Source organism: Oncorhynchus mykiss, chromosome 15 (assembly GCF_013265735.2).
Source record: "Oncorhynchus mykiss isolate Arlee chromosome 15, USDA_OmykA_1.1, whole genome shotgun sequence".
Lineage (NCBI taxonomy): Eukaryota > Metazoa > Chordata > Actinopteri > Salmoniformes > Salmonidae > Oncorhynchus > Oncorhynchus mykiss.
The window spans coordinates 40275437-40563794 of NC_048579.1; the positions used below are offsets into that span (position 1 = coordinate 40275437).

A 288358-nucleotide genomic window follows, 5' to 3' on the forward strand; every position below is an offset into this window, starting at 1 on the left:
CGGGCACACCGTGCACCACTCCCTAGCATTCTTCTTGCCAATGTCCAGTCTCTTGATAACAAGGTTGATGAAATCCGAGCAAGGGTAGCATTCCAGAGGGACATCAGAGACTGTAACGTTCTTTGCTTCACGGAAACGTGGCTTACTGGAGAGACGCTATCCGAGGCGGTGCAGCCAACAGGTTTCTCCATGCATCGCGCAGACAGAAACAAACATCTTTCTGGTAAGAAGAGGGGCGGGGGCGTATGCCTTATGACTAACGTGACATGGTGTGATGAAAGAAACATACAGGAACTCAAATCCTTCTGTTCACCTGATTTAGAATTCCTCACAATCAAATGTAGACCGCATTATCTACCAAGAGAATTCTCTTCGATTATAATCACAGCCGTATATATCCCCCCCCAAGCAGACACATCGATGGCTCTGAATGAACTTTATTTGACTCTTTGCAAACTGGAAACCATTTATCCGGAGGCTGCATTCATTGTAGCTGGGGATTTTAACAAGGCTAATCTGAAAACAAGACTCCCTACATTTTATCAGCATATCGATTGCGCAACCAGGGGTGGAAAGACCTTGGATCATTGTTACTCTAACTTCCGCGACGCATATAAGGCCCTGCCCCGCCCCCCTTTCGGAAAAGCTGACCACGACTCCATTTTGTTGATCCCTGCCTACAGACAGAAACTAAAACAAGAGGCTCCCACGCTGAGGTCTGTCCAACGCTGGTCCGACCAAGCTGACTCCACATTCCAAGACTGCTTCCACCTCGTGGACTGGGACATTTTTCGTATTGCGTCAGACAACAACATTGACGAATACGCTGATTCGGTGTGCGAGTTCATTAGAACGTGCGTTGAAGATGTCGTTCCCATAGCAACGATTAAAACATTCCCTAACCAGAAACCGTGGATTGATGGCAGCATTCGCGTGAAACTGAAAGCGCGAACCACTGCTTTTAATCAGGGCAAGGTGTCTGGTAACATGACCGAATACAAACAGTGCAGCTATTCCCTCCGCAAGGCTATCAAACAAGCTAAGCCTCAGTACAGAGACAAAGTAAAATCTCAATTCAACGGCTCAGACACAAGAGGCATGTGGCAGGGTCTACAGTCAATCACGGACTACAGGAAGAAATCCAGCCCAGTCACGGACCAGGATGTCCTGCTCCCAGGCAGACTAAATAACTTTTTTGTCCGCTTTGAGGACAATACAGTGCCACTGACACGGCCTGCAACGAAAACATGCGGTCTCTCCTTCACTGCAGCCGAGGTGAGTAAGACATTTAAACGTGTTAACCCTCGCAAGGCTGCAGGCCCAGACGGCATCCCCAGCCGCGCCCTCAGAGCATGCGCAGACCAGCTGGCCGGTGTGTTTACGACATATTCAATCAATCCCTATACCAGTTTGCTGTTCCCACATGCTTCAAGAGGGCCACCATTGTTCCTGTTCCCAAGAAAGCTAAGGTAACTGAGCTAAACGACTACCGCCCCGTAGCACTCACTTCCGTCATCATGAAGTGCTTTGAGAGACTAGTCAAGGACCATATCACCTCCACCCTACCTGACACCCTAGACCCACTCCAATTTGCTTACCGCCCAAATAGGTCCACAGACGATGCAATCTCAACCACACTGCACACCGCCCTAACCCATCTGGACAAGAGGAATACCTATGTGAGAATGCTGTTCATTGACTACAGCTCGGCATTCAACACCATAGTACCCTCCAAGCTCGTCATCAAGCTCGAGACCCTGGGTCTCGACCCCACCCTGTGCAACTGGGTACTGGACTTCCTGACGGGCCGCCCCCAGGTGGTGAGGGTAGGCAACAACATCTCCTCCCCGCTGATCCTCAACACCGGGGCCCCACAAGAGTGCGTTCTGAGCCCTCTCCTGTACTCCCTGTTCACCCACGACTGCGTGGCCACGCACGCCTCCAACTCAATCATCAAGTTTGCGGACGACACAACAGTGGTAGGCTTGATTACCAACAATGACGAGACGGCCTACAGGGAGGAGGTGAGGGCCCTCGGAGTGTGGTGTCAGGAAAATAACCTCACACTCAACGTCAACAAAACTAAGGAGTTGATTGTGGACTTCAGGAAACAGCAGAGGGAACACCCCCCTATCCACATCGATGGAACAGTAGTGGAGAGGGTAGCAAGTTTTAAGTTCCTCGGCATACACATCACAGACAAACTGAATTGGTCCACTCACACAGACAGCATTGTGAAGAAGGCGCAGCAGCGCCTCTTCAACCTCAGGAGGCTGAAGAAATTCGGCTTGTCACCAAAAGCACTCACAAACTTCTACAGATGCACAATCGAGAGCATCCTGGCGGGCTGTATCACCGCCTGGTACGGCAACTGCTCCGCCCTCAACCGTAAGGCTCTCCAGAGGGTAGTGAGGTCTGCACAACGCATCACCGGGGGCAAACTACCTGCCCTCCAGGACACCTACACCACCCGATGTCACAGAAAGGCCATAAAGATCATCAAGGACATCAACCACCCGAGCCACTGCCTGTTCACCCCGCTATCATCCAGAAGGCGAGGTCAGTACAGGTGCATCAAAGCTGGGACCGAGAGACTGAAAAACAGCTTCTATCTCAAGGCCATCAGACTGTTAAACAGCCACCACTAACATTGAGTGGCTGCTGCCAACACACTGACACTGACTCAACTCCAGCCACTTTAATAATGGGAATTGATGGGAAATGATGTAAATATATCACTAGCCACTTTAAACAATGCTACCTTATATAATGTTACTTACCCTACATTATTCATCTCATATTTATTTATTTATTTATTTATTTTACCTTTATTTAACCAGGTAGGCAAGTTGAGAACAAGTTCTCATTTACAATTGCGACCTGGCCAAGATAAAGCAAAGCAGTTCGACAGATACAACAACACAGAGTTACACATGGAGTAAAACAAACATACAGCCAATAATAAAGTATAAACAAGTCTATATACAATGTGAGCAAATGAGGTGAGAAGGGAGGTAAAGGCAAAAAAAGGCCTTGGTGGCAAGGTAATTACAATATAGCAAGTAAAACACTGGAATGGTAGTTTTGCAATGGAAGAATGTGCAAAGTAGAAATAAAAATAATGGGGTGCAAAGGAGCAAAATAAATAAATAAATTAAATACAGTTGGGAAAGAGGTAGTTGATAGGGCTAAATTATAGGTGGGCTATGTACAGGTGCAGTAATCTGTGAGCTGCTCTGACAGTTGGTGCTTAAAGCTAGTGAGGGAGATAAGTGTTTCCAGTTTCAGAGATTTTTGTAGTTCGTTCCAGTCATTGGCAGCAGAGAACTGGAAAGAGAGACGGCCAAAGAAAGAATTGGTTTTGGGGGTGACCAGAGAGATATACCTGCTGGAGCGTGTGCTACAGGTGGGAGATGCTATGGTGACCAGCGAGCTGAGATAAGGGGGGACTTTACCTAGCAGGGTCTTTTAGATGACATGGAGCCAGTGGGTTTGGCGACGAGTATGAAGCGAGGGCCAGCCAACGAGAGCGTACAGGTCGCAATGGTGGGTAGTATATGGGGCTTTGGTGACAAAACGGATTGCACTGTGATAGACTGCATCCAATTTGTTGAGTAGGGTATTGGAGGCTATTTTGTAAATTACATCGCCAAAGTCGAGGATTGGTAGGATGGTCAGTTTTACAAGGGTATGTTTGGCAGCATGAGTGAAGGATGCTTTGTTGCGAAATAGGAAGCCAATTCTAGATTTAACTTTGGATTGGAGATGTTTGATATGGGTCTGGAAGGAGAGTTTACAGTCTAACCAGACACCTAAGTATTTGTAGTTGTCCACGTATTCTAAGTCAGAGCCGTCCAGAGTAGTGATGTTGGACAGGCGGGTAGGTGCAGGTAGTGATCGGTTGAAGAGCATGCATTTAGTTTTACTTGTATTTAAGAGCAATTGGAGGCCACGGAAGGAGAGTTGTATGGCATTGAAGCTTGCCTGGAGGGTTGTTAACACAGTGTCCAAAGAAGGGCCGGAAGTATACAGAATGGTGTCGTCTGCGTAGAGGTGGATCAGAGACTCACCAGCAGCAAGAGCGACCTCATTGATGTATACAGAGAAGAGAGTCGGTCCAAGAATTGAACCCTGTGGCACCCCCATAGAGACTGCCAGAGGTCCGGACAACAGACCCTCAGATTTGACACACTGAACTCTATCAGAGAAGTAGTTGGTGAACCAGGCGAGGCAATCATTTGAGAAACCAAGGCTGTTGAGTCTGCCGATGAGGATGTGGTGATTGACAGAGTCGAAAGCCTTGGCCAGATCAATGAATACGGCTGCACAGTAATGTTTCTTATCGATGGCGGTTAAGATATCGTTTAGGACCTTGAGCGTGGCTGAGGTGCACCCATGACCAGCTCTGAAACCAGATTGCATAGCAGAGAAGGTATGGTGAGATTCAAAATGGTCGGTAATCTGTTTGTTGACTTGGCTTTCGAAGACCTTAGAAAGGCATGGTAGGATAGATATAGGTCTGTAGCAGTTTGGGTCAAGAGTGTCCCCCCCTTTGAAGAGGGGGATGACCGCAGCTGCTTTCCAATCTTTGGGAATCTCAGACGACACGAAAGAGAGGTTGAACAGGCTAGTAATAGGGGTGGCAACAATTTCGGCAGATCATTTTAGAAAGAAAGGGTCCAGATTGTCTAGCCCGGCTGATTTGTAGGGGTCCAGATTTTGCAGCTCTTTCAGAACATCAGCTGAATGGATTTGGGAGAAGGAGAAATGGGGAAGGCTTGGGCGATTTGCTGTTGGGGGTGCAGTGCTGTTGACAGGGGTAGGAGTAGCCAGGTGGAAAGCATGGCCAGCAGTAGAAAAATGCTTATTGAAATGTTCAATTATGGTGGATTTATCAGTGGTGACAGTGTTTCCTATCTTCAGTGCAGTGGGCAGCTGGGAGGAGGTGTTCTTATTTTCCATGGACTTTACAGTGTCCCAGAACTTTTTTGAGTTAGTGTTGCAAGAAGCAAATTTCTGCTTGAAAAAGCTAGCCTTGGCTTTTCTAACTGCCTGTGTATAATGGTTTCTAGCTTCCCTGAACAGCTGCATATCACGGGGGCTGTTCGATGCTAATGCAGAACGCCATAGGACATTTTTGTGTTGATTAAGGGCAGTCAGGTCTGGGGAGAACCAAGGGCTATATCTGTTCCTGGTTCTAAATTTCTTGAATGGGGCATGTTTATTTAAGATGGTTAGGAAGGCATTTTTAATAAATATCCAGGCATCCTCTACTGACGGGATGAGGTCAATATCCTTCCAGGATACCCCGGCCAGGTCGATTAGAAAGGCCTGCTCGCTGAAGTGTTTCAGGGAGCGTTTTACAGTGATGAGAGGAGGTCGTTTGACCGCTGACCCATTACGGATGCAGGCAATGAGGCAGTGATCGCTGAGATCTTGGTTGAAGACAGCAGAGGTGTATTTAGAGGGGAAGTTGGTTAGGATGATATCTATGAGGGTGCCCGTGTTTAAGGCTTTGGGGAGGTACCTGGTAGGTTCATTGATAATTTGTGTGAGATTGAGGGCATCAAGTTTAGATTGTAGGATGGCTGGGGTGTGCATGTTCCAGTTTAGGTCGCCTAGCAGCACGAGCTCTGAAGATAGATGGGGGGCAATCAGTTCACATATGGTGTCCAGAGCACAGCTGGGGGCAGAGGGTGGTCTATAGCAGGCGGCAACGGTGAGAGACTTGTTTTTAGAGAGGTGGATTTTTAAAAGTAGAAGTTCAAATTGTTTGGGTACAGACCTGGATAATAGGACAGAACTCTGCAGGCTATCTTTGCAGTAGATTGCAACACCGCCCCCTTTGGCAGTTCTATCTTGTCTGAAAATGTTGTAGTTTGGAATTAAAATGTCTGAATTTTTGGTGGTCTTCCTAAGCCAGGATTCAGACACAGCTAGAACATCCGGGTTGGCAGAGTGTGCTAAAGCAGTGAATAGAACAAACTTAGGGAGGAGGCTTCTAATGTTAACATGCATGAAACCAAGGCTATTACGGTTACAGAAGTCGTCAAAAGAGAGCGCCTGGGGAATAGGAGTGGAGCTAGGCACTGCAGGGCCTGGATTCACCTCTACATCGCCAGAGGAACATAGGAGGAGTAGAATAAGGGTGCGACTAAAAGCAATAAGAATTGGTCGTCTAGAACGTCTGGAACAGAGAGTAAAAGGAGGTTTCTGGGGGCGATGAAATAGCATCAAGGTATAATGTACAGACAAAGGTAAGGTAGGATGTGAATACAGTGGAGGTAAACCTAGGTATTGAGTGATGAAGAGAGAGATATTGTCTCTAGAAACATCATTGAAACCAGGAGATGTCATTGCATGTGTGGGTGGTGGAACTAATAGGTTGGATAAGGTATAGTAGGCAGGACTAGAGGCTCTACAGTGAAATAAGCCAATAAACACTAACCAGAACAGCAATGGACAAGACATATTGACATTAAGGAGAGACATGCTTAGTCGAGTGATCAAAAGGGTCCAGTGAGTGGAGAGGTTGGTTTAGGGTCACGGCGATTTAGACAGCTAGCCAGGCTAACCTAGCATAGGATGGAGGTCTGTTGTTAGCCACCTCTTGCGTTCGGTCAGTAGATTAGTAGGGTTCCGTGTGGTAGAGGGGATTAATCCAAATCACACAACAACAACAAAAATAAGAACAATAGATATAGTTATAGAGGCCCGAGAAGAAAACATAATAATAAAAATAAATAAATTGTCCGATTGTCTATTCAGATAGCAGCCGGTAAGACAGCTAACGGTTAGCGGGCCGCAGATGGGCGTTCAGGTAACGTCGCGACAGAGGAGCCAGCCGGATCTCATTCAGGTAGATAACATCGGCAGTCCGGTTGTGAAGGCCCGGTGGGGCTCCGCGTAGGCAGTGAAACGGGTCCGGATAGGTGACTGCAGCCCAGGAGTGAATGATGGAACTCAGGAGTGATTGACGGAGCTGGCTAGCACCGGAACAATCGATGTTTGCTCCGGAATCGACGAAAGCCGACTGTCACACGGATAGCAGCTAGCTAGCTGTGAGATCCGGGTATGAATGTCCAGAGAGCAGTTGAAATCCAGGGACATGGAGAGAAAAATTGGTCCGGTATGTTCCGTTCCGAGCCGCGCTGCGCCGTACAAAACTGGCGATAGATTTTCGATAGATTTTCGAGCTAAAGGACAGCCGATGACCACAAACCGTGGTTAGCTTCTGATTAGCTTCTGGATTAGCTTCTGGGCTAGCTCCTGGCTAGCTTCTGGCTAGTTTCTGGCCAGCCTCCTGGAGTTTCTGGCTAGCTTCCTGAAGGATTGCAGATCTGAGGTAAATAATACTTTTTTATAAATATAAATTGGTGAGGCTGGTTGCAGGAGAGTGTTTAGAAGATGAGTTGATGGAAAATAAAAATAAAATGTATATGAAAAAAGTTGTAAATATATATATATACAGGACACGACAAGACGAGGACAAAAGACGTCTGAACTGCTATGCGATCTTGGAGAAAAAAAAAAAAAAAAAAATACATACGTATATACTGTACTCTATATCATCGACTGTATCCTTTTGTAATACATGTATCACTAGCCACTTTAACTATGCCACTTTGTTTACATACTCATCTCATATGCATATACTGTACTCGATACCATCTACTGTATCTTGCCTATGCTGCTCTGTACCATCACTCATTCATATATCCTTATGTACATATTCTTTATCCCCTTACACTGTGTACAAGACAGTAGTTTTGGAATTGTTAGTTAGATTACTTGTTGGTTATTACTGCATTGTCGGAACTAGAAGCACAAGCATTTCGCTACACTCGCATTAACATCTGCTAACCATGTGTATGTGACAAATAACATTTGATTTGATTTGATTTGAATGGCTAAGCATGGTCTTAAACTTACGGTGCTCCAACCACCTTCCAAACCCCCCCGCCAATCCACCAACCAGAAGGATGTCCGGTTCCGGAACATTCCAGGCATTCCCATGGTTGTCAGATAGCAGGTCAACAGGCATGTAAGACTGGTAAGTACAACACAACAAATGAACAGCATAACTCACAACACACAGCTGTCTGTGTGGGTCACTACAATATGTACAGGGCATGCATTCATTAGCTGGCAATAAAAGTAATACTTAATCGGTATGTTCCTGGTCAATTTTGAAGTGTTGTTATAGTTTGTACCACCGACACAATTGCTTCAACACAAAACATTTCTACTTGACCGTTCTGTAATGCTGAGCCCTGCTGAACAGGTCCCATATTTTTGGCAACAGCGACGTTTGCTAGTAAAGCTCGCAATTGCTTGTATTATTATTCAAATTAGACAAAATAAATTGAACAGTTTTACTGATCATAACAACAGCTAAGTGTAACCGATGTGAAATGGCTAGCTAGTTAGCGGTGGTGCGCGCTAATAGCGGTTCAATCGGTGACGTCACTTGCTCTGAGACCTTGAAGTAGTTGTTCCCCTTGCTCTGCAAGGGCTGCGGCTTTTGTGGCGCGATGGGTAACGATGCTTTAGGAGGAAAAAGGGAGATGCTTACAAGCCGAAGAACCACATCCCAAGGAATTGTGAAAAACTGAGTTTAAATGTATTTGGCTAAGGTGTATGTAAACTACCGACTTCAATTGTATCTATATCACAAAATCCATGTCTTTGTAGTGTGTTTGTTATTGTGTGTTTGTTTGCATATGTCTATGTTTGTGTTGCTTCACAGTCCCTGCTGTTCCATTTTTATCTGTTTTTTTTAATCAAATTTTACTGCTGGCATGAGTTACTTCATGTGGAATAGGGTTCCATTTAGTCATGGCTCCATGTAGTACTGTGCATCTCCCATAGTCTGTTCTGGACTTGGGGACTGTGAAGAGACCTCGGGTGGCATGTCTTGTGGGGTATGCATGGGTGTCTGAGCTGTGTGCTAGTTGTTGAAACAGACAGCTCGGTGCTTTCAACATGTCAAAACCTCTCACAAATACAAGTAGTGATGAAGTCAATCGCTCCGCCACTTTGAGCCAGGAGAGATTGACATGCATATTATTAATGTTAACTCTTTATGAACATACAAGGGCCAGCCGTGAGGCCCTGTTCTGAGACAATTGCATTTTTCCTATGTCGCTCTTTGTGGCACCTGACCACAACAGGAGTACAGGTGTGACAAAACTTGGTTCTGTAGGACCTGCCTTGTTGATAGTGCTATTGAGAATGCAGAGCAGCTCCTTATTATAAACAGAATGTTCCCCATCCTAGCTACTGTTGTATCAATATGTTTTGACCATGACAGTTTACAATCCAGCGTTTCTCCAAGCAGTTTAGTCTCCTCAGCTGTTGCTGTCATTTCAGTCGCTATGGTAGCTGATGTGCATAGTGTTGAGTCATCGACATAAATTGACACACTGGCTTTATTCAATGTCGTTAGTAGAGATTGAAAAAAGTAATGGTCCTAGACAGCTGCCCTGGGGAATTCCTGAATCTACCTTGATTTTGTTGGAGACACTAAATAATTAATATTAACTGTGTTCTGTAAGACAGGTAACTCTTTATCCATAATATAGCAGGGGGTGTAAAGCCGAAACACATACATTTTTTCCAGCAACAGACTATGATCAATAATGTCAAAAGCCGCACTGAAGTCTAGCAAAACCACAATCTTTTTCTGTCAGCCAATCATCGGTCATATGTGTAAATAGTGTTTTTGTAGAATGCCCATCCCTATAAAGCATATTGAAAGGCTGTTGTCAATTTGTTTACGGTAAAATATAATTGTATCTGGTCAAACACCTTTTTATCCAAAAGTTTTCTAAGGGTTGGTAACAGGCTGATTGGTCGGCTATTTGAGCCTGTTAAGGGGGCTTTACTATTCTTAGGTAGGGGACAGGTCTGAGGGCACACACTTTCTAGTAGGCTTGAATTTAAGATATGTCAAAAAGGGGTTGCAATATCGTCCGCTATTATCCTCAGTAATTTTCCATCAAAGTTGTCAGACCCCAGTGGCTTGTCATTGTTGATTGTCAACATACCTTTTGTCACTTTTCCCACACTCACTTTACAGCCAAGATAAACGCATGAGAGGGTTATGGACAAGTCTCTGAATGTCCTTGAGTGACCCAGCCAGAGCTCGGACTTAAAACCGATCAACATCTCTGGAGAGACCTGAAAATAGCTGTGCAGTGACGCTCCTCATCAAACCTGACAGAGCTAGAGAGGTTCTGCGGAGATGAATTTGGAGAAACAACAGAAATACAGCTTTGCCAAGCTTGTAGTGTCATACCCAAGAAGACTTGAGGCTGTAATCGCTACCAAAAGTGCTTCAAAAAAGTACTGAGTTAAGGGTCTGAATACTTACATAAATGTGATATACATTTTTACATTTTTACAAATTTACAAAAATGTCAAAAACCTGTTTCTGTTTTGTCATTGTGGGGTATTGTTTGTAGATTGATGAGGGGAAAAAACTATTGAATCCATTTTAGAATAAGGCTGCAACATAACAAAATGTGGAAAGCGTCAAGGGTCTGAATACTTTCTGAATGCACTGTATGTGTGTGTCGTCAATGTCTATATGTATATATGTGCGTGTGTGTCATCCATGTGTACAAGCATAAAGTTTGTGTGTGTACGTGTGGGCAGTACAACAGTACAGTCTCCCTTGGTTTCCTGGCAGGCCTAATCAGCTGAACGGGAATCGTGGCAGCTTGCCCTGAGAGGCCGGCTGCCCGATGCTGCGCCCCCTGCAGTTCACCGGAGGGGGTTCATCTTCTGTGGCCCCGGCCCGCTGCAGCCCGGGGCGAGATAATGATGGATATAAACGGAGACTGACGTCTCTGCTAGCCATTTCTAAACATCACTGAGACATGCAGACCTCTGATTGAGCTCCAAGCCCTCTGCAGTAATAACCTCATTTTACCAGCTACCATGACAGGCCTGGACATGCATATTCATGTTGGTGTGTGTGTGTGTGTGTGTGTGTGTGTGTGTGTGTGTGTGTGTGTGTGTGTGTGTGTGTGTGTGTGTGTGTGTGTGTGTGTGTGTGTGTGTGTGTGTGTGTGTGTGTGTGTGTGTGTGTGTGTGTGTGTGAGAGAGTTTGAGAGCGATGACTTCAAATCGGAGGCATGAAGGTAACAACACTAGAAAAGTGTTCCATTCCAATGTTTTTTTTTCTAAACGTTTCTTTCTTCACCAAAATATAAGTCTGCGGTATAGTCTGATTTCCTAACGGTAGTTGTTCTACTTTCATTCTATCAGTAGAGTTTCTCTGGAGGAACGCCGCTCTTGCCCATTGAGAGTACTATATTTTCCCTGTAGTGAGCTGGTCGTTAGATGATTGTGTGGGCTCTAGACTTTCCCCTTCCCCAGGATTGTGTCCCCACTCACAGACGCAGCCCTTCCATCTATAGGAGAGTTTTGTCTTCTCCAGTTTTAGCACATGTAAACAAAATGTAGGTTTGTCTGTAACCTATTCTTTTATTTTATTGAATACATGTCCCTGTTTGATAATGTCTATTCAGTTGACCGTTAAGTCCGTAACTCTAAGGTTCGTGTCTTTGAGGTTCTACTGTAAGACAGTTGAAAGACCACGTCTGGAGCGGATCTACCAGTGAACTTGTCATTCTGAATTGGAGGGTTAAATGGATGAAACTATCCAAGCCTTTCATTTAAAATTGAATGGATGAAAACAGAAAAACTGAAATAATTAAATGTATTTGTAAATATAATCTCTGGCAAAACCAAGTGTATTTAATTAACTAACTATTAACTCTTTTTTTTAAATACATATAAATCCAAAAATCCTCCTCCTTATTTTCCCCTATGTTATGAATATCATTAGATTTTCATACACTCTCATTACTCTGTAAAGCCAATGTACTGCAGAGTAGAGTCGACCATTTTGAGAACGCCCTTTTTTTCTGGTCTCGTTATTCAATGGTTGTGCTTGACAGAGGAGGCTTTAGACCCAATCTGGAGGTGGTTATTTCTTATTCCCTGCGATGTCAAGCCATTAATTTCTAATGTTCCAATCAAACACTCCAAAGGACTACTCACAGCAAGCAGCGACCTCTCCAATGTTCTCCCGTCTTTAACGTCAGGAGAGTGATAAATTGTTTGTCCTCTTCTAACTGGACTGCTGAGACGGACGTAGGAAATAATTAATCTCCTAGCTGCTTCCCCATCTGAGAGAAAGATCTCAGCTCGTGGATTCAGAACCAGCCAGTCTGGCAGCTCTATGGGAATAGAGAATTAAAGGGCTATTGCACTTCAAATTCAAACTGTCAGATGTTTTCTCCAAAAAATAGTGCTCTTTTGAGACAAATCCACGCCCCAGACTATCTGTTTTGTAGATCCAGCTACAATGACCAAAAGTAAATGGACACCTGCTCGTTGAACATCTCATTCCAAAATAATGGGCATTGATATGGATTTGGTCCCCCCTTTGCTGCAATAACAGTTTCCACTCTACTGGGAAGGCTTTCCACTAGATGTTGGTCAATTGCTGCTGGGACTTACTTCCATTCAGCCACGAGCAGTATTGAAGTCGGGCACTGATGGAGGGCAATTAGTGCTGGCTCGCAGTCGGCGTTCCAATTAATCCCAAAGGTGTTTCTTGGGGTTGATGTCAGGGCTCTGTGCTGGCTGGTCAAGTTCTTCCACACCGATCTCAACAAACCATTTCTGTATGGACCTCGCTTTGTGTGGGAGGGCATTGTCATGCTGAAACAGGAAAGGGCCTTTCCCAAACTGTTGCCACAAAGTTGGAAACGCAGAATCGTCTAGAATATTATATGCTGTAGCTTTAAGATTGACCTTCACTGGAAGGGGCCTAGCCCAATCCATGAAAAACAGCTCCAGACCATTATTCCTCCTCCACCAAACTTTACAGTTGTCACTATGCATTTGGACAGGTAGCGTTCTCCTGGCATCCGCAAAACCCAGATTCATGTGATGATTCATCATTCCAGGGAATGTGTTTCCACTGCTCCAGAGTCCAATGGTGGCGAGCTTTACACCAATTCAGACATCGCTTGGCATTGCACATGGTGAGCTTGTGTGCGGCTGCTCGGCCATGGAAACCCATTTCATGAAGCTCCCGACAAGCAGTTCTTGTGCTGAAGTTGCTTCCAGAGGTGGTTTGGATCTCGTTAGTGAGTGTTGCAACCAAGGACAGACTAATTTTACGTGCTACGCGCTTCAGAACTTGGCGGTCCCATTCTGCGATCTTGTGTGGCCTATCACTTTGCGGCTGAGCTGTTGTTGCTCCTAGCAGTTTCCACAATAAAAGCACTAACAGGGCAGACATTTGACGAACTGACTTGTTAGAAAGATGGCATCCTATGACGGTGCCACGTTGAAAGTCACTGAGCTCTTTGGTATGGTAAGGCCATTCTACTGCTAATATTTGTTTATAGAGATTGCATGGCTCTGTGCTCAATTTTATGCATCATAAAATTGTGTGGATGAAAAAGCTGATTGTAGTAACTTCCCTTTAAAGAAACAGTCTGTCATATATCCTGTTTTCAGTAGTTAAATTAATTACAGGCTGTTGAGGTATCAGATTATGTTTTTTATAGTGCTCCTAAATGCCTGAGCTGAGAGATTATCTCACTGATGTGACCATGAAGATGGCACTGGGTGCTGAAGTCTTGGTTCAGTAATAAATTATTGAGAGTAATATAGTGCATATAGAGATTGTATATAGTTGTACAGAGTGTGCATCCTGCTTCAATTGATCATCCTTGAGATGTTTGTACAACTTGATTGGAGTCCACCTGTGGTAAATTCAATTGATTGGACATGATTTGAAAAGGCACACACCTGTCCATATAAGATCCCACAGCTGACAGTGCATGTCAGAGCCGAAACCAAGCCATGAGGTCCAAGGAATTGTCTGGAAATGTCACACCTGCTCCCTCTCCCCCTCCCTGGCACTCAAAGGCCAGGCAATTGTAGGCCTTTACCCACCAACCGGCTGGTCCAGTGCCCAGGCCTCAGTCGGCCCGTTAGGCTCACCCTGGTGGGACGTCGGGTGGCGCACCTAGAGGGGGAGGTACTGTCATGCCTGCTCCAGCTCCCCTCCCTGGCACTCGAAGGCGCCAGGCTCCCTGGCATTACGCACACCTGCCAACATCATTACGCACACCTGCTTCACTCATCACACGCATCAGCGATCATTTGGACTCACCTGGACTCAATCACCTGTGTTATTTTCTTCCCTACATCTGTCTGTCCCCCTGCTCTGTTCTCCACTTCCACATGAATTGTAGTATGTCATTGTGTTACCCGTGTGCTGGCGCTGTTCCTGTTCCATGCCTGTTCCTAATTAAATGTTTGACTCCCTGTACCTGCTTCTCATCTCCAGCGTCAGTTCTTACAGTAGAGCTCCGAGACAGGATTGTGTCGAGGCACAGATCTGGGGAAGGGTACCAAATTTTGGGTTACCAATCTGGGGAAGGGTACCGATTTTTGCAGTATTGAATGTCCTCAAGAACACAGTGGCCTCCATCATTCTTAAATGGAAGAAGTTTGGAATCACCAAGACTTTTCCTAGAGCTGGCTCCTGGTGACCAAGAACCTGATAGTCACTCTGACAGAGCTCAAGAGTTCCTCCATGGAGATGGGAAAACCTTACAGAAGGACGACCATCTCTGCAGCACTCTACCAATCAGGCCTTTATGGTAGAGGTGCCAGACGGAAGCCCCTTCTCAGTAAAAGGCACATGACAGCCAACTTGGAGTTTGCCAAAAGACAACTAAAGACTCAGACCATGAGAAACAATATTCTCTGGTCTGATCAAACAAAAGTTGAACTCTTTGGCCTGAATGACAAGCGTCACATCTGGAGGAAACCTAGCACCATCATTATGGTGAAGCATGGCGGTGGCAGCATCATGCTATGGGGATGTTTTTCAGGATCAAGGAAAACATGAACCGAGCAAAGTACAGAGAGATCCTTGATTAAAACCTGCTACAGAGCCCTCAGGACCTCAGACTGTGGTGAAGGTTCACATTCCAACAGGACAATGACCCTAAGCACACAGCCAAAACAATGCAGGAGTGGCTTCGGGACAAGTGTCTGAATGTTCTTGAGGGGCCTATCCAGAGCCCCTTGAAACCGATCTAACAACTATAGAGAGACCTGAAAATAGCTGTGCAGCAATGCTCCTTATCCAACCTGACAGAGCTTGAGAGGATGTGAAGAGAAGAATGGGAGAAACTCCTCAAATACAGGTGTACCAACCTTGTAGTGTCGTACCCATGAAGACTCAAAGCTGTAATTTCTGCTAAATGTGCTTCAACAAAGTACTGAGTAAAGGGTCTGAATACTTATATACATGTTATGTTTAGGATTTCAGATTTTTAATACATTTGCAAATATTTCTAAAAACCTGTTTGAGGAGGAGAAAAAAGTATTTAATCCATTTTAATTAAGACTGCAATGTAACAAAACATGGAAAAAGTCAAGGGGTCTGAATACTTTCCGAATGCACTGTACCTTCCCGCTAGGTAGATGGGGCATGCCAACCAACTTGGATGATGGCGATGTTTACTTTAAATGACCAACACACAATAATCTCAGAACTTCTTTAGGCAAGGTTCTTTGGAAAACATTTTTTTTTTCACTAATGTTTGTCATGCCCGTGTGGTGTTCTGTGTCTGACTGTACTAATTACAAACAATTGTGAAAATGAGTTAGTTATCTTTCACCGTTCAACCTACTAGAGATTTACCCCTGATGCTGCCAGTGATGCAGAAGACATGGCAGCTCTGCTTCTTGCTCCCAAGCAACTTTGCAGTATTTTTGTGTGTTATTTATTACATTATTAGCCCAGAACGTTTTTGGTGTTATCGCATACAGCCGGAAATAACTTTTGGGTATCAGAGTGATGGTAACTCATCAGCAATACGACCAGGAATACGATTTTCCTGAATTGGATCCTTTGTTCCCCACTGAACTTTTTCCAGAGGCTGCTCCAATACGCCGCCGGTGGAGAATGGTATTCGGAGTGGACTTCTAGTCTGACTCAGGAGCCATGCACAACATCCCCCACTTCTGAGAATATTACTCGCTAACGTTCAGTCTCTGGATAATAAAGTAGACGAACTCAGGGCGAGGATCTCCTTCTGGAGAGACATCAGGGACTGTAACATACTCTGCTTCACGGAATCATGGCTCTCTCCAGATATACTGTCCCCGTCCATACAACCAGCTGGGTTCTCCGTACATCATTTAGACAGGAATAAAGAACTGTCTGGGAAGAAGAAAGGCAGTGGTATATGTTTTATGATTAACCACAGAAACATACAGAAACGTACAGTCCTTTTGTTCACCCGACCTAGAATACCTCACAATCAAATGCAGACCGTATTACTTCCCAAGAGAATTATCTTTGGTTATAGTCACAGCCGTGTATATTCCCCCTCAAGCCAAAACCACGACAGCCCTCAAGAAACTACACTGGACTTTGTGCAAACTGGAAACCACATATCCTGATGCCGCATTTATTGTAGCTGGGGATTTTAACAAAGCAAATTTGAGTAAAACAAAAATGTATCCATTCATGGGATTCTCCATTGTCAACTGAGCCAGTAACTTCCTTTGTACATCTCCTATAGAGTTTTATAATGTCTCACCTGGTTTTGTAGGCTCTCAATAGTATCTGATGCTAGAAAACTTAACAAACCCGAACTATTAACATTAAAATGTAGACTGAAATTAAGTCCAGTGATTCCGCTGGTACTACCCTCCAAAACTCTCATTCCATTGAAGACTAAATAGTCACTTTGTTTCTAGTCCCTGACTTAGAGTAGTAGTAGAAGTTGCAATTATACAGAAACACCATCCACTATTTCAATTTGTGTACTTACCACCCAACTGTTCAACCTCTGGGGTGCAGCATCTAGATTGTGGGGATCTCTCCAAGATCATGGTTGAGGAGGTAGATTCGTCAGTCTCATCAGTGGACATCTCCTGGCTGTTCTGAAATCTAAGGCTTCGTGGCCTCTTTCTTGAAGGGGTCGCTCCCTGCATCTTTTGGGGGGTTGTCACATACTGAATCCTTTTCAAAAGCTGCTTCTTCACAGATTCCTAACAAACAACAAATTGTTTGTATTATAAATCACATTAAGTTCTTCTGGTTGGGGGGCAGTATTGAGTAGCTTGGATGAATAAGGTGGCCAGAGTAAATTGCCTGCTACTCAGGCCCAGAAGCTAAGATATGCATACTATTAGTAGAGTTGGATAAACACTCTGAAATTTCTAAAACGGTTTGAATGATTGATGTCTGTGAGTATAACAGAACTCATGGCAGGCAAAAACCTGAGAAAAAAATCCAACCTGGAAGTGGGAAGTCTGAGGTTTGAGTTTTTCAACTCTTTGCCTTTCCAAACTCTTTGCCTATTTGTGATTTTGGATTTGTGAACTAAACATGTGAACAAAAAGGAGGTATTTGGACATAAATGATGGACTTTATCGAACAAAATAAACATTTATTGTGGAACTGGGGTTCCTGGGAGTGCATATTTATAATGCTATTTCTGACTTCTGTTGACTCCACAACATGGGGGGTATCTGTATGGCTTGATTTTGTGTCTAAGCGCCGTACTCAGATTATTGCATGGTGTGCTTTTTCCGTAAAGTTTTTTTGAAATCTGACACAGCAGTTGCATTAAGGAGAAGTTAAAGTTCCATGCATAACACTTGTATCTTTTATCAATGTTTATTATGAGTATTTATGTAAATTGATGTGGCTCTGCAAAATCACCGGATGTTTTGGAAGCAAAACATTGAACATAACTCCCAATGTAAACTGAGATTTTTGGAAATACATATGAACTTTATCGAACAAAACATACATGTATTGTGTAACATGAAGTCCTATGAGTGTCATCTGATGAAGATCAACAAAGGTTAGTGGTTAATTTTATCCCTATTTCTGCTTTTTGTGACTCCTCTCTTTGGCTGGAAAAAATTGCTGTTTTTCTGTGACTAGGTACTGACCTAACATAATCATTTGGTGTGCTTTTGTCGTAAAGCCTTTTTGAAATCGGACACTGTGGTGGGATTAACAACAAGTTAATCTTTAAAATGGTGTAAAATACTTGTATGTTTGAGGAATTTTAATTATGAGATTTCTGTTGTTTGAATTTGGCGACCTGCACTTTCACTGGCTGTTGTCATATCAATTGCATTAGCAGGATTTCAGCCGTAAGAAGTTTTTAAACAAAATCTAATCCAGAAATGAAAATACAAGCAGACACATGTTGCCCTGATTGATCTGGATGAAGCACATCCCTCCTATTTTGAGAGTCGGATGTTTGCACTTTGGCTGCCAGGTATCCAACAGTACTGCATTTGGAAACGTGTTGAATAGCTGAGTAGTGACACACTCAGCTCCACTGGTTGTAGATCTGTCCCGCAGCATTGTGTAGTATTCTATGAGACGCTTCGCCATTACAGTGAGTTCACGGCTGCATGGATACTGGAAGTCATCCCCTACTGCTCTCTTAATGGAATCATGCTTGTACTGTATTCCTGATTAACCGTCAGCAAAGATCTTTGGAAAGGATATAGTCTCCTTGTCCAGCACGCGGTTAAAAAAAAGGTGCTTCTTGATTGCTCCAACTCTGTGTCTGTGTATAAGACATACTGTGGGCTGACAAGCTGTATGGTTGGCACCTCTTGGGTTTGGAGAGGGGTAGTGGGATGGAGGGGACAGGAGGGTGGAGGAAAGGGGGGGGGGGTGGAGAGTGGAAGGGAGTGGGAGTGGGGCTAAAATCACAGGTCCCAGAGGAGGAGCCTGGTCTACACAGGTCTGATTCCCTGACCCTGTGCAAGACAAACATATATGCAATGGTAATTATAAAGAAAAAAGAACACCACACTGTAACAACAACCTAACAGCAAACACCAAAACAACTACATCTTTAGATACATGTTTTGTAATGATGGCCAGGAAATGCTACTTTGAAAACAGGAAACACTGTCTGCATGGTTAGACTAAATGTCTCCCAAATGTCAAAATCTAACATTACCTCATTTACACCATGAGTAAATCTCCAAATGGTTCTCCTTCTGAAGAAGTGCTCTGGCCCGGGAAAGAGATCACGTAAATCCTCCTTAGAGAGGCTGGGCAGCATGTCTGTGCTTAAATTAACAGCTGAAAAACACATTTAACCACATGGTAAATAGTGAAGTCACAAAATTTGACTACCAATATCATTAACGTTGACGTCAATTACTTTAAACCAAAAGATAGTGCAAGCTAATGAAACTAACGTTAACGCCAAATTGTCTCCCATATTGAAAATCTTAGTTAGTTAATCTTTGCTTGTCTAGCTAAGATTGTAGACAATGACTGACACCATCGATAATTTAGCTTCGACGTCTTTGGCGGCATTTCTATTTATTTTCAATTGTCAATAGAAAGGTCGCCAAAGACGGCGAAGCTAAATAATCAACGGTGTCAGTCATTAGGGCACATGCACATTCATTAACACTATTTCTCGCAAAAAGCACTCTCAATCTAACCAAAGTTCAAGTGTTTTCAACGAATGAACGTTCAGTGAACAGTCAACGTTACCTAGTTAAAATTAGCATGCGAACTTGACTTGCCAACATTCCAATTCAAATGAACGCTAGCTAACGTTAGCTTGCTAAGGAGAAAGGTAGACGGGGATAAACAAATGAACATTACCTTTCAATACTGCGGTTGATATATGATCCATGCCTGGATATGTGTCATCCATTCCATCTTCATTCATGGTGTTGTTAGATGACTCAAAGACTTGGTCCGTCTTTGACTTTTTAGTTATAGGCCTCCCTTATGTATCTAGATAATGTGATGAACGTACATCAGTTAAGCAATATCACACAAGAGGGAGTGCTGAATATCAGCACAGCTGTGATTCGGTCGTAGGTACGAGGCCACAGGCAGAAGATAATAATATTCTGTATAACAGCACGACCTCGAGTGTGATGTTGCTTTAATACAACAGTTCTACAAGCATGATTTATTAGTTAATAACAGTAATAAGTGACAACAGATTATGATTTGTTTATTTATTTAATCATTTATTTGGCTCCGCCAACACACATAGTTCCATAACTGAACTGGGACACATATTTCTCTAACTGGTCTGGGACTGGATTGTTGCAAAGCACCACATATACATTTTCCTACACACTAGCTTGCTACTGCTACTTTGTGTAGGTCTATACGTTACTGTACTCTCCTGGCAACCATTCATAATTTAACTCACATGTTATTTGTGGAAATATGTTCATCTTTGTGGTGCGAAGTTTGTTACAATTTAAGATAGATAACGATCGTTAATGTAATTAACAGTCAACACCTGTAAAGCGGAGTGATACATGTATAGTTCAAAGCTCCGGTGCTGATGTTCTCTACTCCAATCAAATAAATACATTTTCAGTTCTTTCCGCCCTTTTCATTGAAAGCAGTGGGAACGTTTTACTTGCGTTTTCTTTTAGGTACATTCAAGATGCTTTGGGGGTACGTTATCTGCTGTGTTTTTAATGCTTTTTCATTGAAACTGTTATTGAGTCATATCAATAGATTGCACAGTCGCAGCCCTGATTTCTGGTTTCTGGTTGAATATAGAGTGTACAATTCCTTCTATCATCGTGTAAAGAGAAACCACCTTCAACACCTACTTGATTTCACCCGACCAGATGAACAGCCATCAGAGGAAAGCCAAGTACCACCGGAACAAGTAAGTAGCTAGCTAGCATTTTTTTTAATCTCTGGATTTAAAAAATAATTTAATGAACGGACGATACATCGACCAAAGTCCATAGGCTATTCGATCATTTTAGCAATAATGACTCTTATGGCTAAAGCTGGGTTAATGTGAAAATAATCAATGATAAATAGGAACAAAACACTTAAATAGCTCTATTTGTATAACTAAATACAATTTCAAATAATAATCTGTTTCTTTGATGTGTGGTACACAAGACAACATTCAACCCGATCAGCTTCTACCTAAGTCCAGCATCACTGATCAGCAACTGCATACATCTGACTCAGATGAAGCGCAATGGGGCATTGACCAACATGGAGCTGTCACAGTGACACAAGTAAGTTACTCGGTTGGTGGCAATCTACTGAAATTGACCATATTTTTTAAAGTACTTAGATTTACTAATAGCATTCATAGTCAGTCTTTGCAACCACTTCTCCTGTCACAAACATTATACTTGTCTTGAACTAGTAATGTCCAGCCTCAAGACACTACATTCAAAGTCAAAAAAATGTAGGATTTGACAACACATGCCACTGCTTTTGTGATAAATGCTAGAGCCAAGCATCGTCTCTCACAGGTAAGATACTTTTTCTGAACAGAGCACAGCATTTGGTTTGTTACATTATGCAGAGCATTTTGTAGTGGTTCAGTGATGGTTGAGTTCATTCTCAGTGCTAGGTTGTCCACCTTACTATTGTTGATCCCTTATGTCCTTATGTTAATAAATATGTCATAAACAAATCTGAATATCATAGGTATACAAGATGGAATGTTCCATCCTCCATGATTGATTGATTGATGATATCCCCACCTCTCTCTCTCTCTCTATATACAGTGCCTTGCGAAAGTATTCGGCCCCCTTGAACTTTGCGACCTTTTGCCACATTTCAGGCTTCAAACATAAAGATATAAAACTGTATTTTTTGTGAAGAATCAACAACAAGTGGGACACAATCATGAAGTGGAACGACATTTATTGGATATTTCAGGTCCGAGATACTGTTGTGAAGAAGTTTAAAGCCGGATTTGGATACAAAAAGATTTCCAAAGCTTTAAACATCCCAAGGAGCACTGTGCAAGCGATAATATTGAAATGGAAGAAGTATCAGACCACTGCAAATCTACCAAGACCTGGCCGTCCCTCTAAACTTTCAGCTCATACAAGGAGAAGACTGATCAGAGATGCAGCCAAGAGGCCCATGATTACTCTGGATGAACTGCAGAGATCTACAGCTGAGGTGGGAGACTCTGTCCATAGGACAACAATCAGTCGTATATTGCACAAATCTGGCCTTTATGGAAGAGTGGCAAGAAGAAAGCCATTTCTTAAAGATATCCATAAAAAGTGTCGTTTAAAGTTTGCCACAAGCCACCTGGGAGACACACCAAACATGTGGAAGAAGGTGCTCTGGTCAGATGACACCAAAATTGAACTTTTTGGTAACAATGCAAAACGTTATGTTTGGCGTAAAAGCAACACAGCTCAAAACTCTGAACACACCATCCCCACTGTCAAACATGGTGGTGGCAGCATCATGGTTTGGGCCTGCTTTTCTTCAGCAGGGACAGGGAAGATGGTTAAAATTGATGGGAAGATGGATGGAGCCAAATACAGGACCATTCTGGAAGAAAACCTGATGGAGTCTGCAAAAGACCTGAGACTGGGACGGAGATTTGTCTTCCAACAAGACAACGATCCAAAACATAAAGGAAAATCTACAATGGAATGGTTCAAAAACAAACATATCCAGGTGTTAGAATGGCCAAGTCAAAGTCCAGACCTGAATCCAATCGAGAATCTGTGGAAAGAACTGAAAACTGCTGTTCACAAATGCTCTCCATCCAACCTCACTGAGCTCGAGCTGTTTTGCAAGGAGGAATGGGAAAAAATGTCAGTCTCTCGATGTGCAAAACTGATAGAGACATACCCCAAGCGACTTACAGCTGTAATCGCAGCAAAAGGTGGCGCTACAAAGTATTAACTTAAGGGGGCTGAATAATTTTGCACGCCCAATTTTTCCGTTTTTGATTTGTTAAAAAAGTTTGAAATATCCAATAAATGTCGTTCCACTTCATGATTGTGTCCCACTTGTTGTTGATTCTTCACAAAAAAATACAGTTTTATATCTTTATGTTTGAAGCCTGAAATGTGGCAAAAGGTCGCAAAGTTCAAGGGGGCCGAATACTTTCTCAAGGCACTGTACTTCAACATTGTTGTTGAAAAAAAACGGGATTTTGTTTTTGAGTATACAAAACATTAAGAACACCTGCTCTTTCCATGGCATAGACTGAGCAGGTAAATCCAAGTGAAAGCTATGATCCCTTATTGATGTCATGTGTTAAATCCACTTCAATCAGTGATGATGAAGGGGAGGAGACAGGTTAAAAACGGTTTCTAAACCTTGAGACAAGGTGAATGGACAAGGCAAAAGATTTCAGTGCCTTTGAATGTGGTATGTTATCATCAATGTGGCCAAGCTTACTGCTATCTAGAACCTCTATACCAGGTGGTGTCAGAGGAAGGCCGTAAAAATTGTCAAGGACTCCAGCCACCCTAGTCAGAAGCCTGTTCTCTCTTCTACCGCATGGCAAGCGGTGCCGGAGCGCCAAAGTCTAGGTCCAAGAGGCTTCTAAACAGCTTCTACCTCCAAGCCATAAGACTACTGAACATCTAATTAAATGGCTACCCAGACTATTTGCATTGCCCCCCCCCCCCCCCGCATATTTTACGCTGCTGCTACTCTCTGTTATTATCTATGCAAAGTTACTTTAAAAGTTCTACCTACATGTACAGATAACCTAAATCCCTTGACTAACCAGTGCCCCTGCACATTGACTCTGTACCGATAACCCCTGTATATAGCCTCGCTATTGTTATTTTACTGCTGCTCTTTAATTATTTGTTACTTTATTTAAAAAAAATTGTAGGTATTTTTCTTAAAACTGCATTGTTGGCTAAGGGCTTGTAAGTAAGCATTTCATTGTTGTATTCGGCACATGTGACAAATACAATTTGATTTGATTTGATGTTATTAGGTACTAGGCGCATCGGTTTGAGTGTGTCAAGAACTGCAACGCTGCTGGGTTTTTTACGCTCAAAAGTTTCCCGTGTGTATCAAGAATGGTCTTCCACCCAAAGGACATCCAGCCAACTTGACATAACTGTGGGAAGCATTGGAGTTAACATGGGCCAGCATCCCTGTGGAAAGCTTTTGACACTTTGTAGAGTCCATGCCCCAACTAATTGAGGCTGTTCTGAGGGCAAAAGTGCCAGCGTGCAACTCAATATTAGGAAGGTGTTGTTGCTGCTGGAGGTTTGTCAGGTCAATGTTTACATTATGCCTACCCTTCATAAATGTAAACTTCTTATGGCACACCACAACACAACAAAGTCAGTTTATCCAACAATGGATTACCGCCTAAAATAAAACTATACCCTGTAACCAAAACTATACTCTGTAACATCATTCCAAATGGAGGAAACAAGCATGCTTATCCTGGAGAGAAGTGTGCTAGCATCTCATAGGAATAGGCTATTACTGAATTAAAAAAAAAAAACATTTAAAAGAGGAGCAAAATAACAATATATGAATCAACTCATTGGTTCTGAAACACAGATTTTATTCAAACAAACAATTAAAAATAGTCTGCCAAAATACATAAATCACAGTCAAAGCAGAATTGCATACATTTGTAGAACATTCTTTCTTGTGTTCCTTTTCGGAAAAAAATCTAAGTGAGCGATAGAAACATCAGAATGATTGTTAAAGTTATAACAGTGTTTATTTAAATTTTTTGAAGAGGAGGGTTAGGCCATGGTGCATTGGATTCAGCAATGAGTGATTGAAACAAAAGAGATGAGATGTAGTACACACAGTAAAGGGCCCGGGTGTAGATTCATTAACACGATGTAAAGGTTTTCCAGAAGAAGTTCTTGCATCCAGCCTTGCGTTCACGTGGAGCCAGTACTGGGCCGGGTGCACGCTCCAGCTCGAGATCCACATCCTCCTGCTCCACGCCATGAGACATGTCATCCAATTCAATCGCCTCGTTCTCTACATGTGCGAGCTCTGAGAGTAGCTCTACGAGTGTATTCCTGGCAAGCTCCTGAAAATAGATCAAATAAGATTAAATAGTTATTTTTTCTGTTTTGTGGAGACAGAACATTTCACATTTTAGCAACAAGATCCACTGAAATAGAAAGAAATCAACATGCTTTAAAAAAAATTTTAGCATACCCATTTAGGAAGGAAATCAGTGTTTGAATGTTTTCGCTTCCCTCACATTGCTAGAATAAATAGATGTAGGCTATTAAATCTGCATTATTTCAATTTATTTAAGCTGTCTTCAAATCTATTAAAATGACCTTTCCAATGCTGTTACGCATGAATCGATCACTTAAACCGAGATGTATAAACTACTTTCCCATCATGTACATTTTTGGGGGAAGAACACTTTTCATTAATAAACATTAGGTACTTTTTTACCCATTCTACCGTATGTTCTGACTATGCTACGTAATTGACAGCTAACTACAGCATACCCCAAATTCCAGAGACCTCTTTCGTTCTTATTTTACATTTTTCATTTTAAAGGTTGATTTAAAATATAGATCAATATACATTTATATTTTGTTAGTTGCTCTGATACCAATATTTCCTCAGCACTTAATAATATGTATTTCAACCTGTCCTGGCTCTAAGTAGAGGAGAGATTGACTTCATCACTACTTTGTGAAAAGTATTGACATATTGAATGCACTGAGCTGTCTGTTTAAACTACTGGCACACATGTCAAACACCAATGCAAACCCCACAAGACATGCCACCAGAGGTGTCTTCACAGTCCCCAAATCTAGAAAATACTATTGGAGGCACACAGTACTACATAGAGCTACACAGAACTCTATTCCACATCAAGTAGCTCACACAAGCAGAAAGATCAGATTGAAAAAAATATAAAAATGCACCTTATGGAACAGCATAAACTGTGAAGAGACACATACACAGTCATAGACATCCATACACACACATATGATAACATACGCACTATACACACACATACACATGGATTTGTGTTGTAGATATGTGGTAGTAGAGTAGTGGCCCGAGTGCACACACAACTATGTTGTGAAAAGTAATGTAATGTTTTTTTTATTGTGTATAAATCCATTAATTTTGCTGGAAGAGTGCCAGCATTTAAATGGGGATCCATAATAAATTCAAATACTTCATTTCTTGGTTGCTTCCCTGCATCATACTAATTTCCTCGATTAATTTCCCTGTGCCTGCCAGTAAAACCAAAGAGTTAACTGTATGGCAACGCATGTGCTTAAATTTACATTTCTAGAAGGTATAGTCGCTAGACTCTAGAGGTAAATCTACTTAAATTGTAGTTTACAGCTGTGCCATCAAACTCAGAAAAAAATAATATAATATGGCCACTGCAGCCAGAGATATATGTTGTTTAAGAACAATTTCTAATAATGAAAGTCTGATTGAAGGTATTTACCTGTTTGCCTGCAGGTGCCATGAGTGACCGTTGGAGCAGCTGGCGGAGTTTGGCATCGGACGGAGCGGCAGAGACGCTGCTGATGGCCAGGGCTAGGGAGAGTAGTGCTAGGGCGCACTGGACACGCGTCGAGAGCATCTTCTTCTGGGTCTCGGGGGAGGCAGAGGATGGATAAAGGTGGTTCAATTGGGCAGACAATCGTTGAGATTGGCTTCTCTTTGAGTTCTGCTGCTCCTGTTGTTCTTGTCCCCCCTCCGAACCTGTCTTTTAAACGGTTCATCTGACGTCAGGTGGTAAGGGGGGTTTCCTTCTGGTGGGTTTGGGTATGAGTGATGATTCCAAGTGACAATGTTTCCACCGATTAGAGAGTCGTGCGCATCCTTTGAGATAAGGGAATTCATGATCCTTTCATTTGTTGAATATTGTTCGATTAGTGAAAAATGGTTTCATTTGTATAGACTATCACTTCGTGTGGATCTTATTGAATTTCAGAAAATGTTCAGTTTTATAAAAGTTCAACAACTTCTTTTAGGGGGTGTTAAGCAAATGAGATGAACTCAAGGCTCTGGAAAATGGAAAATCAACAACACATAAATCATGAATAGGCTACAATGTGTCAAACTTGGCCTCAACTTTAATGATTATAAAACAACGTGTCTGAACGTCACTCATGCCTGAACTGTTATCGTTCTTCATAAATACACCTGTTGAAATGTTTAACATATTGTTTCTTCATATAGGACATATATGTATCCAATTAAGAGGACACTTAAACATATTCAAAACACTTCTCATATAGGTATTTTCACTCACTAATTCACATCATTATGCACGCCTGCAATGGTGGTGATGACCCTTTTGTATTTACAACAATTAAATTATTATCATACAAAATATCAGTATGAATATCTCCATATGAGACAAATATGCCTACATTTGGAATAAAACTAGGGAAGCAGAAAATGGATTTCACTTAAGCCTGCAGTTTCATATATTATATAAAAGGGGCACTTTTATTTGACATATGGATTTCATTTTTCTTTATTTCATTCATTTTTTGGCACACACTTACAAGAAAAGACTCATGTTGACGTGCAATGGATGTGGAGTGTGTTTCGTAGACGAGTTCTTCTGAAGACCTGTGGAATCCTCAGAATAGCCTACTATCCCACTCACTTCCTTTCATTTAAAACTGTAGCACACTTGCTCTCCAACGAAATATCCCTTTTTATAGTCACATACTGTCATGACAGTTTGAAATTTCATGGGCATTTTATATAACACAAATCCTGGTGTAATATTTGTTTGCCAGCCGCATGAGCTTCCCGATGTCTTGCCTGCATGGGTAAAGCGTCATAGGTACGCAATAGACTCTATTTTTAGCATTTACCTTCTAAGCCATTGTAATAAGACTTCTAAAGAAGACAGACTGCTAAATAGATAATCAAATGGCTACCCAGACTACCCACATTTACCCTTTTTTTACACAGTCTATTGACTTTATGCACACATACTGGATTCTACCCACACATTCACACATACTTACACTGATACCCCAACACACACACACACACACACACACAGACACAAACACACACACACACACACACACACACACACACACACACACACACACTACATGCATATTGACACCACACACACCCACACACACACATACACACCACAATTTCACACTCACCACATACGCTGCTACTAATCACTTTACCACTACCTGTCACGTTCTGACCATAGTTATTTTGTGTTTTCCTTGTTTTAGTGTTGGTCAGGACGTGAGCTGGGTGGGCATTCTATGTTGTGTGTCTGGTTTGTCTATTTCTATGTTTGGCCTGATATGGTTCTCAATCAGAGGCAGGTGTTAGTCATTGTCTCTGATTGGGAACCATATTTAGGTAGCCTGTTTTGTGTTGGGATTTGTGGGTGGTTGTTTCCTGTCTTTGTGTTTTATGCACCAGTCAGGACTGTTTCGGTTTTCACGTGTATTGTTTTGTATCCTGTTCATGTTTGAGTTACCTTATTAAATGAACATGAACTCTAACGACGCTGCGTTTTGGTCCGCCTCTCCCTCCCAATAAGAAAGCCGTTACACTACCTAAATGTACAGTACATAGCTACCTCAATTACCTCATATACCTGCACAACTATACTATGAAACAAATATCATATTTACCACAGGTGAACTCCACTCTGTAATGAACACGATGGGAGACAGAAAATTGGTTTCAAGCGCAGGGCGCAGCAGTTGTTTAGGGCCACAGGAGGAGGCAGGTAGCTGGGACCAGGGGCAGGCAGAAGGTCATACACAGCGCGTCTAAAAAGGCAACAGTACAGGCAGGGAAAAGGCTAGTAACTTCATCCGGGAGATCAGGCAATAGGTTGATAATAGGTTGATAATAGGTTGATAATTGGTTGATAATCCGAAATCCGGCTAAGGTACAGGCAGGGAATAGGCAAAAGGTGTCGTTAGTGAGGCAGGCAAAAACTATCATACACAGGAGGATTAAATTACAGGAAAAACAGAGCTCCGAATAGAAGTATGTCACAAAACAAACAATATCTCACATCGATGGGTGCAAAGAATTGAACTAAATAGTTTGTGATAATAACATACCGGTGTGTGAACAGGTGATCAGAATTCAGGTGATTGGGATCTGGAAAGTGAGCTGCGGTCAGGGGATCTGTGTGTTTGAGAGTGTAAATTGGAAGTAGATGTTACACACTCAAGTTGTAGAAACATCCCAAGGATGATCAATGGAAACAGGATGCAACTGAGCTCAATTTTGAGTCTCATAGCAAAGGGTCTGAATTATTATGTAAATATCGTATTTCTGTTCAAATTTGCAAAAATGTCTAAAAACCTGTTTTCGCTTTGTCTTTATGGGGCATTATGTGTAGATTGATGAGGGAACAAAAATATTCAATCCATTTGAGAATAAGGATGTAACGTAACAAAATGTGGAAAATGGAAGAGGTCTGAATACTTTCCGAATGCACTGTATAACCCCTAGACTGCAGAGCCATCCTCATCAACAGATTGGGAGGTCAGAGAGAGAGAGAGCGAGAGAGAGAGAGAGAGAGAGACGCAGCCACTTCATGCACCATTAGCACATCTGATGTGTAATTACTCTTCTCTCACTCCTCCCTCTCTTCTTTCCCTCTTTCTTCCTCACACACAGGCACGGTCTCACACACACACAACATGCTGGTTGTTTGTGTTTAATGTACTGGTTTGTCTTCTCTTCCGCATGGATCGCCAGCCCTCCCTCTCTGCCTCCCTAACTTGACAGCCATTATTCATGAGCAGTACAGGAGAGTGTTTTTTTTAAACCAAGATTTGAATCATACGGCTTCAACGTCAGCTGTCACATTCCATACGTTTGTCTGTGTGTGAGCATGTTTCTATGTTTGTTTTCGTGTTTCCATTTTACTGTAATCTGTGTGTCTCTATGGCCATGCATGTTATGTATATGTACTTGTCACATTCTCTGGTTAGACATCCTTTGTTTTGGTCTTGCTCACTATTGCACTCAATCTTATTTTTTTGTCGCTCATTTCTTTCTCTCCAGGTGTTTAACATGTGAAGGTTGGAGGATCATGTGTCAAAATGATTGAGTCACTGACAGGTATTCTAAATATTACCCATCAAGTTCAGGTGTTATGGTCACATGTATAGGACAAGATGCTACTTACATGTTCAATGGTATCAATTGGTGTTAGGGACTGTTTGTAATTTCTGGAACATGGTAAATGAAGGAATGTCGGGGAGGGTCATGCTCTTAAAATTTCAGTCCGGGGTATTTATTTTTATTTTTATTGATTTAGTCCAGGGGAGGGTCATGTAATTTCTAAATTAAATGTATATATTTCTCAGTGTTTTAAAAGTAGTTGCTTATTAGCTTATTATATCTCAATGTGTGTGTCACGCCCTGACCATAGTTTGCTTTGTATGTTTATATGTTTTGTTTGGTCAGGGTGTGATCTGAGTGGGCATTCTATGTTGTATGTCTAGTTTGTCTGTTTCTGTGTTTGGCCTGATATGGTTCTCAATCAGAGGCAGGTGTTAGTCATTGTCTCTGATTGAGAACCATATTTAGGGAGCCTGTTTTGTCATTGTGGGTTGTGGGTGATTGTATATGTTATGTTGCTTGTTAGCACAGTGTTTCATTAGCGTCACGGTTGTCACTTTGTTGTTTTGTAGTGTTCAGTTTTTCCATTAAAATGACAAACACTTACCACGCCGCATCTTGGTCCGAAGAGGAGGAAATCTGCCGTGACAGTGTGCCTAATGCTCAGCAGCAGACCACCATTCTCCACTGAGCAAGCAAGGTCAAATGTGTCTATAATTTAGTGTGGTCTCAATAAATATTATCACAAGCCTAAAGGTTATACAAAGTGCATGCTCGAAGAAGCACAGGACAAATATTTTTTTCTAAGAAAATGTACTTCATATTTCAAATATTACTTTGGGTAGAGGGAGGGTCAGTTGCTTTTTTCAAGCATTCAAGGAGGGTCATATGAGAATATATTTTGCTTAAAGATTTGATGTCCTTGTGGAAATGTAATTAGTCAAATTAAAAAATCCCCATCAAAATCCGTCAGTTTAAGCAAGAAATATCTGTTTATCTTGGGAGCAAGACAAAACCGTCCGTTGGGCTAGAAAGTTATTGCAGGTTTTTAAAATCACTGTTTTTTATTTTTAATGCTACTCTGTGATGTCACGAATATGAGGTTAAAAAGTAGCCCAATAAAAAATAGCCCATAATGCATTTTAATTTGAGGTCAGACTTGCTCTGTGTACCCCTTATTATAACTAACGTACAGTCCCTTACACACAGTTTTCTTGGCTCTCCTTTATTATCATATGATCCCTATGTGGGTGTGTGTGGACAGAATATTGTAGAATAGAGAAAGATGATCAGCAATCAATGATGATCATGTATAATAGCACCAAAGACTATTATGGGTCTCCATCTGTTTAAAACCTGTTGAGGCGAGGAGTACCCCGAGGGGAACTCCACCCCCCCCCCCCCCCCCCCCCCTTAAGCAGAAAAGGTGGCGTAGGGAATGCAAAAATATTCTTTCGAAGTATTTAACCTCCACACATTAACAAGTCCAATACCTCAAATGAAAGATAAACACCTTGTTCATCTACCCATCGTGTCAGATTTTTAAAATGTTTTACAGCGAAAACACAACATCTATTTATGTTAGACCACCACCAAACCAAAGAAAAAAACGTAGCCATTTTTTCCAGCCAAAGATAAAATCACAAAAGCAGGATTAAAAATAAAATCAATAACTAACCTCTTGAAAATCTTCATTAGATGACAGTCATATGACATGTTACACAGTACATTTATGTTTTGTTCGATAATATGCATTTTATATCCATAAATCTCGGTTTACATTGACGCCATGTTCAGAAATTCCTCCAAAATATCCTGAGGAATTATAGAAAGCTACGCCAGATAACAGAAATACTCATCATAAACTTTGACTAAAGATACATGTTCTACATATAATTAAAGCTACACTGGTTCTTAATGTAACCGCTGTGTCACATTTTTTTTAAACGTTACGGAAAAAGCCTAACATTGCAATAATCTGAGACGTAGTGCAAGGAGTCCTAGTTCAACAATAAATAATTTTGTTCCATAATGTCCAATACTAGTGTCCAAGTAGCAGCATTTGCTATCACTTTCAGCTCACATGCCCAAAAACTGACTTCTGGTCCAGGATAACTTGCATGAAAACTTCCAAAAGACATATTCCAGGTCGAAAAAACTGGTCAAACTAAGTGCAGAATCAATCTTCAGGATGTTATAATCATATTTATCCAATAACATTCCAACCGGATCATTCGTTTTCATCTGGGGCTGATTGGAACAGCCGTAGCACTCAAAGAGAAATGCGCCACAACAAAATGGCATTCGCTTGCGACACCGACTATTTTCCCCCCCATTAGGTCAAAGTTCACAGCAAATGCTCCATTACACTTTCTACTGAATGAGGACATCTAGTGGAAGACGTAGGAAGTGTTTCCAGATCCATAACTTGTTGGGAAGGGAGGGGGCGATGACGTCAAAGTTGCCCCAACTTTCAGGATTTCAAAACTTGTTTGGAAGATTGCCTGCCCTGTGAGTTCACAGATGTAATTCAAACGGTTTTAGAAACTTCAGAGTGTTTTCTATCCAATAGTAATAATAATATGCATATATTAGCAATTTAGGACAGAGTTTGATGCAGTTCACTATGGGCACGCAATTCATCCAAAGTGAAAATACTGCCCCCTATCTCCAAAAGGTTGCTCCAGTAGGGAAATACTGATGCCATCAATGGCCACACCATGAGGAAAATTATAGATTTCCCCATTGGCTGTAAGGATCCACAGTCAATGTTTTAGAATGAGTTACAGTAATAATGATGAAGATGGTGCGTAATCGAACCAGAGAATATTAGGGGCCTCTTTCTGTCTTGGCTGCAATTACTTACTTAGACCCATCTCCACATGAGGAGCATAGGCCATCAACGACGCCTCTCCAGCGAACTTGACTTGGCTAAAATAGGGAATTCCATTTCTCATCAACAGCCACGCTGAGTAAATTATATACTGTAGATTCCTCTCAAACCTCTATTTTACTATCTACATAGTCCTCCTGTGCCATTGGTGTGCCATTGTGGGATGTAAGGGTGAAGGGATCTGGGTGTATGTCTATGGGGAAAGTTGTCATGTAAACTGAGACAGGCTACAGTCTAACAAAATTATCGAAGTGAGCAGGTCAAACACACAGCCTTATGGCAACTTTCTATTTCTTAAATCTTATATTAATCTGTACTGCAGATTAGACAATGGAGAGTAATAAACCATGTCTGATATTACTGGTTGCAATCTCTCGGCTGCAGAGGGGACTCTTTCAAAATCAGCATGCAAATTGTGAAAGAAATGGGGGACTAGTAAAACAGAATAGAAAAGCAGGAGCACAGGGAAAACACGCTGGTTGACTTGAAAATACAAGACAAAGTGGCACAGAGAGACAGGAAACACAGGGATGAATACACCAGGGAAAATAAGCAACATCTGGAGGGGGTGGAGACGATTTTCCTCAGCGTTTCGCCTGCAATATCAGTTCTGTTATACTCACAGAAATATTTTTTACAGTTTTGGAAACTTTAGAGTGTTTTCTATTCTAAGGTGTCAATTATATTGTAGCATCTGGTCCTGAGAAATAGGCAGTTTACTTTGGGAACGTTATTTTTCCAAAAATAAAAATAGTGCCCCCTAGTTTCAAGAGGTTAAATTAATAACACACACATTATTGTATTTTTATCGTCTATATTGAATACATCATTCAAACAATCACAGTGTAGGTTGGAAAAAGTATGTGAACCCCTAGGCTAATGACTTCTTCAAAAGCTAATTGGAGTCAAGAGTCAACTAACCTGGAGTCAAATCAATGAGAGGAGATTTGATTTTGGTTAGAGCTGCCCTGCCCCATTAAAAACACAAACAAAATGTGCATTTGCTATTCACAAGAAGCATTGCATGAGAATAACCATGCCTCGAACAAAAGTGATCTCAGAAGACCTAAGATTAAAGACTTGTTGCCCCGCATAAAGCTGGAAAGGGTTTCAAAAGTATCTCTAAATGTCAGTCCACAGTAAGACAAATTGTCTATAAATGGAGAAATTTCAACACTGTTGCTAGTAGTGGCCATCCTGCAAAGATGACTACAAGAGCACAGCGCAGAATGCTCAATGAGGTTAAGAAGAAATCTAGAGTGTCAGCTAAAGACTTACAGAAAACTCTGGAAGATGCTAACATCTCTGTTGATGAGACTACAATACATAAAACACTAAACAAGAATGGTGTTCATGGGAGGACACAGCTGTCCACATTTTTTGGGGAAAAGAGCACCTGGACAGATGAAACTAAAGTTGTTTTGTTTGGAAGGAACACACAACACTATGTGTGGAGAACAAAAAGCACAGCACACCAACATTAAAACCTCATCCCAACTGTAAGGTATGGTGGAGGGAGCATCATGGTTTGGGGCTGGTTTGCTGCCTCGGGGCCTGGACAGCTTCCTATCATCACCGGAAAAATAAATTCCCAAGTTTATCAAGACATTTTGCAGGAGAATGTAAGGCTATCTGTACACCAATTGAAGCTCAACAGAAGTTAGAAGACAACAACCCAAAAGACAGAAGTAAATCAACAGAATGGCTTGAACAGAAGAAAATACGCCTTCTGGAGTGGCCCAGACAGTCCTGACATCAACCCGATTGAGATGCTGTGGCATGACCTCAGTTCACACCAGACATCCCAAGAATGTTGCTGAACTGACACAGTTTTGTAAAGAGGAATGGTCCAAACTCCCCCTGACTGTTGTGCAGGTCTGATCCGCAACTATAGAAAATGTTTGGTTGAGGTTATTGCTGCCAAAGGAGGGTCAACCTATTATTAAATCCAAGGGTTCACAAACCTCTTCCAACCTGCACTGTGAATGTTTACACGGTGTGTTCAATAAAAACATGAAAAATTGTAATTCTTTGTGTTTTATTAGTCTAAACAGACTGTTTGCCTATTGTTGTGACTTAGATGAAGATCAGATAACAATTTATGCAGAAATCCAGGTCATTCTAAAGGGTTCACGTACTTTTTCTTCCCAATGTAGTTACGAAATGTTATAAAACAGTAACGGATGTCGTGGGTTGAAGAAGGTGAGGACCAAGGTGCAGCGTGGTACGTGTTCATCTTTTATTATGTATTGAACACTGGATGGAAAAACAACAAAAGAGAATGCATGAAACCGAAACAGTTCTGTCTGGTACAGAATACAAAAACAGAAAACAACTACCCACAAACACAGGTGGGAACAGGCTACCTAAGTATGGTTCTCAATCAGAGACAACGATTGACAGCTGCCTCTGATTGGGAACCATACCAGGCCAAACACATAGAAATACAACACACAGAACAAAACATAGAATGAAAAACACAGAATACCGACCCCAACTCACGCCCTGACCAAACCAAAATAGAGACATAAAAAAGGAACTAAGGTCAGGACGTGACAAAAACCCTGATTTATAACAAACCACAGTAGTTCAATGAATTGTCATCACACCCATAGAGAAAAGTATATACGTAGTAGTGCCATCATGCTCAATCTCTCGATTATTATTATAGTTCCACAGAATTACAGTGTTTATCTAGATTTTAAATGTATTAGTCCATCTGCAAAATTACAAATTCATCTTCTGCGCTGCTCCCACACATATCAGAAATGTACACACAGTTTTCGGGGAATCACAATAGATATGCGGTGCAGCACCGCCTGGAGCTATTTTGGTGGTCAATTGCCTTGCTCCAGGGCACAATGATAGAATATTAAAATCAAGAGCATTTCAATCGCTATTTTAAAGTGCCAATTTGTACAGGTTAATTAACCTGGGATTTGAACCAGCAGCTACACATACAGCACACTCCTGAGAGGAAAAAGATGTTACTGTGATGAATCTGATACATGTACAGTGAAGCCATATGAGAGCCTTTTCCTGTAGTTCACGATCAGCTCCTTTGTCTTGCTCACATTGAGGGTGAGGTTGTTGTCCTGGCACCACACTGCCAGTTCTCTGTACATGATTCCATATGTGTTATTTCATCACATTATGATGTCTTCAATATTATTCTACAATGTAGAAAATAATAAAAATATGTTAGTCTGTCAAGTGGCAAGTACAGCAACGGAATCAATTCCATTCAATCTAAGCCTTGTGAAAGCGATCAGAAGACTCCAAACAGAGCACCTGCTCTCGGAATCACTCTATTGACATTTAAATACTACCTCTAAGGCATTCAATTTATCTATCTGCATATCACTAATGTACCCTTCATCTAATCTAGGAATGTGATGACGTGGAATGGGATGCGTGTGTGCTCATGTGTGTGTGTCTTTGAAGGGAGTTTTCCCCAGTGTTAGGGGAAGAGGTTGTTTTGATTGATGGCTGTGATGCAGCAGTCTTATCTCAGGCTCCATGCCCTGGTCACTGGCTGTCAGCTGGTCAGATGGACCAGTTTTTTACAGTAGTGACAACACACAGCAGCTAGCCTTATCTTAGCCAAGACACTCTGACTGCCCACGTCAATGGTTTTTTGTGCATGTCTCTGTGTAGATGTATATGCATGAATGTATTTTGTATGCTTTGTTTGCTTTTTTAGTTTTGTACTGTGAATATGAGTATGTTAATCTGAAAGCATTTATGTGTTCATTTGTTTCATTTGTGTGAGTGATTTCTTTCAGTGTGTGCGTGTGTGTGTGTGTGTGTGTGTGTGTGTGTGTGTGTGTGTGTGTGTGTGTGTGTGTGTGTGTGTGTGTGTGTGAACCACTGATAACTCACACCAACTTTTTTTGGGCAACAGTTCAACAAGTTTGAATGGGGGAATATGAACAGATAATCAATAGAAAACTATTTGACGTATCTCCTTCTCTCATATGGCACATTTATTATTCCCCCCCATTATTCTACAGTCTGTAATCAACGTGAGTCTGAATACCATCCCTAACCGACCAATCTGTAGAGCTGTTACCCACAGGAGGGTGGTGTCTCCTGTAACTCCTCATATACGCCTCAGCAGAATACATAAAAGGATAAGCCTACTCTTTCCTTCCTTCTCTTTTTCCTCCCTTCCATTTGTCTTTAGAATGCTGCTCCAACTCCTGGGGGAGATAGTAGACAAGTAATTGGTGAAGCCATCCACACACATCATATCCCAACTGTTAACCCTGATATAATTTCCACATTATATCATCTATTGTCAAATATTGCCACCTAATCAACATCCTTTAAAACGTCTTGCTGTTATTGGAATAGGATAATAGAACACCTGGGTCTGATTATAGGCGTGTCAGAAACAACAACATTTGAATTGATAATGTATAGAGCAGTGGTCCCCCCCCCCCCCCCAACTCTCAGCTCTCACTCATTACAGACTAGGAATTAATGTTTCATTTATAAATTGTTTAAATGTATTACAATAGGGAGCCCATTGAGAGGTTTATTTCACAAGGGAGCCCTGCATTTTACATTTCACACCTTTTACAAAGTACAAGAGAAGACACACTAAAGAAAAACAATCACCTTCCTCAACAAATAGGTTCTCAATCAACATTTTGAGCTGCCTGAGAGGCAACAATGTTCCATACTCTGGATTCCATACTCTGAGTTCCATGGAGTAAATCAAATCAAATCAAATTATAAAGCCCTTTTTAGCTGATGTCACAAAGTGCTGTACAGAAACCCAGCCTAAAACCCCAAACAGCAAGCAATGCAGGTGTAGAAGCACAGTGGCTAGGAAAAACTCCCTAGAAAGGCCAGAGCCTAAGAATAATACCAGAGAGGAACCAGGCTATGAGGTGTGGCCAGTACTCTTCTGGCTGTGCCGGGTGGAGATTATAACAGAACATGGCAAAGATGTTCAAATGTTCATGGATGACCAGCAGGGTCAAATAATAATAATCACAGTGGTTGTCGAGGGTGCAACAGGTCAGCACATCAGGAGTAAATGTCAGTTGGCTTTTCATAGCCGATCATTCAGAGTATCTCTACCGATCCTGCTGTCTCTAGAGAGTTGAAAACAGCAGGTCTGGGACAGGTAGCACATCCGGTGAACAGGTCAGGGTTCCATAGCCACAGGCAGAATAGTTGAAACTGGAACAGCAGCACGACCAGCTGGACTGGGACAGCAAGGAGTCTTCAGGCCAGGTAGTCCTGAGGCATGGTCCTAGGGCTCAGGTCCTCCGGGAGAGAGAAAGAAAGAAAGAGAGATAGAAAGAAAGAGAGAAAAAGAGAGAAAGAGAGAGAGAATTAGAGAGAGCATACTTAAATTCACACAGGAATATCACATGAGAAATACTCCAGATATAACAGACTGACCCTAGCTCGCCGACACATAAACTACTGCAGCATAAATAATGGAGGCTGAGACAGGAGGGGTCGGGAGACACCGTGGCCCCATCCGACGAAAACCCCGGACAGGGCCAAACAGGCAGGATATAACCCAACCCATTTTGCCAAAGCACAGCCCCCACACCACTAGAGGGATATCTTCAACCACCAACTTACCATCCTGAGACAAGGCCGAGTATAGCCCACAAAGATCTCCGCCATGGCACAAACCCAAGGGGGGGCGCCAACCCGGACAGGAAGATCACGCCAGTGACTCAACCCACTCAAGTGGCGCACCCCTCCCAGTGACGGCATGGAAGAGCACCAGTAAGCCAGTGACTCAGCCCCTGTAATAGGGTTAGAATCCCAGTGGAGAGGGGGGAACCGGCCAGGCAGAGACAGCAAGGGTGGTTCGTTGCTCCAGTGCCTTTCTGTTCACCTTCACACTCCTGGGCCAGACTACACTCAATCATAGGGCCTACTGAAGAGATGAGTTCAATAAAGACTTATAAAGGTTGAGACCGAGTCTGCGTCTCTCACATGGGTAGGCAGACCATTCCATTAAAATGGAGCTCAATAGGAGAGAAAGCCCTGCCTCCAACTGTTTGCTGAGAAATTATAGGGACAGTAAGGAGGCCTGCGTCTTGTGACCATAGCGTACGTGTAGGTACGGTAGGGGGGAAAAGTATTTAGTCAGCCACCAATTGTGCAAGTTCTCCCACTTAAAAAGATGAGAGAGGCCTGTAATTTTAATCATAGGTACACTTCAACTATGACAGACAAAATGAGAAAAACAAATGCAGAAAATCACATTGTAGGATTTTTTATGAATTTATTTGCAAATTATGGTGGAAAATAAGTATTTGGTCACCTACAAACAAGCAATATTTCTGGCTCTCACAGACCTGTGACTTCTTCTTTAAGAGGCTCCTCTATCCTCCACTTGTTACCTGTATTAATGGCACCTGTTTGAACTTGTTATCAGTATAAAAGACACCTGTCCACGACCTCAAACAGTCACACTCCAAACTTCACTATGGCCAAGACCAAAGAGCTGTCAAAGGACACCAGAAACAAAATAGTAGACCTCCACCAGGCTGGGAAGACTGAATCTGCATTACGTAAGCAGCTTGGTTTGAAGAAATCAACTGTGGGAGCAATTATTAGGAAATGGAAGACATACAAGACCACTGATAATCTCCCTCGATCTGGGGCTCCACGCAAGATCTCACCCCGTGGGGTCAGAATTTTCACAAGAACGGTGAGCAAAAATCCCAGAACCACACGGGGGAACCTAGTGAATGACCTGCAGAGAGCTGGGACCAAAGTAACAAAGCCTACCATCAGTAACACACTACGTCGCCAAGGACTCAAATCCAGGCGTGTCCCCCTGCTTAAGCCAGTATATGTCCAGGTCCGTCTGAAGTTTGCTAGAGAGCATTTGGATGATCCAGAAGAAGATTGGGAGAATGTCATATGGTAAGATGAAACCAAAATATAACTTTTTGGTAAAAACTCAACTTGTCGTGTTTGGAGGACAAAGAATGCTGAGTTGCATCCAAAGAACACCATACAGTGCCTTGCGAAAGTATTCGGCCCCCTTGAACTTTGCGAACTTTTGCCATATTTCAGGCTTCAAACATAAAGATATAAAACTGTATTTTTTTGTGAAGAATCAACAACAAGTGGGACACAATCATGAAGTGGAACGACATTTATTGGATATTTCAAACTTTTTTAACAAATCAAAAACTGAAAAATTGGGCGTGCAAAATTATTCATCCCCTTTACTTTCAGTGCAGCAAACTCTCTCCGGAAGTTCAGTGAGGATCTCTGAATGATCCAATGTTGACCTAAATGACTAATGATGATAAATACAATCCACCTGTGTGTAATCAAGTCTCCGTATAAATGCACCTGCACTGTGATAGTCTCAGAGGTCCGTTAAAAGCGCAGAGAGCATCATGAAGAACAAGGAACACACCAGGCAGGTCCGAGATACTGTTGTGAAGAAGTGTAAAGCCGGATTTGGATACAAAAAGATTTCCCAAGCTTTAAACATCCCAAGGAGCACTGTGCAAGCGATAATATTGAAATGGAAGGAGTATCAGACCACTGCAAATCTACCAAGACCTGGCCGTCCCTCTAAACTTTCAGCTCATACAAGGAGAAGACTGATCAGAGATGCAGCCAAGAGGCCCATGATTACTCTGGATGAACTGCAGAGATCTACAGCTGAGGTGGGAGACTCTGTCCATAGGACAACAATCTGTCGTATATTACACAAATCTGGCCTTTATGGAAGAGTGGCAAGAAGAAAGCCATTTCTTAAAGATATCCATAAAAAATGTTGGTTAAAGTTTGCCACAAGCCACCTGGGAGACACACCAAACATGTGGAAGAAGGTGCTCTGGTCAGATGAAACCAAAATTGAACTTTTTGGCAACAATGCAAAACGTTATGTTTGGCGTAAAAGCAACACAGCTCAAAACTCTGAACACACCATCCCCACTGTCAAACATGGTGGTGGCAGCATCATGGTTTGGGCCTGCTTTTCTTCAAAAAGTCTGTGTTGGACAGGGAAGATGGTTAAGGAGGAGGATATGGCAGACATACGCCCCCTTTGGAGAGATTGGGTACCCCTAGTAAACTGGAAAAAAAATCTTTCAAAAATTGTTAATATATGCAAATAAAAATTATTATTGGATAGAAAACACTCTAAAGATTCTAAAACCGTTGGAATTATGTCTGTAAGTATAGCAGAACTCACAGGGCAGGCATTCTTCCAAACTAGTTTCTGTGGCCATGAAAGTTGGAGCAACTTTGACGTCATGCCCCCACCCTTCCCAACCAGCTATGATTCTGGGGACACTTTCTATCTCTTCCGCTAGATGTCCTCTTTCATTAGAGCTTCAAACCGTTCAAATCGCGCGAGAATTGACCCTATGGGAGTGAAATTAGTGCGTGCCACGAGAGAATAGGCTGTGCGTATGGGCGCGAATTGGTCACAGTCATTCCTTTGTTTCCAGCACTGAAGAGAAGGGCAGACGATGGGCGATTGAATTGAAGTTTGTTTTGCACGTCTAAAACATCATAAAGCTTGCTTCTGCACTTAGTTTGACCTGTTTAGTCGACATATAATGTGTAATTTTGAAGTTTTGATGCGCAACTTATCCGGACCAGAGGACGTTTTGGGTGCATTTCAGCTGATGTTATTAGCAGTAGCTAATACAAAGACGCAAGACTTGAAACCAAACGATGTATTGGGTAAGTATGAAGCCTTCCAGAACATTCTGAACGAAGACCATCGAAGGTAAGGGAATATTTATGCTTAAATCTGTGTTTCTGTTGACTCCAACATTACGTGGAAATGTAGCTTGGAACTGAGCGCTGTCTCACAATATGGAATAGTGTGCGATTTCTGTAACGTTAAAAATAAATCTAACACAGCGGTTGCATAAAGAAGCAGTGTATCTTTCTAACTATATGTAGAACATGTATATTTAGTCAAAGTTTATGATGTCTATTTTACGTTATCTTGCCGCGCTACATAGATTTCCTGCGGGCGTTTTTGAGTAATTTCTGAAGGTGAACTCACTGTAAATGGACATTTATGGATATAAATGGCATATTATTGAAAAAAAAAATATGTACTGTGTAATATGTCATATTACTGTCATCTGATGAAGATTTTCAAAAGGTTAGTGAGCGATTTATTTTTTAATCCTGCGTTTGTTGATTGCATGTTTTGGCTATTGAAATGAGCTGTGTCTGGTGGTGGTTTTACATATATATGTGCTATGTTTTCGCCGTAAAACATTTTAGAAATCTGACTTGCTGGCTAAATGAACAAGATGTTTATCTTTCATTTGAGCTATTGGACTTGTTAATGTGTGGAGGTTAAATATTTTTAAGAATATTTTTGCGTTCCATGCGCCACCGTTCCAGCTGCACGTGGGAGGGTTGATTCCCAATTGGGAACCAGTATCGTAGACAGGTTAAAATTGATGGGAAGATGGATGGAGCCAAATACAGGACCATTCTGGAAGAAAACCTGATAGAGTCTGCAAAAGACCTGAGACTGGGACGGAGATTTGTCTTCCAACAAGACAACGATCCAAAACATAAAGGAAAATCTACAATGGAATGGTTCAAAAATAAACATATCCAGGTGTTAGAATGGCCAAGTCAAAGTCCAGACCTGAATCCAATCGAGAATCTGTGGAAAGAACTGAAAACTGCTGTTCACAAATGCTCTCCATCCAACCTCACTGAGCTCGAGCTGTTTTGCAAGGAGGAATGGGAAAATCTCTCGATGTGCAAAACTGATAGAGACATACCCCAAGCGACTTACAGCTGTAATCGCAGCAAAAGGTGGCGCTACAAAGTATTAACTTAAGGGGGCTGAATAATTTTGCACGCCCAATTTTTCCATTTTTGATTTGTTAAAAAAGTTTGAAATATCCAATAAATGTCGTTCCACTTCATGATTGTGTCCCACTTGTTGTTGATTCTTCACAAAAAAATACAGTTTTATATATTTATGTTTGAAGCCTGAAATGTGGCAAAAGGTCGCAAAGTTCAAGGGGGCCGAATACTTTCGCAAGGCACTGTACCTACTGTGAAGCATGGGGGTGGAAACATCATGCTTTGGGGCTGTTTTTCTGCAAAGGGACCAGGACGACTGATCCGTGTAAAGGAAAGATTGAATGGGGCCATGTATCGTGAGATTTTGAGTGAAAACCTCCTTCCATCAGCAAGGGCATTGAAGATGAAACGTGGCTGGGTCTTTCAGCATGACAATGATCCCAAACACACCGCCCGGGCAACGAAGGAGTGGCTTCGCAAAAAGCATTTCAATGTCCTGGAGTGGCCTAGCCAGTCTCCAGATCTCAACCCCATAGAAAATCTTTGGAGGGAGTTGAAAGTCCGTGTTGCCCAGCAACAGCCCCAAAACATCACTGCTCTAGAGGAGATCTGCATGGAGGAATGGGCCAAAATACCAGCAACAGTGTGTGGAAACCTTGTGAAGACTTACAGAAAACGTTTGACCTCTGTCATTGCCAACAAAGGGTATATAACAAAGTATTGAGATAAACTTTTTTTATTGACCAAATACTTATTTTCCACCATAATTTGCAAATAAATTCATTAAAAATCCTACAGTGTGATTTTCTGGATTTTTTTTCTCAGTTTGTCTGTCATAGTTGAAGTGTACCTATGATGAAAATTACAGGCCTCTCTCATCTTTTTAAGTGGGAGAACTTGCACAATTGGTGACTGACTAAATACTTTTTTGCCCCACTGCATGTACGGCAGCACCAAATCGGAAAGATAGGTAGGAGCAAGCCCATGTAACGCTTTGTAGGTTAGCAGTAAAACCTTGAAATCAGCCCTTGCCTTAACAGGAAGCCAGTGTAGAGAGGCTAGCACTGGAGTAATATGATCACATTTTGGGGATCTAGTCAACATTCTAGCAGCCGTGTTCAGCACTAACTGAAGTTTATTTTTTGCTTTATCCGGGTAGCTGGAAAGTGGAGCATTGCAGTAGTCTAACCTAGAAGTGACAAAAGCATGGATACATTTTTCTGCATCATTTATGGACAGAAAGTTTCTGAATTTTGCAATGTTACGTAGATGGAAAAAAGCTGTCCTTGAAATGTTCATCAAAAGAGAGATCAGGGTCCAGAGTAACGCTGAGGTCCTTCACAGTTTTATTTGAGAAGACTGTACAACCATCAAGACTAATTGTCAGATTCAACAGAAGATTTCTTTGTTTCTTGGGACCTAGAACAAGCATCTCTGTTTTGTCCGAGTTTAAAAGTAGAACATTTGCAGCCATCCACTTCCTTATACAGTGCCTTGCGAAAGTATTCGGCCCCCTTGAACTTTGCGACCTTTTGCCACATTTCAGGCTTCAAACATAAAGATATAAAACAGTATTTTTTTGTGAAGAATCAACAACAAGTGGGACACAATCATGAAGTGGAACGACATTTATTGGATATTTCAAACTTTTTTAACAAATCAAAACTGAAAAATTGGGCGTGCAAAATTATTCAGCCCCCTTAAGTTAATACTTTGTAGCGCCACCTTTTGCTGCGATTACAGCTGTAAGTCGCTTGGGGTATGTCTCTATCAGTTTTGCACATCGAGAGACTGACATTTTTTCCCATTCCTCCTTGCAAAACAGCTCGAGCTCAGTGAGGTTGGATGGAGAGCATTTGTGAACAGCAGTTTTCAGTTCTTTCCACAGATTCTCGATTGGATTCAGGTCTGGACTTTGACTTGGCCATTCTAACACCTGGATATGTTTATTTTTGAACCATTCCATTGTAGATTTTGCTTTATGTTTTGGATCATTGTCTTTTTGGAAGACAAATCTCCGTCCCAGTCTCAGGTCTTTTGCAGACTCAATCAGGTTTTCTTCCAGAATGGTCCTGTATTTGGCTCCATTCATCATCCCATCAATTTTAACCATCTTCCCTGTCCCTGCTGAAGAAAAGCAAGCCCAAACCATGATGCTGCCACCACCATGTTTGACAGTGGGGATGGTGTGTTCAGCTGTGTTGCTTTTACGCCAAACATAACGTTTTGCATTGTTGCCAAAAAGTTCAATTTTGGTGTCATCTGACCAGAGCACCTTCTTCCACATGTTTGGTGTGTCTCCCAGGTGGCTTGTGGCAAACTTTAACCAACACTTTTTATGGATATCTTTAAGAAATGGCTTTCTTCTTGCCACTCTTCCATAAAGGCCAGATTTGTGCAATATACGACTGATTGTTGTCTTATGGACAGAGTCTCCCACCTCAGCTGTAGATCTCTGCAGTTCATCCAGGGTGATCATGGGCCTCTTGGCTGCATCTCTGATCAGTCTTCTCCTTGTATGAGCTGAAAGTTTAGAGGGACGGCCAGGTCTTGGTAGATTTGCAGTGGTCTGATACTCTTTCCATTTCAATATTATCGCTTGCACAGTGCTCCTTGGGATGTTTAAAGCTTTGGAAATCTTTTTGTATCCAAATCCGGCTTTAAACTTCTTCACAACAGTATCTCGGACCTGCCTGGTGTGTTCCTTGTTCTTCATGATGCTCTCTGCGCTTTTGACGGACCTCTGAGACTATCACAGTGCAGATGCATTGATACGGAGACTTGATTACACACAGGTGGATTGTATTTATCATCATTAGTCATTTAGGTCAACATTGGATCATTCAGAGATCCTCACTGAACTTCTGGAGAGAGTTTGCTGCACTGAAAGTAAAGGGGATGAATAATTTTGCACGCCCAATTTTTCAGTTTTTGATTTGTTAAAAAAGTTTGAAATATCCAATTAATGTCGTTCCACTTCATGATTGTGTCCCACTTGTTGTTGATTCTTCACAAAAAAATACAGTTTTATATCTTTATGTTTGAAGCCTGAAATGTGGCAAAAGGTCGCAAAGTTCAAGGGGGCCGAAAACTTTCGCAAGGCACTGTATGTGGGCTGTGCACCCAGTCCCTGGTTAACAACGTTCTCCATGACTTGTTGAACCGGTTCATGTTTGTCCACCTCGACGACGTCCTCGTCTTCTCTCGCTCAGCTCAAGAACACTTGCTCCACGCCCGAGAACCAGCTTTTTGTGAAAGCAGAAAAGTGCTAATTCCATCACTCCTTCCTTGGTTAGGGTTAGCCCCCCTTCTTCTCACATCATCTTAACGCCACATAGAGGAATTACGCAGAGGGTATGGCTGTTCACCCCATTTCCCCTGTGCATTTATACCTGTATTCTCTGTTTGTATGTTGCCAGTTTGTCCTGTCTCGCTGGGGTGCCCAATGAGTCTCTCGCGCCAGACAACTTATTTCCGCTCGTGAAACTACAGTAGATCTGCTCTGTCAGGGAAAGATGGTGCGAAAGCAAAAGGCTAATTGTAATTAAATTGTACATTAATAATCATAACAGTCATAGGAGCCTGGGACCTGAAAAACCGGACAACTATGTACATCCAACAAGAGTCAAAGGACAGAGGGATACACTAGCTAGAACCTTCTCATCACGGATCTGGTAGGACAAAAAAGCATGGCCAATTTGATTGTTTGCCCCTCATGTTGTTAATCAGGTTCTACTATAGATGGCATGGTGACATATTGTGTTGACTAAAACAGCACAAAACTAGGCCATTACTACAGTAATTTTAAGAAACATTTTGAGAAATAGTTTGGTTGACTGTTTGGGACAAATAAACCAGTTAATTGATAAGCAGATAGCTAGCTATAGCTAGCTGTTATATGCTAGCTAGTTAGCTCCCATGCCAATTTCAAGTCTTTCTAAACTCATATCTGACTAACTCGTAAATATGAAGTTATTTCAGAATGAACATTAACTGGCTTGCGCATCATGCTTTGTGACATTATGTTAGCTAGCTATCCCCAGTTAGATAATGTGTTTTCACTTATTGCATCTGTATGCTTGTTGCATTCTCCCTAGTGCACTAGTTTATTCGTGAGTTGACTGCTCATTTTAAATAGTTTAATCTAACCTGATCAAAACAGTGGCAGCATGTGCAGCAGTGGTCATTGGTTTTTGACATGCAAAAGTATAATAGGTGTATTTATGCTGTTGTTCAAATGCAAGGATCGCTTTATATGTCTTCTCAAAGAAACTACCAGTAGTTCGAAAACTTGACATAATATTTCTGTCATGCTGCTTTGCTGACAACTCCAACCATCTAGCTCCCCTGTAGGCTGAGTTTACAGGGAGCAACAAACTAGTGGAAATGTTCTGTCAAAGCCACGTGATGTCTGAAGCAACAATAGCTCAATGCACCGTCATAAAAACTACATTCAAAAGTGCTTTGTTTGAGTTCCACAGTATCGCTGGCACGTTTTTTACTTCTAACCTCTCTTAAACATTGAGTGTTTGATTGGATTAGTCAATTTCTTCTGCTTCCATTGCTACCAACAATTAATCTGTGTGATTAACGGCCGTGTTTGTGAGACAAGTGTGGATCCCAAAAACCATTCCTATCACAAAAACATCTGTCTGAAAGTCTGAATGGTTTGAGCTACAAACTATTATGACCCATCTATGAAAAGCAGAGACTCTTAAGAACATAAGCACTCACAAGCCACACAAGAGTCGTTAGAATGTGAAAAGTTATTTTACACAGAAGATCATTGGATCGTCTCAGGACATGTTGCCTATAACACTGTAATTAAGCTTTAACAAACTCCACACAGTTGTCACTGACTGCATATTGCATATTCATTTCACACAAAGCAAACCATTTCTGTACTTACAGCATTCTTTAAAATTATTTTTTTATCAGGTTTCTGCTTGGCGGAACTTATTTGTTTATTGACATATATGCATTTCTAAAAACATGTTTTCACTTTGTCATTATGGGGTATTGTGTGTAGATGGGTGACAATGTTTTAAAATAAATATATTTTGAATTCAGGCTGTAACAGAAAATGTGGAATATGTCAAGGTGTATGAATACTTTCTGAAGGCACTGTGCATTCATTTTCCACATTTTGTTGTGTTGATGCCTGAATAGGACGCCCACAAGCCACCACCATTCAAAAGTTTGGGGTCACTTATACATTTCCTTGTTCTTGAAAGAATAGCACATTTCTTGTCCATTAAAATGTATTTTTATTTTATCTTTATTTAACTAGGCAAGTCAGATAAGAACAAATTCTTATTTTCAATGATGGCCTAGGGTTAATGGGTTAACTGCATGTTCAGGGGCAGAATGACATATTTGTACCTTGTCAGCTCAGGGAACTGAGTAATCAACGTACTTTACTCAAAATACAAAAATACAAGGCAAATATTCGAGCCCACAATAACGGACCGATTTACAAAGAACAACCACTCACAAACAAACATGGGGAACAGCGGGTTAAATAATAAACAAGTAATTATATAAGTGAAGCCAGGTGTGTAAGACACAGACAAAACAAATGGAAAATGAAAAGTGGATCGGGGGTGGCTAGAAGGCTGGTGACGTCAACCGCCGAACGTCGCCCCAACAAGGAGAGGGACCGACTTTGGCGGAAGTCGTGACAAGTGAGTACACCTCAGCAATTTATTAAACACATTTTTACCAGAAAGGTGAGTTCCAGACCTTTGTAAAACTGTGCAACATTACCAGTTATTGTTTATGGCTATGTCATGAAAAATAATTATGTTTGGCTATGTCTATTAAGGTGGAAATCAACATTTTAAGGTGCATTGGCTGGGGGGTATTCTGAAGAAGCGGTAGGGGTGGGGTAGAACTCATAATTTTCTCAGTGTATGCATGGGTGTGTGGTTTGCTGACTCACACCAAGACATGTTACGTACTCCTCAAGCATAGCCAATAAAACCCTGAGCCACCGTGGCACATGCAGACAAAGTCTCAAACAATCAACCAGCAGCCGATGCTCAGACAGGCAGCACATCCACCTAGAGACTTGATCACGTACATTTATTAAAGTGAAGTGTACAGGCTTATCCTCCTTGATCTCTGAAAAACAGCCCAAATTTCATATAATTTAGTCAATTAGTTGGAGAGTGGGGTTTGTGTGTTGATGTGCATTTGTGTTGTAGTCTTAATGTCATCTGATGCTGTTGAAAGCCCATTAGATCACACATTGAGGCCACCACTGCTGTGCGCCAAAACACACACACACACACACACACACACACACACACACACACACACACACACACACACACAGACACAAGCAAGCTGTGCGCCAAAACATGCACACACACACACAGACACACACACACACACACACACACACACACACACACACACACACACACACACACACACACACACACACACACACACACACACACACACACAAAACACATGTGTTGTGAGTGTTCTGGCATAAGGTGGTTATGAGGTGAGTTTACTAAATAAAGGTTAAATTTACAGTTTTTTACAATCACTTTGGCACTAATTTCAGAACATTGTGGTCATTTTTCAAAACTCTAGACACAAAACTCAAAATGGTCATCACTTGTAACACAGGCTGTCGAATGTTCAAAACATTTCATTGTGCATTCATATCTTTAAAGAAACCTTACACTTGCAGCATCATTGGTTCAAATAACTCATTTATCATGAAATACCATAGGAACATTCATTTAAATCACTCACACAGAAGATACTGATAGTTTCACTGTGTAGTTGTTCGTACAATCAGTAAATATTGTAGTACAAAATATGTGACACATGTTTCATTATGCTACTACACGTAAATACATCACTGTAAAAGGACTAGTAGAGAGAACACTACAGAGACAGTGGAATCATTGAACAAAATTTGAAATTTATTGATGAAATACAATAAAATCACAACAGGTTTCTTTGAATCAAAGCAAAAATAATTAGCTACAAAAAAAGAAAAAAAACAGTAAAACGTCAACTGCAGTGTTCCTCACCTGGCTTACTGTAAAAAGCAAAACAAAGGATTGATTACTGTACTTCTATATTTCCCTCAACCCTATCTTGTGGATTTGGCCCTAGGTTCTCATCCACATCACAATGGATGTTTTCATTAGCCAAACATCTTGGGAAGAATCTTCTGGCATTGCGAATCCAGGCCTGACACTGGTCTGCCATGATGTCATTGCATGCGTCATCTATAGCCTGGAGAAGGGCGGCTTGTTCGTGAGGGCGCCTATCATATACCTTCCACCTCCACGTGGAGAAAAATTCCTCAATTGTGTTAAGGATAGGAGAGTATGGGGGTAAGTACAGGGTGGTAAATTGTGGTTGGGAAACCATGTTTGCACCATTCTGAGCATGGTGGAAAATGACATTATCCCACACAATGACATGGGTCATGCCATCAGCTCTACAGACCTGATTTAGCTCATCAAGGAACGTTACATTCGAACAGCGAATCATGTGGCTGCCTGCTACTCAATATATAGAGTATATAGAGTAGAACGCTTTAGGTGTTGTTTGACCAAACATTAGAACAGGCAAGATGAGTAATCTAAGCAACTTTGACTGTGGTATGATTGCTGATGCCACACATGGTGATTCCAGCACCTCAGAAACAGCTGCCCTCCTGGGATTTTTACGCACTACAGTCTCTATAGTTTACAGAGAATGGTGCGATAAACAAAACACATTCAGTGAGCGACATTTCTGTGGGCAAAACACCTTGTTAATGAGAGAGGTCAGAGGAGAATGTCCAGACTCATTCAAGCTAACAGAAAGGCCACAAATGCTCAAATAACAGCTGTTTAAAACAGTGGTGTGCAGAATGACAAGTTAACGTACAACACCATGAATAATTCAGGCTGTTGTGTAGGCAAAAGGGGGTCCTACCCAGTACAAGATAGGTGTACCTAATAAAGTGGCTGGTGAGTGTACAGTAATGTCAAATCTGAAAAGTGGTACATGGGACAGTGTCTTGTAAAGAATGATGATGAAATATTACAGCCATAGATAATGTAGTCCAATTGGTTCATATTCCACGGTAATTGGTGTCAATGGATCTCGTTATCCTGAAACTTTCATGATCTAAACATGGAATATTGTTTGTCAGTTTCCATAAAACTATGCATTAAGAGTAATGCAACAGTTATACTTATCATTTTGAGCAGTTTTATCAATTGATAGTTTGATCATTGTAATGAAATGAATAGACAGTCATCTCAGATGTAATGTGTGAATTGCATTTTGAAATGGTAATACTTTGAGGTTAAGTTTTGAAAAATTAGCATTTTGATCATTGGTTGTGAGTTTTGTGTCTAGTTTTGTGTCTAGAGTTTTGAAAAATGACATCAAGGTTCTGAAATTAGTGCCAAAGTGATTGTAAAAAAAACTATTGTAAAAAAGAAAATCCCTGTATGGGAGACATTTAAGAAAACCCAGTATAGAACAAACTGGAAGTCTTTTTTTTTGGAGAATACTTACTTATATTTGAGATATTTGAGATCTTGCCATAATATGGACTTGGGGTTTTACCAAATAGGGCTATCTTCTGTATACCACCTTAACCTTGTCGCAACACAACTGATTGTCTCAAATGCATTAAGAAAGAAAGAAATTCCACAAATTAACATTTAACAAGGCACACCTGTCAATTGAAATGCATTCCAGGTGACTACCTCATGAAGCTGGTTGAGAGAATGCCAAGAGTGTGCAAAGCTGTTATCAAGGCAAAGGGTGGCTACTTTGAAGAATATAAAATAGATTTTGATTTGTTTTACACTTTTTTGGTTACTACATGTGTTATTTCATAGCTGTGATGTCTTCACTATTATTCTACAATGTAGAAAATAGTACACATAAATGGAAACCCTTGAATGAGTAGGTTTGTCCAAACTTTTGACTGGTACTGTATATGTATCTACTTAAGAAGTTGTGTCCTCAAATCTATCATGCTTGGTGGCCTCTCTTGTTTTGCCTACATCAATGTTGTAGATGGTTGTCTGCGCAAATGTGAAGAAGTTGACAAGAGCATCATCATATGTCAGGTTAACGACAAAGTGGGCTTTGAACATTTCATCAAACGCACACAGACCACTAATTTCCTGGCAGGGAACAAGCCTCTTGTCCACCACAATGTAGTATTTGTCAATCTCGCTGTGTCTTCTTCCAATGACAAGGGGGTATGACTGTTGAACATGGTTCCCATCAAGATGGTCTTCAATGCTGCAGCATGACTGCAACACACAATGGGTCTTTTTAAGTCCCTCTCCACATGTTAAGACAACGAAGATGCAACCCAATAAAGTAATTACACAACAATTACTGTCTCTTCTTACCTTATGAAAGTGCACTAGTCTACCCACAGCATCACTGGCACTGATCTTGGTCCTCTTCCCTCCTGCTGGTGGTGGGATGAGATGCCGCAGAAGCAGCATCAGGGAGGACATATCATTGTCCCAGTCTTAGTGCAAGAAAAGGCCAAGACCCCAAATCACATAAAACAATATCACTGAGTTTGAAATATTGCACTGTCCATGAGAGAATCCACTTACTGGTTTCATTGTCATTCTCTGGTAGTTTTTCTGCAGGAGGCAACAAAAATCAGTGGTCGTAGTCAGGGATTTTGCCAGTTTGATGACTTTAGGCTTCAATACAGTGTCCTACTTTTCAAGGAGCTTAGCAGATGTTTCATCGTCAAACATCAGCAGAAAGTACTGATTCGCTTAAACAAAGTGGACCAACTCAACTTCATGACCAACACAAATCATGTTCTCAATCTCAGACAAATAGCCTGTAGTTCTGATTCCAAGACATACTACATACTACATCACTCACCAATCCTTTGATGTCCAGAAACCTGGGAAAGACTGTGAGGACATCTGTGCTTCTGTCTGGACTATAAACTAGCTCCTGTCGATACTGGAACACCTCCTTCGTTTATTTTTCATTGGCCGAGTGGACAAGGAATGATATGGCCTCCTTGCTGGTGGTGCAGGTCAGTCTTCCTCCTATCAGTTGGGCCTTCCGACTGGGGTGAAATACTCTTCTTGATGTGTCTTCAGGTGATAATTCAGATATACTTTGCCTCTGTCAGGATCATAGAAGTGTTCCTTAGATTGTGGAAAAGATGACCAACAAGGGAGTTAAATGGTTATTATTTTTAGACTTGATTCTATGACTGTTTGATGCCCCATTCAGTCCACAGAACAAGTGTCAAAATATTACCACAAGCATGGTCTACCAGCACTTATATATATCCTTTGACAGAAAAAGGATCTCTCAATGAAGGAAAGAGAGTCACAATTCCAAGAGCATAACATTCTCTCTGTTGAAGAATGTGAAGCCTCCTGCTCAAAAACAATAAAGCATACACACTCCAAATAAGCTACTGTATCTTTCTACAGTCTCATAATGATGCCAAATAACATGAATGTATAGTTTGATTGTTTTGATCCATTGTTTGTGGCCAGATTGGCTAATGAGAAGCTTACCCATGCATCTCTTTCATGTGGCTGACTAAAATGGCAATCATCTCTCTCCTAGTTCTATGGTCCAATGTTTTGGTTGTCTGGTACTCTTCTAATACGTCTTGCCCACCAGTCAGGGCATCTTGGACCATCTATTAAGACAATAACAATTTAGAGTTGGTTTATGCTGTCGGAATCTCCATGAAGAGAAGACACAGAAATGGGATTATCAACATCCAATATCAGTTAGCATTACTCCTAAGGGTGTGTTGGCCTTTTTAAATGGTCTTTCTGGAGATATCAGGTCTAAATCACTTGACGAGAGGGACAATGGTTCAAAGCAATCAATATATACATTCATGTTATTTGATAGCATTATGTGAAACTGAAGAAAGACACCTTCAATCAAGATCTTTGATTGTGAGACACAGGTCTGGATTGGCCTCAATCAGGTCTAGCAGGACATCCTCCTCCTTCTCAGTTTGGGAATCATAAAAAATTTGTATTTGTGCTGCAGAGGGCAGTCCAAAAAGAGTGACTTATCAGAATAGAGGGAGATAAGCCACCTAGGGGGCAACATAATGGGTCTGGCGCAAATCAAGGGTTCAATTACGAAAATACATCAGACAGTTCATATATTCACCTTGATTGATGCAATCTCCATAAGAGAACACAGGCTGCAACTTCATGAACTTGCATTTTTTATATTGGACCTTCACCAACAACACTTCACATTGTGTGCAATTACACACAATGTCATATTTAAGTTACATTTGGTTGCAAACATGTTATAGTGTAGCTGTACATATAGAAACAATCACTTAAAAATCACACAATGTGATTTTCTAAATGTTTGTTTTAGATTCCGTCTCTCACAGTTGAAGTGTTCCTATGATACAAATGACAGACCTCTCTACATGCTTTGTTAGTAAGAAAACCTGCAAAATCGGCAGTGTTTCAAATACTTGTTCTCCCCACTGTATCTCATGGCTCAAAGTGGAGGAGAGATAGATTGACTTAATCATTACCTGTTTTTGTAAGAAGTGTTGACATACTGAATGCATAAAGGTGTCTGTTTAAACTACTAGCCCACAGCTCGGACACCCATGCATACCCCACAAGACATGCCACCAAAAGTCTCTTCACAATCCCCAAGCCAAGAACAGACTATGAGAGGCGCATAGTACTACATAGAGCCATGACTACATGGAACTCTTTTCCACATCAGGTAACTGATACAAGCAATAGAATCGGATAAAAAAACTGATAAAAATACACCTTATGGAACAGCGGGGACTGTGAAGAGACACACACAGGCACAGACACATATGCACATGATAAGACACGCAATCTACACACACGTACATGGATGTTGTATTGTAAATATGTGGTGGAGTAGTGCTGGCCTAAACTAACACACTGAATGTGTTGAGTTAGGTAATATTAAATGTAATGTCAGGTAGTATTTTAAACTGTATGTTTCAACTGTATGTTGTCTTATGTTGCTGGACCCCAGGAAGAGTAGTTACTTAGGCCTTGGCAGCAGCTAATACGGATCCGTAATCATTAAAAATACAAATTATTAACCTGTTGATGTGCATTGCAACCACATATCATCCACTTACATGAGTGAATTATCTTAGCCTTCCTGGACATAAGCCTTTCTTTACCTCATCACCAACATTCACAAACACCTAACCTTTGAACTGCAGTCAATGGACTGTACCCTACTATATTAATTATGCCCAGGACTAACCAAATGATTTAGAGAGACAGCCATCCTAACCATTCCCATCAGGGACACCTGGGCTATGAAAACCAGACCTAGATTCAAAAGGCTATTTTTTTTATTGCTTTGAGGGTTTGAGCCTGTCTGATGCTTGTGTAAGATGGACAGGGTTTGCACTTTTGGGACGATTCCATTGGTTTCATTGGGACAAGCTAGCTCAATCAAGTGGCGTTAAAGTATTTGGTGGAAATAACAATACTAGGGACATCTCTGTAATGGTGGCCTTTCCAGAGGCTTGATCACAGCACATCCATCAGACGGCAGTAGATTCGATTCATAACAACCATTTCACCACAACATACTGAGCATTCACTGCATGGATTTACCTGCTTCACAAAAAACATACACACATTCACACAAATAGAAAGAGAGTGAAGAGAGGGAAAGACAGAGAGAGAGAGAGAGAGAGAGAGAGAGAGAGAGAGAGAGGTTAGGGTGAGAGAGAGAAAACAGAGATAAATCTCCCTTCTCAGTAAACACCACAGTGCTAAGACGTTTTAATGACTGACAGTCACTTCTCGAGCTCGATAATCAAGCACCCCAGTTGTGTCTAAATATTTGCATTGTTTCTGAAGCATAATTAAATAACAATTACTGCTGGCTAAATGTCTTTTCCACATTGTCGGTTGTCAAAACCCGCAGGGGAGAAAACACGCTAGAGCGGTTCCTGTTTTCACAGCTAATAAGCCTGTAATGAAAAATGCATCAAACGGCCCATTAGTCCTCGCCTGGAGCAGCTTAATCAACCCGAGCACACGGGCAGAAGTCTGCGGCTTAATGCTTGCACTCGTGCTCGAGAGCCCCATCTCCAAACACTCGCCGAGTGGGTGCCATCTCTTAATGTACGCCGCAGTGGTTTTTCTCCATTAGGATGGAAATCAGATTGTTTTTCGCTCTCCTCAGTGTCACTCTATTAAACAGGACGGAAGTATCCCTCGTGGCCGCTAATTAGCTATAATCATAGTAATGTGGCCGGGCTCTCGGCTCGGCTGTGACCGGCCTAACCGGATCCTCTAAAACACACACTGTCAACAAGAGCACTGTGTGTGCGTGTGTGCGTGCATGTGCAAATGTGTACAGTTTAGGTCAGAAGGTTACATACACCTGAGCCAAATACATTTAAACTCAGTTTTTCACTATTCCTGACATTTCATCCGAGTAAAAATGTCTTAGTTCAGTTAGGATCACCATTTTATTTTAAGAATGTGAAATGTCAGAATAATAGCAGAGAGAATGATTTATTTCAACTTTTATTTATTTCATCACATTCCCAGCAGGTCAGAAGTTTACATACACTCAATTAGTATTTGGTAGCATTGCCTTTCAATTGTTTAATTTGGGTCAAACGTTTCAGGTAGAACTTCCACAAGCTTCCCACAATAAGTTGGGTGAATTTTGGCCCATTCCTCCTGACAGAGCTGGTGTACCTGAGTCAGGTCTGTAGGCCTCCTTGCTCGCACACGCTTTTTCAGCTCTGCCCACAAATGTTCTATGGGATTGAGGTCAGGGCTTTGTGATGGCCACTCCAATACCTTGACTTTGTTGTCCTTAAGCTGTTTTGCCACAACTTTGGAAGTATGCTTGGGGTCATTGTCCATTTGGAAGACTCATTTGCGATCAAGCTTTAACTTCTTGACTGGTGTCTTGAGATGTTGCTTCAATATATCCACATAATTTTCCTACCTCATGATGCCATCTATTTTGTGATGTGCACCAGTCCCTCCTGCAGCAAAACCCCCACACAACATGATGATGGCACCCCCGTGCTTCACAGTTGGGATGGTGTTCTTCGGCTTGCAAGCTTCTCCCTTTTTCCTCCAAACATAACGATGGTCATTATGGCCAAACGGTTCTATTTTTGTTTCATCAGACTAGAGGACATTCTCCAAAAAGTAACATTTTTGTCCCAATGTGCAGTTGCAAACTGTAGTCTGGCTTTATTATGGCGGTTTTGGCGCAGTGGCTTCTTCCTTGCTGAGCGGCCTTTCAGGTTATGTCCTGAGCGTTATGATGGCTGCGTGGTCCCCTGATGTTTATACTTGTGTACTATTGTCGGTACAGATGAACGTGGTACCTTCTGGCGTTTGGAAATTGCTCCCATGGATGAACCAGACTTTTTTTTAGGTTTTGGCTGATTTATTTTGATTTTCCCATGATGTCAAGCAATGAGGCACTGAGTTTGAAGGTAGGCCTTGAAATACATCCACAGGTACACCTCCAATTGACTCAAATTATGTAAATTACCCTATCAGAAGCTTCTAAAGCCATGACATCATTTTCTGGAATTTTCCAAGCTTTTTAAAGGTAGAGTCAAGTCAGTGTATGTAAACTTCTGACCCACTGAAATTGTGATGCAGTGAATTATAAGTGAAATCTGTTTGTAAACAATTGTTGGAAAAATTACTTGTGTCATGCACAAAGTAGATGCCAAAACTATAGTTTGTTAACAAGACATTTGTGGAGTGGTTGAAAAACAAGTTTTAATGACTCCAACCTAAGTGTATGTAAACTTTCGACTTCAACTGTATATACTAGCCGGTGTCAGATGATGGCCCAAAAAATTGTCAAAAGCTCCAGTAACCCAAGTCATAATAAAGTCTGCTCATAATAAAGCGCTGCTCTGCCTTCTTAACAGCACTATCAACAAGGCAGGTTTTACAGTCCCTGGTTTTGTCGCACCTGGACTACTGTTCAGTTGTGTGGTCAGGTGCCACAAAGAGAGACTTGGGAAAATTGCAGTTGGCTCAGAACAGGACAGCACGGCAGGCTCTAAGAAGTACACGGAGGGCTAACATTAATGACATGCATGTCATTAATCTCTCATAGCTCGAAGTGGAAGAGAGATTGACTTCCTCATTACTTGTTTTTATAAGAGGTGTTGACAAATTGAAGGTACCGAGCTGTCTGTTTAAAATGAACACAGCTCGGACACCCATGCATACAAAACATGCCACCAGAGGTCTCTTCACAGTCTCCAAGTCCAGTACAAACTATGGGAGGCGCACTGTATTACATAGAGCATTGACTACATGGAACTCTGTTCCACATCAGGTAACTGATGCAAGCAGTAGAATCAGATTTAAAAAGCAAGTAAAAATACCCTTCATGGAACAGCGGGGACTGTGAAATACACACAAACATAGGCACAGACACATGCATACACACACATGATAACATACGCACTATACACACACATACACACAGATTTTGCATTGTAGATATGTGGTAGTGGAGTATGGGCTTGTGAATTCTCTAATGAATGTATTGTAATGTTTTTAAAATTGTATAACTGCCTTAATTTTGCCAGACCCCAGGAATAGTGGCTGCTTGCCTTGCAAATAGACTGTTCTCTTTGCACGGCAAGCGGCACCAGAGTGCCAAGTCTGAAAGCTCCTTAACAGCTTCTACCTCAAACCGTAAGACTGCGAACAATTAATCAAATGGCCACACTGACTATTTACATTGAAACCCCACCACCATTTTTGTTTTTACACTGCTGCAGCTCGCTGTATATTATCTATGCATAGTCACTTTACCCCTATCAACATGTACAAATTAACTCGACTAACCTGTACCCCGCAAATTGACTCGGTACCGGTACCCCCTGTACATAGCCTTTATTGTGTATTTTATATTACATTTTTTACTTTAGTTTATTCTGTAAATATTTTCTTAACTCTATTTCTTTAACTGCATTGTTGGATAAGTAAGTAAGCATTTCACAGTACGGTCAACACCTGTTGTATTCGGTGCATGTTACAAATACAATTTGATTTGGTTTGAAATATGGACCTGTAAGGACAGATATACAATATGCGGAAATATCAACCATGAATATTTTATTATACTTTTTGGTAGTTGATTAATAGACAACTTTCCAAGTCAAAATTGTTTTCATCCAGTGCTGTATGGTCCTGAAAAAAATACATACAGTTACACATGTCGTTTGATGTTAAGGCATTTGTAATCGGCTCTCAGGAAAACAAGTGGGCTCCAAAATCAAAATGACTTTTTTTGGGGTCTGAAGCATTTTGTATCTTTAGCCCCTACTCTTGCAATTTAGTCAGGGCGCCACCACAGATTATCTTTGGAGCCACACAGGATATTGCCACAAATCCAATATGGAGTCCAAAATCCATAATGGCTGTCATAATACCCTTTGATGGAGGTTAAATCACATAGGAATAGGAATTTTGGAATTTTGTATATGAGAGTCATTTTTTTCTGAATTGTGTACAACACTCATGCTCATAAAGAGTGTTTTCGTTTAAATCATTTTTTTCTATGTCCAATATGCCCAACATAGTTCCACTCAAACAACTTCGCCTGCATATACAATGAGTCTACAAAAAAATGGAAAACACCTTCCAAATATTGAGTTGGGTCTTTCTCACAGGCTACAAGTGAAGATGGAACCAAACTGCGTGTGTACTTTTCCAATTCTGAGGTGCATATTGAATATATTGAAACAACTGTCCACTTTTACTTTTCTTCAGCCAACAAGATGAATAGGCATAACGAACAGCAAAAGCACTAGCCTATGTCAATCTAGTATCCCCCATAGTACAAAAGTCGACCTATTCTGTGCGAGAAATAAATATTAAAAACATGGTCTGGGACAGTGGTGGGATGCGATAGATGCCAAATTAATACAACCAATAGAATCCCCCAAAACTTTTGTATGCAATGTAGCTGACGCAACAGATCAGAACGTTTAGCTTAAAATGTTGATAATCTATTAGGCTACTTCTTCACATTATAAGCTGAGCAATTATAATGTGCACATGGTAGTAGGCTATAAACGCAAATGTTCCATTAGTGGAAAACATCATTATCCAAAGTGACCTCAAATGCAATTATGCATGTAATGCTTTTATTATGAAGGTGAATTTTTATGGTGAAAATGATCTTCCCCAAACTTGAAACTCACGCGCTGCTTATGTACGCCAGTTAGGCTCTACACTCCTTCTAAAGCGGATTAATGTGCTAACTTTTAAGAAGTTATTTGGCCACTTTAGTTGTGATACAAACCTTATCAAAACATATAGGCCTATGGTCTAGGCTACATGAGGTGTGCGACTACGATTCGAAAGAGTTGCAAAAAAGTAATTGCTTCTTATGGAAGGCATTATTCACAAGTGATAAAATATTATTCACAATTGATAGGCTAATATTGTTACCCATCAGACTATTCTTGATTTAGTATTGTCGTAAGGGTCCTATGTGCGGCTGGTGTAGAGAGTCAGGCGCAGGACAGCAAATATGAGTAATCAACATGCTTTTACTAAAAAATGACAACACCGAGCACACCATGATGGACCGAACATACAAGAAACCATCATTCACAAATACAACATGGAAAACAGGGGGTTAAATAATAAACAAGTAATTGATTGAGTGAAGCCAAGTGTGATAAGACAAAGACAGAACAAATGGAAGATGGTGGCTAGAAAGCCGGTTACGTCGACCTCCCAACGCCACCCAAACAAGGAGAGGGACCGACTTTGGCGGAAGTCTTGACAATTGTCTTGACACATACAATATATTTTCTGTGTTAAATTTGTTTTGATTTAGAATGTACCATTATCATGCACCTGTATCGAAAACAGTGGCAGCGGAAAAAATACATGTCATCTATGCACATAAATAACGAATGGAGGGTGCATTTCGTGTGGTTCATTTTCATGCCAGTCAGGTAGGCCATACTCCTGTTGTAAATATAAGCAATGTGCTTCATATTGGGAAAGTTGAGAAATAAATAAAGTAGGCCTAGCCTATAGAAAGCTGATGGGATCCTCCTCTTTTAGTAGAGGCCATAACTCTTTCTCGCGCAATTGTATAGCCTATAGAAATGTTGCGCAACTTGAGCTCGTGGGCTCTCATGAAGTGTTTGATTAGATTTTTGATCACATTTGCATTGATGTCAGCGTGATTAGAGGGACAATAGAGTGCTGAGTATCAGGCAGTTAGCAAGTTTGGTAGACTACTAATGACCAGCAGCAGCATCAGAGCTCGGAGAATTATTTGACAGCCTTCATGACTCGTGACTGCCGGTATGGCGGTAATATGGTCACCGCAACAGCCCTAGCCATAACACCTATGTTTTTCCAGCAGTAGTGTCACGGGATTCTTCTGTTGAAGGAGAGGCGAACCAAAACGCAGCGTGGTTATTTTGATACATCTTTAATAAAGATGACAATAGAACAATATACAAAAACAAGAAACTTGAAAAACCGAAAACAGCCCTATCTGGTGTAACAAAGACAGGAACAATCACCCACAAAACCCAAAACAAAACAGGCTACCTAAATATGGCTCCCAATCAGAGAAACAGAAACAGACAAACAAGACATCCAACATAGAATGCCCACTCAGATCACATCCTGACCAAACAAAACATAGAATATACAAAGCAAACTATGGTCAGGGTGTGACAAGTAGACTATATCAAAAGCCTCACTGAAGTCTAGCAAAAGCCCCCACAATCTTTTTATCATCAATTTCTCTCAGCCAATCCTCATTAATTTGTGTAAGTGCTGTGCTTGTAGAATTGTCTTCCCAACAAATGTGTTAAAAGTCTGTTATACTTTTTTTTGTAAAATATCATTGTATCTGGTCAAACACAATTTTTTCCAAAGGTTTACAAAGTAACTGCTGATAGGTCAACTATTTGAGCCAGTAAAGGGGGCTTTACTATTCTTAGGTAGCAGAATGTCTGTCACTTTGATTACTCAAATTTCTCTCAATCTTATGCACCTACGTTGTAAACTTTCATTCATAATCTAGGTTGGAGCAATCTCATGATGGGTTTAGGAAAATTTTTAGTATCATGTAGTAGCCTAAACCGATCCATGTTATATTGAGCTGGGTGAATGGAATATGAATGACAGTCATCCAATATGTAAGGGATAATCACCGAGAGGCTATGCGTTCTATGGAAAATAATGAATGACGTGGCCCCATTATCCTTTTTATACCATGGCTATAAATTAACATATTTGCCGGGAGAAATTTGTTCATCATCCACTGAAGTAGCTAGCAAGTTTACTAGATAGCTACAGTAGTTGCCGTAGTAACAAAACAAACAATCCTGCTAGTTTAGCTAACCAATTCAACAATCCAAAAATGTTTTAAATTCCACTTTTGCTTTCAAAAGCAGCTCAAACATAGAACATGTAAGAATGAACTACAGTCATTGAATTCTACCGTGCAAATATACCATGCGTTATAGCGAAATAATGGATGCTCTAGCATGCCCTACAAGCCAATAGAAAAAAACTATTCAACAACGCCATGGAATGAACTGTATAAACTGGGTGGGTCGAGCACTGAATGTTGATTGGCTGACCACGGGTATGTCAAAGCATTTATTTTTACTGCTCTAGTTACGTAAGTAACCAGTTTCTCATAGAAATAAGGTAGCTCGGGGGTTTGTGGTACATGGCCAACATACCACGGCTGAGGGCTGTATCCAGGCACTCCGCGTTGCGTTGAGTTGAAGAACAGCCGTGGTATATTGGACATATACCACACCACCTCGGGCCTTATTGCTTAAATCGAAATAAGGCCATGCTTATATAAAATCCTCAGAGGCTTGTGACTTTGAATACTTCTGCTGCCTTTTCTATATCCAGAGGCAATAGTGTTTGAGTATAATTCTGGAAGGCCTATTGGATTACCAACATAGCTGAGTTAAAAATAGTATTAAGTACAGTACACAAATTTGAGCGATGTCTCTCATTTAAAACATATACAGGTGATTAAACCACAATTTAATGGTATTGTGGACGCCATATTGGATTTTGGACGCCATAATGGATTTGTAGTCAAATCTAGGGGGGCCCCCTAACTTAACTGCAAGAGGTGGAAAATATAAAATGACAGTTTCCACTCTCTTAGCCCACTTGTTTTCCTTACAGCCGATTAGATTACAGTAGCCTCAACATACATGTTTAACTGCATGTTTGTCAAGCAGCACCATACAGCACTAAATGAGAGCAATTTTTACTTGGAAAGTGTCTATTGATCACCTACTAAAACCTACTAAAATGTAAAACTTACATTCAACATAAATATTCATAGTTGATATTTCCACCTATTGTATCTCTGTGTTTACAAGTACTGTATATAGTGTATTTCCAGGGTGCATTAAGATATCCTAATGCTGTTTATTTGTGTTTGTAGTGTAGGCAACTGACAACTTGTATTCCACATTTTAGCAATATCAGAGCTTGTAATATTGGGTTACATGAGTTTATGTGCCCCCCCTGCATGTTTTGATATTGGGTGTGACAGAATATCTATACATTTAACCACTGTTGCAGTAAAATATTTATTTACAGCCATCCATTTAAAAAATGGGAGACATTAAAGATGTGAAAAAACATGATTGTGTTTAGTTCAACCTCAAGTAGGGGTATATCAAATGCTAAAGCCCTTTTTAAGGATTGGCCATTCACTAGCCTAGTGTCAGTGTGAGTGTTTGAGTGTGACTGTATTTGTCAGTGTGTTACATCAGCCAGTACTAGATGCATGCATAAATTAATAAAGGGCATGTCAACCAAAACTTTTCTTTGGTAATACAAATAAGAGTTTATCAAAGAACTGACCCACTGAAATTCAATTATTTTATATTTATTTCACAAATTAGACAGGTACATCATTCTGTTGATTTCAAGAACCATCATCGGGCACAGCTAACTGTTGATTGGCTGCATTCGTCAGGTGTAAGTTGGCGGTGTGACGTGATTGGCAGCGTCATGTCATAAGGTGGTCGGTTTATTCTTCCCTCAGCAGGAAGTGAAGCCCTTCCAGTAGAAGTTCTTGCAGCCGGCTTTGCGCTCACGGGGGGGAAGGTTGTTGGGGTTGCCCACTGAGCGCTCCAGCTCCACACGCAGGTCCTCTTTAGCCCCCGCTGGGGACACCTCACTTTCCTGGGCCTCAGGCAAGGACAGTTGGGATAGAATGTCCTCCACCGCTCGCTTACTCCACTCCTACATGCAGGAAAGACACACATACTTTGGGAGAATATAAACAGACACATATACACATCGGCACAAGCTAATATCAACAACAGCAAAAACAAACCTACACGTACACATACAGCAAAATACACTCACACAAAGCGAATCTCATGTGTGTGCACAAACACACACAAATGTAATCACCTCCACATTAAGGCAGTCAGTGTTAGTTTTCTTGTCTCATTATGTTCCCGATTCCGACCTCAGTTAAGCGCTGGTTTTTATGCCCTTTTCTCTATGTGCGTATTCTGACCTTGAATTTAAGCATGAGAATAGCATGACATTCACCTGCTATTTATTCAGAGTGGAGATCTAAGAAAAGAAGATGTGGTGAAGGTGTATCTACAGATAAGGAATGAATCAAACCACTGTATTTTTTATGAATCTATATATTTTGTGCGTAAAGGCTCTACAAATCATTTTTTCTACAATTTAAAAAAACAAATGATTTAGACATACTTTCCTAACCCTAAAGAGTATTTTTTAATCTACCAGTTGGTGATGAAACTGAGACAAAGATGCATAGATTCTAAACCCGTTCTCTCAATGTATTCTATTGAGTTTGTCAACGAAATTATCATTAAAAGGTACACCTAAAGGGATGACTGAAGATAAATATACTGAACATTTGTTGGCCAGCAAGTGGGAGGGTTTTCAATGGTTGAACTACATTTATTCAGAGTGCGCAAGGTAAAACAAATAAAAATAGTAGCCACACCTGCAGAACACGTTATGCGTCTGAATAAGGTAAGTCTGAAAACCAAATGCTTAGATGTGCGTAGGAAAGGCTTATATTCCAAAATCGGAATCAGCCCTATCTGCACAGAGAACAAAAGCGTTGCTGTAGCACACTGATCCAGCCAACAGATTGACTAGAAAATGGAAGGGTGGATAGAGAAATATTTGTTTTCCATCAACAGATAATTGAGAACAGATAACTGTTGTGTGTACAAAAACACACAACAGCATACAAACAGTTCCATTGACTTTTTCATGTTTGGTAGTAAACATTTAGTTTGTAAAATGAGAAACGTTCTAGATGAGGTGCTGCAATATGCACTGTCTGGGTGATCGGTCAATGACCTTAACTAGTGAGTCATTAGTATGAGAAAGTGGCATTCAGACAGACGTGATTGTCAGTCATAGGAGGGAATGATGGAAATCTCCTTCTTGAGAAATATCATTGTCTATTGGAGTTCACACCCCTATTACATGCAACAACTGCATTTTCACAGTGTCTTCTATGCAGATGGATGTGTCTGTGACACAGAATGAACTAAGAGACACAAACTCCCTACTGGACACACCACATCATTTCAACTTGGATAATTGGGTAATTGAGACAGTGATCAATGAGATTACAACCTGTATTCACTCACCCAAAGCCGAAAATGTGTTGAATTTCCAATGTATTAACACTATGATTTCAACCATCTAAAAGCACACTAAATTCCAATGGAAAAACAATGTCTGGTTTTTATTCGGGTTGTCACCTAAGTGTCTATAACTGCTCTTTCAACCATTTAAAAGCACAGCAAAGTTGAAATGGGAAAAGAATGTCAGAAATGTTGTTTATTCATACATCAGATTAATGTATCACTGTGCTTCATCTAACAGCAGAACCAAATTACCTGGATTGCAGTTGAGATTACATTAAAAGTACATGGTGCAAATAAGTGATCAATGCCGTTCTAGATTCTGCTCAGAATATTATAGCAATTTTTTTGAGCAAAATCAACACATACCTGCGAAGACCTATGCATGCTATCTTGAACATGCATACTTTATATGATTACATAGATATTTATAGCTACAGTAACCTCAAAATGTGGCCATGGATGTTTTACTCATGTTAAGGTTAAATGTTACATTAGTTTGTAAGATAGCCTTAACTTTAGGCTATTCACTGTAATTACAAAAGTAATACTGAATTGTGTTTGGTTTACAATGCAACAAAATACAGCTTAAAGGAAATCTGAGCCACTGGTTTAATCAAATTCTTCAAATTGGAGACGTAAATTCAACATATAACTTGTCGCCAAGTTAATAGGCTGTCTATTGTATTTCAAAGGTGATATTGAATTGTGTTTGGTTGTCAACACAACCAAATATCAACATTTGAAGGAGATGCAAATTCTGCTTGGATAGTTCCACCTGTGCCACAGACTTTCATTCCAGTTTGTCTACAAATTAATAATTGATATGTTGGATTTACATTTCCATCTCAAACAAAAATCTAACTTAAAGAATATGACTAAATCAAATCAAATTTTAAATGCACTTTAAATAACATTTCATTTGATATTGTCCTATTATTTAACATTGATGTGCATGGCACAAATGAAACTATGCAAGCAGAAGATACCACTCCTTCAAATGTTGATATTTGGTTGTTTTGGCAACCAAACACAAATCAATATCACTAAATATCATTACATTTGAAATCAACCAGAGCTTGAAGCCAAAGGCCTATTGTATTGTCTATTTTAAGTTGAATTCTACGTGGGATTGAAACAATAGCTGTTGATTACTTTTCAAATGCTATCTAAGCCTAAATAGCATCATTAATGATATGAGTGATAAAGTATGGTCACATTTCATTTGCTCTGTTAAACCTACTCTTTGGAATGTCTTCGATAGCAACAGTGAATCTATTTAGTTTTTATGTAGAGATCGTTCAACAAACATTCTCACGATAGCACATTGGTAATTGTGTGACAAATATCATCACTAAGCAGGGCTGGGCTTGGTTAAAACCCTGGATGGGAGACCAAAAGATAGCTGTAGATAGATTCTCCAGTAGGAGATGTTGCCCAGCCTGCCTCTTTTCTCTTCTGATAGTGGATATAACGTTGAAGATGGTGTTTTAAAGGTACGAATTCAACATATTTTATACAAGGTGTGTCTATGTTGACATTTGGTTACCATGATGACATAATCCTGTGGTTGAAATATCACCCTCAAAACAACAGTTTACGTTGACTTTTTAAAAATCCAGTGCATTTTCCCATGTAGATTCCACATCACAAGACATTGACAAATTACAGTGAAACAAAGTTGATTCAACCAGTTTATGCCTAGTGGGTCCTTTTAGAGAGTGTGTTGACTCTGTCTACCAACAATGACCTTAACCAAACCATTCCAAATCATGTCTTCAACACCAGAATGAGAGAAAATACTTATGGGATGGGAGTTCTGTATACAATAACAGTATATAACTAAAACAGCACCTCTACTGTATATAACTATCAGACCCCATTCACACTTGCATGTTTTGGCATGACAACTGAAGTTATTACTTGTAGTCCAGGAGTAATCAAATCTGAGCCAAGTTGGGTGCAAATAATTATCAGGTTGAACAGAAGACCAGCAGCACGCTGGTCTTCTGTTCAACCTGATAATTATTTGCACCCAACTTGTGTCCCGGGTCTAAATCAGTCCTTGTTTAGAGAGGAATAATGAAAATCAACCGTGGAACTGATTTGAGGTCCAGATTTGAATTTGCCTGATTAAAGAGGTACACCAGACCTGTTAGCTGTAGTGAGTCTATGCCCTAGTTTGTGTCTGAGAATGTGATAACCTGAGCACAGACTGTTTACCTGAATTCCATTGTGGGTAGGTGTGTAAGTCTGTTCCACTGTGAAGCAAAGGGCAGTGTACTGTATGTTACAGTGTGGACTATGCTGTACCTGTTTTACTAATGACACATTCTCATGTTCTCATAGTGTCATTAGTGGTGTTCCTGAATAGTTGTGTGAGTTGTACCCTACTGTACACATTATTTTGTGTCATGACACAAGCAGTGCATGCTATCTGCGTGAACACCTCACCTCACTTGAATAGTGAAATCCTGTGAGCGCAATAACGTAGCTGTCCTGTTTATTCTGGTATTCTTTGTTTGGTATGTGTGGGCCACAGGAAGCTGCTGAGGGGAGTGAATGGAATGGTATTAAACACATGGAAACAATGTGTTTGATACCGTTCCATTTATGCCATTGCAGACATTACTATGAGCCCGTTCCCCCCAATGAAGGTGTCACCAGCCGCCTGTGGTGTGTGCCAGTGCCGTAGGCTGCATACCTGTGTGGCAATGCCAGCGGCACGAGCCCTCTGAAGGAGTCTGCGGCTGCGGAGGTCCAGGTCGGGCTGCGAGGCGGCTCCTTGGCTGCAAATGGCCAGGGCCAAACCCAGCAGGGCCAGGGCACAGTGGATTCGGCAGACCTTCATCTCCAACAGAGCTGGGTTTTGTTTGCAGGGATGAGACGCGGTGAGACGAGCTGAGCTGGACCGGGCTATGCTCGATCTGGATCAGTCGGTATGGAGCAGGCCTGGTACTGTTGATGGGGGTTCTGTGGGGCTCTTATAAAGAGCTTGCCCTCTCAGCTCATCACTCTGCTTCCTGGGTTAAGTGACAAGTGGCCTGTCAGGGCGTGGGGGGCTGCCCGGCGATGATGGAATGCAGTGTTGTAAACCACTTAGAAACACTGGCTGCTTTCTTTTCGTCACAAAGGCAGCTCCTCTGAGACGTGTTGATTTAATATGGAGGCGCGACAATAAAACAGTTAGCCAATATGGATTTAGCACACACGGCTAATCTAAGTCAAATACAACCAGAAAATGTCTGCTTCATTAAAAGCCTTTATAAACAGGAAGCAGGAGTCATCACTAAAGTTTAAAATATTAAACTTACGTGATGACATCACGGAAGACTGCCAAACAAAAGATTCCTCTAGCAGATTTTTGGTGGGTTAATTAATTACCAACATATATCGCCATTGTGGGATCAGTAAAATCAACTGATTAGGCTTGGTTTACATACAATATTAACATAATTTAGTTTGCAATGGTTAACACAGTTTCCAAGAATTACGAGGTAAACATTGTATAAACCCTACCGTTGCACTTGCATGCAGGATTGTGGATATGTATTTTGTTGAAGTGTGATTTGCATATTTGTAAAAGCCTATTCTGAAAGGAATAATAGACTGAGTGCTGTCTGCCTGACAGACAGCATTACATAGAATGTCTTGGAATAAAACCAAATGTTTTATATCAGACTCAATCTAATTAATAGGATACATATTTTTCTATAAGAGTTATTTCAGTTTATGCTGAAATATCTGCTTATTTGCACAAAAGGCTGCATCATACTGTAGATATTGCCACTGTGTTAAATTTTACTGTAGCTCTTCACTGCTCCCTTGTGGCCATGGATTACAGACATAAACTACAATAAGCTTTGCCAGACGTTGTCAATGCAATTTTAACCCTCATCCCCAGGCTTAATTGCAGCTGGTGGACGACATTATCGCAATTTTGATCAGGAAAAAAACACAAAAGTATACTTCTTCATAAAAACTCATTGAATGTCAACAATATAAACTAGCAGGGAAAAATGAACACTCATTTATTACAATTAAATATTGTCATGCCTACTTACATTTCTCTAACTGTGTTACAACTACACTATTGAGCTTGGAAATTACAGATTAACTGTACAACTGTATGATTAATGGTATAGCAGAGCTTGAGGCTTGTTAAAATTACATGTAAATTACATTTATGAGTTGCAGCATTTCCACGGCACAGAACATTTGCATCGGACCCACATGCACGCACACACACGCACAATCGCACTGTGGCGGAATAATCAGAATTAGTTAGGTAACATAGATAATTAAGATGTCTTTTCCGGATAATATGCTTATATGATATGCTTGTTATTAGAATGTATCCCTTTGGACTCTGGTGTTGGCAGTTGCACTTCCTCCCTCAGCGGGGCTCAGTCACCTGGTACCCAGAGAGGGGAGAAGCCAGGCTTGTCTTTCACATGCAGAAATAATTTCCACCACAGCACGCAAGCATGCACAGAAAAAAAACAGACAGGTGTGATGAACCCAGACAGATTCCATTCTGAACTGTTTCAGTTCATTAGAACCATTGAGGGAAAACCATTGGGCATGCAATGGGGTCTGAAACCCTTATTTGTTTAATACATGTGGCTGCTGCTTGCAATACAGAATAACAAGAGCAACCTTTGAGTTCATTTCCATGCGCAGTTATACATGGCAGTTTAAGTTATCATACCCCTATGCTTCTGGCTGAGATAAATTAAGATGATACAGTAGATGATATACACAGTAGTATGGCAGAAAGTTAAGTCATTCCTGTACCTTTGTGTTAATTTAGCACCTCCTGGAACAGAAAACCATTCAACTCAAGGCTGACAACATTCACCACACAGAAATTAGCATCGGAACACAATGTTAATGAAGTACATAGGTTATACAAAAGAGTGCAACAGTATCCACTAATTCATTAAGACAACACTTTTCTGGGTATTTATCTGAATTGATTTTGTTTGTGTCAAGTACAGTACAATATTTTGTTTGAAAAGCAAGGAAGCACTTGGTACACTATGTCAGTTAAAAGGCTGGAGGCAAGGCACAACATTGGAAAGCTATAAGGAAACCAAGGTGATATTATTGTACAGATAAAATGGAAATGCAGAGCCTACTCACTTTGGTATTAAAAGTGATCAACACAGTGGCCATGGTTCCATTGGAAAGAATACATAGAAAGAGTCTAAATTGAATTTTATGCAACACGCCAATGGACAGTGAAATAATGATAACTGTATCTCTCCATATAAATACTACTCTTAAGCTCAATCTTTTTAAAGGGCCAAGTTGAGAGCATGTTAACAAATGCTTAATCATATTATTCAATATCTCCCTGACAAAGTGATTATTACAACATAATTGCTCTTTGTCCATTGTGGGTATACAGCAGTATTCAACCAACTACAGTGTTTAGAAATGTAAGATAACGTTACTAAGAACTTCTAATGAAATCAGATCTAGTGATATGAGCGACACGTTTCATTGCTAAATGCTTTTTTGGTAATACTTTACTTATGTCGGTATAATGCATTATGACTTTTTATAAGCATGTATTGGCTCTCAATCTTTTATACAGATAAATCTGTTCAATCTTTCTATGTGACTCAAAAATATTGTTAATAACTCAGGATCACTGAGATGCTACTAAGATATTGTTAGAGTATCATATATTTTTTATGACAGTGCATTATACTTGCTGGCTTTAAGTGAAATGATAATGCTTTTCCCTCAAAACTCAATTGCAGATATCAAAACTGATCCTAGTTCAGCTGTCTGGCCTTAACGGCTGATCTGTAACTGACTGATCATCTTCTTTCATCCCCCTAATGGTTAAGATTAGCTTTGGGGGTAAGGTACCAATCTTCTACCAGATTGCTAGCATACTCATAGCACCCAATGGACAACATAACATTCAACAAACAAACAGGCCATCAGGTAACTGGCCAGACAGTTAAAGTGGAATTCCACCAGTTTTTAAACGTATATTCATTATTTACAACAACATTATTACTTTTTACTTTTGATGACATCATCATGTGGCACTTTCTTAGGACCTTTTCTTCTTATCATTTTACTACAGACCGTAAAACGTGCCGTTTGCACATATGTGGTATGGTGCTGCAGATAATGCTGGAGATAATGAATATGAGGTTTAAAAGTGGTGGAATTCAATCTTAACTTTTCATTCAAATGTGTATCCAGTCATGAGAAAAAGTTGTTTCTGCCCAGCCAAAATGTGTTCAGTCAGTATGCTGTAGATAATGGAGCAGTAGTAGCAGTAAGGAGGAGTGGCTATGCACACTGCAAAACATCTCTGGATTCAGAGGGAAATTCATATTTTTATTTGACTAAATGTGAAAGAGGGGAAGGTGCAAAAGATGATCACTCTTTTTAAAAGCATGTTTCACTTTTGCACCATGAATTGTGGATTATTTTAGATCTTTTTTTTGTGTGCGTATTTTATATTTGCACAACACATTTAGTATTATTTTTGACTTTTGTGTGAAGACAGCATTCCTCCTCCTTGTTACATAGCATCCAACAAGAGCCATCAGGCAGTCAGAAACGTTGTCAGGCAGTTAACTTTCCATTCAAATGTATAAAAAAGACTGGGGCCTAGATTCAATCAGTTCAGCGTTAACCCACAATATTCAACAACTGCATAGCATATCATTTGTTGTTTAGGGACGTGTCGGTGGTGTAATTGCATTGGAGCTGTCAAATTCACAAGCTGCTCCCAACTTTATACACCAAGTCGCATTAGTAAACATCCCATGCCATTACAAGTTCAAACACTGGAAAGTGTGAATCCAGACCTTGATAAGGCTGATATAAATCCTTATTATTTTGTTGAATGATTTTTAAGTTAAGCCCCCTTAAGTTAATACTTTGTAGCGCCACCTTTTGCTGCGATTACAGCTGTAAGTCGCTTGGGGTATGTCTCTATCAGTTTTTCACATCGAGAGACTGAAATGTTTTCCCATTCCTCCTTGCAAAACAGCTCGAGCTCAGTGAGGTTGGATGGAGAGCATTTGTGAACAGCAGTTTTCAGTTCTTTCCACAGATTCTCGATTGGATTCAGGTCTGGACTTTGACTTGGCCATTCTAACACCTGGATATGTTTATTTTTGAACCATTCCATTGTAGATTTTGCTTTATGTTTTAGATCATTGTCTTGTTGGAAGACAAATCTCCGTCCCAGTCTCAGGTCTTTTGCAGACTCCATCAGGTTTTCTTCCAGAATGGTCCTGTATTTGGCTCCATCCATCTTCCCAATCTTCCCTGTCCCTGCTGAAGAAAAGCAGGCCCAAACCATGATGCTGCCACCACCATGTTTGACAGTGGGGATGGTGTGTTCAGGGTGATGAGATGTGTTGCTTTTACGCCAAACATAACGTTTTGCATTGTTGCCAAAAAGTTCAATTTTGGTTTCATCTGACCAGAGCACCTTCTTCCACATGTTTGGTGTGTCTCCCAGGTGGCTTGTGGCAAACTTTAAACAACACTTTTTATGGATATCTTTAAGAAATGGCTTTCTTCTTGCCACTCTTCCATAAAGGCCAGATTTGTGCAATATACGACTGATTGTTGTCCTATGGACAGAGTCTCCCACCTCAGCTGTAGATCTCTGCAGTTCATCCAGAGTGATCATGGGCCTCTTGGCTGCATCTCTGATCAGTCTTCTCCTTGTATGAGCTGAAAGTTTAGAGGGACGGCCAGGTCTTGGTAGATTTGCAGTGGTCTGATACTCCTTCCATTTCAATATTATCGCTTGCACAGTGCTCCTTGGGATGTTTAAAGCTTGGGAAATCTTTTTGTATCCAAATCCGGCTTTAAACTTCTTCACAACAGTATCTCGGACCTGCCTGGTGTGTTCCTTGTTCTTCATGATGCTCTCTGCGCTTTTAACGGACCTCTGAGACTATCACAGTGCAGGTGCATTTATACGGAGACTTGATTACACACAGGTGGATTGTATTTATCATCATTAGTCATTTAGGTCAACATTGGATCATTCAGAGATCCTCACTGAACTTCTGGAGAGAGTTTGCTGCACTGAAAGTAAAGGGGCTGAATAATTTTGCAGGGCCAAAGTTTGAAATATCCAATAAATGTCGTTCCACTTCATGATTGTGTCCCACTTGTTGTTGATTCTTCACAAAAAAATACAGTTTTATATCTTTATGTTTGAAGCCTGAAATGTGGCAAAAGGTTGCAAAGTTCAAGGGGGCCGAATACTTTCGCAAGGCACTGTATATAATCAAGTCAGGTATAAGTATTTTGACAGTGACACAATTTGCATCATTTTGGCTCTGTACGCCACCTCAATGGATTTGAAAGGAAACAATCAATATGTGCTTTAAGTGTAGTCTTTCATATTTAGTTTAAGGGTTTTGTCAAAATTATTGTATGAACCGTGTAGGAATTACAACCATTTTTATACATAGCCCCCCAATTTTAGGGGCTCAAAAGTAACTGGACAAACTAACAATCATAACTTAAATTGTGAGTTTTAATACTTGGTTGCCTGAAGTCTGGAACCCATAGACATCACCAGATGCTGTGTTTCTTCCATGGTGATGCTCTGCCAGGCCTTTACTGTTTCCAGTTCCTGCTTGTTCTTGGGGTGTTTTGCCTTCAGCAAGTGACATGCATGGATTCAGGTCAGGTGATTGACATGGCCATTGCAGAACATTCCACTTCTTTGACTTAAAAAAGTGTTGGGTTGCTTTCGCAGTATGCTTCGGGTCATTGTCCATCTGCACTGTGAAGTGCCGTCCAATGAGTTCTGAAGCATTTTGCTGAATCTGAGCAGATAATATAGCCCTAAACACTTCAGAATTCATCCTGCTATTTTTGTTCCATCAGACCAGAGGACATTTCTCCAAATAGTACGATCTTTGTCCCCATGTGCAATTGCAATCCGTAGTCTTGCTTTTTATGGCGGTTTTGGAGCAGTGGCTTCTTCCTTGCTGAGCGGCCTTTCAGGTTATGTCGATATAGGACTCGTTTTACTGTGGATATAGATACTTTTGCAGCTGTTTCCTCCAGGATCTTCACAAGGTCCTTTGCTGTTGTTCTGGGATTGATTTGCACTTTTCGCACCAAAGTACGTTTATCTCTAGGAGACAGAACACGACTCCTTCCTGAGTGCTATGACGGCTGCGTGGTCCCATGGTGTTTATACTTGTGTACTATAAGTTAGCATAATACACAACAAGGTTATGGTTATTTTGCTGTTAACATCTGTTCTAGGGTTATCTCTTTCTCAACCCCCGTCCTACTCCTTACCATTGAGTTAAACAACCATTTTACCCTGCACCAGCTGTTAAAGAGGCATTTACAGTACAAGTCTTCAATGGTATCAATCATTTGAGCTTGAAATCATGAATTCCAAAAGAAAACAAATGTTATTTGCGTCTTTATGTTTAACATGATTTATCAATGTTTATAAGTTAAGTTGTCAGAGCGGGAAGATGCTTTCAACAACCAAAGGATGTATGAAGGATTCATGATAGCTTTTTCAGAATTATTGTACAGATGAACGTGGTACATTCAGGCGTTTGGAAATTGCTCCCAAGGATGAACCAGACTTGTGGAGGTCTACACATTCTTTTTCTGAGGTCTTGGCTGATTTACTTTGATTTTCCCATGATGTCAAGCAAAGAGGCACTGAGTTTGAAGGTAGGCCTTGAAATACATCCACAGGTACACCTCCAATTGACTCAAATGATGGAAATTAGCCAATCAGAAGCTTCTAAAGCCATGACATATTTTTCTGAAATTTTCCAAGCTATTTAAAGGCACAGTCATCTTAGTGTATGTAAACTTCTGACCCACTGGAATTGGGATACAGTGAAATAATAAGTGAAATAATCTGTCTGTAAACAATTGTTGGAAAAATTACTTCTGTCATGCACAAAGTAGATGCCAAAACTATAGTTTGTTAACAAGAAATGTGTGGAGTGGTTGAAAAAAAGTTTTAATGACTCCAACCTAAGTGCATGTAAACTTCCAACCTCAACCCTTCTAAACTCGCTTGAAAGAGAGTGACCCCAGCTGTCGACCTAAGCCCAACTGTGCATCCGGGTCACGCCACCACTGCTACTGACATCACACTGCTTGATTAGCAAGAACCACTTCCTCCTGATTTGTCTCACACTGAGGCTCAAACCCAGGACCTCTGCTTTGCTAGCACATGTGACAACATATTAACTTTTGGAGCTATCAAAAAACATTAATTTGATAGTGCCATCGGCTCCAACGCAGTTACACCTCCGTCATCGCATGATTATGCTAAGCAGTTGTCGGTTATCACGGCTTAATGCTGAACTGATTGAATCTAGCCCTGGATCACACTGACCATCTACCGTAAAACAGTCCAGTGGTTTAACAATACAAACAAAATACAGACAAGCTGTAAAACTGAGAACAAAACGTCAGATTGAGCAGAGGCCACTACTGGGTTGCATCTCATAGTATTTCCTAGTTTCCTTGTGCGCTCTCCTTCTGTCCTTCCCTTGCTGAAAACGTCAAAGTGAGGTGAGGAGAGGACTGGAGGGGAGGAAACATGGAAACGAGGATCAGCACTTGTAAGAACTGAGACATCCTTTGGTCTCCCAGGAAGCACCATGATTGAAATGCAAGAATTAATCAGTCTCTTTGTTGCCCTACAGTGGCTGATAGTGGGAGGTGCATCTCCAGTTCATTCCCCATCAGTTCTTTAGCTCTTAGGGTCGCTGCCACTGCTTCATACAGACCTGACAACGACTGACTATACTACCCGGGCAGTCTCCCTTCACTGTCTGAGGCCTGGGTTTACTGCGGGAGGAAGAAGTTTGAGCATACGTCAGACCACATTACAGCAATGCATTGATGAGTACTCTGCTGCGATGTTGCAGCTGTATGCACAAAGTCACTTATATAATTATTGAACTAACTGAGACATGGTTTTCAAATTAATATGAACGTCTGCATACGGCACTCACTAGAGTACTCGATAAAGTGAAAACTTTGGGTAAATGTGCACTGTATAATGAATGACTATGCTTGTTTTACCTGAACATGTTTTCAGGGTCCAGGGAGGCCAGCCAGTAACTGTAGGAGTCAGTGTAGTAGTTGCATGTCCCTCGCCCATGGCACTCAATGAAGGGAATCTTCCGGAACTCTTCTAGGCAGGAGCCCGGAGAGGCCAGGGGCTGGCCAGAGCCCTCCGCTCCAGCCCCTGTTTGCTGTGAACACACATGACATATATTACATGATTTGATATGATATAGGACAGAATGTCATCTTCAGCAGAAGAGCTCTATTACCTGCAAACCAAGGCTCTGCAAACCAAGGCTCTGGACATATGTATACCTATGCCACTCTATAGACATTTGTGGATAACATTTGCAGAGACACTAGTCTAAGAACGGAGCATCTTGCAGCGTCCATGAAGAACGGAAGATGGACATTGGTCTCCTGCTGTGCCCCTCTGATATACACACACACATATTTGGGTCTCGATTCAATCTATGTCTCTGAATCGTTACAGATTGTGCGATCAAAATGTAAAGGTGATTTCCAATTGAGCCCGACATATGCAGCATTTAACAGTCTCCGCTAGCGTGGGAACATTGCCTTTAAATTTGAATCATGCTGTAAATCCGAACTTCAGCACTACGGATTGAATCCAGCCCTTGGTTGAAGAGGGTGGAGTAGTAGCGCTCGCTGAGCAGTTTAGGGGTTAAGTGCCTTGCTCACGGGTACAACGGCAGGTGATCGCATCTAGGACACTGATGGCAGCAACCCTCTGGCACACTCTAAATCAGATTTTCCCTATCAGGCATGAGATTCAAACCATCAACCTTCCGGTTGCTGGCCCACTTCTCTAACCTCTCTGTTGCTATGGCATTGCGTCACCATAAGCAAGTAAGCATAGTTTTCAGTTACTAATTAACCGCCATTATACTATGGCCTAGATTTCTTCCTGGCCTTGAGTTTTTACTGACCAGGTAAAAATTCTGTTCAGGTAAAAATGTAGTTGCATTCCATTCAGCTACTGAATTAACCCACCCATACAAGTGTTTCTCTTTCTCAGACTGTAGTTCCTACCATGACAAAAGAGTAGCCAGCCCAGAGAGAGAGCCAGCCCCGTGGACAAACAGGGATTTGGTTTGTCTGACTGTGAACAGCGATGATGTTTGCTTTTGTCTCACACACTGCACACCTGAAAGAGAGGGAGAGACCACCAAGTTATAATACAGTGCAAATACGCTATGATTGATTGATTGATTTTATTTGCCAGTTTAAAAAAATACATACTGTATACACAGTACATACATACATACACAGTACACATCGGTTCATAAACAGACATCACATTGACTCTGAAGAGCATGCTTGGGCAGACAAGGAAACTTGTCATGCCAGCATAATTGTCAATGACATTTAATTCACTTCAGTTTTGCACAATTGCGATAACTTTTACAAAATTCCCAGGTTTTCAAAAAATCCTGGTCGGAAGATTCCGCACTATTCCAACTGGGATTTCTGGATATTGGAAAAAGTTACCAGAATTTTGCAACCCTAATTTAATTCAATACATCCCCTCATGGGCATTTTACCCAGCAGAGTGGGGATTTCCCTTATTTACTTATGGAGTGAAAATCAAGTTCTTCCTGTGTTATGTCTAGGACAATCTGTTCAAACCAGTGTAAACTAGAGCAGCACCTGCTGACATAGCTCTCCAGTGAACCACCAGAGATGAGGGCCATGTCGCTTGGCATGGCCTCATCCGTGGACAGCCAGTAGGAGTAGTCGTTACGGGAGGCGTAGCGGCACGTGCTGTCCGTGTTGCAGAATAAGAAGGGCATGGTAGAGAAACGAGGCAGACAGCTTCCCAGTGTACCTGGACAGCGGGCAAACCAGAGAAATAGAATCAATGTATTTCTATTGGGCAGACAGCAGCATATCCAGGAGACTGAACCGTTGCTCTGTTATCAAACAGAACGGCAGGGAGTGGGTTCTTCACCGGAGACTGTGTGTCTGTATTTGGGTTATATAGTGTATGTTCATGGATATCTGTGTGTGTGCGTGTGGATGTGTGTTTGTGTGAATGCGTGCATGTGTATGTATTTATATATGCATCCATGCATGGATGCGCATGCACATGTGTGTGTGTACTCATACCCAGATCCTGGCCATGACCTCTGTTGTTGCCGTTGATGAAGAGGAGGGAGTATCCGGAGTAGATGAAGTTGCTGCCCCCTGGGCACAGGGGCACATTCTGTCTCTGGCTGTGACGGGTGAATAGGAAGCCGTCCTCTATTGGCCCGGCAAAGTAAGGACCTGGAGAGCCCCGGGGGCCTTTGGCTCCTGGAGTCCCCTGCTCACCTTGGATACCTGAGGAAACAATCCCATGGACTTAGTCTCTTTTCACAGACACTGTTTAACACTTTTGGGCACTCTGCAATTGAGACATTCAGGGATAATAAGTAAGATTCCATGTATGGATGAGGAGCCTCTGGTATACAGAGCCTTCGAAAGTATTCAGACCTGGACTTTTTCCACAATTTTGAGATGTTTCTACAACTTGATTGGAGTCCACATGTGGCAAATTCAACTGATTGGACATGATTTGGAAAGGCGCACACCTGTGTATATACAGTGCCTTGCGAAAGTATTCGGCCCCCTTGAACTTTGCAACATTTTGCCACATTACAGACTTCAAACATAAAGATATAAAACTGTATTTTTTTGTGAAGAATCAACAACAAGTGGGACACAATCATGAAGTGGAACGACATTTATTGGATATTTCAAACTTTTTTAACAAATCAAAAACTGAAAAATTGGGCGTGCAAAATTATTCAGCCCCTTTACTTTCAGTGCAGCAAACTCTCTCCAGAAGTTCAGTGAGGATCTCTGAATGATCCAATGTTGACCTAAATGACTAATGATGATAAATACAATCCACCTGTGTGTAATCAAGTCTCCGTATAAATGCACCTGCACTGTGATAGTCTCAGAGGTCCGTTAAAAGTGCAGAGAGCATCATGAAGAACAAGGAACACACCAGGCAGTTCCGAGATACTGTTGTGAAGAAGTTTAAAGCCGGATTTGGATACAAAAAGATTTCCCAAGCTTTAAACATCCCAAGGAGCACTGTGCAAGCGATAATATTGAAATGGAAGGAGTATCAGACCACTGCAAATCTACCAAGACCTGGCCGTCCCTCTAAACCTTCAGCTCATACAAGGAGAAGACTGATCAGAGATGCAGCCAAGAGGCCCATGATCACTCTGGATGACCTGCAGAGATCTACAGCTGAGGTGGGAGACTATGGCCATAGGACAACAATCAGTCGTATATTGCACAAATCTGGCCTTTATGGAAGAGTGGCAAGAAGAAAGACATTTCTTAAAGATATCCATAAAAAGTGTTGTTTAAAGTTTGCCACAAGCCACCTGGGAGACACACCAAACATGTGGAAGAAGGTGCTCTGGTCAGATGAAACCAAAATTGAACTTTTTGGCAACAATGCAAAACGTTATGTTTGGCGTAAAAGCAACACAGCATCACATCATGGTTTGGGCCTGCTTTTCTTCAGCAGGGACAGGGAAGATGGTTAAAATTGATGGGGAGATGGATGGAGCCAAATACAGGACCATTCTGGAAGAAAACCTGATGGAGTCTGCAAAAGACCTGAGACTGGGACGGAGATTTGTCTTCCAACAAGACAATGATCCAAAACATAAAGCAAAATCTACAATGGAATGGTTCAAAAATAAACATATCCAGGTGTTAGAATGGCCAAGTCAAAGTCCAGACCTGAATCCAATCGAGAATCTTTGGAAAGAACTGAAAACTGCTGTTCACAAATGCTCTCCATCCAACCTCACTGAGCTCGAGCTGTTTTGCAAGGAGGAATGGGAAAAAATGTCAGTCTCTCGATGTGCAAAACTGATAGAGACATACCCCAAGCGACTTACAGCTGTAATCGCAGCAAAAGGTGACGCTACAAAGTATTAACTTAAGGGGGCTGAATAATTTTGCACGCCCAATTTTACAGTTTTTGATTAGTTAAAAAAGTTTGAAATATCCAATAAATGTCGTTCAACTTCATGATTGTGTCCCACTTGTTGTTGATTCTTCACAAAAAAATACAGTTTTATATCTTTATGTTTGAAGCCTGAAATGTGGCAAAGGGTGGCAAAGTTCAAGGGGGCCGAATACTTTCGCAAGGCACTGTATAATATAATATAAGGTCCCACAATTCAGAGTGCATGTCAGTGGTCTAAGGAATTGTCTGTAGAGCTCCGATGCAAGATTGTGTCGTGGCACAGATCTGGGGAAGGGTACCAAAACATTTCTGCAGCATTGAAGGTCCCCAAGAACACAGTGGCCTCCATCATTCTTAAATTGAAGAAGTTTGGAACCACCAAGACTCTTTGTAGAGCTGGTTGCCCAGCCAAACTGAGCAATCGGGGGAGAAGGGCCTTGGTCAGGGAGGTGACCAAGAACCTGATGGTCACTCTGACAGAGCCCTAGAGTTCCTCTGTGGAGATGGAAGAACCTTCCAGAAGATCAACCAGCTCTGCAGCACTCTACCAATTAGGCCTGTATGGTAGAATGCCAAGACAGAAGCCACTCTTCAGTAAAAGGCACATGACCACCCACTTGGAGTGCACCTAAAGACTGAATCAAGATTCTCTGGTCTGATGAAACCAAGATTGAACTCTTTGGCCTAAATGCCAAGTGTCACGTCTGGATGAAACCTGGCACCATCCCTACGGTGAAGCATGGTGGTGGCAGCATCATGCTGTGGGGATGTTTCTCAGCGGCAGGGACTGGGAGACAAGTCATAATTGAGGAAAAGATGGACGGAGCAAAGTACAGAGAGATCCTTGATGAAAACCTGCTCCAGAGCACTCAGGACCTCAGACTGGGGCGAAGGTTCACCTTCAACAGGACAACGACCCTAAGCACACAGCCAAGACAACGCAGCAGTGGGTTCAGGGCAAGTCTCTGAATGTCCTTGAGTGGCCCAGCCAGAGCCCGGACTTGAACCTGATCGAACATTTCTGGAGAGACCTGAAAATAGTTGTGCAGCGACGCTCCCCATCGAACCTGGCAGAGCTTGAGAGGATCTGCTGAGAAGAAACTTCCCAAATACAGGTGTGCCAAGTTTGTAGCGTCATACCAAAGAAGACTTGATGCTGTAATCGCTGCCAAAGGTGCTTCAACAGTGTACGGAGTAAATGGTCACTGTTTTGAGAAAAAGGTCTACAGTAGCCTCAACAGCACCCTCTAGGGCAGCACCATGGTGTAGCCAGAAGACAGCTATTTTCCATCTCCCTCTGGGTACATTGACTTCACAATACAAAACCTAGGAGGCACAGGGTTCTCACCCCCTTCCATAGACTTACACAGTAATCAGAGCTCTTGCAGCATGAACTGACATGTTGTCCATCCAATCGAAGGATAAGAGAATCTAGTACTGAATAAGCTACAGCTAGATAGCACTGCAGGGCATATGTGGTGAGTAGTTGACTCAAAGAGAGAGAAAAGTTTCAAACAAATTAATTTCTTAAAAAATGAAGAAGAAGCAGCAGAGTGTGAGAAAGAGGGACTGTTAAATAGTCCCCAATAGTTACCCTCCGCCCAGTACCCTGCCCTGAACTTAGTCACTGTTACTTACCGCCTGGTACTCTACCCTGCACCTTAGAGACCCTATGTATATAGTCATTGAACTCTGGTTACTTTAATAAGGTTTAAATACTGTTTTACTCATTGCATATGTACAGTGGGGCAAAAAAGTATTTAGTCAGCCACCAATTGTGCAAGGTCTCCCACTTAAAAAGATGAGAGAGGCCTGTAATTCTTCTTAGTTGAACTTTTACTTACTTAGCAAACTAATGCAGCTAATTTAGCCTACTCAACAACCTGACTCAAACAGAGAGGAATCCTATTTATGTTAGCTAGCTGGCTAAGGCTATCCAACACTGCAACTCTTTCAAGGTAAGTTTTTGGTTTTATTAATGTATTGCCAAATACAGAATTTCTATATTTATTTCTATATATTTTAAATGCCACCAGGGCCCACTGGTGTAACTGCCTAACTGCTTGCAGTACACTGTACTGCGTGATTGTACACATGATTTGTTGTACATTTGATTAGTAGGTTGTCCATTAAGCCCACCTTGTGGTCCAGGTAACCCTCTGTCTCCCTTGGCTGCCTGGAATCCAGGCAGTCCTATTGGCCCATCTAGGCCCAAGACACCTTTTGGACCTGGGAGTCCTGCAGGGGACAATAACACATGGCTTCAGTGATGAACTGGACATAATACTGATGAGTGAATCCTTGATACACATTAGTTTGAGGCCTATGAGGAACTGTGTTACCTACCTATGTAGTGGTTAGTGGATTTCACACTCATTAGGCATGATCACAGATGGTTGAAAACGTCAAATCTGCATTATTATTTTTTAAATGTCAAAGTTACTCAAGCATTTCATAGATAATGTACAGTACATTTGGAAAGTATTCAAACCCCTTGACTTTTTCCACATTTTGTTACATTACAGCCTTATTCTAAAATATATTGAATTGTTTTCCCCCTCAATCTACACAGAATACCATAGAATGACAAAGAATGACACTTGTCATTCAGGCCAAATAGTTCAATCTTGGTTTCATCAAACCAAAGAATCTTGTTTCTCCATCGTCTGAGAGTCCTTTAGGTGCCTTTTGGCAAAATCTAAGTGGGCTGTCATGTGCCTTTTACTGACAAGTGGCTTCTTTCTGGCCTCTCTACCATAAAGACCTGATTGGTGGAGTGCTGCAGAGATGGGAGGACCTTTCAACAGGACAATCATCTCCACAGAGGAACTCTGGAGATCTGTCAGAGTGACCACTGGGTTTTTGGTCACCTTCGTGACCAAGGCCCTTCTCCCCCGATTGCTCAGTTTGGCCAGGTGGTTCCAAACTTCTTTAATTTAAGAATGATGGAGGCCACTGTGTTCTTCGGGGCCTTCAATGCTGCAGACATTTTTTTGGTTCCCTTCCGTAGATCTGTGCCTCGACACAATCCTGTTTCGGAGCTCTACGGACAATTCCTTTGTCCTTGGGGCTTGGTTTTGCTCTGAAATGCTCTGTCATGTGTGGGACCTTATATAGACAGGTGTGTACCTTGCCAAATCATGTCCAATCAATTGAATTTACCACAGGTGAACTCCAATTAAGTTGTAGAAACATCTCAAGGATCATCAATGGAAACAGGATGTACAGTGCCTTGCGAAAGTATTCGGCCCCCTTGAACTTTGCCACCCTTTGCCACATTTCAGGCTTCAAACATAAAGATATAAAACTGTATTTTTTTGTGAAGAATCAACAACAAGTGGGACACAATCATGAAGTTGAATGACATTTATTGGATATTTCAAACTTTTTTAACAAATCAAAAACTGTAAAATTGGGCGTGCAAAATTATTCAGCCCCCTTAAGTTAATACTTTGTAGCGTCACCTTTTGCTGCGATTACAGCTGTAAGTCGCTTGGGGTATGTCTCTATCAGTTTTGCACATCGAGAGACTGACATTTTTTCCCATTCCTCCTTGCAAAACAGCTCGAGCTCAGTGAGGTTGGATGGAGAGCATTTGTGAACAGCAGTTTTCAGTTCTTTCCACAGATTCTCGATTGGATCCAGGTCTGGACTTTGACTTGGCCATTCTAACACCTGGATATGTTTATTTTTGAACCATTCCATTGTAGATTTTGCTTTATGTTTTGGATCATTGTCTTGTTGGAAGACAAATCTCAGTCCCAGTCTCAGGTCTTTTGCAGACTTCTTCCAGAATGGTCCTGTATTTGGCTCCATCCATCTCCCCATCAATTTTAACCATCTTCCCTGTCCCTGCTGAAGAAAAGCAGGCCCAAACCATGATGCTGCCACCACCATGTTTGACAGTGGGGATTCTGTGTTCAGCTGTGTTGCTTTTACGCCAAACATAACGTTTTGCATTGTTGCCAAAAAGTTCAATTTTGGTTTCATCTGACCAGAGCACCTTCTTCCACATGTTTGGTGTGTCTCCCAGGTGGCTTGTGGCAAACTTTAAACAACACTTTTTATGGATATCTTTAAGAAATGGCTTTCTTCTTGCCACTCTTCCATAAAGGCCAGATTTGTGCAATATACGACTGATTGTTGTCCTATGGACAGAGTCTCCCACCTCAGCTGTAGATATCTGCAGGTCATCCAGAGTGATCATGGGCCTCTTGGCTGCATCTCTGATCAGTCTTCTCCTTGTATGAGCTGAAGGTTTAGAGGGACGGCCAGGTCTTGGTAGATTTGCAGTGGTCTGATACTCCTTCCATTTCAATATTATCGCTTGCACAGTGCTCCTTGGGATGTTTAAAGCTTGGGAAATCTTTTTGTATCCAAATCCGGCTTTAAACTTCTTCACAACAGTATCTCGGACCTGCCTGGTGTGTTCCTTGTTCTTCATGATGCTCTCTGCACTTTTAACGGACCTCTGAGACTATCACAGTGCAGGTGCATTTATACGGAGACTTGATTACACACAGGTGGATTGTATTTATCATCATTAGTCATTTAGGTCAACATTGGATCATTCAGAGATCCTCACTGAACTTCTGGAGAGAGTTTGCTGCACTGAAAGTAAAGGGGCTGAATAATTTTGCACGCCCAATTTTTCAGTTTTTGATTTGTTAAAAAAGTTTGAAATATCCAATAAATGTCGTTCCACTTCATGATTGTGTCCCACTTGTTGTTGATTCTTCACAAAAAAATACAGTTTTATATCTTTATGTTTGAAGTCTGTAATGTGGCAAAAGGTTGCAAAGTTCAAGGGGGCCGAATACTTTCGCAAGGCACTGTACCTGAGCTCAATTTGGAGTCTCATAGCAAAGGGTCTGAATTCTTAGTAAATGTTTTTGTAAATGTCCCTGTTTTTATAGACAAAAATGTCTAAAAACCTGTTTTCACTTTGTCATAATGGGATATTGCATTTAGATTGATGGGGAAATTGTTTTATTTAATCAATTTTAGAATGAGGCTGTAACGTAACAAAATATGGAAAAAGTAAAGGGGTCTGAATACATTTCGAATGCACTGTATACTTTTGTATTCATCAGACACATCAGACATCTCAAAGAAACCCACACACACAGCCATGCATGCACACAAACCCACACCAACTCACACCCACACCATACACACAATCCATTCATGTACCTGGTGGTCCGTTGCGTCCCTGAGCTCCTGTGGGTCCAGGCTCTCCTCTGCCCCCCAGGTCACCCGGCAGCCCCTGTTCTCCGGGGATCAGTACCGCCATGGTGAGATCATCTTTCCCCTTAGGCCCTGCAAAACAGCACCATCAAACCTCAGGATAACCACTTAGTGCAACTGCACTTTCTTAGGAAAAAAGGTGCTATCTAGAACCTAAACGGGTTCTTTGGCTGTCCCCATAGAAGAATCCTTTGAAGAACCCGTTTTGGTTCCAGGAAAAACAATTTTGGGTTCCTATGTGTTCTACATGGAACCGAAAAGGGTTCTTCAAAGGATTCTTCTATGGGGACAACCGAAGAAGCATTCTCACATAGAGTTCCTTTTGTACAGCTGGGAAAGGGCAGTGTGGCGCGCTATTGAGATCGCGTCATCTGTGGATCTGTTGGGGCGGTATGCATATTGGAGTGGGTATGGGGTTTCCAGGATGATGGTGTTGCCTTTCAAAGCACTTCATGGCTAGGGTAGTCATTTAGGGAGGTAACCTTCACTTTCTTGGGCATAGGGACTATGGTGGTCTGCTTGACACATATTACAGACATTGACACGGAGAAGTTGAAAATGTCAGTGAAGACACTTGCCAGTCTGTCAGCGCATGCTCGGAATACACGTCCTGGTAATTAGTCTGGCCCCGCTTAAAGGACTTGCTCACATCTGCTACGAAGAGCGTGATCACACAGTTATTCGGAACAGCTGGTGGTCTTATGCATGCTTTAGCGTTGCTTGCCTCGAAGCGAGCATAAAAGGCTGGTAGGTTCGTGTCACTGGGCAGCTCATGGCTGGGTTTCCCTTTGTAGTCCTTAATAGTTTGCAAGCCCTGCCACAACCAACAACCAATCAATCTTAGTCCTGTATTGATGCTTTGCCTTTTTATGGTTCATCTGAGGGCATGGCGGGATTTCTTATAAGCGCCCGGAATAGTGTCCCGCTCCTTGAAAGCGGCAGCTCTAGCCTTTACCTCGGTGCGGATGTTTCCTGTAATCCATGGCTTCTGGTTGGGATATGTACGTATGGCCACTGTGGTGACGACAACATCGATGCACTTATTGATGAAGCCGGTGATTGAGGTGGTGTATTCCTCAATGCCAATGAACATATTCCAGTCTGTGCTAGCAACACAGTCCTGTTGCGTAGCATCTGCGTCATCTGACCACTTCCATATTGACTGAGTCACTGGTGCTTCCTGCTTTAGTTTTTGCTTGTAAGCAGCAATCAGGAGGATAGAATTATGGTCAGATTTTCTAAATGGAAGGCGAGGGAGAGCTTTGTATGCTTCTCTATGTGTGGAGTAAAGGTGGTCTAGAGTTTATTTTCCTCTGGTTGCACATGTGACATGCTGGTAGAAATGAAGTAAAACGGATTTAAGTTTGCCTGCATTAAAGTCCCTGGCCACTAGGAGAGACGCTTCTGGATGAGCATTTTCTTGTTAGCTTATGACCTTATCATGAGGTACTCTCCCTCAGGTGAGCAATACCTCGAGACTACCTTAATATTAGACATTGTGCACCAGCTGTTATTGACAAATAGACACACACCCCCACCCCTAGTCTTACCGGACTTAGCTGTTCTGTCCTGCCGATGCACGGAGAACTCAGCCAACTGTATATTATTTGCGTCGTTGTTCAGCCACGACTCGGTGAAACATAAGAAATTATAGTTTTAATTGACCCGTTGGTAAGATCGTCTAGAACGGAGCTTAATCCAGTTTATTTTCCAGTGATTGCACGTTGGCCAATAGAACGGATGGTAGAGGCGGGTAACCCACTCTCCGACAAATTTTCACAAGGCACCCTGATCTCCACCCCCTGTATTTCCTTATTTTCTTCATACGAATGATGGGGATTTGGGCCTTGTCTGGGAGCGAGCAGCATTATATCCTTCGCATTAGACACATTCAATCAAACATCTTTGTCCAGTTCGAGTTGAGTGCAACTGCATCTGATATTCAGAAGCTCTTTTCGGTCATAAGAGATGGTAGCGTCAACATTATGTACAAAACAATTAAAAAAAACACAAAATAGCACAATTGGTTAGGAGCCTGTAAAACGGCAGCCATTTTTACAGAATTCCTGGTCAGTTCGTGTCCATTGGAGGGCCCAACATAACTGACCATGTGACCTGACCAGGAAAAACTCAGTACCCTAGGTGTGAGTGCTCATCCTACCTGGTGCTCCAGACTGCCCTTTCTGTCCAAGGCAACCTACAGGTCCTGCAGGTCCTGCATCTCCTTTCTGACCTGAAACACCACACATTGTGTCATATATTTGTAAAAAACACAATAAAAAGGACATTGGTTGATTCATTGACAATAATTTAGTAGTTAAGATAACTGCACAAATAAATAACACTACAGTATAGGATGTTGTGAGATGTTTGCTATACAGTAAGAGTTGCTGACTAGAGTATGTTAGCATGTCATTAACGGTTGTGCAAGTATTGCGGTCTGAGACTACAGTCAAATGTTGGATTGCCACAGTAACATTATCGATTGCCTTCCCCAGATGAAGGTTGCAGCTCTGACCTACAGTATAGTAACATAAATTACATTCTGAAAGTATGGAGTTTGTTAATAAGGTGTCAGATTGGTTATTACCGTTTGGTCCGATGTCTCCTAACTGTCCCATCTCCCCTTTGACTCCCAAACCACCTGGTCTGCCATCATTACCCTGTGAATACACATCCTATTCAGCACACCCATTCGGTCTTGGGTCAGTTTTGCATTTTCCCCACTACTGGTTAAGGTTAGGATTGGGGAGGGGGAAATGCTACTCGATTTGTAGTTAGGGGAAACTTCACCCCTAATTCACGTCTGTGTGCAAGGTTACATCTTTATGAATTATGATTATCGGCTCTTCATGTGTGGACTTTCCCTTGTTACACGTTCACATTGGGAAGGGGCAACAATTTATGTGGATATCTGGCTATCGGTGGGAAGTTGGCCCAACGTTTATGATGATGTCATCTCACGGAGTCTACCTTAAAGCATGGGTGAGTAAATCAGTGGTGTGTGACTCACCAGTCTGCCCTGTACCCCTGTGTCTCCTCTGTACCCAGGCGTACCCATGAGACCCATGGCACCTTTGTTCCCTTTATCTCCTTTAAAGCCAGGTCCTGGTGGACCAGGAGGTCCCCGTGGCCCCTGCATACCTAAATACACAGAGGGGGGAGCAGGCTCAGAGGTCATGGAAGCAATGAAGCCAAAAAAATTAAACAGACAGCTCTAGTCACAAGTAGGGAAGAGGGTATCCTTTGTGATGCAGCCTACACACCTTGGGGTCCAGGGACACCATTTTGTCCACGGTCTCCTTTTAGCCCTTCAAAGCACATTCCATCCCGGCCAGGACTTCCAGACAGTCCCATAGGACCAGGGGGGCCTGGAGGTCCAATGTCCCCCAAAAGCCCTGAGGGACCAGGAGGGCCAAAGCGGCCAGGTATCCCCACATCCCCCTTAAGTCCTACAGAAACAGTCAGATGAACAGATCAGTGAAGGGATATCTTTTTGTAGCATTCAACTCTTGGGAGGGAATCATTACCATCTGGTAGCACTATAGGTTGAGAGACCCAGAGCTGCTGATCCTTGAGGTGACTTTACTAACCCCATTTCACTGTCTTAACATTCGAAACAACATGCTATTTGAACAGAGCAAACGTCGCTAACTAGCACAGAGATGACAGGAGATATTATTGGTACGCACACATGGTTTACATGGTATATCCTATCGTCATGACGTTGCTCTGTTGTGTGAGGTTTATGACCCCCCCATAAATACCTTTCCCCCTTTTCTCTCCACTCTACAGAATGGACTCTTGGAAAGCCCTTTGTTAACATATTGAAAGTACGGTAGCTTCAAAATGTTGGGGAATGGAACAATATTTCCCGTTCTCAACCAGTTGAAAGGGTCCGTTGGCACTTAAAGAATATGATGTCAGATCAGTTGTTGCCTGGGACATTATATCTGATGATAGGACGACATAAATTGTATCTTGGAAAGTCTACACATTCTAGTTATCAGATTCACATGGAATTGTTGTGCAATTTAAATGTTTAAATATGAAACTATTTGTGAGAAGATGAAATGTGATTTTAGCTTCTAAATGAGAGAATTGTTTTCATAAGTAAACTTATGCTCACTCAGTGGCCACGCCCAAGTGAACAGACATTGGTTGGAGAGGGATGACACACGCCCTTCACTTCCCCAGTACAAAAGCCCCCTGTGACCATATTCACGTTAGACTAAGCAAACCCTGGCGTGAGCTGTGGTTGCGAATGGTTGAACGACTACTCTATCTAACGGAATTTACATGAGACCAGATCACGTGGAGGTGACGATTACCACGCTGAAATGGTTGTGATGGGGCTTCTTATGACATTAGTAATCAATGTATGATCTATCCTGTGCATGTATATGTAATTCTGTGTGATTATTTAGGAATTTAGTAAATAAATAATAAAGCCAATTTTTGTATTGCTGATTGAACTTTTAGCCAGGGTTCGTGCATATAACCAAGTACTTTACGACCATCAGAATGAGACTGAATAAGGTGACAATGAATAATTCACTGCTATTGATATAAAAGATATTCAGATCTTTAAAAGAGTGGATTCGGGAGATAACCACTCTATGTAAATTAATGCTTTCGTGGTACCCCAGGTTATTAATGGTTTAATTGTTGCATGGTTTAATTCAATCATGTAATCAATTAAACGTTAGGTAATCAATTTGATAAAATAGCATGTCATATCATTTTATCATCGTCAGAGACACGACACCTATATTGTACAACAAAACACATGCATGCAACTACAGTATGTGGACACCCCTTCAAATTAGTGGATTCAGCTATTTCAGGTACACTCGTTGCTGACAGGTGTATACAATTGAGCACAAAGCCATGCAATCTCCATAGACAAATATTGGAAGTACAACGGTCCGTACTGAAGAGCTCAGTGACTGTCAACTTAGCACCATCATAGAATGCCACCTTCCCAACAAGTCAGTTCGTCAAATTTCTGCCCTGCTTAGAGCTGCACCGGTCAACTATAGGTGTTGTTGCTGTGAAGTGGAAACTTCTAAGAGCATCAAGCTCACAGAACAGGACTGCCAAGTGCTTAAGCGTGTAGCGCATAAAAATTGTCTGTCCTCAGTTGCAACACTCACTACCGAGTTTCAAACTGCCTCTGGAAGCAACGTTAGCACAAGAACTGTTCATCGGGAGCTATATGAAATGGGTCTCCATGGCTGAGCAGCCGCACGCAAACCTAAGATCACCATGTGGAATGCCAAGAGTCGGCTGCAGTTGTGTAAAGCTTGCCGCCATTGGACTTTGGAGAAGTGGAATTGCGTTCTCTGGAGTGATGAATCATGCTTCACCATCTGGCAATCCAATGGACAAATCTGGGTTTGGCGGATGCCAGGAGAACGCTACCTGCCACAATGCAGAGTGCCAACTGTAAAGTTTGGTAGAGAATAAATAATAGTCTGGGGCTGTTTTTCTTGGTTTAGGATAGACCCCTTAGTTCCAGTGAAGGGAAATTTAAAGCTGCAGCATACAATGACATTCTAAAAGATTCTGTGCCTCCAATGTTGTGGAAACAGTTTGGGGAAGGCCCTTTCCTGTTTCAGCATGAAAATGTCCCATGAACGAAGCGAGGTCCATACAGAAATGGTTTGTCGAGATGGGTGTGGAAGAACTTTACTGTCCTGCACAGAGCCCTGACCTCAACCCCACCGAACGCCTTTGGGATGGATTGGAACGACGATTGCGAGCCAGGCCTTATTGCCCAACATCAGTGCCGACCTCACTAATGCTCTTGTGGCTGAACGGAAAAAGTCCCCGCAGAGACGTTCCAACATCTAGCAGAAAGCCTTCTCTGAAGAGTGGTGGCTGTTATAGCAGCAAAGGGGGGATCAACTTCAAAATAATGCCCATGATTTTGGAAGGAGATATTCAACAAGCAGGTGTCTACATTGTCTACAGTGTATCTGTGTGTAGCACAGACTCACCAGATTGGCCCGTCTTTCCGTCTGTGCCTTTTGGTCCAATGCCAGGGGCTGTAGAGAGAACAGACAATCAACACAGATATATAATTTCTGTGAATGTGTAAAGGGCTATTTACAGTGCCTTGCGAAAGTATTCGGCCCCCTTGAACTTTGCGACCTTTTGCCACATTTCAGGCTTCAAACATAAAGATATAAAACTGTATTTTTTGTGAAGAGTCAACAACAAGTGGGACACAATCATGAAGTGGAACGACATTTATTGGATATTTCAAACTTTTTTAACAAATCAAAAACTGAAAAATTGGGTGTGCAAAATTATTCAGCCCCTTTACTTTCAGTGCAGCAAACTCTCTCCAGAAGTTCAGTGAGGATCTCTGAATGATCCAATGTTGACCTAAATGACTAATGATGATAAATACAATCCACCTGTGTGTAATCAAGTCTCCGTATAAATGCACCTGCACTGTGATAGTCTCAGAGGTCCGTTAAAAGCGCAGAGAGCATCATGAAGAACAAGGAACACACCAGGCAGGTCCGAGATATTGTTGTGAAGAAGTTTAAAGCCGGATTTGGATACAAAAATATTTTCCAAGCTTTAAACATCCCAAGGAGCACTGTGCAAGCGATAATATTGAAATGGAAGGAGTATCAGACCACTGCAAATCTACCAAGACCTGGCCGTCCTTCTAAACTTTCAGCTCATACAAGGAGAAGACTGATCAGAGATGCAGCCAATAGGCCCATAATCACTCTGGATGAACTGCAGAGATCTACAGCTGAGGTGGGAGACTCTGTCCATAGGACAACAATCAGTCGTATATTGCACAAATCTGGCATTTATGGAAGGGTGGCAAGAAGAAAGCCATTTCTTAAAGATATCCATAAAAAGTGTTGTTTAAAGTTTGCCACAAGCCACCTGGGAGACACACCAAACATGTGGAAGAAGGTGCTCTGGTCAGATGAAACCAAAATTGAACTTTTTGGCAACAATGCAAAACGTTATGTTTGGCGTAAAAGCAACACATCTCATCACCCTGAACACACCATCCCCACTGTCAAACATGGTGGTGGCAGCATCATGGTTTGGGCCTGCTTTTCTTCAGCAGGGACAGGGAAGATGGTTAAAATTGATGGGAAGATGGATGGAGCCAAATACAGGACCATTCTGGAAGAAAACCTGATGGAGTCTGCAAAAGACCTGAGACTGGGACGGAGATTTGTCTTCCAACAAGACAATGATCCAAAACATAAAGCAAAATCTACAATGGAATGGTTCAAACATAAACATATCCAGGTGTTAGAATGGCCAAGTCAAAGTCCAGACCTGAATCCAATCGAGAATCTGTGGAAAGAACTGAAAACTGCTGTTCACAAATGCTCTCCATCCAACCTCACTGAGCTCGAGCTGTTTTGCAAGCAGGAATGGGAAAAAATGTCAGTCTCTCGATGTGCAAAACTGATAGAGACATACCCCAAGCGACTTACAGCTGTAATCGCAGCAAAAGGTGGCGCTACAAAGTATTAACTTAAGGGGGCTGAATAATTTTGCACGCCCAATTTTTCAGTTTGAAATATCCAATAAATGTCGTTCCACTTCATGATTGTGTCCCACTTGTTGTTGATTCTTCACAAAAAAATACAGTTTTATATCTTTATGTTTGAAGCCTGAAATGTGGCAAAAGGTCGCAAAGTTCAAGGGGGCCGAATACTTTCGCAAGGCACTGTATATCAAAAGTTTTTCAATTTTCGCATTTTAAATTCAAATCACTTCCTGGATTGACTGACTTCAATTGGAATTGACCCCAACCCTGGAAGGAGTGTTTTACACTGTTAGAAAAAAAGGTGTTATCTAGAACCTAAAAGTGTTATTCGGCTGTCCCCATAGGAGAACTCTTTGGAGAAGACTTTTTGGTTCCAGGTATAACCTTTTTGGTTCCAGATAGAACCCAGAGGGTTCTACCTGGAACCAAAGAGTCATGTCCTATGGGGATATCCGAAGAACCCTTTTGGAACCCTTTTATCTGAATGTAGTAGGGTTCTCTGACCTCCCATGTCTCCTTTCTCTCCTGCTGGGCCAGGGATGCCGTCTCTACCCTGGGAACCTCTGGGGCCTGCAGTCCCTGGGTCACCAGCCAATCCTGGGCTCCCTGTGACACAGAGGCAGTGCTTAATAGGATCACAAACACACACAGACGGAAAGTCTAATGGCATTTCAGTAGGTGTGGACATGCATTATAAATTACCTTGCAGGCCATTCTGGCCATGACAGCCAGCATTGCCTGGGAGACCATTAATGCCCTTCTCCCCGGCTGGTCCCGGAGGTCCTAAGAAAGACGTGAGATACAGATACCGTGAGAATAAATATAGTGTGTGTGTGAGTGCGTTTGTGCATGTGTGTGGAAAGTTGTTTTTGCAGTAATTATTATAAATTAGTTCCTGAGGAGGTTGTGTGGATTTGCATGTTATTCGGTGGGCGACAGAGACCTCGTGATCCCTGTAGACCTTCTCTTCCCTTGGGTCCTGTGGGGCCGATGGCTCCCAGGGTTCCGAACCTCCCTGCTACACCCATCTCCCCCTTCTCTCCTGGAAAACCTGGAAACCCTGGCACTCCCTGAAAGAAAGAGGAAGAGAGATATGAGAAAGTGAGAAGGAATGAAAGAAAGAATGCAAGAGAGGAGAGAGAGAAGGTTGGACTTAATTTCTGCTGAACACATTTGTACATTGCTAATCATTTGATATATTAATTGTTGCTGTTCTATATCAGTATGTAGCAGTTTTTCCTGGTCAGGTCAGGTGGTGTCAGGAAAAAAAACAGGCCCCTCACGGGTTCTGTACTCGGTTTTCACCTTTTCTCCTTGTCGTCCTTTAGCTCCTGGTCCAGGGAGGCTGGGCTCTCCTTTCACTCCATTTACTCCATTTGGACCTGGTCTTCCCGATGAACCAGGCTCTCCACGACCTCCTGTTCCCCCTTTCTCACCCTTTACACCTGGTCAGCAAGGACATAAACCATGATTAGGGTGAAGTTGCCCCTAGACGCTGATCTTGGGTCAGTCTTGCACTTCCCCCTCCAATGGTTATGGTTAGGATTCAGGGAGGGGAAGCTGATCCTAGATCTATATCTAGGGAAACTTCGACACAAACCTGGGAGTGTCCTTCTGTATATGTCAAGCCTCTAAAAATACTGATTATGTATGCAAAAATATAATATAATATTTTTAAGTATGTGAAATGTAGAACATTTTGTATGCTTTAAATGCCAGGATGTCATTAATTTCAGCTTTTCATCTACATGTAGTAGGAATTTGTTGTATGCTACTGAGGAAGAGAATCTTGTTTTCAGACCCATGTGTGTTTGACAACAGCTGATAATTAGCAAGGGGAAACGCTATACCAAAATGAACGAATGGCGGGAAACAACGCAAATGCGCATTAGATGACATTTTTACTAACGATTAAGTTCTAAATAATATGTAGTACGATTAGTACACAGTATGTAGATTTTAGTAAGTAGTCGGCAAGACAGATTCTGGACACAGCCTGTTTCGCTATAATTTTGAGTATGTTACCTGGCACACCCATATCTCCTGCGACTCCAGGATTTCCATTGAAACCAGGACTTCCTTTCTGGCCATCTCTGCCTGGGTCGCCAACAGCACCTACAAGAAAAGTGTGAGGTAAAAATATTAGTAATAAACAATTGTCTTTGGGGATTAATAAAGTGTCCTCAATCAAATTGAATAGCTAGGCATGGTAGTGATTTATTAAGAAGAGGGGTAGCGGGTAGGCAATTGAAACAGTTTTTTTTTCAATAGTGTGTCACGGTGCTTGGTACCTTGCGGCCCGGCGCTCCCGGGAATCCCATCCTTGCCACTGGCTCCGTTGTGCCCTATCACACCTAGATCTCCTTTGGCACCTGTTAAGCCCCTTAGACCTAGAGAAAAGAGAGCAGAGAGGTCAGGGGTCACTAGATCTAAAAGGCCTTAACACATTTGGGACAGTATAACCATCATACAATTCAGAAGAAAATGTATATTGCTATCATAAATAATCTCTTCATTAATCCCCAAAAGAGAAATTGTCAACAGCATCAAATACATTTCTGATGTACTGCAAAGGCACGTTGAGACGTCTTGCATTAATTAGTTCTTACTTCTTCATTTGAAAATAGCCCTCACAACAGGAAATATTGTTTTTTACGCTCAGGAACAGAGCATTACTCTCAAACAATTTTTCAGATTCAGAAACAAAATGTTGCTATTATCAATGAGGACAGTATATTTTTCTTCTGATGAAAACAGTACAGCAGTTTTGGTATTGACCAACATACAATGGTTGCTCCACTAAAGGTTTTGCAATTATGCTGCAGTACTTAAAGGGGTATTTTGTGGTTTAGTACGGTAACCTGCATCACCACTTCATTGCTCCAGACCAGAGCAAGGGGGAGTTAGAGCACTGATTATGCTTTTGGGTCCCACTGTGTCTCTAACTGATAGTGAATGGGTGACATAAACCTAAATAGAAAGTATTACTTACTAAAACTGTTGTTACACTAAGTTTTTTATAATTTTATTTTGTTAGGATTATTTTGTTATTGCTGTAGTACTGTATCCCACTCCCAACCAGTCACATTGTACAGTGGTGCAATGGTCTAAGACACTACATAGCAGTGCAAGCTGTGTTGCTACAGATGCTGGTTCAATACCCGTGCCAAGATCACTGTAGGCTTTTGGTTTTTCTCCCTCTAAAAACAATTCTAAAATTTTCTTGATAACAAACTGCTTTATTTACAAATTAGCAACAATGTCTGTTCAAGAATGGCCTTTTTCTTGCTCATTTTACGTCATTTGAAAACAAAATGTATTTCTAAGTATTATTATTATTATTATGTATCACATCCAAACATGATTGGGAATCCCACAGTGCGACGCAAAATTGGTGCAGCGTTTCTCTCCCTCTAAAAACAGAAATCAATGTTTTGGCCTTTACAAATGTTATTTTGTCTTTTATTCAGATTAGAGACACTCACTTTCGTTTTTTGAAAGCAAAATAACCTCCAAAATATTGTTATATATTATCAAGTTGATGACACATTCATATAGCATCACCTACATAAAGCTGAGTGACTCACTCATTCATGGCTTTGGATCAAAATAAGTACCACCATTCTTTCTGATAGTCTTTAATAAATAAATGTTTTGGTTATCCTGACCTGGACACCATGTACAGTATTATAATAGCCCATCATGGGCTATTAGCAGGACAATATACCTTTACCTGTATTTTGATACTTTGTGGATGGGGCCTCCTCAGTGGTGCAGCGGTCACCACATCGCAATGCTAAATTGCGTTGCTACAGATACCTGTGTCGGCCGCCACCGGGAGACCCATGAGGCGGCTTTTGGTTATAATTTAGAATCCTCCAATACTCTATATGTAATTATTGGTGGAGAGTCATGTCATATTTTGTCATATTAACATGAGTCTCACTAGTGTTGAGTAATGTGCTGTTAAAAGTGGTGTAGGTCTTATTTATTTAAAGAGCATATTGAAGTTAGAAGCAATAGGATTTGAAGCAATTATCTACCCGCTGTGGTCAACTATTTTAGCATCGTTTCGCGCTGCTCAGAGACAAGCATCCGGACTGGTCTTGATAAATCTTGAGATTTTTATTTTGACTGAATCTTCGTTTGGGTATTGATTAGACTCAAATTATGGTGTAGAAATGTTATGCTCTTAGTGTAACCTTTATTTAACTAGGCAAGTCAGTTAAGAACACATTCTTATTTACAATGACAGCCTACTCCTTGCTCCCCATCAGGGAAGTAAACAAGATGCTGCATTTTTATTTACAGTAGTGATGGACAGCTGGTGGCATTTTGAAAACAGGTTTTCAAACACTTGTAGCTTGACTATCAGGACAATAGACTCTTTATAGCCCGGCTACTGTATGCAATGCTTAAGTAATCTGAAGTGTTACATTTCTAACTCAAACAGCCGTACAGTATTTCTTCATCAACATCTTTATGTTTTCGTTAATAAAATAACTAGAAAAAAGTTTAGTAGTTATCTAAACTACATTTTAGTTGCACTTCCACCCAGCTCCACGACCACAGGTAAAACCTTGCTGAGATGATCAATGTATTTGTTGCGTTATAGTATCGTCAATTTCTCTAGTCAAAAGGCCTTGATGGCCTCAAAAGTTTGGACACACCAAATCATTCCAGGGTTATTCTTTATTTTTACTATTTTCTACATTGTAGAATAATAGCGAAGACATCACAATTATGAAATAGCACATACGAAATCAGTTAAGATCAAATTATTATTTACATTCGTATTTATTTTTTTGGCGGGAGGTAGCCTAATGTTTAGAGCATTGGGCCTGTAACCGAAAGGTTGCTAGATTGAATCCCCGAGCTGATAAGGTCAAAATCTGTCATTCTGCACCTGAACAAGGCAGTTAACCCACTGTTACTAGGCCGTCATTGTAAATAAGAATTTGTTCTTAACTGACTTGCCTATTTAAAAAAAATAATAATAATACAAGAACAGCCTACTCCTTCCTCCCCATCAGGGAATTGAACCCCAGTTGCCTGCACGACACAGGGATTCTTTAGCTAAATTGCCCAGTACTGTAGCCAACCGTCACATTGCACAGTGCTATATTTTCTGTACCATCCTAAAGGGTTTTTCGTTTTTCTTGGAATAGAAACACCATAATATTAATCAAATAAATTAAGCGCCATTTCTTAAAATCAGTCCCATATACTATGTTCTTACAAAAAAAGGTTTTAGATTCTCTAGTACAGCCACTATTGAAGGCTATCAAATGCTTCTCTGGTGGTCAAACTAACACTAACTAGCATTAATGGTACCAGTGGTTGGCACTTAAATAACGTGCCATAGAATTCTGCGGCACCACGCAAGCTGTGCTGCAGTACGTTGCAACTTTTAAAGGACGAACCACTGTAAATGTTTCTAAAAACTCAAGGGGAGAAGGGAATAGCCATCTACAGATACTGTGTGTAAGTCTATAAAGACAGGGTGCTGCTAATGTTCTAGAATCAGCATTGGAGTTTATAGTGTTGATTGGGGGTAGGGGTCATTCAGAGACCGACCTGTAGGTCCTGGGTCCCCAGGGTCCCCAGGGACATCGATGTATGTTGTGACTCCAATATCTCCAGGAGCCCCAGAATCTCCCACAGGTCCCCTGGCTCCTACACGGCCCTTCACCCCATCAGCACCCATCAGACCTGGAGACAGCAATCATTATCGTCAACATCATCATCATCATCATAGCGTGTGTGTGTGCATAAAAGTATTGGACAGTTCTACCTTTAGGGCCAAGTCGTCCCCCTGGTCCTGGGCCTCCGTCTGGTCCTGGTGTACCACACGCTCCTGATGGCCCCATGTCTCCTCTCAGGCCTTTGAGAACACACACACAGGTTCATAACAGTTGATCACACAATGGCACATTATCTTCTTCATCTTAAAGCAACAGTGGTCTAACCTGGTAACCCAGGTACACCATCTCTTCCTCTGAATCCATTCAGGCCGGCAGCCCCCCCAGGTCCCGGGGGTCCATCAAACCCGGGCCGTCCAAACGGTCCAATCAATCCTGGGGCCCCTCTGCCAGGCAGACCTGAATCGCCCTGCACCCCCTTCTGTCCTCTGGTCCCTGAAGCATGTAGGGATCCAAGGATACATAGAGAGGAGAGTGAGATGGGGGAGAGGAGAAAAAGAAAGGGGGAGAGGACAGAGAGATGGGGGGAGAGGAGAAAAAAGGGGGAGAGAACAGAGAGACAGGGGAGAAGAGAGAAAGAAAGGGGAGAGGAGAACAAGACAGCAGGGAGAGGAGAAAGGGGAAAAGGAGAGAACAACCAGAGAGGAGTTTATGAGAGTGTCATACATGTATGTACAGTAGTCACAGCTAGAACTTTTATGAGCAGTGTTCTGACAGAGATGCTTACAGCATCAGAGATGCTTACATGCAGTGAGTGTTCAGACAGAGATGCTTACAGCAAAGCTGTCATCAAGGCAGATGGTGGCTATTTGAAGAATCTCAAATATTAAATATATTTTGATTTGTTTAACACTTTTTTGGTGACTACATGATTTCAGATGTGTTATTTCATAGTTTTGATGTCGTCACTATTATTCTACAATGTAGAAAATAGTAAAAATAAAGAAAAACCTTTGAATGAGTAGGTGTTCTAAAACCTTTGACTGGTAGTGTACATTCTGGGATAAAAACAAAAAAAACTAAAGGGCATCCTTTGCCACTTGTTTCGGTAAACAGCTGAGTTGTGGGGCTAAGGATACGTACCTGTTAAGCCAATGATTCCTTTGAGACCTACAGCCCCCGGAGTGCCTGGAATGCCTAGCGTACACTCCCCAGCAACCCCAGGCAGACCAGGCAAGCCCTCAGCACCTTTACTGCCTGAGGATAGACAGAAGCAACAATCAGACTGTGTGTGTGGGTGTGTGTGGGTGTGTGTGTGTGTGTCTACTCACCTCTGTCTCCCTGTGGACCATCTCTTCCTGGTAGGCCAGGCGATCTACCAAGCCCAGGCAGACCAGAGTCTCCAGTCAGCCCCAGAGAACCATCCTCCCCTGGGGGGCCTGGTCTACCTGGCAGCCCTGGGAGCCCTGGTCTGAAATCACCCTAAAAACCCATACAACACAGAATGACTATGTATGGACACACAAAGACAGCCCACAGTAGGACACACACACGCACGTGCGTTTGCACTCACAAACTCATTCAAACACCATCACGCATGTGCACACACACACAACATGTTTGTGCTCCACTGACCTTAGGGCCTGGCATCCCGGGAGCTCCGGATGGTCCTGGTCGTCCCATACTACCAATCCCTGGGGCACCAGCAACCCCCGGCTGGCCCTTCTCACCTGAGAGGGAAACAGTCTCATGACTGAATCTGTACATGAGCCCCATCTGCAGTTTTTCTCAATCACGTACAAGCATTTTTGGAACAGTGTAGTTCGAAGATAAGTTGCCTTCTCTAAACAGCAAATACTTTCATCAAAACTATAAGATACTGTTAATTAAGCAAATACATGAATCATAAGAACTGCCTACAAAAAAGATTAAGACATCAATGAAATGAGTCTGTCTTAAAAAAAATCTTATTTAATCAATATCACTAAACCATGATGATCAAAATTGGAAATGAAAATATCAAAAGGTGTAGAATTATGGGCAACTCTTCTCCTTTTACGCATTTTTCATTAAACGTTTACATTTACAAAGTGGTTATATCCTTGGGTTGGAGGGTTTAGGGTCATTAAATAAATTCAACAGTCGCAAGACAGGATTTTAAATAGGCCTATGGCATGTCAAGGGAACTGTAGCTTACTGTTTAGATGGGTTAAATGGAAACTGAAATCTGGACATTGACTAACCAGAATAACCTACTGTTTTTTGGCAAACTCCAAAGTCCTCTAATAATACTAGTCCCATGTGAATTGACATCCCTGTGTTTTGAGAGAAATTTCAGTTTTACAGGTGTTGCTCAGTGTTTGAGCAAGAAAACAATAACTGATTTGATAAATTTAACAAAGTGCTGCGTGTAGCCTATATATGAAGGCCTTACATGTATCAACTTTCACAGTGAATGCTTTTGTTTATACGTTTTGTGCGAATGAATTGAACATTGCCAAGTGCATCATAAAAATATTGTGCCTATTTAATGCAACCCTTGTTGTTAATAGATTGCAAATCAGCATACAACTGATCTAAACAAGTTCACTTTCTCATCCATTACCTAAAAACGCATATCAAGTGCAAGTTAGCTGTTTAGCTCACATCTGAAAGCTGCTGGGCATTTAGGACTTCTTCTACTGCGGATCGCTAAAATATGCTAATGTTTATGATCCCACTTGCTCAATTCAAATATTTTGCCGACACTATTAGATGGTTTGGTATGGTTAGGAAACTTGGGAACCAAGCTTGAGTTCAGTGTAGCCTGACAAAAGAGAAGCTACATGTATCTAATTATACAGTGGGGCAAAAAAGTATTTAGTCAGCCACCAATTGTGCAAGTTCTCCCACTTAAAAAGATGAGAGAGGCCTGTAATTTTCATCATAGGTACACTTCAACTATGAAAGACAAAATTAGGAAAAAAATCTAGAAAATCACATTGTAGGATTTTTAATGAATTTATTTGCAAATTATGGTGGAAAATAAGTATTTGGTCACCTACAAACAAGCAAGATTTCTGGCTCTCACAGACCTGTAACTTCTTCTTTAAGAGGCTCCTCTGTCCTCCACTCGTTACCTGTATTAATGGCACCTGTTTGAACTTGTTATCAGTATAAAAGACACCTGTCCACAATCTCAAACAGTCACACTCCAAACTCCACTATGGCCAAGACCAAAGAGCTGTCAAATGACACCATAAACAAAATTGTAGACCTGCACCAGGCTGGGAAGACTGAATCTGCAATAGGTAAGCAGCTTGGTTTGAAGAAATCAACTGTGGGAGCAATTATTAGGAAATGGAAGACATACAAGACCACTGATAATCTCCCTCGATCTGGGGCTCAAACGCAAGATCTCACCCCGTGGGGTCAAAATGATCACAAGAACGGTGAGCAAAAATCACAGAACAACACGGGGGGACCTAGTGAAAGACCTGCAGAGAGCTGGGACCAATGTAACAAAGCCTACCATCAGTAACACACTACGCCGCCAGGGACTCAAATCCTGCAGTGCCAGACGTGTCCCCCTGCTTAAGCCAGTACATGTCCAGGCCCGTCTGAAGTTTGCTAGAGAGCATTTGGATGATCCAGAAGAAGATTGGGAGAATGTCATATGGTAAGATGAAACCAAAATATAACTTTTTGGTAAAACCTCAACTCGTCGTGTTTGGAGGACAAAGATTGCTGAGTTGCATCCAAAGAACACCATACCTACTGTGAAGCATGGGGGTGGAAACATCATGCTTTGGGGCTGTTTTTCTGCAAAGGGACCAGGACGACTGATCCGTGTAAAGGAAAGAATGAATGGGGCCATGCATCGTGAGATTTTGGGTGAAAACCTCCTTCCATCAGCAAGGGCATTGAAGATGAAACGTGGCTGGGTCTTTCAGCATGACAATGATCCCAAACACACCGCCTGGGCAACGAAGGAGTGGCTTCGTAAGAAGCATTTCAAGGTCCTGGAGTGGCCTAGCCAGTCTTCAGATCTCAACCCCATAGAAAATCTTTGGAGGGAGTTGAAAGTCCGTGTTGCCCAGAAACAGCCCCAAATCATCACTGCTCTAGAGGAGATCTGCATGGATGAATGGGCCAAAATACCAGCAACAGTGTGTGGAAACCTTGTGAAGACTTACAGAAAACTTTTGACCTCTGTCATTGCCAACAAAGGGTATATAACAAAGTATTGAGATAAACTTTTGTTATTGACCAAATACTTATTTTCCACCATAATTTGCAAATAAATTCATTAAAAATCCTACAATGTGATTTTCTGGATTTTTTTTTCTCATTTTGTCTGTCATTGTTGAAGTGTACCTATGATGAAAATACAGGCCTCTCTCATCTTTTTAAGTGGGAGAACCTAAACAATTGATGGCTGACTAAATACTTTTTTGCCCCACTGTATGTGCACAATGCTCCCCATCCAACCTGACACAGCTTGAGAGGAACTACAGAGAAGAATGGGAGAAACTACTCAAATACAGGTGTGCCATGCTTGAAGTGTCATACCCAAGAAGACTGGAGGCTGTAATTGCTGCCAAAGGTGCTTCAACAAAGTACTGCATAAAGGGTCTGAATACTTACACTACCGTTCAAAAGTTTGTAGTCACCTAGAAATGTCCTTGTTTTCCATGAAAACATACATGAAATTAGTTGCAAAATGAATATGAAATATAGTCAAGACGTTGACAAGGTCATAAATAATGATTTTTGCTTTCGTAAAAGAATCCTCAATTTGAGCAGTTACAGCCTGGCTGTTATGGGGAGTGAATGAGGACCCAAAAGCGAACTAACTTAAACAGAGCTTCTTTAATAACCAAACATAGGTAGGCTCAGATAGACCGGCAGATTCCGACAGGACAGGACAAGGTTACAGCAAACATGACGATAGTCTGGCTCAGGCATGAAACACAAACAAGAATCCGACAAGGACAGGAACAGAAACAGAGAGAGATATAGGGACCTAATCAGAGGGAAAAAGGGAACAGGTGGGAAACGGGGTGAATGGGTAGTTAGAGGAGACAAGGAACAGCTGGGAGAAAGCGGGGGAGAAAAGGTAACCTAACAACGACCAGCAGAGGGAGACAGGGTGAAGGGAAAGGACAGAGACAAGACACAACATGACAGTACCCCCCCACTCACCGAGCGCCTCCTGGCGCACTCGAGGAGGAAACCTGGCGGCAACGGAGGAAATCCTCGATCAGCGCACGGTCCAGCACGTCCCGAGAGGGAACCCAACTCCTCTCCTCAGGACCGTACCCCTCCCAATCGACAAGGTACTGGTGACCACGGCCCCGAGGACGCATGTCCAAAATCCTGCGGACCCTGTAGATGGGTGCGCCCTCGACAAGGATGGGGGGGGGGGGGGAAGACGAGTGGGGGCGCGAAGAACGGGCTTAATACAGGAGACATGGAAGACCGGGTGGACGCGACGAAGGTATCGCGGAAGAAGAAGTCGAACTGCGACAGGATTAATGACCCGAGAAATACGGAACGGACCAATGAACCGCGGGGTCAACTTGCGAGAAGCCGTCTTAAGGGGAAGGTTCTGAGTGGAGAGCCAAACTCTCTGACCGCGACAATATCTAGGACTCTTAGTTCTACGCTTATTAGCAGCCCTCACAGTCTGCGCCCTATAACGGCAAAGTGCAGACCTGACCCTCTTCCAGGTGCGCTCGCAACGTTGGACAAAAGCCTGAGCGGAGGGGACGCTGGACTCGGCGAACTGAGATGAGAACAGCGGAGGCTGGTACCCGAGGCTACTCTGAAAAGGAGATAGCCCGGTCGCAGACGAAGGAAGCGAGTTGTGGGCGTATTCTGCCCAGGGGAGCTGTTCTGACCAAGACGCAGGGTTGCGAAAAGAAAGACTGCGTAAGATGCGACCAATAGTCTGATTGGCCCGTTCTGCTTGACCGTTAGACTGGGGGTGAAAGCCGGAAGAGAGACTGACGGAAGCCCCAATCAAACGGCAAAACTCCCTCCAAAATTGAGACGTGAATTGCGGACCTCTGTCCGAAACGACGTCTGACGGAAGGCCATGAATTCTGAAAACATTCTCGATGATGATTTGTGCCGTCTCTTTAGCAGAAGGAAGCTTAGCAAGGGGAATGAAATTAGCCGCCTTAGAGAACCTATCGACAACCGTAAGAATAACAGTCTTCCCCGCTGACGAAGGCAGTCCGGTGACAAAATCTAAGGCGATGTGAGACCACGGTCGAGAGGGAATAGGAAGCGGCCTGAGACGGCCGGCAGGAGGAGAGTTACCGGACTTAGTCTGCGCGCAGACCGAACAAGCAGCCACGAAACGACGCGTGTCATGCTCCCGGGTGGGCCACCAAAAACGCTGGCGAATGGAAGCAAGCGTACCCCGAACGCCAGGGTGGCCGGCTAACTTGGCAGAGTGAGCCCACTGAAGAACGGCCAGACGAGTAGGAACGGGAACGAAAAGAAGGTTCCTAGGACAAGCGCGCGGCGACGGAGTGTGAGTGAGCGCTTGTTTTACCTGCCTCTCAATTCCCCAGACAGTCAACCCGACAACACGCCCCTCAGGGAGAATCCCCTCGGGGTCAGTGGAGGCTACTGAAGAACTGAAGAGACGAGACAAAGCATCAGGCTTGGTGTTCTTAGAGCCCGGACGATAAGAAATCACGAACTCGAAACGAGCGAAAAACAGCGCCCAACGCGCCTGACGCGCATTAAGTCGTTTGGCAGAACGGATGTACTCAAGGTTCCTATGGTCAGTCCAAACGACAAAAGGAACGGTCGCCCCCTCCAACCACTGTCGCCATTCGCCTAGGGCTAACCGGATGGCGAGCAGTTCGCGGTTACCCACATCATAGTTACGTTCCGACGGCGACAGGCGATGAGAAAAATACGCGCATGGGTGGACCTTGTCGTCAGAGAGGGAGCGCTGAGAAAGAATGGCTCCCACGCCCACCTCTGACGCGTCAACCTCGACAACGAACTGTCTAGAGACGTCAGGTGTAACAAGGATAGGAGCGGATGTAAAACGATTCTTGAGGAGATCAAAAGCTCCCTGGGCGGAAACGGACCACTTAAAGCACGTCTTGACAGAAGTAAGGGCTGTGAGAGGAGCTGCCACCTGACCGAAATTACGGATGAAACGACGATAGAAGTTCGCGAAGCCGAGAAAGCGCTGCAGCTCGACGCGTGACTTAGGGACGGGCCAATCAATGACAGCTTGGACCTTAGCGGGATCCATCTTAATGCCTTCAGCGGAAATAACAGAACCGAGAAATGTGACGGAGGAGGCATGAAAAGTGCACTTCTCAGCCTTCACAAAAAGACAATTCTCTAAAAGGCGCTGGAGGACACGTCGAACGTGCTGAACATGAATCTGGAGTGACGGTGAAAAAATCAGGATATCGTCAAGGTAAACGAAAACAAAGATGTTCAGCATGTCTCTCAGGACATCATTGACTAATGCCTGAAAGACAGCTGGAGCGTTAGCGAGGCCGAAAGGAAGAACCCGGTATTCAAAGTGCCCTAACGGAGTGTTAAACGCCGTCTTCCACTCGTCCCCCTCCCTGATGCGCACGAGATGGTAAGCGTTACGAAGGTCCAACTTAGTGAAAAACCTGGCTCCCTGCAGGATCTCGAAGGCTGAAGACATAAGAGGAAGCGGATAACGATTCTTCACTGTTATGTCATTCAGCCCTCGATAATCTATGCAGGGGCGCAGAGACCCGTCCTTCTTCTTGACAAAAAAAAAACCCCGCTCCGGCGGGAGAGGAGGAGGGGACTATGGTACCGGCGTCAAGAGCTACAGACAAATAATCTTCGAGAGCCTTACGTTCGGGAGCCGACAGAGAGTATAGTCTACCCCGGGGGGGGGGGGTGGTTCCCGGAAGGAGATCAATACTACAATCATACGACCGGTGTGGAGGAAGAGAGGTGGCCCTGGACCGACTGAACACCGTGCGCAGATCGTGATATTCCTCCGGCACCCCTGTCAAATCACCAGGCTCCTCCTGTGAAGAAGAGACAGAGGAAACAGGAGGGATAGCAGACATTAAACATTTCACATGACAAGAGACGTTCCAGGAGAGGATAGAATTACTAGACCAATTAATGGAAGGATTATGACAAACTAGCCAGGGATGGCCCAAAACAACAGGTGTAAAAGGTGAACGAAAAATTAAAAAAGAAATGGTTTCACTATGATTACCAGAAACAGTGAGGGTTAAAGGTAGCGTCTCACGCTGAATCCTGGGGAGAGGACTACCATCCAGGGCGAACAAGGCCGTGGGCTCCTTTAACTGTCTGAGAGGAATGTCATGTTCCCGAGCCCAGGTCTCGTCCATAAAACAGCCCTCCGCCCCAGAGTCTATTAAGGCACTGCAGGAAGCTGACGAACCGGTCCAGCGTAGATGGACCGACAAGGTAGTGCAGGATCTTGAAGGAGAGACAGGAGTAGTAGCGCTCACCAGTAGCCCTCCGCTTACTGACGAGCTCTGGCCTTTTACTGGACATGAAGTGACAAAATGACCAGCGGAACCGCAATAGAGACAGAGGCGGTTGGTGATTCTCCGTTCCCTCTCCTTAGTCGAGATGCGGATACCTCCCAGCTGCATGGGCTCAGCACCCGAGCCGGCAGAGGAAGATGGTAGTGATGCGGAGAGGGGGGCGACGGAGAGCGCGAGCTCCTTTCCACGAGCTCGGTGACGAAGATCAACCCGTCGCTCAATGCGAATAGCGAGTTCAATCAAGGAATCCACGCTGGAAGGAACCTCCCGGGAGAGAATCTCATCCTTTACCTCTGCGCGGAGACCCTCCAGAAGACGAGCGAGCAAGGCCGGCTCGTTCCAGCCACTGGAGACAGCAAGAGTGCGAAACTCAATAGAGTAGTCTGTTATGGATCGATTGCCTTGACATAGGGAAGACAGGGCCCTGGAAGCCTCCTCCCCAAAAACAGATCGATCAAAAACCCGTATCATCTCCTCCTTAAAGTCCTGATACTGGTTAGTACACTCAGCCCTTGCCTCCCAGATTGCCGTGCCCCACTCACGAGCCCGTCCAATAAGGAGAGATATGACGTAGGCGACACGAGCAGTGCTCCTGGAGTAAGTGTTGGGCTGGAGAGAAAACACAATATCACACTGGGTGAGGAACGAGCGGCATTCAGTGGGCTCCCCAGAGTAACACGGCGGGTTATTGATTCTGGGCTCCGGAGATTCGAAAACCCTGGAAGTGGCCGGTGGATCGAGGCGGAGATGGTGAACCTGTTCTGTGAGGTTGGAGACTTGGGTGGCCAGGGTCTCAACGGCATGTCGAGCAGCAGACACTTCCTGCTCGTGTCTGCCTAGCATCGCTCCCTGGATCCCGACGGCTGAGTGGAGAGGATCCGAAGTCGCTGGGTCCATTCTTGGTCGGATTCTTCTGTTATGGGGAGTGAATGAGGACCCAAAAGCGAACTAACTTAAACAGAGCTTCTTTAATAACCAAACATAGGTAGGCTCAGATAGACCGGCAGATTCCGACAGGACAGGACAAGGTTACAGCAAACATGACGATAGTCTGGCTCAGGCATGAAACACAAACAAGAATCCGACAAGGACAGGAACAGAAACAGAGAGAGATATAGGGACCTAATCAGAGGGAAAAAGGGAACAGGTGGGAAACGGGGTGAATGGGTAGTTAGAGGAGACAAGGAACAGCTGGGAGAAAGCGGGGGAGAAAAGGTAACCTAACAACGACCAGCAGAGGGAGACAGGGTGAAGGGAAAGGACAGAGACAAGACACAACATGACACTGGCAGACCTTTTGTCACACATCCGCCGAAATCGGCTCCTCTCCTTGTTCACCGGCTTTCTAGCCATTGCCGCTCCATTTTTCCATTGTTTCATTTGTTTTGTCTTGTTCCCTGCACACCTGGTTTTCATTCCCTAATCACATTACATGTATTTATTGCTCTGTTCCCCTCCATGTCTTTATGTGAAATTGTTTTGTTACGTGTTGCGTGTGTACACGCCAGGCTGGGTTTTTCCTGTTATTTTCCGTGGTATTTCACGAAGGTTGGTTATTGTAACATTGTGCTCATTTTTGTGACTGTTTCGCGCTGGAGGTCTTGACGAAGTGGCGTCCGTCTGTTTATTTGCCTCTGCCCAAATAAAGTGTGCGCCTGTTCACAACTCTCTGCTCTCCTGCACCTAACTTCTCCTCCAGTAGCGCTCACCGTGACACCTTTGGCATTGTAGTTGTCAATTTTTTGGGGTAATCTGAAGAGATTTCACCCCATGCTACTGAAGCACCTCCGACAAGTTGGATTGGCTTGATGGGTACTTCTTACGTACCATGCGGTCAAGCTACTCCCACAACAGCTCAATAGGTTTAAGATCCGGTGACTGTGCTGCCCACTCTATTATAGACAGAATACCAGTTGACTTCTTCTTCCCTAAATAGTTCTTGCATAGTTTGGAGCTGTGCTTTGGGTCATTGTCCTGTTATAGGAGGAAATTGGCTCCAATTAAGTGCCGTCCACAGGGTATTGCATGGCATTGCAAAATGGAGTGATCGCCTTCCTATTTCAAGATCCCTTTTACCCTGTACAAATCTTCCACCTTACTACCACCAAAGCACCCCCAGACGATCACATTGCCTCCACCATGCTTGACAGATGGCATGAAGCACTCCTCCAGCATCTTAGATTTTTTTCTGCGTCTCACGAATGTTCTTCTTTGTGATCTGAACACTTCAAACTTAGATTTGTCTATCCATAACACTTTTTTCCAATCTTCCTCTGTCCAGTGTTCTTTTTCCCATCTTAATGTTTTCTTCTTTATTGGCCAGTCTGAGATATGGCTTTTTCTTCTTTTTTCTTTCTTCTTTGCAACTCTGCCTAAAAGGCCAGCATCCTGGAGTCGCCTCTTCACTGTTAACGTTGAGACTGGTGATTTGCAGGTACTATTTAACTTCTTTGGGGTATGGGGCAGTATGGGTAGCTTGGATGAAAAACGTGCCCAGATTAAGCTGCCTGCTACTCAGCCGTAAAAGCTAGAATATGCATATAATTAGTACATTTGGATTGAAAACACTCAGAAGTTTCTAAAACTGTTTGAATGGTGTATGTGAGTATAACAGAACTCATATGGCAGGCAAAAACCTGAGACAAAATCCAACCAGGAAGTGGGAAATCTGAAGTTTGTAGTTTTTCAACTTAGCCCCCATTGACGATACAGGGTGATATTAGTTATGTTTCACTTCCCAAGGCTTCCACTAGATGTCAACAGTATTTAGAACCTGTTTTGAGGATTCTACTCTAAAGGAGGGGCTCATTAGGGCTCTTTGAGTGAGTGGTCTGGCAGAGTGCCACAGCCTCGGTCTGGTGCGCTCATGTGAAAGGTATCCACTTCATTTGTACAGACAAAGGAATTGTCCGGTTGGAACATTAATTAAGTTTTATGTTAAAAACATCCTAAAGATTGATTCCATACTTAGGTTGGCATGTTTCTACGGGCTGTAACGGAACTTTTTGAACTTTTCGTCCGACGTTCTGTGCGACCTGAACGCGCTTTTGGATTTGTTTACCAAACGCCCTAACAAAAGAAGATATTTGGACATAACTGATGGACATTATCGAACAAATCAACAAGAATAGACTGACAAGTTTCAGAAGAAAGTCCTTTGTTTCTGGTCATTTTGAGCCCGTAATCGAACCCACAAATGCTGATGCTCCAGACACTCAACTATCTGTTTAATTGCTTCTTTAATCAGAAAAACAGTTTTCAGCTAAAGGGTTTTCTAATGATCAATTAGCCTTTTAAAATTATAAACTTGGATTAGCAAACACAACGTGCCATTGGAACACAGGAGTGATGGTTGCTGATCATGGGCCTATGTACGCCTATGTAGATATTCCATAAAAAAAATCTGCAGTTTTCAGCTACAATAGTCATTTAAAACATTAATATCTACACTGTATTTCTGATCAATTTGATGTTATTTCAATACAAAAAAAAAATTAAGAAGCTTTTCTTTCAAAAACAAGGACATTTCTAAGTGACCCCAAACTTTCGAGCGGTAGTGTATGTAAATGTGATATTTGAATTTTTTATGATTTAAAACCTGTTTTTGTTTTGTCATTATGAGGTATTATTGTGTATTGTATATTGTATTATACAGGGTGCATTTGGAAAAGAGACCTAGGTCTCAATACGTCTTCTCTGTCAAAATAAAGGTTAAATAAAACCATTTAAAAATCATTGTTGTTCTACTATATGTATGTTTGACCACAGTTCCAAAAAACACTTGTATACAATGGAGTAAAAATGTAATACAGGATGTGCAGTGTGTGCAGGCTTTTGTTCCAGCCCATCTCTAACTCCTGTGATTCACCTAATGGCTGTCTTCAAATTATCATGATTACCTGAAATAGGTGTGTTGTTAGTGCTGGGCTGGAACAAAACTCTGCACACTATGTTGCCCACCTAGGATCTTACCAGGGTACAACAGAGCTAGGGTTCTTGGGTAGCGAAGTCATTCTCACCTTTAGGCCCAGTGTTGCCAGGAGGGCCCCGGACAGACAGACCTCTATCCCCCTTGGCGCCGAAATTGCCAGGGAAGCCAGGATAGCCATTTATACCAGGATTCCCTGAAAACATATAGGCAATTATAAAATAGTTCACTGGGTTAGAAACTGGTGCTGGCAACCCCATGGATGAATTTTGGATTCCCACATGGGCCACATGTTGATAGTTAACGCTTGTGTAGTCTTAGCATTCTGTATACTCCCCTTGTCCTTCACTAAACCCCTAAAATAAAGCAGCTTAATTGAATGTTTAACGCCAAATCTATTTTGCATGTAGAAACAACCTGTCATTCATCACAAACTTTCTGAATATCTGGGTTTTCCCTCTTCACAATGCAGAAAGACTACATTTAATCAGTGGACACCACTCGTTATTACAACACACCTGTCATAATTGTTTTCTTTCCTAAAGTAGAGGTTTATTATTATTATTCTTATTATTGCTAAAGATAATGCATAGATGTAAACGTACATTTTTTAACAAGAGATATGCAGAAAGTAGTTTTGAATGCATTTTATTGAAGGGAAACAATAACAGTCTTGACCTTTTTTTGGCAACATAGTGATATATTATTATATACTGTACAATGAGGAATTCAACTACAAAATACTAGTCTTCTCCAATTTTTTTAACCAATGCCCCCACCCACAAGGTGTATAAACAACAACAATAAATAAGAATAAAATAAGATAATAGAACGTGAAGAACATAAATCAACCAACTCTAATTAACAAATGTAGGACAGTATGCAAGTGTGGTTGCATGGACTTTGCAGATGTATTTCTCACATGTGCAGCACATAGTATTTGTTTTACAGTCCTTCTTTGGGGGGCAGAATTGGCATCTCCTCCTCTTGCCTGCCTCAGCTGCAGACCCCGGTGGACAAGAACAAGAGTCAGCCCCATGAACAACTTTCACAAGTGCTGCAAAGGCTGCTGTGTGGGGGAGGCCCTCCCTTCTTTGAATGTGTGGGGTTACATGTGCCTTTCCCAGCTGCTCAAGGAACAGCCTCATCTTGTTCCGCTTAACATGGAATCCAGGTAGGGTTGATCTTGTTCTATATCCCGAAGGCATTGTATGAGGACACATCAATGATTTTATGGAAGATGACCAGGGGCCAGCAGGCAGTCATCCTCCTGCAGCTGTATGTTCCAATCACATTGTCCAGGTTGTCCACACCTCCTTTGTTGTGGTTGTAGTCCAAGATGATGGCTGGCTTCCTGTCCTCACGATCACTGATCTCAGCCGTTTTGTGCAGTGTGCTCAGGAGGACCACATTCTTGCTCCTCTTTGGGATGTAAGAAACTAGAGTGGTGGTGGGAGTGAAGGCAAACTTTGATGAGAATGCCTCTCTCCCCCTTGTTGTGAGGAGTGCAGGGGGGAGCTCAGGCTTGTTCTTTCTAACCATTGTGATCTTCCTCTTCAGGAGCTGCTGGCTGAGTTCAATCAGTAGCACACAATCAAAATTTTGCATTGTGTGTGTGTCTCTCTTTGTGGTTTTTGTGGTGTGTAAATGATTTTTTATAACTGCCGGGTCAAAAATGATATAAAAAAATACCTAAGACAATCTTTGTACCCTGGTGGTGTTCAGCTTTCATGGAAATATGAACAAAGCCAATGTTTCACTTTTTCTAACGTTGGGGTCACTCTAGGAAAAGTAATCAAATTTCAAGTTGAAAAAACCTAATTTAGGGTTTATTCTCTGCTGTTAAACATAGTTGCGTGTCATTTTTGACTCTTAAGACAACACAAGGGTTAAGTAATTTGCTGTGGATAAAAATGTATGCAAAAAAAAAAACAATAACACCATGACCAGCCGATGATCCTATCAATTCTCTGCTAATGCCGTGATACTATTGCTGGGCTGTTAGTGTATGTATGATATTGTCTTTATGTCAAGAATCTCCCCCAGAGCTCATGGCTAAAGCCCTCACCTGAAGGTCCTGGGTTGCCTTGTTGACCCTTCTCTCCCTTCAGTCCTGGGTCTCCTGTGGTTGTTACCGTCTCACCCGCTGAGCCTTTCTCTCCTGCAGGAGGAGATGAGTGTGAGACAAGAGTGTGACACATTTACACATTCTGTAAAACAGATCAAGTGAGACACGAATTAGACAAGAGTGAGACACACTCACACATTCTGTGACATAGGTCAAATTGCTGGGATGCCAGGTCTCTCTTAAAAAAATAATGATCTTACTGTACCTGGATCTCCAGGTCTCCCTCGCAGGCCTTGCACCCCCAGGTTGCCCTTCTGTCCAGGGCCCCCTGGGGGCCCCACACCTGGGGGGCCCTGAGTCCCCATCTGGCCTGTCCGTCCACGTATACCCTGAGAGCCGGCATCGCCCCGATCACCCTTGGGCCCCGGAGGTCCCTACAGCAAACAGACACCAAACAGTTAAGTCTGGGTACATCATGGATAGGGCCCCAAGTTTTTCCAAACCACATGGCCTGGCCATGAGAAAACACAGGCACTAGTTACAGGCTATAACAACAGTCAGATCAGATATTACTGTTACAATAACCATTCTTCAGTCATTGGCATTGATTGTACAGTCTGTAATGGTGGAGGTGGAGTGGGTCACACTCACAGGGTTGCCCTTTAGCCCTGGCTGGCCTTTCAGTCCTGGGTATCCAGGGACCCCGTCAGTCCCATCGCTCCCAGGAACTCCTGGAGCCCCAGGTGAGCCAACAGGCCCCCTGTCTCCTGGGGACATGGGACTTTTGTCCCCCTTGGGTCCTGTAGAACCTGGCACACCTGGTAAACCATAGGGACCCTACAGATACAAAGACAAAGGACAAAATCATTAGAATAAAATCTCCCACATACAATGTAAACACGCCTATATAAAGAATTTGTATCTGAATCTGGGGTTGATTCCATAATGTCTGTCAGTCCAGGTCAAGTCACCTGTGGACCTGGTGGACCTCCAAGACCTTTGACTCCTCTAGATCCCTTGGATCCAGGATCACCATCTCGACCTGGTGAAACACAAATGCTGTAAATACAGGGGCAGCTATAGAGTATTCTACACATACTAACCTATAGTAGAGAAGCAAACCTGTAAAAAGTGCTTGAGCTGTCATCCATGCTAGGTAAAAAAATTATGGGGTGATACACAAAGTTAGGCCGGATGTCATGTGCATTTTTGATTTTTAATGCCATTTTCAAGTTGTCAACGGTCAAATCTGGTGAAAATGTACATAATGAAATAGTAATAGATTTGGCATTAGGTCAAAGGTCAAACCTGAAATTCACAACAGAAACTGAGTGGATTATCAAACATAAACACTTAAGACTGTGGAAGGGACGCATTAATAGTTACTTTTCATACAGTTATTATGCTTTCAGACATGCAAATATACAGAAAATATGAACATTCAGACATGTTCAGCTACAGTTGTAGTCTGTAGTGCCACTAAGGACCATTCTCAGATGATGATATATGCTCTCAGAAAACTGAGAGAGACCCCACCAAACAAGGAAAACTTTACCTCATTAGAATCTGACTTTCTGGGCCAGAGATATTGGAGCTTTAATGCCATTTCTAAGGGGTACATGTACAAGCAGGCAAATAGGATAGTCACATATTCTGACCAAATTTACTTAGCATATCAAACTGACTATTTACTATTACCAACTGACTATTGAATCGTTTATACATACCATAGACTATTGAATAAACATAGTTTTGGCATAATTATTATGCTTTAAGCCATGCATATACACAAGAAAAGCACGTTCCATCATTTTTGGTCAAACTTGGGCTTTAGCAAACTAAAATACGTTTCTCAAACAGTTTAAATCCACTCTAGCCACCCAGAAAGACACTTCTGAACAATAAGCACTTTAAGATCATGTGCTACATGAGGATAGGACATTCTGAGGCAGAAATATTGGAGAGGTACTATACTGGAACTAAGGCAGAGATATTGGACTAATGCAGTCAAAGTTGACAATGTTGAGGTAATGACAGATTTTGTTCATACTTATATTCACGTCCATATGACTAACATCTGAATGTATACTTAAATATGCAGTACATACTTGGATTTTGGCAACGTCCATCATGAGAGTTTATTGAATATTTTCTGATGATTCCAGCTTCAAATATGTTCAATTATAGCTGTGGTATAAGCGGGAAAATCAACTTGGGACTGTATGCGTTCACTGGAAAACAATGAAACTCTGGAGGGTTATTGCCACTCGGCTAGCTTGTCGTGGCACACACCTTCCACATTTTGCATTATATTCCATAGAACGCATAGCCCCTCGTTGATTATCCCTCACTTGTGATACACAAATAAATACACATCATTTCTCAAGCATTTGATGACATGTGCTGTGTGGTACTATTCTATGGGAATATTAGCCACCCTCTCAAGTTTGTCAGGATAAAAACACTTCATCCAAGACAAATGTGTTATGCAGGGCCAGCCATTAGCATTTTAATGTGTGTACATGTAATAGAAACCATAAACATTTGGATACGGTGATACATGTTTATAATTTTCATTGAATATATCAGTGTTTTTTTAAAATCTCATGTTTATATTTTATTGTGTGCTTGCTAGTAATTCTACCCCATAAAAGATAAGAACGAGAAAAGTATTCGACTTTGTAGCAAATTTCCAAAATAATTGAGTACAGTATTGACACTGTAACTATGGAATATAGTCTGTACTATTGCTCACATACACAAAAAGCTTGATTACAGTAATTTCAAATATGATTGCAATGGGAGATATTATCCATCCCGTGGCTTTGGTCATATTCACTATCATACCTTGATGAATGTTAGAGTGAATCCTCTACCTACCCACACAACCTCCGTCAAACTGATATTCAGATCTTAGCACAGGCATTTGCTTTTGTAAGTATTACAATAATTACAATTTTGTGACATTTTTATATTTGTTGACATTCAGAGAAAAATGGTGAAAGCTCTTAAAACACTTTTTAAATATCTGTCTAATTTGAATATGACATTACAACATTTGTTATATTATATGTTATGGAATACCACAGATTTCTCTTGGATGAAGTGTTTTTATCCTGACAAACTGTAAAGGGTGGCTAAATTCCCCTTGAAAGGCCATTGGAGCACAAATAGCATCCAATGCTTTAGAAAGTCTGTGTATTCGTATGTCATTAAGATCAGCATATATCCAGTAAACTGTCATGATGGAAATTGCCATTTTCCAAGTGTGTATATTTAAGTATACATTCGCCTCAATGTACAATCCTCACAAGGTAAAGTTCTTATTGTTCAGAAGTGTCTTTCAGAGTAGTTAGAGGGGATTGCAATGTCTAAGAAAACACTTCGTTTGTATTGATATACTCATTACATTTGGTCAGAATCTGTGGCTGCTTGTATATTTTACCCCTTAGAAATGGATATACAGTTTCAATATCTTTGGCCCAGAAACTCAAGATTCTTACGAGGTAAAGTTTTCCTGGTTCAATAGGGTCTCCCCCGCAGTTTTCTGAGAATCATCTGAGAATGGTCCTTAGTGGGCTACAGACCACAACAGTAGCTGAACACATTTGAATGTTCATATTTTCTGTATATTTGAATGACTTAAAGCATAATAAATGTATAAAAAGTAACTACTAATGTATCCATTCCATAGTCTAAGTGTTTTTGTTTGATAATGCACTCCATTTTTGTTAAGAATTGCAAGATATTTGACCTAAAACTATTACTATTTCCATTATATCAATTTTCACCAGATTGGAAGCCTTAAATCTAAATTAAACATTGTGTATCACCACAACATTGTTTGAGCTAGCATGGATGACAGCCTTCAACAAGAAAATTGTTTTTTCAAGCAGTTTTTCCAGATTGGCTGATCTCCTACTAAGCCTAATAGGTCGACAACTGGAAATATTGCCTTTTTCCTGAACATGTGACCTAACATGGAAAAACTCAGGGCCATAGTGATATATGACCTGGTCAGACAAAACTTCTGGGCCTAGTCATTGTATGACATGACATGGCATAAAAGAGCTGTTGTTATGTTCATGTATTGGTGTTACCTGTATCTCCAGGCCTACCAGGCTCTCCGGCAGGTCCTGGTGGTCCAGGGTTCACATTAGTCGGCATGCAGAGTCGACAGACATCACCCTTCTCACCTAAGAGAGACATAATGACAGGGAGGAAGTGGTTGTTCAGTGGTTCTTGCCAGTGAAGCAACAAAGTAACTTGAGCTCTCATTGCCCCAGTGACAACTCAATGTACTCAAATCAAATCAAATTGTATTTGTCACATGCGCCGAATACAACAGCTGGAGTTGACCTTACTCTTAAATGCTTACTCAAGCTGGAGGCCCTGGGTATCAAACCCTCCCTGTGCAACTGGGTCCTGGACTTTCTGACGGGCTGCCCCCAGGTGGTGACGGTAGGAAACAACATCTCCACTTCACTGACCCTCAACACTGGGGCCTCACAAGGGTGTGTGCTCAGCCCTCTCCTGTACTCCCTGTTCACCCACGACTCCGTGGCCATGCGCGCCTCCAACTCAATCATTAAGTTTGCAGACGGCACAACAATAGTGGGCTTGATTACCAACAACGACGAGACAGCCTACAGGGAGGAGGTGAGGGCATTCGGAGTGTGGTGTCAGGAAAACAACCTCTCACTCAATGTCAACAAAACAAAGGAGACGATAGTGGACTTCAGGAAACAGCAGAGGGAGCAACCCCCTATCCATTTCGAAGGGTCAGCAGGGAGAAGGTGGAAAGTTTTAAGTTCCTGGGCGTACACATCACAGAGAAACTGAAATGGTCCGCCGACACAGACAGTGTGGTGAAGAATGCGCAACAGCGCCTCTTCAACCACAGGAGGCTGAAGAAATGTGGCTTGTCACCCAAAACCCTGACAAACTTTTACAGATGCACAATCAAGAGTATCCTGTTGGGCTGTATCACAGCCTGGTATGGCAACTGCACCGCCTTGAACCGCAAGGCTCTCCAGAGGGTGGTGCGGTTTGCATAATGCATCACCAGTGGCAAACTACCTGTACCCCATGACACCTACAGCACCCGATGTCACAGAACGGCCAAAAAGATCATCAAGGACTACAACCACCCGAGCCACTGCCTGTTCACACAGCTCTCATCCAGAAGGCGAGGTCAGTACAAGTGCATCAAAGCTGGGACCGAGAGACTGAAAAACAGCTTCGATCTCAAGACCATCAGACTGCTAAACAGCAATCAGTAACTCAGAGAGGCTACTGCACACATTGAGACCTGATCTCTGGACACTTTAATAAATGGATCACACTAGCCACTTTAAACATTGCCACTGTAAATAATACCACTTCAATAATGTTTACATATCTTACATTACTCATATCATATGTATATATTGTATTTTATACCATCTACTGCACCTTGCCTATGCAGCTCGGCCATCGCTCATCCATATATGTATATGTACATATTCTCATTCACCCCTTCAGATTTCTGTGTATTAGGTAGTTGCTGGAGAAATGTTAGATTACTTGTTAGATTTGTGTGTATTATGTAGTTGTTGGGAATTGTTAGATTGTTAGATATTACTGTACTGTTGTAAGTAGAAGCACAAGCATTTCGCTACACTCACATTAACATCTGCTAACCTTGTGTATGTGACCAATACAATTTGATTAGATTTTTTTACAAGACCTTAACCAACAATGCAGTTTTAAGAAAATAGAGTTAAGAATATATATACTAAATAAAATCATGTTTTTTTGTTTTAAAGAAACAAAATAAAATAACAATAATGAGGCTATAGACAGGGGGTACCGGTAGCTTCCGAGTCAATGTGTGGGGATATAGGTAAGTCGAGGTAATTTGTACATGTAGGTAGGGGTAAAGTGCTTATGCATAGATAATAAAAAGCGAATAGCCACAGCGTAAAAACAAAGCGGGGGGTCAATGCAAATGGTCTGGGTGGCCATTTGATTATTTGTTCAGCAGTCTTACGGCTTGGGGGTAGAAACTGTAAAGGAGCCTTTTGGACCTAGACTTGGTCCTTGGCGGTAGCAGAGAGAACAGTCTACTGGAGTTTTTGACAATTTTTTGGCCCTTCCTCTGACACCGCCTAGTATATAGGTTCTGGATGGATGGAAGCTTGGCCCCAGTGATGTACTGTGCCATACGCACTACCCTCTGTAGCGCCTTATGGTCGGATGCCGAGGAATTGCCTTACCAGGCGGTGATGCAACAGGTCAGGATGCTCTCGATGGTGCAGCTGTAGAACCTTTTGACAATCTGAGGGGGAAAAAGGCGTTGTCGTGCCCTCTCCAATACTTTCTTGGTGAGATTGGACCTTGATAGTTTGTTGGTGATGTGGACACCAAGGAACTTAAAACGCTCCACTACAGCTCCGTCGATGTGAATGGAGTCGTGTTTGGCTCTCCTTTTTCTGTAGTCCATGATCATCTCCTTTGTCTTGCCCACGTTGAGGGAAAGTTTGTTGTCCTGGCACCACACTTCCAGGTCTCTGACCTCCTCCCTATAGGCTGTCTCATCGTTGTCGGTGATCAGGCCTACCACTGTTGTGCCAACAGCAAACTTAATGATGGTGTTGGAGTCGTGCTTGGCCATGCAGTCGTGGGTGAACAGGGATTACAGGAGGTGACTAAGCACGCGTCCCCGAGGGGCCCCTTAGTTGAAGATCAGCATGGCATATATGTGTTGTTGCCTACCCTTACCACCTTGGGGCAGCCTGTCAGGAAGTCCAGGATGTTGAACTCTGAGCTGTAGTCAATAAACAGCATTCTCACATAGGTGTTTCCAGCCTTTCAAGGCACTTCATGGCTACCGACCTGAGTGCTACAGGCGGTAGTAATTTAGGCAGGTTACCTTAGCTTTCTGGTCTGCTTGAAACATGTAGGTATTAAAGACTCGGTCAGGGAGAGGTTGAAAATGTCAGTAAAGACACTTGCCAGTTGGTCCGCGCATGCTCTGAGTACACATCCTGGTAATCCGTCTGGCCCCGCGGCCCTGTGAATGATGACCTGTTAAAAGGTCTTACTCGTATTGGCTACAGAGAACGTGATCACACAGTCGTCCGGAACAGCTAGGGCTCTCATGCATGCTTCAGTGTTGCATGCCTCAAAGCGAGCATAAAAGGCATTTAGCTCGTATCTGGTAAGCTGGCCTCAGAGGGCAGCACGCGGGTGGTTTTCGATTTGTAGTCCATAATGGTTCGCATTCAGTCCTGTATTGACGATTTGCCTGTTTGATGGATCGTCTGAGGGCATAACTGGATTTCTTATTAGTGTCCTGCTCCTTGAAAGCGGCAGCTCTAGCCTTTAGCTCAGTGCGGATGTTGCCTTCTGGTTGGGATATGTACGTACGGTCACTGTGGGGATGTCGTTGATGCACTTATTGATGAAGCCGGGGACTGAGGTGGTATACTCCACAATGCCAATGGATGAATCCTGGAACATATTTCAGTCTCTGCTAGCAAAACAGTCCTGTAGCGTAGCATCCGGGTCATCTAACCAATCCCGTATTGAGCCAGGCACCGGTAATTCCTGCTTTAGTTTTTGCTTGTAAGCAGGAACCAGGAGGATATAATCATGGTCAGATTTGGCAAATGGAGGGAGTCGAAGGGCTTTGTACATGTCTCTGTGTGTGGAGTAAAGGTGGTCTAGAGTTTTCTTTCCTGTGATTGCACATGTGACATGCTGGTAGGAATGAGGATAAACCCATTTAAGTTTGCCTACATTAAAGTCCACGGCCACTAGAACCACCGCTTCTGGATAAGCATTTTCTTGTTTGCTTATGGCCTTATAGTACGGTCTTAGAGTGTGGTCTTGTGGTGGTAAATAGATGGCCGCAAAAAATGTAGACACACAGCACCACCCCTCATCTTACCACACATAGCTGTTCTGTCCTGCCGATGCACGGAAAAGCCAGGCAACTGTAAATTATCAGTGTCGTTGTTCAGCCACGACTCGGTGAAACATAAGATATTACAGCTTTTCATGTCCGTTGGTAGGAGAGTCTCGAACGGAGCTCATCCAGTTTATTCTCCAGTGATTGAACATTGGCCAATAGAAAGAATGGTAGAGGCGGGTTACCCACTTGTGACAAATTCTCAAAAGGCACTCTGATCTAACCCCCCTTTACTTCCTTCTTCAATCAAGTCAAAATGACATTTTATTCATAAAGCCCTAAAGAGCAAAATGTCAAAACAAACAAACACATCACTTTACAGTAAACAAGCCTATAAAACATACCTTCCATGAAGCTATGCAAAAAATTAACTGTTACACTTTTCCCAACCCTTAACTTTTACTGGACATGACAGTTGCAAACTGCACAATACATTCCATATCCTTATTCCTGCAATGCCCTTTACAGAATAACGTATTTGTCACAGAAAATACCTGTTTCTCCGAACCCGCCTCTATCTCCTGGTTGTCCTGAGATTCCTTTGATGCCTTTAGGACCAGGTGGTCCAGGGTTGCCTCTCAACAGATCTGTGCAAAGATCAAACCCACCGGGCAAAAACACGTTGAATGAATATTGTAGCAACATCATACTGCAATGAACTTAACGTTAAACGCCAATGGAATTTTCGTTGAATTTGCAGAAAGTAAGTTGTTGTTCTGAGTTTAATACTTCACCATTGTCAACCAAATAAAATATCAATGTACATTCAAGGTAATGCCTCTTTGAATTGATTAATCCTGTCATTGACAAATGTTCAATCCACTCTCATATCTAAAACTACAAATATGGAGAAAGTAATAAAGTCACCCTCTCTGAGATGGGAGCCTGTAGTCACAGGCTAACTAGCTAACTCTAACCCTGCTAACCTTTGTTAGATAGAGGCTAAACAGGGACTTGAAATACATTACAGTAGAATAAGATTGTGGTCACAAGTTACTAAACCTAGATCCAGCCTTACCCTTTGCATTACTGCGAATGTGGGATTATAGAGTATAGCAGTATAATATTAAAAGATAGCTAACTGCACCTTCAGATAGTTTCTGAGTTAATGCTGTAGTAATTGTGGTAGCTTTGTAATAACCATTATGTCTGACTTTTGAGGATGACCTAAAGTGGCCAGTTGAGGATGACAAAGTGGCCAGGTGAGTTGAGCAGGTACCTGGAATTCCAGGGGGACCACGGTCGCCTATGGGGCCATCTTTTCCAGGGGGGCCAGTGGGTCCAGGGGGGCCAATTATGTTAGGGGCAGGCTCCCCCCTCTCCCCTTTATCCCCAGCTAAACCAGGGGGACCAGGATTCCCAGGGGACCCAGGGAAAGACAACCCTGAAAACACAATACAATGATCAGCTTGGTGTGTGTGTGTGTGTGTTCGCACGTGTACAAGGGACTACGTCACCGTGAAGGGCAATGCGTTACAATGTGTGACGATGCGTGTGTGTGTTTGTCACTGTTCATGACAAATTTATGGCAAAGGGCAACCACTGTTGGCCACTGTTTTATCCCGGTGGTCTCTAGTTAAACTTTTAATGTGCGCTGATCTTAATAGCTTCCAAAATGTCCTGCTCCCTAAAAGCAGAGCTACAGTGCCTTGCGAAAGTATTCGGCCCCCTTGAACTTTGCGACCTTTTGCCACATTTCAGGCTTCAAACATAAAGATATAAAACTGTATTTTTTTGTGAAGAATCAACAACAAGTGGGACACAATCATGAAGTGAAACGACATTTATTGGATATTTCAAACTTTTTTAACAAATCAAAAACTGAAAAATTGGGCGTGCAAAATTATTCAGCCCCCTTAAGTTAATACTTTGTAGCGCCACCTTTTGCTGCGATTACAGCTGTAAGTCGCTTGGGGTATGTCTCTATCAGTTTTGCACATCGAGAGACTGACATTTTTTCCCATTCCTCCTTGCAAAACAGCTCAAACTCAGTGAGGTTGGATGGAGAGCATTTGTGAACAGCAGTTTTCAGTTCTTTCCACAGATTCTCGATTGGATTCATGTCTGGACTTTGACTTGGCCATTCTAACACCTGGATATGTTTATTTTTGAACCATTCCATTGTAGATTTTGCTTTATGTTTTGGATCATTGTCTTGTTAGAAGACAAATCTCCGTCCCAGTCTCAGGTCTTATGCAGACTCCATCAGGTTTTCTTCCAGAATGGTCCTGTATTTGGCTCCATCCATCTTTCCATCAATTTTAACCATCTTCCCTGTCCCTGCTGAAGAAAAGCAGGCCCAAACCATGATGCTGCCACCACCATGTTTGACAGTGGGGATGGTGTGTTCAGCTGTGTTGCTTTTACGCCAAACATAACGTTTTGCATTGTTGCCAAAAAGTTCAATTTTGGTTTCATCTGACCAGAGCACCTTCTTCCACATGTTTGGTGTGTCTCCCAGGTGGCTTGTGGCAAACTTTAAACGACACTTTTTATGGATATCTTTAAGAAATGGCTTTCTTCTTGCCATTCTTCCATAAAGGCCAGATTTGTGCAATATACGACTGATTGTTGTCCTATGGACAGAGTCTCCCACCTCAGCTGTAGATCTCTGCAGTTCATCCAGAGTGATCATGGGCCTCTTGGCTGCATCTCTGATCAGTCTTCTCCTTGTATGAGCTGAAAGTTTAGAGGGACGGCCAGGTCTTGGTAGATTTGCAGTGGTCTGATACTCCTTCCATTTCAATATTATCGCTTGCACAGTGCTCCTTGGGATGTTTAAAGCTTGGGAAATCTTTTTGTATCCAAATCCGGCTTCACAACAGTATCTCGGACCTGCCTGGTGTGTTCCTTGTTCTTCATGATGCTCTCTGCGCTTTTAACGGACCTCTGAGACTATCACAGTGCAGGTGCATTTATACGGAGACTTGATTACACACAGGTGGATTGTATTTATCATCATTAGTCATTTAGGTCAACATTGGATCATTCAGAGATCCTCACTGAACTTCTGGAGAGAGTTTGCTGCACTGAAAGTAAAGGGGCTGAATAATTTTGCACGCCCAATTTTTCAGTTTTTGATTTGTTAAAAAAGTTTGAAATATCCAATAAATGTCGTTCCACTTCATGATTGTGTCCCACTTGTTGTTGATTCTTCACAAAAAAATACAGTTTTATATCTTTATGTTTGAAGCCTGAAATGTGGCAAAAGGTCGCAAAGTTCAAGGGGGCCGAATACTTTCGCAAGGCACTGTACATGTGAGGTCGGTGATAACTTAGTCCTACTTTCTCCCCCAAATTTTAAAGCTCTCTACAGGGTTTTATCTTCGGTACAAATAAAACCTGGTAATCAAGCAGACTAAGGGGTGATTTAACTATTTGACAATCATTCAGTACAATTGAAATAAAGTAATTTTTCGTTTACGACAGCAATTAAACTGTGGCAATATATTGTACAGGTTATATGAAAGGAAAACTCATGTTGGGGACTCATTACTTTTACATTTCCAATGTATTTATTTTTTGTATTACATTTTTTAGGACGTTTACATTGTAATACTTCTGACAGCCAACTTTCTAACTCCGCCCATAACTTTTGGGTTTGATAACATTCCCAGAAGGCATGAATTATTGAGTCATTGTAAATCTAATACTTAAAACATGAATCTGCCGTTGTGCTGAAGAATTTGTGAATTTGATCTCTTGTATAATAAATTCTATACATTAGTTTATGCTGGATTAAGTTTGAATTTTAACACATTTTGTTAGTGATTTGTTAAAATGTGTTATTTTTAAGTCTAGTTATTTTCCAAGTTATGAAATCCAATAATAATTACAATTTGTCTAATCGATTTGAAGAAGCCTCCTGGAGCCAATGGCAGAAAGCCCTTCTTCCATAAAATAGCTGCACCTGTCATCTCCTGCCTCTCATCTCCTCAACCAATCCCAGGAGTCTGCCTCCATCCCCAAAGACTTGAAATCTGCATATGCTCAACCACTGATCAAAGATGGTGACATCACTGATCCCAACTCCTACTGGCCTATATCCATTCCCTGCCTCTCCAAACTCCTGGAGCAAATAGAAAACACCCAGTGTACCTAATACCTGAGCCATAACAACATTGTCTCTGGGTTCACGTCTAGTTTCTGAGAAGGTCACAGCTACATAACTGCCAAAACCAAGGTTCTCAATTACATATTCTCCTCCCTGTACAAAAACAACTGTGCTGCACTATTCATTGACCTCTCCAAAGCATTTGACACAGTTGACCACTCCATCCTCATCAATAAACTCAGACATCAGCCTCTCTGACAGCTCCCTCTGCTGGTTATCCAAATACTTCACTGACCACTCCCAAACCATCAGAAGTGAAAACATTACATCCAAACCCCTGATAGTGTCCAGTGTCCTTTTTCTGATGCTTCAATCCACCTTTACGCTGACAATATCATAATCTACACTTCTACCCAACCCCCCCCCCCTGCTATGGCCACATCCCAGCTAGCACATTAAGTTCCGTGGACATTCTGGGAATGTATGTTTTTGGTTTCACATTGGTTGTGGGAATGAAGCCATATGTTTCCTTTAAACGTTTTGAGAAATGAACATTTCTCCTGTTCTGGGAACTTCTATTTTTAGGTCGCAGGGAGGTTCTGAGAATGTTTCTTAAATGTATTTTTTATTTTTATTAACACTCTGGAAAAGGAAATTATAGTTTATTTGGAGGTTTTTTAATAACTTCCTTAAAACATTCACTGAATAGGCCTCCCAAGTGGCGCAGCGGTCTAAGGCACCGCTTCGCAGTGCTTGAGGCGTTGCTACAGATCCTGGTTTGATCCAGGGTTGCGTCACTGCCGGCTGCGACCGGGAGACCCATATAGGAAAGTCACAATTGGCCCAGCATCGTCCGGGTTAAGGGAGGATTTGGCTAGCTGGGATATCCTTGTCCCATCACGCTCTAGGGACTCTTGCTGCGTGCCCGGGCGCATGCACGCTGACACGGTCGCCAGTTGTACGGTGTTTCCCCCGACACATTGGTGCGGCTGGCTTCCGGGTTAAGCGAGCAGTGCGGCTTGGCAGGGTCGCGTTTCGGAGGACGCACGGCTCTCTCCCGAGTCTGTACGGGAGTTGCAGCAATGGGACAAGACTGTAACTACCTACTACCAATATCACAAAATTTGCTGCACGGTTTGTTGCTCCATCTTGGTCAGGTTGTTATTGTAAAAGACAACGTGTTCTCTATAGAGCGTCACAATGGACATATCATAATAGCCATAAAATGATAACCATGTAAATCTCTCCCAGACAAGATTACTTTTATCAATATATTCAGCTCTATTTACTCATAGATTAAAACATGCTAATTAGAATCAAATTAGACATCATGCCAGACTACAAATCCCTGCAAGCTCCTACATGTCATCTTTAGCCAACACCTTTGTTAAAGGTATTGTGTCAATTTAAAACTTGCACAAGAAAGTTCACAGAACTGCTGCCAAATTATTAATTACTAAATTTAGTTAACATTAGCTAGTTAATCCAGAGATTCTAACCTTTGCTTCGATTCGGCAGTATCAGATGTTTGTATGAAATATAATCCTATATTCTTTAAAGTATTTTAGATGAATTATCAGCTTTCAATGTTCCTGGTAGGTCGATTTTCGTTGGGGGCCAGAGTAGAGAACCTAAACGCAGATGTCTGGTATCAAACTTGTTTGACAAGGTATCAACCAGAGAGGAAGAGGCGAAGTGAGAGGCTTTACTCGAAGTGAGGAATTTTGTATGGAGGCTGATAGCTTAAATTTGTGTTCATCTAATTGCACTGTCCGATTTAAAGTAGGCTTTATAGCAATAGCATGGCGTGAGATTGTTTGAGTACGGAGCCCCACATCAAAATATTTTTCCACAGGTTTCATAAATTCAAAAATAGAGATTAAAAATTCACTTACTTTTTAAAAATCTTCCTCTGATTTGTAATCCAAAGGCTCCCAGCTATAACATGTAGTGTCGTTTTGTTAGATAAAATCCTTCTTTATATCCCAAAAAGTCAGTTTAGTTGGCGCCATCGATTTGAGTAATCCACTCGTTCAACGGGCCAAGATAGGATTCCGAAAATCTACCCCCTAAACTTTGTTTCAACAAACGTTTCTATCTAATCCTCAGATACTCTAAAACGTAATTAAGCTATAATATTTCATACGGAAAGAAGTATGTTCAACAGGAAAATGATATTAGCAGGTGAGTGTCCTCTTCGTTCTTGCATACACAAATTTCCAAGTCTGTGTCCCTGTATTAAAACTTATATTTCTTACTCGTTTTGGAAAAAAACTGAAACCTTGAACAAAGACGACTGACAGCCAGTGGAAGGCATAGGAATTGCATACTGGGAGCTATATTTAATTTCTTTACACGTTCCATTGGAAGAGCATGGGCTCTCAAAAAAAATATATTCAGGTTGGTTGTTCTTTGGATTTTCTCCAACCTTATCTATTGTGTTATAGTCTCCTACATTATTTTAACATTTCTACAAACCTCAAAGTGTCTTCTTTCCACTGGTACCAATTATATGCATATCCTGGCTTCAGGAACTGAGCAGCAGGCAGTTTACTTTGGGCACGTCAGTCAGGCGGAAATTGAGAAAAAAGGACCCTAGCATTAAGAAGTTTTAATTTGCGACATGAGGCTTATTTGATCGAATAGAAGTTTTATAATGGTTAGGTTGTTATGAATGCACTGATTTAAGTCGACGCATGTGGCATTTTGGCAAATTTGAAATAAATCAACTTTATATTGGAGTTGTGCCTGTTGTCAGAGATAGATATATGATCCGTTTTAACATGGACATTATAAAGTAGTCAATTTAGTGGGGATTTCTATGAGTTAGGAGCAAAAAAAATGTGTTTGACTTTAAAAAGGAGATAGGATGGCCAGCGCCATTGAGGCTATCACAAACGCTATAATGGCAAAGACACAAAGATGAGTCCTGTATCCATCTCTATGGTCTGTTGTTCACATGTGTATCTGATCTCTCATTGGCTAGAATGGTCCCACCTGATCTTGCCTCCTCCCACCTTCTATCTTTGAGGACATGTATTGCCATTGTTAGAGTGGTCACTTGACTAACTTTTCAATATAACAGACAATCTTTGGATCAACTGATCTGCTAGTTTATTCTTGTGGATTTTTGGTTGCAAGCAAGTTTGTCTTAACACAGGTGCATGTAATCTGCCATTAGTAGCGTTTTAAGAAATCCAGCATTAACATACGAGTGTTCTGCCCGTTGGTTGCAATTGGCCAATAGTTCTAAGAGTAACATTGATAAACAGCAAATTAATGGATGGGAAACAAATAAAAGATTTACCTGGTTCCCCCTTCATTCCAGGAAAACCAATCACACCTAGAGTAGAACAGAGACAGTACAGCTACTGACAACTGATCGAACATAACACTGGAATTGACAGTGGAATTAATCGGCTTTCTACTAGAGAGAGAGAGAGAGAGAGAGAGAGAGAGAGACTCAGTGGTCTACAGTGCATTTGTCTAACATAGGGCTGCATCCCAAATTGAACACTATTCCTCATTATTAGTGTACTACTTTTGACCAGAACTCTGGTTAAAAGTAGTGCGCTATATAGAGAATAGGTAGTTAGTTGTCAGTGTGCTGGTATACCTTGATTACCAGTATAGCCAGGGGGTCCGAGGGGCCCAGGAAAACCCTGCAAGCCTTTGATTCTCCCATTGAGTTGAATCAACTGTAGGTGAAGGACGACAAGCAGCGGTTAAAACTAGCCAAAGTCCATGGGACCAGCGTTGCAGATTGATACACAGTATAGTAGGCTGACTTTCAAATGACACCCCATTCCCCTTAGTGCACTTATTTTGTCCAGAGCTGTTGCTTCTGTGGTGAAAAGTGCTAAGGCGCTTGCAAAAAGCAGTGCACTATATGGGGAATAATAATAACAACAATAATTTATTTAACTTGTATAGCGCTTTTCATTACAGAAAATAATATCAAAGTGCATAAAAAGCAAAACAAACAAACAACAAATGTACATTGAGATTGTAGAGTTGGCGAATGAATGTCTCAATTTAGAATAGGGTGTATTTTCAGATTTGCACAAGTTGTGTATGTTAACTAAGTTAACTAATTGAAGGCACTATTGACTATTGTCAACTATTGACATGATACTAATATGAACATGATAACAATATATTGTCACTCACATCCCCTGGAGGACCTGTGGGTCCGCGGTCACCTTTGTCACCCTGAATTCAGACAGCCACAGAGAGGGTGACCCACACATATACATTACAAAGACAGTAGAGCGAATGCAATACTCAACATAAGTGTAGGGCAGGGTTGGGATCAATTCCAGGTAATTCATGAAGTAAACCAAATTCCAATTCCACATTTTTTAAAATTTAATTTAAATCTAATTGAAAAGTATTTAAAGAGACGTGGAATTTGAATTTCAGTGTACTTCCTGAATTGAAATTGGCCCCAACCGTGGTGTCTAGTCTATTATTGAGGTCGGAATACTGACTTGAGATCCGTGCCCGAAACTCTGACTCTAACCATGCACTCGTACAGAAAATTATCACACAGATCTTAAGTGAGGATTCAGGCCCGTATGACTGACTGACTGACCGATACAATAGCCGATTGAAGGCAGTAGGACATACCATTGAACCTTCTGTTCCAGGAGGTCCCTGGTAGCCCACATCACCTTTCTCACCCTGACAGGAGAAAGAGAGAGAGAGAGAGGCTAGAGGTCATGATCAGATGAGCTCCTGCATTTTTCAGCATTTTCTCAAAAAAATATAGATTTAGAGTTAGATAAACTTGGCTTTTTTGTCAGGAACATATACAGGATGCTACCCTCTACAACATAACCCTCACTTCAAGTCAAAACTCAAAACCTACAACCTGATTTTGGACGGATTTACGGAATCACCTGGAAGGTTTACAACTACCAAGGATTATTATTCTATACAGCAAATTCTCTGGAAAACAACAGAAACCTGAAAGCACCATCCAACCTGGAACTGAGTGAGTAATGTTTAGTCTGAAACTATATTTAATTTCCAAAAGTCAATCAGAAAAATACACTACATTACTTTATAAGGACTGAATGCTAACATAAGGCTGCCAAGCTTGATACAGCTTCAATTGGCACTGACGTGTCAAGTGAGAGGTGTCAAAGCCCTTTAACCTAACAATGGCAGGAGAGTCAAACAGTCTACTCCAACCAAATGGAGAGGCCTTAGAAGCTGCCTCCCGCTGTTCAGAGGTAATTAAAATACAGTACCCTGTGTATGTAAAGAATGATAAGGCAAGTAAAGATTTCAAAATGAAGCTTCTAATGGAATATCAAGAGACACTTTTTGCTGACTATTACAAAAATGGGAACATCCAACATCCAGCCTTATCTTCCACACAAACCATCCCCTGGCATGGCACAGTGCTATATTAGCACACTACCCCTTTGTTAAGAGAGGGGGTGTTAACGAGGGGTGGAAACTCAGGATACTTGACAACGAGGACTCTGAGTCAGCTAATATAAATCTCTATAAGTCAGGAACAGTAATGGTACAGGGCAACCCCAAACAGTTTCAGCAGGACTTTCACTTAATCAAAAAATTAGCCCAGCAGGAGAAGCTCTCCCTTGAGAAAGATACCCCCACCCCGAGCGGGTCAGATAAGACCTCTTCATTATATAACCCCACAGACGAGCCACGCCCAGTGGAAAGTCAACCTCCCAGCACAGAGTACTACCCTTTCATTGAAATGAAGGATACATTTACCCAGCTGGAGGTAAGGCAGGTGGAGCTGGAACAGCAGGTGATTACACTACAGTCATCACTGACCCAGACAACAGTCCAGCACAACAACACTCTCTTCACCAGACCCGGAGTGCTGGAGGTGGAGAGAGACCTTTCTGCATTCTGGACAGTGGTGAGACAACTTCAACAGGAGAAAGAGCAGGATCAGGAGAAGAACAGAGCACTAGAGGAGAGGATCAGACTGCTGGAGGAGAGGGTGAGGGGGATGGCGTGTGACAGAGAACAACCCACTAGAGAGGTGGCCACCCCCGCAGAGAAGCAGCCCACCTCATCCCACCTCTGCACCCGACAAAAGTCTCGACACCACAGCAGAACAGTCCACACCAAACCCTGACCATAACGTCGACATAACAGCAGAACACACAAATGAAGAACCCCAAGCCCAGAGGCTCTCACCCCCTCTGAGTAACCCCCCAGTCAGCCACCCTGATAGCCCTTCTGACACCCCCCCCCCCCCACACAGACACACACCCACTGAGGACATACACAAGACACAGATTGTTCTCCTTATGGACTCAAATGGGAAATATATACAAGAAAAAAAACTTTTTCCCAAACACAGTGTGTCTAAACTCTGGTGTCCAAACACCCAACGCGCCCTAGACCTTCTGTCTGAGGACCAACTAGGTTCACCTAGCCACATAATAATACACACAGGCACAAACAACCTGAGAACACAGCAGGAAAGGGTGGCCACAGCACTGAAGGGAGTGATTGACAAAGCTTCTTCTACTTTCCCCAATGTGCAAGTGGTTATCACCATCCTGCTACCATGAAAAGACTTCCACCCTGCCACAATACAGCGGGTAAACGCAAGTATTTCCCGTGACTGTGCCTCAAAACCAAATGTTTTCCTGGCCCACCACTCCACCCTGAACTTGAACAGCCTCTATGTCCAGGTCCACCTCTACAAGGCAGCAGGGCCCACCTTTGCCCGGACTCTAAAGGACATCACTCTCAAACGTATCCCCAACACTTCACACAGGAGCAACAGATCAATTGACACGCCGCCCAGACCAGCGAGACACCCTCCCAGACCTGCGGGACCCCCCCCCCCCCCCCCCCCCCCTGGACCTACACATAGAGGACCCACGCCAAGAGGACTTACATCCAGACCACAGCACCCCCAGCCACATCCACACCCCAACCAATCAACACCCCCCCCCCACGTCAACCATGCCCACACCCTATTTAGGCCCCCTCAGATCAGACCTATGCCCCTCATGCCCACCCCATGCACGCCACCCCCGCAAACAGGGCCTCAACATGGAAGTCACAGGCAGTGCCCAGGCAGTGAGCAGGCAAACAGGCCCAACCCCCACTCTTACACTATCCCAAGCCAATGGCATGTACCAGGTGCTCAGCAGGCTCTGCGCACACTTATTGGCCTGAGGACAAAGCACACAACCAACAACATTGGACACTTTATGGAACACAAAGCCTTCACTATATCATCCTGGAATATCTAAGGCCTGAGGTCATCTGCCTTTGGCCTAAAGAGCAGGAACCCGGACTTCACCAAAGAAATCGGTAATACAGACTAGAGGTCGACCGATTAATCTGAATGGCTGATTAATTAGGGCCGATTTCAAGTTTTCATAACAATCGGATATCGGTATTTTTGGGTGCCGATTTTTAAAAATGTAAAAATGTAATGTTATTTTTTTACACCTTTATTTAATCTTTATTTAACTAGGCAAGTCAGTTAAGAACACATTCTTATTTTCAATGACGGCCTAGGAACGGTGGGTTAACTGCCTCATTCAGGGGCAGAAAGACAGATTTTCACCTTGTCAGCACGGGGGATCCAATCTTGCAACCTTACAGTTAACTAGTCCAACGCAATAACGACCTGCCTCTCGATCGTTGCACTCCACAAGGAGACTGCCTGTTACGCAAATGCAGTAAGCCAAGGTAAGTTGCTAGCTAGCAATAAACTTATCTTACAAAAAACAATCAATCATAATCACTAGTTAACTACACATGGTTGATGATATTACTAGATATTATCTAGCGTGTCCTGTGTTGCATATAATCTGACTGAGCATACAAGTATCTAAGTATCTGACTGAGCGGTGGTAGGCAGAAGCAGGCGCGTAAACGTTCATTCAAACAGCACTTTCGTGCCTTTTGCCAGCAGCTATTCGTTGTGCGTCAAACTCCGGAGATGAAGCTGGTGTGACCGAAGTGAAATGGCTGGCTAGTTAGCGCGCACTAATAGCGTTTCAAACTTCACCCGCTCTGAGCCTTGGGGTGGTTGTCTCCCTTGCTCTGCATGGGTAACGCTGCTTCGATGTGGTGGCTGTTGTCGTTGTGTTGCTGGTTCGAGCCCAGGGAGGAGCGAGGAGAGGGATGGAAGCTATACTGTTACACTGGCAATACTAAAGTGACTATAAGAACATCCAATAGTCAAAGGTTAATGAAATACAAATGGTATAGAGGAAAATAGTCCTATAATAACTACAACCTAAAACTTCTTACCTGGGAATATTGAAGACTCATGTTAAAAGGAACCACCAGCTTTCATATGTTCTCATGTTCTGAGCAAGGAACTGAAACGTTAGCTTTCTTACATAGCACATATTGCAATTTTACGTTCTTCTCCAACACTTTGTTTTTGCATTATTTAAACCATTTCATTATCTACTTGAGGCTAAATTAATTTTATTGATGTATTATATTAAGTTAAAATAAGTGTTAATTCAGTATTGTTGTAATTGTCATTATTACAATTTTTTTTAAAATATTTTTTAAATCGGCCAATTAATCAGTATCGGCTTTTTTGGTCCTCCAATAATCGGTATCGGCGTTGAAAAATCATAATCGGTCGACCTCTAAAACAGACATTGTCATCCTGCAAGAAACCTGGTATAGAGGGGACGGACCCACCCGTTGCCCTCTAGGTTACAGAGAGCTGGTAGTCCCATCCACCAAACTACCAGGTGTGAAACAGGGAAGGGGACTCAGGGGGTGTGCTAATTTGTTATAGAGCAGACCTAACTCACGCCATTCAATTAATCAAAACATTAACATTTGTCTAGAAATTCAAAAGGAAATGATCTTAACAGAGAAAAATGTCCTCCTGTGTGCTACTTATATCCCCCCACTAGAATCCCGATACTTTAATGAAAACAGCTTCTCCATCCTGGAGGGGGAGATCAATCATTTCCAGGCCCAGGGACATGTACTAGTCTGTGGCAACCTAAATGCCAGAACCGGACAAGAACCTGACACCCTCAGCACACAGGGGGACAAACACCTGCCTGCAGGTGACAGCATTCCCTCCCCCATATGCCCCCCTAGGCACAACTATGACAACATAACCAACAAAAACGGGTCACAACTCCTGCAGCTCTGTCGCACGCTGGGTATGTACATAGTCAATGGTAGTCTTCGAGGAGACTCCTATGGTAGGTACACCTACAGTGGGGAGAACAAGTATTTGATACACTGCCGATTTTGCAAGTTTTCCTACTTACAAAGCATGTAGAAGTCTGTAATTTTTATCATAAGTACACTTCAACTGTGAGAGACGGAATCTAAAACAAAAATCCAGAAAACCACATTGTATGATTTTTAAGTAATTAATTTGCATTTTATTGCATGACATAAGTATTTGATCACCTACCAACCAGTAAGAATTCAATCTCTCACAGACCTGTTAGTTTTTCTTTAAGAAGCCATCCTGTTCTCCACTCATTACCTGTATTAACTGCACCTGTTTGAACCACCCTCGGTCTGGGGCTCCATGCAAGATCTCACCTCGTGGGGCATCAATGATCATGAGGAAGGCGAGGGATCAGCCCAGAACTACATGGCAGAACCTGGTCAATGACCTGAAGAGAGCTGGGACCACAGTCTCGAAGAAAACCATTAGTAACACACCACGCCGTCATGGATTAAAATCCTGCAACGCACGCAAGGTCCCCCTGCTCAAGCCAGCGCATGTCCAGGCCCATCTGAAGTTTGCCAATGACCATCTGGATGATCCAGAGGAGGAATGGGAGAAGGTCATGTGATCTGATGAGACAAAAATATAGCTTTTTGGTCTAAACTCCACTTGCCTTGTTTGGAGGAAGAAGAAGGATGAGTACAACCTCAAGAACACCATCCCAACCGTGAAGCATGGAGGTGGAAACATCATTCTTTGGGGATGCTTTTCTGCAAAGGGGACAGGACGACTGCACCATATTGAGGGGAGGATGGATGGGGCCATGTATCGCGAGATCTTGGCCAACAACCTCCTTCCCTCAGTAAGAGCATTGAAGATGGGTCGTGGCTGGGTCTTCCAGCATGACAACGACCCGAAACACACAGCCAGGGCAACTAAGGAGTGCCTCCGTAAGAAGCATCTCAAGGTCCTGGAGTGGACTAGCCAGTCTCCAGACCTGAACCCAATGGAAAATCTTTGGAGGGAGCTGAAAGTCCATATTGCCCAGCGACAGCCCCGAAACCTTAAGGATCTGGAGAAGGTCTGTATGGAGGAGTGGGCCAAAATCCCTGCTGCAGTGTGTGCAAACCTGGTCAAGAACTACAGGAAACGTATGATCTCTGTAATTGCAAACAAAGGTTTCTGTACCAAATATTAAGTTCTGCTTTTCTGATGTATCAAATACTTATGTCATGCAATAAAATGCAAATTAATTACTTAAAAATCATACAATGTGATTTTCTTGATTTTTGTTTTAGATTCCGTCTCTCACAGTTGAAGTGTACCTATGATAAAAATTACAGACCTAAGAAAACCTGCAAAATCGGCAGTGTATCAAATACTTGTTCTCCCCACTGTATAGCTCATCTCTTGGCAGTAGTACTGTAGACTACTTTATCACTGACCTCAACCCAGAGTCTCTCAGAGCGTTCACAGTCAGCCCACTGACACCCCTATCAGACCACAGCAAAAACACGTCTACTTCAACAGAGCAATACCCAATCATGAGGCATCAAAGCCAAAGGAATTGAGTAACATTAAGAAATGCTATAGATGGAAGGAATGCAGTTTGGAAACCTACCAAAAAACAATTAGGCAACAACAAAGTCAATCCCTTTTAGACAATTTCCTGGGTAAAACATTCCACTGTAATAATGAAGGTGTAAACTTGTCAGTAGAAAATCTTAACAGTATATTTGACCGCTCAGCTTCCCTATCAAATCTAAAAATCTCAAATAGAAAACTGAAGAAAATGAACAACAATGACAAATGGTTTGAGGAAGAATGCAAAAATCTAAGAAAGAAATTGAGAAACCTGTCCAACCAAAAACATAGAGACCCGGAAAACCTGAGTCTACGCCTTCACTATGGTGAATCATTAAAACAATACAGAAATACACTACAGAAAAAGAAGGCACAGCACGTCAGAAATCAACTCAATGTAATTGAAGAATCCATAGACTCTAACCACTTCTGGGAAAATTGGAAAACACTAAACAAACAACAACACGAAGAATTATCTATCCAAAATGGAGATGTATGGGTAAACCACTTCTCCAATCTTTTTGGCTCTATAACAAAGAATAAAGAGCAAAAACATATACAGGATCAAATGCAAATCTTAGAATCAACTATTAAAGACTACCAGAAGCCACTGGATTCTCCAATTACCTTGAATGAGCTACAGGACAAAATAAAAACCCTCCAACCCAAAAAGGCATGTGGTGTTGATGGTATCCTTAATGAAATGATCAAATATACAGACTACAAATTCCAATTGGCTATACTGAAACTCTTTAACATCATCCTTAGCTCTGACATCTTCCCCAATATTTGGAACCAAGGACTGATCACAAATTTGACCCCAATAACTAACCTTGGGAAAATCCTCTGCATTATCATTAACAGCAGACTCATACATTTTCTCAATGCAAACAATGTACTGAGCAAATGTCAAATTGGCTTTAAACCAAATTATCGTACGACAGACCATGTATTCACCCTGCACACCCTAATTGACAACCAAACAAACCAAAACAAAGGCAAAGTCTTCTCATGCTTTGTTGATTTCAAAAAAGCCTTTGACTCAATTTGGCATGAGGGTCTGCTATACAAATTGATGGAAAGTGGTGTTGGGGATAAAACATATGACAATATAAAATCCATGTACACAAACAACAAATGTGCAAAAAACACACTTTTCTTCCCACAAGGCTGTGGGGTGAGACAGGGATGCAGCTTAAGCCCCACCCTCTTCAACATAAATATATATACAAAAAGGTCCAGTCACCAGGACCACAAATACAAATTCCATCTAGACACCGTTGCCCTAGAGCACACAAAAAACTATACATACCTTGGCCTAAACATCAGCGCCACAGGTAACTTTCACAAAGCTGTGAACGATCTGATAGACAAGGCAAGACGGGCATTCTATGCCATCAAAAGGAACATAAAATTCAACATACATATTAGGATCTGGCTAAAAATACTTGAATCAGTCATAGAACCCATTGCCCCTTATGGTTGTGAGGTCTGGGGTCCGCTCACCAACCAAGATTTCACAAAATGAGACAAACACCAAAATGAGACTCTGCATGCGTAATTCTGCAAAGATATCCTTCGCATACAATGTAGAACACCAAATAATGCATGCAGAGCAGAATTAGGCCGATACCCACTAATTATAAAAATCCAGAAAAGAGACGTTAAATTCTACAACCACCTCAAAGGAAGCGATTCCCAAACCTTTCATAACAAAGCCATCATCTACAGAGAGATGAACCTGGAGAAGAGTCCCCGAAGCAAGCTGGTCCTGGGGCCAGCTGTTCACAAACAGACCCCACAGAGCCCCAGGACAGCAACACAATTAGACCCAACCAAATCATGAGAAGACAAAAATATAATTACTTGACACATTGGAAAGAATTAACAAAAAAACAGAGCAAACTAGAATGCTATTTGGCCCTAAACAGAGAGTACACAGTGGCAGAATACCTTACACTGTGACTGACCAAAACTTAAGGAAAGCTTTGACTATGTACAGACTCAGTGAGCATAGCCTTGCTATTGAGAAAGGCCGCCGTAGGCAGACATGGCTCTCAAGAGAAGACAGTGCACACTGCCCACAAAATGAGGTGGAAACTGAGCTGCACTTCCTAACCTCCTGCCCAATGTATGACCATATTAGAGACACATATTTCCCTCAGATTACACAGATCCACAAAGAATTCGAAAACAAACCCAATTTTGATAAACTCCCATATCTACCGGGTGAAATTCCACAGTGTGCCATCACAACAGCATTATTTGTGACCTGTTGCCACAAGAAAAGGGCAACCAGTGAAGAACAAACACCATTGTAAATACAACCCATATTTATGCTTATTTATTTTCCCCTGTGTACTTTAAGCATTTGTACATTGTTACAACACTGTATATATACATAATATGACATTTAAATATTATCTACCTCACTTGCTTTGGCATTGTTAACACATGTTTCCCATGCCAATTAAGCCCCTTGAATTGAACTGAATTTATATTTTATTTAAGTCTATTCAACCTTTAATTATTCAGATTTTGTGATAAAATATCTTATGCAAGAGAGATTTGAGGATTCATGTATACAGGGTAGGAGTGCTGATTTAGGATCAGTTTTGCTTTTTTGTTCACAATGAATGAGATTACATGGATAATGCGGGCAAGACCTGGGCCCAGTTTTTCAAAACTTTTCATTTGGATGATAATGATCTGGATTCTGTGTTCCCCTATTTTGAAATCCAGGATCAGATCAATCTAACTGATTTTGAGCCATTTTTTCAGAAATATCCAGTAATAGAGGCTGCAATATGACTTGTAAGTAAGTACATGTATTTATTTGACACTTCTCAAAACTGACTACATACCTGTGCTGCAGTCAATTTAAAATAATAAAAACTGTTCATACAGTTAGTAACCCTTGGTTTGAAGATGACATTTACTCTGACATTTCTGATTCAGAGGGGTTGAGTTAAATGCGGAAGACACATTCCAGTTGAATGCATTTAGTTGTACAACTGACTAGGTATTTCCCTTTCTCTGTTATAGTGCAATTCACCTTTCTAAATCCACACTGAATAAACCCTTCCAGTGGGATCAAGATTATCAAAACTGTTCAGAATCATAACTATCCTTATCACTACTGCCTTTGATCTTTGAAAAATGTAAAAAAAATGTAAAAATGTAATCTTGATTGAAGCAGTGGTGGAAAAAGTACCAAATTGTCATACTTGAGTAAAAGTAAAGATACCTAATAGAAAATACTACTTAAGTAAAAGTATAAAAGTATATGCTTTTAAATATTGTTGAGTATCAACAGTAAATGTAAATGCTAAAATATACTTAAGTATCAAAAGTAAATGTAAAAGTATAAATAATTGTACATTTCTTATATTAAGCAATTCCTTGTTTATTTATTTATTTACGGATAGCCAGGGGCACGCTCCAACACTAAGATATAATTTACAAGCGAAGCATGTGCTTAGTGTACACCAAATCAGAGGCTGTGGGGATGACCAGTCATGTTCTGTTGATAAGTGTGTGAATTAGGCCATTTTCCTGTCCTGCTTAGCATTCAAAATGTAAAAGTACTTTTGGGTGTCAGGGAAAATGTATGGAGTAAAAAGTACATAATTTTATTTAGGAATGTAGTAAAAGTAAAAGTTGTCAAAAATATAAATAGTAAAGTACAGATACTTAAAATACGACTTATGTAGTACTTTAAAGTATTTTTACCTAAATACTTTATACTACTGGATTAAAGTTTAGATTGGATTACCAAATCACAATCCGAATGATCGGAATCATATTTTTCAGTTTCGAAATACCCAATTCTAAGATTTATTCCAATCCCATTGAAAAACTGGGCCCTGATCCTAGGTCCACACCCCTACTTTGAAACACTTAATACGTACGGACGCTGGTCAAGATAGTAAATTACAGTACATTACACATTTTGCCAAACAGTAAGCATGTCAAAAACAATTCTCAAGTCACATGTAGCCCTAGTGGCAAAGACAATTGGTTGGGAAAAGGATTGGCAATCAGGTGGGTTATGTTCAAGTGGAGTTGACATGGCAACATGGCAAAATGCATATACATAATGCATGTACATAATAACCTTTTACAAAGTGAGCCACAAAGGACCATGTACAGTACATACAAGTTATGATAGTTGTCTGGATATTTGTTTTACCTGAATTCCATAGGTCCCATGGTCCCCATCTTTCCCAGGTTTCCCCTGAAAAACAGAACCTCTGTTAGACACAGGTGTTTGTCAGTATTTGTGTGTCTGTGGGCCCTACTATTGTGAGTAGGACACATCCACATGTGAGAATGATAACATCCATAATACCATTGTAAAACTCTACAGTATTTTAAATATGATATGCAGTGACTGGAGTCATAGAGCTACCAGAGCCCCAGGTTCTCCTTGGTCGCCTTTGTTCCCTTTATATCCACGACGCCCAGGGAGACCCTAAAAAAAAGAAAAAAAGAATGTAAAATACCGACAGACAGGCAAGCAGTCAAACAGAAAAGAAAGGACGGCCAGATGGACAGACAGACAAAGCACAGCCCACAAGTAGTAGTATACATGCAATGGGATTTGAACTGGCAACTTTTGTACTGGCTCAAAGATCATGTCAATTATTACATTCAAATCAATTAGTTTAATTTAATTCGCTGTAATGATCCCCCATAGTTTATAACTCACATGCTGGCCAGTACACCCCTTCTCTCCTGTATCACCTGGCTCCCCCTGCAATGAGAAGAAAGTCAGAACACTTTTCTACTTGTGTGACAATATGATGTATACGGGTAATAATGATGATGAAGCTGATTTGGGTGATGGTGATTGGTAATTATGTTTGCCAGTAACCGAACGGTTGCTGGTTCAAATCCCTGAGCTGACTAGGTGAAAAATCTGTTGATGTGCCTTTGAGCAAGGCACTTAACCCTAATTGCTCCTGTAAGTCACTCTGGATAAGAGCTTCTGCTAAATGACTAAAATGTAAATGTGATGATCATGATTTGTGTCAGTGTGGACTAGTAAAAATTGCTCTGAGAGAAACCGAGTATGTTAAGTGTGGCAAACCTTCAGTTCCTTGGGTCCCTCTGCATACAGCTTTATGCCCTTCTGTCCAGGTATCCCAGGAGGGCCTTGGTCACCCTGAGAACAAAACATTTACATTTTGTCACAATATACTGTACATTAGATACACTCAGCATGCATCCAGAACAAACTATACTGAGGCAGGATAATATGCAAGAGAGAGTTGTACTGTATGTGAAAGTAGAAAAGATCGATATCACACATGTAGGTAATACCTTTTGACCTCTTGGACCTGGAATTACAGGGCTTGGACCTTCCTGGCCCTGAAACAGAAATAAAGCTACTATAAATAGTGCAACACACCCCTCTAAATGTCAGGAACTGAAGAGGGACATCACTCAATATCACATTGTTACTATATTGTTAGTGCAGTAAGGTCAACGCCATGGACAGCTCCAAAACATACAGGAAGAAACGCATGTACAAACATACACACACACACACACACACACACACACACACACACACACACACACACACACACACACACACACACACACACACACACACACACACACACACACACACACACAAATGGAAATAAGTATTTACTATGAGACTGACCTTCTCTCCCTGTACACCTGTTAACCCAGGTAATCCCTGGAAATATAAATAATAATTTAAAGTCAGTGATTTATACATTCAGGAAGAGCACATGGAATCATGAATGAGGACATTCAGAAAAACATTACAGTAAAAGCCTTTCAAAATAAACATAGGCTAATAAGTAAAAGAGAGGACACATATTGAACTTAATTTAGGTGTTAACTGACTGGAGTCCCGCTCGGTCCCTCCAGCCCAGGAAGACCCGGCCGTCCAGGTAACCCTCGCTGACCCTAAAAAACAGTGGCCAGTCAGTCGATTACACATTCAATTATTTTTTTCTATAATATTTTTTGTGATTTTGTATTTATTTAATGAGATAGGACAATGTTATTGAGGAGACAGTAAAGGTAGGAGAGATTATGAGTCAAAAGTGCAGTGGGTCGGATTCCAACCCATCCTTTCTCTAGTAGCCTCGGCTATACACATGTAACGGGGTCTGTGGCACTAACTACTCAACCTCACATGCCACGATACACATGAAAGTATAACTGTAATATAGGGCCCCAGGAGTTTTGCCTGACCATGTGAAAACTCTTGGTCCAAGTTACAACTATAGGGGCTGTGGTCAGGAAAGAAACTCCTGGCCAAAGTAATGATAGGTACTAGGCAAGCCCATCCTTTTCCTATTGTAATAGAAGCATAAACTCAGAGACATGTGAGTAATGGGTTGTGATCAATACAGTACGGAAAACGTATACACATAAAAAAATAGATTTAGTCCAGGTAATCCCTCCCTGTGCTAGTCAGCTTTCCTCCGTTTGGTGCTCAATGAACACAACCCAGGTGTAGGCAGGGTGGGAGGTCTCCTTACCTTGACACCATCTCTCCCTTGTGGTCCAAGATGTCCATCAACCTCAGCAGCGGGTGGGAAGTAGTAGGAGTCTCCCTGTAAGGACAATACTTTAATCTTAGGGTCCACAACAAAACACAAATTGTTTAGAGTAGATATATTTGGATGTACCTTAAATCCTGGCAATCCATGAACACCCTTCAATAAAAAAAGATAAGTGTGAGCTGCACATCACAACTTTACTGTAAAAGCTAAACAAGACCTGACACAAATGTATCTACCACTGTGGGGGCAAAACCTGGAACGGTGTCAACTGGCAGCAAAGGTGATGGACAGCTACATATATATTTATATGTTTATAATGATTGAGATCACATGACAGACAGCTGTGATGATGTCTAGCTTTTACGGTGATGACAGACAGACACAGTAAGGTGCTTTGTGGTTACGCCATAGCCTATGACATTTTCATAAGACTGAACACGGGGATCTTGTTTAAAAAATGAATTAAACACCATTTCCATTTTCAACAGTAATTTGTTCATACACAACACTTGTAAGAAGTATAATGTATTTTGTATATTTAAATATTAATTCATTAACTTTTATTTTGTTCACTCTTGGAAACCTTATTTATCAATTCCCATATTACAGGCTAATGATTAAGATCACATGATTGATGGCTGTGATTGATGACAGACAGACAGGAACAGTAAGGTGCTTAGTGACACTGGACACAGGATATTGACAGCACTTACTGGTAATCCAACAGGTCCCGGCACCCCAGGTAACCCTGGGTATCCACTGTCCCCCTGAAACACACACAATGATAGGGCATCAGATATGTACATACGTCTGTGTGTGTCTGTTTGTGAGCTTCAATAAGTACATAATAGCAAGACTGTACCTTCGTCCCATTGCATCCTGGGGTTCCTGATGGCCCCATTGGTCCTTCATTTCCTGGGATTCCCTGGAAGAGAGGAAGTCATAGGGCCATTCACATACAAACACTTCACATCAATACTTACATGATACGGATAGCTTACAGTACACTAACACTAGAAGTTTTGACCAGTGTTGGGTTCAAAATTTTGAACATTGAGATATTAAATAAATGATAGAGAAAGAAGCATAGAATCAAAGGAGAAAGTTAAGGGTTCTCTGTAGAAGGACAGATAGCTGTGGAATGTGTTGGAATGTGTTGGGGAATGGGAGCAGAGCACCGTGTTGATATAGGGAGGACAGATGGATATCTGTGGATCAGGAGGTGAGGGGTGAGGTCAGTTCACCTTAAGGGAGTAATCAGGGTTAGTATCTGGTTACCTTCTTTCTTTTGGGCATAAACTAAGGATTGGAGAGAAGGAGTGTCTTAAGTAGGATGTATATAACCAATGGAGATAAATGTTTTGCTGTCTGATTACAGCTGTACAGAACCTTTGGGAAGAATTAAACTTGGTTAAAGCTTCTGTAGTGTCCGTGAGTCATTTACTCTGAAAAATAAGAACCTAACACCAGGAAAAGCCTGACTTGATCAGGAAAAACTATGGCCCCAATACTTATAATATAGAAAGGGTATGTTTTCAAGAACAATTCTGTGACTTACTTCAGCTGACCAAAGTATTTTTTATGTTGGTGGAAGAAGTTTAGAAGATGAATTGTTAGAGGCTAGAAGTAGTGACTGTAGTAGTAGTGGGAATAGTGACTGTAGCCCAGTAGTATTAGTAAACTCAGCAAAAAAAGAAACGTCGCTTTTCAGGACCATGTCTTTCGAAGATAATTAGTAAAAATCCAAATAACTTCAGAGATCTTCATTGTAAAAGGTTTAAACACTGTTCCCCATGCTTGTTCAATAAACCATAAACAATTAATGAACATGCACCTGTGGAACAGTCGTTAAGACACTAACAGCTTACAGACGGTAGGCAATTAAGGTCACAGAGTTGAAAAAATTTGGACACTAAAAACACCTTAATACTGACTCTGAAAAACACCAACAGAAAGATGCCCAGGGTCCCTGCTCATCAGCGTGAACATGCAAGGAGGCATGAGGACTGCAGATGTGGCCAGGGCAATAAATTGCTATGTCCGTAATGTGAGACGCCTAAGACAGCGCTACAGGGAGACAGGACGGACAGCTGATCGTCCTCGCAGTGGCAGACCACATGTAACAACACCTGCATAGGATCGGTACATCCGAACATCACACCAGCGAGACAGGTAAAGGATGGCAACAACACCTACCCGAGTTATACCAGGAACGCACAATCCCTCCATCAGTGCTCAGATTGTACGCAATAGGCTAAGAGAGGCTGGACTGAGGGCTTGTAGGCCTGTTGTAAGGCCGGTCCTCACCGGCAACAACGTCACCTATGGGCACAAACCTACCGTCGCTGGACCAGACAGGACTGGCAAAAAGTGCTCTTCACTGACGAATTACAGTTTTGTCTCACCAGGGTTTCGCGCTTATCGACGAAGGAATGAGCGTTACACCGAGGCCTGTACTCTGGAGCTGGATTGATTTGAAGGAGGAGGGTCCGTCATGGTCTGGGGCGGTGTGTCACAGCATCATCGGACTGATCTTGTTGTCATTGCAGGCAATCTCAACGCTGTGCATTAAAGGGAAGACATCCTCCTCCTTCATGTGGTACCCTTCCTGCAGGCCACATCCTGACATGACCATTCACCAGCCAAACCGTTCGTTCTGTGCGTGATTTCCTGCAAGACAGGAATGTCAGTGTTCTGCCATGGCCAGCGAGGAGCCCGGATCTCAATCCCATTGAGCACATCTGTGAACTGTTGGTTCAGAGGGTGAGGGCTATGGCCATTCCACCCAGAAATGTCTGGGAACTTGCCTTGGCGGAAGAGTGGGGTAACATCTCACAGCAAGAACTAGCACATCTGGTGCAGTTCATGAGGAGGAGATGCACTGCAGAACTTAAGGCAGCTGGTGGCCACACCAGATACTGACTGTTACTTTTGATTTTGAACCCCCCCCCCCCCCCCTTCAGGTAAGACATTATTCCATTTATATTAGTCACATGTCTTTGGAACTTGTTCAGTTTGTCTCAGTTATTGAATCATGTTATGTTCATACAAATATTTACACATGTTAAGTTTGCTGAAAATAAACGCAGTTGACAGTGAGAGGATGTTGTCTTTTTGTTGAGTTTAGTAGTAGTAGTAGTAGTTGTATTGACTGTGGTAGAAGTAGGCCTAATAGTAGTAGAAGTAGCAGTACACTGCAGTAGTAATTGTGACTGTTGAAGAGAGATAGGCTTAGTCAGGGAATCATATTGGTTAGCGGTGGTTAGTAGGGTAGCTATTGAATAGTATTTAGTTTGTGTGGGATTGTTATAGTGGGATATTTTAGTGGGTTGGTGTCACACCCTGACCTTAGAGAGCCTGTTCATTTCTCTATTTGGTTAGGCCAGGGTGTGATTTGGGTGGGCATTCTAGTTTTCTATTTCTTTGATGGCCGGGTATGGTTCCCAATCAGAGGGAACCTGATTGGGAATCATACTTAGGCAGCCTTGTTTCCACCTGAGTTTGTGGGATCTTGTTTTTGTACAGTTACTAGGTAGCCTGCAGAACGGTACGTTCGTGTAGTCTTTTGTTGTTTTGTTGGTGTTCATCAAAAAATAAAGAAAGATGTACACTTTCCACGCTGCACCTTGGTCTCCTTCTAACGACGGACGTAACAGTTGGAGTGAGCTGTGTGGCATAATCAGTCTTAGAATGTGTCCTATAACTTTGAAATTCGGAAAGTTTCATGGCAATTAAGCAGTCAATCAACAGTGGGAAGTGGGCTGAACTAAAGTAGTTGATGCAGTTACTAAAACAGCTGTATCTCTTGATTGGTAGTTGGTGGTTCTGTTCTGATTACAGATTTGAATAGCATAGACTAAGATTTCATACACTTACATACGTTTTTGTCCAAGATGTAAGGAAAGTGGTCAAAACGGCAGTTGTTTCTAAAAGTTGAGAGAAAGTATAGTTGATTCGGTTACTAAAACAGCTGTATCATTTGATTGGTAGAATATATTTCTATTTTGCAGAATTCTTTGTGACTAAGAAGGATGGGGGTCTGCATCCCTGCATCGACTACAGAGGTTCAAAATCCAAGGGGGTAACGTTACCCCCTTCAGCCATGGAACTGCTCCCCGAGGAGCCATATTTTTTATGAAGCTGGACCCGCAGAGTGCCTATAATCTTATCCACATCCAAACGGCCTTCAGCTCGACGTCGTGGCACTATGAGTAATTGGTTATGGCTTATGGACTTGCCAATGCTCCATCAGTGTTTCAGGCGTTCGTGAACGAGGTGTTCCGGTACATGATCGGGCGCCAGGTGTTCATGTATATCGACGACATCCTGGTCGACTCGGCCACCTTGGAGAATCACATCACTCATGTCTGAGTAGTCCTGAGACACCTCCTGGAGAACTGCCTTTATGTTAAAGCTGAGAAGTCTCCTTAGGTCGAGGTCTCATTGGAATACTGGATTAGCTCACAGGTGGTGAGCATGGATGAAAGGAAGGTCAAAGCAGTCAGTCTGTCCCAACCACCATAAAGGGGCTCCAACGGTTTCTGTGTTTGCCAACCTCTACCGTCGGTTCATTAAGAACTTCAGCTCCATTGGCTCTCCCCTCACCTCTCTTCTCAAGGGTGGTCCTTGTAAATTGGTCCTGCAGCGGATGAAGCCTTCCGCCTACTGATGGGGCTTTTCTCCTACACCCCATTGCTGAGACACCCAGATCCTAATCTGCCCTTCGTGGTGGAGGTGGACGCCTCGGAAGTGGACATGGAACCATCCTGTCCCAACATCAAGGTAACCCACAAAAATTGTATCCATGTGCATACTTCTCAAAAAAAGAGAGAGGAACTGCAGAGAGGAACTTTGATGTCAGTGACCGTTGGCATTAGAGGAGTGGAGACACTGGCTGGAGGGCACTGGCTGACACTGGCTGTCATATTGGCCAGCTTATAAGAACACCAAAGCCGATACCCTGTCCGGTCTCCACGATTCAGAAGAGGTTCCGATCCCAGGTGCTGCCATCATTCCACCCTCTAGAACCGTTGCTCCCGTGCTCTGGGACGTAGACGTGGACATCCGCAAGGATAGTTACTGGTGGCCCACCTTGGCGCAGGACGTCACCCGCTATATAAACTCCAGCTCAGTATGAGCCCAAATCAAATCTCCCCAGCACGCGCCAGCAGGGAAACTACTACCCCTTTGGGTGCCTCATCGACCTTGGTCACGTCTGTCCATAAACTGATCTCCCCCTTTCTGATGGTTTTACCACTATATTATGGTTGTTGACATTTTATCAATTTCTCTGGTCTACTTACCACTCTCCAGGTCACTGAGGCACTATTCCAACAGGTGTTCCGGCACTATGGCCTTCCAGAGGACATGGTCTCTGACCATGGTCCCTAATTCACATTGCGGTTATGGAGAAGCTGGGGGCCACGGTCAGTCTCACAGCCTCAGTCTGATGAGAAGGTGGAGAGGATCAACCAGGAGCTGGGGAGGTTCCTAATGAGTCACTGCCAGAACCGACAAGGGGAGTAGGTCTGGTTTCTTCCCTGGGCAGAGTACGCCCAGAACTCACTTCGGCACTCCTCCACCGGGCTGACTCCCTTCCAGTGTGTTCTGGGATACCAACCGAGCCAGAACGTGGCCCCTGCAGTGGACGAGTGGTTCCGGCGAGTGTGTAACGCCACCCATGTGAGGCTCCAGCACGCCCTCCGTCATCAGAAGACATGAAAGGATGGTGAGATCCGGGAGTTGTGGACGATAAGTCACCTCATTGACCCTCCGCAGGACCTTGAAGGGCCCCACAAACCGGGGACTCGGCTTCCGGCAGGGCTGGCGGCGCAGGAGATTCCTGGTGGAGAGCCAGACGTGATCGTCAGGATGAAACACGGGAGCCTCACTACTGTCATGCTTACTCCCGCTCCTTCTTCCCAGTGCTCGACGTCGCCGGTCTACTAACCATCAGCCCAGAAAACAATCATGCTCCCCATCATTATGCACACCTGGTCATCATTATCTACTTGATTACTCACCTTATATTTAGCACTCCATAGACAGCAGTCACTAGGTAGTATTGTTTTGATACAAGTTCTGCACGTGTTTTGTTTTTATTTATCTGCATTTATCGTGCTTCTACAACTGCATTGCTTGCTGTTTGGGGTTTTAGGCTGGGTTTCTGTACAGCACTTTGAGATATCAGCTGATGTACGAAGGGCTATATAAATACATTTGATTTGATTTGATCATTATTAAACTTACCTTCTGCACTTGCTTCCTGTCTCCAGGTATATTATGTTAGTGTGGTCTTAGCTGCTGTATCTAAACCGAGTTGAAGTATTTGTCTAACTTGTTGGGAAATTGTTCAACATTTGAGAGAAAAAGTAGTTGATGTGGATATTAAAGCAGCTGTATCTCTGAATTGGTAGACGCAATTTCTGTTTGAATTTGTATTTATTATGGATCCCCATTAGCTACTGCCAAGGCACTCTTCCTGGGGTACGTCAAAATTAAGGCAGTTATACAATTTAAAAAACATTACAATACATTCATTACAGAATTCACAACACATTAAGTGTGTGCCTTTCAGGCTCATACTCCAATACCACATTTCTACAACGCGTGCATATGTTATCGTGTGTGTATGCATGTGTGTTTGTGTTACTTCACAGTCCATGCTGTTCCTTCAGGTGTATTTTTACCTGATTTTGAATCTGATTCTACTGCTTGCATCAGTTACCTGATATGGAATAGAGTTCCATGTAGTCATGGCTCTACGTAGTACTTTGCGCCTCCCATAGTCTGTTCTGGATTTGGGGACTGTGAAGAGACCTCTGGCATGTTTTGTCGGGTATGCATGGCTGTCCGAGGTGTGTGCTAGTATTTTAAACAGACAGCTCAGTACCTTCAGCTTATCAACACATCTTACAAAAACAAGTAATGAAGTCAATCTCTTCCACTTTGAGCCATGAGAGATTGAAATGCATGTCAATGTTAGCTCGCCGTGTACTTTCAAGGGCCAGCCGTGCTGCCTTGTTCAGAGCAAACTGCAATTTTCCCAAGTCCCTCTTTGTGGCACCTGACCAAATGACTGAACAATAGTCCAGGTGTGACAAAACCAGGGCCTGTGGGACCTGCCTTGTTGATAGTGCTGTTAAGGCAGAGCAGCACATTATTATGGACAGATTTCTCCCCATCGTAGCTACTGTTGCTCTGATTTGAATAGCAGCATAGTTGACTATGATTTCATATGCTCTAACCTATTGTGAAAGTGGTCAAAATAGCTGATTTGTGTTAAGTCACAATGTTTTAGTAAATTGAAAACATCTCTTTAAAAAATCTCTTTGGTTTTAGAGGACTACAAAAGCTAGGCACACTAGTCTGGACAGGTTTGCACGGCATGTTTTAGCTTAAACGGTGTATGAAAAATAGTTCCAAAGAATAAGTATGTAGAAAAGGAAATGTAAATCAAATGTGTGTGCTTGCTTGCCTTGACGTATTGAAATAGTAAACTTAATGAAATAGTAAACTTAAGAGAAGTGGCAAATCCAAAATGCACCATTAAAGGCTATGCAGCTTTTATGCAAATATGAAACAGTCAAATATAAATACTAGCAAAAAGCTTCTGCCAAGTAATGTAAGTTGAGTCAGTCTGCACATTTCAATGTTGGTGTGGTGTTTGGAGCATAAATGGTTCAAGAACAGTGGCGAATCAATAGATTTCCTAATGAAACCTATAGGGTGCCATCGAGACAGTCTAATAGTATTACTTACTGGCTGCCCAGGTGGTCCAGAGAACCCAGGTTTCCCAGGGAGACCCTGTTAAAACAATAGGTACTGTTAGAGTCGATCCTAGCAGTGGAGTCAACTGACAAAACAGTGAATCAGAGGAAGTGTGGGTGTGACCAAAAACAATAGAGCAAACCCATTAGGCGTAACATGTAGAGCCTAGTAATGTAAACCAATAATCACGTGCAGTTAATCACACACAGTTTTCCAAACACACTCCATACCCGTGAGCCTTTGGGTCCTGACAATCCAGGAAAGCCAAGATTTCCCTGTGAATCCAAATACATGCAGCCAGTTGGCAACACATTTAATGAACACAAAATCATTATAAAATCTCACCACACAAAAATTGATTCTTTACTGATACAATGTTTCAACACACAGGCATGCAAACATACACACACTCACATAAAGAATAATGGAAAATAGTATTTACTATGAGACTGACACACACACACACACACACCTATATATCATGTAATAACAAATACAGCGAGACTCTCACCTTAGGGCCAAAAGGTCCAGGATTACCTTCAAAACCTGGATAACCAACCACTCCTGGCAACCCATCAGAACCTGGATACCCAGGCTCACCCTGTGAAGAGAGAGAGAGAGAGAAGAGAGAACATTGATAAATAAAGGAAAGAAAGATGTTGTTCTTCTTCTAGTTTTTCATTGCTACTCATGCAGAATTACTACAATGTCCAGTTATCAAACAACAGGCTAGAAGAGCTGCAGTACCACCTTCAGCTGATGTAACAGCATATTCATTGACTAGCAGCTGTCACGCCCTGGTCTTAGTATTTTGTGTTTTCTTTATTTATTTGGTCAGGCCAGGGTGTGACATGGGTTTTGTATGTGGTGTGTTTTGTCTTGGGGTTTTTGTTAGGTATTGGGTTTGTGGCGTAGTAGGGGTATCTAGCATAGTCTATGGCTGTCTGGAGTGGTTCTCAATCAGAGGCAGGTGTTTATTACTGCCGGAGTCTCCCGCCTGTTTAGCGCTGCCAGAGCCTTCCTCCTCTACAGCGCTGCTGGAGTCTCCTGCCTGTTCAGCGCAGAGCTGCCAGTCTGCAAGGAGCTGCCAGTCTGCATGGAGCAGCCGGAGCTGCCAGTCTGCATGGAGCAGCCGGAACCGCCAGTCTGCATGGAGCAGCCGGAGCCGCCAGTCTGCATGGAGCAGCCGGAGCCGCCAGTCTGCATGGAGCAGCTGGAGCCGCCAGTCTGCATGGAGCAGCCGGAGCCGCCAGTCTGCATGGAGCAGCCAGAGCCGCCAGTCTGCATGGAGCAGCCAGAGCAGCATGGAGCAGCCAGAGCAGCTAGAGCCGCTAGAGCCGCCAGTCAGCCAGGATCTGCCAGAGCCGCCAGTCAGCCAGGATCCGCCAGTCAGCCAGGATCTGCCGGATCCGCCAGTCAGCCAGGATCCGCCAGTCAGCCAGGATCTTCCAGATCCGCCAGTCAGCCAGGATCCGCCGTTCGGCCGGGATGCGCCATTCAGCCAGGATCCGCCAGGAAGCCAGGATCTGCCGGAACCGCCAGTCAGCCAGGATCTGCCAGAACCACCAGCCAGCCAGGATCTGCCAGAGCCAACTACCTGCCTGAGCTTCCTCTCGGTGCTGAGCTTCCTCTCGGTGCTGAGCTTCCTCTCAGTGCTGAGCTACCCCTCAGTCCCGAGCTACCTCTCAGTCCCGAGCTACCTCAGTCCCGAGCTGCCCCTCAGTCCCGAGCTGCCCCTCAGTCCCGAGCTGCCCCTCAGTCCCGAGCTGCCACTCAGTCCCGAGCTGCCCCTCAGTCCAGTGGGGTCCTTGGTGAGGTTTACTAGGCCAGGGTCGGCGGCGAGGGTCGCCAATCAAAGGACGCGTTACAAGGGGACTAAGACTTGGTTGGAGTGGGGTCCACATTCCGAGCCGGAGCCGCCACCGTGGACAGACGCCCACCCGGACCCTCCCCTATGGGTTTAGGTGTGCGGCCGGGAGTCCGCACCTTGGGGGGGGGGGGTTCTGTCACGCCCTGGTCTTAGTATTTTGTGTTTTCTTTATTTATTTGGTCAGGCCAGGGGTCCTGTCAGCCCAGGACATGGGTTTTGTATGTGGTGTGTTTTGTCTTGGGGTTTTTGTTAGGTATTGGGTTTGTGGCGTAGTAGGGGTATAAAGCATAGTCTATGGCTGTCTGGAGTGGTTCTCAATCAGAGGCAGGTGTTTATCGTTGCCTCTCATTGGGAACCATATTTAGGCAGCCATATTCTTTGAGTGTTTCATGGGTGATTGTTCCTGTCTCTGTGTTTGTTTGCACCAGATAGGCTGTATAGGTTTTCACGTTACGTTTGTTGCTTTTTGTATTGTTCGTTTTTCATCGTCATTAAAACATGTATCAAGAATACCACGCTGCATTTTGGTCCGACTCTCTTTCACCTAAAGAAAACCGTAACAGCAGCAGTCATTTCAATTGGTAAAAAACACTTCTTGATAGAACTGCTCTACAAATTCCTTACTGATTTGTGATCGAGAAATAAATCACCATTACTCTTCCCAACAGACATAGCAATCACACATTCACTAACCAACGCACATTCTAGTCCCTTTCTTTAAGCTCAGTCCTTCATGCACTGAGGTACAGGTGTGTGACAGCAGTGATAACATCTAGGCCATTGGGAATCAACGCGTTCACACACACCATGAGATATCATTAGATAATTATAGACTCACACAAGCACGCACACACACACATATACACACACACAAATACACACACACACACCTGAGGTAATGAACTCTCTGGGTGGCCAAACCCTGACACCAGTTCCCTAGCAACTAAACAGCACAAGCTGCTCAGCAGCACAAGTGGGTTTTGTATCTATATGCAGTCAGAGAGTAACAGTTCACACCCGTCACACCTGACTCAGCAAACTAACAAGCAACGCTAAATGGATTGCAAACGGGTTAGCATTACTTTAAACAAACAAAAAATTGTTGTTTTAAATATTAGCTAGCTGGTGTGATGACTTTCCCTCCAGGATGGAGATCAACGGTGCCGGTTAACCAAAGGTTTCAAGACCCCCCTCTCCTGGGGAAGTTGGCCAGTTTTATGACAGTCGTAAATACATTGTAGGAACTGTCTCTCCATAGCCATGCAGTATTGAGGGGAAAGAACCCTTTTGATACAAGGATATTCTTCCCGCCAAAACTACAACATCAAAAGTAGATAATGAAACAATATTCCTAACACAAAGAATATGGGAAATGGTCGGGAGGGACATAAGAACAATCATGTCAGATCATTTATGGTTTGGTGATATCATTAAAAATGTTATTACGGAAACATTGTAACTTTAAGAGCTTTCACAATGTATATATCAGACTCTAAATGTTGCCAAACTTATATGATTAAATATGAAACTATTTCTGAAAAGACAGCAACGTGATTTTAGCCTTCTAAATGAGAAATTGTATTTCATATAAAGTTTCATCAGGTCAGTAACCACGTCCACGTGAGCACAGACATTATGCCAGCATGATGGAATGCCCCTTTTGACTAGAAAACTTCAAATGGACTCCTAACTAAATTTACATTAGACCAGAAAATGTGGAACAGTGGCTACACATTGATATGGTTGCCATTTAAATATATCAAAACGGGTCGAGTTGCTACCGGTGTGTAGAGTGGTTCTAGCCGTATCCTCAATATCAACCATTAAGACCAGCCAACAGTGCAAGCTGAACGTGACAAAAGGTTTAAAAACTACAAGACCAGAAAAGTCTATGACATTCAGACTCTCGACGAGTGAAGAGGAAGACTATACCAAACATTCTCAGTCTGCAGCTGGGTAAGGTAACGTAGTCTAGGACACTCGACCAAAGACGAGAGACAAAGAACAATTTCCTTTCACCACCATAGATACCACTAAAGGATCTATTCTAACAAGCCTCTTTGAACACCGCATGGTACACCTCTGGAGGACCCGTTCCAACAGACACTCCGAGACCAAGAAGCTACGACTACAAAGGGCATGGTAACCTCTGATGGACAACCAGAGACTTACACAACCAGAGACTTCTGTCAAACTGATTTTCCATAGATGGACCAGGCAATTTCAACAGAGAGAGAAGACAAATACATTCAAGAGTAAATACATATACATTGCAATTATTTTCAAATGAGCGGTCATTCATGTGCAAAGTATTCACATTCCCATGAGTATAGTTTTCCAACTGTATGTACGATAAGTTGACTCTCTCTGTCTCTACCCCTCCTTACATGCCCCTCTTTTTTCATTATGTACCAAGCCGTCATATCGCGTTAGTCCACTAGGGACTTTTCAATGCATTATGTTAGTAATCGATGTATAATCTATCCTGTGGTTGTTTTTATGTAATTCTGTGTGTTTATTTCGTTAGTTAGTAAATAAATAACTAAGTCAATTTGTGTATCGCTGAATCATCATGCAGACTAGGGTTCGTGCAGATTTAAAGTCAACGACATTCAGAATGAGACTGATATAAGGTAATAATAATTAATGGATGACTTATATGATAACGATATTTCCTCCAACGTTTTAATGAAAAGCTGCCTCTCGGTCCGAAAAAACACACGTTTTTTGGAGACTTGTGGGGGAATTGCTGATGATGTCGTCCACTGTATGCGCTTTTGGTAGCTTGATTGAGTCCAGACTGAGGAGAAATCTGCAAAGAATGCATCCCCGCCCACCTCCTGAAGTGCTCAGCCAGATCTGAACATAATCAGACCACAAAGCAACTTTTGTGCGTCTAGAACCGTCTTTTCAATGCGATCTTCGTATTCTGATAGCATAAGTTGCATGTAAGTGTCAAGTGTAGACATGACCTTGCAGCTGGGGGCAGTCATATCACAGTTTGCAACCTACAGTCACCGGGCCAAATCCTCAAGTGAGATCAGGTTCCGTATTCACAAAGAAGATCTAGAATTAAATTAGATTGGGTGTTTTCTTGCAGAGAATGGAAATGTGGCTATATACTCACAACCCAACCCAAGAAGACACACATACCCCTGAGGGGCTGGAAGTAATGGGTCGACCGCAAAGGAGCGCCCCTGGAGCAAATATTGGGTGCCTTGCTCAAGGGCACAATAGCAGGGGATGGTAACTAGAACGATGTCAGTGACCCAGATTTTACCGTCTGAACTGGGATTCAAACTGGCAACCCTCTGGTTGCTGGCCTACTTCTAGGTAACCTGCCACTCTGTATCAGTTTTGCCTTTAAGATCATAATTAATAAGATAACTGTCAGGATTTGACCAGGATTGTTCCAGTTTTGGCCACTAGATGCCCCCATTGTGCTTTTTGACCCTTTTGTTTTCCCTTGTTTCCAGTTATTATTTGCACCTGTGCCTCGTTTCCCTTGAACGTATTTAAACCCTTAGTTTTCCTCAGTTCTTTGCTCTGTGTTTGAATGTTAGCACCCAGCCCCAGCGATGCTGTGAACATTTGTTGCTCCAGTTGGACTCTCTTGTGGTAATCTGTTTTTGTTCTCGTTTATTTATTTTTGATTATCTTTTGAGCCTTTTTTTCTGCTGTACCTACGACCTTGTGGATTTACCTTTTGACTTTGAGGATGACCTTTTTCTCTTGGAATTACTTTTGACGTTGTGGATTTATATTTTTGCCTGAAGAACTTTCCTTTTTACTTTATTAAAACACAGTCTCAAGTACTGCTGTGTCTGCCTCATCTTCTGGGTTCTGGTGACTATTAGTGGCTCAGTTTGCTAAGTGACTGTTTCTCACAACGGAGACCCGAGTTCGTAACCGGGTCTTGACAATAACATGGACAGGGGGACCTGATCCTAAATCAGCACTTCTACTCCAAGAAGCTTTATGAATATGGAGTGACTGTTCTTGTCCTGAAGATTCTCTGCGTGTGCGGATCCATAGACATTTAAACTAGTAGATAGTTGTAGCACTGAATTCATCCATGTATACCTATTGAAAACTCTCAATGGCGCATGAAGCCTGGACTTATTTGAATTTGAAATGTGCCATATTGCTGAATGGCACCAAAAAATCGCTAAGGATCATGGTGAAAGTGACTGTAACTAGCAAAGGATCATGGTCGATGTAGAAGTTGTAATCCTTTCTGAGCGAGTCAACCGGCAAAGAGCGTGCATGAGAATCTCCTCGTAGCCTGCTGGCCGGTGATTTTTTTTGTATTTGTATTTATTAAGGATGCCAGGGCAGCAGCTACTCTTCCTTGGGTCCAGCAACATTAAGGCAGTTATATACAATAAGAAATCTGACATGGTATTGCATTTCATAACATTTTTCACAACACATTAAGTGTTTGCCCTAAGGCCACTTCCCTAATACAACATATCTACAATACAAAATCTATGTGTACGTGTGTGTAGAATGTGTGCATCATTGGTTTGGATGTATGTGTCTTTGCCTGTGTGTGATTGGTCTGTGTCAGGACGTGGTCCTCTGTGACAAAAAATGTAGTCGTCAGAATGGATCACAAATTAATTTCATATCTTGATACTGTATGTATCAAACTTTTGTTTAAAAATTACCCTGGGAATTGAACTTGATCACAATAAACACATTTTAGAGGCCGAAACGTCAGAACCCCCCAAAAATTGGCCCGTTCTTGTGATCACATTTTACATAGGATTTCTAGAGCAGTCCAGGGCTTTTGGCACCACTAGGTTGCTATGCAGTAGCTGACCAGGAGAGCTCTTGACTTCACGCTCCAGACTGGACACTAGGGTCCTGTGAGGATCATGTTCTGCGCATTTGTTTATGCTCTACTTTACGCTCTGCCCTACTCATAGAGAATAGGCTACTACGGCAAAAAACTGTAATACCTTGTGTTTCACCGAGTCGTGGCTGAATGACGACACAGATAATATACAGGTAGCTGGGTTTTCCGTGCACTGGCAGGACAGAACAGCTACATCTGGTAAGACAAGGGGTGATGGTGTGTCTATTTGTCAATAACAGCTGGGGCACGATTTCTAATATTAAGGAAGTCTCGAGGTATTGCTCGCCTGAAGTAGAGTACCTCATGATAAGCTGTAGACCACACTATCTACCAAGAGAGTTTTCATCTATATTTTTCAGAGCCGTCTGCTTACCACCACAAACCAATGCTACACTCAACAAGCTGTATAAGGCCATAAGCAAACAAGAAAATGCTCACCCAGAAGCGGTGCTCCTAGTGGGCCGTGGACTTTAATGCAGGCAAACTTAAATCCGTTTGACCTCATTTCCACCAGCATGTCACATGTGCAACCAAAGGGGAAAAAAACTCTAGACCACCTTCACTCCCCACACAGAGACACATACAAAGCTCTCCCTCGCCCTCCATTTTCCAAATCTGACCACAATTCTATCCTCCTGATGCCTGCTTACAAGCAAAAACTAAAGCAGGAAGTACCAGTGACTCGCTCAATGCGGAAGTGATCAGATGACGTGGATGCTACACGACTGTTTTTCTGTGCCTAAGAAAGTGAAGGTAACCAGCCTAAATTACTACCAACACTCACATCGGTAGCCATAAAGTGCTTTAAAAGGCTGGTCATGGCTCAGATCAACAGTATCATCCAGGTAATGATGCAATCAGTCAGGATGCTCTTGATGGTGCAGCTGTAGAACTCTTTGAGGATCTGAGGACCCATGCCAAATCTTTTCATTTTCCTGATGGGGAATAGGCTTTGTTGTGCCCTCTTCATGACTGTCTTGGTGTGTTTGGACCATGATAGTTTGTTGGTAATGTGGACACAAAGGAGCTTGAAACTCTCGACCCGCTTCACTACAGCCTTGTCGATGGGAATAGGGGCGAGTTCGGCCCTCCTTTTCCTGTAGTCCAAGATCAGCTCCTTTGTCTTGCTCATATCGAGGGAGAGGTTGTTGTCCTGGCACCACACTGCCAGGTCTCTGACCTCTTCCCTATAGGCTGTCTCATCGTTGTCAGTGATCAGGCCTACCACTGTTGTGTCATCAGCAAACTTAATGATGCTGTTGGAGTTGTGGCTGGCCGTGCAGTCATGTGTGAACAGGGAGTACAGGAGGTGATTGAGCAAGCACCCTTGAGGGTGTTGAGGATCAGCGTGGCAGATGAGTTGTTACCTACCCTTACCACCTGGGGGCGGCCCGTCAGGAAGTCCAGGATCCAGTTGCGGAGTATGATTAAGATGTGGCTAATTTTGTACAGTTGGATACTCTTCCAAAGCCACTAATCACTCCCCCATTCCTAACCGGAAGCAAATACTTGACATGTCTCCCAGAAGTGTGGGACCAAGTGACGGTAAAAGGAAAGTGTCAGAAGATTTCTGCTTATCAACCGTTGGGACCCAAAGTTTACACTGTAACGAGGGTGTCCACAAAGGGGTGGGGTGTAGATCGGCCATGGGATGAGAGATGTGTACCTAACCTGAGCACAGGGAAGTATTATCCACAGATACTCACTGTCACTGTCGCAGAACATAGGATATTATTGGAGATGTTCGTGGCTAAAAAAACAGGTAGGAGTTGGGAGACAGGTAGGGAGTATCTGAAAGATTCAGTCCTAGATCTATCGGTGAACCACAAAGGCAATAGGAGATCAGGAGCAGGAGACAGATTCAATGCAATAGTTATTCATCAAGGCAGTCGAGGTAGGGACAGCAACTGAAGCAGCGGTAGTAGCGGTGAAGGATGCTATAGTAATAGCATGGAACTGGATTACGGCGCAAATGACGGGTATCTTGAAGTATGCATCATGGCCAGTGTTAGTGGTTGCTTTTTAGTATTGCTGGGATATCACCTTCTGAATGCGTTGATGTTGAAACATGTATACAGTGCTGATTTGCCATATATAATTATGCATAGCTTAACGCATTATTAATACTTGTTATGTTTTGTGTTTTCTTTTGGTTTTCAAGTCTTGTGATATCACTCTTTGGAACCCGAAGGAGGAAAGGGAGAAAGTCAAAAGCTGCAGCTGAAATGTAATTATCAGTTGTGCAACAAGAGGGGGAATAAGAGTGTGTATAGTGTGATTATAAATCAGGCCATAAGTCTCAGAAGTGTAAACCTACAAATCAACTGAGAATGTTAACCCTTTCAAACGTACCATCACATGGGTGTGATCGTTCTAGAGTGGTCCCTGAAGCGTACGGCCACACCCGCTTATTTAGAACGCTTATTTAGAACGGACAGTTTCGAATGATGCAACAATGAGCTGGCCACACTTTTTTCAGAAACTATTTACAGAAACACAGTCCTTACAAAGTTATGTCCAGAATGTGAGCAGTTTATTTTTGGATGCAATGTTCAGATATTCACAGAAGTATCTATAGCATAACACAATCATCCAAACCGGAAAAATGTAGGCTACATTTGTCGTAGCGTTAACTGAGGAAAGATTGACGAAACACAAGCGGTCTTATTTTGGCCAGCGAAGAGCCCAGATCTTAATCCCATTGAGCACGTCTGGAACCTGATGGATCGGAGGGTGAGGGCTATGGCCATTCCCCCCAGAAATGCCCGGAAACTTGCAGGTGCCTTGGTGGAAGAGTGGGGTAACATCTCACAGCAAGAACTGGCAAATCTGGTGCAGTCCACGAGGAGGAGATGCACTGCAGTATTTAATGCAGCTGGTGGCCACACCGGAAACTGACTGTTACTTTTGATTTTGACCCCCCCCCCTTTGTTCAGGGACACATTATTCCGTTTCTGTTAGTCACATGTCTGTGGAACTTGTTCAGTTTATATCTCAGTTGTTGAATCTTGTTATGTTCATACAGTTGACAGTGAGAGGATGTTTCTTTTTTGCTTTTTATTTTGTTTATTAGCACTTCATATACCCTTTGGTAATAACATTCAATCTGAATAATAACACAAAACAAATCATAAGGCTAGAGAAATGTATCAAAAAATATTACGAAAACAAGCAACACTAAAACATAATGGAGAGTAAACATTGAGAATCAATCTCCGAATTATAACGTAACTCCTCCACGGATACAAACAATTTATACTTTTTACCACTGGTACTGGTAAGTGTGGAAAGTGATCTGTAAAATTCAATAAGTCACAAACTGGGCATACTTTAATTAGTCAGTAAGGATATAAAGGAGTTGAAGGCGAGCCTTGAAACAAGTGACGAAAGAGCTATGATAATGGCAAAAAAAAAAAAACAGCTAAACGAACAGTCAGAGCAGTTCCAGAGGGAGATTGCAGAACGGTGCAAAGTTCTGTATCCAATCTTCAGGAGAATAGATTAAAAGGGAAGCGTGTAGCTCTCGTAGTTGATAAACTGTATATTGACAACCAACCAAATGTTCCGAGACACAAAGACTATTCCATGGCTATTCTAAAAATTACAAAGTTCTCAGAGTCGCCAAATAATGGAACACCCATTATGCTAGCCATGGTAGGGATTGAAATAATAAAATAAATAGATAGGAAAGCAATCAAATAAAATAATTGTTAAATAAATAAAGTACAACTACACTGTACCTTTCAAGGGAATGTTGTACAAATGTCCATTTATAGTATTTTATAAATGGATTAGACGGCATTAGCAGAAAGGATAAATAGCAAAATAACACATCTTCAAATATAACTAATTGGAACACAAAAGTACTCAATCAACATGGTGGGGATAGAAACACAGCAAACATAATGTGGGTATGTGTGAATGTATTGTGATGGAGGATGTGGTGTGTGTTTTTGGTGTTTGGAAAAGTGTGATGTTAAGTGAGTGAGAAAGGAAATGGTTGCATATATCCGAACCAACGTTTGTCTGTGAGCAGAGGTTATGAGAGAAAGCTTTACAGTTTGTGCAGATGAGGGATATACATTTAAAAATAAATTATACATCTAATTTATTTGTTGTCCTATCATGATGGAACTACATTTTAAAATAAATTATACATCTAATGTATTTATTTATTGTCCTATCATGAAGCGGTCCTCAACCCTATACCCTAGACAACAATCTGAATGACCCATACACTAAAGAGAAGTCCCTATCTGTTTCATGGGCCTGCTATAAGCTGCCTATATGCAGCCAAAACAGAAAGATAAATGCGGTCAGAGCAGTCAAATCAAATCAAATCAAATTTTATTTGTCACATACACATGGTTAGCAGTTAATGCGAGTGTAGCGAAATGCTTGTGCTTCTAGTTTCGACAATGCAGTAATAACAAGTAATCTAACTAACAATTCCAAAACTACTGTCTTGTACACAGTGTAAGGGGATAAAGAATATGTACATAAGGATATATGAATGAGTGATGGTACAGAGCAGCATAGGCAAGATACAGTAGATGGTATCGAGTACAGTATGTACAAATGAGATGAGTATGTAAACAAAGTGGCATAGTTTAAAGTGGCTAGTGATACATGTATTACATAAGGATACAGTCGATGATATAGAGTACAGTATATACGTATGCATATGAGATGAATAATGTAGGGTAAGTAACATTATATAAGGTAGCATTGTTTAAAGTGGCTAGTGATATATTTACATCATTTCCCATCAATTCCCATTATTAAAGTGGCTGGAGTTGAGTCAGTGTCAGTGTGTTGGCAGCAGCCACTCAGTGTTAGTGGTGGCTGTTTAACAGTCTGATGGCCTTGAGATAGAAGCTGTTTTTCAGTCTCTCGGTCCCAGCTTTGATGCACCTGTACTGACCTCGCCTTCTGGATGATAGCGGGGTGAACAGGCAGTGGCTCGGGTGGTTGATGTCCTTGATGATCTTTATGGCCTTCCTGTGACATCGGGTGGTGTAGGTGTCCTGGAGGGCAGGTAGTTTGCCCCCGGTGATGTGTTGTGCAGACCTCACTACCCTCTGGAGAGCCTTACGGTTGAGGGCGGTGCAGTTGTCATACCAGGCGGTGATACAGCCCGCCAGGATGCTCTCGATTATGCATCTGTAGAAGTTTGTGAGTGCTTTTGGTGACAAGCCGAATTTCTTCAGCCTCCTGAGGTTGAAGAGGCGCTGCTGCGCCTTCTTCACGATGCTGTCTGTGTGAGTGGACCAATTCAGTTTGTCTGTGATGTGTATGCCGAGGAACTTAAAACTTGCTACCCTCTCCACTACTGTTCCATCGATGTGGATAGGGGGGTGTTCCCTCTGCTGTTTCCTGAAGTCCACAATCATCTCCTTAGTTTTGTTGACGTTGAGTGTGAGGTTATTTTCCTGACACCACACTCCGAGGGCCCTCACCTCCTCCCTGTAGGCCGTCTCGTCGTTGTTGGTAATCAAGCCTACCACTGTTGTGTCGTCCGCAAACTTGATGATTGAGTTGGAGGCGTGCGTGGCCACGCAGTCGTGGGTGAACAGGGAGTACAGGAGAGGGCTCAAAACGCACCCTTGTGGGGCCCCAGTGTTGAGGATCAGCGGGGAGGAGATGTTGTTGCCTACCCTCACCACCTGGGGGCGGCCCGTCAGGAAGTCCAGTACCCAGTTGCACAGGGCGGGGTCGAGACCCAGGGTCTCGAACTTGATGACGAGCTTGGAGGGTACTATGGTGTTGAATGCCGAGCTGTAGTCGATGAACAGCATTCTCACATAGGTATTCCTCTTGTCCAGATGGGTTAGGGCAGTGTGCAGTGTGGTTGAGATTGCATCGTCTGTGGACCTATTTGGGCGGTAAGCAAATTGGAGTGGGTCTAGGGTGTCAGGTAGGGTGGAGGTGATATGGTCCTTGACTAGTCTCTCAAAGCACTTCATGATGACGGAAGTGAGTGCTATGGGGCGGTAGTCGTTTAGCTCAGTTACCTTAGCTTTCTTGGGAACAGGAACAATGGTGGCCCTCTTGAAGCATGTGGGAACAGCAGACTGGTATAGGGATTGATTGAATATGTCCGTAAACACACCGGCCAGCTGGTCTGCGCATGCTCTGAGGGCGCGGCTGGGGATGCCGTCTGGGCCTGCAGCCTTGCGAGGGTTAACACGTTTAAATGTCTTACTCACCTCGGCTGCAGTGAAGGAGAGACCGCATGTTTTCGTTGCAGGCTGTGTCAGTGGCACTGTATTGTCCTCAAAGCGGGCAAAAAAGGGGGCAAGACATCCTGGTCCGTGACTGGGCTGGATTTCTTCCTGTAGTCCGTGATTGACTGTAGACCCTGCCACATGCCTCTTGTGTCTGAGCCGTTGAATTGAGATTCTACTTTGTCTCTGTACTGGCGCTTAGCTTGTTTGATAGCCTTGCGGAGGGAATAGCTGCACTGTTTGTACTCGGTCATGTTACCAGACACCTTGCTCTGATTAAAAGCAGTGGTTCGCGCTTTCAGTTTCACACGAATGCTGCCATCAATCCACGGTTTCTGGTTAGGGAATGTTTTAATCGTTGCTATGGGAACGACATCTTCAACGCACGTTCTAATGAACTCGCACACCGAATCAGCGTATTCGTCAATGTTGTTATCTGACGCAATACGAAACATCTCCCAGTCCACGTGATGGAAGCAGTCTTGGAGTGTGGAGTCAGCTTGGTCGGACCAGCGTTGGACAGACCTCAGCGTGGGAGCCTCTTGTTTTAGTTTCTGTCTGTAGGCAGGGATCAACAAAATGGAGTCGTGGTCAGCTTTTCCGAAAGGGGGGCGGGGCAGGGCCTTATATGCGTCGCGGAAGTTAGAGTAACAATGATCCAAGGTCTTTCCACCCCTGGTTGCGCAATCGATATGCTGATAAAATTTAGGGAGTCTTGTTTTCAGATTAGCCTTGTTAAAATCCCCAGCTACAATGAATGCAGCCTCCGGATAAATCGTTTCCAGTTTGCAGAGAGTTAAATAAAGTTTGTTCAGAGCCATCGATGTGTCTGCTTGGGGGGGGGGGATATATACGGCTGTGATTATAATCGAAGAGAATTCTCTTGGTAGATAATGCGGTCTACATTTGATTGTGAGGAATTCTAAATCAGGTGAACAGAAGGATTTGAGTTCCTGTATGTTTCTTTCATCACACCATGTCACGTTGGCCATGAGGCATACGCCCCCGCCCCTCTTCTTACCAGAAAGATGTTTGTTTCTGTCAGCGCGATGCGTGGAGAAACCCGTTGGCTGCACCGCTTCGGATAGAGTCTCTCCAGTGAGCCATGTTTCAGTGAAGCAAAGGACGTTACAGTCTCTGATGTCCCTCTGGAATGCTACCCTTGCTCGGATTTCATCAACCTTGTTGTCAAGAGACTGGACATTCAAGAAGAATGCTAGGGAGTGGTGCACGGTGTGCCCGTCTCCGGAGTCTGACCAGAAGACCGCCTCGTTTCCCTCTCTTTCGGAGTCGTTTTTTTGGGTCGCTGCATGGAATCCACTCCGTTGTCCTGTTTGTAAGGCAGAACACAGGATCCGCGTCGCGAAAAACATATTCTTGGTCGTACTGATGGTGAGTTGACGCTGATCTTATATTCAGTAGTTCTTCTCGACTGTATGTAATGAAACCTAAGATGACCTGGGGTACTAATGTAAGAAATAACACGTAAAAAAACAAAAAACTGCATAGTTTCCTAGGAACGATTGACTTGGAGTTACATTGTGTTGTTTAAGTGTTCCCTTTATTTTTTTGAGCAGTGTATTTCTAGGCCTACCTTCAAACTCAGTGCCTCTTTGCTTGACATTGGGGGGAAAATCTAAAGAAATCAGCCAAGACCTCAGAAATACAATTGTAGACCTCCACAAGTCTGGTTCATCCTTTCCAAATGCCTGAAAGTACCACGTTCATCTGTACAAACAATAGTACGCAAGTATAAACACCATGGGACAACGCAGCCATCATACCGCTCAGGAAGGAGACGGGTTCTGTCTCTTAGAGATGAACATACTTTGGTGGGAAAAGTGCAAATCAATCCCAGAACAACAGCAAAGGACCTTGTGAAGATGCTGAAGGAAACGTACAAAAGTATCTATATCCACAGTAAAACGAGTCCTATTTTGACATAACCTGAAAGGCTGCTCAGCAAGGAAGAAGCCACTGCTCCAAAACCGCCATAAAAAAGCCAGACTACAGTTTGCACCTGCATATGGGGACAAAGATCGTACTGTTTGGAGAGATGTCCTCGGGTCTGATGAAAGACAAATATAAGTGTTTGGCCATAATGACCATGGTTATGTTTGGAGGAAAAAGGGGGAGGCTTGCAGGCCGAAGACGCCATCCCAACCGTGAAACACGGGGGTGGCAGCATCATGTTGTGGGGGTGCTTTGCTGCACAGGGACTGGTGCACTTCACAAAATATATGACATCTTGAGGCAGGAAAACGATGTGGATAAATTGAAGCAACATCTGAAGACATCAGTCAGGAAGTTAAAGCTTGGTCGCAAATGGGTCTTCAAAATGGACAATGACAATGAAGCATACTTCCAAAGTTGTGGCAAAATGGCTTAAGGACAAAAAAATCAAGGTATTGGAGTGGCCATCACAAAGCCCTGACCTCAATCCTTTAGAAAATATGTGGGCAGAACTGAAAAAGCGTGTCTCGAGCAAGGAGGCATACAAACCTGACTCAGTTACACCAGCTCTGTCAGGAGGAATGGGCCAAAATTCACCCAACTTATTGTGGGAAGCTTGTGGAAGGCTACCCAAAACGTTTGACCCAAGTTAAGCAATTTGAAGGCAATGCTACCAAATACTAATTGAGTGTATGTAAACTTCTGATTCACTGGGAAACTTCAGACTTCAACTGTATAGAGAGAAATTGCATTACTATAGACAGCTTCACTACAGTACAAATGTACCCCTAACAAGATGTTATTCCCCAATATCTGATATCTTCCCATTGCTTGTTGTAAACATAGATGTACTGTAGACAAAGACAAACAAACAACAAACATATTGAATAATAAGAAAGGTTTAGACAAATTGAGTGAACAAACATGAACAATGACATGAACATGCTTGGCTACCAACTTGACATCCCTGAGCTGCTTGCCTCAATAAATTAATGCTAGAACATTGGTTGCCAGGATTAGCTATTTGTATCTAGCCTCTTAATAATTGCATAATGTTGCAAGATAGGCACATATTCATTATAGTAAAAATTAGTCGGTGATGCAATGATTCACTATCTTGCTAGATCCTCCAGAGACGCACATGGCCTATTGCATTTATTCACATAATAATGGAGTCAGATTGATAAATGAGAAAGGCACGGTTATCCCTCTCCCTCGGTTACATGGATACAGTCTTTTGTAACTCTTCTGTACAGGATACAGTCTTTTGCAACATCCTTTTATCTCCTGGGGAAATTGATAATTAAGACAGAATATTGTCCCTTTGAGTTACTTTCCCCTTCTTTCGATCAGCTCCTTTTGTTGGTAGTGATAACATTTCGCGATGATTGATCATTTCGAGCTCCAAGTCTGTGCACTCTGAGGCTGAGGGGGAGCCTAGAGTTTAGTCAGAGTGAAATTCTCACACTCCACGGAGAGAACAAGCCACTCACAGCCAAGGTAAAAAACCTTTTATTCAAACATGGACTGTGTACTCAGGGAAAACAGGGTGATGAAGGAGTAGCTGTTGGACATACAAACCCGAAATAAAGTATAATATAGAGGGTTATAGTGTTAAGCCACTTACTTTACTGCCTTTTACTCCATCACAGTGACACCTGGACTTTCCGGTGCAGCTACACACCTGGGGACAAACAGGACAGCAGTCAGTTTCACACACCCAACTCACTAAGTTGGCCTGAATACAGTATAACATGGAATGGCAACACTCCAGGTAAAACCCTGACGTAACATTCAGGTGACATTGATAGAACCTTGGTCAATTTATGTTTCCTAGTGGAGAAAAAAGTGCTTAAGCATTTAAAGTGTTTGGAAGTGTGTTGTTACACTGATGACTGGTCTATGTTTACTCTGTATTTGAGAAAATCCTCTAACACATCCTCTAACAATTATCACCAACAGCACTATTTAGTAGACAGAAATTCAAAGGATTCCTCGCTAAACACGACATTCTATGGTACCTCGGCAAATACATTTGCATTCTGTATTATATTCTGTTTGTCTTCCACTACTAGGGCTGGGAGTGCAAGTCATTGCGTGTGTTTTTGAGCTGATTACCCGTAGCTCTGTAAAGAACAACCAATCTTCACAATGCCTAGAGAGGCATTTAACCAGTCAATTTGCTATAATTATCCTATATTGTGAAATAATCCTAAATATAGCATCTTGAACACTCACGTTGAGTCAATAATCCTCTCACAAAAAGGCATACCCACAAACCCACCCACAAACCCCAGTGGTTCAGTTCTGTCATGCTCAGGATGCTATGTTGACCTGAAACATGTCATATCTCAGACCTTCTTATCTCAGGTGAGTACCTTCCTGAAGTAGGTCAGACACAACAAGAATGCATGATAATCTTGTATCGAGTTAGAGCTGCTGGTTTGATTTGCCTTATTTTTCCTTGTTTCCCAAGGTAACAGAATCTCCTTTTGTTGACTGACTGTTGCGTGTTCCTAATGAATGAGATTGTCTGTGCCGGAAGAGAGACAGAGTTATCTGGGGAGATGCAGTGAGATAGACACTCTGTCCACAAGGATTGTTTGGGTTTCCGACGGAATGCAACACAAATGGAGCAGGGGTGGAGGGAGCATGGGCGTATTTAGTCATTTGGATGCTCCAGGCAGAGGGCAGTCTGAGCCCCCCCTCCCTCCCCTGTACTCTTGCACAATTTTTTTATGTCATTTTTTGCATTTAAAAAGTCATGTAATTTAACAGTAAAAATGTGTTACCTTTTAATATGGCAAGAACACAACAACATGTTTTCATCTGATTGTCAATCAAATCACTTCAAAAAGTATGTTACCTTTGTATGTTCATCCAAAATAATTTGCAAGTGGCTGAAACTATCTCACCGAATAAAGCATCTGCGCAAGCAAAACAGCTCCCCTCTGTCTTACTATATGTAGCCCATGTATCTGATGCAGTCTGGACAAAAACAGTATGACATGCCATACTTTTTTGGGCAAGACAGCATCAGATACATGGGCAACACATACTGTACATGTCCTCTGCATCTGCCTCGTCGACAATGGCAGTATTATCAGCAGCGCCTGTCTTTTTTACTAAAGAAATGAGTTAACTTAGGTATATTTTCTGTTAACATTTAATATTTGTTATTTCATTTTCTTTTCTCTGTCCCGCTCTTAATTGCTGAAGCTTAATTTAAATAAAAGTGCTGTTTGCAATCATATTGTGTGAAACAATGCACATGAAAACTGTATGCGTGAAAAAGTCCATTATTATGAACCAGTCTGTGATTAATATTATGAACCAGTCTGTGAGTGATTAATGACTTGTTTAAACTATTATGAGAAAATCTTGGATTATATTAATATTGATATGAAACACCGGATATGCATATGTATGTAAATAAATTATTGTTATTTTAATAGATGGGGCCTCATTAACCTGGGCACAGTGGAAAGGCAAAACCTCCTTCCCTCCCCATTTCCTTTGCATCTTTGAAGCTACCTGCAGATTTTGCTGCTCCTCAAGCGGAGAATGGGGGGGGGACCTCAAGCAACAACAACAAAAAATATTACTAGCATTATTATCACGAAGCCTCTTGATGATGTGAGGCCTGAGGCAATTGCCTCTTCTGCTTAATGTTAAGTCCGTTACTGTGGGAGGGAGACAACGAGATAGACAAGGTCCTATCTGTTGGAGACAAACACACACAAAGTCTCTTTCTCCAGCACATGAGCACGCACACACGAACGCATACACAGACACACACACATACATAAACACACACAAACACATCCAGACATAAACACTTGGGGAAAAAAAAGAAAAAAGATCAACAAAATAATAAATTGTATAGTGGTTTTACATTTCTATACTAACCATGTAAATAATATGATCATGATAGCAATGTAGGTGTCAAAAAACAGTGCAAGTGGGGAGGTGTGTGGAGCACTGTGTGCGTGTGTGTGCATCAGACTGTGTGTGAATTTGAATGATGTTATCGCCCTGGCAAAATCGCGGGCCCTGTGTGAAGGCTATGGCTCCACAGTCCCCTGATAACACATCATCAGACAGAGACCTGCACACACCTGGGGCATGCAGGAGAGAGAGAGAGAGAGAGAGAGGAGGAGGAGAGGGGAAAGAGAGGAGGAAAGAGAGTGGAGATGGAGGCAACATGAGGTGACAGGAAGAGAAGAGGAATCTGGAGTGAAAGAATGAAGAACAAAGTCGAAAAAGAAGAGGAGAGGGAGAGAGAGAGAAAAAGAGATTAAGGATGGACACAGGGATAGAGACAAAGACAGCATGAAGACCTAAATTACTCTGTTCTCTCACAAAGATTAACACTAGTTACCAGGGAAAACAGTAAAAAAGGACTGAGCGGTCATGGACACTAATCATATCATATCTTTCATAATCTAATAATATATTAAGACATTTTGAAAAGTTAATGAGTATATGTCTATTTATCAGTAACGAAACACAGAAGTTGCATTTCACTACGGTTTCATCGAAAATGGCAACCTATTCTTTATATTGCCCCTATGGGCCCTGGTTGAAAGTAATGCACCATATAGGGAATAGGGTGCCATTTAGGAAGCAGATTTTAACACCACCACTCAGTAGTGTTAAGAGAAGAATAATGTGGAATCACTGTAAACACATTTCCTGACCACCTTTTCCAATATTTCCCTTTTGTCTAATAAATCACAATAGTGAATCAGTGTTTTGCCTATAGGCTTTAACAGGCTCAGTAATCTGACCACAAAACCTTACACATAAACCCTTACACGCACGCACGCACACACACACACACACACACCCACCCACCCACCCACCCACCCACACACACACACACACACACACACACACACACACACACACACACACACACACACACACACACACACACACACACACACACACACACACACACACACACACACACACACACACACACACACACACACACACACACACACACACACACACCTCATCCAAACCTGAGTGAGCCAACGCCAGCAGCCTTCCACTCCAACCCACCCAGAGTGGGTACAAATATACTGTAGGCATGTGGCGCTCTCAAGAGATGGAGAAGATTAGAAAACACTGTATTCTCCAAGAATACCGGAGAACAGAAAACACTTTTCAAACCCATGGTGGCGGAACATCAAAGCCTGTAGAAAATGCAAAGGATTCCAAAACAAGGAGAAACGCTATATGTCAGTGTTCACAGATGGGCAAGCCAGCATGCTGGTGACGGCTGGTCTGTCATTTTCAGAATACACATCTCCAGATCTCTCCCCACCTAACCTCACCCCTTATAACCCACCTTGCCAGAAGCCTGCCAATATCCTCTGTAACAGTGAACTTCCTCAACCTCAGTGCTTACTATCTTACTTGTCAACCTCTCTCACCCCTTCCTTCACCTCTCCCCCTCCTCTCGTCCACTCTCAACCTCTGACCTTAGCAAGCACATACTGGCTCTGTTCTTCTCTCACACATCATAGTTGTGATAATCTAATAATATATTAAGACATTTTGATCAATGAGTATGTGTCTATATATCAGTAACACAACACAGTTTAGAGGAGTTGCATAATAACACTATGGTTTCATTACAAATGACAACCTATTCTTTATATAGTGCATTACTTTTGACGTCGAAAGTAATGCACTATATAGGGAATAGGGTGCCATTTAGAATGCAGATGGTGTTCTTAACTGACTTGGCTAGTTAAATAAAGATTAAATTAAATTAAATAAAAAATACTTGAACCTGAACCTATTTCATTCTAATATTGATCCCCCCCCTCCCCCATATCTCTATCTCTATCTTTCTCAATGTCAATTTAAGGGCTTTATTGGCATGGGAAACATATGTTTACATTGCCAAAGCAAGTTAAATAGATAATAAACAATAAAAATTGTACAGTAAACAATATGTTGTAATGATGTGCAAATAGTTAAAGTACAAAAGGGAAAATAAATAATCATAAATGTTGGTTGTGTATACATGTGTTTGTTCTTCACTGATTGCCCTTTTCTTATGGCAACAGGTCGCAAATCTTGCTGCTGTGATTTCACACTGTGGTATTTCACCCAATAGATATGGGAGTTTATCAAAAACTCTTTCTCTCCCTAATCCGTCAATGTCTTTATACTGTCTCACTCTCTCTCACCCTGTCTCTCACTTCCTTTCTCACCCTGTTTCTCCCTGGCTCAATAATGTCTCACTCTCTCGTCCTGTCTCGTGTCCTGGCTCAGCCCTGCGCACAATTGGGGGGGGGGGTGGCCTCATCGCGCTGTAGCAACTCCTTGTGGCGGGCTGGGCGCCTGCAGGCTAACTGATTACTTTGGTAGTCAGTTGGACAATGTTTCCTCCGACACATTGGTGCAGCTGGCTTCCGGGTTAAGTGGGCGGGTGTTAAGGTCTCATGACTCGAAGAAGTCGAAAAAGTCATAAGACATGAATGATAATAGTATGGTTGCATTGGAAGGCAGAAAAACCCCCAAAATGTCTGACTATCTAAAAGAGGAGACACTGAACTATTAGCTAGATTAATTATAATTGTAATGCACTGTTCCTCACTCTTGTGCATCCTGGCTTTAGTCTAGCTTGGAAGATCTTGCTGGGGGACTTCATTAGTTATGTGGAGGGATGAGGAAGGGAGACAAGGGAACGTTAGAAGTGTGAAGCTTAAATCGGCCGGCATCAGAGCAGCAAGCTTTGTCACGCCCTGACCATAGAGAGCCCTAGGTTCTCTATGGTGTTGTAGGTCAGGGCGTGACTAGGGGGTGTTCTAGTCGATTATATTTCTATGTTTGTGTTTGAGTATGATTCCCAATTAGAGGCAGCTGATTATCATTGTCTATAATTGGGGATCATACTTAAGGTGTACCTGTTCCCACCTGAATTGTGTGGGATATTGTTTTGTGTCAGTGTGTTGAGCATGACGACTTCATGTTCGTTGTATGTTTATACTTTTCTTAGTTTCACTTTAATAAAATAAGTGTAATTCAAATCACGCTGCGCCTTGGTCCGTCCTTCATGACGATCGTGACAAGCTTGCATACTTGAACCAGGCCCAAGTCGTGAGCCTCGATGAATAGAAAATATCACAACAACACCTTGCTTTGTCTCTGTTTTCCCAGAGCATGCCTGAGCTGGGAATTACCTGTCCCACTCATGGTGGCAGTAGGTAGCCCCCTGGTCCAGTAGGCTGCCCCTATGCATAGATATTTAATCTCGTCATTGAATTTATATGGCTCTGTGTGTGTGAGAGAGTGATCGAGCAGTCCTATATCTGTCCACTGATGCTGATCTGAGCTAATCAAACAGAACAGCTACACATATTCACACTTAGACAAGCTGTAGTGTGTGAGCGCATGGTTCCCTGACTCTAGAGTTTCAAAACAGCAAATATTCTTCCACTGTTTTATCTTCACTGCCTCCCCCAAGAAGCCAGGCGGGTAGATTGCCTCCCTACTGGGAGAGCAGGATGGAAGATAGGCCTACTGGCCTATTCTAATGTGACAATGTGCTGTTGCTATTGTAGCAACCTTAATCCAACACCTAGTGACAGTCGCTGGACCAGTGCTCGAGTCAATGTCGGGGCTAGCCCCCCCCTCCAAATTCCAAATTAAGGGGTAGAGCAGGGGTGAGTTTCCCAGAAGCCTTGTAGCAAACTCAGGACATTATTTTTTATTGACAAACCAGCCACACAGCTGTGAGAGAGGGACAACTATAAAAACTATTTTTGATTGTGAATCTGTTGCTGTTCTGCTAGTGGAATAGGTCTGGGGCATCCAGAGAAATAGAGATGACGACAATCGCTAAAAGGCTTTCGGGAAACCCACCCCAGGTCAGTAAAGGGATTGACTCTGTTCCCTGAGGGTGATTCCCAGCTGGAAAAACAGGTTGAAATGATGCAGTCATTTCAGTTTGCCCAGATATGCCTGTGTGGCACATGGAGATATGTGAAACTTGCTACTCAGTATTACGTGTACACATTTTCGCCACTCAATTGCTAGTTTTTGAGTAGCGAGACCGGTAGAGATGCTTGAGGGAGGACGGTCAAAGTGTGTTCGTGAATCATAGGTCCCGGGGTCGAACCAGGTACTGTATGTGCCAAAACGAGAGGAAGTGGTACTTGCTAAGCAAGCGGGGTGATGTCCTTTACATCCGCTGGGATAACTTGCAGAGAATGGAAATGTGTATTTTATGCTCACAAGCCAAACCCAACAAGACACACACACACACACACAAACACCCTGAGGGGTTGAAAGCAATGGGTCAGCCGCAGTTCAGCACCCCCGGAGCAATTGTAGGGGGTCAAGTGCCTTGCTCAAGGAAACAACGGCAGGGGATGGTGTCTAGGATGCTGCCAGCCCCTTACCCCACAGATTTCTCTAGTCAGATTTGAGATTCAAACTAGTAACCCTCCTTCTCTAACCGCTACACTACCTGTGTTAGGCCTCATGCATGGTTAAGTAGTACCCAACGACTGTGTGTCACTGAGCAGAAACAAGAGTGAACTGAGAAGAGGCCGCATAGCAGTTTTGTCCCAGAGTTCCTGAGTACCTCTCTTGTGTGTGTGACTGGGGTTTAAACCAATACCATTATAATCCCTGAGGACTAATGTAGGGGGTGTAGGGGTTGGTGAGGTTGGCCGAGGGGGGAAATGGAGGGGTTTGAGGGGTGTCCCCATGCAAGGATGTCTGCGGTGCTGGGAACAGCACCCTCTGACCACCCGCTTTCCCCTGCCTCACTCCACCATCCCCCACCGGTGGGTGACTTCCTGGCGGATCGGCGTGCCTGTTGCTCTGTCTCATTCTGCTCGGGGTGTGAAACCACGCAGAAGACAAACAGGTCGGGATCCAAGCTGCCCATCGAAAGCCCCCGGGGAGGGACAGTGGTGGAGCTCTGGGCGCTTTGGTCTGAATAGGGGGGCACTCTGAAACAACAAAGCAACAGCACAAAGAGCTGAATAGGAAGACTAAAACAACAGGGGTTGTGGCTGTGGCTTGTGGGATGTAGGGATGTGTGACTGACCAGGACCTGAGCTCTCTGTCTGGATGTCTGTCTGGAGTAGTGCTCTGTCTGTCTGTACTTTGTCCGTCTGTCCATTTGTCACCACTGCAAATCACCACTGGCTGTGGAGACTCAACTTGTTCAATACATATAAATCAAATGTAGGTGCTACCATATCAAACACTTTGGACGCACCTAAGAATTTCTGACGAAAGAGGTTCATGCAAACAGTACTAACATCAATGAATAGCCCGGTCCATGACAAAAGAGCACATATCTGTGCAGAAACTAATGTAAACCTCACAATCTGGCAATCTAATTTAATTTGAAACTATGTGTGTTATAAGGAGGCAATTCTTTATAGGAGGCAATGCATAAATAGTTGCCTCCTTATAACACACATTGACCGAGCACGTTCTAGATAAATGGTTGAACTGATTCCTGTCTCCAGTCTCATCATTATTGAACTGTTATAAAGACGTGGTTATAAAACCCACAAACTATTCTGTCTGGAAGAAGTTGGTTTTACATGTTCAAACATTTTTATTTTCCATGGTACAGTCTAGGCTTATGTGAGCACAGTGTATTGCTAGCAGAGGCAAGTTCATAGTAGAGCTATCAAGGAGAGCGTTAGCATGGTAATAGATGGAAGAAAGGAATTTGAGACGGACGTTGGAGCGGGTAAACAATGTGATGGAACAGTGAGTAAAGAACTTGGTACTTAAAAGCTTACATAGGTATTTATCTTGTCCAGCTGGGATAGGGCAGTGTGCAGTCAGTGACGATTGCGTCGTCCATGGATCTGTTAGGGCGATATGCGAATTGTAGTCGGTCTAGGGTGTCGGATAAGTTAGTTCAGTTACTTTCCCTTTATTGGGTACAAGAACAATGGTGGAATCAAGTGGGGACAACAGAGTGACATATGAAGGGATTAAATATGTCTGTTAACGTTCCAGCCAGCTCTGCACATGCTCTGAGGATGCAGCTTTGGATGCCATCTGGACCGGCAGCCTTTCAAGGGTTAACACACTTAAATGACACGTCGGCCATGGAGAACTAGAGCAAACAGACCTCGTGAGCGTCAGGAGCCCGGGTCGGTGACTTGATGTAGTTTTCCTCGAAGCGGGCAAAGGTGTTTCGCTTGTCCGGGAGCGAGGAGTTGGTGTCCGCAATGTGGCTGGCTGTCCATTTATAATCCGTGACTGTCTGGAGTCCCTGCCACATACACCTTGTGTATGAGCCGTTGAATTGCAACACAACACTTTGTCACTGTACTGTCGTGTTGCCTCATTGATTGCCTTACGGGGTTGTAGCTGGTCTGTTTGTACACGTCCATGGTACGCGTTTTCAGTTTTTCGTTAATGCTCCAATCTATCCATGGTTTTTGGTTTGGATATGTTCTAATCGTCACAGTGGGAACAACATTCTCTATGCACATCCTGATGAACCCAGCCACAAAGTCTGTGTATAGGTCTATAATATTCTCAGAGGCGACCTGGAACATTCCCCTGTCCATATGATTAAAACAATCTTGAAGCATAGATTCTGATTGATTATTTAATATATTCTTTGAAGAGGTAGGTTTCAGGTGCTTTCGGAAGATGGCAGGGACTCTGCTGTCCTAGCTTCAGGGGGAAGCTGGTTCTACAGGGGTGGGAGGCCCAAGAGACGAGAGGTGGCAGAACAGAGTGTTCAGGTTGGGGTGTAGGCTTTGAGCATAACCTGAAGGTAGGGAGGGGCAGTACCTCTTGCTGCTCCGTAGTCTCTGCTCCATAGTCTTGTAGTGGATGCAAGCCTGGACCGGAAGCCAGTGGAGTGTGCGGAGAAGCTGGGTGACATGGGAGAACTTGGGAAGGTTGAAAACCATGATAAGTTACAGGGGTTTGATGCCACAAGCAGGGAGCCCAGCCAACAGCGAGTTGCAGTAGTCCAGACGGGAGACGACAAGTGCCTGGATTAGGACATGCGCCTCTTCCTGTGTAAGGTAGGGTCGTACTCTACTGCTGTTGTAGAGCATGAACGTGCAGGAGCTAGTCACTGCTTTGAAGTTGGCAGAGAACAACATGGTGTTGTCCAGTGTCACGCCAAGGTTCATGGCACCCAGGGAGGGCAACACTGGAGTTGTCAACCGTGATGGAGAGGTTTTTGAGCGGGCAGGCCTTCCCCGGATGAAGAGCAGCTCCGTCTTGAAGTTGATCTTGAGGTGGTGGGCCATCATCCAAGCTGAAATATATGCCTTCGCTGCTATAACAGCCTCCACTCTTCTGGGAAGGCTCGCAGTCGGCCTTTCAATTCATCCCAAAGGGGTTCGATGGGGTTGAGGTCAGGGCTCTGTGCAGGCCAGGTGAGTTCTTCCACACCGATCTCAACAAACCATTTCTGTATGTACCTCGCTTTCTACATGGGGGCATTGTCATGCTAAAACAGAAAAGGGAATAGAATCATCTAGAATGTCATTGTATGCTGTACCGTTAAAGTGTCCCTTCACTGGAACTAAGGGGCCTAGCTCAAACCATGAAGAACAGCCCCAGACCATTATTCCTCCTCCACCAAACTTTACATTTGGCACTATGCATTGTGGCAGGTAGCGTTCTCCTGGCATCCGCCAAACCCAGATTTGTCCGCACTTAACCTTTCCTGAAACAAGTCACATATACCCAGAGAGCCATGATTTCGTAAAACAGAGTATGTTACCATTCTTGTGAATGTTAGCGAGTAATATACTCGGAAGCAGTGTATGGTGTGCACTCCGCCTGTCTGACTAGGGCCCCACTCCTATCTTTTCTCCAGTGTCTGTTTTGGTGCATCTCCCGGGATAAATAGAGCTGTCTCGGGAAGTTCAAACAAAGGATACATTTCAGGGAAGTCCAATTTCTGGTAAGTGACCGTCAATTTAATATCCAAAAGTTATTTCTGTCTGTAGGTAATGATACAAGAAACGTTCTGAGCATATATTGTAAGAAATAAGACAAAAAAAAAAAAACTAAATACGGCAAAGTTGGCTTGGAGCTAGAAACTGGGCGACGTGTCTGTCGAGGCACATGTTGCGGCTGTGGCAAAGTGGGACATCAGATGTCTAGTGTTGCAGGGTATACCGAAACATCAGTACTTGTTCAATACTAGAACATAAAAAAACTATTTTGTACTAGAATTTGTTTTACTTTCGGGACTTCTGTAAAATGTGTCTCACGTCATATACTGACTTGGAGGATGAAGTCTGTCTATCAGAGCAGCCGATATCCACTCTAGTACGAGCGCACCATGCATTTCTCTTGCCTGCTCTAATTACTCATTGCTAGAGCTAGCTCTCTAGTGTGGAGCTAACATGGTGCAGCCCAGACACCCAGAGTCTGGGCTGCATCATGTTAGCTCCACACTCATGCTGCACAGAAGTTAACACACTAGAATAATGCAACACGGCATGTAGAAATGTTAATTACAGTTAATTACTGTTTGTAAAACGATATCCATGAAGGCTAGAACACTTTACAATGCAAGAAGATACAGTTAGCTTCCAGATTTATAAGCTAACATTCCTTGCTAGCTTACAGCTGAAGGTAACATCAATTCACTAAGCTAGTACTTTGATTGTGATAATATGCAAACCATAACACAAAATATGCTGATTTTCACAACTTTATATATTCACTTAATCATCTCCTTCACATAGAGATACTGAAGAAAAGCATATCTGCCTCACGTCTCCTTAAACCAACTCTGTGCAAAGCTCATGAAATACATAATTACCGGGTTAAAGAGACAGCGCACACTTTTATAAAAGAAGAGGCTTCTACTTCAATGCAAATGTTGTTGATCGGTACAATAACACAAGTCCCAAATGTAAGGGAAACAGATTCTTTGTCATCTGCAGCCCCATGAAATCAGCCAAAACAAGCTCAATAACTCAATGCTTGCACACACTCCTATTGAATATGCAGCACCTGTATTGTGAAGAAGCCCAGGCCACATCTTGATTTACCCAGTTTATCAACAGAGATTTACCATTCAAATAAAGTTTTACCATTAAATATGATACTCTGTGTGTAACGTCCATTTTGTTGTTTACTCTGCTACTTGAGTCTCTCCGTTCTCGCTCTCGCCATGACGCTTTTTTTGTAATTACATTATTAGTTTGTGTTCCTTACATCTGCAAACAGCTAGTTTGTCTTTTTTTTAGGAAGTTGTGGCTAAGTTGAGTCAGAGCAAACGTAGCTATACAGCCTGATGGTCTTGGCCTAAATCTACATGTTGTGCAACAGTATCTTCTAAATCAAAGAGGAAAAGGCGAAGCATGAATATGTTAGCTACATGAAGTAGCTAAGAGTAAACATTTAATGTAGCCAAAGATTAAAGGGTCTCCAAGAAAAAAAACTTACCAACACTTTGGTTCCTACACTGTCCCAATATCTCCTCCATGGTATTTTCATTCATTGTCATGTCAAATACCACTTTATTCAAAATGCTCATTATTATCTTCTTATTATAGAATTAGAAAAATAATTTGTCTTCCATGATTCCAACAGTTCACCCAAGTCTTTTGATCTAAATCGCAACATTTAGTTATAAATCAAGCCTATATACTTGGCCCATAACTTGCAGCCCTACATGGCAGTGTGAAAATAATCTCAAATGAATGCAGGAAATGCAGAAATTCATGGAAATGCTGAAACTGATTTTGGGTTGAAGTTTCATTGAGAAGTATAAAACAATCAGAATGGAAAGAGACCCATTGAAATCACGTCTTAGAATGTATATGTTGCCATGTTGTCATGCACTACCCATAAAGGACATTTTGATCTTTTATTATTAAAAAAATATCAAATACCGTCAAATCATAAAAATAATTTTTGGTGACGTTTTGGTATTGAGTATCGTGATGGTATCAACTATTATGATACTAAACCTTGTACCGGTATTGAAGTCAAAATTCTAGTATTGGATTGCCGAGCCTGTGGTAAAAAGAGCCACATCGAACAAGATTGCAGGAACAAAAAGAGCTCAGAGAAAATGTCAAAGCATGAAAAAAAGGAGATTCCAACAAAATAAAAAGAGACATGTTCACTCTGTTGAGCAAGATAACGCAGAGATGAGTGACTCATTAGACGAGGAAGTCACACTGAATATATTGACTGTTGCTGGGGGCACGCATGGGTACTATGTCTCTCACTTGCTAGAGGGGCAACCAGTGCGTATGGAGATTGACATAGGGGCAGCTGTGTTATTATAATTGTTTTACTTTTTCTCTCTGCATTGTTGGGAAGGGCCATTACCATTTCAGTCTTAGTCTACACCTGTTGTTTACAAAGTATGTGACAAATACCATTTTATTTTATTTGATCTCTTGTGTCATGCACAGTCTATTAAAATACACTGAAACACCTTCCACTTCTGCCAGCACACATTGTGTTAAAGACTTAGGTGATTCTGTCGCCGTGAGAGGCATCACTCAGTTAGGTCACAGTTCAGTTAAACGGACAAACTGAAAAGTTGCCACTACATCACTGCTGGGACATTCATTGTTGGAGAGAAGGTAGACCTGTGTCTCCAATTTTAAAGAAACATTGAGAAGTCTTTAATGGAGAGATGGGTAGTATGAAATACATTAATGTGAAGCTTAGCATTAAGCCAGACAGCAAACCAAAGTTTCTGAAAAAATGAACAGTACCTTATGCTTTCAGACCAAAAGTTGAGGCTGACTTGGACACTTTGGTCAAGAACAAAGCACTGGAGCCAGTCAGCATGAGTGAATGGGAAACACCCATCGTATCAGTCCTTGAGAAGGATGGTGGAATCAGGATATGTGGGGACTTTAAAGTCACAGTTAACCCTGTGTTGTCCGCTGAGCAGTATCCGCTTCCACACAACAACCTTTTCACAAGTTTAGATGGGGGTCAAAAGTTCAGAAAAATGTACCTCTGCCAAGCTTACTTGCAGATGCATGTGGATTAAAAGTCAAAGGAGCTGCTGACCATCGTGACACACAAGGGGCTCTTCAGGTAATGTTGTCTACCGTTTGCAATCACAAGTGTGCCAACCCTATTCCAGTGGGTGATGGATCAGATCTTGAGTGGATTGCCAGGAGTACAATGGTACCTGGATGACATCCTCCTTACTGGAAAAGACAAAGAGAACTCTGGAACTTGAACTTGGATACGACCTTACAGAGATTGAAGGACTATGGACCGCAAGTTCGTCAAGACAAATGTGCATTCTTGCAATCATTGGTTCAATACCTCAGACAAGTCATCGATGCCACAGGCCTTCACAAGGATCTGTTCACGGTCGAGGCTATCTTGGACACCCCAGCTCCTCAGAACTGAAGCCAACTAAATTCTTTCCTGGGGTTACTGAACTACTATGGATGCTTTATTCCGAGCTTAGCAAAAACTGGAGATGCTGCACTAGTTGCTTTGTCAAGACAAATTATGTGAATGAACTGAACAATGCGAGGAAGCATTCGTGAAAACCAAGGAACCACTACTGAAATCTGAGGCACTGACACACTTCGACTTGTCATTGCCCATCTGACTAGCATGTGATGCTAGTCCATATGGTATGGGAGCAGTCGTGTCCCATATCATGCCTTTCAATGAAGAGAAGCCGATCGCTTACGCATCGAGGACATTGAACAAAACAGAAAGTAACTATGCACAGATAGAAGCCCAAGGCATAGTTTTTGGGGTAAATACATTTCAACAGTATCTATATGGAAGGAAGTTCATCCTTCTTACAGACAATCATCTGCTAACGAGCACACTGGGATTCCGTCACTTGATGCAAGCAGAATAGAAAGGCGAGCTTTGTTGTTGTCAGAACTGCACCGTAAAGCAGATGGACTTTCTAGGTTGTGGTCAAGCTGCAGCCATGCCAAGTTGACATCTTCTACTTCAGACAAGTGGAAAACGCACCACTCACTTCAACACAAATGTGGAGAAACACCAGAGAAGAACCTGTGTTATCTGAAGTGATGGAACATCATCAAAGGTAAAGACAATGCTCCAGAACTGAAACATTACCCTTCAAGGAGAACTGAGCTGTCAGTACAGACTGGTTGTTTGCTGTGGGGGAGGAGAGTAATCATTCCACCTTCGCTGAGGAAACCAGTTTTGCAACAGCAACACTCAGGTCATTGTGGAATGGTTTTACATGAATGAAATCACACAGATCTACTTCTGGTGACCTGGATTGGATGGAAGCATTGAGTTGAAAGCGAAAACATGTTCCTCATGTCAGAAGATTTGCGTGGCAATGAATACACATCGACTTTCCAGGTCCATTGGAAGACATAATGTTTCCTGTGGTTTTGGATGCTCATAGCAAGTGGCCAGTGGCCAGAGGCTGCCATCATGAGAAGCTTGGGGAGGTGTTTAGTCGGTTTGGATAGCTACTCCAACTCGTTAACAACAACGGACCCAAGAAATGGCCACGTTCCTACAGGTGAATGGCGTACAGCACATCAGGTCTACACCGTATCATCAATCTACCAACGATCTGGCGGCGAGGTTTGTACAGACCATGCTTTTGTACAGAACATGCTTTAAAAGCATCTCAGGGTTAAGGGACACTGGACCGATGCTTGAACAGCTTCCTGCTATCCTACAGGCTTCGCCTGCATTGTTATTCATAAAGGGAGAGCTACTCACAAGCTTTGACCTACTCAAACCTCAGAATGCAAAGGAGACAGTGCAGCCAAACATTCAAACATTGTGAACTGTGAGTCAGGTTACTCTAGGAGAGATAGGCGGGCACCTAGATGCTTGGACTTGTAGAACACAGATTATAATGAGGTTTACAATATTTTTTAAATAGATCTAAGCTTTTTACACCACATAAATGTGGTAACACTTGGTAACACCTTTATGAAACCAGTCATAACACCTTTATGAGTGTTGCAGTATCATTCATAACAACCTTCCTAACACATTTGTTCAACATCCTTCATAAAAAGTTTTCAAAATAAAAGTCCCCGTATTTATCTATTATACAATGGAAATTTGAATTTTTACTGTCACAGTACCCAAACTCCTGACACATTATTCACACAGGCTGGAAGCAGCACAGGGCCAGCCTTTCAGCATTACCTTGTACCAGTTAAGGGGTTAAATACCTTGCTTAAGGTCACAATGGCAGTAGAGGATGGCACCTGTTCTGGGTGTAGTATCTTTCATTTACACAAGTTAGCCGTGCTTGATTGAGCGTATCTGACGCAATGTAATCAATGGAACATTACCAACAGTACAAACCCCACCCACCCATCTGGCACTCCAGCAGGCTCTAGCAAAAACTCAAATAGTATATAAACCCATGGCACCTGAGCAATTGTTTGCCATTGTAATGTGTTAGTAAGCAATCTTATACACCCTTCAAACCAACATGTTTTTCTGCCAACTTTAGCATCCCGACAACTTTTTGCACTTTTTTCTTTATATATGAAAGGTATTGCCGGTGACAAAGCCTCAACTTTTATTTCCGCCAACCGACCTAGTCATGATTGCGGTAAGGTTCTGCATACGACATAGTATGAAATGTAGCCATTATGCTGAGGTGGCATTGGCATGCACTAAGCTCTTGATAGTTGCTAGGCAGCGCCTGTTAATACTATCCTCCTGGTGGTTCTAGACTTTGCGCGGCATGTCACTTCACCCATCTGTTCGCATAGCCCACCACATGCACTGTTTTCTTAACCACAACTAGATGGATCCATAAAGAATTACTGCTTTGAGACAAGGGTGGGGACTCGTCTTGATAAATCAATCAATGTCATATGTTTATTTTCACTAAATCTCCGTTTGGATATTGGTTAGGCTACAATTAGGTTGTAGAAATGTTAGCTTAGTTGAGGTGAGTGCTGCTCATGATCATCTTGTCTAGTAGAACTGATCAGAACAATTTGCCAGCATGTTATGTAGCTTAACAAGTTGATTATTTTGCTCCTCACTCACAGTGCTTAGTAAATAGCCTATGCCTAGAGGAGAGGAGAGCAGAGAAGAAAGTAACACAGGGCGAAAGTAACTTGCCCATTTTCTCAGATAAGAAAGAAGATAGAATGAAGTAGTGAAATCAGAATGTTCCTAATTTGGAGGAAAAGCTATCTGAAAACAAAACTCTCCATGTTTCGCAGAGTTATCAACAAAAATTTGTTTTGAGCAATGTAAGTTAAAAAAACTGACCCCATCGTGTTTTTCGTTTGTAGAGTTTTGTTGAGTTGTTTAAGGTTTCAAACATAGGTAATTTTCTTAACCCATCTAGTGACTAAATGACAGCATAGGCTTCATGTATCATGCTAGTTTGGGTGTTAGCCTGGGAGAAGTTACAGGAGAGACAGGTGGGACGAAAGAAACAAAATGTTAACTGACCTGGAATAAAATAAAATACATGTTTAAGCCAGGGTTAACACCCCTACTCTTACAATAAGTGTCATGTGATCTTTAGTGACCACAGAGAGTCAGGATACCTGTTTAACATCCCATCTGAAAGACCACACCCTACACAGGGCAACGTCCCCAATCACTGCCCTGGGGAATTGGGATATATTTTTTTTAGACCAGAGGAAAGGGTGCCTTCTACTGGCCCTCCAACACCACTTCCAGCTAAATCTGGTCTCCCATCCAGGGACTGACAAGGACCAACCCTACTTAGCTTCAAAAGCAAGCCAGCAGTGAGATGCAGGGTGGTATGCTGCTGGAAAGTTTAAGAAGTGGTATATCTGTTCTATGGGCGCCATTTCTATGCTTCCCTTGCTTAAGTTTTGTTTTTGCATTTTTTACTTTCGGTTTCGTACACTAGCTTCAAACACCTGAAAATATAATATTATTGGTTATGGAAAATACATTTCACAGAGGTTTAGATGGTACATTAACTCCCCACACTACACTTGCTTGTTCTGTCACAAACTGAAATTAGGCGAACTATTCACATTTTTGCAACCAGGAAATGCCAGCCATTTCTGCATTATGCATCGTTAAGTCAACATTAAATGACTGTAATTGAAACTGTGCCCTCTCTGAATCATGGCATTGAACGCTATAGCAGGATTCTTTCTCTTCACAACTGGAAACTTGATTATTGAAGCTCAATGAGTGTAACGTTTGTTGACAATTTTGATTCCTTTTGGAAACAAAACATGTTTTATAAGGAGGATGGGATCCACCCAAATGATTTGGATTCCTGGATCCTTTCACAGCATTATAAGGCTGCGAAAGGAGACAAGCACTTACCAATGACCCAAGACCAGCTCAATTAATCCCTACCATTGTGTCGCTGACTCATAATGCTTTAGTAAATGTATATTATACCAGGGGCATTGGTAGACACAATGTAACTGCTGATCCTACAGCAATTGTACGCAGCAATCAAGTGCCTATGAACCAGATGTATGCTGTTAGCACACTACGTGCCCTAGTATGAAGTCCATTGTGTGCAGCTCACACTGCACAATCATAAATAGCATGAGAATATCTACTTCTGCTAAACTTCCCAGTAAAGAAATTAAAACAATCAAGCATCCCAGAAAAACCATTTAATTAAATAGCCCACGTTTACATATGGAGCTTAAGAAACAAGGTTCTTGAAATGAATAACATGCTAGTAACCGATGAAATTCATATTGATATCTTTGAAACTCACTTAGACAATACCTTTGATGACACAGTGGTAGCAATACAATGTTATAGCATTTACAGAAAAGACAGAATTGCCAGTGGTGGAGGTGTTGCTGTTTCTATTCCAAACCACATTCCTGTAAAGATTAGAGAGGATCTCATGTTAAATACTGTTGAAGTAATATGGCTACAGGTTCGTCTGCCTCACCTAAAACCATTCTTGTGAGAAGCTGCTATTGACCCCCAAGTGCTAACAGTCAGTATCTGGATAACTTGTGAAATGCTTGATAATATACGTGATATCAACATAGAGGTATATTTTCTGGGTGGTTTAAATATTGACTGGCTTTCATCAAGCTGCCCACTCAAGAAAACGTTTCAAACGATAACCAGTGCATGCAACCTGGTTTTAGATTATCAGTCAACCTACCATTTTTAAATAAACCTTTTTATTTAACCTTTATTTAACTAGGCAAGTCAGTTAAGAACAAATTTATATTTACAATTACGGCCTACCCCGGGCCAAACACTAACCCAGACGACCTTGGGCCAATTGTGACCCGATTCTGGAAACTAGGTGTATGCTGCAAGTCACATGAACATAAAAAATATATTTTCATCAAAATGCGTTTTTTCATGTGCCTTAATAACAAACTTGTATGGCATCTGTAAATGAACTCAGCAAAAATAGAAAGGCCATTTCATTGTCAACTGCATTTATTTTCAGCAAACTTAACATGTGTAAATATTTGTATAAACATAACAAGATTCAACAACTGAGACATAAACTTAACAAGTTCCACAGACATGTGACTAACGGAAATGGAATAATGTGTCAAAAGTAACAGTCAGTATCTGGTGTGGCCACCAGATGCATTAATGTGCACCTCCTCCTCATGGACAGCACCAGATTTGCCAGTTCTTGCTGTGAGATGTTACCCCACTCTTCCACCAACGCACCTGAAAGTTCCCAGACATTTCTGGGGGGATGGCCCTAGCCCTCACCCTCCGATCCAACAGGTCCCAGACGTGTTCAATGGGATTGAGATCGGGGCTCTTCGCTGGCCATGGCAGAACACTGATATTCCTGTCTTGCAGGAAATCACGCACAGAACAAACAGTATGGCTGGTGGCATTGTTATGCTGGAGGGTCACGTCAGGATGAGCCTGCAGGAAGGGTACCACATGAGGGAGGAGGATGTCTTCCCTATAACGCACAGCGTTCAGATTGCCTGCAATGACAACAAGCTCAGTCCGATGATAAAGTGACACACCGCCCCAGACCATGACGGACCCTCCACCTCCAAATCGATCCTGCTCCAAAGTACAGGCTGCGGTGTAATGCTCATTCCTTCGACGATAAACGAGAATCCGACCATCACCTTTGGTGAGACAAAACCACGAATCGTCAGTGAAGAGCACTTTTTGCCAGTCCTGTCTAGTCCAGCGACGGTGGGTTTGTGCCCATAGACGACGTTGTTGCCGGTGATGTCTGGTGAGGACCTGCTTTACAACAGGCCTACAAGCCCTCAGTCCAGCCTCTCTCAGCCTATTGCGGACAGTCTAAGCACTGATGGAGCGATTGTGCATTGCTGGTGTAACTCGGGCAGTTGTTGTTGCCATCCTGTACCTGTCCCGCAGGTCTGATGTTCGGATGTACCGATCCTGTGCAGGTGTTGTTACACGCGGTCTGCCACTGCGAGGATGATCAGCTGTCCATCCCATCTCCCTCTAGCGCTGTCTTAGGTGTCTCACTGTACGGACATTGCATCTGCAGACCTCATGCCTCCTTGCAGCATCCCTAAGGCATGTTCACGCAGATGAGCAGGGACCCTGGGCATTTTTCCTTTGGTGTTTCTCAGAGTCAGTAGAAAGGCCTCTTTAGTGTCCTACATTTTTCATAACTGTGACCTTAATTTCCTACCGTCTGTAAACTGTTAGTGTCTTAACGACCCTTCCACAGGCGCATGTTCATTCATTGTTTATGGTTCATTGAACAAGCATGGGAAACAGTGTTTAAAATCCTTTACAATGAAGATCTGGGAAGTTATTTGGATTTTTTATGAATTATCTTTGAAAGACAGGTTCCTAAAAAAGGGACGTTTCTTTTTTTGCTGAGTTTATGAATAAAATTGTTAAATTAAGAGCCTTGTTGGTTAAGCCCTAGAAAACGTGGCTTTAAAAAATATATATATTGTGTAGTGGAGCTGCATAAGTGTTTGCTCTCCACTTTCTGGAGGATCAAGTTTGAAATCAATGAAATTAGAGTATGATAGCCAAAGAGGTGGAGAAAACACCTGTCTCCGGATTACATGTTCAAACTAAAGGCAACCGTGGTTTGGCATTCCTTACAGGGAGATGCGTCCATCATGCATGATCATGTATACAGGTAAGATAGTGTAGCGTTAGATAGCTACATTTTCAGATATTACACATTTCTAATTTTGACAGAAAGTGGTTTCATTTCAAGCTAAACTGTACTGTTAACTAGCTAACTTTGAACCTGGTTGGTTAGCGTTGTTGTTTAACTAGCTAACGTTAGCTGGCTGGCTCATTAGCTAAAGTTACGTCACGTAACTGTGTACAACACCCGTTGAATTTGGCCTGTGTCAGTAAACGTCTGCAAAAAAGTTTAATAAATTGTTGCCAGCAATGAGGCTGTTTTCATGTTATCCATAGGTAAACAAATAATTGGCCAGAGCATCAATTGTGCGCTCCGAGAGCGAAACGAGATGGGTGGGGCTAAAGCTTAAGAGGGTGTGAAGGATGCCGAGTGGGTGTATACAAAGAAGAGCTCTTCACTAGATACCAAAACATTCAAAGGTCATTTTCTCAAAAGTAAATTTACAAGTTGATCAAATTTCATTGTTCCTCAAATGCAGTGTATGATATATACTTTTGTAGCTCTGAGTCACTACTTTAATCCAATGTAAAAACCAAAATTTTGCTACTTAAGACAAAATCCAGGTGGTGAGTCACAATTGTGCAACGCCCTATGGGACTCAGAATCACGGCCAATGAAACAGCCTGGAATCGAGTGACACCTCAAGCAATGAGATGCCGTGCCCCACTGAGATGCCGCTGCGCCACTCGGGAGCCAAAAAAATATACATGTCAATCTCAAAGTGGAGAAGAGATTGACTTTATCACTACACTACTTTATCACTACTTGTATTTGTGAGAGGTATTGAAATGTTGAATGCACCGAGCTGTCTGTTTACGACTAGCAGACAGCTCAGACACCCACGCATACCCCACACGACATGCCATCAGAGTTCTCTTCACAGTCCCCAAATCCATAACAAACTACGGGAGACTACATGGAACTCTATTCCACATCGGGCAACTGATGCAAGCAGTGCTTTTTTTAAATTGATTTTTTACATTTAACCTTTATTTAACTAGGCAAGTCAGTTAAGAACAAATTCTTATTTACAATGACGGCCTACCCCGGTCAAACCCGGACAACACTGGGCAAATTATGCGCCGCCCTATCACGGCCGGATGTGATGTAGCCTGGACAGTAGAATCAGACTTTAAAAAACATATAAAAATACAACTTATTAAACAGCGGGGACTGTGAAGCAACACAAGCATACATTCAAAAGTATCCTTTATTTAACTAGGCAAGTGAGTTAAGAACAAATTCTTAATTACAATGTCCACCTATCAGGCAACAGTGGGTTAACTGCCTTGTTCAGAGGCAGTACGACAGATTTTTTACTTTGTCAGCTCAGGGATTTGATCTATCAACCTCTCAGTTCCTGGCCCAATGCTCTAACCACTTGGCCACCTGTCCCCCTTAATAACACATGATAACACATGATAACATAAGCACTATACACGCACGTACATATGGATTTTGTGTTGTGGAAGGGGAGTAGGGGCCTGAGGGCACACACTTAGTGTGTTGTGAAATGTGTTATGAATGTACGTTTTTAAAATTGTATAACTGCCTTTATTTTGTTGGACCCCAGGAATAGCAGCTTCTGCCTTGGCAGCAAATGGGGATCCATAATAAATACAGCCTATGGACTCTGCTTGATGTTAGTCTTCATTGAGAAGAGAGACAGATTTTCACCTTGTCAGCTCGAGGGATTCAATCTTGCAACCTTACAGTTAACTATACCAACATTAACGACCTGCCTCTCGCTCGTTGCACTCCACAAGGTTGCCTGTTACGCAAATGCAGTAAGCCAAGGTAAGTTGCTAGCTAGCATTAAACTTATCTTATAAAAAACAATCAATCATAATCACTAGTTAACTACACATGGTTGATGATATTACTAGATATTATCTAGCGTGTCCTGTGTTGCATATAATCTGACTGAGCATACAAGCATACAAGTATCTAAGTATCTGACTGAGCGGTGGTAGGCAGAAGCAGGCACGTAAACATTCATTCAAACAGCACTTTCGTGCCTTTTGCCAGCAGCTATTCGTTGTGCGTCAAACATTGCGCTGTTTATGACTTCAAACCTATCAACTCCGGAGATGAGGCTGGTGTGACTGAAATGAAATGGCTGGCTAGTTTGCGCGCGCTAATAGCGTTTCAAACTTCACTCGCTCTGAGCCTTGGGGTGGTTGTTTCCCTTGCTCTGCATGGGTAACGCTGCTTTGATGAGGTGGCTGCTGTCGTTGTGTTGCTGGTTCGAGCACAGGGAGGAGCGATGAAAGGGATGGAAGCTATACTGTTACACTGGCAATACTAAAGTGCATATAAGAACATCCAATAGTCAAAGGTTAATGAAATACAAATGGTACAGAGGGAAATAGTCCTATAATAACTACAACCTAAAACTTCTTACCTGGGAATATTGAAGACTCATGTTCAAAGGAACCACCAGCTATCATATGTCCTCATGTTCTGAGCAAGGAACTGAAACGTTAGCTTTCATAGCACATATTGCACTTTTACGTTCTTCTACAACACTTTGTTTTTGCATTATTTAAACCAAATTGAACATGTTTTATTATCTACTTGAGGCTAAATTGATTTTATTGATGTATTATATTAAGTTAAAATAAGTGTTAATTCAGTATTGTTGTAATTGTCATTATTACAAATATTATTTTTTTTAAATAGGCCGATTAATCGGTTTCGGCTTTTTTTGGTCCTCCAATAATCGGTATCGAAAAATCATAATCGGTCGACCTCTACTAAATAACATTACTTTTACTTTTTCAGCATCCACCTCTGCAAGTTATTATTTATTTATTTTTTACCTTTATTTAACTAGGCAAGTCAGTTAAGAACAAATTCTTATTTTCAATGATGGCCTAGGAGCAGGTTAACTGCCTGCTCAGGGGCAGAATGACAGACCTTGTCATGTTATCGTTCTCACAGTAGGCCAAGATCTGTCAATCAATTGATGGCCCAAATCAGTTCATCAATTTAGCCAGGGAAACACAAACAGTAGTTTATCGTTTTTCACACCTTTCATTATGTATTGATAAGCTAATGGGACTGTATGAATTGGGCTCTAAAAAACACTACTTGCAACATACCGTAAAATCTGTATGTTAAGGGTATTAGCTGAGATCTGAAGACTTGTATTAGCGCCACATATGAATGCCTAGCTTTTAGTTCCGCAGGCTAACACACTGTTGTAGTGCGCAGGAGACCTGAACTTGAGCCCACCCAGTCAGCATCACCAGGCACCATTTGGCTCACTCAAGATTTGTCTTATAAAACAATTATTGTACTATAATAAGTATTTATTTATTTTGAAGACATGTTATGAATGATGTTGAATAAATGTGTTGTGAATGTTGTGTGAATGATACTGCAGCGTTCTTGAAGGTGTCATGACTGGTTTCATAAGGGTGCTATGAATACTTTGTATACCCCCTTCATATAAAGTGTTATCAAAAATGTTGTCCATAGTGTATAGCATAGAAGTTAAGGCCATATGAATTGACTTAGTCACTAGACTGTGACATCAGACTGTGTGACTCCACACACCTGGAAAATATTATATATATTCTGTCTCCCTGCCTCTCTCTGTCCATCTTACCTTTTTGCCCAGAGGCAGATAGTTATTTTGAACAACTTTCTGCAGAACGCTATTTCCTCTTTCACATTCCAATAGTTTTCTATATTTCCTGCATTACTGCTACTGAAAGTAGTCTTAAACAAGGGTCATAGATGTTTTGGAACTTCAAAAGATGTCTTCTGTTGCGGTAAGTCTATGCCTTAGGCCGTCTGTTTTGTAGAGGCTATATGCCACAATACAAAACGAGTTGAAAAGATAAAGCACCACATATATTTGCTGTATTTATGTTTCCCATTACAATGGGTTTAAATATAAAGATGGATCAATACAAACTTATTCTGTATTATACTGAACAAATATATACAGTGCCTTGCGAAAGTATTCGGCCCCCTTGAACTTTGCGACCTTTTGCCACATTTCAGGCTTCAAACATAAAGATATAAAACTGTATTTTTTTGTGAAGAATCAACAACAAGTGGGACACAATCATGAAGTGGAACGACATTTATTGGATATTTCAAACTTTTTTAACAAATCAAAAACTGAAAAATTGGGCGTGCAAAATTATTCAGCCCCTTTACTTTCAGTGCAGCAAACTCTCTCCAGAAGTTCAGTGAGGATCTCTGAATGATCCAATGTTGACCTAAATGACTAATGATGATAAATACAATCCGCCTGTGTGTAATCAAGTCTCCGTATAAATGCACCTGCACTGTGATAGTCTCAGAGGTCCGTTAAAAGCGCAGAGAGCATCATGAAGAACAAGGAACACACCAGGCAGGTCCGGGATACTGTTGTGAAGAAGTTTAAAGCCGGATTTGGATACAAAAAGATTTCCCAAGCTTTAAACATCCCAAGGAGCACTGTGCAAGCGATAATATTGAAATGGAAGGAGTATCAGACCACTGCAAATCTACCAAGACCTGGCCGTCCCTCTAAACTTTCAGCTCATACAAGGAGAAGACTGATCAGAGATGCAGCCAAGAGGCCCATGATCACACTGGATGAACTGCAGAGATCTACAGCTGAGGTGGGAGACTCTGTCCATAGGACAACAATCAGTCGTATATTGCACAAATCTGGCCTTTATGGAAGAGTGGCAAGAAGAAAGACATTTCTTAAAGATATCCATAAAAAGTGTCGTTTAAAGTTTGCCACAAGCCCCTGAGAGACACACAAAACATGTGGAAGAAGGTGCTCTGGTCAGATGAAACCAAAATTGAACTTTTTGGCAACAATGCAAAACGTTATGTTTGGCGTAAAAGCAACACAGCTTATCACCCTGAACACACCATCTCCACTGTCAAACATGGTGGTGGCAGCATCATGGTTTGGGCCTGCTTTTCTTCAGCAGGGACAGGGAAGATGGTTAAAATTGATGGGAAGATGGATGGAGCCAAATACAGGACCATTCTGGAAGAAAACCTGATGGAGTCTGCAAAAGACCTGAGACTGGGACGGAGATTTGTCTTCCAACAAGACAATGATCCAAAACATAAAGCAAAATCTACAATGGAATGATTAAAAAATAAACATATCCAGGTGTTAGAATGGCCAAGTCAAAGTCCAGACCTGAATCCAATCGAGAATCTGTGGAAAGAACTGAAAACTGCTGTTCACAAATGCTCTCCATCCAACCTCACTGAGCTCGAGCTGTTTTGCAAGGAGGAATGGGAAAAAATGTCAGTCTCTCGATGTGCAAAACTGATAGAGACATACCCCAAGCGACTTACAGCTGTAATCGCAGCAAAAGGTGGCGCTACAAAGTATTAACTTAAGGGGGCTGAATAATTTTGCACGCCCAATTTTTCAGTTTTTGATTTGTTAAAAAAGTTTGAAATATCCAATAAATGTCGTTCCACTTCATGATTGTGTCCCACTTGTTGTTGATTCTTCACAAAAAAATACAGTTTTATATCTTTAGGTTTGAAGCCTGAAATGTGGCAAAAGGTCGCAAAGTTCAAGGGGGCCGAATACTTTCGCAAGGCACTGTAAATGCTACATGCAACAATTTGAAAGATTTTACTGAGTTACATTTCATATAAGGAAATCAGTCAATTGAAATAAATTCATTAGGCCCTAATCTATGGATTTCACATGACACAGATATGCATTTGTTGGTCACAGATACTGTGCCTTAAAAAAAGTGAGGGGTGTGGATCAGAAAACCAGTCAGTATCTGGCATGACCACCATGTGTCTCATGCAGCGCGACACATCTCCTTTGCATAGAGTTGATCAGGCTGTTTACTGTGGCCTGTGGAATTTGGCTGTGCGAAGTTGCTGGATATTGAATGGAACTGGAATACACTGCCGTACACGTCGATCCTGAGCATCCCACACATGCTCAATGGGTGACATGTCTGGTGAGTAATGGAGGCCATGGAAGAACTGGATCATTTTCAGCTTCCAGGAATTGTGTATATATCCTTGCGTCATGGGGCTGTGCATTATTATGCTGAAACATGAGGTGATGGCAGTGGATGAATGGCACGACAACGGGCCTCAGGATCTAGTCACGGTGTCTCTGGGCATTCAAATTGCCATCGATAAAATGCCATTTTGTTTGTTGTCCGTAGCTTCTACGTGACCATACCAGAACCCCACCACCACCACCATGGGTACTCTGTTCACAACGTTGACATCAGCAAACCACTCACCCACACAATGCCATACGCATGGCCTGCGGTTGTGAGGCCAGTTGGTCAAACTACCAAATTCTCTATAATGATGTCGGCGACGGCTTATGGTAAAGAAATGAACATTAATTTCTCTGGCAACAGCGCTGGTGGACATTACTACTGTCAGCATGCCAATTGCACGCTTACTCAAAACACGTGTGGCTTTGTGTTGTGTGACAAAACTTCACATGCGTTGTCCCCAGCACAAGGCGCACCTGTGTAATGATCATGCTGTTTAGTAAGCTTCTTGATATGCCACACCCATCAGATGCATGGATTATTTTAGCAAAAGAGAAATGCTCACTAACAGGGATGTAAACACATTTCTGCACAAAATTTGAGAGAAATATGCTTTTTGTGCATATGGAACATTTCTGGGATCTTTTATTTCAGCTCATGAAACGTGAGACCAACACTTCATATGTTGTGTTTATATTTTTGTTCAGTGTATAAACTACAGTAGTTTTAAAGACTGCAGCAAATCTTAGTACAACTAAGTGGTGCTCATAGGTCTCTTCCCCAGTGGATGAGCACTAGTCCTACAGAAGGGGTGAACATTGTATCTGGGGCAGTAATGAGTTCCTAGTCCAGAGTCTCAATACTGAACCTGTGTAGTCATGACTAGTACAGGTGATGTGGAATCTATGATGCCCAAGAGGTGAGGCTGTGGAGCACGCAGCACACTGACTGTCTAAATGCAGAGTGATCTGAGATTCACAGTGACAAGACTGAGCCTGTGCCCCATCAGATGTCTACTGCCGATAACAGCCGCTGTAAAACAAATACACACGACAAGGGGAATTGTTCTCACTGCAAACTTACCACACTCTTACACTGTGAACACAAGCCACCCTTACACCAGCCTGGCCCTCTTCTCACCATACACACGCACACATGTACACACACACACACACTGAGGACAACATTAACACATACTCTAATTTGAGCATTCTACTTTATACCTGCTGCCTCCATAACATCTCTCCCTCACCCCACCCCCAGTCTGCCACATATATAGGCTATATTTTTAAAGATCTAAATGCGCACTTTCAATCAGGAGTTGGCTATCCAATTTTAAACTGCATAGACATCAGTCCTTTCTTCGTCATATATTGTTATAATGATCAAAGCATTGTGTAAAGCCTGTGGTGGAGCGGTTTCGCTCCAGGCCAGTCACAAATATGCCTTCTCCGTTGAGCTTGTCTTAAATCCAGGACTACATTTAATCTGTGTCCGGGAAACCATCCCTTAACCTTCCACCAAGCCTTGCCTGAAGCAATTTCCCAAACCAATGGACTTGATCAATAATAAAAACTATTCAAACATTAGTACCAACATCCATAATAAGTTAGAGATGCCCAGTACAGTTCTCCAGCAAAAGACTGTTTTAAATGTACAAAAACAAAGCCAATATGTTGAAATTGTCACATATGCATGCATACATCCTTCATACCGGTCGCCCCAACAGGAATTAAACCCATTTAAAAATATATATTTAACCTTTATTTAACTAGGCAAGTTAAAAACAAATTCTTATTTACAATGACGGCATACCCCGGCCAAACCCGTGGGACTTGGTATTGCAATCGCCATCCTACTGAGCCACCTACTAATTTCAGCTATAGACGAGTCATAATGTCTGGAAGAATGGAACCATTGACAATCAAAAGGCATTTATGCTTGGTCTTCTCAGCATAAAATGAAACGTTCAAAGCATTCTTGGGCTCACAAAAATAACTGATAGGATCAAACTAAGAATCTGTTGCATGGTTGCCTCTGCGAAGAAGAATGTATCAGGCCCACATTTCTGTTTTTATTGGTATATTTTGGTACAAAAACACATTAAATGTGCAAAACAAATGTTATTGGAACATTTTCACCAAACATTCTTATAACCGTTATGGTTTGTCCCTCTACTAATGGTTATTAAATAATATTGGGTATTTAACAACATTAACAGTATTTTGTCATGACAAAATTAGCTGAAAACCAAATTGGGTCTTCATTGGAATGTTTATTCATTTTTCAGGGAGGGAAGATCAGCTTCAATATTGCAGATACAGTGCATTCGGGAAGAATTCAGACCCTTTCACATTTTCCAAATGTTGTTACGTTAAAGCCTTATTCTAATTATTTTCCTCATGAATCTACACACAATACCCCATAATGACAAAGTAAAAACATGTTTTTAGATTTTTTTGCAAATTTAAGAAATATCTTTTTACATAAGTATTCAGACCCTTGGCTATGAGACTCGAAATTGAGGTCAGGTACATAATGCTTCCATTGATCATCTTTGAGATGTTTCTACAACTTGATTGGAATCCACCTGTGGTAAATTCAATTGATTGGACATGATTTGGAAAGGCACACACCTGTCTGCATAAGGTCTCACAGTTGACAGTGCATGTCAGAGCAAAAACCAAGCCATGTGGTCAAAGGAATTATCCATAGAGCTCTGACACAAGATTGTGTCGAGGCACAGATCTGGGGAAGGGTACCAAAAGATTTCTCCAGGATTGAATGTCCACAAGAACACAGTGGCCTCCATCATTTTTAAATGGAAGAAGTTTGGAACCACCAAGACTCTCCCTATAGCTGGCCGCCCGGCCAAACTGAGCAATCGGAGAAGGGAGAAGGGTCTTGGTCAGGGAGGTGACCAAAAACCCAATGGTCACTCTGACAGTGCTCCAGCGTTCCTCTGTGGAGATGGGAGAACCTTCCAGAAGGACAACCATCTCTGCAGCACTCCACCAATCACACCTTTAAGGTAGAGGGCCAAATGGAAGCCACTCCTCAGTAATAGGCATAACAGCCAGCTTGGAGTTTGCCAAAAGGCACCTAATGGACTCTGACCGTGAGAAACCAGATTATCTGGTCTGATGAAACCAAGATTGAACTCTTTGGCCTGAATGCCAAGTGGCACGTCTGGAGGAAGACTGGCACCATCCCTACGGTGAAGCATGGTGGTGGCAGCATCAGGCTGTGGGAATGTTTTTCAGTGGCAGAGACTGGAAGACTAGTCAGGATCGAGGGAAATATGAATGGAGCAAAATACAGAAAGATCCTTGAAGAAAACCTGCTCCAGAGTGCTCAGGACCTCATTATTGGGTGAAGGTTCACCTTCCAACAGGACAACGACCCTAAGCACACAGCCAAGACAAATCAGGAGTGGCTTCGGGACAAGTCTCTGAATCTCCTTGAGTAGCCCAGCCAGAGCCCGACTTGAACCTGATCGAATATCTCTGGAGAGACCAGAAAATAGCTGCGCAGCGACGCTCCCCATGAAACCTGACAGAGCTTGAGAGGATCTGCAGAGAAGAATGGGAGAAACTCCCCAAATACAGGTGTGCCAAGCTTATAGCGTCATACCCAAGAAGACTCAAGGCTCTAATCGCTTCCAAAGGTGCTTCAACAAAGTAATGAATAAAGGGTCTGAATATTTATGTAAATGTGCAAAAATGTCTAAAAACCTGTTAACGCTTTGTCATCATGGGGTATTGTGTGTAGATTGATGAGGAGGGAAAAAACAATGTAATCTATTTTAGAATAAGACTGTAACGTAACAAAATGTGAAAAAAAGTCATCTGAATACTTTCCGAATGCACTGTATATTTATACATATATTACTAATTTCCTCTTCCTTCATTTGCTGGATTTTCACCCAATGCAGCCAATCCACCGTTCATTCTTAACTCCAACCCTCCAATGTCCACAGATTAGCCCATCTTTCCCAGTGTAATGCCAATTTGTAATTTCCTTTTGCAATACATTCCTCCATTTTACTGTGATGTCTTACGAGGGTCCTAAAAATCCCTATTTGTAAAGATTTTACTGATATTGCCCTAAAAATAAATACTTTACCCAAGAGTATAATGACATTTCCCATTGACTGATCGTGTTTTTTCAGATCCCCTAACAATACAGTTTGAATCCTGAACAACCATTCCTGGACCTGACTCCAAAAGCAAGCAACTGATGGACAGTACCAGAAAATATATTCCATATATTCTGTTTCTACCTGGCAGTCTGCACAAGGCAGACTGTTCAATGCCCCATATTGAGCATTATTTTTGTAGGAAGTGTAGAGTAATACAGGTGTGCGCTGCTCATGAGAATATCAATAATTGAAATTACCATTCCCAGATTCCAGACTGTGCTTATAGATGGAATAATGATGATGAAGATTATGAAAAATGTATTAATTAACAAACAGCTTAATGAGCTATCTGTGTGTGTATGTGTGTACGTGTGTGCGCACGCACGCAATAGCGCCTCTGTTGGAGCTGGCTGAATCTTTTTAACCATTTCCATTCTACCATATTAAAATTGCCATCACTCTACAACTAAATGCAATATTTACCAGTAACCTAAAGCTTTGCAATACACCCGTCATGAGCCCTAGACCTGTAGTGGCAATAAATGACATTAACATAATTGAACTCTGACATCAATGCATTTTATACCCATCTTAGCTCAACATAACGCTCTTGCTACACTAAGTAAACCTAGACTACCTGTATGAGTTAGGCTAACAATAATACGTCTATTGGTGGCTATTCAGGTGACACATCATTTGAAGTAATTTAGGCTTGGATGACACGTCAACTCAGCTATATCAGCAACCCAGATTCATGTACGCAATAAGCAATGGTTGAACAATATTTCTCATACAAATCAGTTATAACACATGCATGCACGATATGCAGCAGACTTTACTCTAAACTGAGCCCTTATAGCCTAATTCAGCGTGGTATTTTCATACTTACATCATCTGTGTATGCAGGTGTGATGATGCCGCTGAGCAGTAGCAACAGGACGCTCAGGAGCAGTGGGGAAAAAGTGAGAAAGTCTGTCATTTCATTACCTACAGCAGTTCCATACACCGTTGGCGTAAGCCCCGTTTCAGTTGGTTATCTTTATAACTGTAAAATCGATGCAGCAGCCCCCCTGAATAACTCGCTTTTAGAAATAAGAAGAAATAGCCTACTGCTCGCTATCACTGCGACAGGTTTTTGCACTTTGATAGTTGGTGGTGTAACTCACTATCCGAAGATCCTGCGCGTGGCAAAGATAACCTCCCTCAAGACAGTGCCTTTACCCTTTGAGCCCCATTCACACCTGCGACAGCTAAGTATGTTAAGGCTAATTAATACACCCAAGTCATAGGCTAAAAAGTAGAACCACTGAAATATAATAACAACGAGTGGGACATACAAGCGTCGAAAAAAATATTGTCTATGTTGTGAAAGTGAGTACTGTCAAGTGCTGGTTTAAGAATGAGCGGTGTACAGGTTTACTTGCGGGCTTAAATACCGTAATACTTTGTGACTACGCTTTGATGTTTATGTTTAGTTTTTAATAAATAATGATAAATGGTGATATGTTTTATATAGTATTATATACGTTTTTCTAAGGTAGGTATATTAATCCATTTGATAATATAAAAATAAACCTGTTAAATGTAAATGTTTGGTCAAATGTAGTTGCGCTCTTTAAGTTCGTTACGGTATGAGGTGCGGGGGCGAAGTGATAGCCTCTATTCTTACTAGCAGTTGTTGAGCTTTAAGTTTTTCTGTTACGTTTTAGACTTGTTGGTTCAACTGTTTGTTGTTTTATTTTCTTCCACGATATGTTTTTCGATTTAAGGAACAAGTGCGAAAGTACTGGTGGGACTTGAACTTGCACGACGTTTCGTCAACGGGGTCTGTCTGACACAGTGATTAAGACTGGGGTAAGCATTTTTTTATTGCATAGGCAACACCTATTGCCTACAATTAAACTGGATTTGGACGATTCTGTCACCCTAGCTAGGATATGATGGCGTGAGATTTGCTCAATAGTGCCTAGGCCTAATATACATTTAATGGGTGGCATTTGCTACGGTTTCATTCGTTGTCTCTGCCATAACTTCACAACGCGCTCAGTTATATTGTAGTTTAATTGAATTCGCAGGATTATTGCCAAATACACATTTGACCTAATTTGAATATTTCATACTCAGACCATGCCTTTCAAATTATTTTTTTACTTGAGTAATTTAGGCTACACACATGTTTGATTCGGTAATTAATGTATTATAGTTTTACATTTATCTGGACTACTAGCCTATTCGCAGAGAAAGGCTTGGGGGCCTGTTTTGTCAACGTAATTCAGTATGCATGTATCACAAAATCAGCACAATTTCCCCGCAATACTTTACACAAGCACACTTAGGTTTATCGTGAATACAGTTACAGTGGTGCACCATTGAGAGCTCGCCAAATGTTGTATACATGCAGAGTAGAACAAGTTACTGAAGTTACTGTATAACAGCAATAATAATAAGAGGTCATAATGATGATGATCATCAATATCATCGTCATCATCATTATCATCATCATATCATAATTGTTTGTAGGTTTTGAGGTTTAGCCTAGAAAAAAATGGGGCACAAGCAGTAATACTTTTGGGGGGAAATCTTCAACATGTGATCTAATGACCTGGCTTTCATTTTGATGTTTGAAAATATTCAAACGTTGTAGTGATAAAGGGTTTATCTCAGGCTGCCTGTCAATAAACAAGCTTGTTGTGGAATGAGAACTGATCCGCAAAGTCCAACTTGTTCACAGTTCATCAGGTCGAAAAAATGTGTTATGACAATGTTCTGTGTGTGTCTGAATTCATCTATACATCCATTCATCCACTCTCTCTACTCAGTAATTTATTGATATTCATTTTTAAAAATGAATTAATGTATTTTTAATTGCACCTGTTAAGGAGATTCATCTGAATCCGTTTAACAAACGGATGATTTTTCAGTTCAGGAATGAATATCTATTTGGTTTCTGAATTGACTACATTTAAATGGAATTGACCCCAACACTTTTACTGTGCATCAATTTACTCTATCTGCCTTCCTATCTGAGAGTATTTTGTCTCTTATCATTGTTTGTTTATATCACAGGAGAGGTCGAGAGGCAGAGTCACATTGTTGGTGTTACACCAATCAGAGGCAAGGCAGAGGTCATGGGCATGTCTGGAGGCAGGACACGCCCTAAGTGGCAGAGATGATGGTCTCTACCTGCTGCACCACCTGGGCCAAACTCTCTCTCTGGTCAGATTACCAACTCACATCTTATGATGATCCCATTGTCTCATTTTCTCTCATCTCCTTCCATTCTCATCTTCTCCAGCTTTCATCTTCTCCAAATCTCATTTTCCTCGTCCTTGGCCAAAACAACCCATAGCCCCTTCCCAGCATGGTGGCTGGTGGCACTTTAAATCGGAGGACAGGCTCCTAATAATGGCTGGAACAGAATCAATTGAATGGTATTATCAAACACATGGTTTCCATGTGTTTGATACCATTCCATTCACTCAGTTCCAGCCATTATTAGGAGCTGTCTTCCCCTCACCATCCTCCTCTGCCCCTTCCCCCAACTAGCACCTTCCACTTTTATGTGTTTGCAGATCTGAAGGAGTCAGACAGGTATAGCAATATAGAGGAAGCTCCCCTGGGTCTATTGGATGGCTAGGTGTAGGAAACATCATCATTTTGTTTGTACGCCTATTCATCTCCATTTTGTCAGAGCCCATCGTTTCTCTCACACACACACACTCACACACACAATTCACACATCTCTAGGATAAAAGGTTCCCTTGTACCAGTGTAACAGTATAACTTTAGACCGTCCCCTCGCCCATACCCGGGCGCGGAACAGGGACCCTCTGCACACATCAACAACAGTCACCCACGAAGCATCGTTACCCATCGCTCCACAAAAGCCACGGCCCTTGCAGAGCAAGGGGAACTACTTCAAGGTCTCAGAGCAAGTGACGTCACCGCTAACTAAGCTAGCTGTTTCACATCTGTTACACCAGCAACAACAAAAAAGGTTCTGGCCATGATATTTATTACATTTCCAATTACTTGTGGTCACCAACTGGTCGATCACGATCGACTGGTCGATCTCCAATGAAATGCTCATTTACAGTAGCTGTGCCTCACAAGTAATACAACAAATGATCTATTACCAGTATGATCGTATAATTTAAATGGTATATCATTTCTAAATGGTCTGAGAAGAACAATATTCCCAGGACAATTCAAGCATAGTCAATATGCCGTTTTAATTGGTTAATGTTGCATAGGCTTACGATTTTTAAGTAACTTTTAGAAAAATCTGAGCAGTAGATCTCGGCATGCGTTTTGACTCAGAAAGTAATCTTGACCCAGAAAAGGTTGGTGACCACTGTTCTATAGCATAGACCCTAGGGCAGTGGTCACCAACCGGTCTATCGTGATTGACTGGTTGATCTCCAAGCCATTCCTAGTTAATCACCAAAAATGTCTGTAAAAAAAACAACAATAAAGCCTCCCTCCCCTCAGACTGACCATCAGATGCTCACTTAGCGGTGTCTCACAAGTAATACAACAAATTATCTATTACCAATGTAATTTAAAATATAATTTAAAAATTGTCTGAGAAGAACAACATTGTCAGGGCAATTCTAGCATAGCCAATATGCAGTGAAAATGCAGTAGGCCTTTAGCCTACTGCACAAACCTCATTGCTACATAACTGTTTTTATTTGGTTAATGTTGCATAGGCTTAAGTTATGTGTATATTTAATATTTAATTTGTTATATTTTTGCTTTTACACCAATTTCGTGGTATCCAATTGGAGGTACAGTCTTGTCTCATTGCTGCAACTCCCATACAGACTCGGGAGAGGCGAAGGTCAAGAGCCATGCGTCCTCCGAAACACAACCCAACCAAACCTCAGTGCTTCTTGACACAATGCCCACTTAACCCAGAAGCCAGCCACACCAATGTGTTGGAGGACACACTGTACACCTGGCAACCGTATCACTGTGCATGCACCCAGCCCTCCACAGGAGTTGAAAGAGAGCAATGGAAGAAGGACATCTCTGCCGGACAAACCCTACCTAACCCAGACAATGCTGGGCCAATTCTGCGCCGCCCTATGGGTCTCCCGGTCGCATGGGTCTCCTGTTCTCAAACCAGGATCTCTAGTGGCACAGCTAGCAACTGTGATGCAGTGCCTTAGACCACCACTGTGCCACTCGGGAGGCCACCAAAGTCATGTTTAAAGAAAATCTGAGCAGTAGATCTCTGCTTGCATTTTGACTCAGAAAGTGATCTTGACTCAGAAACGGTTGGTGCCACTGCTCTATAGCATATACCCTAAGGCATTCCTAGTCGATCTCCAAACATTTCTGTAAAAAACCCAATGATAAAGCCTTGCATTCCTATTAGTTTTATTCGTTTCATGCTGTTGCCGTTAGGTGCACTTGATTCAGCAGCCCTAGTGCCGGGAAGGCAAAGTGTTCCCATTTGTAACTATTTAATGTTTCGGAAGGTAGAACTTGGATTATGTCCAGTACTATGGGGATTTTCCAGTACCTAGACTGTTCTCCCAGAAGTAGTGAGCAGAATCAACATAGGATTAATTAGTAGACATGTGTAAGCAGAATAAAGGCTGAGCCCAGGTGAATGTACAGAGCTGGATCAACATAGAGTTAACCCTTAGACATGTAAAAACAAAATGTAACCAGAATCCAATAGAGTGTACAAGGCTGGATCAACATGGAGTTAATCACTAGACATGTAAAAACAGAACGTAAGCAGAAATGTGTACCTTAGTTAAGTAATACAGGCATCACAAGCCATGTATCTGTAATAAGAAGAAATGTACTATCAGATAATGTACTATGTACGAGCATGAATAAGTCAGAAGTGGGTGTGGACAAGCCAGATGCGAGACAGGAAGATAATAGTGGCGAAAAGCCAAGGGGTGTTAATAATTTACAAAAAGAGGAGTGACCATGTATGTTATGTAAGGGTAAAACTGTATAAAAACAGAGTGCTGAGACTAGAGAGGTCAGTTGTTCCATGGAATTGCTCGGCTCCTGTTACTTTTGTAATAAAGTCTATTTGAAATCACGAGTTCCGGTATCTGATAAATATTTGGACGAATATTTCCACGACAAACTCTGCCTACCCGGCAGGCCATAGAGAACAAATCAAGTGCAACAATATGCCTACCGCTGGCCAATCCAGATAGCTCAGATAACTGTCTGCACACTTTCCTCATGCTGTTTTTATGAGTAAGCTCATGTTTAAGTTGTTATTCAGCACTGTCAACACTTTGTTCAACAGTTTTCTAAGCCATAAAATGTGTGTTTTTCCTACTTCCACTCACGCTACAACCAGCACTGCAGCTGTAATTTATGAGTATAACAAAGTGTTTCGATAAGCTTGCGATGTTATTATTTGCGACTTGTGTCTTTTTTAATATAGAGGAATATTGCAACATTAATTGGTGCATGAGGCAGAAATAATGCATTGCGACTTAAGTTTCACCATCAGCTAAAATACTGTGTCCCCTTTTCTCAGTGGAGGGAGGGAGAGAGGAGGGACGATGAGTCGGGAGAGAGGAGGGACGATGAGTCAGGTGAGAGGCAGCCTCACCGCTGCTCCCTCCCCTCAGACTGACCATCAGATGCAGGCCATCCCTTACCATCTGGCAAACAGTTGTGGCAAAACTTTGGCCAATTTGTCGCAAATTTGCGGAAAGCTCATATTTTCCCATACAAATTAGTTTTATGGCACTGGCCAAACACATCATTGGCTTAATTCAACCCAGTTGGGCTGGGTTGTGCTTCTAACCCAGCACCTTGAGTAGAACACTTGATCCAGCTGCTGGGTAAATTAGACTATATTGTTGGGTTAAAACAACCCAGTGTGTTGGGTGGTGACGTAAACACAGCACATTGGGTTGGGGGATTGACCCAGCAGCTGGGTAATTTTTTATTTTCAGTGTAAGCCTAATTTCACTTTTGCTTATATATTTTTGTGTTCCCTACCATCCCACCCCCTCCCTTCCCTACACAATCAAGATACAATATTGAATTTATTATAATTTATTTGCATTGCCTGCATGAACTTCAGCTGAACTTGATGTGGACATCACTGGGGCCGAGCTCCCTGTCATCCAGGACCTCTATAGGAAGTGGTTTCAGAGCAAGGCCCAACATTTTTTCAAAGACTCCAGCCACCCAAGCCATAAACTGTTCTCTCTTCTACAGCATGGCAAGCGGTACCTGACCACCAGTCTGGAACCAACAGGACCCTGAACAGCTTCTACCCCAAATCCATAACTGCTAAACAAGGCTGCTAAATCAAATGGCTACCCGGACTACCTGCATTGACCCTTTTTTGCACTGACTATGCACACACACTGACACCCCAACACAAACACTACATCAAATCAAGTCAAATGTATTTATATAGCCCTTCGTACATCAGCTGATATCTCAAAGTGCTGTACAGAAACCCAGCCTAAAACCCCAAACAGCAAGCAATGCAGGTGTAGAAGCACGTGGCTAGGAAAAAATCCCTAGAAAGGCCAAAACCTAGGAAGAAACTTAGAGAGGAACCAGGCTATGTGGGGTGGCCAGTCCTCTTCTGGCTGTGCCGGGTGGAGATTATAACAGAACATGGCCAAGATGTTCAAATGTTCATAAATGACCAGCATGGTCAAATAATAATAATCACAGGCAGAACATTTGAAACTGGAGCAGCAGCACAGCCAGGTACAATGGGGACAGCAAGGAGTCATCATGCCAGGTAGTCCTGAGGCATGGTCCTAAAGGCTCAGGTCCTCCGAGAGAGAAAAAGAAAGAGAGAATTAGAGAGAGCATACTTAAATTCACACAGGACACCGGATAGGACAGGAGAAGTACTCATAAACTACTGCAGCATAAATATTGGAGGCTGAGACAGGAGGGGTCAGGAGACACGGTGTCCCCATCCGATGATTCCCCCGGACAGGGCCAAACAGGAAGGATATAACCCCATCCACTTTGCCAAAGCACAGCCCCCACACCACTAGAGGGATATCTTCAACCACCAACTTACCATCCTGAGATAAGGCCGAGTATAGCCCACAAAGATCTCCGCCATGGCACAACCCAAGAGGGGTCGCCAACCCAGACATGAAGATCACATCAGTGACTCAACCCACTCAAGTGATGCACCCCTCCTAGGGAGGGCATGAAAGAGCACCAGTAAGCCAGTGACTCCGCCCCTGTAATTGGGTTAGAGGCAGAGAATCCTAGTGGAAAGAGGGGAACCGGCCAGGCAGAAAGTTTCTGATTTTTGCAATGTTACTTAGATGGAAAAAAGCTGTCCTTGAAACAGTCTTGATATGTTCGTTAAAAGAGAGATCAGGGTCCAGAGTAACGCCGAGGTCCTTCACAGTTTTATTTGAGACAACTGTACAAACATTAAGACTAATTGTCAGATTCAACAGAAGATATCTTTGTTTCTTGGGACCTAGAACAAGCATCTCTGTTTTGTCCGAGTTTAAAAGTAGAAAGTTTGCAGCCATCCACTTCCTTATGTCTGAAACACAGGCTTCTAGCGAGGGCAATTTTGGGGCTTCACCATGTTTCATTGAAATGTACAGCTGTGTGTCATCCGCATAGCAGTGAAAGTTAACATTATGTTTTTGAATGACATCCCCAATAGGTAAAATATATAGTGAAAACAATAGTGGTCCTAAAACGGAACCTTGAGAAACACCGAAATGTACAGTTGATTTGTCAGAGGACAAGCCATTCACAGAGACAAACTGATCTTTCTGACAGACAAGATCTAAACCAGGCCAGAACTTGTCCGTGTAGACCAATTTGGGTTTCCAATCTCTCCAAAAGAATGTGGTGATCGATGGTATCAAAAGCAGCACTAAGGTCTAGGAGCACGAGGACAGATGCAGAGCCTCGGTCTGATGCCATTAAATGGTAATTTACCACCTTCACAAGTGCAGTCTCAGTGCTATGATGGGGTCTAAAACCAGACTGAAGCATTTCGTATACATTGTTTGTCTTCAGGAAGGCAGTGAGTTTTGCGCAACAGCCTTTTCTAAAAATTTTGAGAGGAATGGAAGATTCGATATAGGCCAATAGTTTTTTATATTTTCTGGGTCAAGGTTTGGCTTTTTCAAGAGAGTATTTATTACTGCCACTTTTAGTGAGTTTGGTACACATCCGGTGGATAGAGAGCTGTTTATTATGTTCAACATAGGAGGGCCAAGCACAGGAAGCAGCTCTTTCAGTAGTTTAGTTGGAATAGGGTCCAGTATGCAGCTTGAAGGTTTAAGAGGCCATGATTATTTTCATCATTGTGTCAAGAGATATAGTACTAAAACATGTGAGTGTCTCTTGATCCTAGGTCCTGGCAGAGTTGTGCAGACTCAGAACAACTGAGCTTTGAAGGAATACGCAGATTTAAAGAGGAGTCCGTAATTTGCTTTCTAATAATCATGATCTTTTCCTCAAAGAAGTTCATGAATTTATTACTGCTAAAGTGAAAGCCATCCTCACTTGGGGAATGCTGCTTTTTAGTTAGCTTTGCGACAGTATCAAAAATAAATTGTGGATTGTTCTTATTTTCCTCAATTAAGTTGGAAAAATAGGATGATCGAGCAGCAGTAAGGGCTCTTCGATATTGCACGGTACTGTCTTTCCAAGCTAGTCGGAAGACTTCCAGTTTGGTGTGGCGCAATTTCCTTTCCAATTTTCTGGAAGCTTGCTTCAGAGCTCGGGTATTTTCTGTATACCAGGGAGCTAGTTTCTTATGATAAATGTTTTTAGTTTTTAGGGGAGCAACTGCATCTAGGGTATTGTGCAAGGTTAAATTGAGTTCCTCGGATAGGTGGTTAACTGATTTTTGTCCTCTGACGTCCTTGGGTAGGCAGAGGGAGTCTGGAAGGGCATCAAGGAATCTTTGTGTTGTCTGTGACTTTTGATGCTCCTTGGTTGGGGTCTGAGCAGGTTATTTGTTGCAATTGCAAATGTAATAAAATGGGGGTCCGATAGTCCAGGATTATGAAGAAAAACATTAAAATCCACAACATTTATTCCATGGGACAAAACTAGGTCCAGAGTATGACTGTGACAGGGAGTCGGTCCAGAGACATGTTGGACAAAACCCACCGAGTTGATGATGGCTCCGAAAGCCTTTTGGAGTGGGTCTGTGGACTTTTCCATGTGAATATTAAAGTTACCAAATATTTGAATATTATCTACTATGACTACAAGGTCCGATAGGAATTCAGTGAACTCAATGTGGAACGCTGTATATGGCCCAGGAGGCCTGTAAACAGTAGCTATAAAAAGTGATTGAGTAGGCTGCATAGATTTCATGACTAGAAGCTCAAAAGATGAAAACGCCTTTTCTTTTTTTGTAAATTGAAATTTGCTCTCGTAAATGTTAGCAACACCTCCGCCTTTGCGGGATGCACGGGGGATATGGTCACTAGTGTAACCAGGAGGTGAGGCCTCATTAAACACAGTAAATTCATCAGGCTTAAGCCATGTTTCAGTCAGGCCAATCACATCAAGATTATGATCAGTGATTAATTCTTTGACTATAATTGCATTTGAAGTAAGGGATCTAACATTAAGTAGCCCTATTTTGAGATGTGAGGTATCACAATCTCTTTCAATAATGACAGGAATGGAGGAGGTCTTTATCCTAGTGAGATTGCTGAGGCGAACACCGCTATGTTAAGTTTTGCCCAACCCAGGTCGAGGCACAGACACAGTCTCAATGGGGATAGCTGAGCTCACTACTCTGACTGTGCTACTGGCAGACTCCACTAAGCTGGCAGGCTGGCTAACAGCCTGCTGCCTGGCCTGCACACTATTTCATTGTGGAGCTAGAGGAGTTAGAGCCCCGTCTATGTTGGTAGATAAGATGAGAGCACCCCTCCAGCTAGGATGGAGTCCGTCACTCCTCAGCAGGCCAGGCTTGGTCCTGTTTGTGCGTGAGTCCCAGAAAGAGGGCCAATTACCTACAAATTCTATCTTTTGGGAGGGGCAGAAACAGTTTTCAACCAGCGATTGAGTTGTGAGATTCTGCTGTGGAGCTCATCACCCCCCCCCCCCCCCCCCAACTGGGAGGGGGCCAGAGATAATTACTCGATGCCGACACATCTTTCTAGCTGATTTACACGCTGAAGCTATGTTGCACTTGGTGAACTCTGACTGTTTCATCCTAACATCGTTGGTGTCGACGTGGATAACAATATCTCTATACTCTCTACACTCGCCAGTTTTAGCTTTAGCCAGCACCATCTTCAGATTAGCCTTAACGTCGGTAGCCCTGCCCCCTGGTAAACAGTGTGTGATCGCTGGATGATTCGTTTTAAGTCAAATACTGCGGGTAATGGAGTCGCCAATGACTAGGGTTTTCAATTTGTCAGAGCTAATGGTGGGAAGCTTAGGCATCTCAGACCCCATAACAAGAGGAGTAGAGACAAGAAAAGGCTCGGCCTCAGACAACGGCTCCCTGCTTAATGGGGAAAACCGGTTGAAAGTTTCTGTCGGCTGAATGAGCGACACCGGTTGAGCATTCCTACAGCATTTCCCTACAGAAACCATGAGAAAGTTGTCCGGCTGCGGGGACCGTGCGAGGGGATTTATACTAACGTTACAATCTGTACTTACTGGTGGCACAGACACGGTTTCATCCTTTCCTACACTGAAATTACCCTTGCCTAACGATTGCGTGTGAAGCTGGGCTTGCAACACATATCTTCGCCGTAAGGCGATCGTTCTCCTGTAGATTATGAGTACAGCGACTGCAATTAGAAGGCATCATGTTAATGTTACTACTTAGCTTCGGCTGTTGGAGGTCCTCACGAACCACGTCCAGATAAAGCGTCCGGAGTGAAAAAGTTTAATGAAAAAAAGAGTTGAGTGAGGGAAAAACCAAAAATATAAACGTAATTAAAAAGTAAAAACCGTAAAGTTGTCAGATAGCAAAGTAAGGTTGGCAACAAAACACACAAAGCGCACAGCAACACATAAACAAGTCTGCAAGTTGTGACCGGAAATGCAGACTGTCGAAGTAACAATGTTTATTACAGCAACAGGGCAGGCAAGCGACAGGTCAAGGCAGGCAGCGGTCGATAACCAGAGTAGTGGGGGAAAGGTACAGGACAGCAGGCATGCTCAGGGTCAGGTCAGGCAGAGGTGGGGCAAAGGTACAGGATGGCAAGACAGGCTCAGGGTCGGGTCAGGCAGATGGCGGTAATTCAGAGGTGGGGAAAAGGTACAGGATGGCAGGCAGGCTCAGGAGCAAGTAGAGTGGTCAGGCAGGCTGGCTCAGAGACGGGACAGGCAAGGGTCAAAACCAGGAGGGTGAGAAAAAGAGAGACTAAGGAAAAGCAGGTGCTGAGACAAAAAAACGCTGGTTGAATTGACAAACAAGACGAACTGGCAACAGACAAACAGAGAACACAGGTATAAATAAACAGGGGATAATGGGGAAGATGGGCGACACCTGGAGGGGGGTAGAGACAATCACAAAGACAGGTGAAACAGATCAGGGTGTGACAAAAAGTGTGAAATAACACATATGGAATCATTTAATAACCAACAAAAATATAAATATATTTTATATTTGAGATTGTTCAAATAGCCATCCTTTGCCTTGATGACAGCTTTGAACACTCTTGGTATTCTCTCAACAGGCTTCACCCGGAATGATTTTCCAATAGTCTTGAAGGAGTTCTCACATATGCTGAGCACTTGTTGGCTGCTTTTCCTTCACTCTGCGGTCGGACTCATCCCAAACCATCTCAATTTGGTTGAGGTCGGGGGATTGTGGAGGCCAGGTCATCTGATGCAGCACTCCATCACTCTCCTTCTTGGTAAAATACCTGGAGGTGTGTTGGGTCATTGCACTGTTGAAAACAAAGTCCCACTAAGCCCAAACCAGATGGGATGGTGTATTTCTGTAGAATGCTGTGGTATCCATGCTGGTTAAGTATGCCTTGAATTCTAAATAAACCACAGACAGTGTCACCAGCAAAGCACCCCCACAGCATAACACCTCCTCCATGCTTTACGTTGGGAAATACTCATGCGGAGATCATCCGTTCATCCACACCACGTCTAACAAAGACAAGACGGTTGGAACCAAAAATCTCCAATTTGGACTCCAGACCAAAGGACGCATTTCCAATGGTCTAATGTCAATTGCTCCTGTTTCTTGGCCCAAGCAAGTCTCTTCTTATTATTGGTGTCCTTTAGTAGTGGTTTCTTTGCAGCAATTTGACCATGAAGGTCTGATTCATGCAGTCTCCCCTGAACAGTTGATGTTGAGATGCGTCTGTTACTTGAACTCTGTGAAGCATTCATTTGGGCTGCAATTTCTGAGGCTAGTAACTCTAATGAACTTATCCTCTGCAGCAGAGGTACCTCTGGGTCTTCCATTTCTGTGGCGGTCCTCATGAGAGCCAGTTTCATCATAGCGCTTGATGGGTTTTGCGACTGCACTTGAAGAAACTTTCAAAGTTCTTGACATTTTACTGATTGAAGTAATGTAATGGACTGTCGTTTCTCCTTGCCTATTTGAGCTGTTCTTGCCATAATATGAACTTGGTCTTTAACCAAATAGGGCTATCTTCTGTATACCCCCTGCCTTGTCACAACACAACTGACACAATTAACTTCTAAGAAGGCACACCAGATAATTTAAATGCATTCCTGGTGACTACTCCATGAATTTGGTTGCGAGAATGCCAAGAGTGTGAAGAATCTCACATATGAAACATATTTTGATTTGTTTAACACTTTTTTGGTAGCTACGTGATTTCTTGTGTTATTTAATAAGTTTGATGTCTTCACTATTATTCTACAATTTAGAAAATATATATTTTTTAAATTAAGAAAAACCCTTGAATGAGTAGGTGTTCTAAAACTTTTGACTGGTAGTGTAAGTGTGTACGCAAATCATTAGGTAGCTATCTACCTACTACATTAATTGTACAAAAATATAATAGCTAGCTGAGCGCTAGCCTGTCAGTGGCGCTGACAGATTGAAACTGGTATCAACAAAATGCATTTCACTCTATCCCATACAACATGACATTGCTATCTGAGCATCATTTAGCTAATAACATGTTAACGTTTATTAGGAAGTTGAATTATTACGTTAGACACTCACCGGCCAACTTTGTTAGGTAGCTAGCTAGATATCTTGGTTTCCATTTTCCAATAGATGTTTCTAATTGTCCTGATTGGTCATCATTGGTTACTGGTCTTGGAACTTGTTGCCAAGGTTTGCCACAGATTCAAATTGAATATTGAGAGAATTGTCTGCCAGAAAAAAACCTTTGGCTAACTGTTTATCACTAGTGGCAATAAATATTTTTGTTGCCAAAGATTTGTTGCAGATTCACCACTAGTGGAAAACATTTGCAAGCTTTTGTCAACATTTGGTGCCACACTATTTAGTTTTCAGCAAATTAACCACAAAGTTGCGGAAGTTTGATGCAACAAATTCATTTTTTAAGGATTCAGTCCAGTAAAAAAAAAAATAAGCAAATGATTATGCTCACTCAGCCGTGCTTCAAAAGTAATTCAACAAATTATTTATTACCAGTCTGATCATACACCTAAAATGTTTCAATATAATTTCAAAATGGTTTTAAAAGAACATTGGTAGGGCAATTCAAGTGTAGCCAATATGCAGTGATAATGTATTGGGCCTATAGCCTACTGCACAAACCTCATTACGACAGAACAGTTTTTAATGGGTAAAATTGCATAGGCTTACAATTTTTTTAAATCATGTTTAAAAAAAACATCTGAGTGGTAGATCTTGTCTTGCATTTTGATTAAGAAAGTTAAGACATTTCCTGAATAGGACATAATGTGTGGATTGCAGATGAAAGGGTCTAGCTTTTTGGGTGCTTTTATTCAAACCTGGATTCAAATACAGATAATTTGTAATACTCTATCTGGGCTTGATTGAGCCTGCGTGGTACAATGGAACCTATAGAATAGTCAAAAAGGTGAAACCCTGCCCATATGGCACTCCAAGTAGACAAGAGCAAATGCTACAAGATCTCAACTGGTTTTGAACCCATGTCTGCTTTTCTTTACTTCTGAAACCAACTGGTGCAAACACGGGCCCTACCTTTAATGTCTTATCTTCTACAGGTGGCTTGTGCTAATGGTTGTTGCTAGAGAGACCGTAATGGGGGTGAGTGAGTGGTTTCTCAGAAATATATCATAGGTTACGTTACCCAATGACACAGGGATACTTTAGGCCAGAGTGATAAAATACAGGTTAATGACTGTTTACTTGCTTTATGTGCTTTATCCTTTAAATTACAGTGATCGTTAACGTTCATTGATGTGCATGCTAACCTCACAATGTCACTGGATCTGTCCTGTTACTACTATATATGAAGTAGAAGGAAGTCTCATCATGCTTTGACCCTTTAACCTCCACTTCCTGTCGAGTGTTCAGCATTTGGTTCGGACCAGGCCTGTGTCCCAATAATATGTCCTTTCTCCTGAATTGCATAGCTACGGGAATTAGGGGTGCTGCTTCACCCCCTGAAAAATCTGAATAAAAAAAAACAATATTAATATCCTTTACTAATCCTGTATTAGAAGAACGATATAGCCGTTTGTAGCGTGGGCAAAAAATTCTAAGCACCCCCACACCCAAACATCTGCAGAATTGTACACTTGTTCACTTCCCATCATGGATTTTAGAGGAAATTACTGATTTCTGAAATAGACTGGAAACTCCTTCTAGCCGAGCGTTTCCCAAACTCGATCCTCGAACCCCAAGGGGTGCTCATTTACTTGTTTTGCCCTAACACTACACAGCTGATTTAAATGATCAAAGCTTGATGATTAGGAGATTATTTGAATCATATGTGTGGTGCTACGGCAAAAAACAAGGACGCAACTTTGGTTTTAGAAGTGAGGCATAATTTGTTTTTGTTTTTAAATCCAGTCAGATAAACACTCCAAACAGCCTACCGACTGCTCGGAGGCATCCGCATGGTCCTAAAGCACACCATTGCCTTGTTTTGTATCACATTCCAATGATAAAACTGGGGGGGACAAAAATACAATTTCAGAATGTAGGGAGGACATGTCCCCCTTGTCCCTGGCAAAAACACAAAATGTGCACCCCTTGGGGTCCCTAGGACCGAGTTTGGGAAACCCTGCTCTAGCCCATGCCTACACAAATCAAACGCTTTTACATTTGTGGGGAGAAGTGTACATGTGTACACCTCAGGGGAAAGGGACGCAGGGCTGCTCGGCACTCTGCTTTTCTCAATGCTCAATGCATTATGGTAATGTTGGGCCAAAAAGTTAGTTTCTCCCCCACCACAGCACTTTTTATTTTCTTAATTCGAACAGGGACTCGCCATTGAGACCAGGGTGTCTTTCACAAGGGAGCCCTGCACATACAACTGTCGAGATCAAGATGGTTCGTGCGAGGCTGTTGGCCATGTCGTTCATTGGTCTTTGGCCATTGTCATTCATTTGTCATTGGACATTGTCATTTGCCCAAGTAAAGTCACACTGTCGGGGTTGCATGCATGGGACAAATTGGTTGCCTTGGAGAGTTGGCATATTACATGAGATGTTGTTTTGTGTGTGTTTTGATGGTGTATCAGGGCAAAAGGGTGTATGAGTATTCATTAATTTTACACAAAACTACCCTAGATCTTTCCACCAATATCGCTGCATATCCAAGATCCATATCCAAGACGCTTAGATAGATTTGCAAGTACATGTTTGTGTGTGGCGTGTGTGCGTTAGATGGATACAGAACATTACTTCTGATCTTAGATAGAACGTCTCATGGATATGCATGCACATTCTTTTTTTGCATATGAAAACCAAGCAATGAGAGTTGGAGGCTAATCTTAAATCAAAAGGAGAGATAACTGCACCTCTGTCTGCATGCCTGGCCGGCGCTGGGTTTACATAACCCCACCGGAATGTGGTAACACCATCAACACAAACAAGATTGGGAAAAAATATCCATCCATCTCACAGGAGTCCCTCTAGGCATAACACAACAGTGCTTATAGCCTTCTCCTTCCATATACCTGCATTGAGTGTGTGTTTGTGTGTGTGCGTGTGACATGATTTGTGTCTGTGCAGAGGTCTGAGATCTGTAGCAGGTCAGTATTTCATGCTGGTTGTGTTAAGAGTGCATCCTGTTTCATCCTGTCCATTGTATTCTGATCAGAAAGGTTGAATGAGACAGAGAGCGAGAGAAAGAGAGAGATTGAGAGAGGAGAGGGGTGAAAGACTAGGGAGGGAGAGACAGGAGAGACTCCCCGATACTGCTTGAAACTCTTTCCCCATGGCTATTTTGTGTGGTTTCAGGTGTCAACATACCACTTGATGCAGATAAGATATGCGCCAAGACTAATCGCATGTCATTTTGCATTAATTCATTGTGATTGAACTTAATGAATTATTTCAAGAAATGGAGAACTCCAAAGTTGATCATTTTTACTACATGATGCCAATATCTGAAATGGACCAGTGTTGTGTGGTTAGTTACTGTAAGATTTTCATGCGGTAAGATTTAAAGTGTTCGTCTCTTTTAGAAGATGCCCACTTCTTTCCTACCAGTTTTGCACTATGTACTAAGAAAAATCCTTGAATTTATCAAAATGCAGCAGATCTAAAAACGTTGGATGCAGTCTCCATAGCCTACTTCGCTTTATCACAGGTGACAGGTTTATACTCATCACTGCATCTTTTATCCGAAGGTTGGATTGTCATCACTAAAGTCCCATAGATCACTTTATTACTCCCTTTTTGTTGTACTGTTGTATTGTTGGATTGTTGTGCTCAGGGGGTACCTTCAAAAATGAGACCCTGATTCTGGTTTGTGGCTGTACTTTGCATGTGACATGACCTGTGTCTGTGCACAGGTCTGAGATCTGTAGCAGGACAGTATTACAGGCTGGTTGTGTCTAGAGTGCATCCTGTTTCATCCTGTCCATTGTATTCTGATCAGAGTGGACGAATGAGAGGGAGAGCAAGAGAAAGTGAGAAACAGAGAGACAGAGTGAGAGTACGACAGATATAGACCTACAGCAGATCTATAGCAGCACCTAGATATTTTGCACAGATTCTGTCAGACCCTGGGCCCTGACAGTAAATCTAAGTAAGACTAAAAGAATGGTGTTACAAAAAAGATCCAGTTGCCAGAACCACAAATACAAATCATTGCTCTTTATGGTTGTGAGGTCTGGGGTCCACTCACCAACCAATAATTCACATAATGGGACAAACACCAAATTGATATTCTACATGCAGAATTCTCCAAAAATATCCACAGTGTGTAACGTAAAACACCAAATACAGCATGCAGAGCAGATTTAGGCCGATAACCGCTAATCAAAATCCAGAAAAGAGACGTTAAATTCTACAGCCATCTAAAAGGAAGCAACCTGGAGAAGAGCACCCTAAGCAAGCTGGTCCTAGGGCTCTGTTCACAAACACAAACAGACACCACAGAGCCCCAAGACACCAACACAATTAGACCCAACCAAATCATGAGAAAACAAAAAGATAATTACTTGACACATTGGAAAGAATTTACAAAACAACAGAGCAAACTACAATGCTATTTGGCCTTAAACAGAGAGTACACAGTGGCAGAATACATGACCACTGTGACTGACACAAAATTAAGGAAATCTTTGATGTACAGACTCAGTGAGCATAGCCTTGCTATTGAGAAAGACCGTAGGCAGACCTGGATCTCGAGAGAGAAGACAGGATATGTGCACACTGTCCACAAAATGAGGTGTAAACTGAGCTGCACTTCCTAACCTCCTGCCAAATGTATGACCATATTAGAGAAATATATTTTCCTCAGATTACACCCACAAAGAATACAAAAACAAATCCAATTTTGATAAACTCCTTTGTCTATTGGGTGAAATACCACAGTGTGAAATCACAGCATCAAGATTTGTGACCTATTGACACAAGAAAAGGGCAACCAGTGAAGAACAAACACCATTGTAAATACAATCTATATTTCTGTTTATTTATTTTCCCTTTTGTACTTTAACTATTTGCACATCATTACCACACTGTAGACATATGACATTTGAAATGTCTTTATTCTTTTGGAACTTTTGTGAGTGTAATGTTTACTGTAAATGTTTTATTGTTTATTTTACTTTTGTTTCTTATCTATTTCACTTGATCAGTCAATGTAAACATATGTTTCCCATGCCAATAAAGCCCCTTAAAATGAAATTCAAATTTAATTGAGACAGAGAGAGGAGAGGGGGTTGAGAGACTAGGGAGAGAGAGAGAGAAGAGAGAGTTACACATAGCGTGTTCTACTATAGTTTTGAGTGCTTCTATTCACTTTCAAATGGACAATTGAGTTTTAGGAAATTTAGTTTTGTCCGTGTCCATTTAAATTGAGTAGAAAAACACGAGTTAAAGAATGATCACTTCTTCAACTTGTGTCCTATCCCGGAGCGCGAGTAAATAACATGACTAAGCTGCTCCTGAATGTAGTACCTCAGGACATGTAAATTGATTCTATCGTAGTCCATGTGAGTTTTAATGAAATTAAGAGCTGATTGGCTCTGCTAGACACTAGCATAAGACCAATTATATCTGGCCCTGTGCCCTCCTGAATCATGGAATTGAACGCTTTAGCGGGATTCTTTCTTTTCACAATTGGCTATGTGATATTTCGCTACCGTTTGGAAACAAAACACGTTTTATAAGGAGGATGGGATCCACCCAAATCATTTGGGTTCCTGGATCCTTTCACAGCATTATAAGGCAGTGTTGAGACAATGACTTATCAATGACCCAAGCCCAGCTCAGCTAATCCCTACCATTGTGACGCTGAGTTGTCATAATTACACCAGGGGCATTGGCCGACATAATGTAAGTGATATCAACAGAGAGGTATATGTTCTGGGTGATTTAAATATTGACTAAATATTACATCTTCATCAAGTTGCCCACTCAGCTTCAAACTGTAACCAGTGCCAGCAACCTGGTTCTAATGAAGACATCAAAACTATGAAATAACATATATGGAATCATGTAGTAACCAAAAAAGTGTAAAACAAATACATTTTATATTTGAGATGTTTCAAAGTAGCCACCCTTTGCCTTGACAGTTTTGCACACTTTGCATTCTCTCAACCAGCTTCACGAGGTAGTCACCTGAAATGCATTTCAATTAACAGGTGTGCCTTGTTGAAAGTTAATTTGTGGAATTGCTTTCCTTCTTAATGCATTTGAGCCAATCAGTTGTCTTGTGACAAGGGTGGTATACAGAAGATAGCCATATTTGGGAAAAGACCAAGTCCATATTATGGCTAGAACAGCTCAAATTAGCATTTGTTTTTCAACAGGACAATGACCCAACACACCTCCAGGCTGTGCAAGGGCTATTTGACTAAGAAGGAGGGTGATGGAGTGCTGCATCAGATGACCTGGCCTCCACAATCACTGACCTCAACCCAATTGACATTGTTTGGGATTAGTTGGACCACAGAATGAAGGAAAAGCAACCAACATGTGCTCAGCATGTGTGGAAACTCCTTCAAGACTGTTGGAAAACAATTCCAGGTGAAGCTGGTTGAGAGAATGTCAAGAGTGTGCCATGCTGTCATCAAGGCAAAGGGTGGCTACTTTGAAGATTCTAAAATATAAACTGTATTTTGATTCGTTCAACACTGGTTTTGGTTACTACATGATTCTGTATGTGTTATTTAATAGTTTTGATATCTTAACTATTATTCTACAATGTAGAAAATAGTAAAAAATGAAGAAAAAGCCTTGAATTAGTAGGTGTGTTCAAACTTTTGAATGGTACTGTATGTGCAATTTAAGCATTTTCAGTTAGGATTTTTTTATCAGACCCATATTGTACCCATACTGTATAATTAAATTAATGCAGCATTGCGTGAATCTTCCAGAAACATTGCTGCCACATTGTGTCTGTGTGCCTGAGTTCCCAACAGTGCCCATGGCATTGTGCTTTATGCTGGATCGGCTGTGTGTCTTTCCAATTCTCATGGTTAATCATACACTGTCTTTTCAAAGGCTTGTAATTTTGCATTAATTCATCATGATTAAACTTTAATGAATTACTTCAATATATTAAGTACTGATCCTGGTTTGTGGCTGTACTTGTATATTGCTGTGTCTGAAATCTGTCTTGCCTACTTATGAAAATTAAATACGGTGTACTAATTGTACTACAAACTAATTAGAAAGTACTCTGTAGTAGAAATGTATGCCGTAAGCAACAAATATTAACATACTAGCCTCATCCATGCTGAGAATGCACCATTCATTCATTTTGGCACAGCCCGTCTCCTTATCCCCTTATCTGATGCAGTGAATCCGTACTTGTTGAAAAGCCTAAATAATTTAGACTTTCTGGCATTTAAAGCTTACTCAATTGTCGAAGTTTGAAAGTCGAAGTTTACTATAAAACGTTGATTTCCTATTTGTGCAAAGGCATACTCAATCAGTGCTGTTTAGAACGCAAATACAGGTATTCGGACAGGCCTAGTGTGTGTATAGTAGGGGAAGCATGGCTGTCACTCATGCGTCCACTCTCGTACCCCAGAACGCTTATCTGTCTCGTGTAACTGGGTTTGAGAGCGAGGCATGCGGACACTCTGATCAGGGAGAGAGCCAATCAGCCTCAACATCTCTAATGCCACACAGGTGATATCATCGAGACCATATAAACCATTAGGTCCTATATAAACCACTACCAGATCCATTGAAATGTGTGTCTAAATTCACAGCCACTGTGTGTGTGTGTCTGTGTCTGTGTGTGTGTGGGCTCTGTTGTTGATAGTTGTTGGCAGTGCTACAGTGCATTCGGAAAGTATCAGATCCCTTCCCTTTTTCCACATTTTGTTATGTTACAACCTTATTTTAAAATGGATTTTAAATCATCAATCTACACACAATACCCCACAATGACAAACTGAAAACAGGTTTTTTTTTTTTTTTTGCAAATGTATTCAAATATTAATTTACATTGAATACTTATTTACATAAGTATTCAGACCCATTGCTATGAGACTTGAAATTGAGCTCAGGTGCATCCTATTTCTATTGATCGTCCTTGAAATGTTTCTACAACTTTATTGGAGTCTACCTGTGGTAAATTCAAATGATTGGACATGTTTTGGAAAGGCACATGCTTGTCTATATAAGGTCCAAGCCATGAGGTCGAATGTATATTGTCTATTGTGTCGAGGCCTAGATCTAGGGAATGGTACCAAAACATTTTTGCAGCATTGAAGGTCCCCAAGAACACAGTGGCCTCCATTATTCTTAAATGGAAGAAATTCAGAACCACCAAGACTTCCTAGAGCTGGCTACCTGGCAAAACTGAGCTATCGGGGGAGAAGGGCCTTGGTCAGGGAGGCAACCAAGAATCCGATGGTCACTCTGATAGAGCTCCAGAATTCCTGTGGAGATGGAAGAACCTTCCAGAAGGACAACCATCTCAGCAAAACTCCACCAATCAGGTGGAGTGGCCAGACGGAAGCCACTCCTCAGTAAAAGGCAAATGATAGCCTGCTTGGAGTTTGCCAAAAGGCAACTGTCATGACGTTGGCCTGGGGGTTAGGTTTATGACAGTCATAAATACCTCTTCCCCCCTTTTTCCTCTCTACCCTACTGAGGTTACATTTGCAAAACCCTTGGTTAACATAGAGATTCTGGGAACGTCAGAATATGGGGGGAAATAAGCTATATTCTGGTAATCCAACCAATGGAACATATGTGGTGGTACTTAATGAATATGATGTCAGTTCGGTTGTCATCTGAGACATTCTCATCAATGATAAGATGACATAAACTCTACAGTGGAAAGTCTACACATCAGAGTTTTCGGATTCACATGGAATTGTTGTTCAATTTAGATGTTTGAATATTAAATTATTTGTGAGGGGATGAAATGTGATTTTAGCTTCTAAAATGTGAGATGTGGTTTTCATAAGATAGGGCTGCTCACTCAGTGGCCCGCCCACGTGAAGATACAGAGGTTGTATATAAAGCCTTGACGACAATAGAACTTCCTGTTCCGGGGATGTAGGACGACAGTCCTATGTCAAAATGGTTCAGATAATAACTACAGAACGAGGCCAACATCAGCGTGAGCCTTGGTTGCGAATGGTATGAACTTTGAACTCTTATTCACTACAGAAGCTAGCCGTTGAGTTAGCAACCGCAGGTTAGGAAGAACAGACAGAGTGACCACCAGAGACATTCTTCAAAGGACTCGATTGGGCAACACAGCCTTCCATCTACCACCAGCCTACCGAAGCGCAGCTCAGAGTAAATATTTATTGCTGTCAGGGCCCGGTTACGAACCCGGGTCTCCGGAGTGAGAAACAGTCACTTAACCTACTGAGCCACGAATAGTCGGCAAAACCCAGAAGATGAGGCAGACACAGCAGTACTTGAGACGGTGTATTTAATGAAGTAAAAAGAGAAGTCCTTCAGGAAAACATGTAACTCCACAACCTCAAAAGGAATTCCACAAGAACAAAGGTAATCCTCCAAGACAAAAAAGGTAAATCCACAAGGTGGTAGGAATAGCATAAAAAGCCTCAAAAGATACTCAAAAATAAATAAACAAGAACAAAAACAGAATTCCACAAGAGAGTCCACCGGGATCAACAAGAGTTCACAGAATACTAGGGCTGGGTGCTAACATACAAACACAGAGCAAAGAACTGAGGAAAACTAAGGGTTTAAATACAATCAGGGGAAACGAGGCACAGGTGCAAATAATAATGGGGAACAAGGGAAAACAAAAGGTCAAAAAGCACAATGGGGGCATCTAGTGACCAAAAACCGGAACAACCCTGGCCAAATCCTGACAATTGCATTTTCCTTTTCCAAATGGGCGGTAATTTAGAATGCATACGATACTGTATTTACGATAGCACAGCTTCTCCCCTTTGTTCCTCAGTCTTCCCGATCTTTCTCTCAACCCAGCCCCTTTTCTTTTGTGTATCAAGCTGTCATATCTGTTCCGCCCGCCAGGGACGTTTTCCTTTATGACGTAATTTGTTATCAAGTTATGATGAATTGTGTGTATGTGTAATTCTGTGTGATTAGTTAGGTATTTAGTAAATAAATAATTAAACTCAATTTTGTATTGCTGATTCAACTTGTTAGCCAGGATTCGTGCAGATAAAATAATTTACAACTTTCAGATGAAACTGAATTAAGGTGACGATTGATATTGACTGCTATTGATGTCAAATATTATTAGGTCTTTAAGAGTTTATTTGGAAGATAACAGCTCTATAAATATTATTTTGTGGTGCCCGACTCTAGTTAATTACATTTACATTAGATTTAGCTCAATCAGGTGATATTAATTGCGGAGAAATTATTTTATAGAATAGCATGTCTTATCACTTAATCTGGCATAGCCAAAGACACAACATACCTGGACTTTCAGACCATGAGAAACAAGATTCTCTGGTCTGTTTAAACCAAGATTGAACTCTTTGGCTTGAATGCCAAGCGTCACGTCTGGAGGAAACCTGGCACCATCCCTACAGTGAAGCATGGTGGTGCAGCGTCAAGGTGTAGGGATATTTTTCTGCAGCAGGGAGACTTGTCAGGATCGAGGGACAGATGAATGGAGCAAAGTACAGAGAGATGCTTGACCTGCTCCAGAGCGCTGAGGACCTCAGACTGGGGCGAATGTTTACCTTCCAACAGGACAACGACCCTAAGCACACAGCCAAGACAACGCAGGGGTGGCTTCTGAACAAGTCTCTGAATGGAGTGGCTTTGGGACAAGTCTCCAGCCAGAGACCGGACTTGAACACGATCAAATATCTCTGGAGAGAACTAAAAAAACTGTTCAGCGATGCTCCCCATCCAACCTGACAGAGCTTGAGAGGATCTGCAGAGAAGAATGTGAGAAACTCCGCAAATACAGGTGTGCCAAGCTTGTAGCGTCATACCCAAGAATACTTGAGGCTGTAATGGCAGCCAGATTTATGAGGGGAAAAAAACACATTTACTCCATTTTAGAATAAGACTGTACCGTGACAAAATGTTGGAAAAAGTCAAGTGGTCTCAATATTTTCCGAATGCACTGCATCTGAGTCTCTCCCTCCAGGAGACTGATGGCAGTAGTTGCGGTAGTAATCAAAGGCTTGTGCAGGGAGCTGTTCTGCTCCATCCTCTTATGTCAACAAGCAGCTCATCACTACCTATTCTCCTCTCCTTTCCCCTTCAACCCTTCCCCAAACTGTCGATGTAAAGAACATACCTGGGTCATGCTCATTAGAACATCCAACGGAAAATGTTTTAAATAATTTTGCAATGGACAACAGGTGGTTCAGTTAGTCCCTCCTTTTCAGTCTGTTTTCTTCAATCCCATACCTGTACTGAACTTCTCTTTGCTACAAGATTCACTATATATATACAAAAGTATGTGGACACCCCTTGAAATTGGTGGATTTGGCTATTTCAGCCAAACCCACTGCTGACAGGTGTATAAAATTGAGCACACAGCCATGTAATCTCCAGAGACAAACATTTGCTGTAGAATGGCCTCACTTAAGAACTCAGTGACTTTCAACGTGGCACTGTCATAGGATGCCACCTTTCCAACAAGTCAGATCTTGTTAGAAATTATGTTGGTGATGGTCACTATCATGAGGAGCTGACCTGCATCTCCTTGCATTCCCTTGGTTTCTTTGGATCCTGAGGGGCCACATGTTTTTGTGGAACTGGGGTGTCCTGGGACCCCCATCATCCCCAAAGCTCCTCTCTCACCTGGACGACACAACAGCAGGTTTGGAGTCAATTTGAATTGAAGTCAGTTAGTTCAGTAAGTGAAGTAAAATTCATTAAATTATATATTTTTTCTTTCAGTTACTTCTCAATAAACCGAAAAGGAGAAACTATTCATTTCAAACGTTTATCCATAAAAAAAATATATTATTCAAATCACTTCTGGCACGATTCAGACTTGTATACCTTTCCTACATGTTTTGATTTAAGCACTTCCCAGTAGTTGGTATACAGACATACCTTAGGCTGGTGTAGCTCCCATGTACAAGCTGAATAAATGTAATTCAACTGCTGGAAACTCTCCCAACATATTTTCATTCAATAGGGTTTTAAGTACATTTATGTAAAGGCATCCCTTTAAATACAATGTACCATTAATTAGAATTAGTGGATTCGGCAATTTCAGCCAGACCGGTTGTTGACGGGTGTATTAAATCTCGCACATCTCCACACAATTTCCATAGACAAACACTGTAAGTAGAATGGCCTTACTGGAGAGCTCAGTGACTTTCTGCTTGGCACTGTCATAGGATGCCACCTTTCCAACAAGTCAGTTTGTAAAATTTCAGCCCTGTTAGAGTTGCCGCGGTCAACTGTAAGAGCTGTTATTGTGAAGTGGAAACATCTAGGAGCAACAATGGCTCAGCCGCAATGTGTTAGGCAACACAAGCTCACAGAACAGGACCGCTGAGTGCTGAACCGCGTAGAGCATAAACATCGTCTGTTCTCAGTTGCAACACTCACTACCAAGTTCCAAACTGCCTCTGGAAGCAACGTCAGCACAAGAACTGTATGTCGGGAGCTTCACGAAATGGGTTTCCATGGCCGATCAGCCTCACACAAGCCTAAGATGACCATACGCAATGCCAAGCGTTGTCTGGAGTGGTGTGAAACTCGCCACCACTGGACTCCAGAACAAGGAACACGTTCTCTGGAGTGATGAATCATGCTTCAGAATCTGGCAGTCCGATGGATGAATCTGGGTTTGATGGATGCCAGGAGAACGCACCTATGCATAGTGCAAACTGTCAAGTTTGGTAGAGGAGGAATAATGGTCTGGGGCTGTTTTTCAGAGTTCGGGCTAGCGACCTCAGACTGGTGCAAATGTTAACCTTCCAACAAGATAACAAGACATTGAAGGAGTTTGAATTTCCTTGAGTGGCTCAGCAAGAGCCAAGACTTGAACCCGATCGAACATCTCTAGAGAGACCTGAAAATTGCTGTGCAGCGACGCTTCCCATCCAACCTGACACTGTCAAAGCTGCTTCAACAAAGTACTGATTAAAGGGTCTGGATACTTATGTAGATTTCTAAAAACATGTTTTTGCTTTGTCCATATGTGGTATTGTGTGTAGATTGATGAGGAAAAACAACAATTTAATCAATTTTAGAATAAGGCTGTAACATAGCAAAATGTGAAAAAACTCAAAGGGTCTGAATAATTTACAAATGCACTGTTTGTAAGTCATTCAACCGTTTTAACCCTCATAAGTCTGCCGGCCCAGATGGCATCCCTAGCCATGCCCTCAAAGTATGAGCAGACCAGCTGGCAGTTGTGTTTTTGGACATTTTCATCTCTCTCTAGCTCAGGGCGTTACCTCCTGTTCTTCGACTACAGCTCGGTCTTCAATACCATAGTGCCCTTTAAGCTCACTACAAAGCTTACAGCCCTGGGAATGAACTCCTCTCTATGCAATTGGGTCCTGGACTTCCTGACGGGCTGTCCCCAGGTGGTGAAGCTAGGCAATGTTACCTGCTTGCTTCTCAACACCGGGACCCCACAAGGGTGCGTCCTCAGTCCCCTCCTGTACTCCCTGTATACCCACGACTGCAAGGACTCTTACAGTTCGAACTCCGTCCTAAGTTCAACTATTGGTTGAACACTGCCTGCCCTCCAGGACACCTACAACATCACATGTCGTATGAAGACCCCTCGCCCCCCTGAGTAGTGGTGTGCTGGCGCTCCAACCATAAATATAAATATTTTACAAAATCTAGAAAGGGTGCTCAGTCCTTGGAGTGTGTCACTGAATTGTTGAGAACAAAAGGTTCAAATTAAATACATTCAATAGTCCTTAATGCTGGTTTGAAAGTAAATGAAAATTGTGTTTTCTGTAGAAAATTGTGTTTTCTGTTTTCTGTAGAGAATCTGTAGGGGGGAGATGCATTGGGAATCTGAATCCAGGCAAGAGACAAGGTCAAGGTCACACACCTTTTTATGAACTACAGACAAGACACTAGCAACTCATTTATGACAGCTATGGTAGTAAAATATTGGGAGCATATGTAATCCACAGAGCAAACATTACACTACAAGGACCAGAGCTGTGTGGCACACACTCACAGACACTGACTTTGACCTCTCTCCTCGATTTCCGCAATAAGTAACGGTTTTGCCTCTCGACACCTCAACACATTCTTACATCTGTGACAAAACACACTCTAGCTGACACACCTGTTGTTATGTATGATTTGTGTGGTAAATACAGGTAAATGCTTTGATGTTATGTAAGAGTTGTTTAAATGTTGAGTTGGAACCACTACTTGTGCTGATGGTGGGTGCACTGGTCAAGGCCTGGTAAGAGGCTGTAGGAGCTACTAACTTGCTGTATCTGAGTTGGTCAAATGTTGGGGTTGGAACCATTAATTGTACTGGCCTGCTTGCAGAGGCCTGGTGAGAGGCTGTAGGATTGACTAGCTAAGTTGTATTTGGACAGTTGGGGCGCGGCTGTAATTCGCTTTGCTAGCCTCCATGACCGGGCTCACACAATGGCTGTTGTGACATGGACTCAGTGGGAATCAGGGGTCTTAGTGATTTTCACAGGCCTGCGAGCTGGGAGAAAGACGGGCACACAGCGTGTTCAGCACTGAGCTTCTGTCACATCCACTCTGAACACGCCAGTCAACACCGGCTCTATTTCCTAGTGCTGCACACACTCCCACTAAGACAAATACACACACACAAGTAGACACCCACGCATACAGTACATGTTCCCCGTCATACGCTTTTCAAATTCAGACACAAACACTCTCACAATGTAGTTTAATTCACTAGCATAACATTACAGTTTTATTCAAGCAAAACACACACTTTTACACTCACACTGTATGACTGTATCCACTAGGGTATTGGTTGACACTATGGCTAGAGTGTGTGTGTGGGAACAGCCTAAACTAAGTCAGAGCTGTGCCTCCCTGGTATGGACCTTGACTCATAGAAATATAACAACTTCCTACTTCACTCTTATGGGTTGCTACACCCACTATGGCTGCCATTCCACCATCACAGAAAATGTACTTGAATGGGAATTTCTCCTAGTAATTCTATTTCTCTGCCTCTAGACCATGGCGACTAGAGACTAGACTCTACAGTATAAACTAAGTCAGAGCTGTGCCTCCCTGGTATAGACCTTGACTCATAGAAATAGAACAACTTCCTACTTCACTCTTATGGGTTGCTACACCCACTATGGCTGCCATTCCACCATCACAGAAAATGTACTTGAATGGGAATTTCTCCTAGTAATTCTATTTCCCTGCCTCATGGCGACTAGAGACTAGACTCTAGAATGAGACAGAAAATATGGATCAATATTTTAATCAGTGTGTGTGTGTGTGTACTTGCTACCCCCTACTGCCCCCTGTGACTTGAATGGGTCACACCCTAATTACAAAGTCTTCTGACTATGCAAAATCATTATATTGACTTATTGAATGTCTTTGAATGCATCATTTAATCTTTATAGGGATTACTGCCACCACCAATCAGTCACAGAAATAACCTGTACTGTATGTTATCGCAGTCTGTTTTTTACCAGGTTTGGTTGTCTGCAAAGCGATAATCTCGGTTAACCCAGAACTAAAATCTTGAGCAATTTGGTCAGATGCTTATATTTCTGTTGTCTGTCCACGAGAGATTAAATAGGAGAAGAAAGCAAATAATCCTATACTAGATGTTAGTACTCTGTTATATACTGAAAAATATATATAAACGCAACATGCAAAAATGTAAAAGATTTTACTGAGTTACAGTTCGTTTAAGGAAATCAGTCAATTTAAATAAATTCATTAGGCGCTAATCTATGGATTTCACATGACCAGGAATAAATATATGCATCTGTTGGTCACAGATACCTAAAAAATGGTAAGAGCGTGGATCAGAAAACCAGTCAGTATCTGGTGTGACCATCATTTGCTCAAGCGCGACACATCTCCTTCGCATGGAGTTGATTGTGCCTGTGGAATGTTGTCCCGCTCTTCTTCAGTGGCTGTGCAACATTGCTGGATATTGGCGGGAACTGGAACACAATGTCGTACACATTGATCCAGAGCATCCCAAACAGGCTCAATGGGTGACATGTCTGGTGAGCATGCAGACCATGGAAGAACTGGGACATTTTCAGCTTCCAGGAATTGTGTACAGATCCTTGCAACATGGGGCCTTCGATTATCATGCTGAAACATGAGATGATGGATGAATAGCACGCCAATGGGCCTCAGGATCTTGTCACGCTATCTCTGTGCATTCAAATTGCCATCGATAAAATGCAATTGTGTTTGTTGTCCGTAGCTTATGCCTACCCATACCATAACCTGACTGCCATCATGGGGCACAATGTTGAAATCAGCAAACCGCTCGCCCACACGACCCCATATACAGTACGTGGTTTGCGGATGTGAGGCCAGTTGGATGTGCTGACAAATTCTCTAAAACGACATTGGAGGCGGTTTATGGTAGAGAAATGAACATTACATTTTCTGGCAATAGCTCTGGTGGACATTCCTGCAATCAACATTCCAATTGCACTCTCCCTCAACTTGTGGCATTGTGTCGTGTGACAAAACTGCACATTTTAGAGTGGCCTTTTGTTGTCTCCAGCACAAGGTACACCTGTGTAATGATCATGCTGTTTAGTCAACGTATTGATATGCCACACATGTCAGGTGGATGGATTATCTTGGCAAAAGAGAAATGCTCACTCACAGGGGTGTAAACTAATTTGTGCACACCATTAGACAGAAATAAGCATTTTGTGCAGATGGAAGATTTCTGGGATATTTTTTTTCAGCTCATGAAACATGGGACGAACACTTTACATGTTGCATTTTTTTCAGTGTATATCATGTGCTCAGTAGGGGTTTCTAAAGACTTTCTATCAACTTAACCAGAAGTACCACGGTGTCATCTAGACATGTTCATTTTGACCACGTTCAGTTGGATAATGTTCATTAGGGCACACAGTGGAAAACGTTTTTTAAATGTTTTGCAGCTGAAAACTTTAATCTATGATTCTTATTAGACAACTCAAGCTAGTCCCTACCTGTTTCAGTCAGTTTTTTTACAACTGGTGCCTAACAAACATGACACAGGGCACAATGTTGTGGAACATTCAGTTCAGATATAAATATATGTTGAAGACGAGGCATCCCTCTCTGACAGACCAGCTTTATTTGTGATATACAGTTGTCGGAAGTTAACATAGACTTAGGTTGGAGTCATTAAAATTTGTTTTTCAATCACTCCACAAATTTCTTGTTAGCAAACTATAGTTTTGTCAAGCCGATTAGGACACCTGCTTTGTGCATGGCACAAGTACTTTTTCCAACAATTGTTTACAGACAGATTATTTCATTTATAATTCACTGTATCACAATTCCAGTGGGTCAGAAGTGTACATACACTAAATTGACTGTGCCTTTAAACAGCTGGGAAATTCCAGAAAATTATGTCATGGCTTTAGAAGCTTCTGACATCATTTGAGTGAATTGGAGGTGTACCTGTGGATGTATTTCAAGGCCTACCTTCAAACTCAGTGTGCGCAACGTGCAAATCAATCCCAGAACAACAGCAAAGGACCTTGTGAAGATGCTGGAGGAAACATGTACAAAGGTATCTATATCCACAGTAAAAACGAGTCTTATGTCGACATAACCTGAAAGGCCGCTCAGCAAGGAAGAAGCCACTGCTCCAAAACCGCCATAAAAACAACCAGACTACGGTTTGCAACTGCACATGGGGATGAAGTTCGTACTTTTTGGAAAGATGTCCTCTGGTCTGATGAAACAAAAATAGAAGTGTTTGGCCATTTTGACCATCGTTATGTTTGGAGGAAAAAGGGGGAGGCTTGCAAGCCGAAGACACCATCCCAACCATGAAGCACGGGGTGACAGCATCATGTTGTGGGGTTGCTTCGCTGTAGGAGGGACTGCTGCACTTCACAAAATAGATGGCATCATGAGGTAGGACAATTATGTGGATATATTGAAGCAACATCTCAAGACATCAGTCAGGAAGTTAAAGCTCTCTACTATTGAAAATTCACATTCTTAAAATAAAGTTTTGATCATAACTGACCTAAGACAGGGACATTTTACTAGGATTAAATGTCAGGAATTGTGAAAAACTGAGTCTAAATGTATTTGGCTAAGGTGTATGTAAACTTCCGACTTCAACTATAAGTGACTGGGGGGGGGGGGGGGGGGTAGCAAAATTAGAAATTGTGTTTTTTAAATTGGACAAAAGTAGAGAATCAGAGCTAGAAAATGTTACACAATATCATACACTACAGTTGAAAAACAATGGGAAGGTAATTATGCTTTGAAAGTTGATCAACTTGTAACCCCACTTTTGAGAAAATGGTCCTTGAATGTTTTGGTACACTGACTGGAGAGCTCCTCTTTGTCTACACCCATTCAGCTTAATTTACACCATCTTAAATCTTAACCCCACCTATCTCTTTAAGCATTCACATGTGAGGCCATGTGCTATACAGAGTGAGTACGGTAGTGTAAGAAAACAAGCTCTACTTTCTATAGGTACACCAATCTGTAGAGAGCTGACTAGCTCTACTTTCTATAGGTACGCCAATCTGTAGAGAGCTGACTAGCTCTACTTTCTATAGGTACGCCAATCTGTAGAGAGCTCTGAAGTAATTGACAAGTCTGTATGGCCCATATACACACTCACAGTGCACTCCTTTATGAACTCAACCTGTGAATGATTAAGCATCCATTTACAATTTTCACAAAACATTTATATAATTTGAGTGTTTTCTGTCGCTTGTATATGGACTCTATCCATAGATCTTCTCTAGATTGTTATGAAACGCGGTCCACTTTGTCAAAATAATAAAGTCACGAACATCAGACCTGGCGAATGGATGATTAAAGCTTTTTATTTAGCATGGTGTTATGATTGAATAGTTCTTTCAACAGCTATTTATAAGTTAGTGATATAACGTTGAAGCAGAAGGAATTTCGTCTTTTATTCTGATAATTGTCTTTAAGATGTATATACAGTGCCTTGCGAAAGTATTCGGCCCCCTTGAACTTTGCGACCTTTTGCCACATTTCAGGCTTCAAACATAAAGATATGAAACTGTATTTTTTTGTGAAGAATCAACAACAAGTGGGACACAATCATGAAGTGGAACGACATTTATTGGATATTTCAAACTTTTCTAACAAATCAAAAACTGAAAAATTGGGCGTGCAAAATTATTCAGCCCCCTTAAGTTAATACTTTGTAGCGCCACCTTTTGCTGCGATTACAGCTGTAAGTCGCTTGGGGTATGTCTCTATCAGTTTTGCACATCGAGAGACTGAAATTTTTTCCCATTCCTCCTTGTAAAACACCTCGAGCTCAGTGAGGTTGGATGGAGAGCATTTGTGAACAGCAGTTTTCAGTTCTTTCCACAGATTCTCGATTGGATTCAGGTCTGGACTTTGACTTGGCCATTCTAACACTTGGATATGTTTATTTTTGAACCATTCCATTGTAGATTTTGCTTTATGTTTTGGATCATTGTCTTGTTGGAAGACAAATCTCCATCCCAGTCTCAGGTCTTTTGCAGACTCCATCAGGTTTTCTTCCAGAATGGTCCTGTACTTGGCTCCATCCATCTTCCCATCAATTTTAACTATCTTCCCTGTCCCTGCTGAAGAAAAGCAGGCCCAAACCATGATGCTGCCACCACCATGTTTGACAGTGGGGATGGTGTGTTCAATGTGATGAGCTGTGTTGCTTTTACGCCAAACATAACGTTTTGCATTGTTGCCAAAAAGTTCAATTTTGGTTTCATCTGACCAGAGCACCTTCTTCCACATGTTTGGTGTGTCTCCCAGGAGGCTTGTGGCAAACTTTAAACGACACTTTTTATGGATATCTTTAAGAAATGGCTTTCTTCTTGCCACTCTTCCATAAAGGCCAGATTTGTGCAATATACGACTGATTGTTGTCCTATGGACAGTCTCCCACCTCAGCTGTAGGTCTCTGCAGTTCATCCAGAGTGATCATGGGCCTCTTGGCTGCATCTCTGATCAGTCTTCTCCTTGTATGAGCTGAAAGTTTAGAGGGACGGCCAGGTCTTGGTAGATTTGCAGTGGTCTGATACTCCTTCCATTTCAATATTATCGCTTGCACAGTGCTCCTTGGGATGTTTAAAGCTTGGGAAATCTTTTTGTATCCAAATCCGGCTTTAAACTTCTTCACAACAGTATCTCGGACCTGCCTGGTGTGTTCCTTGGTTTTCATAATGCTCTCTGCGCTTTTGACGGACCTCTGAGACTATCACAGTGCAGGTGCATTTATACGGAGACTTGATTACACACAGGTGGATTGTATTTATCATCATTAGTCATTTAGGTCAACATTGGATCATTCAGAGATCCTCACTGAACTTCTGGAGAGAGTTTGCTGCACTGAAAGTAAAGGGGCTGAATAATTTTGCACGCCCAATTTTTCAGTTTTTGATTTGTTAAAAAAGTTTGAAATATCCAATTAATGTCGTTCCACTTCATGATTGTGTCCCACTTGTTGTTGATTCTTCACAAAAAAATACAGTTTTATATCTTTATGTTTGAAGCCTGAAATGTGGCAAAAGGTCGCAAAGTTCAAGGGGGCCGAATACTTTCGCAAGGCACTGTATATATAATACCCCTCTTTGCTTGGAGATACTGCTGCTTCTTCCCAAGAGACCTGGAGCTAGCTGCTGCTGTTGTACAAGTTGTTGTGCTGGTGGGTTCCCATGCTAACACATATGGATGTTTCCAGGATCGTGTTCATTAGGGTATGCAACAGAAAACTTTTGGAACAGAAAAGGAGCGTTTCTTATTGAACAAGTCCACGCAGTCCCTCCGTTTCAGACTGTTTTCTTCTGTTTGGTGCCCAATGAACACGACCAGGGGTGTCTGAAATGACGATATGGTGCACTTTTGGCTTGTTCCCAAAATTCTGCACTATGTAGGGAACAGGGTGCCATTTCAGCTCAGCCCCAGGTTCCACTGATTAAGAGATGATCCCTCTCCATCACGAGCACACATGTTCAGGAGAAACATCATCCCATATCACTTGAAATGTATCCTCTCTCGCACTCAATCACACACATATTCAACATGTACATATTCATCCCTTCACTGATATTAATGAGAGCTAAAAGGATGTAGCATTATTCCAAGATGGCTGCCCACATGGGGTTAACAGTTAGAGGGTACAGCACCCCCACCTTCACAGGATGGAATATCCTCCTTGATGTTAAGTGAACCAAACCAGCTCCAACTTTTATGATCAGGAAGGTTGGGAGTGGCGAGGCCGGAGCAGTTTCGGAGTACACACACAATCGACATTCCATGTGGACAGATTTTGTTCTCTCGTTCTCTCATGTCCTCTCTCTCCAGCTCTGTTCCTAGTGTTATCACTTCTCAAAATGAATAGTGTTCTCATTTTGGTTTGTTTCTAGCTTGTTAGCTAGGTAGCTAAGGTTAAGTTAGCTGACTAGCCAGATCAATTACAGGAAAATAAACTCACAACAAGATAATTCTTTACAAGTTTATGGCAAGCTAATTACAGAAAATAGCTTATGGTTGTGGTTGAGACAAAATAAAAGCCCGGCATTCTACTGGAGAATTTTATAGCTTGGATACTGTCTTTTTGGCCTAACATTATATCTTTACGGTACAGCGAAATGGTTACTTGCATAGTGGAGTCTTTTGTTTAAACATGTAGCTAGGAAGATAGCTAGCGTAACAATTAACCATTATCCCAACTTATAACGTTACTACCCTGTATGCATCTGCTGGTAGCTAAAGTTAACCAACAAGCTAGGTTCAATGTTAGCTAGCTAGCTAACACTAGGCAATAACTAGCCATGGAATTGTCTCTGAGATACAAATACTATTACTACACAGATCATGCATGTAATGTTAGCTAGCCAGCCAGCCAGCTAACATTAGCTAGCTAGCTAATAGACTCTCATCCATATACAAATAAAATTCTCCCTGAAGCTAGGACAGCAGAGTCCCTGCCCATCTGCCGACAACATCTGAAATGCTACCTCTTCAAACAGTATTTGAAATAATCCTCCTCCTCACCTCAACTGCCCCCCCCCCCCAAAAAATACAAATACTAAAACAGCACTTGCACTTGACCCCCCCTTCTAGCTCTGACTCTACTGACTCCTACTTTATTGAGGAAAAATGTACTTTTTATGCCTGTGATATGTGGTTATCCCACCTAGCTATCTTAAGATGAATGCACAAACTGTGAGTCGCTCTGGATAAGAGCGTCTGCTGAATGACAAACATTTAAAATGGTAAATCAACTGTATTTATAAAGCCATTTTTACATCAGCAGATGTCAGAAAGTACTATACATAAACCCAGCCTAAAACCCCAAACAGCAAGCAATGCAGATGTAGAAGCACGGTGGCTAGGAAAAACTCCCTAGAAAGGCAGGAACCTAGTAAGGAACCAAGAAAGGAACCAGGTTCTGATGGGTGGCCAGTCCTCTTCTGGCTGTGCCGGGTGGAGATTATAAGAGTACATGGCTATTAATCCGAACTCATCTCTCAGCATGTCCAGCCCATCCATTATCTCAGCCAATCATGGCTAGCGGGAAAGTCTTTTTCCGTGGCTAAGCTAACTAGGCTCGCAATTTAACAATTGTATTTGTATTTAAAGATGGCATACCATGATGTTAATGCACATGAAAGTTCACATGTTCCAGAAGGCATTTCTGCCAAAAAATGCAATTTGATTAAAAAAATTATGTTTACGTTCAAACGCCTGTCTTGTAAAGTAGTGACGCGCAACATACGCCCAGTTTCTTGAAACGAGTCACATATATTAGTCATCCCAGCTTTATTCATGATATTTACAGTATGTGTATTTGACCTCCACTGTTTGTGACGTGTCACTGTCATGTCCAGAGTGTTCCAGGAGCTTTAGGACGACGGGGTCCTCAGGGGCCACCAGGGTTCCCGGACCCCCTCTTGGAGAGAAGGGACAACGAGGAGACGAGGGCTTCCCTGCCGTATCTGGACCGAAAGGGGACGTGGTAAATTAAATACCTTACATTTAGGCTTTCAGTGTCATAATGATAAGGAGAGGGACAAGGAGAAAGAGAGAGAGATCATGAAAAGGTTAAAGAAATATTAGATATTGTGTGTGTGCGTTCTGACTTATGATCTGTTTTTGCTTTTTCAGGGTATCGCTGGCGTACCGGAATTTCCTGGAAAAGATTGGGGCCCGGTGAGTGTATGTGGGGAATCCAAGCATGTATGCACATGTGTGTACATGTATGCACATGTGTACCTGTGGAGAGTACACCAAATCCTTGCCATGGCACATATTAGGTTAGCTTATGAACTGCAAACTACTCTCTGCTCATTACTGCATATGTCATTCCTATGCCTTTTGGACCTCAAAACTGTTGAGGAATTTGTTTTATATTTTTAATTTCTTTAGTATATCAGAAAAAAACTGGTTTGACTTTTAGAAAAAAACATATTGGTCAAGCTCAGGCTGTTAAATCCAAATTGTTCACCCCTGTTAGTTGCATAATCCTAACAGTGTGAAACCTAACAGGATGAACATTTGGAGCCTAAATTAGCCATAGCTCTGTGGGTGATTGAGATTGAGCTAGTATAAAGGGTAAATATGGTAAACACTGAAAGATGATTTTTATTTATTTCTCAACAAAAAAAGAAACGTCCCTTTTTCAGGACCCCTCAAAGATAATTCCTAAAAATCCAAATAACTTCACAGATCTTCAATGTAAAGGGTTTTAACACTGCTTCCTATGCTTGTTCAATGAACCATAAACAATTAATGAAGGAATGAGCTTTACACCGAGGCCTGTACTCTGGAGCGGGATTGATTTGGAGGTGGAGGGTCCGTTATGGTCTGGGGCGGTGTGTCACAGCATCATCGGACTGAGCTTGTTGTCATTGCAGGCAATCTCAACGCTGTGCGTTATAGGGAAGACATCCTCCTCCCTCATGTGGTACCCTTCCTGCAGGCTCATCCATACATGACCCTCCAGCATGACAATTCCACCAGCCATACTGCTCGTTCTGTGCATGATTTCCTGCAAGATAGGAATGTCAGTGTTCTGCCAAGGCCAGGGAGGAACCCGGATCTCAATCCCATTGATCACGTCTGGGAACTGTTGGATTGGAGGGTGAGGGCTAGGGCTATTCCCCCCAGAAATGTCCGGGAACTTGCAGGTGCCTTGGTGGAAGAGTGGGGTAACGTCTCACAGCAAGAACTGGCAAATCTGGTGCAGTCCATGAGGAGGAGATGCACTGCAGTACTTAATGCATCTGGTGGCAACACCAGATACTGACTGTTACTTTTGATTTTGAACCCCTCTTTGTTCATGAACACATTATTCAATTTCTGTTAGTCACATGTCTGTGGAACTTGTTCAGTTCATGTCTCAGTTGTTGATGTCCGGGTTTAAAATGTCGAGGTCCTGAGCAATCTGTAGTAAAACAGGCTATTACATTTTTTGAAGTAATTTATCTCACGTTTAGTTTTTTTGACAAACAAAAACATACATTAATTAAAACAATAAACAGCTTAACATTTACATAGATATCCACAAACATGAATGACATCACACTTGCCCGGATCCACGTGTTCCCACCGTATTCACACCCAATGCTGTTTCCAATGCTTGTGATAATGAAGGGGGCTGTCCTTTTACCGGTTGGCTCTCCTCTGTTTTTTTCTCACTCAAACACCCACATCCAGACACTGCCCCTGAGCGCCGCACCCTTCTATTACAATGGTTGGATTTTCAAATTCAAACAATGAGAGGTCTCAACCCTGAGGAAAAAAAAACATTTGTTAGAACCCATCAAACCCTGTTGCACAAATAACATTTTATTAGTCACATGCGCCGAATACAACAGGAACACAACCTTACCTCGAAATGCTTACTTACAAGTCCTTAACCAACAATGCATTTGTTTTTAAGTAAGTAAGAAAATATTTGTTATTTTTCTATATAAAAGAAAATACAAGCATCACAATAAAATAACAATAACAAGGCTATATACAGGGGATATGTCACAAGATATTTCAATCCCAATGATGATATCACTATAGCATTGACCAATTCCCCCTCGGTTGTAAAGCTAGGGTTAATAAGAATTAGGCAAAGACTCAGATTCTGCAAAACGTTCGTTGTAGTTTATTCATGAGAGCTCTTTAAAGTGAACCAAAATTTGAACAGTCTTTATAACACCCTCTATAAGCGTGCATGCACGCACACACACACACACACACACACACACACACACACACACACACACACATGTTTATCACTTTTCTACCAGCCTTGGCTGTTTCTTGTCGTTCTCTCCTCTCCTCCCTAAATTAGAGAGGCCTTGGAAGTGATAAACAACAGGCCCTCCTGTTGTCAGCTCCTGTTGTCAGAGTTATATTGTGTAGTCTACCAGCCTCTGTTTTCTCCCTCTTACACACACACATACATTATTAGAATTATAGTATTTTATGTTTCAGGGTGGAATTCTTTAGTCATTAATTTAAACATATAAATTCCTTTATCAGGATACTGGTACCGGAACGGTGCTGGGGTACAGGTTAGTCAAGGTAATTGAGGTCATATGTACATGTAGGTAGGGGTAAAGTGACAATTAATAATTAATAACAGCGAGTTGCAGTATCATAAGAAAGGGGTTAAATGCAAATAGTCCAGGTAGCCTTTTGATTAACTGTTTAGCAGTCTTAGGGCTTTGGGGGAGAAGCTGTTAAGTAGCCTTTTGGACCTACACATACATATACATACACATAGAATATCAGAAATAATAAAATGATATGGGGGGGTAGTTGCAGAAGATATATTAAGTTCTCCGCGCAGAAGTTACTCTCAAAGTAGATGAGAAATTGCTGTCAGACCTTATAAAACTTATTCCATTGGTGGAATATCTTAGCTTCTCAAGTTTAAGATGGGCCATAACATCCCTAACTCAGTGAGCATGCGATGACGGGCTACCTATCTTCCAATTAAAAATAATAAATCGGCGTGCCAGAAGGGACGAAAAGGCTATGGTGTCTGCTTGGGTGTTACAAAGAGTAAGCCCTTCAGGGGCTACCCTGAAAATAGCGACAGAGGGATCGGGGGCAATTTCCTTAATGCATATGTATGACAAATTGTCAAAAATAGAGAACCAGAATGGAACTAGTGTCGGGAATGACCAGTATGTGTGATACAGAGTGGCGGGTGCCTGATGGCATCTAGAGCAGGTGTGATACAGAGTGGCGGGTGCCTGATGGCATCTAGAGCAGGTTGGGTCTATTTTTGGATACAATCTGGCAAGTCTACTCCTGCAAAAGTGTAGGCGATGAAATACTTTAAACTGTACTAACCCATGTCTAATGCAGATAGAGGATGAGCGTTTCCTGTCAATTGCAGAATGCCAGGTAATATCGGAAATTCTCGCTTCCAAACTCTCCCTCCCATGAACGCTTTACGTATTTAAGATCAAATCAAATCAAATTTATTTATATAGCCCTTCGTACATCAGCTGATATCTCAAAGTGCTGTACAGAAATCCAGCCTAAAACCCCAAACAGCAAGCAATGCAGGTGTAGAAGCACGGTGGCTAGGAAAAACTCTCTAGAAAGGCCAAAACCTAGGAAGAAACCTAGAGAGGAACCAGGCTATGTGGGGTGGCCAGTCCTCTTCTGGCTGTGCCGGGTGGAGATTATAACAGAACATGGCCAAGATGTTCAAATGTTCATAAATGACCAGCATGGTCGAGTAATAATAAGGCAGAACAGTTGAAACTGGAGCAGCAGCACAGTCAGGTGGACTGGGGACAGCAAGGAGTCATCATGTCAGGTATTCCTGGGGCATGGTCCTAGGGCTCAGATCCTCCCAGAGAGAGAAAGAAAGAGAGAATTAGAGAGAGCATATGTGGGATGGCCAGTTCTCTTCTGGCTGTGCCGGGTGGAGATTATAACAGAACATGGCCAAGATGTTCAAATGTTCATAAATGACCAGCATGGTCGAATAATAATAAGGCAGAACAATTGAAACTGGAGCAGCAGCACGGCCAGGTGGACTGGGGACAGCAAGGAGTCATCATGTCAGAGACTACCATACTACCATACCATACTACCATACAGGACTACCATCAGGTAGTCCTGGGGCATGGTCCTAGGGCTCAGGTCCTCCGAGAGAGAGAAAGAAAGAGAGAAGGAGAGAATTAGAGAACACACACTTAGATTCACACAGGACACCGAATAGGACAGGAGAAGTACTCCAGATATAACAAACTGACCCTAGCCCCCCGACACATAAACTACTGCAGCATAAATACTGGAGGCTGAGACAGGAGGGGTCAGGAGACACTGTGGCCCCATCCGAGGACACCCCCGGACAGGGCCAAACAGGAAGGATATAACCCCACCCACTTTGCCAAAGCACAGCCCCCACACCACTAGAGGGATATCTTCAACCACCAACTTACCATCCTGAGACAAGGCTGAGTATAGCCCACAAAGACCTCCGCCACGGCACAACCCAAGGGGGGGGACAGGATGACCACATCAGTGAATCAACCCACTCAGGTGACGCACCCCCTCCAGGGACGGCATGAGAGAGCCCCAGTAAGCCAGTGACTCAGCTCCTGTAATAGGGTTAGAGGCAGAGAATCCCAGTGGAAAGAGGGGAACCGGCCAGGCAGAGACAGCAAGGGCGGTTCGTTGCTCCAGAGCCTTTCCGTTCACCTTCCCACTCCTGGGCCAGACTACACTCAATCATATGACCCACTGAAGAGATGAGTCTTCAGTAGAGACTTAAAGGTTGAGACCGAGTTTGCGTCTCTGACATGGGTAGGCAGACCGTTCCATAAAAATGGAGCTCTATAGGAGAAAGCCCTGCCTCCAGCTGTTTGCTTAGAAATTCTAGGGACAATTAGGAGGCCCGGAAAGTAGAGCATTGTAGTAGTCTAACCTAGAAGTGACAAAAGCATGGATTAATTTTTCTGCATCATTTTTGGACAGAAAGTTTCTGATTTTTGCAATGTTACGTAGATGGAAAAAAGCTGTCCTTGAAATGGTCTTGATATGTTCTTCAAAAGAGAGATCGGGGTCCAGAGTAACGCCGAGGTCCTTCACAGTTTTATTTGAGACGACTGTACAACCATTAAGATTAATTGTCAGATTCAACAGAAGATCTCTTTGTTTCTTGGGACCTAGAACAAGCATCTCTGTTTTGTCCGACTTTAAAAGTAGAAAGTTTGCAGCCATCCACTTCCTTATGTCTTAAACACATGCTTCTAGCAAGGGCAATTTTGGGGCTTCACCATGTTTCATTGAAATGTACAGCTGTGTGTCATCCGCATAGCAGTGAAAGTTAACATTATGTTTTCGAATAACATCCCCAAGAGGTAAAATATATAGTGAAAACAATAGTGGTCCTAAAACGGAACCTTGAGGAACACCGAAATTTACAGTTGATTTGTCAGAGGACAAACCATTCACAGAGACAAACTGATATCTTTCCGACAGATAAGATCTAAACCAGGCCAGAACTTGTCCGTGTAGACCAATTTGGGTTTCCAATCTCTCCAAAAGAATGTGGTGATCGATGGTATCAAAAGCAGCACTAAGGTCTAGGAGCACGAGGACAGATGCAGAGCCTCGGTCCAATGCCATTAAAATGTAATTTACCACCTTCACAAGTGCCGTCTCAGTGCTATGATGGGGTCTAAAACCAGACTGAAGCATTTCGTATACATTGTTTGTCTTCAGGAAGGCAGTGAGTTGTTGCGCAACAGCCTTTTCTAAAATTTTTGAGAGGAATGGAAGATTCGATATAGGCCGATAGTTTTTTATATTTTCTGGGTCAAGGTTTGGCTTTTTCAAGAGAGGCTTTATTACTGCCACTTTTAGTGAGTTTGGTACACATCCGATGGATAAAAGAGCCGTTTATTATGTTCAACATAGGAGGGCCAAGCACAGGAAGCAGCTCTTTCAGTAGGTTAGTTGGAATAGGGTCCAGTATGCAGCTTGAAGGTTTAGAGGCTATGATTATTTTTCATCATTGTGTCAAGAGATATAGTACTAAAACACTTGAGCGTCTCTCTTGATCCTAGGTCCTGGCAGAGTTGTGCAGACTCAGGACAACTGAGCTTTGAAGGAATACGCAGATTTAAGGAGGAGTCCGTAATTTGCTTTCTAATAATCATAATCTTTTCCTCAAAGAAGTTCATGAATTTATCACTGCTAAAGTGAAAGTCATCCTCTCTTGGGGAATGCTGCTTTTTAGTTAGCTTTGCGACAGTATCAAAAAAGGAATTTTGGATTGTTCTTATTTTCCTCAATTAAGTTAGAAAAATAGGATGATCGAGCAGCAGTAAGGGCTCTTCGGTACTGCACAGTACTGTCTTTCCAAGCTAGTCGGAAGACTTCCAGTTTGGTGTGGCGCCATTTCCGTTCCAATTTTCTGGAAGCTTGCTTCAGAGCTCGGGTATTTTCTGTGTACCAGGGAGCTAGTTTCTTATGAGAAATGTTTTTGGTTTTTAGGGGTGCAACTGCATCTAGGGTATTGCGCAAGGTTAAATTGAGTTCCTCAGTTAGGTGGTTAACTGATTTTTGTCCTCTGGCGTCCTTGGGTAGGCAGAGGGAATCTGGAAGGACATCAAGGAATCTTTGTGTTGTCTGTGATTTTATAGCACGACTTTTGATGATCCTTGGTTGGGGTCTGAGCAGATTATTTGTTGCAATTGCAAATGTAATGAAATGGTGGTCCGATAGTCCAGGATTATGAGGAAAAACATTTATTCCATGGGACAAAACTAGGTCCAGCGTATGACTGTGACAGTGAGCGGGTCCAGAGACATGTTGGACAAAACCCACTGAGTCGATGATGGCTCCGAAAGCCTTTTGGAGTGGGTCTGTGGACTTTTCCATGTGAATATTAAAGTCACCAAAGATTAGAATATTATCTGCTATGACTACAAGGTCCGATAGGAATTCAGGGAACTCAGTGAGGAACGCTGTATATGGCCCAGGAGGCCTGTAAACAGTAGCTATAAAAAGTGATTGAGTAGGCTGCATAGATTTCATGACTAGAAGCTCAAAAGACGAAAACGTCATTTTTTTTTGGTAAATTGAAATTTGCTATCGTAAATGTTAGCAACACCTCCGCCTTTGCGGGATGCACGGGGGATATGGTCACTAGTGTAGCCAGGAGGTGAGGCCTCATTTAACACAGTAAATTCATCAGGCTTAAGCCATGTTTCAGTCAGGCCAATCACATCAAGATTATGATCAGTGATTAGTTCATTGACTATAATTGCCTTTGAAGTCAGGGATCTAACACTAAGTAGCCCTATTTTGAGATGTGAGGTATCATGATCTCTTTCAATAATGACAGGAATGGAGGTGGTCTTTATCCTAGTGAGATTGCTAAGGCAAACACCGCCATGTTTAGTTTTGCCCAACCTAGGTCGAGGCACAGACACGGTCTCAATGGTGATAGCTGAGCTGACTACACTGACTGTGCTAGTGGCAGACTCCACTATGCTGGCAGGCTGGCTAACACCCTATTTCATTGTGGAGCTAGAGGAGTTAGAGCCCCTCAAGAGAGGGGCATGCAGTATTCTGAATAATGTCATATACAGTGGGGCAAAAAAGTATTTAGTCAACCACCAATTGTGCAAGTTCCCCCACTTAAAAAGATGAGAGAGGCCTGTACTTTTCATCACAGGTACACTTCAACAATGACAGACAAAATGAGAGAAAAAAATCCAGAAAATCAGCAAGGGCAAAATCTTTGGAGGGAGTTGAAAGTCCGTGTTGCCCAGCAACATTCCCAAAACATCACTGCTCTAGAGGAGATCTGCATGGAGGAATGGGCGAAAATACTAGCAACAGTGTGTGAAAACCTTGTGAAGACTTACAGAAAACGTTTGACCTCTGTCATTGCCAACAAAGGGTATATAACAAAGTATTGAGATAAACTTTTGTTTATTTTCCACCATAATTTGCAAATAAATTCATGAAAAATCCTACAATATGATTTTCTGGATTTTTTTTTCTCATTTTGTTTGTCATAGTTGAAGTGTACCTATGATGACAATTACAGGCCTCTCATCTTTTTAAGTGGGAGAACTTGCACAATTGGTGGCTGACTAAATACCATTTTGCCCCACTGTATTTCACCCAATCAATCTTTAGTTTTCGAACTACTGTATGGTGACAGGTGCTGAAAGTGTATTGGAAAAGAGCCCTAATGCCTAACCTGTACTTTCCCTATAGGACGTTGTCACTGTTATGGGTTTCCTCTTACTTCTAAGAAGCTTCTCTTGTAGTTTGTGCAGAACTTTCCTGCCCTACTCCTACCTCTTTTCTGCATTTCAGGGCCACGCTTTGAAACAACATGTCTGCAGGGGATCGCCATCTTGTGGCGCATACACAACATCACACTCAAAAAGACAAATCAACTCTCTTTACTGTATCACATATGCAGTGGTGTAAAAACTAAAAACACCTTCATTAAAAGTGAGTCACCCAGTAAAGTACTACTTGAGTAAAAAGACTGGTTTTAAATTGACTAAAGTATCCAAATAAATATTAAATGCTAAAGTATACAGTGCATTCAGAAAGTATTCAGACCACTTCCCATTTTCCACATTTTGTTACGTTACAGCCTTATTCCAAAAAGCGATTAAATATTTTTTCCCCCACATCAATCTACACATAATACCGCATAATGACAAAGCGAAAACAGGTTTTTAGACATTTTAGCAAATGTATTAAAAATAAAAAACAGAATGTACTTATTTATATAAGTATTCAGACCATTTGCTATAATACTCGCAATTTAACAGGTGCATCCTGTTTCCATTGATCATCCTTGAGAGGTTGCTACAACTTGATTGGAGCCACCTGTGGTACATTAAATTGATTGGACATGATTTGGAACACACCTGTCTTTTTAAAATATTTTTTAAAATTGAACCTTTATTCAAGTCAGTTAAGAACAAATTCTTATTTACAATGACGGCCTACACCGGCCAAACCCGGACGACGCTGGTCCAATTGTGCACCGCACTATGGGACTCCCAATCACGGCCGGTTGAGATACAGTCCGGTCTATATAAGGTCCCACAGTAGACAGTGCATGTCAGAGCAGAAACCAAGCCATGAGTTGAATGAATTGTCCGTAGAGCATGGAGACAGGATTGTGTCGAGTCAAAGATCTGGGGAAGGGTACCAAAAAATGTCTGCAGCATTGAGGGTCCCCTAGAACACAATGGCCTCCATCATTCTTAATTGGAAGAAGTTTGGCACCACAAAGACTTCCTAGAGCTGGCCGCCCAACCAAACTGAGCAATTGGCAGAGAAGGTTCTTGGTCAGGGAGGTGACCATGAACCCGATGGTCATTCTGGCAGAGCTCTCTGTGGAGGTGGGCGAACCTTCCAGAAGGCCAACCATCTCTGCAGCACTCCACCAATGCAGCCTTTATGGTTGGGTGACCAGACGGAATCCACTCCTGAGGTAAAAGGCACATGACAGCCCTCTTACAGTTTGCCAAAAAGGCACCTAAATGACTGTCAGACCATGAGAAACAAGATTATATCGTCTGATGAAACCAAGATTGAACTCTTTGGCCTGAATGCCAAGCATCACATCTGGAGGAAATATGGCACCATCTCTATGGTGAAGCATGGTAGTGGCAGCATCATGCTTTGGGGATGTTTTTCAGCGGCAGGGACTGGGAGACTAGTCAGGATCGAAGGAAAGATGAACGGAGCAAAGTGTAGACAGTTCCTTGATGAAGGTTCTCAGGACCTCAGACTGGGGCGAAGGTTCACCTTCGAATAGGACAACTACCCTCAGCACACAGCCAAGACAATGCAGGAGTGGCTTTGGGACAAGTCGCTAAATGTCCTTGAGTGTCACAGCCAGAGCCCGGACTTGAACCCGATCTAACATCTCTTTAGAGACCTGAAAATAGCTGTGCAGCGACGCTCTCCATCCAACCTGGCAGAGAAACTCCCCAAATACAGGTGTGCCAAGCCTGTAGCGTCATACCGAAGAAGACTCAAGGCTGTAATCGCTGGCAAAGGGGCTTCAACAAAGTACTGAGTGAAGGGTCTGAGTACTTGTGTAAATGTGATATTTCCATTTTATTTTTATATAGACCTGATTTGCTTTGTCATTATGGGGTATTGTGTGTAGATTGGAAAGTGGTACAGCATGGAAAGTAGTACCGGAGCACCAAGTCTATGACCAAAAGCCTCCTTAAAACCTGTTATGGCTGCAATCCCGATATCGGGATCGATATGACAACTACCAGTGAAAATAGAGGGCGCCAAATTCAAACCACAGAAATCTCATAATTACAATTCCTAAAACATACATATGTCTTATATAATTTTAAAGCTATTCTCGTTGTTAATCCCACCAAAGTGTCCAATTTCAAATAGGCTTTTCAGCTAAAGCACCACAAAAGATTATGTTAGGTCACCACCAAACGACAATAAACACCGCCATTTTTTCCAGCCAAAGATAGCATTCACAAAAAGCACAAATAGAGATAAAATGAATCACTAACCTTTGATGATCTTCATCAGATGACACTCATAGGACTTCATGTTACACAATACATGTATGTTTTTTGTTTTATAAAGTTCATATTTATCAAAATATGAGTTCACATTGTCGCGTTACATTCAATAGTTCCAAACACATCCAGTGATTTTGCATAACCACATCATTCAAAATAAATACTCATCATAAATGTATATGATAATACAAGTTATACACATGGAATTATAGATATACCTCTCCTTAATGCAACCGCTGTGTCTGATTTCAACAAAACTTTACGCAATAAGCAAACCATGCAATAATCTGAGACGGCGCTCAGAAAAATAGTCAAAATAGCCGCCATGTTGACGTCAACATAAACAAGAAATTACATAATAAATATTCCCTTACCTTTGATGATCTTCATCAGAAAGCACTCCAGGAATCCCAGGTTCACAATAAATGTTTGTTTTGTTCGATAATGTCCGTTATTTATGTCCAAATACCTCCTTTTGTTGGCGCATTTGGTATACATATCCAAACGCTCATTCTGGTCGGCCAACGCTCATACGTCGGACAAAAACTTCAAAAAGTTATATTACAGGTCGAAGAAACATTTCAAACTAAGTACAGAATCATTCATTAGGATGTTTTAACATATAGATTCAATACAGTTCCAACCGGAGTATTCCTTTGTGTCTTGATGAGCAATGGAACGCAAGTGGATACCATGAGGAATGCGCATGATCAGAAAATGGCTGACTGCCAGTCACCTGATACATTCTGCTCTCATTCAGTCCCACCACACAGTAGAAGTCTCATTCACATTTCTATAGACGGTTGACATCTAGTGGAAGCCCTAGGAAGTGCAACATCATTATTATCTCACTTCCTGTTTTGAATTCTCAGGATTTTGCCTGCCATATGAGTTCTGTTATACTCACAGACATTCAAACAGTTTTAGAAACATTAGAGTGTTTTCTATCCAATACTAATAATATTATGCATATATTAGCAACTGAGAATGAGGAGCAGGCCATTTACTTTGGGCAACTTATTCAACCAAGCTACTCAATACTGCCCCACAGCCATAAGAAGTTAACAAAAGACTCAACTATGCAAGTATCCGTTTCAATAGAATGTCACTGCAACAACTATTGATAGACGTACTAGCCGGTAAATTCGCTCTGGCTATCTACGCTGATTCCAGACCATGGTTAAGACAGTCTAGCTAGCTACATTTTCAGATAATACATGTTTCTAATTTTGACATAAAGTATTTTAATTTAAACTGTACTGTTAGCTAGCTAGCTAACGTTAGCTGCCTGGCTCACTAGCTAACATTACACGTATGTAATGGTGTCGGAGAGAATCACTGCCATTTTATTGGCTCTCTTAACCTTTTCTTCAGCAGGGACAGGGAAGATGGTTAAAATTGATGGGAAGATGGATGGAGCCAAATACAGGACCATTCTGGAAGAAAACCTGATGGAGTCTGCAAAAGACCTGAAAAGACCTGAGACTGGGACGGAGATTTGTCTTCCAACAAGACAATGATCCAAAACATAAAGCAAAATCTACAATGGAATGGTTCAACAATAAACATATCCAGGTGTTAGAATGGCCAAGTCAAAGTCCAGACCTGAATCCAATCGAGAATCTGTGGAAAGAACTGAAAACTGCTGTTCACAAATGCTCTCCATCCAACCTCACTGAGCTCGAGCTGTTTTGCAAGGAGGAATGGGAAAAAATGTCAGTCTCTCGATGTGCAAAACTGATAGAGACATACCCCAAGCGACTTACAGCTGTAATCGCAGCAAAAGGTGGCGCTACAAAGTATTAACATAAGGGGGCTGAATAATTTTGCAAGCCCAATTTTTCCGTTTTTGATTTGTTAAAAAAGTTTGAAATATCCAATAAATGTCGTTCCACTTCATGATTGTGTCCCACTTGTTGTTGATTCTTCACAAAAAAATACAGTTTTATATCTTTATGTTTGAAGCCTGAAATGTGTCAAAAGGTCGCAAAGTTCAAGGGGGCCGAATACTTTCGCAAGGCACTGTATGCATATTATTAGTAGATTTGGATAGAAAAACGTTTCTAAGACTGTTTGAATCATGTCTGTGAGTACAACAGAACTTATGTGGCATGCAAAACCCAGAGGACTAACCGTTCAGAATTTTCTCTGTCCACTGAGTTCTCATTGACAAATTATTTTTCTTAGGAACCTGTTTTCAGTTCCTGCCGTTCCACTGGATGTCACCAGTCTTTGGAATTTGGTTGAGGTTATTCATTTGTGCAAGTAGGCCATCTAGGAACTGGGTAACACTGTTGAGAGTTAAGCAAGACGTGAAAAGTAGCATGGTTTGTTGTCTTCCTGTATTAAACACAGATAGACCCGTTGTCACGTTCTGACCTTAGTTCCTTTGTTTTTGTCTTTGTTTTAGTGTTAGTATGGTCAGGGCGTGAGTAGGGGTGGGCAGTCTATGTTTGTTTTTCTATGTTGGTTTTTGAGTTCGGCCTAGTATGGTTCTCAATCAGAGGCAGCTGTCAATTGTTGTCCCTGATTGAGAATCATACTTAGGTAGCCTGGGTTTCACTTTTGGTTTGTGGGTGTTTGTTTCCGTGTGAGTGTTTGGGCCACACGGTACTGTTTCGTTTTGTTCACATCGTTTATTGTTTTGTTCCAGTTTGTTTATTAAAAAGACATGAACACTTACCCCGCTGCACCTTGGTCCTCCTCTCTATCTCCAGACGAAATATTTTACACCCGTCTACAATTTGATCGATTATTAACGTTTAAAAATACCTAAAGTTGTATTACAAAAGTAGTTTGGCAAAGTTTATAGGCAACTTTTGACATTTTGTAGTGGCATTGCATTTTTTGGAAGCTGTTTTTTTCTGGATCAAACGCGTCAAATAAATGGACATTTGGATATATATGGACGGAATTAATCGAACAAAGGGACCAATTGTGATGTTTATGGGACATATTGGAGTGCCAACAAAAGAAGTTCATCAAAGAGGGTGTCCAGCAGAGATAGGTGGAATGGGCTGAGGAAAACTGAGGGTTGGGATGTGGAACCGGAGACAAGTGGAAGTAGTTGCTGAGCGGGGATAGAATGACTGTCAAAGATAAAAGTAAAAAATGTAATCTAAATAAAAATGTTAAAAAGTCTGTTTGAATGACACTGAGGGGCAACGATGTTACAGCCAATGTATGTTTGCCTGAAGCTGATGCCGCGCAGGTGCTTGTACGCCTGTACACACGCATATACACACACACACTCGCATTCAAGCGCACCCATGTGCACACACACACTCAAACGTATACAGTTGGCCTTGCGGTTTGTAATTTGTTGTCCTTTGATGTATTTTGTATTTGCATTGTTGTTGTATTAGTGGCCTTTCTCTTGGCGGCAGAGAGAAAAATGTGCAGCTTTAAAGTTAATGTCCTGCAATTTGCAGGGCTCTATGCGAATTGTAGTCTGCCTATACTGTAGCCAGAGGCACCTCTGGGAAAACTCCTGCCCAACAATAACTGATCCCATAGTTGCAATGCTTAGCCAAGGCTATACACCACAAGCAGAGCCAGGCTAATGTTCAAATTATTTTTAACATTTTATAGGGCTTCCCAGGATTTGCAGTTGTCCGGTGTCCAAACAGTCAGAAAGGTGACCTCTATCTATGTATTAAAGGTAAGGGTGACTTTTCATTGGTTGATGTGAACATTCTATTTTGCCATTGGATGTATTTATACTGAACAAAAATATAAACGCAACATGTAAAGTGTTGGTCCCATGTTTCATGAGCTGAAATAAATATCCCCAAAATTTTCCAAGGTTATTTCACAAACATTTTGTGTACGAATTTGTTTACATCCCTGTTAGTGAGTATTTATCCTTTGCCAAGATAATCCATCCACCTGGCATATCAAGAAGCTGATTAAACAACATGATCATTACACAGGTGCCTCTTGTGCTTGGGACAATAAAAGGCCACTCTAAAATGTGCAGTTTTGTCACACAACACAATGCCACAGATGTCTCATGTTTTGAGGGAACATGCAATTGGCATGGTGACTGCAGTAATGTCCGCCACAGCTGTTGCCGGATAATTAAATGTTCATTTCTCTACCATCAGCCGCCTCCAACGTCATTTTAGAGAATTAGGCAGTACGTCCAACCGGTCTCACAACTGCAGACCATGTGTAACCACGCCAGCCGAGGACCTCCACATCCTGCTTCTTCACCTGCTGATGAAACTGTGGGTTTGCACAAATGAAGAGTTTCTGCACAAAATGTCAGAAACCGTCTCAGGGAAGCTCATCTGCGTGTTCGTCGTCTTTATCAAGTTCTTGACCTAACTGCAGTTTGGAGTCGTAACCAACTTCAGTGGGCGAATGCTCACATTCGATGGTCACTGGCACGCTGGAGAGGTCTTTCAACTGTATATGGCAGATGGCATTGTGTGGGTGAACGGTTTGCTGATGTCAACATTGTGAACAGAGTGCCCCAAGGTGGCGATGGGGTTATGGTAAGGGCAGGCATAAGCTACGGACAACGTAGCTGCACACAATTCCTGTCACAGTTCTTGGCCTGCATACTCACCAGACATGTCATGCATTGAGCATTTGTGGGATGCTCTGCATCGACGTGTATGACAGCGTGTTGCAGTTCCCGCCAATATCCAGCAACTTCGCACAGCCATTGAAGAGGAGTAGGACACCGTTCCACAGGCTACAACCAACAGCCTGATCAACCCTATGCGAAGGAGTTGTATCCCGCTGCATTAGGCAAATGGTGTTCATACCAGATACTGACTTTTTTTTATCCACACCCCTACTTTTATTTAAGGTATCTGTGAACAATTATGGTTCGCAGTTATGTGAAATCCATAGATTAGGGCCACATTTATTTATTTAATTGACCGATTTGCTTATATGAACTCGTTGCATTTATATTTTTCTTTAGTGTACATAAAATGTGTGTAGCCTAAAGTCATCAGGACATTGTGTTATGGTCCTGTGGAATTTATTTCTAGTTTCCATTTAGTTCTGGGGATGTCCCCAAGGACCATTTTAGGGTGTTCATGGGACGCTGTTTCATGGTCACGTAATTTTTTTTGTCTTGTTCCTGGTATGTACTGGTGATGTTCCGAAGGTTGTTCTCATGATGTTGTGTCATGATCCCCTGGAGGTTTTTGTCTACTATCCAGTTTGTTCCGGGCACGTCCCGTAGTACATTTATAGAATGCTCTTAGAACATTGTGCATAAATTACTCTTCAACATTTCCTCATCTGGGATTTGAACAACCTTTGAACTAATAACCATTCCAATATTCCAGCTACAGTACCATTAGTGCTAAGCAATTAGTGTGGTTTGGTTTCGGTTAGTCATTTTTTTTTATCACCGTTTTCAATTCCAGTTTCATTTTTTTTTTTTTACAATAACTGCATTATGTGGGCTGAATGCTGTAACAACACAGAATAAAACAATGTATGGTATTTATGAGGATCCCCCATTTGCTTCTTCCTGAATTCCAAACAGGGTTAAAACAGTTACATCACAACAAAACACAAGAACAGCCTACATCATAAGACATTATAATATTATTACTTTAATATTACAAATTGACCATATAAAATCCATAACACCACAATATCACAACATTACAATGTGTGTGTCTAGAGTGCGTGTGCAAGTGCAAGGTTGATGAAATCCGAGCAAGGGTAGCATTCCAGAGGGACATCAGAGACTAACGTTCTTTGCTTCATGGAAACATGGCTCACTCGAGAGATGCTAACGGAATCGGTGCAGCCAGCTGGTTTCTTCACGCATCACGCTGACAGAAACAAACATCTTTCTGGTAAGAAGAGGGGCGGGGGCGTATGCCTTATGGTCAACGAGACGTGGTGTGGTCACAACAACATACAGGAACTCAAGTCCTTCTGTTCACCTGATTTAGAATTCCTCACAATCAAATGTTGACCGCATTATCTACCAAGGGAATTCTCTTCGATTATAATCGCAGCCGTATATATTCCCCCCCCAAGCAGACACATCGATGGCTCTGAACAAACTTTATTTGACTCTTTGCAAACTGGGAACCACATATCCTGAGGCTGCATTTATTGTAGCTGGGGATTTTAACAAGGCTAATCTGAAAACAAGACTCCCTAAATTGTATCAGCATATCGATTGCGCAACTAGGGCTGGTAAAACCTTGGATCATTGCTATACTAACTTTCGCGACGCATATAAGGCTATCCCCTGCCCTCCTTTCGGAAAAGCTGACCACGACTCCATTTTGTTGCTCCCTGCCTACAGACAGAAGCTAAAACAAGAAGCTCCCGCGCTCAGGTCTGTTCAACGCTGGTCCGACCAATCTGATTCCACGCTCCAAGACTGCTTCCATCACGTGGACTGGGATATGTTCCGCACTGCGTCCAACAACAACATTGACGACTACGCTGATTCGGTGAGCGAGTTCATTAGAACGTGCATTGAAGATGTCGTTCCCATAGCAATGTTTAAAACATTCCCAAACTAGAATCCGTGGATTGATGGCAGCATCCGCGTGAAACTGAAAGCGCAAACCACTGCTTTTAACCAGGGCAAGGTGACCGGAAACATGACCGAATACAAACAGTGTAACTATTCCCTCCGCAAGGCAATCAAACAAGCTAAGCGTCAGTATAGAGACAAAGTAGAGTCGCAATTCAATGGCTCAGACACAAGAGGTATGTGGCAGGGTCTACAGTCAATCACGGATTACAAAAAGAAAACCAGCCCCGTCACGGACCAGGATGTCTTGCTCCCAGGCAGACTAAATAACTTTTTTGCACGCTTTGAGGATAATACAGTGCCACTGACACGTCCCGCAACCAAAACATGCGGAGTCTCCTTCACTGCAGACGTGAGTAAAACATTTAAACGTGTTAACCCTCGCAAGGCTGCAGGCCCAGACGGCATCCCGCGCCGCGCCCTCAGAGCATGTGCAGACCAGCTGGCTGGTGTGTTTACGGACATATTCAATCAATCCTTATCCCAGTCTGCTGTTCCCACATGCTTCAAGAGGGCCACCATTTTTCCTGTTCCCAAGAAAGCTAAGGTAACTGAGCTAAACGACTACCCGTCCCGTAGCACTCACTTCCGTCATCATGAAGTGGTTTGAGAGACTAGTCAAGGACCATATCACCTTCACCCTACCTGACACCCTAGACCCACTCCAATTTGCTTACCGCCCAAATAGGTCCACAGACGATGCCCCTATCAGCATCCAGCCCAATATACGCTTAGAAGTTCTTTAAAAGAGAGAGGCCGCTGAAATAAATGGTGATTAAATGCATCAATGATGGCTTTTTTTCTGTAATGAGGCCAGTGTCTGAATTAATTTGTTGTGGCAGTGAGGAGGAAGTAGTTTTCCTGAATTTAGCCAGGTTCCCATTATTATCCGAAAGAGTGGTTACATAGTAATCAGATTTACCATTCTGATTTGTCTTACACAATGATTCCTCAGTTGCTATAAAAGCGTGCCCGTGTTCCTGACCTTGACCCAAGCATAATTTATTTTATGAACGACTTCTGATAAATCCTGAGTGTACCAGGCATTCAATCTACCCTTAACCCTTATTATCCACAACAGTATTGAAGACATCTTAAAAGCTCAAAGCTAAATCAGGTTCAGGGATAGCTGAAAACAATCCAGATCACTAAAATAAAGATCATGTAAAAAAAAAGCCTGATTACTGACATTTTAAAATTCCTCTTTGTGATGACACAAAGCTTTTATTTTCACATCTCTAACACAAACAACTGGGCAATGGTCACTAATGTGATGGGAGAATACACCAGTAGAAACATTTATCTGGTGTATTTGTTCAGATAAGTTCAGAGCACTTTGAAGGATCTTTAGGGTTGGGGTGTGTAGGTTTAGCCACCAGCTGGGTTAGGTTTAGATCATTACACATGTCTTTTAGATTGTCTGAGGCCTGAATTTTTCAATCATATTTTAGGTCACCCAGGATGCTAACTTCTGATTTAATAAAAGAAGACAACAAACTAGTAACTCCTTGAGTGCACAAAGGTTAGCCAAGGGATGATGTTAAGACCCCTATAACAGCCATGGAAACATTTTTCCCTAAACAAAGGCATACAGATAGTAGCTCAATGGATTTCAGTTAATAAGAATGGCAACTCCACGACCTCTACCTTGTCTGTCAGCTCTGAACACATTATAACCCTCAATATTAATATCAGAGTCCAGAATGTCCCCAGAGATCCAAATTTCAGTCAATACCAGAATGTCCGGATTCATCTGCATAGCCCAGATCTTAATTAATGTAATCCAGTTTAGGAAATAAGCTCCTAATGATCAGATGCATCATCTCAAGTCCTTTACGATTTTTAAAGTCACTTGGAGTCTCCAACTGAAACGAGCTACTTTCAATAGGCCCTGTCTGATAGTTGATATTAATATAGTTAGTATGGCTATAAGATTACATAGACCAAATTGTACAGCTCTATCCCTGTTAGTCATAGAGGAAGTAGGAGTAGAAATTGGAATTACTTTTCCAAGGTTAGTGCCATGAAGCCGCATAAAATGTCAATATGTGACCGACCGCCTTGATTCGGTCTTATGTAGCAAAAGTGATATGGTGTTTTTTTACATTGGATAAAAGCAGAGACACAGAGCTCCAAAATGGTATATCACACACTGCATTTGAGGAACAATGGGAAAGTAATTCTGCTTTGAATGTTGATAAACTTGTAACCTCACTTTTGAGACAAAGGCCTTTGAATGTTTTGATACCTACTGGAGATCTCTTCTTTGTCTACACCCATTCAGCATCATTCACACCATCTTATGCTTTAGCTCCCACCCAAACTCAAACCATTTTGCTCGCCATAGCAGAGCTGGTTAAGCTGTTTTCATGTTATCCAGAGCATTGGTGACTGTAACTGTGCTGCTGGCAACATTTTACACTTACACAATTACATGTTTACTGAAACTGACCATATTCAACGTGTGTTGCACATTCGTAAATTCATCAGTTATTCTGCGCTCTGGCACACTCAGATGAGGGTGCTCTGAATTCAGAATAGAAGGCCAGACTGAATTTACAAACGCTCCTGAAATGTTTACTTGCATAGTGGAGTCTTTTAAGACATGTAGCTAGCTAGCTAGCTAGGTAAACAATGAACCATACTCCCAACTCATGACATTACTACCATGCATGAATCTGGAGGTAGCTAACCAACCAGGTTCAATATTAGCTAGCTAACATAGACTATAACTAGCAAAGCAAATGGCTCTGAGATACAAATAATAATATCATGCACGTAACATCAACTAGCTAACAGTACACTTGAAATGAAAACACTTTCTGAAAATGTAGCTGGCTTCACTATCTTACCCCTTTACATCATTGATGGATGTTTGTTATTGAGGCACATGTAAGTTCACATGTTCCAGAAGGCATTTCTGACAAAAAACGCATTTTGATTTTAAAAAAGGTTTACGTTCAAACGGCTCTCGTGTGAAGTCACCCGCGACTTACACCTAGTTTCCTGAAATGAGTCACATAAACTCATCACATAAAGAAGAAACATCCTCTCACTGTCAACTGCGTTTCTTTTCAGCAAACTTATTTATTAACATGTGTAAATATTTGTATGAACATAACCAGATTCAACAACTGAGACATGAACTGAACAAGTTCCACAGACATTTTCTGACTAACAGAAATGGAAAATTGTGTCACTGAACTAAGGGGGGGTCGGGTCAAAATCAAAAGTAACAGTCAGTGTCTGGTGTGATCACTAGCTGCATTAAGTACTGCAGTGCATCTCCTCCTCATGGACTGCACCAGATTTGCCACTTCTTGCTGTGAGATGTTACCCCACTCTTCCACCAAGGCACCTGCAAGTTCCCGGACATTTCTGGGGGGAATGGCCCTAGCCCTCACCCTCCGATCCAACAGTTCCCAGACGTGCTCAATGGGATTGAGATCCGGGCTCTTCACTGGCCATGGCAGAACACTGACATTCCTGTCTTGCAGGAAATCACACACAGAGCGAGCAGTGTGGCTGGTGGCATTGTCATACTGGAGGGTCATGTCAGGATTAGACTGAATGAAGGGTACCACACGAGGGAGGAGGATGTCTTCCCTGTAACGCACAGTGTTCAGATTGCCTGCAATGACAACAAGCTCAGTCCGATGATGCTGTCATACACCGCTCCAGACCATGACGGACCCTCTACCTCCAAATTGATTCCGCTCCAGAGTACAGGCCTCAGTGTAACGCTCATTCCTTCGACGATAAATGTGAATCCGACCATCACCCCTGGTGAGACAAAACAGCGACTCGTCAGAGAACAGCACTTTTTGCCAGTTCTGTCTGGTCCAGCGACGGTGGGTTTGTGCCCATAGGCGAGGTTGTTGCCGGTGATGTTTGGTGAGGATCTGCCTTACAGCAGGCCTACAAGCCCTCAGTCCAGCATCTCTCAGCCTATTGCGGACTGTCTGAGCACTGATGGAGTGATTGTGCATTCCTGGTATAACTCGGGCAGTTGTTGTTGCCATCCTGTACCTGTCCCACAGGTGTGATGTTTGGATTTACCAATCCTGTGTAGGTGTTGTTACACGTGGTCTGCCACTGTGAGGACGATCAGCTGTCTGTCCTGTCTCCCTGTAGCACTATCATAGGTGTCTCACAGTACGGACATTGCAATTTTTTCCCCTGGCCACACCTGCAGTCCTCATGCCTCCTTGCAGCATGCCTAAGGCACGTTCACGCAGATGAGCAAGGACCCTGGGAATCTTTCTCTGGGTGTTTTTTAGAGTCAGTGGAAAGGCCTCTTTAGTTTCCTAAGTTTTCATAACTGTGACCTTAATTGCCTACCGTCTGTACGCTGTTAATGTCTTAACAACCGTCCCACAGGTGCATGTTCATTAATTGTTTATGGTTCATTGAACAGGCATGGGAAACAGCGTTTAAACCCTTTACAAATATTCATATTCATGAAAATCACAAATGAAATATATTGATACACAGCTTAGCCTTTTGTTAATCACCCTGTCATCTCAGATTTTCAAAATATGCTTTACAGCCAAAGCTAGACAAGCATTTGTGTAAGTTTATCGATAGCCTAGCATATCATTATGCCTTGCTAGCAGCAGGCAACCTTGTCACAAACCAGAAAAGCAATCAAATTAAATCGTTTACCTTTGATGAACTTCGGATGTTTTCACTCACGAGACTCCTAGGTAGATAGCCAAAGTTCATTTTTTCCCAAAAGATTAATTTTGTAGGCGAAATGGCTCCGTTTGTTCTTCACGTTTGGCTGAGAAATCCCCCGGAAATTGCAGTCACGAAAACGGCGAAAATAATATAAATAATGAAAATGAAAAAATTTTGAAAAAAATGAAAATGCCCCCTCGTACCAACAGGTTAAGATATTTGGATTTTTAGGAATTATCTTTGAAAGACAGGGTCCTGAAAAAGGGACGTTTATCTACAACACAAAATCCATGTGTACATGTTTGTATAGTGCATATGTATGCATGTGTCTGTGCCTATGTTTGTGTTGCTTCACAGTCCCTGCTGTTCCATATGGTGTATTTTTATCTGTTTTTTAAATCCAATTTTACTGGATGTCTTGTGGGGTATGCAAGGGTGTGCCAGTAGTTCCAACAGACAGCTCGGTGCAGTCAACATGTCAATACCTCTCACAAATACAAGTAGCAATTAAGTAAATCTCTATGAGCAAGGAGAGATTGCCATGCATATTAGTAATGTTAGCTCTCTGTGTACATCCATACAGCCAGCCGTACTGCCCTGTTCTGAGACATTTGCGAGTCCCTCTTTGTGGCACCTGACCACACAACTGAACAGTAGTCCAAGTGCAACAAAACTAAGGCCTGCCTTGATAGTGCTGTTAAGGTGGCAGAGCAGCGCTTTGTTATGGACAAACTTCTCCTCTTAGCTACTGTTGTATCAATATTTTTTGACCATGACAGTTTACAATCCAGGGTTACTCCAAGCAGTTTAGTCATCTCAACTTTCCCATTTTCCACATTATTATTTACAATATTTAGTTGAGGTTTAGGGAATGATTTGTCCCAAATAAAATTATTTTAGTTTTTGAAATATTTAGGACTGGCATTGCCACCCATTCTGAAACAAATATCTGCCCTTTAAGTGTTGCAGTCATTTCAGTCACTGTAGTATCTGACGTGTATACTTTACTCAATTGGTTAGCTATTTGAGCCAGTAAAAGGCGGTCCTCAAATTTACTTTTGCTTCCCTCCAAGCCTGAGGGCACACACTTTCTAGTAGGCTTAAATTGAAAATATGGCCAACAGGAGTGGCAATATTGTCCGCTATTATCCTCAGTAATTTTCCATCCAAGCTGTCAGACCCCGGTGGCTTGTCATTGTTTATAGACAACAAAAAAATGAATCACCTCTTCCACACTCCTTTTATTGAATTGAAAATTACAATGCATTGTCTTTCATAATTTGGTCAGATATACTTGGTATGCCTAAATATGCTAATCTTGCAAATTACGTCATTAAAGTAGTTGGCAATATCAGTGGGATTTGTTATGAATTAACCATCTGATTCAATGAATGATGGAGTCGAGTTGGCCTTTTTGCCCCAAATTTCATTGAAGTTGCTCTAAAGCGTTTACTGTCATTCTTTGTCATCCATCTTTGCTTCATAGTGTAGTTTCTTTTTATTCAGTTTAATCACGATTTCTCAATTTACGGTACGCTTGCCAATCAGTTGTGCAGCCAGACTTTTGCCCAATCCCTCTCAACCATACCATTTTTCAACTCCTCATCAATTGACAGGGATTTTACCGTTTTTACAGTCATTTTGTTAATGGGTGCATGCTTATTAGTAACTGGGATTATAAGGGCACAAGGCGAGACCCAGATGCAGACACAGGAGGCAGATGGTGTCCAAGGTGTTTATTAACAATCCAAACGGGGTAGGCAAGAGAATGGTCGTGGACAGGCAAAAGGTCAAAACCAGTTCAGAGGTACAGAATGGTAGGCAGGCTCGAGGTCAGGGCAGGCAGAATGGTCAGACAGGCAGGAATGGAGTCCAGAAAAACAGGCAAAGGTCAAAACCGGGAGGACTCGTAAGCAAGAATAGAAAAGCAGGAGCATGGGAAAACCATGGTTGACTTGAACATACACAGAGAGACAGGAAACACAGGGATAAATACACCAGGGAAAATGAGCGACACCTGGAGGGGGTGGAGACAATCACAAGGACAGGTGAAACAGATCAGGGCGTGACAGGGATAAGCAGTTTCATAAATGTGTCAAGTGCAGCATGTGGTTGCTCCTCGTTACACACCACGAGCCAACAAATATTCTTCACATCAACAACATATGAGTCACTACTATATTAGGCCTAGCCTTTGGAGCTTTTGTTTTCATACTATATTGACTGATAACCTGAACGAGGTTGCAGACACTAGTTACAGTTTGAAGCTCTCTCTTTAGTGGGCAGCCTCAAGAAAGCCAGTCAATATTTAAATCACACAGAATATATATCTCTCTGTTGATATCACATACATTATCAAGCATTTCACGCATGTTATCCAGATACTGACTGTTAGCACTTGGTGGTCTATAGCATCTTCCCACCAGAATGGGCTTCAGGTGAGGCAGATGAACCTGAAGCCATATTACTTCAACAGTATTTAACATGAGATCCTCATAGTTCCCACCAGAATGGGCTTCAGGTGAGGCAGATGAACCTGAAGCCATATTACTTCAACAGTATTTAACATGAGATCCTCATAGTTCCCACCAGAATGGGCTTCAGGTGAGGCAGATGAAGCTGAAGCCATATTACTTCAACAGTATTTAACATGAGATCCTCATAGGCTTTACAGGAATGCATTTCTGAATAATAACAGCCACACCACCACCTTTGGCGTTGCTGTCTCTTATGTAGATCTTACAGTTGTAGCAATACCAGGTTATATCAGCAAATGTATTATCTAAGTGAGTTTCAAAATATGAATGTCATCTGTTACTAGCAAATTATTGATTTCATGAACCTTGGTTCTTAAGCTACATATGTTAACGTGGGCTATTTTTAGCAGTTTTCTGGGACGCTTGATTATTTGTATTGCTTTACTGGGAAGCTTAGCAGAGCTAGACATGCTGGTGTTATTTATGTTAGTGCAGGGTGAGGTACACAAAGTGGACTTCCTACTAGGGCACACCGCCTCAGTTCTAACAACTGGCACTAAGACTAAGACTGCACTCAACGAGCTGTAGAAGGCCATAAGCAAACAAGAAAATCCTCATCCAGAAGCAGCACTCCATTGGCCGGGGACTTTAATGCAGGAAAATTTTAATCCGTTTTACCTCATTTCTACCACCATGTCACATGTGCAACCAAATTATAAAAAAACACTTAACACCTTTACTCCACACACAGACACATTCAACGCTCTCCCTCGCCCTACATTTGGAAACCAGGATAATTCTATCCTGATTCCTGCTAACAAGAGAACTAAAGCAGGAAATACCAGTGACTCGATCAATATGGAAGGGTCAGATGACGCGGCTGCTACGCTACAAGACTGTTTTGCTAGCACAGACTGGAATATGTCCTGGGATTCATCCAATGGCATTGAGGAGTATAACACCTCAGTCAACGGCTTCATCAATAAGTGCATCAACAACGCCGTTCCCACGGTGATCGTACATACATATCCAAACCAGAAGCCATTAATTACAGGCAACATCCACACTGAGCTAAAGGCTAGAGCTACCGCTTTCAAGGAACGAGACAATAACGCTTATAAGAAATTCCGCTATGCCCTCACATGAACCGTCAAACAGGCAAAGTGTCAATACCGGACTAAGATAGAATCCTACTACACCGGCTCTGACACTCGTCGGATGCGGCAGAACTTGCAAACTACAGTGCCTTGCGAAAGTATTCGGCCCCCTTGAACTTTGCGACCTTTTGCCACATTTCAGGCTTCAAACATAAAGATATAAAACTGTATTTTTTGTGAAGAATCAACAACAAGTGGGACACAATCATGAAGTGGAACAACATTTATTGGATATTTCAAACTTTTTTAACAAATCAAAAACTGAAAAATTGGCCGTGCAAAATTATTCAGCCCCTTTACTTTCAGTGCAGCAAACTCTCTCCAGAAGTTCAGTGAGGATCTCTGAATGATCCAATGTTGACCTAAATGACTAATGATGATAAATACAATCCACCTGTGTGTATTCAAGTCTCCGTATAAATGCACCTGCACTGTGATATTCTCAGAGGTCCGTTAAAAGCGCAGAGAGCATCATGAAGAACAAGGAACACACCAGGCAGGTCCGAGATACTGTTGTGAAGAAGTTTAAAGCCGGATTTGGATACAAAAAGATTTCCCAAGCTTTAAACATCCCAAGGAGCACTGTGCAAGCGATAATATTGAAATGGAAGGAGTATCAGACCACTGCAAATCTACCAAGACCTGGCCGTCCCTCTAAACTTTCAGCTCATACAAGGAGAAGACTGATCAGAGATGCAGCCAAGAGGCCCATGATCACTCTGGATGAACTGCAGAGATCTACAGCTGAGGTGGGAGACTCTGTCCATAGGACAACAATCAGTCGTATATTGCACAAATCTGGCCTTTATGGAAGAGTGGCAAGAAGAAAGCCATTTCTTAAAGATATCCATAAAAAGTGTTGTTTAAAGTTTGCCACAAGCCACCTGGGAGACACACCAAACATGTGGAAGAAGGTGCTCTGGTCAGATGAAACCAAAATTGAACTTTTTGGCAACAATGCAAAACGTTATGTTTGGCGTAAAAGCAACACAGCTGAACGCACCATCCCCACTGTCAAACATGGTGGTGGCAGCATCATGGTTTGGGCCTGCTTTTCTTCAGCAGGGACAGGGAAGATGGTTAAAATTGATGGGAAGATGGATGGAGCCAAATACAGGACCATTCTGGAAGAAAACCTGATGGAGTCTGCAAAAGACCTGAGACTGGGACGGAGATTTGTTTTCCAACAAGACAATGATCCAAAACATAAAGCAAAATCTACAATGGAATGGTTCAAAAATAAACATATCCAGGTGTTAGAATGGCCAAGTCAAAGTCCAGACCTGAATCCAATCGAGAATCTGTGGAAAGAACTGAAAATTGCTGTTCACAAATGCTCTCCATCCAACCTCACTGAGCTCGAGCTGTTTTGCAAGACAGGAATGGGAAAAAATGTCAGTCTCTCGATGTGCAAAACTGATAGAGACATACCCCATGCGACTTACAGCTGTAATCGCAGCAAAAGGTGGCGCTACAAAGTATTAACTTAAGGGGGCAGAATAATTTTGCACGCCTAATTTTTCAGTTTTTGATTTGTTAAAAAAGTTTGAATATATCCAATAAATGTCGTTCCACTTCATGATTGTGTCCCACTTGTTTTTGATTCTTCACAAAAAAATACAGTTTTATATCTTTATGACTGAAATGTGGCAAAAGGTCGCAAAGTTCAAGGGGGCCGAATACTTTCGCAAGGCACTGTATTACGGACTACAAAGGGAAACCCAGCCGTGAGCTGCCCAGTGACGTGAAACTATCAGATTGGTTAAATGCCTTTTATGCTCGCTTCGAGGCAGGCAGCACTGAAGGATGCATGAGAGCACCAGCTGTTTCGGACAACTGTGTGATCACACTCTCCGTAGCCGATGTGAACAAGACCTTTCAAAGAGGTCAACATTCACAAGGCTGTGGGGCATGGCGGATTACCAGGACATGTATTCAGAGCATGCACTGACATTTAAAAACATCTCCCTGATAGAGTCTGTAATACCTACATGTTTCAAGCAGACCACAATAGTCCCTGTGCCCAAGAAAGCAAAGGTAACCTGCCTAAATGACTACCACCCCGTAGCACTCACGTCGGTAGCCATGAAGTGCCTTGAAAGGCTAGTCATGGCTCACATCAACACCATCATCCTGGAAACCCCAGACCCACTTCAATTTTCATACAACAGGAGTGCATGCTTAGTCCCCTCCTGTGCTCCATGTTCACCCACGACTGCGTAGCCAAGCATGACTCCAACACCATCATTAAGTTTGCTGACGACACAATGGTGGTAAGCCTGATCACCAAAAATGATTAAACAGCCAATAGGGAGGAGGACAGAGACCTGGTAGTGTGGTGGCAGAACAACAACCTCTCCCTCAATGTGACCAAGACAAAGGAGGTGATCGTGGACTACAGGAAAATGAGGGTAGAACACACCCCCATTCAGATCCACGGGGCATTAGTGGAGCGGGTCGAGAGATTCCTTCCTCTGTCCACATCACCAACAAACTATCATGGTCCGAACACACCAAGAAAGTTGACAACACCTTTTCCCCCTCATAGACTGAAAAGATTTGGCATGGGTCCCCAGATCCTCAAAAAGTTCCACAGCTGCACCATTGAGAGCATCCTGACCGGTTGCATCACCACCTGGTATGGCAACTGCTCGGCATTTGACTGTAAGGCGCTACAGAGGTTAATTTGTACAGCTTCCTGCCATCCAGGAATTTACCATTAATTAACATCAAAACATTTAGCATCTCCTGGCTTCCACGCATAGACTACAATCTACTGATGCAGGCCTTTGGAACATCTACATTTTAATAAATCAATGTAATATAGCCTACACCATGACAATAAATCCATTATTTATTTTAGACAGGTCTAAAGAAACGTAATATGTTTCAGAAGAACAGAATAGCATACTCTGAGTATGTTATACTAGTTTGTTAAGCAGACAAGATTTGCTTAGAATTCCGTGGCATTATTTTATAGTATGAAGAATACAATTGAACATAGCTGAATAAAATAGAAAGGATATTTTCTCCAAACCATTTGAAGGCGTGTGCACATACGGTAATTCTGTGTAGAGCGGTTAACAAAGAAACAGGTACTCCTAAGTATATGCCTAATTTAGAGTTATTTCTAAACTTTAGTTGTGATACAAATGTTGGGCTTAATGTTTAGATTTTTTTAAATACATTCTAAGGCTGCATGATGCGACTCTAAGGGTGATTTGAAAGAAGTTGCATGAAAGGCATGAGCTCTGCTTTGTGTTTTTGCGCAGGCTGTACACACTTCATCAGTCTCTCATTCACAATTTTACTTGATAATGCCTCGAATTTCCCAGCTGCATTTCCTTTGTGTTCGTAATTCCCCCTAAAAAATCCATGCCTTTTGCGGCCATTGTGCCCTTGGGCTGAGTATAATAATTATAATTCCCTTCTCCTGGCTGCATGTCGAAGCACCTCTCATTCACATGGCTCTCTGTTACGTGACTGGGTCTTTCTCACAGGGTACAAGTGAAGACAGACATGGGGACGCAACTGTGTGCATCGTTATCCAATTCCGAGGCGCGTGCTGAAGATATTGGAAGAACTGTCATTTACTTTTTGTCAACCAAAAAGATGAGTAGGCCTAAGAAACAGCAAAAGCACAAGCCTATGTCAATCTACTATCCCACGCAGTACAAAAGTTTACCTATTCTATTCTGCGCTAGAAAGAAATATAAAAAACATAGTCTTGGACAGTTGTGGGATGCGATAGATCCTAAATTAATACAACCACTAGCATAAAAAAAACAGATCAGAACGTTTAGCTTAAAATGTTGGTAAACTATTAGGCTATTTCTTCACATTATCAGTGCATAAAAATGCATAATCGCATTTGCAAAGGTGCATTTTAAAAGTGCATTTTATACGCGCTGCATATGTATGCCAGTTAGGCTCTTCACCCATTGTAAAGGAAATTAATATGTGCCATTTTAAGAAGTTATTTGGCCACTTTAGTTGATACAAACCTTATCAAAACATAGGTGTATGGTCTAGGTTACATGAGGTGTGCGACTATGATTTGAAAAAGTGGCTGTTTTTTGCCTTAAACTGGGCATCATTCAGAAGTGAATGTTTAAAAATGTTTTATTTAAACCTTTCTTTAACCTTTCTAGTGCAGGCTTTCTGCTAGCGGAATCCCTCGACAACATTCCGCTGAAAAGGCAGCGCGCGAAATTCAAAAATATTTTTTAGAAATATGTAACTTTCACCTCTTGAAACAAGGGGGCACTATTTTTATTTTTGGAAAAATAACGTTTCCAAAGTAAACCGCCTATTTCTCAGGACCAGATGCTAGAATATGCATATAATTGACAGCTTAGGATAGAAACCACTCTAACGTTTCCAAAACTGTAAAAATATTGTCTGTGAGTATAACGGAACTGATATTGCAGGCGATATCCTGAGAAAAATCCAATCAGGAAGTGACTTATTTTGAAACCCCGGTCTTTCTATGCATCCCTATTGCCCATTGAAAGGGATATCAACCAGATTCTTTTTTCTGTGGCTTCCCTAAGGTGTTTACAGCCTTTAGACGTAGTTTCAGGCCTTTATTTTGAAGAATGAGCGTAAACGACTACATTGCGTCAGTGGCCAGCAGAGGGCTCTTAGAGTGATTCTTGCGTAAAAGACAGAGGTAGTCATGTTTCCTCTTGTTCCTACTGAAAAGCCAATTGTCCCGGTTGATATATTATCGAATAGATATTTGAAAAACACCTTGAGGATTGATTATATAAAACGTTTGCCATGTTTCTGTCGATATTATGGACATCATTTGGAAAAGATTTCGGCGTTGTCGTGACCGCAATTTCTCAACATAACGTGACCAACAAAAGGAGGTATTTTGGGTATAAAAATAATATTTATGGAACAAAAGGAACATTTGCTGTCTAACTGGGAGTCTCGTTAGTGAAAACATCCGAAGATCATCAAAGGTAAACTGTCAATTTGATTGCTTTTCTGATTTTCGTGACCAAGCTTCCTGCTGCTAGCTGGACATAATGCTATGCTAGGCTATCGATAAAATTACACAAACACTTGTCTTGCTTTTGCTGTAAAGCATAATTTCAAAATAAGATGACAGGGTGATTAACAAAAGGCTAAGAAGTGTTTTACTATATTTCACTTGTGATTTCATGAATATGAATATTTTCTAGTAATATTTCTTGACCATTGCGCTATGCCAATTAGTGTAGTTGATGACAATTCTCCTGGATCCGGGATGGGTAGTCCCAAGATTAACAAGTCCAATACAGCAAATGAAAGAAACGTCTTGTTAATCTACCCATCATGTCTGATTTCAAAAATGCTTTACAGCGAAAGCACAACATATGATTATATTAGATCACCTCCAAGTAAAAAAAAACACAGCCATTTTTCCAGCCAAAGATGGGAGTCACAAAAAGCAGAAACATAGATCAAATGATTCACTAACCTTTGATGATCTTCATCAGATGACACTCATAGGACATCATGTTACACAATACATGTATGTTTTGTTCGATAATGTGCATATTTATATCCAAAAATCTCAGTTTACATTGGCGCCTTACGTGCAGTAATGTTTTGATTCCAAAACATCCAGTGATTTTGCAGAAATACTCATAATAAACATCGGTAAAAGATACAAGTGTTATTCACAGAATTAAAGAGACTTCTCCTTAACTTTCTCTGTGACAGGGGCAGTATTTTCACGTCCGGATGAAATGCATGCCCAAATTCAAATGCCTGCTACTCATCCCCAGAAGATAAGATATGCATATTATTAGTAGATTTGGATAGAAAAGACTCTGAAGTTTCTAAAACTGTTTGAATCATGTCTGTGAGTATAACAGAACTTATGTAGCAGGCGAAACCCAGAGGACAAAGCATTCAGATTTTTTTTTTCAATGGACTTTCATTGGGAATCCAGATTTCTAAGGGACCTTCTTGCAGGTACTACCGCTTCCACTGGATGTCACCAGTCTTTAGAAACGGGTTGAGGTTTTTCCTTTGTGTAATGAAGAAGTAGCCTGTTCAAAACGAGGGTAACTTCAAGTGACTCTTTGTTAGAGGCGCATGACCAGAAAGATAGCGTCAGTTTGTTATATTCCTGTATTGAACACAGATCATCCCGTCTTCAATTTTATCGCTTATTTACTTTAAAAAATACCTAAAGTTGTATTACAAAAGTAGTTTGAAATGTTTTGGCAAAGTTTACAGGTAACTTTTGAGATATTTTGTAGTCACATTGCGCAAGTTGGAACCGGTGTTTTTCTGGATCAAACGCGCCAAATAAATGGACATTTTGGATATATATCGACGGAATTAATCGAACAAAAGGACCATTTGTGATGTTTATGGGACATATTGGAGTGCCAACAAAATAAGCTTGTTTTGTGTCGCACCTGCAGGGTTGAAATATGTTTTCTCTCTTATGTTTACGGAGGTGCTATCCTCAGATAATAGGATCGTTTGCTTTCGGTGAAAAGCCATTTTGAAATCTGACATGTTGGCTGGATTCACAAGTGCAGCTTTAATTTGGTATCTTACATGTGTGATTTCATGAAAGTTAGATTTTTATAGTAATTTAATTGAATTTGGCACTCTGCATTTTCTCTGGTTTTTGGCCAGGTGAGACGCTAGTCCCACATATCCCAGAGAGGTTAATGCAACCGCTGTGTCAGATTTTTTTTTAACTTTATGGAAAAAGCATAATCTGATAACGGCGCTCAGACGACAAATCAAGCCAAACAGATATCTGCCATGTTGGAGTCAACAGAAGTCAGAAATAGCATTATAAATATTCACTTACCTTTGGTGATCTTCATCAGAATGCACTTCCAGGAATCCCAGTTCCACAATAAATGTTTGATAATGTCCATTTATGTCCCAATACCTAATTTTTGATTGTGCGTTCAGTACAAAATCCGAACTCGCGACCTGTGATCACTAGGAGCAGACGAAAAGTCAAAAAGTTCCGTTACAGTCCGTAGAAACATGTCAAACGATGTATAGAATCAATCTTTAGTATTTTTTTAACATAAATCTTCGATAATGTTCCAACCGGAGAATTCCTTATTCTGTAGAAATGCAATGGAACAGAGCTCGCTCTCACGTGAACGAGCGTAGTCAGCTCATGGCACTCTGCCAGAGCCCTGACTCATTCCCCTCTCATTCGCCCCCACCTCACAGTAGAAGCATCAAACAAGTTTCTAAAGACTGTTGACATCTAGTGGAAGCCTTAGGAAGTGCAATATGACCCAATATACACTGTGTATTCGATAGGGAGTTGAAAAACTACAAACCTCAGATTTCCCACTTCCTGGTTGGATTTTTTTCTCAGGTTTCTGTCTGCAATATGAGTTATGTTATACTCACAGACATCATTCAAACTGTTTTAGAAACTTCCGACTGTTTTCTATCCAAATCTATGCATATTCTATTATTTTCTATTTGGGCACGCTTTTCATCCAAAATTACCAATGCTGCCCTCTACCCTAGAGAAGTTTTAAAGGCAATGCTACCAAATACTATTTCAGTGTATGTATACTTCTGACCCCCTGGGAATGTGATGAAAGAAATAAAAGCTGAAATAAATAATTCTCGCTACTTTTATTCTGACATTTCACATTCTTAAAATAAAGTGGTGATCCTAACTAATGTAAAACAGGGAATGTTTACTGGGATTAAATGTCAGGAATTGTGAAAAACTGAGTTTAAATGTATTTGGTTAAGGTGTATAAACTTCCGACTTCAACTGTATATACTGTATTTTATACCATCTATTGCACCTTGCCTATGCCGCTCGGGCATCGCTCATCCATATATTTATTTGTACATATTCTCATTCACCCCTTTAGATTTGTGTGTATTAGGTAGTTGTTGGGGAATTGTTAGATTACTTGCTTGTGCTTCGACTTCTGACAGTGCATTTCGCTACACTCGCATTAACATCTGCAAAACATGTGTATGTGACCAATAACATTTGATTTGATTTGATGACATGTGAGTGCATGTGTTGTTTGTGGGTGAGCAAATTGAGTGTGTGTGTTGGAGTGTCGATGTGAGTGTGTGTGAGTGAGTGTGTAGAGTTTTCAAGGTCTTAGCTGAATAATTTAATATAAGTGTCAATGCAAATAGTCTGTGTAGGCATTTTGTTAGTTATTTAGCAGTCTTATGGCTTGGGGATAGAAGCTGTTCAGAGGAGTCTGTTGGTGTCAGACATGTTGCTCCGGTAACGCTTGCCATGCAGAAGATGAGAGCACAGTCTATGGGACTATGGTGTTCTGTTTGAAACATGTAGGTATTACTGACTCTGTTTTCATTAGGTAAAATGCTACATTTTTTAAGTCATGTTTAAAAGAATCTGAGCGGTAGATCTCGGCTCACTTTTTGACTACGAAAGTGATCTCGACTCAGAAAAGGTTGGAGATTGGGATGATGGAGTTGATGTGTGCAGCCTTTCAAAGCACTTCATGATTTCAGATGTGAGTGCTACATTGTGGCAGGTAGCCTTAGATTTCTCAGGAACATGAATGTTGGTGGTCAGCTTGAGCCGTGGGGATTGCAGATTGCTACAAGGAAAGGTTGACCGTGCCAGCCAGTTGTTCTGTGCATGCTCTGAGAACGGGACCTGGAATACTGTCGGGTGCTCCTTATGGTTGTCAACGCAACCACACATCTCCCTCAAATGTTGATATATCTTCTGCTTGGATTGTTCCATCAGTGCCACTGACTTAGTCTGACTTTAATTCCAGTTTGTCTAAAAATTAATAATTGATACGTCTCCCTCAAATTCACGTCTCCAGCTAAACCAAAAATGTAAGTATAAGTAAAGGACTAAATCAAATCACATTGTTTTTAAAGTGCATTTAAAGTTTGATTTGACTTAGTCAGTGGCACAGATTAAGTATCCAAGCAGAAGATGAATCTCCTTCAAATGTTGATATTTGGTTGCATTGTCAGCTAAACACAATTCAATATAACTTTTGTAATACAGTAAATCGCCTAAAGTTATCTTACAAACTAATTTAACATATAATCTAAACATTTGTAACACATCTAAGGCCACATTTTGAGATTACTAAACTTGACATTTCTTCTTATGTAATCATGTAATGCGTGCAATTTCATGATAGAATTCATAGGTCGTTGCAGGTCATTGGAGAGCTTCACAATTGCTGTACTAACCTGTGTAGAATCTTGAACGGTATTCATCACTTGCATCATGTAATTTTAATGTAAAGTGTATTTTTTGCGTAAAGGCTCTCCAAACCTGTTTTTTTTTCAACATCAATAGTATTTTTTTTTTTACATCTACCAATTGGTGCTGAAACGGTGACGAATATGCATAAGGTATTTATATGGCTTTCTTTCATTGATCATTAACATTCTGAACCTGTTCTCTCAATATATTATAGTGAATCTGGTCAGAAAATTCAAATTAAAGGTATTTAAAGGGATGGCTTTTCATAAATGTACTGAAATCCCTATTGAATAAAAACTCCCTGAGAAAATCTGTTCCAGCGGTTGAATTACATTTATTCAGCACATACAAGGGAGCTACACCTGCCTAAGGTATTTCTGAATAACAACTACTGGGAAGTCATTAAAAGTGGTGTAGGTCTTATTTATTTAAAGAGCATATTGAAGTTAGAAGCAATAGGATTTGAAGCAATAGCCTACCCGCTGTGGTCAACTATTTTAGCATTTTTTCACGCTCCTCTAAGACAAGCATGGGGACTGGTCTTAATAAATCAATTATTTTTATTTTCACAGAATCTCCATTTGGGTATTGGTTAGACTACAATTATACAATTAGGGTGTGGAAATGTTATGCTCTTAGTACTGTAGCCTACTCCCGACCGTCACGTTGAATAGCACCATATTTTTAATTCCATCCTAATGGAAACCCTGAGCGTTTTTGGGAGAATAGAAACATCATAATATTTATCAAATTAATTAAGCAACATTTCTTAACCTGTTGGTACTAGGGGGCAGTATTTTCATTTTTTTAAACGGGATATTTTGTCAGGACAAGATGCTAGAATATGCATATAATTGACAGCTTTGGATAGAAAACACTCTAACGTTTCCAAAACTGTAAAGATATTGTCTGTGAGTATAACAGAACTTGTTGTTGCAGGCGAAAGCCAGAAAAATCCAATCCGGAAGTGCCCCACATTTTGAAAGCACTGCGTTCCAATGAGTCCCTATTGAGCTGTGAATGTCCTATCAACGAGCATACGCTTTCTACGTATTCCACAAGGTGTCTACAGCATTGTGACGTAGTTTTACTCATTTATGTTGAAGCGGCTACATTGCGTTGAGGCGGCTACATTGCGTAAGTGGTCACATAATGGCTCCCAGGGTGACTCTCGCGTAAAATACAGAGGTAGCCATTACTCCAATCGGTCCTACTGAAAAACTAATTGTCCCGACAGATATATTATCTAATAGATATTAGAAAAACACCTTGAGGATTGATTATAAACAACATTTGCCATGTTTCTGTCGATATTATGGAGCTAATTTGGAACATTTTTCGCCGTTTTCGTGACTGCAATTTCCGGGCGATTTCTCAGCCAAACGTGAAGAACAAATGGAGATATTTCACCTACAAAAATAATATTTTGGGAAAAAAATGAACTTTGGCTATCTACCTGGGAGTCTCGTGAGTGAAAACATACGAAGTTCATCAAAGGTAAACAATTTAATTTGATTGCTTTTCTGATTTGTGACAAGGTTGCCTGCTGCTAGCAAGGCAAAATGCTATGCTACCGATAAACTTACACAAATGCGTGTCTCAATATATTTAATTTGTGATTTTCATGAATAGGAATATTTTCTAGGGATATTCTGTGGCACCATGCAAGCTGTGCTGTAGTATGCTGCAACTTTTAAAGGACGAACCACTGTATGCCTTTCCCATGGGTTTTGATTTAACTTGAGTGTACCCTTTTGAAACGGCCTATTTCTCAGGCTCAGAAACTAGAATATGCATATAATTGTCAGATTAGGATAGAAAAACACTCTAAAGTTTCCAAAACTGTCAAACAAAATATTGTCTGTGAGTATAACAGAACTGATATTGAAGGCAAAATCCTGAGGAAAATCAAACCAGGAAGTGCAGTTTTTCCTGAAAGCTCTCTGTTCCATTGGATGCCTTGCCTCCATTTAAAGGGATATCAACCATATTCCTTTTCCTATGGCTTCCTCAAGGTGTCAACAGTCTTTAGACATAGTTTCAGGCTTTTATTTGAAAAATGAACGAGAAAGATAACGTTGTGTCAGTGGATAGCTGGGTGTTCACAGAGTTTTGCTTGCGCAACAAAATGGAGGTATTTTGGATGTAAAAATAATCTTTATGGAACAAAAGGAACATTTATTGTGTAACTGGGAGTCTCGTGAGTGCAAGCATCCGAACATCATCAAATCTAAGCAATTTAATTGCTTTTCTGACTTTCGTGACCAATCTACTTGGCTGCTAGTGTTTGCAATATTTTGTCTACTGAGAGAGATGTTCTTACATAAACGCTTGTCATACTTTCGCCTAAAAGCTGTATTGAAATCTGACATGCCAGGTGGATTAACAACAAGCTAAACTGTGTTTTGCTATATTGCACTTGTGATTTCATGAAAATTACATATTTTTAGTAATTTAATTTGAATTTGGAGCGCTACAATTCAGCGGGTGTTGATGAAAATGATCCCGCTAAAGGGATGGGTGCGTCAATAAGTTAACAGCACATTCCTCAACACCAGTGAGACTCATGTCGCCTACGGTAGGCCTAGAGTATAACAGAAATTAATATAGTATAACAATAATTACATATGGGTCTCCCGGTGGCGGCCGGCATGGGTATCGAACCTGCATCGGTAGCAACGCATTTTACACTGCGATGCAGTGTTTTACACCGCTGCGCCAATCAGGAGGGCTATTATAATACTGTACATGGTGTCCAGGTCAGGATAACCAAAACATTTCTTTATTAAAGACTATCAGAAAGAATGTTGGTACTTATTTATTTTGATCCAATTAGTGAGCTTTATGTAGGGGCTGGGCTATATGACTGTGCCATCAACTTGATAATATATAATGATATTTTGGAGGTTATTTCTTTTTTTTTTTTTTTAAAGGCCAAAATAATATTTGTAAAGGCCAAAACATTTTTTTCTGATTTTAGAGGGAAAGAAACGATGGGCAAATTGTGCGCCACCCTATTGGATTCCCAATAACAGTTGGATGTGATACATAATAATAATACTTTTTGTTGTATTATTTGTTTTGTCTTTTCTGGTGGATTAAACTGAAATTGCAAACCAATCATGGCTGGTTGTGATACATCCAACCGAACTAAGAAATACATTTGACGATATAATTCATCCCCTACCCTCCTTCTAGGCAAGTCTATTGTCCAGACTTTTATGTGATATTGTCCAGACTTTTATGTGATATTTATTCCCATAGTAATTCGTTATGGATCCATAATTCATAAACATCTGCATTTTGAAGGAGTATTTGTATCATTATTTTGTTAATGAAAGCATAAAGATGCTGATGAAGACAATACAGTACTGTACAGTATATGCTTTATCTGACGATTTGCGGTTGCATGAGGTCGCCCACACGCATACAGTGGGGCAAAAAAGTATTTAGTCAGCCACCAATTGTGCATGTTCTCCCACTTAAAAAGATGAGAGGCCTGTAATTTTCATCATAGGTACACTTCAACTATGACAGACAAAATTAGAAAAAAAATCCAGAAAATCACATTGTAGGATTTTTAATGAATTTATTTGCAAATTATGGTGGAAAATAAGTATACATGCCCCACTGTACATATGTAGGTGCTGAGGTTCTATGACTGTGCCATCACCTTGATTATTTAGCAGACATCACTTGTTTACATTCAGTAAACACATCTTAAGAATATCATGGAATATAATTGAAAATGTTTGTTTCTCCATGCTTGTCTCAGAGTATCACGAAACGGTGCTGAAATAGCTGTCCACATTTCTTTACTTATTTACACATATTTATTCCCATAGTAATTTGTTATGGATCCATAACTAAATAAGCATATGCATTTTGAAGAGTATTTGTATTGTTATTTTAACGAAAGCATACAGATGCTTTTACATTTGGATAATAAAGCATATCATTTTGAAGATAAGCCACTTGCATTTGTTTATTAGGCTACTCTGCAGTCTGACAAGTAAACAGCCTACAGTACATACTGTAGTAAACATGGGAAAGTGCCATGTCCAGACTTTCTCGTGACCTCAAGTACTCATTATCTCTGTCTTTAATACATTTGCAAAAATGTCTTCAAACCTGTTTTTGCTTTGTCATTATGGGGTATTGTGTGTAGAATAAAGAGGGGAAAAACGATTTAATCCATTTTAGAATGAGGCTGTAGCATAACAAAATGTGGAATAAGTCAAGGGGTCTGAATTCTTTCGAATGCACTGCTTATACAAAAGTATGTGGACACCCCTTCAAATTAGTGGATTTGGCTATTTCCGCCACACCCGTTGCTGACAGGTCTATAAAATCGAGCACATAGCCATGGAATCTCCATAGACAAACATTTGCAGTAGAATGGCTTTACTGAAGAGCTAAGTAACTTTCAACATGGCACTATCATAGGATGCCACCTTTCCAACAAGTCAGTTTGTCAAATTTCTGCCCAGCTGGAGCTGCCCCAGTCAACTGTAAGTACTGTTATTGTGAAGTGGAAAGATCTAGGAGCAACAATGGCTCAGCCGCAAAGTAGTAGGCCACACAAGCCCACAGAACGGGACCGCTAAGGGCTTAACTCACTATTGAGTTCCAAACTGCCTGTGGAAGCAACGTCAACACATTAACTGTTAATCGGGAGCATCATGAAATAGGTTTCCATGGTCGAGCAGCCGCACACAAGCCTAAGATCACCATGCCAAGCGTTGGCTTGAGTGGTGGACCGTCTGGCTTTCTCTGGGGAGATGAGGGCACTATATGAGTGCCCACATCCATAGCAGTCCAACGAATTAATCTAGGTTTGGCAGATGCCAGGAGAACGCTGCCTGCCCCAATGCATAGTGCCAACTGTACAGTTTGGTGGAGGAAGAATAATGGTCTGGGGCTGTTTTTCATGGATCGGGTTATGTCCCTTAGTTCCAGTGAAGGGAAATCTTAACGCTACAGCATACAATGACATTCTAGACGATTCTGTGCTTCCAACTTTGTGGCAACAGTTTGGGAAAGGCCTTTCTTTCCCTGTTTCAGCATGACAATGCCCCTGTGCACTAAGCAAGGTCCATACAGAAATGGTTTGTCGATATCAGTGTGGAACAACTTGACTGACCTGCACAGAGCCCTGACCTCAACCCCATCAAACTCCTTTGGGATGAATTGGAATGCCGACCATGCCTAATTGCCCAACATCAGTGCCCGACCTCACTAATGCTCCTTTGGTTAAATGTAAGCAAGTCGCCACAACAATGTTCCAAAATCTAGTGGAAAGCTCTCCCAGAAGAGTGGAGGCTATCATAGCAGCAAAGGAGGGACCAACTGCATTCTAATGTCCATGATTTTGGATTGAGATGTTCGACGAGCAGGTGTCCACATACTTTTGGTCATGTAGTGATTCATGATTTACACATGCAAGTTTTGTGACTGAGGCTCTAGGCTTGGATCTGGATGTGGGCACTCATATAGTGAGTTATTTGACCCAACATTTACATGAAATCTTCAATCAAATCTATTTTTCAGTACATTTAACTCCATTATAACCATGCTTCCCACAGCAAAACAAGCTGAAATGAAATACTGCCATTCCTCTGCTGGCTTTGTTGTCATATTTAGCCTCACATTGAAGTGTTTAAACATTTCCTTTTCAGGACAACCAGGGCTACAAGTAGAACACAAACCCATGGGATTTCTTATGATCTTCTATGTAGAAAAACTCCTTACCTTTTAATGACTTGGCTGACCGTCATAGAGCATTAAAAAACAATAGGACTCTATAGGCGTTTATGTGAGAAGAACCCCCCCCCCCGGAAGCCCTTCACAAACATCGCTCTAACTCAGCTACCCTTTAATCCTTGCTGTCTCCAGTCCACCTGGCCATGCTGCTGCTCCAGTTTCAACTGTTCTGCCTGGGCTTTGGAACCCTGACCTGTTCACCGGACGTGCTACCTGATCCAGACCTGCTGTTTTCAATTCTCTAGAGACAGCAGGAGTGGTAGAGATACTCTGAATGATCGGCAATGAAAAGCCAACTGACAACCACTGTGATTATTATTATTTGACCCTGCTGGTAATCTATGAACATTTTAACATCTTGGCCATGTTCTGTTATAATCTCCACCCAGCACAGCCAGAAGAGGATTGGCCACCCCTCATAGCCTGGTTCCTCTCTAGGTTTCTTCCAAGGTTTTGGCCTTTCTAGGCAGTTTTTCCTAGCCACCGTGCTTCTACACCTGCATTGCTTGCTGTTTGGGGTTTTGGACTGGGTTTCTGTACAGAACTTTGTGACATCAGCTGATGTAAGAAGGGCTTTATAAATACATTTCATTGATTGATTAAGCACACAGACTAATGGTAGCCGTGGATGCAGAAGAAATAGACGAATCCAATGGACAAATCCACTCCAGAAGTCTATAGCTCAAACCACGATGTTTGAAAGTGCGTGACGGTGGTACTCGAGAGGTTAATGTATTACTTTGTTGGTTACAGCGAGCAAAGAAGATCACCATCAATCATAGTAAACACATTTTTAATGTTATTCCACCATTGCCACACATATACCACAGGTGTCGTAAACAATCACTCAGAACCACGTCAATACATCTTTTTTAATACCTTATTTTGGTTTTTTTACAAACATACACACTTCATAAACAAGCAACGTCAATTCACAAATACCAATTCTTCCCTGTTTCAAAATAGTCAGTGGTGAAAATATCAATACAAACCCCAACAACTCAATGACCACTGAATAGTGTCTTTCTGGAGGCCTGCTGGCCCTCTCAGACGTGCGCAGGGTATAGCTACTGTCACACTCCCAGTACCTGGTGTCACAGAAACATCCCCACTTGTTCTCCTTTCTTGTTCCTGTGTGTCCAGTGGCAGTGTGCCTGTGTCACACCCTGACCATAGTTTGCTTTGTATGTTTCTATGTTTTGTTTGGTCAGGGTGTGATCTGAGTGGGCATTCTATGTTGTGTGTCTAGTTTGTCTGTTTCTGTGTTTGGCCTGATATGGTTAGTGTTAGTCATTGTATCTGATTGGGAACCATATTTAGGTAGCCTGTTTGGTGTTGGGTTTAATGGGTGATTGTTCCTGTCTTTGTGTTTGTTACACCAGATAGGGCTGTTTTCGTTTTTTTCACGGTTTCTTGTTTTTTTTTGTATATTGTTCTATTTTTATCTTTATTAAAGATGTATCACAATAACCACGCTGCGTTTTGGTCCGCCTCTCCTTCAACAGAAGAATCCCGTTACAACCTGAGCATCCTCAAAAGTCTCCTGTATTCTAAAAAGGCTTTGTTATTGCGCCGATACACAGCCCATCTTCTGTCCAGACTGTATATGACAGAAGCGCAACCTCCTCTTTTCTATACCATGAATCCAGACCCCGAATTTGAACCACATCCTTAGCTGCTAACGGTGACAACGCTCAGGGTAGAGTTTGGGTCTTGCCTTCAAGTTAAGGGCCCTGTCCTGCACAGCTAATGGGCAGTCATTCAGGCAGAAAATTGGAAACCTGAAACGCAACTTGTGTCCCATTAAGATTTCTGCAGGTGACCGGTCTCATTCCAAGGGCACTGCTCTGTAAGACAAAGCCAAGTATGGATCAGTCAAATCAAATCATCACATTTATTGCTAGTGTAGCAAAATGCTTATGCTTCTAGATTCAGCAGTGCAACAGTATCTAACAATTCCGCAACAAAACCTAATATCTAACAAATTCCACAACAAAATCTAATACACCCAATCTAGTAAAGGGATGGGATGAGAATATGTAAGTATAAAATATATGGATATATTGGATAAGCAGTGACAGAGCGGCTAAGATGCAATAGATAGTAAAGAATAAATAGTGAAGGATACAGTATACATGTCACGCCCTGATCGTAGATTGCTTTGTATGTTTCTATTTTTTGTTTGGTCAGGGTGTGATGTGGGTAGGCATTCTATGTTTGGATGTCTAGGTTTTGTATTTCTATGTTAAAGCCGGGTGTGGTTCTCAATCAATCAGAGGCAGATGTCTATCATTGTCTCTGATTGAGAACCATACTTAGGTAGCCTGTTTTCCCACTGGGGTTTGGTGGGTAGTTGCTTTCTGTTTTTGTGTCTGCACCAGACAGAACTGTTTTGGCTATTCTTTTGTTATTTTGTATTCAGTGTTCAGTAAGAATAAATAATATGAACACGTATCACGCTGCACCTTGGTCTTCACCTTCTTCATCTCTGAATACCGTTACAGAACCACCCACCACCAAAGGACCACCAAAGGACCAAGCAGCGTGGTAAGGAGGAGCAGGCAAGGGACCCTGGGCACAGGCTGGGGAGTATCGCCGTCCGCAGGAGGAACTGGAGGCAGCTAAGGCTGAGCGGCAACACTATGAGGATTTAGCACGGCAGCGCAACAGGCACGAGAAGCAGCCCCCAAAAGTTTTGGGGAGGGGGCACACGGGAAGATTTGCGGAGTCAGGCGAGAGACCTGAGCCAACTCCCCGTGCTTACCGGAAGCAGCGTGGTACTGGTCAGGCACCGTGTTAAGTGATGAAGCGCACGGTGTCGCCAGTGCGGGCTCATAGCCCGGAGGGCTATATGCCAGCCCCCCGCAAGTGCCATGCGAGAGTGGGCATCCAGCCAGGGCGGATTGTGCCAGCTCAGTGCGTTTGGTCCCCAGTGCGCCGTTTCGGTCCAAGGTATCCTGCGCCGGCTCTGCGTACTGTTTCCGGGACGTTGGGAGGGTGCAGTTCGCCCTATGCCTGCATTTTGCCCGTGCCGGGCGAATGTCTGCATTGAGCCTAAGGGAGAGGTGCGAGTGGTATGCACCAGATCCCCAGTGCTCCCCCACAGCCCGGTTCGACCTGTGCCTGCACTCTGGAGGGTCCAGGCTAAAGTGGTCATCCAGCCTGGAGTAGTGGTGCCAAGGCTGCGCATCAGAGCTCCAGTTCTCCCCCACAGCCCAGTCCATCCGGTGCCTCCTCCACGCACCAGGCCTCCTGTAGGTCTCCCCAGCCTGGTGGTACCTGTGGCAGCCCCACGCACCAGGCTGTCTCTCCGTCTCCTCCCTCCAGAGTCTCCCTCCTGTCCGGAGCCGCCAGAGTCTCCCTCCTGTCCGGAGCCGCCAGTCTCCCTCCTGTCCGGAGCCGCCAGAGTCTCCCTTCTGTCCGGAGCCGCCAGAGTCTCCCTCCTGTCCGGAGGCGCCAGAGGCGCCCGTCAGTCCAGAGGTGCCACTCACTCCAAACTTGACCATCAGTCCAGTGGTGTCCTCTAGTCCGGGGTCGGAGGTGAGGGTTCCCGCTCCAGAGGCATTACTAAAGTGGGCCGAGCCAGAAGTGGGGCAGGATCCAGGCACCTCACCAGAACCAGATAGGTATGTTAGTTGTAGGTGGTGATTTTCTGATTAGTGTTTGTTGCACCTGTCAGAACTGTTTCGGTTAGTCTTTTGTTATTTTGCATTCAGTGTTCAGTAAGAATAATTCATGTGAACACATAACACGCTGCACCTTGGTCTTCACCTTCTTCCTCTGAATGCCGTTACAATACAATATATATGAGATGAGTAATGCGAGATATGTAAACATTCTTAAAGTGCCATTATTAAATAGTAGTGTTCCATTTATTAAAGTGGCCAATGATATCAAGTCTGTAGGTAGGCAGCCTCTTCTCTGTGCTAGTGGTGGCTGTTTAACAATCTGAGCTGGGACAAACAAGCTAAGCACCAGTATAGAGACAAAGTAGAGTCGCAATTCAACGGCTCAGACACGAGAGGTATGTGGTAGGGTATACAGTCAATCACGGACGACAAAAGGAAAACCAGCCCCGTCGCGGACCACAATGTCTTGCTATAAGACAAACTAAACAACTTCTTTGCTCGCTTTGAGGACAATACAGTGCCACTGACACGGCTCGCTACCAAAACCTGCGGGCTCTCCGTCACTGCAGCCAACGTGAGTAAAACATTTAAACGTGTTAACCCTCGCAAGGCTGCCGGCCCAGACGGCATCCCCAGCCGCGCCCTCAGAGCATGCGCAGGCCAGCTGGCTGGTGTGTTTACGGACATATTCAATCAATCCTTATCCCAGTCTGCTGTTCCGACATGCTTCAAGAGGGCCACCATTGTTCCTGTTCCCAAGAAAGAGAAGGTAACTGAGCTAAATGACCATCGTAGCACTCACTTCCGTCAATATGAAGTGCTTTGAGAAAGGACCATATCACCTCCACCCTACCTGACACCCTAGACACACTCCAATTTTCTTACCGCCCCAATAGGTCCACAGACGACGCAATCGCAACCACACTGCACACTGCTCTAACCCACAAGAGGAATACCTATGTAAGAATGCTGTTCATCCACTACAACTCAGCATTTAACATCATAGTACCCTCCAAACTCGTCATTAAGCTTGAGACCGTGGGTCTCGACCCCGCCCTGTGCAACTGGATCCTGGACTTCCTGACGGGCCTCCCCCAGGTGGTGAGGATAGGTAACAACATCTCCACCCCGCTGATCCTCAACACTGGAGCCCCACAAGGGTATGTTCTCAGCCCTCTCCTGTACTCCCTGTTCACCGATGACTGCGTGGCCATGCACACCTCCAACTCAACCATCAAGTTTGCAGACGACACCACAGTGGCAGGCTTGATTATCAACAATGACGAGACTGCCTATAGGGAGGAGGTGAGGGCCCTCGGAGTGTGGTGTCAGGAAAACAACCTCACACTCAATGTCAACAAAACAAAGGAGATGATTGTGGACTTCAGGAAACAGCAGAGGGAGCAGCCCCCTATTCATATCATATGGGACAGTAGTGGAGAAGTGGGATTTATGGGATTTGGCATGTCCCTCAACTCTTTGACTTTGGCATAATCAGGCTGCACACCCTCCGAAGACAGCTTATCTGCTAGAAAATGCATTTCCTTCACACAAAACTGACATTTAGCCTGGTTTAGCTTCAAACAATGCTTCTGAACCCTCTGTAGAGTCTTTTCCAGCCGATGATTTTGTTTTTGAATAGTGGACCCCAAGACCACAAAATCATCCACATACAGTACACTCAAACTCCCTCTAACCCCTAAATGACACTTTCCATGGCCGTGAGAAAGAGCTCAGGGACAGATATACCTTTAAGGTAACCTTTTAAAGGTTAATGGTTTACACTCGCTTAACCAGTCCCAACAACTCACGTGCTGTATCCCCCAAAAGAGTATCATGCCCCTCTGGTACAATCACAAACATAAGTGTGTGGCTTCTTGTTTTCCCCTTTACAGTTAGCTGACAAGAACCTTTAGTCTCAATTGCTTGGCCTTTGTGCGCTTTGAGAGCCATAGCCTTTTGTATGATGGCTGGTTTGTGCTTTTTGTCATGAATATCCCTCATATTGATCAGGTTGGCTTCAGCCCCTGCCTGTATCCAGCTTTAAGGCCAAAATTGTACCATTAGCCACGTCTGGTACAACCCAGTGGTCACTAGCTACAGTATGGTCCTGTGATGGTTCTTGCACATCCTCCATGCAATCCATAGTGCCCACAAACAAATAACTTTGTTCATTCTCCTATATTTCAATGGTGTGAACATTTTGATCTCGAGGCATAGATGAGGTTAGGTCTACAAAATTACACATCTGTGCTTTTAATTTCAAATCTGTAAGAAATATTTCAAACTCTTCACCTTGCTGTTGTATACAACAGCGATACACATACTGTTCATATGTCTCATTCCTCTTAGGTGAACAATATGAATCAATCTGATCCAGTACCTCGGCAAACTCGTCTTTGTTCTCCTCATTTGCAAACGTGAAGGAATTGAATATATCAATTGCCTGTGGTCCCGCTATAGTAGGAAAGAGAGAAACTTTATCATCATCCGGCTCCTTTTTAACCCCAATGGCAGACACATATAGCAAAAACCGCTGCCGAAATGTTTTCCAATTTGCGTCCACATTCTCATCCAGGCACAATTCTATTGCAGTTCATATGGGTTTTAATGACATTTTTACGGGCTGCTCTGAACAGTTGAAACTGGATTTCAAAGAGCTTACTTTCTGCTTGGCACTAATAAAAGACCCATCAAATCTCGCCCTGTGCCCTCTCCAAATCATATCATTGAACGCTTTAGCAGAATACTTTCTCTTCACAACTAGCCACGTGATTATTGCAGCTCAATGGGTGTAACTTTACTTGACATTTTCGATACCTTTTGGGAACAAAACATGTTTTATAAAGAGGATGGTATCCACCCAAATTATTTGGGTTCCTGGATCCTTTCACAGCATTATAAGGCAGGGTTGAGACAATGACTTATCAATGACCCAAGCCCAGCTCAGTTAATCCCTATCATTCTTTCACTGAGTCATCATAATGCTTTAGCAAATGTACATTATACCAGGGAGAATGGTAGGCACAATGTAAGTAACCTAATGTATGTCCCTCTAACTGCTCTGAATGCCCCTGCTGATCCTACAGCTATTTTTTGCAGCAACCAGATTTATGCTGTTAGCAATGAGGTGGTGTGACTCACCCTGCACTAACATAAATAACATGGGAATATCTACTTCTGCTAAGCTTCCCAGTAAAGCAATGAAAACAAGCAAGCATCCCAGAAAAGTGCTAAAAAATACCCCACATTAACATATGTGGCTTAACTCTAGGGTACGTGGGACGGTAGCGTCCCAGCTGACCAACATCCAGTGAAATTGCAGAGCACCAAATTAAAAAACAGAAATACTGATTAGAACATTTCAGAAAACATACGTGTTATACATAGGTTTAAAGATGAACTTCTTGTGAATCCAACCACGGTGTCAGATTTCAAAATGGCTTTACTGCGAAATCATACCATGCGATTATTTGAGAACATCGCCCAGCAGACAAATCATTACAAACAGTAACCAGCCAAGTAGAAGAGTTAGACAAGTCAGAAATAGAGATACAATTAATCACTTACCTTTGATGATGTTTGCACTCAGAAGACATTCTTTTGTTCGATAAAGTTTCTCTTTATATCCAAAAACCTCAGTTTTGTTCGCGCGTTTTCTTCAGTAATCCACAGGCTCAAACACAGTCAGGCAGACAAGCAGACAAAGAAATCCAAATTCTATCCGTAAAGTTCATAGAAACATGTCAAACATGTTCATATTCAATCGTCAGGTTGTTTTTAGCCTAAATAATCAATAATATTTCCACCGGACAATAACGTTGTCGATATAAAAGGTTAACAAGAAAGGCGCACTCTCGGGATTGCGCATGAAAAAGCTCTGACACTGTAGGGTCGACTTATTCAGACTGGTCTTACTCTAAAGACTGTCGACATCAATTGGAAGGCATAGGAGCTGCAATTTGAGTCCTAAGTCAATGGATACTGTACCGGCATTGAATAGAAAACTACAAAATAAAATCCTACTTCCTGGGTGGATTTTTCTCAGGTTTTTGCCTGCCAAATCAGTTCTGTTATACTCACATACATTATTGTAACAGTGTTAGAGACTGTAGAGTGTTTTCTATCCAAATCTACTACTTGTATGCATATCCTAGCTCCTGGGCCTGAGTAGCAGGCAGTTTATTTTGGGCACGCTTTTCATCCGGAGGTGAAAATAGTGCCCCCTACCCTCGAAGTTATTAAGAAATAAGTTATATGAAATTAATAACTTGCTAGTAACAGATGACATTCATATTCTGACTATCTCTGAAACTCACTTGGACAATACCTTTGATGATACAGTGGTAGCAATACAAGGTTCTAACATTTACAGAAAATATAGAAATGCCAGTGGTGGAAGTTTGCTGTTTATGTTCAGAACCACATTCCTGTAAAAATGAGAGAGGATCTCATGTTAAATACTGTTGAAGTAATATGGCTACAGGTTTATCTGCCTCACCTAAAGCCCATTCCTCACCTAAAGCCCATGCTAGTATAGACCACCAAGTGCTAACAGTCAGTATCTAGATAACATGTGTGGAATGCATCATAATGTATGTGATATCAACAGAGAAGTATATTTTCTGGGTGATTTCAATATTGACTGGTTTTCATCAATTCTGCCTGCCTACTCAATATTTTTTTTTAAACTGTAACCAGTGCCTGCAATATGGTTCAGGTTATCAGTCAAACTACAAGGTAGTTACAAACAGCACAGGAATTAAATCATCAACATGTATTGTTCACATCTTTACTAATGCTGCAAAAAATGTGCTTGAAAGCGGTATACAGATCCATTGGCTGTAGTGATCACAATATAGTAGCCATATCTAGGAAAACTAAAGTTCCACAGGCTGGGCCAAATATAGTTCTACTGCTGCACCATCGAGAGCATTGGTTGCATCACTGCCTGGTATGGCAACTGCTCGGCCTCAAACTGCAAGACACTACAGAGGGAAGTGCGTACGGCCCAGTACATCACTGGGGCCAACCTTCCTGCCATCCAGGAACTCTATACTAGGCAGCATCAGAGGAAGGCCCGAAAAATTTTCAAAGACTCCAGCCACCCTAGTCATAGACTGTTCTCTCTGCTACCGCATGGCAAGCTGTAGGTACCAGAGCGCCAAGTCTAGGTCCAAAAGGCTTCTTAACCCCAAGCCATACGACTCCTGAACAGCTAATCAAATGGCTACCCAGACTATTTGCATTGCCCCCCCCTCTTTTACGCTACTGCTATTCTCTGTTTATTATCTATGCATAGTCACTTTAACTCTACCTACATGTGCATATTACCTCAATTACCACGACTAACCAGTGCCCCCACATATTGGCTCTACCGGTACCCCCTGTATATAGCCTCGCTATTGTTATATTACTGCTGCTCTTTTTAATTATTTGTTACTTTTATTTTTAACTTATCTATTTTTTACTTGACACTTATTTTTCTTAAAACTGCATTGTTTGCATTTCACTGTAAGGTATACATACACCTGTTGTATTCGGCACATGTGACAAATAACATTTGATTAGAATAGGTCATACAATATGATATTTTCATTGGTGTCACGTTCTGACCTTAGTTCCTTTGTTATGTCTGTGTTTTAGTATGGTCAGAGCGTGAGTTTTTCTATCATTTGGGATTTCTGTGTTCGGCCTAGTATGGTTCTCAATCAGAGGCAGCTGTCAATCGTTGTCCCTGCCCGTTACCACGCTGCGCATTGGTCCTCCGATCCTTCTTGCTGCTACTCCTCCTCAGAAGAGGAGGACGAGATCCTTTACAGAAACACCCACCGCCAAAGGACCAAGCAGCGTGGTAACGGGCAGCAGCAGCGAGATCAGGACTCCTGGACATGGGAGGAGATTCTGGACAACAAAGGACCATGGGCACAGCCGGGAGAATATCGCCGGCCCAAGGCTGAGCTGGAGGCAGCGAAATCTGAGAGGAAGGTGGTATGAGGAGCCAGCACGGCGGCGCATTTGGAAGCCCAAGAGGCAACCCCAAACATTTCTTGGGGTGGGGGCACACAGGGAGTGTGGCGAAGTCTGGTAGGAGACCTGCGCCAGCTTCCCGTGCTTACCGGAGAGAGAGCGGGACCGGGCAGGCACCGTGTTATGCCGTGGGAGCGCACGGTGTCCCCAGTACCCGTGCTTAGCCCGGTGCGGTACATTGCAGCGTCTCGTATCGGCCGGGCTAGAGTGGGCATCGGGCCAGGTGCCATGAAGCCGGCTCAACGCATCTGGTCTCCAGTGCGTCTCCTCGGGCCGGTGTACATGGCACCAGCCTTACGCATGGTGTCCCCGGATCGCCAGCACAGCTCAGTGCGGGCTATTCCACCTCGCCGCACTGGCCTGGCTACGGGGAGCATTCAACCAGGTAGGGTTGGGCAGGTTCGGTGCTCAAGAGCTCCAGTGCGCCTTCACAGTTTGGTCTATCCGGTGCCACCTCCACGCACCAGCCCTCCGGTGGCAGCCCCCCGCACCAGGCTGTCTCTCTCTCCTCCCTACAGGTGCTGCCGCCTGTCCAGCGCTGCCAGAGCCTTCCTTCTGCCCAGTGATGCCAGAGTCTCCCGCCTGTCCGGCGCTGCCGGAGTCTCCCGCCCGTCCGGCGCTGCCGGAATCTCCCGTCTGTCCGGCGCTGCCGGAATCTCCCGTCCATTCGGGACCCAGTGCTAGGGTCCCCAGTCTGGGGTCGGCGGCGAGGATCGTCGCTCGAAAGAGGCCATGGAGGCGGTTGAGGAGGCGGACAAAGACTATGGTGGAGTGGGGTCCACGTCCCGCGCCAGAGCCGCCACCGCGGACAGACACCCACCCAGACCCTCCCCTATAGGTTTAGGTTTTGCGGCCGGAGTCCGCACCGTTGGGGGGGATACTGTCACGTTCTGACCTTAGTTCCTTTCTTAGGTCTTTGTTTTAGTATGGACAGGGCGTGAGTTGGGTGGGTTGTCTATGTTCGTTTTTCCAAAAATGTGGGATTTCTGTGTTCGGCCTGGTATGGTTCTCAATCAGAGGCAGCTGTCAATCGTTGTCCCTGATTGAGAATCATACTTAGGTAGACTGGTTTCACTTTTGAGTTGTGGGTGTTTGTCTTCCGTGTCAGTGCTTGTTGCCACACAGGACTGTTTCGTTTATTCACGTTTATTGTTTTATTCCAGTGTTCTGTTGTGTTTTTATTAAACATTATGGACACTTACCACGCTGCGCATCCTTCTCGCTACTCCCCCTCAGAAGAGGAGGACGAGATCCATTACAATTGGCAAGATTAGCAAACTTAGGCATGAAATGACAGCAACACTACACATCCAAGTATATCTGATCAAATTATGAAAGACAAGAATTGTAATTTTGAATTCCATAAAGTGATTTTTGAAGAGCGGAAAAAATGATTGTTGTCTATCAACAATGACAAGCTACCGGGCTCTGACAACTTGGATGGAAAATTACTAAGGATAATAGCAGAAGAAATTTCCACATCTTCAATCTAAAGAAAAAGTAATTCCGCTACCTAAGGATAGTAAAGCCACGTTTACTGTCTCAAATAGCCGACCAATAAGCCTGTTACTAACCCTTAGTAAAGTTATGGATTTTTTTTTAACCAGATACAATAATATCATACAGTAAACAAATTGACAGACTTTCAGCACGCTTACACAAATGACTGATGATTGACTGAGAGAAGTTGATAATACAAATGTTGTGGGGGCTGTTTTATTAGACTTCAGTATGACTTTTGACATTATCAATCATAGTCTGCTGCTGGAAAAACGTTTGTGTTATAGCTTTACACTCCCTGATACATTGTGGATAAAGGGTTACCTGTCTAACAGATCACAGAGGGTGTTCTTTGATGGGAGCCTCTCCAACATAATCCAGGTAGAATCAGGAATTCCCCAGCGCAGCTGTCTAGGCCCCTTACTTTTTTCAATCTTTATTAATGACATGCCACTTGCTTTGAGTATGTATGCGGATGACTCAACACTATACGCGTCAGCTACTACAGCAACTGAAATTACTGCAACACTTAACAAATAGATGCAGTTATTTTCAGAGTGGGTGGTAAGGAATAAGTTAGTCCTAAATATTTCAAAAACTAAAAAGCATTGTATTTGGGACAAATCATTCACTTAACCCTAAACCTCAACTAAATATTGTAATAAATAATGTGGAAATTGAGCAAGTTGAGGTGACTAAACTACTTGGAGTAACCTTGAATTGTAAACTGTCATGGTAAAAACATATTGATACAACAGTAGCTAAGATGGGGAGAAGTATGTCCATAATAAAGCGCTGCTCTACCTTCTTAACAGCCCTAACAACAAGGCAGGTCCTACAGGCCCTAGTTTTGTCGCACCTGGACTACTGTTCAGTCGTGTGGTCAGGTGCTACAAAGAGGGACTTGGGAAAATTGCAATTGACTCAGAACAGGGCAGCACAGTTGGCCCTTGGATGTACACAGAGAGCAAACATGAATAATATGCATGTCAATCTCTCCTGGCTCAAAGTTGAGGTGAGGTTGACTTTATCACTACTTGCATTTGTGAGAGGTTTTGACATGTTGAAGGCACCGAGCTGTCTGTTTAAACAACTAGCACACAGCTCAGACACCCATGCATACCCCACAAGACATGCCATATATATATATACGGTACAAAAGTCAAAAGTTTGGACAAACCTAAGTTACTCATTCCAGGGTTCTCGATTTTTACCATTTTCTACATTGTAGAATAATAGTGAAGACATCAACACTATGAAATAACACAGATGGAATGATGTAGTAACGAAAAAGGTGTTAAACAAATCAAAATATATTTTACATTTGAGATTCTTCAAAGTAGCCACCATTTTCCTTGATGAAAGCTTAGCACACTCTTGGTATTCTCTCCACCAGCTTCATGAGATATTTCACCTGGAATGTATTTCAATTAACAGGTGTGCTTTGTTATAAGTTAATATGCATTTATTTCCTTCCTAATGTGTTTAAGCCAATCAGTTGTGTTGTGACAAGGTGCAACGGCCGTTGGTGGAAGAAGGTGAGGACGAAGGTGCAGCGTGGTACGTGTTCATGTTGTTTATTCGAAACTGAACACTAAAATGCAAAACAACAAAGAGAAAAACCGAAACAGTTATGTCTGGTGTAGACACACAAAGACTGAAAACAACCACCCACAAAACACAATGGAAAACAGGCTACCTAAATATGGTTCTCAATCAGGGACAACGATTGACAGCTGCCTCTGATTGAGAACCACACCCGGCCAAACACAGAAATAGAAAATCATAGACAAACTAACAGACAACCCACCCAACTCATGCCCTGACCATACTAAAACAAAAGACAAAACAAAGGAACTAACGTGACAGTACACCCCACCCCCCAAAGGTGCGGACTCCGGCCGCAAAACCTAAACCTATAGGGGAGGGTCTGAGTGGGTGTCTGTCCACAGTGGCGGCTCTGGCGCGGGACGTGGACCCCACTCCACCATAGTCCTTCTCCGCCTCTCTCCCCGCCTCCGTGGCTTCTAATGCCGCGACCCTCGCCGCCGACCTCGG

At 42.2% G+C, this 288358-nt stretch overlaps 3 protein-coding genes and 1 pseudogene across 3 annotated transcripts; all 4 read right to left on the reverse strand.

Annotated features, from left to right (window-relative positions):
• Positions 1–24386: 24386 nt before the first annotated feature.
• Positions 24387–26575, reverse strand: LOC110490058 (somatostatin-1A). Its single transcript, XM_021563184.2, has 2 exons — positions 26301–26575; positions 24387–24896 (listed from the first exon to the last, which is right to left on the reverse strand). The coding sequence occupies exons 1-2, from the start codon at positions 26436–26438 to the stop codon at positions 24690–24692; spliced, it is 345 nt and encodes a 114-aa protein (XP_021418859.1). The 5' UTR covers positions 26439–26575; the 3' UTR covers positions 24387–24689.
• Positions 26576–51619: 25044 nt separating this feature from the next.
• LOC110490727 lies at positions 51620–53316 on the reverse strand (annotated as a pseudogene).
• A 10256-nt stretch (positions 53317–63572) lies between these two features.
• Positions 63573–68309, reverse strand: LOC100136751 (preprosomatostatin II). The gene is given in 4 exon segments (NM_001124703.1): positions 63573–63869; positions 63872–63946; positions 68057–68069; positions 68071–68309. Coding segments are annotated over 4 exon segments (348 nt in total). The 5' UTR covers positions 68204–68309; the 3' UTR covers positions 63573–63742.
• Positions 68310–75258: 6949 nt separating this feature from the next.
• Positions 75259–198986, reverse strand: col4a3 (collagen, type IV, alpha 3). Its single transcript, XM_021563185.2, has 52 exons — positions 198491–198986; positions 167011–167067; positions 150984–151073; positions 150703–150747; positions 150464–150508; positions 143565–143627; positions 143416–143469; positions 142829–142855; positions 142679–142753; positions 142035–142097; positions 141826–141861; positions 141477–141524; positions 141244–141318; positions 140863–140907; positions 140563–140625; positions 140344–140388; positions 130016–130069; positions 129557–129598; positions 129003–129084; positions 128694–128729; positions 122552–122716; positions 121827–121919; positions 117479–117574; positions 114350–114420; positions 114030–114215; positions 113644–113812; positions 113379–113471; positions 111402–111506; positions 100490–100584; positions 100186–100336; positions 99998–100111; positions 99182–99349; positions 99007–99096; positions 98790–98924; positions 95504–95602; positions 95238–95327; positions 94518–94657; positions 94156–94282; positions 93915–93995; positions 93717–93818; positions 91675–91722; positions 88939–89124; positions 88686–88816; positions 88263–88335; positions 87834–87905; positions 85619–85744; positions 82565–82663; positions 78553–78765; positions 78094–78271; positions 77476–77590; positions 76438–76610; positions 75259–76200 (listed from the first exon to the last, which is right to left on the reverse strand). The coding sequence occupies exons 1-52, from the start codon at positions 198578–198580 to the stop codon at positions 76110–76112; spliced, it is 5010 nt and encodes a 1669-aa protein (XP_021418860.1). The 5' UTR covers positions 198581–198986; the 3' UTR covers positions 75259–76109.
• Between the last annotated feature and the right edge of the window lie 89372 nt (positions 198987–288358).

Excerpts from the sequence above, each read along its gene's own strand:
- col4a3 (XM_021563185.2), bottom strand. The coding sequence starts at position 198,580 with ATGACAGACTTTCTCACTTTTTCCCCACTGCTCCTGAGCGTCCTGTTG. Across the intron at positions 142,754-142,828 it reads ATGGATTGCCAGGATTTAAG|GGAGACTCCTACTACTTCCC; the intron begins GTACATCCAAAT and ends TTGTCCTTACAG. Across the intron at positions 140,908-141,243 it reads AGGGACCCAAGGAACTGAAG|GGGGAGCCAGGTGATACAGG; the intron begins GTTTGCCACACT and ends TTCTCATTGCAG.
- LOC110490058 (XM_021563184.2), bottom strand. The coding sequence starts at position 26,438 with ATGCTCTCGACGCGTGTCCAGTGCGCCCTAGCACTACTCTCCCTAGCC. Across the intron at positions 24,897-26,300 it reads TGGCACCTGCAGGCAAACAG|GAGCTTGCCAGGAATACACT; the intron begins GTAAATACCTTC and ends ATCTATTTTCAG.